Source organism: Cyprinus carpio, chromosome B18 (assembly GCF_018340385.1).
Source record: "Cyprinus carpio isolate SPL01 chromosome B18, ASM1834038v1, whole genome shotgun sequence".
Taxonomy (NCBI): domain Eukaryota; kingdom Metazoa; phylum Chordata; class Actinopteri; order Cypriniformes; family Cyprinidae; genus Cyprinus; species Cyprinus carpio.
This window is the reverse complement of record NC_056614.1, coordinates 22,563,006-22,851,363: the sequence shown is the minus strand read 5'-3', so window position 1 is coordinate 22,851,363 and position 288,358 is coordinate 22,563,006. Positions and strand designations below refer to the sequence as shown.

General features: G+C 35.9%; 8 protein-coding genes and 1 long non-coding RNA gene across 25 annotated transcripts; 4 read left to right on the top strand and 5 right to left on the bottom strand.

Annotated features, from left to right (window-relative positions):
* Nucleotides 1-46,022: 46,022 nt before the first annotated feature.
* On the bottom strand, nt 46,023-48,587 carry LOC109046535. The gene is made up of 3 exons (XR_002010561.2): nt 47,882-48,587; nt 47,105-47,249; nt 46,023-46,128 (listed from the first exon to the last, which is right to left on the bottom strand). It is a non-coding gene; the product is annotated as an uncharacterized LOC109046535 (long non-coding RNA).
* Nucleotides 48,588-58,645: 10,058 nt separating this feature from the next.
* Nucleotides 58,646-65,073, top strand: LOC109046537 (arylsulfatase A-like). The gene is made up of 8 exons (XM_042744417.1): nt 58,646-59,057; nt 59,860-60,100; nt 60,233-60,451; nt 61,441-61,610; nt 61,687-61,811; nt 61,904-62,031; nt 64,091-64,193; nt 64,285-65,073. The coding sequence occupies exons 1-8, from the start codon at nt 58,834-58,836 to the stop codon at nt 64,578-64,580; spliced, it is 1,506 nt and encodes a 501-aa protein (XP_042600351.1). The 5' UTR covers nt 58,646-58,833; the 3' UTR covers nt 64,581-65,073.
* Nucleotides 65,074-66,891: 1,818 nt separating this feature from the next.
* Nucleotides 66,892-97,446, bottom strand: LOC109047070 (C-Jun-amino-terminal kinase-interacting protein 2-like). 2 transcript variants are annotated; one of them, XM_042744416.1, is made up of 14 exons: nt 97,327-97,446; nt 97,007-97,238; nt 87,967-88,072; nt 77,792-78,016; nt 77,629-77,707; nt 76,875-77,069; nt 74,364-76,697; nt 73,456-73,531; nt 73,088-73,260; nt 72,775-72,884; nt 72,529-72,651; nt 71,745-71,815; nt 71,512-71,610; nt 66,892-70,200 (listed from the first exon to the last, which is right to left on the bottom strand). In XM_042744416.1, the coding sequence occupies exons 2-14, from the start codon at nt 97,069-97,071 to the stop codon at nt 70,128-70,130; spliced, it is 3,729 nt and encodes a 1,242-aa protein (XP_042600350.1). In that variant the 5' UTR covers nt 97,072-97,238; nt 97,327-97,446; the 3' UTR covers nt 66,892-70,127. The 2 variants fall into 2 exon arrangements, with proteins under 2 accessions (XP_042600350.1, XP_042600349.1); XM_042744415.1 differs by having other exon boundaries at nt 97,007-97,429.
* A 2,711-nt stretch (nt 97,447-100,157) lies between these two features.
* LOC109108903 (choline/ethanolamine kinase-like) lies at nt 100,158-108,174 on the top strand. The gene is made up of 11 exons (XM_042744414.1): nt 100,158-100,829; nt 102,495-102,603; nt 102,784-102,897; nt 103,090-103,223; nt 103,624-103,728; nt 104,610-104,668; nt 104,824-104,908; nt 105,010-105,118; nt 105,838-105,932; nt 106,072-106,153; nt 106,552-108,174. Exons 1-11 carry the CDS (start codon nt 100,423-100,425, stop codon nt 106,606-106,608), a joined length of 1,356 nt encoding a protein of 451 aa, XP_042600348.1. The 5' UTR covers nt 100,158-100,422; the 3' UTR covers nt 106,609-108,174.
* Nucleotides 108,175-111,367: 3,193 nt separating this feature from the next.
* On the top strand, nt 111,368-120,668 carry cpt1b (carnitine palmitoyltransferase 1B (muscle)). Its single transcript, XM_042744408.1, has 19 exons — nt 111,368-111,696; nt 112,939-113,100; nt 113,207-113,346; nt 113,551-113,722; nt 113,804-113,905; nt 114,136-114,273; nt 114,382-114,459; nt 115,305-115,412; nt 115,523-115,607; nt 115,718-115,913; nt 116,224-116,409; nt 116,841-116,946; nt 117,031-117,147; nt 117,308-117,472; nt 117,567-117,701; nt 118,740-118,892; nt 118,978-119,091; nt 119,199-119,291; nt 120,241-120,668. Exons 2-19 carry the CDS (start codon nt 112,960-112,962, stop codon nt 120,322-120,324), a joined length of 2,313 nt encoding a protein of 770 aa, XP_042600342.1. The 5' UTR covers nt 111,368-111,696; nt 112,939-112,959; the 3' UTR covers nt 120,325-120,668.
* Nucleotides 120,669-121,356: 688 nt separating this feature from the next.
* On the bottom strand, nt 121,357-126,497 carry LOC109109206 (selenide, water dikinase 1). Of its 4 annotated transcripts, none has more exons than XM_042744411.1 (9): nt 126,237-126,497; nt 124,786-125,044; nt 124,606-124,709; nt 124,402-124,509; nt 123,402-123,556; nt 123,221-123,311; nt 123,042-123,141; nt 122,747-122,959; nt 121,357-121,751 (listed from the first exon to the last, which is right to left on the bottom strand). In XM_042744411.1, exons 2-9 carry the CDS (start codon nt 124,976-124,978, stop codon nt 121,537-121,539), a joined length of 1,179 nt encoding a protein of 392 aa, XP_042600345.1. In that variant the 5' UTR covers nt 124,979-125,044; nt 126,237-126,497; the 3' UTR covers nt 121,357-121,536. The 4 variants fall into 4 exon arrangements, with proteins under 4 accessions (XP_042600345.1, XP_042600343.1, XP_042600346.1 ...); XM_042744409.1 differs by having other exon boundaries at nt 126,310-126,496; XM_042744412.1 differs by having other exon boundaries at nt 126,183-126,315.
* Nucleotides 126,498-127,370: 873 nt separating this feature from the next.
* LOC109065669 (BEN domain-containing protein 7-like) lies at nt 127,371-136,275 on the bottom strand. 2 transcript variants are annotated; one of them, XM_042744404.1, is made up of 10 exons: nt 136,231-136,275; nt 133,480-133,554; nt 133,138-133,410; nt 131,678-131,809; nt 131,312-131,598; nt 130,334-130,559; nt 129,038-129,151; nt 128,779-128,820; nt 128,573-128,620; nt 127,371-128,493 (listed from the first exon to the last, which is right to left on the bottom strand). In XM_042744404.1, exons 2-10 carry the CDS (start codon nt 133,538-133,540, stop codon nt 128,444-128,446), a joined length of 1,233 nt encoding a protein of 410 aa, XP_042600338.1. In that variant the 5' UTR covers nt 133,541-133,554; nt 136,231-136,275; the 3' UTR covers nt 127,371-128,443. The 2 variants fall into 2 exon arrangements, with proteins under 2 accessions (XP_042600338.1, XP_042600337.1); XM_042744403.1 differs by lacking the exon at nt 136,231-136,275 and adding an exon at nt 134,473-134,770.
* LOC109067722 (pre-mRNA-splicing factor 18) lies at nt 135,572-140,428 on the top strand. Of its 3 annotated transcripts, XM_042744405.1 has the most exons (11): nt 135,572-135,772; nt 135,890-135,967; nt 137,164-137,190; nt 137,789-137,893; nt 137,964-138,077; nt 138,209-138,355; nt 139,171-139,239; nt 139,561-139,701; nt 139,770-139,841; nt 139,932-140,087; nt 140,171-140,428. In XM_042744405.1, exons 1-11 carry the CDS (start codon nt 135,707-135,709, stop codon nt 140,249-140,251), a joined length of 1,056 nt encoding a protein of 351 aa, XP_042600339.1. In that variant the 5' UTR covers nt 135,572-135,706; the 3' UTR covers nt 140,252-140,428. The 3 variants fall into 3 exon arrangements, with proteins under 3 accessions (XP_042600339.1, XP_042600340.1, XP_042600341.1); XM_042744406.1 differs by lacking the exon at nt 137,164-137,190 and having other exon boundaries at nt 135,573-135,772; XM_042744407.1 differs by lacking the exons at nt 135,572-135,772; nt 135,890-135,967; nt 137,164-137,190 and adding an exon at nt 136,949-137,032.
* A 5,067-nt stretch (nt 140,429-145,495) lies between these two features.
* Nucleotides 145,496-286,656, bottom strand: LOC109108893 (FERM domain-containing protein 4A). 10 transcript variants are annotated; one of them, XM_042744395.1, is made up of 24 exons: nt 286,520-286,656; nt 282,943-282,992; nt 185,756-185,821; nt 179,011-179,105; nt 177,784-177,876; nt 175,808-175,892; nt 174,575-174,631; nt 174,095-174,117; nt 173,077-173,160; nt 172,606-172,671; nt 171,953-172,010; nt 171,630-171,716; nt 164,276-164,352; nt 162,192-162,333; nt 161,731-161,872; nt 158,208-158,341; nt 157,164-157,286; nt 156,381-156,612; nt 156,049-156,105; nt 152,756-152,993; nt 152,517-152,672; nt 151,160-151,992; nt 150,464-150,560; nt 145,496-148,071 (listed from the first exon to the last, which is right to left on the bottom strand). In XM_042744395.1, the coding sequence occupies exons 1-24, from the start codon at nt 286,584-286,586 to the stop codon at nt 147,966-147,968; spliced, it is 3,168 nt and encodes a 1,055-aa protein (XP_042600329.1). In that variant the 5' UTR covers nt 286,587-286,656; the 3' UTR covers nt 145,496-147,965. The 10 variants fall into 10 exon arrangements, with proteins under 10 accessions (XP_042600329.1, XP_042600332.1, XP_042600331.1 ...); XM_042744398.1 differs by lacking the exons at nt 282,943-282,992; nt 286,520-286,656 and adding exons at nt 149,460-149,527; nt 209,367-210,252 and having other exon boundaries at nt 162,192-162,330; XM_042744397.1 differs by lacking the exons at nt 282,943-282,992; nt 286,520-286,656 and adding exons at nt 149,460-149,527; nt 209,367-210,249.
* Between the last annotated feature and the right edge of the window lie 1,702 nt (nt 286,657-288,358).

The window sequence follows — 288,358 nt, the reverse complement described above, 5'->3', positions numbered from 1 at the left end:
AAAAAAACAAAAAACAACGGTATTCATGAAACAGTAGACAAAATGAACACAGATGAGCTACAACTGCAGGATTTGTGACGCAAATGACACTGTAAGTCACATGACAATGTAAATATGATGAATATAGCATGTCCGACTAAACACATTTATACTATATACAGAACATACATGATTGTGTAAAAGTCAAAAAGTGCTTATTTATTCAAAAGTAGTACCTCCTCAGACAGGGTGCAATTTTGGACAAAGACAAACACTGATTCCATATGAATTAATTGGGATCAATCTGTTAATAAATATTCAGTGTTTTAATAGTAGCCACAAGACATAAATGTATTATATGCATATTATTTTAAATGTGAAAAAAAAATGCTTAATAAACTTTTCTGTTTGAGGGTCAATTTTACAACACACTTGCCATGGCAATAGAATGCCATAAACATTAAACCACTAAAACAATTGTAAAAGTGATTTCAGCAGCTTTACAGCCCAAATAACATCACAGTTCTAAAAGAGGAGTTAAATATGTGGTTTCATAAAGTTTTAAGCTTCACATTTAAGCTTTCAAATCTGCCAAAATTTGCCCTCATTCACTTCCACTGTAACCTTGATTTTAGCTTAAAAAAGGATTCAAAATTATTCCATAAATGCTGTCAATTGAGCTTAACTAAACCTACAATATTTCTTTAAGAGCACAAATGCCACCGCAGAAGTTAAATAGCAGAAGAAACGTGTCTGTCACATACATTATGTCTAGCAGGGATGAAATTGATTAATGATGATTACCTGGATTACTGACAGAATGACAGACAATCTGACTGTGTTACTGAAAGACTGACTGATTGTTTAACCAACCAACTTAGAGAGAAGGTCAAGTGGGTTCTTAGGACCTAAGAAAGCTATTGCTCAAGCTTTATATATAAATCACCTCCTCGCTTTGGATTGCCTCAACAAATACTATCTACATGCCCTACTCATCACCTCCTGCTAGATGTAATTTGGAAAGTACAATGCATATAAATGACACACAATATAATTAGGGCAAAATATCAAGGAGTATCACACTAATGAAATAAAGGAATTAGAATTGTTATGCTCATGAATACACTCTGCATGAGGCTGATTGAAAGCACTTCATTATCCATTTCCATTAGCGGCCTGATTGTGTTTCCATGCATCAATCTGATTGTCGCAGTAAGACTAAGGCCAGTCTGTAGGTGTGTGTGTTTGTCTTGGAAGTCAGTTATGAGCTGATTACTGGGAAAGCTTCAGTTCATTTGCTGTGAAGTGTCAGTCTGACCTGTAAAGTCCAGGTTTAAAGTCTGCATGAAATCAAAATTGACTTTATTTACTTTATTAGCGCACATTGCTAGTCTTGATGTAAACAATTAATCAAGTTAATGCAAGTTAATCCGCTGAAAAAAATTGTCTTGGTAATCTTTAATCAAAATCTGAACATTTACTTTCGTTCTGGAATGGCATTCCTTTTCTGATGATGTCAGTTTCACGGCTTGGGCAGAATATCCTTAAACACACCCCTCCAACCGTTAGGTTGCTATGAGTGAGAGATGAGAGGAGGAGCGCAAAAATAAAACCACACCCTCTACTCAATATTCAGTTTCAGCTGGAAATATGTCACTTCACTGAAATAAAGTCGGCAGCAACTTCCGGTTCACGCGGACTTTAATCTTACTTACAACAAACACAGCCAAAGAAAAAGAGAGATTCGCTCAAAACATAAAAGGTAACTCCCTATGTAGACATCAATGCAGCATCAGAACCCTAATGTGACTGACTTAGAACACTCTTCATAGGCAGCTACAACTTACAAGACGTGCACTGGAGAGTGGACCAAACAAATAAGGACTTGTTTGATAGTTGATTTTGTTTAAAAATCTGACTTCAGAAGTGGACATTTGACCGAGACTGCCTTGCTCTCAGTTGTTGAAGCCCTAAGACTGGCAAGAGCAGCTTCCAAATCTTTTATACTTATCTTGCTGGATCTATCCGATGCTTTTGATACGGTGAACCACCAGATTTTCCTGTCAACCCTACTGGAAAATGGCATCTCAGGAACCGCACACCAGTGGTTTGAGTCCTACCTCTCAGACAGGTCCTTCAAGGTATCTTGGAGAGGTGAGGTTTCCAAGTCACAACAACTAGCTACTGGGGTGCCTCAGTGCTCAGTTCTTGAACCACTTCTCTTCTCTGTCTAAATGGCATCATTAGGTTCTGTCATTCAGAAACATGGCTTTTCATACCAATAATATGCTGATGACACTCAAGTCTATCTCTCATTCCATCCTGATGATCCGACGATAGCTGCTCGCATCTCAGCATGTCTAACAGACATTTCTTATTGGATGACGGACCATCACCTTCAACTCAACCTGGCTAAGACAGAACTGCTTTTGGTTTCAACAAATCCAACACTTTATCAAAATTTCACCATCCAGTTAGGCTCATCAACCATAACTCCTTCAAAAATGGCTAGAAACCTTGGAGTTGTGATTGATGATAAGCTGAATATCTCAAACCACATTCCTAAAACTGCCCAGTCCTGCAGATTTGCTTTATACAACATTAGGAAGATCAGGCCCTTTCTTTTGAACATGCAACACAACTCCTTGTTCAAGCTGTTCTGCAAGTGAACGTCGCTTGATTGTGCCATCTCAAAGAGGCACAAAATCACTTTCACAGACTTTTTCATTAACTGTTCCCTCCTGGTGGAATGACCTGCCCAACTCAATCTGAGCAGCTGAGACCTTAGCCATCTTCAAGAAATGACGAACATCTGTTCCATCTTTATTTGACCCTTATTTTAATTCTGCTTTATCTTCTTTTTTATTAAAAAAAAATACTAACATTAGCTTTCTATTTATATATATATATATATATTTATATATATATATATATATATATATATATATATATATATATATATATATATATATATATATTATATATATATATAAAATATATATACACACACACCCACACACACACACAGATAAGGATAACGGATCATTTCATTGCAGAAAATTACTACCTTTTACTACAGTGCATTTCACATGCACATGAAACTGGAATAATTCATTAATTAAACAAACCTAAGCTGTTTTTTTTTTTCAATGAGCACATCACAATGCATTCTAGGATTGCAATGCTGTCTAGATATGCAGCTCAGTAAGTTTTGGTACTTGCAGACCAAAGAGTTACAGAGTTAGAGAGAGAGTGAGAAAGAAAACGGACATAACAAAAACAATTAAACTGAACAAAAATTCTGAGTAATTCAAGCGTACAACCGCACTGGAGACATCAAAGTGATGCATCGCAGAACTGATACAATATGGATGATAAAAAAGTACAAAGACTTGTTTTACTTTAAGCATTAAGGAGAAATAGGGCAGTTTCATGTGCTACTCACCAGTACAAAACCCAAGCAAACAGCAGACAGGCCTGCTGCTCTCGTCACCATAGAGATCCAAGTGTATGTGTAAGAGTAGAGAGAGAGAGCTTAGCCATAAAAGAGCCCTTAAACTCCACTCACCTTTAAGACTACTTGCTCTCTCTCCAACCCTTTATCTCTGACCTACAACCAAATCGGGAGGGGGACTGGGTTGGGTGGAGACAGGAGGTTCCTATAGTTTGATATGTTACCATGGAAACAGAGGAAGAACCAAACACAGAGTAACGAGAAGAGAAAAAAGGAATAAAAAGAAAAAAAATCTCAGATCTCTAAGGGGGAGATTGTCAGACTGTGCACAGACTCTACACACACCAACATGTAAGGATTGCATGCTCAGATTCACAGGAATACATATGGTCATTCTGAGTTAATGAATAACGGATGCTTTTCCCTGGTGTAGTCTGGGTTGAGATGAGTAAAAGGCAGGCATTTAACAACATTTCATTGCAACAGTCTAGAACTTAGCATTGTACTTGTCATTATACTTTGCTTCTTGTTTGATACAAAACTAAGCATTTCAGCCACGCCAAGATGGATGGATAGATAGACTGATTGATTGATTGATTGATTGAAAGAATGACAGAACAACTCAAAGAAAGATGAATGAATGGATAGAACAACAGAACAACACATGGATGGATAGAAGACAGGTGGATGGATAGACAGACCAATACATGGATAAATGGATGGACGGACGGAACTTTACATAGAAAGATGAATGGATGGATGGAACAACAGAACAACACATGGATGGATAGAAGACAGGTGAATGGATAGACAGACCAATACATGGATAAATGGATGGATGGATGGATGGATGGATGGATGGATGGACGGAACTTTACATAGAAAGATGAATGGATGGATGGATGGATGGATGGATAGAAAAATACACAAAAAGTTGGATGATGGATGGACAGAAGAATACACAGAATGATCAATGATGGACAGAACAACACATAGAAAGATGGATGGATGGACAGACAAACCAATATATAGAAAGATGATGGATGGATGGATGGATGGATGGATGGATGGATGGACGGACAGACAAACCAATACATAGAAAGGGGGGTGGATGGATGGATGGATGGATGGATGGATGGACAGAACAATAATAGAAAGATGGATGGATGGATGGATGGACGGACAGAACAATACATAGAAAGATGGATGGATGGATGGATGGATGGACAGAACTATACATAGAAAGATGAGTGGATCGACAGATAGATGGACAGAAATATACAAAAAGATGGATGATGGATGGACAGAAGAATACACAGAAGGATCAATGATGGACAGAATAACATAGAAAGATGGATGATGGATGGATGGATGGATGGATAGACAGACAAACCAATACATAGAAAGGTGGGTGATGGATGGATGGATGATGGATGGACAGAACAATACATAGAAAGATGGATGGATGGATGGATAGAACAATACACAGAAAGATGGATGGATGGATGGACAGAACAATACACAGAAAGATGATGGATGGATCGATGGACAGAACAATACATAGAAAGATGGATGGATGGATGGACAGAACTATACATAGAAAGATGGATGATGGATGGACAGAAGAATACATAGAATGATGGATGGATGGATGGATGGATGGATGGATGGATGGATAGACAGACAAACCAATACATAGAAAGGTGGGTGGATGGATGGATGGACAGAACAATACATAGATGGATGGATGGATGGAAAGAACAATACACAGAAAGATGGATGGATGGATGGGTGGAAAGAACAATACACAGAAAGATGGGTGATGGATGGGTGGAAAGAACAATATACAGAAAGATGGGTGGATGGAAAGAACAATACACAGAAAAATGGGTGGATGGATGGATGTAAGGATTCCTCGATTGCTTTTAGAAACTTTTCTAAAGACAGTTTCCTATTATGCATTCATGCAAATAATTAAATCATACATTCTTTCATACACATATGCATTCTTTCCCTCAGCACTCTGCCTTCAGTCATGTTTTCACACAAAACGAAAATACTCTGCATGTTGCATCTGCGTGAGACTCTTATAATAATAACTTTGATTAAATCTGAGCAGTATTTACTGTGAGTTTTTCAAATCGTGATAATCAAATACGGGTTTAATGTTAATTAAAATATGAATCAGGATAATTGAAATAACCTCACGGCCGATATGTTAAGTATGTTTTGGTGAGCTACCTCCAATCAGGCCACGAGCTACTGGTAGTTCGCGAGTGACATGTTGGAGAACCCTGCTCTAAATATTGAGGCAGTCATTGCGGATCCTGCATGAGCTGCTCAGACATGCATGAAAGAGTGTTTAAACAAGAGAATGACAAACCGCACTCACAAGGTGCTCTTGATTGCTTGCTGCATATTTGGTGAGAATACTTTAAGCCTAAAATCATGCATAAATTTGTAAGTTTTTACGCTTGATGAACATAATGCATACGAGATTAGATCTCAGAGCAATGTTAATGCGGTATTTGTGTAAAAATGCTAACTATCTTAATGTACTGTTTTCAGCACACCCCACTTATTTCAATAAGAATAAAGAACAGTTCAAGGTTGCAAAGTTACAGATAAAAAAGAAACAGCACATTTACTTCATTACAGGATTTCGCAAGACATTAACTATTTAAAAGGATGTTTTTCCCACTGTTTCTCATACTGGATAAAAACATATGATAAATGCCTTAGTTAAAATGGTTTAACGTGGTTTTATTTACTATCTCAATACACAATTCCTGGTGTTATTGTAGATGATTCAGTGGTGCATGTTATTCCAACCAAAACATCTCTTTGTAATGTAAATAATCAAAGTTTTGCTGCTGAAACAACTTTCCTTTTTTTACTGAGGGTATTTAGACTATACATACTATGTTAAGTGATAGATAAAAAACTGTTTAAAGGTGCAGTATGTAATATTGACAGCTTAGGGGTGAAATGGATACTGCAGTCCAAATTAAAGAGTTGTTTCTCACTCTCTCCTTCTCAGACTTAACGCTCATTCGGGTTGCCAGATTGAAGACACACAACAGGAACAAGCACAATCGACGATGGAAGGTGACGAGCCTTACAGATGATGAGTTGATTTCTATGCATTTTTATAAGCCTCTGATCATTGAGCTTTTTAGATGGATGCAGAGACTTTTCAGATTGGACAGAATTTGTGATCTCTGACCCAGTTTGTTTACTGGCTTTCACAGCTGCTATATGCTCTGTTTTCCATTAACTGGCAACCTGAATTCAAAGACTGAAAGTCAAAATTCTGAAGTCAAAATTCTATTGGGTAAACTGGCAGTGGGCAGAGTCACACAGACCAAAACAGAAAAATACATTCCAACACAGAATAAAGATTTCAAAAGTAAAATAGCTGTCTCCAGCGTTGTTTTTTTAGAGAAACAAGTATGTGAACTTAGCATGTTTCATAAAGATCTGCAAACACGTTTGCAACACTGCACCTTAAGCAAAATCACACTGAGTCTGGTATATTATATTTTGGTCTGTAAGAACCATTTTTCATAATCCAATCAAATCCATATGGTTAAAATCAAGTCTTACCCTAATTTTTTTTTTTTTTTTGTTACATGTATACACATGCACACACACATACATATAAATATACATACATGTAAGACGGACAGATAGATTTAATAAGGAATTTAATAACGAAGGAGACCAGAAGAGATGAAAACAAGTTGCCAGGCAGGAAAATGGTCTCTAAAAGATTTCTCTAATTTCAATAATTTTTTTAATTTCTGACAGTGTTTCATCAGAGCAGTCCGGAGAGCCCAGAGCCTTATATTAGAGAATGAAACTCTTGTCTTACATTTTAACGGCAAAACGTTGCACACGCAAGGAAAATTACTTCTCAATTATGAAAAAAAGTACAGTTCATTGACTATTAAGATGTGAAAAGATAAAAAAAAAAGTGGCAATGTGCAGTGTTTCCCTTATTAAATTATTACTGTTTTAGCATAATTACATGTTAACATAAAATGCACAGATGTTTTGACTTAACTCATCACCGCACGCTTGCGGTATTGCCATTACCGTTAATAAACGACTATTTCAATGTGTTAGCAGGTTGCCATGGAAACCTCATATCAAGTATTTCCCAGATGCTGCCAAGAGCTTCCTTTCTTTTTTGTGTCTTGTCTTTTATGTTTGCCACGAGAGCCGAAGCACTATCCTCTCATTACTATGACACTTTGCTTTCAGCTACATCCAAAACAGGTCATTCTCCTTATCAGCAAAGAGACAAATCGTTTCCTGCCGTCAGGTAAAAGCAAACGATCTGAGGGAGCCCTGAGCGTGGCGGGAGCGAAGGCGAAAACGAGAGTGTATACAGCCGAGTCTGAGCGGTCATTAAGAATTTAGGTGGCGTTGAGCAGGCTTGTGGAGGTCTATAAAAGATGCAAAGAGGAGAAGCAGCAGCTCGGAGCTCATTACTCCAGCTGATCAGATTTCCTGTTCTGGTTTGTTCACGACGCCACCAGGCTCACAGCAGGATGGCCCAACAAGATTTAGATAAGATGAAACCTGGGCTTGCATTCACCAATGGATCACTCACATTCTGTTCTTCATTTTATTTGGACGTTTTTTGCACTGGTTGGATCCTTCTGGATTTGGAATAAACTAAATGTTCTCCTCATCTGAACTGGGACAGGACTGTGTATTGAATCTTTAGATCATCTGACCTCTCATGAGTAAACAAGTAAACAAAGAGTAATATCAAACAAAATCAAAAATCATTTTATTAATCTGTATTTTTCTTGTTTTCCAGTCAAAATATCTAAACATCCTTAAGACAAGGTTTTATATCTCAAAAAACAAATATTTTTGTACAAAAGAGACATTTTTTGTTGTTGTTTTTAAGAGCAAATCATATATTATTAATAAAATGCTACAGATAGAATGATCAATAGAAAAATGGAAAAATCTATGGAACAAAATAGCGAATAAACAATAGATAAGACACAACGAACGACAGACACAACGAAGGAAAGATGGAATGATAGACAGAATGTACAAAAGAAAAAAGGAATGACAGAATGATAGAACAAAAGTTATATAGCAAATGACAGATAGAAGGAAAGAATAATAGATAGAATGATAGAACGAACAATGGAACAGATGGACGGATGGTTAAATGTCATATATAACCAAGTTTGTTAAGGTATAACAACTGTAACATGCTTAACTAGTACACACTATGCACTTTCTTGGAAAAAGAAAAAAAAAAACTTATACAGGCTACCTAAAGTAGTTACTGTAAGCTGGTCCCCATTAACATGGAAAAAATTCTCAAACTAGGTTAAGCCCCATATGCTAAACCACTTAAATGAGCTTGTACCAGCTTGGTGCTACAATCAGTCACTAGTTTGGCTTAATTGTACATGAGTGACAAAGCCTGAAAGCATATAAAATGATGCGACAACACATCAAAGTTACTGCAATATAGAAAGCCCTATTAGGTTTTCATAATTTCTACTAGATTATCCTACAAAACTGTTTATTTAGCTTTAGAAAAGTGTGATGAGGGACAAGTAGTTTCAGTGAGATGGGAAATAGCTTGCCTGCTAATAGGCGCTATCACATTGAAACTCATCGGCATTAGCTTAATGAAAGTACACAGTGGTGCAGGGTAGTCCGTACCCATCTGAGAAACACATTCGGCGGCTACTCGCTTTTAATCTGTGTCACTGATCCCCTACAATCCATCCTATCCCTCTGGACATGCCAGAGCGTGACTAGCCTATCAAATTAATTAGCTAGCCATACACACTGCATTAGCTAGCCGTGCACCCAAGCACCCTCTTATTAAGCTGAACAGAACTGCAGCTCTGACAAAGTAGCACTGAAGGGTACGCTAGCTCTGGCTGGTGCTCACGAGGGTGAAGTTTATTTAACAACAACATAGTAGGGCGAGGACAAAGTTAGCACCGTGTAAACAACAGTTAGCGCTCATTTAGCCACTGTTTGTTCACGAGAGATAAAAAGATGGGATTGGGCTGGGCTGATGAACGCAGCTTGATCATGATTCGTTTCAGACATAAGCTAGGTTATTGCCCTCTCACGACTTTGAAAGCGAAAAAAGACCAGCCAAAAGAAAGATTGAATGAACAGCCTCAGCTAAAGCTTCTGGAAGCTTTCATTGGAATAGGCTGGAAAGTGACATGCTAAGTAAAGAGCTGGATGGTGTGAATAAATGAGCCAAGTATAAAGAGAGAGGAAAGCTAATGGGAAGCAGAGGATGAGTTCTAGTTTGAATGAACATTAACCAGGTGAGATGACGAGCCTCTCCGGTTTCAATTACCTGCCCTAATATGGGAGATGAAGAGGTTTGTTTTGGGGTATAGAGAGGAAGATGAGAGACGTCGGAGAAAACTCAGGAGAAAACCCTCTGAATGACATCGTCCTTTACAGCTTGTTTACCACAAAACAAAAACTTGCTTCTTATGCTTGCATTATGCACAGAGTTCAATTATTTGCAATTTGCAATGTATCTGTGTATATTCTTAACAATATTAGGGTTATTTAACTGCTCTTGGATTAATGTTTCTTTTCTTGCCATTAATTGTAATAATTTGGTGTTATTTTTGTTTGTTCATTGAGTTTTTTGTTTGCCAGTGCTCCACACAGAGGTCTGATCTCACCATCATCCAGTCTGTCTGGAATGACATGAAGAAACAGAACAAACTGAGACAGACTAATTTCAGAAAACTGTGGCGACGTCTCCAAAATGCTTCAAGAGACCTGCTATATACTGCTTGATGACATGTACCATTTCTTTAAGCAATCTAAAAGATCTAAAAGGTGAATAAAATGTGAATTAAAAAATTAAAAGGGAATAAAAACAAGGTAAAAAAAGTATATATATATATATATATATACTATATATATATATAATATATATATATATATATAATATACACACACATATATACACACACATCTATATAAAATATAAACAACTAAAATAAATAAAATTAACAAATATGCACTTACACAAATAAATAATCAATTAAGCAATCATACAAACTGCATTTGCATATCAAGTGACCAAAATATCACTGATATTTTTTATATCGGCTCTTTTAAGCAGCAGCCTCACAACTACCCAGAACACCCTAGCAGCTAATAACACACTAAAAGCCACTAAGTAAAAAAAAAAAAAAATGTAGTGGTGGAAAGAGGAGAAGAGAATAATATAATCTTATTATTTTTAGATATTTTTTTTTGCATATATTTTTTTGGACAGTCTCAAAGTGCAATGAAGCTGTTAGAGGTTTATTGGTATCTAGGTTTAGTGGAGCACACTGTTGGTGGCTGGTGTTTAGTGACTGGGGGCCTCATTAACAGTTGCAATGCATTGTGGGGCCATGCTTCTGATAATTGATGTTGCTGGATAAGACTTTAAACTCTGACTCTGGTCTTGCTCGCTTCAGCAAGCTCTTCAGATACACCACACTGCACATGCAGGCCCTGTGCAACATGCTCTATCCATAACTCTATAGAAGCAGAGTTATTATATTTAACTAAAACCAAAGCCACCATCACAGCATCATCACAAGATGCTCTTAATTTAACTATCATTCATCAATTCAGAAATATATATGTTTAAAAAAAACATTTTTCTTTGGTGGAAATGCATATCACACTGGGTCCAGCACTAGCTCTATCGGTGTAAAACTGGTAAAAGAGAGATTTGGCATCTACTGATCTCACATCTTGAAATTGAGCTAGCCAAATGAAAAGGCATTAAGTGTTCCCTCCATTTCTTCCTCAGCACATGCCATGTGGCGAATGTTTGGGATCTACCCAGCCAAACAGACAGAAGTCTCATCTCCAAACACAAGCAGCAGCAGGACAGAGTTTGGCCTTCTCCGTCTCTCACTCTGCCCTGCAGGCTACAACACAGACACATGGGGCAAGAATGAGGACAGAGAGAGAGAGAAATCTACCAGACAAACAGAGTGAAATGAGATTTTAATGGAGGTGCATAATGTCTACAGAAACAGAAAGACAGACAGATGAAGGAAAGAGAGGACAACCAATCAATGAGAAAGTGGTAAAGTTTTTTTTTTTTCCTGCAAAGAGAGACTGGTATGAGATATGGTAAGAAAGAAACTGAGAGTGAAAGACCAAGGCCATGTTTACACCACAAAGATGCGATATCTGAGTCTGTTAAATGGCATTATATATATACAGTACAGGTCAAAAGTTTGGAAACATTACTATTTTTAATGTTTTTGAAAGAAGCCTCTTCTGCTCATCAAGCCTGCATTTATTTGATCAAAAATACAGAAAAAAACAGTAATATTGTGAAATATTATTACAACTTAAAATAATAGTTTTCTATGTGAATATACTTTAAAAAAAAAAAATTTATTCCTGTGATGCAAAGCTGAATTTTCAGCATCATTACTCCAGCCTTCAGTGTCACATGTAACATCCAGTCTATCACATGATCATTTAGAAATCATTCTAATATTCTGATTTATTATGAGTGTGGATACAGTTCTGCTGTCGAATATATTTGATGAATAAAAGGTTAAAAAGAACTGCATTTATAAAAAAAAAAAAAAATAATTCTAATAATATATTTCTTTTACTATCACTTTTTATCAATTTAACACATCCTTGCTGAATAAAGGATTGATTTTATTTAAAAAAAAGAAAGAAAAAAATTACTGACCCCAAATTACTGACCAGTAGTGTCATATTGTTATTACAAAATATTTATATTTTAAAAAAACATAGCTTCTTTTCTTTTTTTTTTTCTTTTTATTCATCAAAGTATCCTAAAAAAGAGTATCACATGTTCTGAAAAAATATTAAGCAGCAGAACTGTTTCCAACTTTGATAATGAATCATCATATTAGAATGATTTCTAAAGGATCATGTAATAATGATCCTAAAAATTCAGCTTTGCATCACAGAAATAAATGATAATTTAAAGTATAATAAATTTACATTTCAATTATTTTAAATTGTAATAATATATCACAATATAATAATATTATTCTGTATTTTTGATCAAATAAATGCAGGCTTGATGAACAGAAGAAACTTCTTCCAAAAACATTAAAAATAGTAATGTTTCCAAACTTTTGACCTGTACTGTATATATATAATAATATATATATATATATATATATACTATATATATATATATATATATATATATATACACACACACACATATATTTTTAATAAATTATGTACAATTAAATAAATATTATTATTAAAGCAAATAATTACATAAATTTAATAAAATAAATAATAAATATTTTTTCTGAAGTATTTTTGCCCAGAAAAGTCATTATGTACCACACATATTTTGAATAATAATAATAATAATAATAATAATAATAATAATTATTATTATTATTATTATTATTATTATTATTATTATTATTATTGCTGTAAAGTTAAAAACATTAATGTAAGATAATAACAATAACAATTATTAATAGAAATAACAATAGTTGATATTATTAATAATATATGATACAACAAAGCAATAATAATAATAATAACTATTATTTTTATTACAATTATTATTGTTTTTTACATCATTTTGAATTTTGCAATTACTATTATTACTTCTATTATTATTAAATAAAATAATAATACAATAAAAACTGTATAATACAACAACTATTATTATTATTATACAAATTGTATTATTATTATAAATTACAAAAAATCTAATGTTAAATTAATTATCAATATTCCCCTAAAATAGTTTCTTGAAATGCTGTACTACCTTTTAGCCTTTTATGTAAACATATTCTTGAGCCACAATGGGTTTTCGTAAGGGTGATATATAGATATATATATATATATATATACCCGATATATATAGATACTATATATTATAAGATATATATAATATATATATATATACATATATATATATATATATATACGTATATATATATATATATATATATATATATATGAATATATATACATGTGTAATATATCATATATATATACATAGTGTATATTATCTATATATATATGATATATATTTTTTTATATATATAGTATATATATCTATATAGTATATATATATTATATATATATATATATGTATATATATTATATATGATAGATTACTAATATAATATATATATATATAGATATATACCTTACATATGCCTAGTATATATATAGATATATATATATATATCGTATATATATACATGTATATATGACCATGATATATATATTATATATTATATATATTATTTATAGACCTATATATATCTATATATATATCATAGATACATATATATTTCGGGCTGTCAAATGATTAAATCACGATTAATCACATCCAAATAAAAGTTTTGTTTACATAATATATGTGTGTGTAACTGTGTATATTTATTATGTATATATAAATACCACACACATGCATGTATAACGATTTAAGAAAGAATATGTTATGTTTATATATTAAATATATTTATATATAAATTACAAATATAAGAATATAAATATATAAATGTATATACATGTAAAATATTTTCTAAATATATAATTTATGTGTGTGTATTTATATATAACATAATAAATATACCCTGTACACCATACATATATTATGTAAACAAAACTTTTATTTTGGATGTGATTAATCGTGATTAATCATTTGACAGCCCTAATATATATATATATACTATATATATATATATACATATATATATAATATATATATATATATATATAATATATATATATATAGATATATATATATATATATATATATATATATATATACACTATATAGATATATATATATATATATAATACATATATATACATATATATATATATATATATACATATATGTTAATTATATATATATATATATATATATCTATATATATATATATACACACACATACATACATACATACATACATACATACATACATACATACATACATACATACATACATACATAAATACATACATACATACGGTACATACATATATATATATATATATATATATATATAGCTATATATATATATATATATGTGTGTGTGACCCTGAAGCACAAAACCAGTCTTAAGTCGCTGTGGTACATTTGTAGTAATAGCCAAAAAAAACATTGTATGGGTCAAAATTATTGATTTTTCTTTTGTGCCAAAAATCATTAGGATATTAAGTAAAGATCATGTTCCATGAAGATATTTTGTAAATTTCATACCATAAATATATCTAACCTTAATTTTTGTTTATTAATATGCATTGCTAAGAACTTCATTTGGACAACTTTAAAGGGGATTTTCCAGTATTTAGATTTTTTTGCACCATCAGATTCCAGATTTTCAAACAGTTGCATCTCGGACAAATATTGTCCTATCCTAACAAACCATTCATCAATGGAAAGCTTATTTATTCATCTTTCAGATTATGTATAAATCTCAATTTCGAAAAATTGACACTTAAGACTGTGGTCCAGGGTCACATATAAATATACACACACACACAACAAAATCTTTTTCCTCTCATCTCTCTATCTCCATTACTGCTACCTCTGTTCCCAAACCTGCTCAGGGTAATCAAGTGAGAGAGATGTTACACAGAGCACTCAGCAGTTGTATCGATTCCGGCCTGATCTTTTTAGGTTATACATGTTCTGTGTGTTGCCTCATTATTTAACCAAAGCAGACCGGAGGCCAGCGATGATTTCAGCAGCAGTGCCCGGAGCAGCCTCATTTTCATCCATTCATACGACACACTCATAACAGCACTGGGAGAGCAGGCCTGCTGGAAATGCCTGCTGAATGGAGGACTCTGAGATCAATAAACAATGCTAGAGATGCTCTATGGCTTTATCTGCTGAATCTTAGAAAAAAAAGAGAGATCTGAAGATGAAGAGACCTATGCTCAATGCACTTGAAAAAATAACAACCAAGTGAACTGATTTGTTGGAAAGAGTTTTTTCACTCGTATAGCACTTCACATATAAGGACTGTGGATGTGCTATAAATCCAAGGATTTGCCTCACATGGACTTTTTCACAATGTGTTGTGTTAAAGCCTGGAATTAAAATCCTTTTCATTTTCAAAAAAAAATGTTCGACTTCAGTGAACATTCTTAAAGGGATAGTTTACAAGATACACATAATGAACATTTATTTTTTAGAGTGTATATGAAATGTATAAAATATCATAACAAAATATTATTATTGCATACATATTTTGCACATCCAGTTTAAAAAGAGAGAGTGAAATTCAAGTTATTGTAATTCCAGGATGCAATATTATACAATCTAGAAAAGGGAGAATCTGCTGACATCAGGAAGCAAAAGACATCAAAATCTGAGAAATACTTTTTTTGGTATGAGATATTACTTACTAAACCTTATATATCTCACCGTTAGCTGCGAGGCAAAAAAGAAAGTTCTTAATACGTACAAACCCAGCAACAAAGAATTTGTCCATTAGCAGCTAAAAGTTCTCACAGACAGGCTGACAATATAAAGTCACCCTAACCTGATCAAAGGTCTCTGCCTCTATTTAGTATTCTCACATACACTAAAGTGACATTTCCAGCAGGTTTCAATCTCAGGCCAATAAGATAGTCACGAATGAACCCATATTAACTCCTGTAATGAAGCAAATCTCACACTCTCATTCAAATGTAATTTATTTTGTCCTATTTTCCCAGTAAAAAGACACCTGGATAATGGGAAGGGCCACTAACATGTTGCACTTAAAGGTTTACATATTAATTTTGCATAAACATTGTTCAGGAAACAGAAAACAAATATTCTCTTTTAAGCAGGGCCCAGGGGTGTCAAAGTAATTCATGTTAGATAACACAGAACAAAAAACAAAAAAGTACCCCTCATTTTAATTACAGGCCTTCTCGGTCAATCTGCTTTAAAGGATCTCATTATTTATTTTTAAATGTTCTCTCATAAAAACAACAACAAAAAGTGTTACATTAGTAAAGGCGGTTAAACAATGAAATGACCATATGTATCAATTAAAGGTTAAGTTACATGGCTCATAAAGTCTACAAGACTAATTAACCTCACAAAAATGTAATGGCTTAATTGCAGACAGTGGAGGGTCACAGAGAAACACTCCATTACACAAGGATATTAGAGCTTCCTGTGCCTGAACCGACAGGAGAGGAAGTCAAGTAACTGCTGGACGGTTGTAGCTGCATTCAAATAATGCATCTCATAATCTTGTACTGCAGTTATATCTGATCAAATGCGCATTATTATTCTTTAGTTTGGGTTAAACAAATTAATTTTACTTGGTTTTGAACAGCAGCTACGCTTATTATGTCTCTATTTGTTTCTCTGTTTCCACCATGGGATTGACATCCTGTGGCAACTAGGATTTACACAAGCTTCAGTCTGGATCCAGAACACCTGAGAAGAGATGATGCCAACCCGTCAGAGGACCTCAGATGATGCCAACCCTGAAACAACATACAGAACTACCAAATTTTGCTATAAGTTTGATTGCATCATATAATAATTTCTGTTATAAGTGTTCATCGTCTGTTTGATTGCGTCTTTAATTGATTTTCTGAACATTTCTGCCATATGTACATAAACTGACAGTCACCACTGATAAGCTACTACTAAATATTGTAGAAACTTAATTTAAAGTTACTTAACTGTTCTTTTTAAAACTTAACTTGAATTGAATTGTAGCTGTAAGCTATACTGACTGACAATGAATGATATATTTGTCCAAGAGCTCACAAAGCAGCATGTTTGTGTGAAAAGTAATCCTTTGTGGATTATGATTACACATCATAACACCATGTTTGATGTGTGATCTGACCATTTTCTTTACCAGTACACACAGACAATAACCTATCGATAGCAACACCCTATCAACACTCCAGCAACATCCCGTCAACATCCCAGCAACACCCCATCAACATCCCGGCAATAACCCATCAGCTCCCCAGCAACATCCCAGCTACGCTCCAGCAACACCCCAGAAACATCCCAGTTACGCTCCAGCAACACCCCATCAACTCCCCAGCTACATCCCAGCTACACTTCAGCAACATCCCATCAACACCCCAGAAACATCCCAGGTACACTCCTGCAACATCCCAGCAACTTCCCAGCTACACTCCAGCTACATCCCAGCTACACTTCAGCAACATCCCATCAACACCCCAGAAACATCCCTGCAACATCCCAGCTACACTCCAGCAAAATCCCAGTTACACTCTTGCAACATCCCAGCAACTTCCCAGCTATACTTCAGCAACATCCCAGTAACACCCCATCAACTCCACAGCAACATCCCAGCTACACTCCAGCAAAATCCCAGTTACACTCTTGCAACATCCCAGCAACTTCCCAGCTATACTTCAGCAACATCCCAGCTACACCTCATCAACACCCCAGCAACATCCCAGCTACACTCCAGCAACACCCAGTCAACACCACAGCAACATCCCAGTTACACTCCAGCAACATCCCATCAACATCCAGACAACACCCCAGCAACATCACAGCCACACCTCAACAACTCCCCAGCAACATCCAAGCTACACCTCATCAACTCCACAGCAACATCCCAGCTACACTCCAGCAAACATCCCATCAACATCCAGACAACACCCCAGCAACATCCCAGCCACACCTCATCAACACCCCAGCAACATCCCAGTTACACTCCAGCAACATCCCATCAACATCCAGACAACACCCCAGCAACATCACAGCCACACCTCATCAACACACCCAGCAACATCCCAGCTACACTCCAGCAACATCCATCAACATCCAGACAACACCCCAGCAACATCCCAGCCACACCTCATCAAACACCCCAGCAACATCCCAGCTACACTCCAGCAACATCCCATCAACATCCAGACAACACCCCAGCAACATCCCAGCCACACCTCATCAACATCCCCAGCAACATCCCAGCTACACTCCAGCAACATCCAGACAACACCCCAGCAACATCACAGCCACACCTCAACAACTCCCCAGCAACATCCAAGCTACACTCCAACAACTCCCCAGCAAGACCCCAGCAACATCCCACATACACCCAGGTAACATCCCAGCAACACCCCATCAACTCCACAGCGATATCAACGATACACTGATGCAATACAGCAGCATCACAGAATCAAATCATCAGCTACACTGAGATATACTAGATAAACATCCCGGAAACACCCCATCAACTCTCCATAAAAATCCCAGCTACACTCCAGCAACATCCCGGAAACACTCCATTAACACCTAGCACCATCCCACAAACCCACTGCAACACCCCATCAACACACCAACAACACCACATCATCACCCCAGCAACACCCTAGTATTACAGCAACCAACAAGCACCACTCTCAATTACTTCAGGAAAAATTTAAAAATCTAGTTTTACCGGCCTCTGACAAAAATCTAACAAACTTGACCCAGTTATCAATTCACATAGTGGATTAAAATTTCCATTGACTGAATCCAAAGATATTATTTCAAAAGACAAATGGCAGCTGCAGACATATTTGGGCAGTTAGCTCTGACATTATTGTTCGCTTTCCCAAGTCAGGTCACTAGAGTAGTGGCCACATTTTTCACAATCTCAGTATGGACATTTATTCATGCAATACTGCTTTGCCTGATCACACACTTTCTGAGGAGTCTCATCTGCTCCACTCATTCAACATGGCACTCCAATCAGATGCAGTCAAATGAGAACATCACAAAAGGAAGCTTCTGGTAAATCTGGCCTCATAGTGAGACTGCAGTGGCCACCGGGAAGCAATTAAAATACTGTTTAAGGTCCAAGCAGCACTGAGACTGAGAAAACTTCCCTATCAGTGCATACAGCGCTGTCTTCACAATCAACATTTAACTGAACGTTTTTAGTGTGTGCGAATATGTGTAAGTGTGTGTGAGAGAGAGATTGCTCACCACAGGCTTCAACAGCAGGTGATATATGCAAGTCCACTCGCACAGCTATCAAGCATCGAATTCCACGATGGAAGTGACGGATCAAACACACACACACACACCTGCGGTGAGAGGTAAAAGACAGCTTGATTGCATCTGAAAGATATAATATGAACTCCTCCGGCAGCACCGTCAAGCCCATGACATTATAAGCAATTATCCCTGTGTGGCATCCTTTAACCACAAAACATCCAATCACATATCCTGGCAGGAAGTTACACTGACCTGTGAGATTCAAGTCATTACTAAAAACAGGAAAGGAACATGAGAATTTTTCGGAAACAAAAAAGACCCACAAGGTGGAATTCTCCATCCATAATATAAAAACACAATCACACGCATGATCATACAAATCATGTTTGCTCCTGATTAAAGGGCCACAGGAAGCTATAGAAAATAATGATGGACTAACGATGAAGAATTTCCAGTTAACGTTCTTAAATTTAGCTAACTGAGTAAATTGTGTTTGGATCAGTGTTGGGTAACCAATGGCAACAAAGCTACTTTTTGAGTGTCCAAGGCCACGTACACACTGCAAATATGGTCTGTTCTTATGTAAGCGCTTAATCTCATTCTGTAGACACACAGTCATTGACAAATGCTTACGACTGACAACAGGTGCAATTCTCGTGGTATTTGTGAAAAAAATGAAAAAAACTGTAACCATACAGTCTTTAAGATCATAACAGCAGAAGGTTCAATCACAATGTCCACAACACCACCGAATGGAGCCAGTCACCCTTATTGTTTAGTGCTCCAACACAGGACTGAATTTGGTACAGAAATTCAGAAACTAGCTTAGTTCATTCACAAATTCTAATACAAGTCTGTCCCCACCACATCTGCAGTCTGAGGATAAGAAAAGTAGAGCACACTGTTTAATGCAGCAGTTTAAGGATTTAAATAAATTACACTGCAACTGTTTACATTTATAGTATACAGTACATACATACATACATATACATATATAGTTTTGGATTTTTGCTGTCCAAAACTATCTGGCCCTACGTGAAAAATGTATTGCCCCCTCCTGTTAAATCATCAAAGAACTGTGATTAACCACATTATTTTAGAAAGTTAAATTTCACTAGCCACACCATGGCCTGATTACTGCCAGACCTGTTGAATCAAGAAATCACTTAAATAGAACCTCATCATGCTGCGATCTAAAGAAATTCAAGAACAGATGAGAAACAAAATAGTTGACATGAATCAGTCTGGAAAGGGTTATAAAGCCATTTCTAAGGCTTTGGGACTCCAGCCAACACTGGTCAGAGCCATTATCCACAAATAGAGAAAACTTGGAACAGTGGTGAACCTTCCCAGGAATGGCTGGCCTACCAAAATTACTCCAAGAGTGCAATGACGACTCATCCAGGAGGTCATTAAAGAACACAGAATACAATCTAAAGAACTGCAGGCCTCACTTGCCTCGGTTAAGGTCAGTGTTCATGATTCAACAATAAGAAAGGGACAAAAAACAGCATCCGTGGGAGAGTTCCAAGGCAAAAGCCACTGCTGACCGAAAAGAACACAAAGGCTCGTCTCACATTTGCCAAAAAAAATCTTGATTATTCTCAAGACTTCTGGGCAAATATTCTGTTGACTGATGCGACAAAAGTTTAACTTTTTGAAAGGTGTGTGTCCCATTACATCTGGTACAAAACCAACACAGCATTTCATAAAAAGAACATCATACCAACAGTCACACATGATGGTGGTAGTGTGATGTTCTGGGGCTGCTTTGCAGCTTCAGGACCCGGACGACTTGCCATAATTGATGGAACCATGAATTCTGCACTCTATCAGAAATCCTGAAGGAGAATGTCTGGCTGTCAGTTTGTGACCTCAAGCTCAAGCGCACTTGGGTTCTGCAGCAGGACAATGATCCCAAACACAACAGCAAGTCCACCTCTGAATGGCTGAAGAAAAACAAAATGAAGGTTTTGGAGTGGCCAAGTTAATGTCTGGACTTAAATCTGATTGAGATGCTGTGGCATGACCTTAAACAGTCGATTCATGCTCGAAACCCCTCCAATGTGGCTGAATTAAAACAATGCTGCAAAGAAGAGTAGGCTAAAATTCCTTCACAGTGATGTGAAAGACTCATTGCCAGTTATCGCAAACGATTGATTGCATTTGTTGTTGCAAAGGGTGCCACAACCAGTTATTAGACTTAGGGGGCAATTACTTTTTCACATAGTGCCAGGCAGGTTTGGACAGTTTTTTTTCCTTAATAAATGAAAAACTGCATTTTGTATTTACTTGCATTATCTTTGTGTAATATTAAAATTTGATCTGAATCTTTTAAGATTAACATCAATTAATATGCAAAAAATAAAAATAAAAAAACTGGAAGGGGGCAAAAACCTGTTCACGGCACATATGTATATATAGAGAGACAGAGAGACAGTAAAAAAGTGGGGAAATGCAGTTATATTAGCCATATTACACATTAGTTCTTGAGTTTTTGGTTGCCGTAGATATGTAAATAAAATATGATTTTTGTTTTTTACAGTGAATTGTCTGGTAAGCAAATATATATTAATAAATAAAGAGATTTTAATAATTCATCTTACCGTGTAAATTCAAAAGAGACACATATACAGTATACACACTCACACATTTCCACACAATTCTACAAGCATTGGTGTTTCTCATACATCATCATATAACATTTCAGTGTTTGTGAATCTACATGTGCCTTGCAGCAGTAAACAGACTCGTACCACAAACGTAATTGACTTGAATGGCCCACGGTTTGTTAGATAAGATCCTCCTGGCACCTTGCATATTTTTGTCAGGTATAAGAGAATAAATGATGTACTTTCTAAGTTATACAGATATTCACATCTTCAGTCTAGCTATACAATAACTCAATAACATTACCCACGGGCATTTCTCTTCTCAGCTGCAAAAAGCATATAGATCCAAATCCACACTTCACAATACAGTACATGCATTTTTTGAAATCCTAAAGATCAAATTAAATTTCCCAGAGGGTTTTCTTTCTGAAATTTTAAACAGGTACTGAAATATTTTTTTTTAAAAATGACAGATCCAAATAACAACGCTAAATAATTATAGTGTGTACACAAACTCCATCATTAAAACTTTAAAGGTGAAGATAATTTATTATTTAATGGATTTAATTACTTTTATAGACTACTTAAAATGATAGTAAAACATTCTTGTGTAAAAAAAAAAAAAAAAAAAAAGAAGAAAAAATTAAATTTGGTAAAAGGTTATATATATAAATGTGGACAGTCATGTTAATATATTCATCTATCTGATGTTAGAAATGGCTTATGTTCGATTTGGGGGGTGGGGGGGGGGGTTCTGAGTTTTGATAGTTAAATCTAAGTTTTATTATTTCAAAAGTACAAGGGAAATTTAATGTCTATGATGTATTACCCCTTAAAGGATTGGATATTTAACACACAGCATGCACTACACAACACTAAGAAACACACCAAAACTGCTGTAGCTTCAGAAATAAACCTAATTTTCAAAAGTCACCAAATGATCTTAAGGGGAGCTTAATGCAATCCTTATTCAAATCTCTGACTGGGAGTTCAACCCACATTTAAACTCCCTAGAGAACAGGTTCTTGCATTAACAATTAACATTCGTTTTGTGCTGTAAAGTATAATGTGGTTTTGCATGAAGAGCAAGCAAGATTGGAAAGAGACAAAAGGCACGTATTCATATATGATCCTCTACAGAAATCATCATGAAATCAGAAATAAGGATTGACTGTGTGATGTAGCCTATTAGAATGCAGTAACATGCGCATACATTTAAGATATGAGAGCAAAAATGTCCCTCTGTGGGTTTTAGTATTTCATATGATATAATTTAGCAATATCACAAAGGCAAGAGTGCTGTTTTTTCTACGAATATCTGCATTATTGCAAATGTGGTATTTTTTTTATGCAACAGGTTAAATAAACCAGAAGTTTGTGTTAAAATATACACTCAATATTGCCATTGCCATTAATATGAATTTAACAGCATTATTTATGCAATGTTGAATCAAGATACTTCTAAAACTTCTTTTTGCAATGTCTATTCAATTGTTTTCTCATCTTACACAATAATGACTTTAAAAGATTGATTAATTAATCAGCAAATAATGTCAGTAATTATACAATTATGACATTATATGCTGATTGATTAAATTAATTGCTTATTTAATTTTAACATTTAATTTTTAAATGTTAAATTGTTATATCAATCTAAAATTATATAGATATATAGATATATAGATAAATATATATATATATATATATAGATATAGATATTATAGATATATATATAGATATAGATATATAGATATATAGATAAATATATAACATTTTAGATTGATTTAACAATTTAACATTAAAACAATTAAGATATTTTATTTTTTTTACAACTTAGAATTGAAAATTAAAAATGTCATTATAAAATTAAATATATTTAATTACAAAATTTACATATTTTATATAAAAATCATACTTTGCAAACTGTGACTTGTATAAACACTGCATCCTGCTGAAGTATTATTATTAGTGTGATAGTATGCAATTCTGAACACTCCATAAAAATGCTTCCACAACAGAAATAGGTCTATTAACTGTTTACCCAAAACTGTATTAATAGTCAGCCAAGAAGTTGACCATATAAAGCCAGAGAAGAGCAGAAGCAGGAGACTAAGTAATTAAGATAAAAATGAGCAGAGCTTATTGAATAATCTTGGTTGCACATGTTTCAATGTTTATAGCCTATATGCATGTGAGCCTGTGAGTATACTGTATCCACCACACTATCCAGCCCCTGCAGCTCTCATCTGCTCTAAAAGTTAAACACACTCATTAAAAGCATGTTTGTGTTGACGTCAATGTGCAACATAATTACAGCTGAGAGACTAACATCAAGCACAGAGTAATATCCCTGCCCATCATCCACGTGTTGTTATAAGTGCGCTGAAATTTCCAAGAGGAGTTTTGCCAATAATATCAGTGCACCGATCTACAACCATCATCACAGTAAACATCAGTCCTGACACATTCACCAATTGTTTTTCCAGCTGCATATACACATACCTCCCACAGCGGAGAGAGCGTTAAGCATGAAATAGCTTTCTAACCAACAGAATGCAGATGGGTTTTGGTGTTGTGGTAGTTCTTCACGGTTCACAGTGTTGGAGCTAAACAGTGGTAGAGCTGTGACCTGTAGATGAAAAGAGCCTTTGCTCCATACAAACACATTAACATGTACAAGGACAACAGGTGACCGTCCTGGATTCACACCATTACGCATTAATTTCCATCAGAATCAACAACAAATGAGACTGGAAAAGGGTGATTTTTCTCTTTTTTTGTAACTGATTTATGTTGTATTTTATGAGATTACTTTGAGAGATATATATATATATATATATATATATATATATATATATATATATATATATATATATCTCAAAGTAATCTCAGCTCCAGCTTGCAAATTTGAAAGCAATGTGAATAAAGCCTTTTAAATTTGTTCACACTACTTGAGTGCCTTGGATTTATGAGTATTTTACTGGAAAAAGGTTGTTTAAAACCAATTATCATTCCATTTAGCTCTTGACACCTTGTAGAAAATATACTATGCTTATGTTATTTCAGCATTTAAAAATAATTTATAATTGGAGACCTTCCTTCAGTGCATGCTTTGGGATATTTCTCCCCAATTTAAGGTCTGCCAGGTTTAAAAATTAAATAAAAATAAAAACAATAAATCTGATTGCTTAGAAAACTAAGAGTACACTTGCCCAACAATCTACAACCTCAATTAGTTCCAAAACAAAACAGAGAACAAATTGTATAGGATCCTACATGACCTTACTGTTATATGTACATATATTCTACAGATATATAATTTTATGAATATAGGATATTTATCATTTTATGCATGCAGACATTTTACTGTGTGAGATGATAGAGTGAAAAAGAAAAAGTTGTTAACTTAGCTTTTATACTGTTACTTTACTGAAGCCGAAGTATTTAAATGTTATCTGGAAAATATTTACTTTGTATTAAGTTGACAGTATCTGTATTAATGTTAGATGAATAAATCCCGAGGTAAATTTTTCAATTCAATTATTTGAATGACATTTCAATAAAGTTCTAGTACTGTCAAACGATTAATTGCATCCAAAATAAAAGTTTTTGTTTACATAATATATGTGTGTGTACTGTACATAACATTTATTATGTATATATAAATACACACTCATACAGTATATATTTTGGAAATATTTACATGTATATATTTACATTTATATAATAGATATTATATATAAATATATTTAATATACAAATATAACATTCTTCTTAAATATATACGTGCTTGTGAGTGTGTTTATATATACATAATAAATATAGACAGTACACAGTACATAAACATATATTTTGTAAACAAAAACTTTTATTTTGGATGCGATTAATCATTTGACAGCACTATAATAAACATAAAAGCTGATTGATGTAACACTTGTTTTCTCAGCAAAACTATATTCAGATTTGTTTTTACTGTTAAAAAAGTTAATACAATAAAATATTTTTTCTAACCAGTCTTTAGAAATGAGAATGAAAAAAAACAACAACGTTACATCACTAAATACTATAAATATTTGAAAAATCATTATTTGACAAATATTAAATTGATATTAAATTGGAAGGAAACAGGTTAACTTAGACATACCTAAAAAAGTATATATGTATATATATACATATATATATATATATATACATATAATTTTTTTTTTTTTTTTTTTTTTTTTTTTTTTAATATTCTACAGACCGCTTCAAATCAATGATAAAACTGTAGCATCCCATTTACCTTTGTATTGTCTTGATTTGGGCTCCTGGCCAACTGTGTTGAGATTCCCAGCGCACATGAGGAACTAAAAGACAGAAAGGGGCTGATGGGAAAGATAGCCAAAGTTCTTCCCACATTCCTTTGCCCAAAGCAAAGCTTAAATTTCACCCCAAACCCTCAGACAAGGCAAACAATGAACTATTTAGTCCTAGACTCACTTTCGACTATTTAGCATGTTCGGTACTGAACACATATCACAGCAAAACCAACATTACATAAGAGAAGATGACAAATAAACAACTGTCCTGCTGTCGGCCTGACTTGACTCGCAGATCTTTAGCATGAGAAATGCGTTTAGCCCCAACCTCTAATTATGAAAGCAAATAAACATCTGGTTGTTCCGGACACGTTTATAGGAAACGGTAGCGTTTACGGGCGAGATGATTGCCGAAGCCACATTAACCCTCCTTCTGACAGATGTTTCGTAAGTGTTTGGAAATGGCTATGATTGCCGTCAAAAGCAGCAAAATGCAATTAGCCTGCTAATCAAGGAGCCAAAACTGTGGCGGAAGTCATCTACAGCAAACGCGCTGTGTCCAATTATTTACCTCTCCTACATTAACACTGACGGATAGTACTAATGAAGCCAGCACCACAGGCTGTGAGAGAGAGAGTGTGTGTGTGTGTGTGTGTGTGTGTGTGTGTGTGTGTGTGACGGAAACGGAGAAAGTGAGAGAGGTAATAAGCCTTAAATACGATTAGTGGGACATGTCTCATAAAGATGACCCATGGCTGCAGAGACTACTGCAAATAAAAGCAAACCTGAGGCAGACGCCGAAAAGACTGACATTATGACACCATGATAAACACTAAAATAATTAGCGCTGCATTCTTAGTCATTAGCATTGATGATAATACCTCATTATTATTATATTGCTCATACTGAGTGTTAGGGGTTTGAACAAACCCCTAATCCTAAGTATTAAACTTCATAACTCATCCCACATTGTTCATTGTTTCAATAATTATGTAGGTTATGGGAGTTCGAATCCAGCTTGCAACTTTTTCCAATTCAGTTTCTCCTTTTACTCTCTCCTGATCATTTTCTTTCCTCAATACGCTAAAACAGACAAATGCCAATGCAAAAGATCAGTAAATGCAATGTCAATATAAAAGACAATGTTGATGGAAAAGCATAATTTTTAGCTTAAAACACACAAGGTTTATGTTTAGTTTTCCCTCTCGCCTTATTTCCCTCCTCAATTTGCTAAAATAGAACAATGCAAAACATTAATAACAGCAATATATAAAATAAAATAGTAAAATAAAATAATTGCAATATAAATTTAAAAATTTCACATGTACAATAATGATGGAAAAGCATAATTTGAGGTTTAGGTTTTAGGGTAGTTTCTTGTCTCTTCTGATCATTTCCTCTCCTCAGTCTGCTAAAACAGAATAATAGTGATGCAACAAAAACTCAGATGCAAAAGACAAAAACAAAAAAAAATTAAGTTAAAATTCTAAATAAAATAAAATAAAATAAAAATAATAAAATAAAGCCAAAAGAAATATAAATAACAGAAATGTCAATAAAAGAATGTAACATATATAATGAAAAAGCAGTGTTAGTATGGAGAGTAATGCACATGCAACATGTGTACATACATGTTTGACATTGAAGATGAAAGCATGTATCTAATGTGTGTGCGTGCATGAGACAAAGACAGAAAGAATGCAAACGGCATGCATTTCCATGGGAAACTTTCTACCCTGTGTGCACTCGTCATTTACTTATTAACACACGGCAAACAGTCCTTGAGTTTACTCTGCCAGTGAGTGACAAGAACAGTTTGAGTCAACAACAGAATGTAGGACAGAAAAAGAATAGATCTAGATCAACCAGACCCTCATAAGTCTCCAGAAAACTCCATGAATAAAAGCCAGACACTTGAGCGCTCCGACAAAAATAAAGCATTAAGCATTTATTTTGGATTAATCTGTTCAACATGTTCAGAGGTCTGCATGCAGCCACCTGCTGCTTCTGTTTTCTCGTGAAATGTGTATTTTCCCTTGTTTGTCAATTAATGTGCCAACAATATCAGAAAAAATATATATATATATATTTTGCTTTTTAAGGGAAATGTTCTAAAATTCTCATTGCTCTAGAAATTACATCATAGTTCATAGTTCTGATTAAATAAAAAGATGAATAAATAAATAAACTCTGTGATTATAACAGGAGAAATATAATAAGACCTTCAGAATGAAGGGTGACTTCAATATTACTTGATATAAAAAATAATAAATCTAATGTTATTGACAAAAATTAAAGAGGCAACTTTGAAAAATTAAAAACAGCGTATTTTATCATTTTTATCACCTTCTGTCAGAACATGGTAGTATTTTTTTTTGTATATTAAACTTAATATTTAGTACCATAAATAAAATTTCTAATAAATATAATATTGATGTACATTCAAGCAATAAGGTCTCATCAGCTAACATTAGTTCAAGAATTAGGTGAACCAATCATAACATGAACCAATCAATATATTTTTACAGCATTTAACAGATTTGTTGATGTAAATGAATAAAGAAAAACTGAGGGTCTTGCTTACTTACACACTCCACGTGTGACATGATTGCAACTAACCAAAATTCTTCCAAGAGTAAAAACTTGGTGTTCCATATCCAAAAAATAAATAAAGTCTGTATTATTTGTTGTTATTTCATATGTTAGTTAACGAATGTTAATGACTGAAACCTTATCACAAAGTGTTAACAAACTGAAATGGTGCTTCTTGTGATCATCTCTGATTAATATCAAAGTGGAATAGTTGCCATTTAAAAAATGAACAGCAGGTATAACTTTGTTTGGTCTCATTTCTCAAGAATCGGTGCAATGCTTCATCTTCTCAATCCATTTATCGAGGAGCTTTTTAGGAGTGTGTGCTCCATTGTGCTCAGATCTTGTGTGCAGTGGTGTTATTTGTGGGCAGGGTGAGAGCTCTCTCACTGTGACATTTAAACCCGGCAGTGCAGTGAGTCCTGCACTCACTTTAATTGAAACAGATGGAGAATCTGAGGCACAGCCGCAGGGCACGAGCTCGGAGTCTGCACACACACACACCGCTAAACATTTACTGCATTTATCTGCTAAGACTACCATCACAATTACTATTGCTCATACTTGATCCCTAACATCAAGTATTAAACTCTGGCACACAACTTGTCTCCTGCGATGTTTGTGCTTAGGATATGAACAATATATCAAATCGCGCAGCTTGTTGTACCATTACTTTTCTAAACAATATAATTCATGATATAAGCCTAGTGGACATTAAAAATGAGGGAAATAATCCAATATACTGACACTGAAGGAGTGAACTGAGCCATATATAAAGACCAGAATATATTAGATACTTGGAGCAGTCAGCAACCACATAGCAACACAAGAGGCTAAAAACACTACTTTAGTGCTCACAAAGCAATAGCCCAACAATGTGACCGTACCTCTGCATGGAAAAAGAATACTTCAAATTTTCTAAAATAAATAATATAAATAAAATTAAATTAAATTAAATTAAATTAAATAATAAAAGCCTTATGAATTTAAAAATAAGAAAAAAAGTTTTGACTATGCAACCACCTATACACAACACAATTCCCCCTCAGAAGTACAGAGCAAATGGTCTAGCATGCTTGTAAGCAGCTCTTTTCTGGCATACTAAATTGCTACTAGGATTGAAAAAAAAATCTAAACTTGGAAGAGGAAAGGAATTTAAATAATTAATAAATTAATTCAATATTTAATTTGTTTTCCTTTTAACAGAACTATCTCATATGTTGTCTTCCTATATTATAAGCACTATAAAACAGCATATCACGGTCTTTTCTAAAATTGTAGCACTTCATTGTCCAGACAAAGTCAGAAATCATACACAACAATCACCACCACTTTTGATCTTAATTGGAAAACAGATCCAAACTGGATGCTCCAAAAAGAACAAAATCAAATTATAACAACAAATGCCAATAATGCAATAAAAACATCATCATCTTGAATGAAACAACATCTCATGCTACATCACACTTTACCTTGAATACGAGCAGAGTTTAATCAGAATAATCCAGAACGTTAGTCTTTGCTGTTTCAAAAGGACGTAGCCCAGGAGCACGAAGTTCAGGAACAACTTAACTCCATCCGCTAACTGACTCCAGTGACCATCCAAGAGAGGAAGAGAAAAGGAGGGAGGGAGGAGGTGGAGGAGGAGGTGAGCTATTCACCTGTGGAGCAGCGATCAGACGCCGATCAGCCGCAGCATGAGACCCATTGACAAAGAGTGGTGAAGCTGGTCCCAGGTCAGTGAGCAGGCCGCTGTGAGATCACATTGCTCTCCTGTATGCAGCTGATAGCAGGCAGGGTAAGAGGATCCGTACTTAGTCACGGATGAAAACAATACCTGCTCGCTCAGGCTACACCGTTCAGTGGGGGTGGTTTATAGATGGCGGCAGTGTTTTTCTTTGATGGCAGGGCAGTCAGTGAAATAGACCTGTCAACACATTGCTGTTATGTGAAGATAGGCTTCCTTTTTGACCATCCTGAGCACAAACACACACACACATAAGCAGAGAACAGTAACTATATTCCGTCTTTGCTGAATTGCTGCAGTAGCTGCCAAAATCCAGGTTTTCAGTCGAGTCACATATGGGTTAATATATCTACTGTACACCGTTCATGCTGACAAATGCGTGCAATTGTTGAATGAGAACACTGTGTCTTAAATTTGAATTCTCAGAAAGAACGGTAACATACACCTTCATTCATTATACATTTTACTTCCAGACGCTCATTGTATCCGTGTCTCTATTTGGGAGTGTTCGGAGTTACATACTACTTCTACTACTACTACTATACAATTGCTGCAGTATGCATTATGTATACTACAGTATGCACACTATGAACATGTTCAGTATGTATGGAATGCCCAGATGACCTGCTACTATAATTTGCTGAAATGCAACCGGAGCACAAGAAGTGCTGTATGCCACAATGCCATGAGCTCCACTTGATTTTCCAGTGTTTAATTAGAAGCAAAAATCAATAGAACGCTTTAGTGTCTCTTTCTGGACTTTCAAACTGAAATATATTTAGACAAAATGGGTAAATAACCCTTTCTCGTGTTATGTTTATTTTTAAAAGCATGTTTCTAATAAGTAACTTGATAAGATAGTTTGGGATGTCAGTGTGTGCTGTTATGTTGTACAACAAAACGTCCAGTATCATCAAATTATGTTTACCACAGTATTTATTTATTACAAATTAAAAAAAATAATAATAATTATAAAACCCCATAGGAAAATCTCGAAGGAATTAGCTGCTAATCAATGACCATGTGTCTGCTGGACAGTAATTTTACAGCATGCAGAACTTTATGGACTGTCATAACTCTGAAATGAGACGCATAAAACTTTAAGAGGAGGTGATACTATTCCCTAGACGCATGTTAGGTCACAATGACAACAGAGGAGAAGCAAGGTCTTTGCGGTATAAATATTGCCACTTAAATCCGTTTAATATTATAATATAAACAAGCACAAACTGTTTTGTCCACCCACACACACACACACACACACACACATAAAAGTTTCCAATAAATATGCAATAATCTTGTATTTTACCACCTTTGAGGAATAAAGTTAATATCTATACAGAGGCACATTTATCAAACCTATTTACACTGATGCTAAAACATGAAGAAACATAAAATGCATTGCTATCATTTCACATTAGCATTATATATTATATGTGTGCGTGTGAATGGTTTCAGGCAGAATTTTGCAGGTATGGTGTCAAAGCTTACTGCTGTCTGACACATTTGACTTCAAACAGAGCAGAAAAAAGATGGAATAAAATATGCATGATGGGATGGAGAGTGAGTGAGAAAGAGAGAGAGCGTCCTTTGAGATGCCTCTCCTGAGTCCTGAGATGTCATGAACTCAGGAACAGCGGTTCAGTGACTTAAGACTCTGTCTAACCTTTGACCCACAGCTCAAAGACCCCTGAGAGAGCAATTCAAACCGATGCAACCTTAATGTTAACCTACCGTGACCCAGTTAATATACATTCAGACCCCTGACCATTACCATGGGGATATAAAGTCATTAATGAAATGGAATGTAAATGATAATGCTACAGTAGCTAGTCAATCTGTCTTTACGCACAGTAATTTACTACAGTCTAAGTTTAATAAGTGATCCAGATTATGAAAATAAGCACTAAATAAAAAATAATAAAATAAAATAAAAATAATGCACCATAAAGGTATAATGTAGGCCTAAATTAATATTAAAAAAACTATGTAAAACAGTAAAAAAAAAATAATAATAATAAATAAATAAATAAATAAATAAATATATATATATATATATATATATATATATATATTTATATATATATATGAAATATAAAAAAATATGATATATTATAAAACAATGTAATATAATTGTATAATTTTAAGACCTAAATCAAATATACTTACTATTATATTATATAAACATAATTTGTGTTATAACTTGAATAAATTGCTTTGCTTAGGCAGTTAGCAGGAAGGAAACCAGACATCCATGAGCAACTGTACACATGTTTGTTTGCCAATTTATGTCAGTGAAACTGTCAATACTTATTATTACTTATTATTACTTACAATACTTATAATTTGAACGAGCGCGCAGTCGACATCTGCCACTCATTTCTTTGGTGTTTTCTGTACAAGCTTAAACAAACACACTTGTCTGTAAGCATCATCGATTTCAGATTTACCCACTATAAACATGAAGTAAACAGGCACTTCCTGTGTAAGCAGGCAGTTCATGATCATAGTAAATAACAGATCTGGCCCACATTAGCTGCAAGTCATCTTGGGAGATTTGTATGTTTAAAGTTTGAAAATCAATGAAGCAACTGTGGTCAGAATAAATTAAATCTAACAAGTTCTCAGAATAAAATGGGACAAAAATTCATATTTCTTGTTTCATTTCCTGGCAAAGACAGGAATACCTGTAACACTAAATGAGCAGGAAAAGAAGCACACTGATCAATTTTATCATTACTGAGCTGCCAAAGTGAATGATGGGAAATGCAGTTAAGACAGGTCAATTTACAACTATTCTTCATTAATTATTAATAACTTTTTAAAGTCAAAATGCGCAATTATTGTAAATATTAACATTTATTATGATAAATACAATCAATTAGCATATTTTTCGAAGAAAGTCACTGGTAATTATGATATTTTTGTGCTGTTTATGTGTGATTATCTCACAGCATGTGTGGAACAGAGTTTTTGGTGAAGAAATGGCTTTAAAATACCTGCTGAAGACCTCCTGTGGTTTGCTCAGACGTCTCAGACTGATATTTCTCCCTAAGGACAGAATGTTTGTCTACTTCTGAAACATGCTGTGAGTGTGAATGAAGTACCACGGAGAGGGAGATAAACACGTAATAAACACCATTAACTGTATAGAGAATTTCACACACACTCACATTTCATGATCCCTGTGGGCACACATATACACCACAGTGTGTGCAACAACATGTAATGCCCACTCAATGAAGCATTTCAAACAAACCCCTTCATACAGTATACTGTGCAAAAAAAGATGAATGATTACCACATTCATTTACCATGGAATTACACAATATGCCAAGCTACTTAAAAATACCATTTCAATAAATCTACAGATCTCAGTGCTTATAATCACACAGTATTACTAGTAGTTGAATTTAAAATGGCATTAACATACAGAAACACCATATTAGGCCAAAAATACCTAGTATAGATATATATATATATATATATATATATATATATAAAATACTTATACTGTATATAATGTTTCAGATGTGAATTGTTATTAAAAGATTGCAATTAAATGAATTATGTGTTTAAAATTATATAAAACGCACTTAGCTTTATGGACCCACATAGGTACATGTAATGTAACAAAATAATTTATGGTAATTTATTTTAAATATATACTTTTAAGATTTGATGTACACTACAAGTGCACATTCAATACAGTTAAGCTCACTTTTTTCCAGAAGGAACCATGATATTTACAGTCAGAAAACTATGATAAACCCATGTTTTGAACACAAGCATAATATTTCGATAGCATTTCTGGAAAAAAAACACGGTACCAGTAATAAGAGAATCATGGTATAAAGTACCATGGTACTACTGTTTAACACCATCCCAGAGACAAGGTACTGTCTTTGTAGTTCTTTTGTAAGGTTAGACACAAACGCACACTGATCATCTGTTGTTAAGATACTTTGTAAGGTGGTTTTTTAGTAGTAGAGGGGAAAAGTTTTGATGTGTTTTTTTTTATTTTTTGTGTGTGAGTCTGTGTGAGTGGGAGTATGGCTAGTAAACATTGGAGAAATTTTCACACTCTTATAATCACAAACACAATCCAATCATTTCTTGTCAAGGTGTTTGTTTTCCCCTTCAGAGATCCCTAGAGAAGCACATTTATATTCCTCTGTTCACCAATCCACCAGCATTAGAGAAGACACATTTCCCTCACATCCCACCGTGTGTGTGTGTGTGTGTATATGTGTTTTGTTTTACTATTCAACAGCACGCTAACCTGCAGAACTGAAAACTGACAGTGCTATGCTAACAATCCCAGTTGTTACAATGGCAATGCCACTTGCCGCTATGCTAATGTTTACAGAAATGCTTCAACCTTTCATACTGACACCTGAAGATGGAGTGAATGAGAAATTGGGTGAAAAGGGTGAAATGTTGAACAGCGAGGAGAATGGGGCAAGGGGAACAAGGGGACGATTGCTGTTATCGAGTTGGACAGGTAGAAATTGAATCAGCATCGCTAGCAGTGGAAGGGTAATTGATTCTCAGATGAGGCCGCTTTAGGATACAGTGAGAAAGAGAAGGCAAGAGAAAATGAAAGCTGGGAATACTTGAATAAGACCGACTGATAGAGGAACAGAAGATACTGCAATCAGTTGCAGATACTTACACAGCAATAAATAGCAGATCTTCTTAATTAAAGGGATACTCCATCCCAAAAGGAAAATTTTGTCATTAATCACTTACCCCCATGTCGTTCCAAACCCGTAAAAGCTCAGTTCATCTTCGGAACACAATTTAAGATATTTTGGATGAAAACCAGGAGGCTTGAGACTGTCCCATAAACTGCCAAATAAAAAACAGTGTCAAGGTCCAGGAAAGTATGAAAACATCGTCAGAATACTCCATCTGCCATCAGTGATTCAACCGTAACATTAAGAAGCGACAAAAACAAAAAATAATGACTTTATTCAACAATTCCTCTCCTCTGTGTCTCTCCAAATCAGGGTACCACCATTTTGGCAATTCTGTACAAAAAGTATTCACGTCGCTTCATAACATTACGGTTGAATCACTGATTCTTTTACGGGTTTAAGTGATTAATGACAAAATTTTCATTTTGGGGTGGAGTAACCCTTTAATGTTTTCAAATACAGGTAAGATGCAAGTAGATAATAAATGTAAGTGGAACTTATATCACGAATTTGAGGTTTTCACGAAAATGAGTTCATTAAGCCCTCGTCTAGCGATCCCAATGCTCCAAATAGTAATTAAACATCTAAAATTAACACTTTATTTGTATGTTCTACAAAGACGCATCTCTAAGACAGCACATAATGCTGATATACAGGTCAGAGTATTTCAAAATATCTTTCTTGGTGAGTATTCACACAAACACTATCTGTCATGTCTTAAGCGAACGTTTGGTTAACTTTTGGAGGAAAACATCTGATGTGTAACATTATATTAGACCCGTGCAGTACAGTAGGTCTTAATATATAGGCCGCCTGTCTCAATGTTAATCTAACAATAAAAGAAACAAGGGAAAAGACACTGCTCTTAACTGAACGGCTTTTGTAGTTTTAATAATCTGTTTATTAGTAATGGATACACTAAAGTGATTTTTACACTTGATTAGCCTATTTGTTTTTCATACTTGAATGTTTCTGTTTATATGTAAGATGAAAAAGTAATGCACTATTTAATTTGTTTCTCTCCTATATTTGTTTTAGTGTTTATTTGCATCTTTGTTCTAATAGTAAAAAAGAAAAAAAAAATTAAAAAAAAGATAAAAAGCTCAAAGAATATTAATATGCTGTAGGCCTGGTAATTATCATTAAGAAAAGATGTGGAGGAAAAGATGCAACATTAGGTGATTTTGCTTTGGAACCTTTAGAAAAATTCCCAAAATTGACTTTGCTGACTCTATCAACTTCAAATGGGTGTAGCTCAGCAATTTTTTTATTCCAACAAATCATTCATCATTTTTGAAAGATTTATTAATGGAGATTGTGAAATGTAAAAAAAAAAAAATTGCTCAATACAACTCATTTTGCTAGTACAGGTCAAACACACACACACATATATATAATTTTTTGTGTGTATGTGTGTGTATATATATATATATATATATATTATGCCTATGAAAAGTCCTCATAATGATAGATGCACCTGTGTGTGTGTGTGTGTGTGTGTGTGTTTACTGCTTCAGCCGTCTCTCTGGACTGTAGAGGAAGAGCAGAGACATATCCCAGTGTTCTGCTCTGCTGCTCTTAATGAGCTTAGTCCTTGAGTTGCTGAAATCTCTCTCTCTCTCCATTTCTCCTCTTTCACAAACACATACACACAGGATGAGAGTCAGACAGAAATTAGCAATAGGAAGAGAGCAGCATATGTTCATTAAAAGGATTAAATAACAAGCCACATCTATTTGTCTCTATAACTTCCTGGCTCCGGTTTCAGCTTCCATTCACAGCGAGGAGACTGGAACACCGTCATCCTCCATGGTCTGTGTCTTTCCTTTACTATAGTATCGCAGTCCAGTGGTTGTAAAATAGACTTCAGAATAAGACTGGACATTTTTAGATACTAGATTTTATAAAACAGTTTCTACATAACCACAAACAACATAAACAACCTGTCTGCCCACAACAAAACAGAAAACCCTGTCTGACCTAACAAAAAGATCATACTAATATGATATTTGATGCATTTAACAGTAAACTAGAGCATTTATATGTATGTGCATATATTATATATGTATACATATATATGTATACATACATAAAAATGTTTTTTGAAAGACTACAGAAGTTTGTTTTACAAGAAAACATGGTAACGCTTTACAATAAGATCTCATTTGTTAACATTAGTTAATGCATTAACAATTAACAATATATTTTTACAGCATTAATTAGCCTTTGTCAACTTTAGTTAATCAAAATATTCATGTTCATAATACAGTAATTCACAGTGCATTAACTGAAGTTAACAGAAGCAACTTTTTGATCTTAAAAATGTATTAATAATTAAAGAGATTAACCTTAACTAAAATGATTAAAAGCTGTAGAAGTATTGCTCAAAGTTAGTATATGTTAATGTGGTAATGATTTTACAAATAAAAGTTTATTGTAAAGTGTTACGGAAAATACTATTTCAGTCTTTCTACTTAAAAATTGCATGTATAATTCGGTGTTACTTCTTGTTTCTTTTGTAATTATTTATCAAATTTACTAGCAATTTCTGAGTCAAAATTGTTTCAAAGCCATTTTTTCAGTGATAAACATTTCTTGTGTCTTGCACTCAGTTCCAGGTTTCTACACTTCTGGTCTACGTTTGGTAAAATGCAATGCACTGCTTCAAAAATCATTGGCTCTCTAAAATAAATGCCTTCTGCATGTATTTCCCCGATTAGTAAGCTGCTCTGGATGAATAAAGGTTAATACAAAAGCTACATATGGTTAATTCAAAATAGAAACTTTTAAATGCATGTTTTAGTTCAAACTAAAATTATACATCCGCATCCCTCAGACACAGTCAATTAACCAATCAAGCACACATCTCACAGCCAATTAGATTCTTATCTGAGAAGAGAAAGAAAAGCTAAGTATTGAATAATAATCTGTCTGGTTTTACAATTCTGTACAGTCGCTTGGAGAATAGGAGTGAAGGCCAATGTGACATCACATCCGTAATTCAACAAATCTGATGTTTCAGCTCAAGGAGGGTGAAGATCAAGATATGCTCTCTATCACACACACACACAGGTAAAAGCACTATGAATAATGAAGGGAGACATGTGGAGAGAAAACAGTTCCTTGAAAGAGTAAAGATCTGCTCTCCTCCTCCTCCTCCGTCCTGCCAGTGTCATACTAATGAGACTATGGTCATAAAAAGATGAGTAGACAGATAAAAAAATAACAATAATAAATAAATAAAAAAAAATCAAAGGAAAGAAAACAGGGAGAGGGCAAAGGTGAAAATCACAAGCTACACTATGACACCTCTGATTACAAGTGCAGCTTTGCCACAGGATGATAAAGCACCGGTTAGACAATACTTGTTTCCATTAATATGGAAATGGAAGAAAGCGATGGTTTTCTGAGATCAGACGAGCAGAATGACAAACAGTTCAAGATAATAGATGCTGGCGTTCAAGATATTAGATGCTGGCAGAGTTATTTACAGGAAGGGTGACTGAGTTGTTAATAATATTCAACTCCAGCGGACCTGTTGACCTCAAGTTGTCCATCCGCTGGCATAGCGTCTGTGTGAGTATGTGTGGTGTTGTTTTGGTCTCGTTCTTACAAAAATTAGAGTCATGTTAACTTCACAATCTTTCATGGTAATGTGATGCACGTAATGAAGATTTTAATGTTTTTAATTAAAATCCATTATCTGGGATCTAGCTAGAATACCGCCGTGTTCCTGAAGTAATGGTACATCAGTATGTAAATTTAGTGTGTTGACATTTTTCCACTTAAAAATTAATTTGTTTGAAAATATACACCCAAATCAGATGAAAACAAGCGACCATAATTAGTGGCCTACAAAAAGTGAGAAAGGTCCAAATCTCATGGTGGCCACTTGTTGAAATATCATTACATAAATATTATATTATATATATATATATATATAGGTATATATATATATATATATATATATTATATATATATATATATATATATATATACAAATCTCATGGTGGCCACTTGTTGAAATATCATTACATAAATATTATATTATATATATATATATATATAATTATTTTAACCTGTGTCCCATGGTATGCTAAACTATAAAAATAAAAAATTAACAGTTTTAAAAATAAAATAAAATAAACTGTTTAAAAATATACAGTTTTAAAAAATAAACAAATGAAAATTATTAGAGGGTGAAAATGCAGATAAAAGGGATATTTATTTTAATTTGTGTGTCACACGGTGTGCTACAACATACAAACAAATAGTATATAAAATGTGAAAGGGTAAAATGCAGTTAATATTTAATTACATATATTATAAACAATTTTAAATTCTCTCTCATTGTGTGCTAAAATAGAAAATAAATGAATTATAATAAAATGTATAATATAGAATATAAAAAATGAAATTTGAAAAATGCATCAATACTTATATTTAAAGTTTAATTGTCTACTAAAGTTATAATATGTAGTAATTTTTTTAACCTAAATCAAAATACCACCACTGGATTGCCACTGGTGGCTGTTTAAAACTAGGTGCATGACATGGATGTGTCTGTGTCTCATAATGCTTTAAACTAAGTGGTATTTGAAGAATCACAGGGGCAAGAAAGTCACAAAAGGATGACAGTCATTGCTCATATCAACTAAGAACACACACTAGTTAAATTCCAGTAAAGTATCTACTTTATGTTATAAATAACTTGTGAAAATAAAAATGTCATGTTTCATCATTATTCAGCGTTACAGATATATTTATGTAAAAATGAAACATCATTTTTCTTACCTGTACTTATTAAAATATATAAAAGAATAATGATCATACTAAATTTAAATTTTATTATATGTTAAATGATTAAATGCTTTTTGCTAACAAATAGTGGTTTGAAAGTTATTAGCAAAGATTGGTTAATAATTAAAATTACAATTAATTAGTTATTGAGCACAGCACTGTAATCCTTAAATAGTCTTTTAGTGTAATTAGAGTATTTTAATGTCATCTAATGATTCTTGTATGTTTTGGTATACAAACTCTTGTTATATAAGCTTTTCTTTCATATTTATGAAATATATTTACATTTGATAATATATATTATATATATATATATATATATATATATATATATATAATATTATATATTAATATATATACCCCTATATATATTATATATATAATATATTATATATATATATATATATGACAATGATTTTTTAAAGGACAATAACAAGGGAAACCCTTCCAGCACAAGCAGTAAGACGTCATGCTGACGCAGCTCAGGAAAGTCGTGGATTACCTTCCAAAACTCCCCAAGAGTGTGTAAGAGTGAATGTGGCTTACGGCTTAAAAGATTTAGTGAAAAAGTAGAGCGTTTGCTGTGGGATACAGCTAATGCCATTTCATACTTCTTTATGCGGTTTGCTAATAGCCTCTCTGTGGGTCTGTCAGGCTTTGAGGGGGGAACCGAGCTCATCTCTCCCGTTCACTCATCCCTACCTGAACTACAACAGCAAAAGCATTACATTTTGAAAGGGTGTTGCTGTCATTGCTGGGGGGTGATTGTTCCTGTGGCTCAGTGGTAGAGCATTGCGTTATCAGTGCAAAAGGTTGTGGGTTCGATTCCCAGGGAACACATGTTAGGTAAAAAATGTTAGCCTGAATGCACTGGAAGTCGCTTTGGATAAAAGCGTCTGCTAAATGCATAAATGAATGAAATGAAATGATTGCTCACTAGCAGAAGAGCTCACTTAAAGTCTCAATGTCTTTCCTTTAATGTAGGTCTATTGGATTTATAGTACAACATGAACAGTAGATCACTCCTTAACAAGACAAACAAGGTATGCATTCACCTCAGTAGCACAAACTGGACAAGCTAAACAGTCTGTTTGTAATACTTTGTTCAAAGCACTAACATTCAATATGAACAATAGTAAAATTACTGTCTTGCTTGTTAGCAAACACCACAAAAAAAAGTTGCCTTTACTGAAATAAATAAATAAGAATAATTTTGTTTGTTTTATGGTTAGTTTAGCAGCACAAAATTAGGGCTAAATAAATCGAAATCAATTTAAATAATATACACTTAACTGAAATTTATGTAGGGCTTTTATTGTATATTGATGTACACCAAAAGCACTTTACGATCATATAGTCTTTCGGATGAGACTTTAAACCGAGTTCCTGACTCTCTGTGGTCATTTAAAATCCCATGGCACTTCTTGTAAAGAGTAGGGGTGTAAGCCCAGTGTCCAGGCTAAATTCCCTCCATGGGCCCTGGTCAAACATGGCCTCCTAATAATCCCCAACCAATGAAATAAAAAATAAAAACTACAACACACACAGAAAAACAACAAAATCACTTTCTGTATGGCAGATTATGGCAGTTGCCATACCCTAGCCCAGTCAGGTGTGCCGTGAAAAATTATCCAAACTTCATATCTCTATTACAGAGCTGGAGTGGGACTCATTTTCAGCCCTGGAGTTTCATTCCTTAGACCAGCCCTTTAAAACTTTATATTTTTTCTATAGACCTTTTTATCTATTATTTTTTGCTCGGATATCTCCAACAGCTAATGCTTTGTTTTGTATTGTTTTTTTTGTTTTTTTTGTTCAAGGTGCTGCTTTCAGGGGAGTCAAAAGATAATTACATCATCATTAGGGTTGCCAATTAACTTCAGAAATGGAAAACAAGGGACATTTGTGATTCTTTATCTTTTTTTCCTTGAAGAAAATAGTGTTTATTCTTGTATTCTTGTAGAAAATAAGTGTTTATTCTTAAAAAAAAATAAGGGAGAGAGGGGACGCTCCAAATATTTGTACTGTACCATGATGTAGGCTATGCCTGCAGTTAAAAAGTTCTCAGAAATATTGCTTAACCTATTTATGTACAATTATTCTAAAAAGAATTTTAATGTCATACAAAAAATATCATCGTCCTGAGTAAATTGTAATAAGGTGATGGTGATGGCAAGAAGGCTCAAGTCACTCGCGAATCTCACAAAATCCTGGTTCCTCCAAGCCTCAGCTGCAAATCTCGCAGCTAGCTCCATAAGAATAAAAACAAAAAGAAAACGTGGGGGTACTTATCACTTTTGGATCCGGTCTTCTGTCACACTACAGTGAAATGAAACGCACAAAGAAGATGAAGATGAATGCAAATAGTCTTCACAATAGCACAAGGCTGCTATGTAATCAAAGTACAAAGATTGCACAACCATCTGATGCAATCACTGTCCTACAGAACCGCTGGTACAGTTTAAGAGAAAAGTGCCAGGAAAGCTTGTGGTGATTGATAGTGTTGGTGGTCTGAGGGCAGATTACTCTCTGTTTATCATGTGCTTGTAGCACTTCTCACTATGGCCAGCTGATTTCCGAGAAAATTTTCCTCTTAATACTAGTCAGCAGTCATGCACGATACCCCCCGCATGAATCCAGTGACTTCTAACTGTTCTCTGACTCTGAATGTTCAATAAACATGATAGCAGTGGCAGACGCCCGGCAGAGAAAACGGACGATGGGAACTGAATCCCATCCAGGAAGCTAATGAAGCTGTCTGTACAGGCAGATGGTGCGTTTAATTTGGGTGATAGCTGATGTTGGACATGAGGTAACTTCTGTAGGCGTGTCATGGTTTGGACTTTGTAGTCTTTCCAATTTGCCCCCCAGGTAGGAGCTGAGGGGGTCAAAGGAGTCAGACTGCCCAACGTTCAGAGACAGCCTGTCCGTTTGCTTCAGACAGAGTGAAGAGGGTCAGGAAACAATCTATTTTAACATACAAGAGAATTCAAATACGGCACAGAGGTCACCGGCTCTACTCGAAAGGGGGAGTTTGGTCTGCAAGATCATTTTATAATGACCCACGAAAAGTGTTCATAGTACTTAAATTGGCCATGAAATCAAAATTCACTTTTTTTTATTTGATTTTGACGTTGTGATGCATGATTCTGAGACAAAAATGGTGTTATATCACTAGGATTTTAGTAGAATAAACATTCAGGTTTTAGCTTTTCAAAGAAAGTATTTACTTGTATCATTTCTCATGTACGTTTAGATAACTGGTATCAGTCTCAGGAAGGTTTGTTAATTATTTTGCCAGGTGATCTTAGTTAAAGGGAAACTTATAACAAAAATAACTAACAATTATTTAAAAAATATATAAAATTAAATATAAACTTATTTAAAATTATTACTATTGTTTTAATAATTTTGTATTATTATGTTCATAATTAGAAATATTAACATGTAATATTTTATTGTATAATGAAAAAGAATATTTAAGAAAATAACAATAATACTACACTTCAAAATAAAAAATACTATTTTTAAAATAATATTTAAATGTATAATACAAAATTGAGCAGAAGAAGAAAAATCATTTTACATTACTGAACTATTTTACAGGGCTGTAAAATTGCAATACTAATATTTATGGCTGTCTTAAATTCTTCTTTTCCAAAGGTTGAACTATCAAATTATATAAAAATAATAAAAAAATATTATGATTGTTGTAATTTGTTCAAAATAGAAATATTGCCATTTTAAAATTTCATTGACTAACAAAAAAACATTTATTTATTTTTATTTTTTTTACTTTAATCTATCAAGCATTTGTTTTCGATGAAAAACCACAGGGGAGACCTTAAAGCTTTTTTTTTGTTTGGAAAGTTTATGAAGATTTTTGACGCATGTTGCGTTAAGCGACCGAAACTCACAGCAGACGCAGAGGTGAGATTGTGTGGAGCCTCATTTACTGTAAACCAATCCACAAAAAACACCATCATGAGCTGCTCATGTGTAAATGATACACACTAAGCATTTATTTATTTAATTAAATCACAGTCTTTGAGATTTGACAATCGCAGTAAGCAATACTGCCATTTCAGTTTTATTTTAATTAATCACGCAGCCCTTTGGCTTTGCAATCACTGTAATTATATTTATTTGGTAGCAAAGAGAAGTACGCTAAATTAGCACACTTGATCCTGAGTGATTCCAGTAACTCGAGTCTAATCACACACACACACACCTGCAAGTAAAGATGGCCTCTCTCTCATACACACACACACGTGCGTACATATTAATCCCAGCACCACTGCACACCAGAATCAGATCCAGAAAATGATCCAAGCTAAGCAGCAACTGAAGTTAGATGAAATTGCTCTTGCTACCCAAATGACTCTTTAAACATTAACAAGAGTGTGCTGTTGGGCTTTGTTGCATAACCTCGCTCTGAGTGCCAGAACCAGCCAATTACAGCCAGAGATTAGACTAATGGATCTACGCCACAATATGAGGAAGTGTAGTGCTCACAGCACTGTGGGGAAAATCACGTCACTCTCCCAAAACAAATAATATCAGAAAGAGCCTGAAGTGTAGCTGCATGGAATCATAGAACAACAGAATTCAGAAACACAGAATTTCAGGTACAAGTAAATTCATGAAATACCATATGACTCTATTAAATATGTTTCACTCTGGTTATAAAAATCTTGATCCCCCAAGATGCACTGCTTAATTAGTTTGGTTTCAGAGACTTAAGCAATTATTCTAACAATCAACAAAAACAATCATGCAGTCCAGGCAGGTTTCTGCTGTTATACTGATGATTTTATGCCATCAAGAGGCCTGCCGACAGATCGTCAAGAGCTACAGACTGTGACTGAGAACTCGTGCTATTTTTGATCATGTAATTTCATCGAACCCATTGGTTACAACTAGATCTGATGAAGTGGCTCCATCTAGTGATCCAAAATCAAGATGGAGTTACTGTAGTTAAAGTTATAGTGATTCCCAAAATTAAAATTTTGTCATTAATTACTTAATTGACCCCCATGTCATTCCAAACCCGTAAAAGGTCTGTTTTTCCTCGGAACAGAATTTAAGATATTTTGGATGAAAACCTGGAGGCTTGAAACTGTCCCATAGACTGCCAAGTAAATAACAGTGTCAAGGTCCAAAAAAAGGTATGAAAGTCATCGTCAGAATACTGCATCTGCCATCAGACGTGCAATTTGGGTTATATGAAGCGATGGGAACACTTTTTTGTAAGCAAAGAAAACAAAAATAATGACTTTATTCAATAACTCCTTTGTCAACAGTCTCCTCTGTGTCTCTCCATATCACTGTATGCTGAGTATGCTCTTCTTTGTCATCTGCGCCACAAGGATGCGCTGTTTTATTTTAAATCAAAGCTAAATACACAAATAAACAGCGCATCCTTGTGGGGCAGATCTTACAGAAGAGCATACACAGCATATGGTGATAATGAGAGACAGAGGAGACCGTTGACAAAGGTATTATTGAATAAAGTCATTATTTTTGTTTTCTTCGCTTACAAAAAGTGTTTCCGTCGCTTCATATAACCCAGATTGCCCGTCTGATGGCAGATGGAGTATTCTGACGACGACTTTCATACCTTTTTTGGACCTTGACACTGTTATTTACTTGGCAGTCTATGGGACAGTTTAAATATCTTAAATTGTGTTCCGAAGACGAACAAAGCTTTTACGGGTTTGGAATGACATGGGGGTAAGTGATTAATTTTCATTTTGGGATGGAGTATCCCTTTAACACAATTATAAAGTGAAAAGCATGTTCCTACAAATGACTAGATTCAGCTAATGATTATTTGAATGACCATTTTTAATGCTGGTTACCATTATTCCTGAGTCATGATTTGGGCATGTGCATGCTGGTTTTGGTTGATCAACTAGTATTGCCCCACAAGTCAAGCTGCTCTACCTGCAATCATAAACAGCTTAAATCAATAAACCAACATCAAGTCATAATTTCCAAAGAAAAAACATAACTACTTGTCAAATGTAGAATTTAAGTCACTGTGGTTAAAATAGTCTGCCAAATTAATAAGGTGTGAGTACACCATAATTCAAAAGTTAACATTTTTAATCAATTATAAAAATAAAAAAAATCATTTTTGTTCTTTTGAAATAACTATTGATCTCAGAATCCTGAAAAAAAAGTGTTGCAGTTGTGCTGCTTCATATTTTTATGGGGTCAGCATGTTATTATTGTAGTACTTTAACGGGTAACCCCCAAGGCTCTGTACTTGGGCCAGTTCTATTAAGTGCTTTGTGCTTTTGCTAATAAAACTTTTTTTTCATTAGCATATTAGAATAATTTCTGAAGGATCATGTGACACTGAAGACTGGAGTAATGACTGCTGAAAATTCAGCTTTTTTATTGTAAAAACATTTCACACTAATTCTGTTTTTGATCAAAAACATCCATGGCATAAGAGACTTCTTTCAAAAACGTAAAAAAAAAAAAAATCTCACAGACTCAAACATTTGAACGATGTGTAAATGCGACCAGATTTTACCGTCATTGCCAATTTAAAATCAATTAAAACCATCTTGGAATTTAATCTGGTCCAAACTGCAGGGTCTTTTTCAGCAGTAAGGAATCTAAAGTGGTTTTTGTGAGGCTTTTTAAATGTTTAGCAACAAATTACTCCAAAAATAACAGATTGATGCATAATAAATAAACAAAATAACTATCTGTCGGTGGCCGCTCAAAATGAGTGTTTTATGCTTGTGCCTTAAGCCTAATATACTCAAGACTAAAGAAAGCACATTCACTTGGGTCATAAATATTTGTTCAGCATCATAAACGTCGATAGTATCCAGTCATGTGGCATCACTTCATGGTTTGGTTTTCATCTCAGTGCTGCTGAAAAGACCAGTGTGGTAACACTTACCAGAGTCTCTGAGGACATCAGCCACACAAAGCCATCGATCTCTCCAGAAGTCATGGATTCTCACACATCTGGGCTCAGCAGCATCAGGATCACGATTGTTAGATTCCAGTAAGGTCCCCTCGCTTCTGATGATCACATGTTTGACCTGTTAATTACAAAACCCAAACATTCTCAACACTCATTTATAGATACTCAACCCCGCGTAATTTCAGAGTACCATAATTATCCATTCTTCTTTACTGTTATCCAGCTAATTTATTACTTAAATTACTTCTAATTACTTCCATTTATCTGCATTTAGATTAGACACTAATTTTTACTTCATGTTTTACACATACCACAATAAGTTGTGTATTAAATTTACATTTCTTTTGTGTGCAATGGACTATTCCATCAATTGCATGCTCCAATTGCAAATTATGCAAATAGAATGCAGTTGTACAGTGCAATTATACCTGAATATACTACCATTCAAACAATTGGGGTCAGTACTATTTTTAATGCTTCTGAAAGACATCTCTTATGCTCACTAATGCTGCATTTATTTTGATCGAAAATACAGTTTTTCTTTTTAAATTTTTTGGTAGCAGAGTAGTTTTTTTATAGTATTATTTATTAATTTTTTGATTTTTTTTCTGATTATTTAATTTACTTAATTCAATTATTCTTTTTTGTAATATGCTGTTTTTTTTATTTTTTTATTTATCATCATCCAGTCAATACAGATTTCCTACTGAATTCTGATTATGAACCATAAACCTTGTACAGTGAACTCACCAATGCTCGATGATCGAGGCTGGATGCCTTTCCTCAGTCTCCCTTCTCTATTTTTAATCTGTTGGTGATAAAGTCTGTCCCTTCTATTCCTCAGAAGCAGTAAGTGTCAGAGAGCGAGAGACAGAGAGTGTGTTTAGGGCTTATCACACTTTTCCTTCAAAAAAAAAAGCTCGTTCTCTGATGTTGTGTTGGAGAGAAGCATTTCCTGATGTTCTCAGAGAGTGAGATTGGGTTTGGTGATGTAAACCCATCCGTTACGATGCCATGCGGGGATTGCAGACAGGAAGTTGATTTTTCTACAGATCACCACACCCTCTCGTGTTAGTGAAGCAGGGAGTGACGGGAAAAATGTGTGTATGTGTGAGCCTCAAAGGACAGATCTAGACATATTGGTCTTTTCCCTTGGACACACACCCCCAACTGAGAAACATGAGTCAAGCTAAACTAAACTGTGATAACAACATAGAAAACAGCTCAATGTCATAGACACACACCCAAGCATCCCCCAGTGTAGCATAATTAACACTGCAATGCACATACATGAATAGGTTTGGAAATTCTCTGGAGAAAACACAAGTGGTGCCATGCAAAACTCGCTGTCATTCTGATAAGGTGTTGTAAACTGCACAGCTGGAAAGGTATTCTGGGTTGTTTCTCGGTGGTTGCTTACTGGCCCAAGTCAAAAGAGTCAACAGCCAAGTCTATATGGCTTTGTTTTCATTTTTAGGCATGATTGGAAATTTTTTTTTTTTTTTTTGGTTGTGTTTTTATTTTTGAGATCGCTTTTGCTTTTGTTTGTGTGTTTGATGTGGTTGTAATAGTGCTAATTATAATTAGCAAAGATTAATCATGCATGACTTTTTTCATATTTATTTTTGTGCGTTCAACTTTTTATCCCATTTAAATGTAGTAGTAACTTACAATACATGCATATTTATGCATATAATACAAAAACAATTAGCACAAATTGTCAAAGTCATTCATACAGTATGTGCACCAAGTCAAGTCTATCCCAAGCCTATATAATCATTCTACGTTTTTGATCATTATATTTGATTTTATATAGTTATATTCATATATAGTTATAAGCAAAAATAATAACTTCAAATAAAAAAAAATCATACACAAATTTAAATAATATTAAAAATTATTATATTGTTGTTGTTGTTGTTCAAGGTATATATTTTAAAATAATCGTATTTGTTTGTCTGCCTCAATTATTAACATCATTTGGAGGTCATACAATTTAAAATATTCTTAATTTAACCGATTCATTAAAAAAAAAAAAAGATCAACATCTTGTAAAGACTTCTGACATAACCCATTTGACAAGAAATGGAAAATAACCAAAAAAACAGTACAATTCTGATGATTTTGAATCATGCTTGTGAAAATCGGATTTCATGTGTTTTTTTTCCCCCTATTAAGAGTACAAAAAAGTATGTCTATAAGGTATTTTAATAATCTAGTTTCTACGGCTCAGGTCTCTCCCTCATTACGTCTGTGGGAGTTTTCACCTGTTTTATTGTAAAAATTTAAATCTGATTGTTTGGTAAAGTAATAGCACACTTCTTAACTAGCAAAGTGATCCAAGCAAACATCCCTAAAAATACTATAAATAGCCGTGCCCCCAGACAAGGACACAAACTAAAATGTTCTGTCAAAGTGCAGACCTACTGCTCAGCACAAAGCACTTAATAGAACTGGCCCAAGTACAGAGCCTTGGGGGTTACCCGTTAAAGTACTACAATAATAACACGCTGACCTTGAAGTCTGTCTGCTTTTTTAATAATCAGTTATGACTTTATTTCCAATGTCTGCAGCACTCACATGTACCCACCCGAACCACAATATCAAACAAAGCCCAAGTGTAATTGAAACTAACTAATTGCTAATATTTAAAGACATTTATTTAAATAAGTTCCCCATCGGAGTGATAGGTATTCCCTGCGTTAGTATGTTCAGTGCTGCTTCCTGTCAAACTCTTCATATCAACATGTTTAAAAGGTCAGAGTTGTCGTTTTTGTCACATGGCCCTGAAGAATACCGCCTCGAATATTCTTCACCCCTATCATACCTGCTGCAGACCCTGTCCAGAGATTTTACTCTCTCTCGCTCTCGTCTCAGAGCGGGTCTGACATTTTATCACTACTGTGTCAATGTGCCACTTCATGTCTTGCTCATAGCTTTTCTTTTTTTCCATCCAAAAATCGCATAGTGACATTTCGTCATTTCTGGGTCACCCCAAGCGTCACTCCGATATCAAAGCGAGCACTGTTTGCTTGTTCACGTAACGGAGTAACAGGCTCAAAAGGTGTCCAACAATAAAACCACCCCAATCATGTGTCAGTCTGACGGTGGCGAGAGAATTAGCATGTGTTTTATATGCAGCCATGTTGCTGCCGGCCAGCTTGTCACTCCAGGTGTTTAATGTGCACCTTTCAGAAGGTGTCTCCCCTGTCAGCTTTAAATATCATGTGTTTGATGTGTCATTGGACACTACAAGACTCATTTCAAGCCGTCCTGTGCGGTTAAAATTAATATTGACTAGCACAAAATGAGTGACTATAATGGCACTTCTATCAAATGAATCGCCAAATGAAATTAGACATATTGCTGTATAAACTGTGGACATTTCCAGTAAGATGACATTTCCAGGTTATTCCACCAAGATTTAGTTATTGCACCTTCATTTTCTCGTCTTCTCCACCTGTCGCCACCCCAGATACTGCAGTGGTTGATTAAGAGGAGAGGCGTGGTTACAGAGAACTACTAGAGTGTGATGAGGTGCACCTGAAGTTAATAGTACTTTGTCAACGCTGCTATAAAAGGGGGTACTTAGACTTGCTAATGTCATTTTTACTGATCATGAAAAGGCCAAGTCCCCAAGATGCATTTCGGACAGATAGCAATCGGACCATTTAAACCACCATCAGCATCATCATAGAAGTGGACTATGTTTGCACTGGATTAATGGATCAGAATTTATTTCGGTTTTACAGACATATAGAAAGTCCTCGGCACTGGAGTCACATTTAATTTTTCCATTATTGAAAATGAGGCTGTGGGACAGACATACAGTTTGTTCAATGGATTGTAATGGTTTTTTTTTGTTGTTGTTGTTGTTTGTTTGTTTTTTGCTTTTGATTTTTGAGCTAATGCAATATTGAACACACATCTTTACAAAACAATTTGTTGTTGTTGTTGTTGTTTGTTTGTTTTTTGCTTTTGGTAAGACTTGACCAATTAAACAGACTGTGGTGATCTCTATTACAGCCTTCTGTTTATTCACAAAAAAAAATAATAATAATAAAAAAATTCAAATATGGCTTATATAATACATAGAAGGTATTTAAACAAATAAAATAATAACTACAATGTAAATACAATACATTAAATTAAAATACATTTAATACAATAAATACAAATGCTATCGTTTTTTGTTTGTTTGTTTCTGAAACAAGTCTCTTATGCATACCAAGCCTCTATTTATGTGATCAAAAATAGAGTTAAAACAGTAATATTGTAAAATACTATTACAAATTAAAACAGCTGTTTTCTATTTTAATATATTGTGAAATGTAATTTATTCTTGCGATGGCAAAACTGAATTTTCAGCATCATTGCCCCAGTCTTCAGTGTCACATGATCCTTCAGAAATCATTCTGAAATGCAGATTTTCTGCTCAAAAACATTTCTTATTATCAGTGTAGAAAACAGTTGTGCTGCTCAATATTTTTGTGGAAATCGAGATACTTCTCTTTTTTTATTTAAATAAATAAAAAGTTTAAAGGAGCAACATTTATTTAAAATGGGAATCAGCATGATGACTGTCTTAACTGTCACTTTTGATCAATTTAATGCATTCTTGCTGGAAAAAAATTTATTCTTTTCCTTAAAAAAAGAAAATCTTACTGATCCCAAATCAAAAATTAGCCATCCTTTGCCTAATACATTAATGTAAATCCATTACATTTTTGCTATTGTGTGCATACTGTATGTAGACCACATTGCAAACTGGATTTATTACAAACTATTATCTAAAGCAGCTTGTTTGAAACCCTTTTGCTTTCTAATTTTGATTGTACATATGTTCAAAGACTCTCTGAGACATCAACAACCACCCCTCACAACCTGACAAATCTCTCTGATACAGCACATCAATTTATTTTCACCCTCTAACCATCTCGTTTACTCCTCGTTTTGAACATTTAGGTCACATTTTCCCCTGTAAAACAATACACTTATAATATTACAGCAGGATTGTATCTCTCTCTCTCTCCATAGTGCCTTTCACGCTCTCAAGCACTTGTTCTCTCCGCATGCCTCAGCCATTCCAAAGAGCAGCTAACAGCCAGACACAGCCGAAAGGAGGCACTCAATACACCCTGAATTATTCAACAGCTTTATCTGCTGTCCCACAACTGACAGAGAGAGAGAGAGAGAGAGGTTAAGATAAAGATCCTTCCTCCCTCTCTCTCTCTCTCCCTCGTCATATTTCTGTCTCCCTCACGTCGTTGTTCAATTATTCATTAATAGTTATTTGAGCAGAATGCAAGTCTTTTGATAAATGGCGACTGGTGATCAATAGATTTCTATGTCACAACATATACACACTGTATATTTGTTTGTTGTATACTGCTTTCCAGTTTGGCCATTTTTCAATGCATTGGCAATGTCGATTGACTGAGAGTGATAAAGGTGGACCAGACTCTTCAGGACTCCACTCAGTGTGACTGAAACCCTGCAGATATTCACCTGTCTCTCTGGACCCCGTTTCTCTCTCTCTCTCTGTAAGACTCTGCCACACACATCCTGAATATAAAGTTCTTATTTAAAGGCAAACTCAGGCCCTTCACATACTTCAGTGTACACTGCATACAGATAAGGTGTATGAGTGTATCTTCATCTATTGGTCTCATTAAATACAGACTTCATTAGTCCTTAAATGCTGGTAAGATCTATACAACAAAAGTCATTTAATCTATTGCCTGTTTCACTTCCAATACACGCTACATCTAGGAAGATTACTGGAATGCAATTTAAAGAGACAGCACCCAAAAAATGAAAATTCTGTTATTACGCACTGGCCCTTATGTCATTCTAACCTGCTTTTTCTTCAGTGCAACACAAAAGGAGAATTATTAAGGAAGAAAGCTTAAACTGTTTTTTTTTTCACATATAATGACCTAAGTTAATTAAAAATTAGTAAAAAGCCACCAAAAAGTAGACCCTACTACTAATGCATTATATTAAAACCTTCTGAAAGTATACAGTGCGATGAACAGACAAAATGAAATTAATAATTCAGTGACCCTTCATTAGGATTATGTAATCCTAAAGATGTTTTGCCGATTTTATCATTCACCAGGCAGAAGCTTGAAGTCCGATCACTTTGAGAAGTAATAGTTTATATTATAACAAATGCTTAACTTGAAGTATGCAATAACAATAAGCAATAAAAGTGATAGCAAACATTACATAATAGACTACATCTGTTATAATCATCTTTTTCTCTCCTTTGGCTGATCTGAAAAAATAAAAAATAATAATAAAATACAATTTTACTTTATCAGATATAAAAATAAAAATATGATTATTTTTATATATTATTATAAATGCAATAAGTTTAATCATCATTCTTCAAGCTCATTGAAGCATGACTATAAAATGGGAATGAGTGTGTCCAGAGAAATTATTTGATGCTAGAGTTGCATTTTTCTCGAAATGGGCTCCCGCTTCCAACATCATAAAGACTGTAATTTGTGCATAATAAACATATATCACTGTCTTAGTTTAGGTTACACAACAGATTTGTTTCAGGATTTACATCTTTGAGTGCTTCTGCTTTAGCTCCACTAATAGACATACAATTACTGAATATGCATCTATAACTGCGCTCAGCTCTGAGAGAATAAAAAACATATCTAAGACAGACACAGAACTAGAAGAAAAATGAAGCTCAGAGAACTGAAACAAAGCATTAAAACTCAAGTAGAGATCCCTTAAGCCGCTAATGAGCATCCAGAGTCAGTCTCAGACAGCACAGCTCGCCCCCAGACCGTCTAATGCACGGTACACACAATAATGCTGAGGGGGATTTAAAACTGAGAGCTTTATGCTGATTAGCTGGGTCTGAATACTACTTATTTTCTAGAAGGTGGTTGCCTGAGTGACTAGTCAAAATCAGTTAGAATCCCAGTACAATTTTAGGCTGGTTTCTGGTTCATCTATCTCTGATTTGATGAGTTTAACAAAGGGCACGTTCAGAAGCAGCTAAATGGAGCACAAAAAAAGGAACAGGGGTCTTGACAAACATTTTTAAGAACTATTTTAAACATGTCTAGCTTTTAAAATACATTTTAATGCAGCTTTTACACATATTTTTAAATGATATTGAAATGCATTTTAAAAGCTAAGAATGTACAGTTATAAATAGAGAAGAGAGAGAGACAGACAGACAGATCAAAAATCGCCTTTAAAGTTGTCCGAATGAAATCATTAGGATTGCATATTACTAATCAAAATTCAGTTTTGATATATGTACAGTAGGAAATTTACAAAATATCTCCATGGAACATGATCTTTACTTAATATCCCAATGAGTTTCGGCATAAAGGAAAAATTGATAATTTTGACCCATACAATGTATTGTTGGCTATTGCTACAAATATACCCATGCTACTTATGACTATAATTTATAATTTTTTTCCAGATTTCTTTTTCATAATTTTCCTTTTTTTTTCTTTGACAATAAGAACTTGTTCAAGTGACTTGGCTGATTAAATATAAAAATAAATAAATAAATAAAATTTTGTCCATAAAGTAACTTGCAGTAACTACCATGCGTTTTATGTACTGGATGCATAACGGTCTATTATTGTGGTATCATCACTTCAAGTTCACCTGCTCCTAAGTGTCATATTAAAAATGAATAAATGAAACCAAACTGTGGTAGGTCGTTTTACATGCAAGTCAGATTCTTAAGTGGGCACTTCTTGGCCACACTGAAGCGGCAAAGTGCACCAGACGTTATGCTGATAGTCAAAGCTTGGCTCTGCGAGACTAATGAGCATCTGTCTGCAGGATACTCTCAAAAGCATGTTTAAATCGTGCACATTCAATGCAAATGGCTGCTGAAGTGCCAGACACGGACTCATTACAGAAAATTACCATCAGCTGATCTTTGATCTTTACAAAATCTTCACTTTCTGCATTGGTGAAATGTGAAGATTTTCTTTGCAGTGGTGTATTTTACTACTTAAAGCAAATCTAAAAGGTCAGGTTTGCTCTACTCACAATTACTTAACGAACTCGTTAACACGGAATCCGAGATCAAATGACGACCTGGAAGGAAAGAAGTCAAGTGGCCAAAGTTTGGCTAAGTGAGATGAGATAGCATCCTTTCCCTCAGGTGTCCAAGCTGACTCTACACCGCGGCCAGGATTTAACGCCCCAAGGATCAATGTGGCATGCCAAATGTATCGGTGGCGATGCGGGCGTGATGTAAGGGCCTGCTCTTACTCCGCCTCCACAAGCAGGAACGCAGCCAGACTCAGTTAAAGTCATCTAACACGGCCGCCGGTCACTGGGGCAAAGATAATTGTCTTTTCGAGACATGATAAATAAACAACAAACCAAAAAACAGCCTGGGATGGAAGCAAAAGGCGTGCAAAGGAGAAAGAGAGAGAATATTTCAACAAAGGGCAAAAGGGAGACATTTTAGAGCATCTCACGGTTTCTCATTTGCCATCTCATTCTCTCTCCACCTGCCTCTCATTACTCTGATACCACACACACTTGTGCCAAACTGAATGTAGGTCATCTCTGGATGGGCATGTGAAAGTGAATGGTAAATCAAAACAATTTATCAATGTGCAGATCCCTGTGCGCTACAACAGAAAAGAGCCTGTGTAGAGGGTCATAGCACACCCCTCACATTTAATGCATAAACACAAATCACACCATACACACAAGCATATAGAAGTACATTTCTATATTTACCGAAAATGTGGTAAGCGCTTGTCTGTGCACAACTCAGTTTTATTCTTTTATTTATTTCTCTTTATTCTTTTACTTATTTCAGATAAATGATGTTCTTAGCATTCTATTGATTAAAGAATGAGACTGTGATAAGTAATGTTTCTGGAGCAACACATCAGCATAGAATGATTTCTGAAGGATCATGTGACACTCAAGACTGGAGTAATGATGCTGAAAATTCACAGGCATCACAGGAATAAATTACATTTTAAAATATATTTAAATAGAAAACAGCTATTTTAAATTGTAATAATACTTCATTTTTCACAGCTTTAACTTTAACAGTGCTGCTTTGCGTACAGCCGTTAACGTGGGGTAACAGCTATTTTAACCTTTTCAAAAGCGGCACCTAGTGGCAAACAATGAACTTGCATTTTCATCAAAAATGAATTTATACTGACTAACGCAAAAAGACCAACAAGTGGGCAGCAATATGCTAATGTTTCATACTGACGTCAACATGAAACGGCTTGAGATTCTTTTTCAAAACGACTCGTTTTAATAATTCAGAGTCGACTCTTTCTTTTGAGAGACAATAACTTTACACACAGTGCACTTTCAGGTTTAAAACTTCGCAGGATGTTTTCATTCACTTGGAGCTGTGTTACACACTGCATGAAAGGTAATTTTCAAAAATACATAATAGGGGCACTTTAAGAGAAATAAGAAAGATCTTATGTAAAGTTTTTTTATTATTATTATTCAATTTATATATCAATACTAATTTATTAATTTTAATACTTCTAAATCATCCTGCAGCCCCCTTGGGAATTTGCTGAGGAGGACCCTAGTGGGCCACGAACCCATGGATCAGAACCATTGATCTAGAGTTCTGAAAAGAGTGAGGGTTCATGCATAATAAATCTTACTCTGCATGAAATGCTTTGAACAGAGGCCATTATGTTAATTAATTCTACAAGTCTGCATATTTTTGGCATTTCCTAATTCAAGGGTATTGATTTTGTAATATTTCTTACTCCTGCACTTAAATCTTCTTCAGGTAAGGGCGTCTAACCACCCATCTCTTCTGTGCGTGTGAACTGTGAAGGCATGCAATTCAAATGCAGAGCGTGTTAGATTTCCCTTTCTCCCTGAAAATCGGCACTGACGTTCACCTCCTCCAGCTAGTGGAGCAATCTATTTTATCCCCCATTCATTTAATTGACTGATTGTCACGTTGTATCACAAGCAAAGCAAGCACAGGGTGATGTAAAGGACAGCGGCTGGACACTGCTCCCCTGCTCTCACTGCCTCTAATGAGGTATTAATGATCGAAGCCATCAATCGCTGCAGCTCCAGTGTGCTTTGAGAATACAGTGAGCCCCAGAGCTTATGAAACAGGGACCCACAGTGGTAGAGGACAGAACTGCAAACAGATTGTCCTTTCAAGTGAGACTGGACTTTTGCAGAGCAGTCCAAATATAGTTTTACGAGTCCTGTGTGCATCTACACAGCAAGAGCTGCGCTTACTGGCAATGAAATGCTTTATAAACATCCACAGAAGACTGCAGTTAGCCTAACACCACGTTGAAGGTGAAGTTTATGATTATGACAGATTAAATGACCTGCCATTGGTTGGTCAATAACATTTAATTTAATAAATTTAACCATAATTATTTAATATAAATAATTAAAGCCAAAACAATCCCTGCTAAAAAAATAAATAAATAAATAAAAATAGCAACCATCACAGAAATTTCCACTACAGTACAAATACCACTACAAATATTACAAACAATCAATCATCATTAAATCATCATCATCCTGTAGTGTGTTTAGAACATATTCCATTAGGATGTACTGGTTTTAACAAGCCACTAATAAAAGGTGACACATTTCCAGTAGAGATCCACAGGGAACATTACAGTTTCCATTAAAACCAATACAATTCCCATTATAACAAGTAAAACCATTACAAATTCTGATGTTTGGTTTTTTTGGGGGGGTTTTTTCTCAGCAGGCTGAGACCAAAATAGGACTTAAATACATTCATGAAATTGATATTGTCAACTCCATGTTCTTGGAAACATTCTCAAATAATAATGCCATTATTACTATGTAATTTTGAGTCCTGCTTTCATTAAAGCAAAAAGGTGGCCTACCACACAGCTAATAAGAAAATCTGAAATCATTATTAAAAAAATAATTTAATTGTTCACTAAAATTGTTGATATGATATTGATAATATAATCATAATGACAAAATCTGTAGCATAGTAAAGAACGCAAATGCATTTTACTTTTGGGTTTGAAACTTTTGGACCCCAATGCAATTTCTTAGTGAAATAATAGACACAAACACACCATTTTAAATCATTCCCCTTGATAAACGCTTGACATTTTAATGGTAAGATTTATATTTGCATGAAAATTGCGCAATTTTATTTGCGATTATTAGTTTTTGTTACTGTTTTTAATGAGAATGCTTATATCCTAATTAAACACATTAAATCGAGTCACAGCCCACACAAATATGGAAATAGTCTAATATTAATATTTACTCACCATCATGTTGCTGCAGACGTCGTTCTTTTTCAATGGAAAACACGTTGAGACGTTTTGAAGAATGTTGTCGATGTTGTTGCTTACAAACAACAAATTTCGAAAACACATATACACATCATAACCCGTGCAAAACATTTATTCAAAGCTAACTTCATGATGCACTTGCACGCCGTTTCTGAATAATAAACCACATATCCCATCAGCCCCCTGACCACGTGTCAGTGATCACATGATCAACACGGGACAAACATCAAAGCAAGATGGAAATGACAGAAATAAAGCTGCGAGGAAAGGAATGAACTTGACGCTCAGAACAAAGCGTTTATTCATAACAAACAGAACAGGAGCTGTCATGCTACTTGGATAACGTTTTTTATAAGTTGTAAAGATTTTGTAAGCTGCGTAATGGCTTTAATGCGCGTAATGGCGTTGTTTGCACTGATCACAGCTCAGTGTGCTCGCGCGTCGCCGCCAAACTTCGTGCTGTTGTTCGCCGATGATTTGGGTTACGGTGATCTGGGCTGTTTTGGACACCCGAGCTCTCTCACCCCGAATCTAGACAGACTAGCAGCGCACGGGCTCCGGTTTACCGACTTCTACGTCACGAGCCCCGTGTGCAGCCCTTCCAGGTAAAACCAAATGCATCATTTACCAAATCCACTTGTTATCCAGCCTATTATTTCATTTTTGCTCATTTGTACACTTCTTTTGAGAATCTTTAAATCACCTTCCAGCCTCCATGTTTTTGATGTAATGAAATGAGAAATTGCAAATATTATTCATAAATCATTATTATTGCTATTTTATATAGTTTATATGTAGTCATTTTAGGCTGGTCTGAAGTTTTTTTTGAAGTTATTAGATTTCTAGATGGTTTATATATATAATAAACTGTGCAACTAGTAGGTCTACTATTTCTGCAGTAATTATACAATTATTTTTATTATTATTTTAAAAACATTACTAGCATGCTTATTATTTATGTTATTATTATTAATAATAATTTTATTTTAGTTTTTATTTGGCGATCATAAAAACGCTGTCTCTTTAATTAATTGTGAAACTGATTAGAAATCTTATATTGTCACCGACACAATACATATCTGATAATATAGTGTCTGGCACAGAAGATGGCGCCAGAATGCAAGGTAATATTCACCGACTTTGGTTCGATAATATCATAAACATACTACTAATAGGCCTTCTATTTCTGCATCATTTAAAATGTATACTATGCACAGTATTTGTATTTTCTGTATGCAAAGCAGAACATTTCTGTATAAAATTGTACATACACTGCAGACTGCATGATAAATGCAATGTGCTCAAGGTAACCTTCCATTTATCTTACTATCAATTAACCAATATCATAATCGGCCTGGTTAGAATTCACCCTCTGATAATGATTTATTGTGCTGTTTTTTGGTCCAGGGCAGCCTTGCTGACGGGCCGCTATCAGACTCGTTCCGGCATCTATCCGGGTGTGCTGTATCCGGCCTCAAAAGGGGGTCTCCCGCTCAACGAGACCACTATCGCAGAGGTGCTGAAGTCTGAGGGTTACACTACAGCCATAGTGGGCAAGTGGCACCTGGGCGTCGGGCTGAATGGCACTTACCTGCCCACCCGACAGGGCTTTGACAATTATCTCGGTATCCCATATTCACACGACCAGGTCATTATGTTTTCTTGAATTATATCTGGAAAGCACCAAGGAATATATAAATATATATATTTAATGCAGGCGTGTCATCTGATTTCTGAATGTTAGAGTCTTTCATCATTGCAAAATTTCTCTCTATCAAAGGGTCCCTGTCAGAATCTGACGTGTTTCCCTCCGGATGTGAAGTGCTATGGCTTCTGTGATCAGGGTGTTGTAACTGTACCTCTCATTCTTAATGAGAACATCAAGCAGCAGCCTGTAGACTTCCTGCAGCTCGAGAAGGCCTACAGCGAATTCGCCTCTCAGTTCATCAGTGATGCTGTCCGAAATAACCGCCCGTTCTTCCTGTACTATCCTTCACACGTGAGTCAAAACAACAGTCTTAATCAAATAAACGAACCAAGACTTCTCACAGCACTTAGATATTTTTGATTGCTTCTATCGTCCGCTCTGGATAAAAGCATCTGATAAATGACTAAATGAAAATGTAAATCATTTTTGTAATGTTTTATGCAATTGCTCGCATATGTTTAAAAGAGTTTAAAAAGGAGTACTATTTCTACAGTATAATGTTTCTTATAATGCTTGTTATTGAGAAAATAATTATGTAAAGTATTTATAATAAATGTAATTCTAACTTTGGATAAAAATGCTTTAAATAATGAGTTGAGAGTGTCAGAAAAAGGTGCTATGAAATTAAATGGTCGTTTTTAAATTATTTTATGAAGGCAGTCAAGGCATCCCATAAAGCATTGCGGATATTGCAATTTAAAAAAAAATATAGATAGGTAGATGGATAGATAGAATTTGTATTTATTTTTTTGTGCAAAATATTAAAATATACAAAAATATAAGTTGTTTGGGAGTTTAGGGAGGATTACTTGATTATGTCATTTGCAATGCTTCATAGGAGTCTTTTGGCACAATTCCAATTTCCTTGGCAACAGTGACTTTTTTTTTTTTTGATTGGACGAGCCAAAGAGGATTGTGGGCAGTGTAGGTCTTCACTGAGAATAAACATGACTTGAACAAAATTAAATAATTATAAATGAACTAAACAATTAAGATTAATAGATAATTAAGTTAAATCGTAAAGATTTTTTTTTTGGGGTGATTTTTTTTTTTTTTTTTTAAATTGAAATAAATTAAAATGAGAAGTGATAATCGCTATAGGTTTCTATAGGGTTCAGCATCATTTAACCATCTCAAAGCTCATAGTAGGTCTTTCTTGAAAGATTTACACAATATATTCCAAATAAGTGGGATTTTTGGTTTCAGAATATGTAATGATCTTTTAGAAACACACTCAAAGTATGTATTTGATGACTTTCTGCCTGATCTCGTCTCTCCAGCACACACACTACCCTCAGTATGCAGGCGCAGACTATGCAGGGAAGTCTCCGCGAGGGCCGTTTGGTGACGCTTTGATGGAGTTTGATGGCACTGTGGGGAAGATTCTGCAAACTCTGGAGGAGACGGGGGTGATCAACAACACTCTCGTCTTCTTTACTGGTGACAACGGGTAGGTGTTTCTCCTTAGTCCATGCTTTGTGCATTTCTGTTTCTCTCTTAACATCTATATATGTGTGCGTTCGCAGGCCAGAGCTTATGCGGAAGTCTCGTGGGGGAAACGCAGGTCTGATGAAATGTGGCAAAGGCACAACTTATGAAGGAGGAATGAGAGAGCCGGCCATCGCTTATTGGCCTGGATCCATCCAACCAGGTAAACAGCCCGGTGTCTGAATCCAGCTATAAGAAATATACAATGTTTTTGTAGAATTTAAGACATTTACTTTGTATTCCCATCATTCAAAGGTGTGACCCGTGCTCTGGCCAGCTCTTTGGACATTCTGCCCACCTTTGCCAAACTGGCTGGAGCTGCGTTACCTGACGTTCAACTGGACGGGGTCGACATGACAAACATCCTGTTGAATCACGGAGCGGTAAGAGACAAAATGATCAAAAGTGAAATATATTTACATGCATGCATATATACATACATTAGTGTTTGGGCTTGGTAAGATTTGTAAAACATGTTTCATACATTAGTGTTTGGGCTTGGTAATGTTTGTAAGAAATTTTTTCATGATATTTTTTTTTTATATTTTTCATCATTACTACAGTCTTGAGAGTCACATTATTCTTCAGAAATCATTCTAATATGCTCAAGAAGTATTTCTTTTTGTGCTACTTCTACATCTTTGTGGAAGCAGAGACATGTTTTTTCAGGATTATTTGATGAATAAAAAGTTTAGATTGTTTTTAAAATAAAAATTGTTAACATTGTAGAAACCTTTAGTGTCTCTTTCGATCATTTTAACGCATCATTGCACAATAGAAGTACACATTTCTTAAAAAAAAAAAAAATCATATTGACCTCAAACCTTTGAAGAGTAGTGTGTATTAGGGGTGTCGCGATATACCGGTATTGACGATAACCGTGATATTCAAAGCAACAGTTATCAATTTCATGTCAATTTAGTGTGTGACGATATATCAGAACTAGCGATAACCGCAATATTTTAAGTTTTTTGTAGATAACCGTGATATTCAAAGCGTAAGTTATCCAGCGCCAGTACCTGGTTGAGTGCCCAGGTGGCAGTATTGTGCCTTAACGCTGACACCTGTCACACAAGAAGACACAGCGCTCAGCTACTCCGAGGAGAGCCGTGTTCATCAGAGTAAGTTGCCATTTTTTTTACTAGTCATAGAATGGGAAATGTTATATTAATCTGTTAACAGCGGTTTTCTGTGTTCATATATTTAAGTAAAGGGTGATTATTTTAATAAGTACCGCGTTTTCTTTATTCGTCTTATATTTGTATTTGCAATAAATATGGCCTGTGCTTAGTCACACTGTATTTCTTTGTTCAAATCTATTATCAGTTACACGATTAAAACTGATCTTGAAAAACTGAGCGACCACATTGCTACATTAAACTCTGTAAAATGTTAAGTTGGTCGCAGTTCCATGCACTTAATGCCTCATCTACGGTCATTCTTCAATAAGATTCATTAGCTAACATTAGTTAATTACATTAGTTAGCATATATAAATAATAATGAACAATATTTCCACAGCATTTATTTATCGTAGTTCATGTTAATTTCAACATTTACTTATGCATTATTAAAATCACAAGTTGTGTTTGTAAACATTAATGCACTGAACTACAATGAATGACTCGATTTTTATTAACAAAGATTAATAAATTGTGTAATAAATGTATTGTTCATTGTTCATTCATGTTAGTTAATACATAAATTTTAATAAATGACATCTTATTGTAAAGTGTTACCATTAATATTTATTCATCATACTGTTGAACTTGACTATATTTTCTCTCTTGTTATTTCATAGGAGCTTCAAAGAAGACGGAGAAAGCCAGATTCTTGTGCTCTGCGTTTATCAGTATCCTTATTTTTGTTGGGTGAAAAAGAAAAACTCAATAAAAAAGTAAAAAATAATTTGACTGATATCTTTTTCCTCCCAAGGTTTCTATAGATATCACGATATATCGATATTGTGAATTCTTACGACCACAATAATCGTGATATGAAAAATCTAATATCGTGATTGAGGAAACACCCACATACCGTCACACCACCCAGCCCTAGTGTGTGTGTGTGTGTGTGTGTGTGTGTGTGTGTGTGTGTGTGTGTGTGTGTGTGTGTGTAATTATTATTATTATTATTATTATTATTATTTATTTATTTTTTCTATGCATCTTGCATTCAGTCTGCTTTATTTTTGAATAGGTAACCTACATATACATCCATTAGACATACATCTTTAAGCACAGCACCACAGAACCTTAGTATTTTTTTACAGTGTATTTTGCTAGATTTTCGAGACACTATGTATAACTATTTAAAATGGTTAAATGAATAGTTAACCAAATATCTCTGTCATTATTTATTTTACTTCATTATTTACTATTTTACCCTGAACAAGCTCTGCCAATGAGCCTGTGCTTTAAAAACCTTGTTATTGATGTTTCAGAGTGAAAGACAGACCATCTTTTACTACCCGATTGTTCCAACTGAGAAGTATAGCGTGTTTGCAGTGAGATGGAAAAATTTCAAAGCACATTACCATACACAGGGTAAGTTCACCATTGCTTAGACTCTATAATCCTCACCTTCCTACCTCACCTTCCTGTTTATTTCTGTTATGTCTTTTTCCCCATAACTCAGGTGCAATTCACAGTCAGAGCACACCAGACAGCAACTGCTCGTCACTGTTGCTCAAGCACCATGATCCTCCTTTACTATATAACTTAGAGGCAGACCCATCAGAAAACTATAACCTTAACAGTACCGAATGGGACTCTGTGCTCAAGCAGATCCAGGCCGTCAAGGAGCAGTTTGAGGCTTCTATGGTGTTTGGCGAGAGTGAGATTGCCAAAGGGAGAGACTCTGCACTCGAGCCCTGCTGCATTCCTAATTGCACCCCTAAACCCACATGCTGCCGCTGCACTTCTGCACTTTAATGGAAGCAGCGGCCGGCCGGCACACTGCCAGATCATGAAATTACAATTCACAAGACCGCCGAAAGACTGATTGTGTTTGCAATCTTCCATTGATTTTCTTCTCAAAGCAAATTGCAATGAAAAAGCATAACTTTTCTGGAATCTTGTTTAGGTTCTTTGCTGAAGGAAAACAACTGAAATGATTTTATAAAAAATGAAGTTGATCCTGTTGCTTTTCTTGTCCACAAATACTCCAGTTAATGCATAGCATAATAGTATGAATGCTAAAAGCGGTGTTATTGATTTTCTCACTTATCTCTCAGTTTGCAGACCATAATGTGGCTCTGACTAGTTCACTGATATAATAATAGGCTGTTAACTGTGACTGGCTGCAAAGGGAATAGAGGAGCTATACTGTGAAGTATGGCTGCACAATTAATCAAATTTCTAATTGCGATTACAATTATGGATGCCACAATTACGCAGTCGTTCTCTTATGTTATTCTGCTTAAAATATGTTTGTTTGTTTTTTCTTTTTACGTTATCTTAAGGGTTTTTCCATTGTTTTAGTTTTAGTACAGCATTATAATACCATTCATATTTTTACTTTTTTTTTATAGAAACCAATCTGATGTATATTTGACATTTGAGGCTTAATACTATAGAAAAGCACTAAAGATTTTTCAGTTATTGTGTTTTCAGCTTGTTTATTTTCATATAAAAACACGTCTTGCAGTTGCATCAAACAATGGTATAAACATCATTCAATGTAAACTGTGATAATCGTAATTAATAATCGCAATTGCAATTTTAAGGGAATAATCGACAATTATGATTTTTGTCATAATCGTGCAGCCCTGCTATGAAGTATTACAATTATGAACGATGTGTATTTTTAAGTACAAATGTATGAATGTTTATGTGGTACTTTTTTGAGTTTCATTCACTATCAGCCTGCTTTTAACACTGAATCGTAATTATAGAGTGATTTTTAAAAATAAAAGAAAGTTAAAGAGCACAGGTCTTAAGATATTTTATTCCTCCTCGTCATACGTGTACAAGGCTGAACTTGCTGAATGGCAACCCATTTACTAGGGAATATGGAAAAATGCTTATATTAATATAGTAATTAAATGTATATTACCACATTATATGTGACCCTGTAGCACAAAACCAGTGTTAAGTCGCTGGGGTTTATTTTTAGCAATAGCCAAAAAAAAAAAAAAACATTGTACGGGTCAAAATTATTGATTTTTATTTTATGCCAAAAATCATTAGCATATTAAGTAACGATCGTGTTCCATGAAGATATTTTGTAAATTTCCTACCGGAAATATATCAAAACGTTGTTTTTGTTCCATAAATATATAAAAACTTTTGTTTTTAAAGACAACTTTAAAGGAGATTTTCTCAGTATTTAGATTTTTTGCACCCCTCAGATTCTAAATATTCAAATAGTTGTATCTTGGCCAGATATTGTCCTATCCTAATAAAACGTACATCAAAGGAAAGCTTATTTATTCAGCTTTCAGACGGTGTATAAATCTCAATTTATTTGCATTAGGGTACTCTCATTAATGTGCATCAAAGATTGACACTGAAGAGAAGAAATTGTTGAATAAAGTTATTTTTGTTTTTTTGCATACAAAAAGTACTCTCGTAGCTTAATAAAATTACAGTTGAACCACTGATGTCACATGGACTATTTTAACAATGTCTTTACTACCTTTCTGGGCCTTGAACGTGGTAGTTGTGTTGTTGTCTATGCAGGGTCAGAAAACTCTCGGATTTCATCAAAAATAAATTAATTTGTGTTCCAAAAATGAACAAAGGTCTTACAGGTTTGGAACAACATGAGAGTGAGTAATAAATGACAGAAATTTTCATTTGCGGGTGAACTATCCCTTTAAAGGCAGCCTAACATGTAGATGACAAACATGACAGAGAGAACTTACAGAGCTGCTGTCCACCAGCATCAGTCCCACAAGCGGCGAAGTCTCACCTTTGCCAAATAAACTCAGAAACACAGTTATTATAGTTAACTGAAAATAAAATTTAAACCATTAAAAAAAAATGTAGCTTGAAATAAAATGAAAGTTAAAACTTATTTTATTTAAGATATGTTTTCAGAACATGTCTCGTGTACCAAAATAAACTAAATTGCAATAAAAAAATAATGAAACTATATAGATAATTTTTTTTAAATAAATTATAAAAATGATTAAAACAACTCAAATGAAATTCAAATGAAAACAGAAAATATAAAAATAAAATTGAATTTAAAAATAATAAAAACTATAATAGATTCTAAAATAACACTTCTCAGAAACACTTTGGAGACATCAAGCATATATTATTTTATTCAGAAGACCAAATCCATGACAAGGCAGTGAGATTTTTTTTGTTTTGTTTTTTCTTTACAAGTTGTCATTTTTAAACATACAAGATACATAGTTTTGTCATACTGAAGCGGTTTCTGTTATACAGTGAAGGACTGAATTATGTATGTTAAGCCCAGAACTTTGTATTTCAGCTACCCAAGCTTAAGTGATCAAGAAGTATTAGATGCTCTGCCTGAAAGTGTTAGGGGTTTCACAGCCAATTTGTCACTACAAATTGCTAAATTGATGGCTTAAATATTCAAGATATTCATTTACCTTATGAACACAGAAAAAATGTCATGTAACAGTCATAACTAAGGATTTAGAGGTCTGATTGATATAAATGATTGCTGATTGACGAGTGAGTTTTTGGGCTTTCGATGTGTGTCTGTTTGTGAATGAAGGTCTGATAGTTAGAATGTCCGCACATGGTGACTGACCACACATCCAACAGCAGATGTATACCAATGATAAGCAGATAAAGGAAAGATACAAATACTAATTCAAAGCTATTTATATATTTTCACCCCATCACAGTTGGCTTTTGGTTGTGAGATTGTTATCATCAACATTATTATTTCTTTTAAATGTACATATTTATCTCAATAACATACTCGACAGAAAGGACACAGCATGGCGATCCTGACTCTAGAATATTTACAGCAATCTAACTGAAAACAAGACACATTTAAAACATAAAATTCCTTCCGTGAGAGTGTCACCATCATAAATGAACGGGTAACCATGGAAACAGATTGCAGGCTGCTGGAGGATAAAGTCACGTGTGCAGGGAACACTGGGCTGCGTTCAAAATAGCATTATTACCATACTATGCATACTAGTATACCGCAGTGCAGTGGGCACAAAAAAGTCAGATGTTTTGCCAAAATGTGCAATATAAGAGCACAAATTTAAATATGCCATCTCTTCATAAATCTGACCTATCCATGTCCACATCTTAGCCAGTTTTAAATAAAACTACACGCATTTTCCTGTTATATTACCTGAATGCCTTTGCATCATGATCGTGGATCATGGACTCCATTCATCAGACTGAATGAGGTAAATATTATTGTACGTGATGATTATTGTGTGAAGCCAGCAGAGGAATCTGCTCTGTTCAGTCTCAGCAGTGCCGGTCAAGGTCAGGACAATCGGCATCTGTGACTGACTCAGAGAGACAAAACGATGTCCTGAGCTTATTATATAATCACATGGTACCTACATACATCTGCTTCACAGGACAGAATTGGGGAATTTTATTCTTTATCGGTGTAATACAAAGCAATATTTGTCCTGCAGATTACTGGATTAAATTATCCAGTCCAATCGGAAAAACATTCCTGCATTCAGTGTGTTTCCCAGCGAACGGGGACTTTCATTTTACTGGCTCTCTATAAGCATCATATCTCTCTGAAGTTTCTACCTGCAAACGTTCAAAGCATGAGAGGTGAGCTACTGTATATCAGGCTTTAAAGCTAAAAGCATCAGTCCAACCTGACAATCATACAAGGTTTGAGAGCTGGAGAAATATTATTTGACTGAATGCCCAAAGGACTGAGGTATACCATAGCCAACCAGATGAATCCTACAAAGTCGATATCTCAGTAATATTTTACCCCAAAATTAAAAAAAAAAAAAAAAAAAATGTGCATGAAGAAAATAAATCCTATATTATGATTGTTTCATGACAAGTAAGCACATTCCCTCACCTCACCCTTTGTTACTGTAATGCTAAAAAATAAATAAATAAATACTAACAACAACAATATGACTATTATTATTATTAATAATTATATTAATAAATATTGAGATTAATTAATGACATAATCACTGTAAATTATGACACTTAAGCACATTTCATCACCTCATCCTCCAATAATGTAAAGCTAAATAAATAAATAAAAATAATTTTGTATTATTATTTTTTAAATTAAAAACAACTATAATAAAAATATCATTATTATTATATTAATAATATTGGTATTAATTAATGATATACCCATTGTAAATTATTTATATTTAATGGTAATATTTGTAGCAAAGCCTTAATTGCATGCTGATTTAAAATAAAAATATTGAGAGGAATATTTTTATTTCTGTATAAGAATCATTAATTCTGAGAACTGAGAATCAATAATGAAAATCAACTAACACTATACATAAACCCAAAACTAAAACTTCTGGATGCATTACTGTAATTGTGGGTGTTTAACTGTGATGGTAATGTCACAATGGCATTGCAAATAATTAATAATTATTAATTATTGAAATATCTGGATGCATTACAGTAACTGTGGATGTTAAAAATTTAGATGAAAATAATGTAACAGTTGCAAAAAGTCATCATCTTTGCACAACATCTTTGTGATTTTGGGGCCAAATATTTTCCAGATATGACTTGATGAGATTCACCAAACCATCTTTAGATTCATCTACTGTACACCCAGCCTGCCGACCTGCAATCCGTCCCACTTTCTCATTCTCAGACAGATGGCGCAGGATACTTGCATACCATGATGTAATGAAGCATCTGTTTTCACCTACAGTCATCCCTATTTGTACAGTATTTACATCACGGTAAAATCAGAAACCTTCTACTACATCGGAACAGACAATCTGTAGACCTATCAACGACTCCAGGTCACGTCCTACTGCCTTGGCCTTTTAAGTACAAACCCAGTACAGCAATGTATCAGAATCAGACAAATACATATTTACAAACAATCCTGGTCTTCAGATTCAAACCACCTTTCGCTTTTAGACATTGTGTGTGTGTATGTGTGTGTTTGTGAGCATAACCCTCAAAGCCATGCAATCAAACATGTGAAGTCATATTTTGCCTTTTCTACACCAGGACTATATTAAAAAAAAGGAATCGAAGTGATGTATCCACCCCAAAACCATGTCCTTAATTATATAGTAGAAAAGTTAAACAAGCAATCCATCTCAATGAAGAGAATAAATGAACTGATGAACACTGAAATAAACAGACAGACCACTAAGAGCCTATGTAGAGTATTCAGCTCAGTTCATGTCGAGAGAACAAGAGAAACTGAGGAAGAGAATAAAGAGATGAGGCCTATGTTACATTTGAGAAGGCTGCCAGGCGCCCCGTAGTGGCCAAGCCCAGGAACAGACATCTGTCGTGAGGGACAGCAGTTACCATGGTTACCCTTTTCCTCTTTTACTCAAGGTAGATATCTTCGGTAGGACAGGCGTATTCTAAGTGCTCTTGGTAGTACTCCTGGAACGCCCGTCTGAAACAAGCACACAGAGACATACGAGATCAGAACTTACACTCGTGTGTTGCGCTTTGTGAACAGCGTTTTGTTTTGCTTGTGTATTGTATTGGTCATGTATTGCTAAAAATGGTAGGGTTTCACATTTAGCTGAGACAACTATACATATATATTTGATCAAACCAATGTGATCATATTTAGGGATTAAATAATACATTAAATAAGTTCAATTTTGATGTCAAATGGACTAACAAATAACTAAAATGTATTTATTCACATTTAGCTGTAATAACTATAATATAACTATAACTACTAAAACTATCATTACCTTTCATATATATTTATAGTTATGAGGGTTATTATAGTTTTAGTATATTCATCATATTTAGGAATTAAATAATAAATTAAATTTTGATGTCATATTTTGCTTTTTGTTTTTTTGTTTTTTCAGACAAATTCCGAACCAGTTTGTTCACAATAAACCAGGATTTAAATAAACTAAATAAGGTCAATTTTGATGTCAAATTGACTAATTAACTATAATAATTGTATTTATCTGTTATTTATATTTTATTTGTAAATTATGTTTTTCTTATTTATTATTAAAATAAATTTATATATTTATAAATATATTTTTATATATATTTATTAAAAAATACTTATTTATTTTGTTTGTCTGGGTTTTTTTTTTTTTTTTTTTCAGGCAAATTCTGAACAATTTGGTCACAATCAACCAGGATTTAGATAATTATTTCAATAATACTTCTTTAAATAATATTAAAATTATTATTTAAATTATAATATTAAAAAGATCCATTTAAGTCTATTTAAGCCCAGCACACACTATAACACAGAAGCTAGTCACACCAGCTAACTACATCGCATAAAGTGTGCAATAATTATAATAATGAATAATTTCAACAACTCTATAGAAAACTAAAGCTGTGCGTCTGTACAAGTGTGCAGGTTGATGAGCTTCTGTCTTGTTATTAATGATGAAAACAAAGTATTGTCATAAAAACATCTTTTGTATCCGTTCTTTAACTTTCTTTCCTTCATTTCTGTGCTAAATGATAAGGCTGAATAATGTATATGTTCATAAGGTCATATTATGTTATGCGGCAGAGATAGCTGCCTCCTGCAGGGGCCCATGACTCCAAAAGAGAGAAGCTTTAATAATTCACACAGCAGACTGGCCTGTGCTCTGATACTGAAGCAGAGACCGATCACTCTCATTAACTTCTCTTCTCTGCTCTTCTTTTCTCGCTATTCTCAGTGTCACAAGTTTCTTGTAAATGTTATTGTGATGTTTAAGGGCATTACACTCACCCCACACACTCAGCTACATGTCTCATGGAGTCCTGAGAGACGAAGACGTGACATGCAAACCTGTTCAGCATCGGGTGCTTGGTGATGAAACCAAAATAACTACAGAAAGACACACAGAGTCTTATTTTGACCTGCAAAATCTTCCAAAATTGATCAAATGCATTAAGACTTGAAGACTTGTTTTGGGGTTTACTAAAAAAATTGAAAGTGGGAATGTATGTGTGTGTATTTACCAGTTGTTTTTAGGATGACATCCACAAAAGGAGATGTTTTTCATTTGGAAGAAGTGACTACATCTGTCAAACTATAAAAAGAAATGAGAAGAGGAATTATAATAAATATCAAAATCCAGGCAAAATGCTGAAATTTAGATAGTCTCACAATGTATGCTCAGGATGTGTGTTTTTGTGTGTGTGTGTGTGTGTGTGTGTGTGTGTGTGTGTGTGTGTGTATGCATGCGTGCGTGCGTGCGTGTGTGTTCACTTGGATGGGTGAAATGCAAAGCACAAATTCCGAGTATGGGACGCCACACTTGGCCACATGTCATGTCACTGTATATTGTGTTAATTATGTGTTTTTATAATTAAAAGTCATGCACATATAGAAATTAATAGTACTATTTTATTTTTTCTAAATATATATATATATATATATATATATATATATATATATATATATATATATATATATATATATATATATATATATATATATATATATATATATATATATAATTTTTTGTTTTGTTTTTTTGTTTTTTTTTTACACAGGAGATGAAGACTCAGTAGCCAAATAATAAATTAAAAAATAATGATAATAAATATTAAAAAGTCTATGAGAGGACCAGATTAATACTTCTAGCTTTTTAACTCCATTTATCATATATTTTGTTTGCAGAATAAATTAATCATTGCTGACTGCTGATTGGGTAAACAAGACAACTCGTCATTTCCAGCAGAGCAAAATAAAAAAAAAAGTTTTACCTTTACATTTTTTCTCTTTTTCTCTCTCTCTTACCTCCCCTGAAAAGTCATATTCATCATCCAAACTCATGACTAGTTTCACACCCTGCAGGCTTATTTCCAGCTCACAAATAGATGGGGGATGAAGATGCACCGTCCTCTTCCTTGCCATAGCGATCTGAAAGACAAACAAACAAACACATTAGCTCCTGTTTGCATCATATGATGTAACATTGTGCATTCATTGAGTACCATCTCACACAAGTAAAGCACAATATGATACATTTCCTGTTTGCGGTACCTTCTGCATGGCAGCACACAGGATGCCATTGCCTTGGTGATAAGGAACTTCCACCGAACCCAGGAACTGCACTCGGAAGCTTTCCATCCAAGCAGGGTTCCTCTTCATTGCTATGGAAACACAGGTATACAGACAATGCTGACTCACCAAGTGCTTTAACAAAGAGACCAGATGTGAAGGCCAAAGAAAAAGAAACCAGTCCCAAATTCCTTACCAGAAGGACTCTTTTACAGAAGTATATACATATTTTCCCCCCAAAACAGTAATCCCAAAAATGTATATTTTGAAAACACTGTATTTTCAAAATTCTTACCCATCAGATCTTTTGTTTGGCCAACAACCTCGTGGGCGTAGTATGCTGGGAAAATCCCTCTGGCCCCTGTGCGCATGTTATACCCACGGTACCAGTAATCATCCTCCTCTTCCTCAATGAATAATGGATCATCAACGTCTAACTCCAGCTCATCTGCATGTCTTGGGATGAACCTGCAGCGTGGGCATTAAAACTTGCATTTGCATTGCATGCAATAGATATTATGAGCAGTCAATTTACTGTTTTAACAGATACTGAAAAAGAAGAGTTCCTTGAGGGTTTGTGATTGGACTTTAAACCAGACTGGAGCTTTTTGATTAGAGCTACTGTAGGTGTATTTAGGTTATAGTGTGGGTAGTATTGCTCACCTGAAGACCGCTCTGTGAGTCTGATCTCTTTCTTCTCCATTTATAGTGCATGAGAAAAGCCCAAAGGATTCTGTGCCTGAAACACACATAATGCAGATGCATTATGTCACTGTATACTGAGATATAAGCCCCAAGGTAGTGTGTGTGTGTGTGTGTGTGTGTGTGTGTGTGTGTGTGTGTGTGTGTGTGTGTGTGTGTGTGTGTGTGTGTGTGTGTGTCACAGAGGACTGCAAAACTCATTTAGAAGCAGGTCACACAAAATCCTTCATCTTCTGATGTCATCTCATTAGGATTATTAAATATCCTTTCTGTTCAGCGAGACAGGCTCCTAAAATATGCAAAATGATCATCTAAATCTCTTAAACTGTACTAAAAGGACTCAGAATGGCTCTGTGAATGGGAATGAATTTAATTTGGTAATTTATTTCAGTAATACAACAATTTCTTTTGCGTTTCCTCCTTGAGCAGATTTGTATATTAAACTTTTACAGTAGCTTCAAAAATGTTGCTGTGTTAGTCATGTTAGTTTAATCCAGCAAGAGAGCAAACAATAACAATGGATGGATTTTTGGCACTAAGAAATCGTTCAAAGAAACCAAAATGAAAGGATCATTCGCAAAAACAAATATTCTGTCATCATATTTACTCATTTTCATGGCATTCCAAACCTGTTTAACATTCTCTCTTCTGTTTTTGTCCATGCTGTGAATGTTAATGGGGTCCAAAACAATACTGGACCACATTTAATTTCTTTGTATGGACAAAAATGATTGAACACATTTTTCAAAACATTTCATTTTGTGTACAGGTTTGGAATTAAATGAAGGTGAGTAAATGATAACAGAATTGTAATTTTTTGAGTGAACTATCCCTTAAATCTTTTGTGCATGGTGTTAAATTTCACTTACTGGAGGACCGTGACGCGCTGTTGACAAACACATTGAGGAACTTCTTTGAGAAAGGTAAATCCGCCTCGGGGGAGGAGTCTTCTTCAGAGGAGCTTAATAGCAAATCAGGTCTCATGCCACTTTCCGTCTGGCCCTGGCCGTAAATATCTTCATCTTCATCGACAACTTCCTCATCACAAATAGTAGAGAGTCCATCACTGTCCTCGCTAAGAACAGAGGTACAGCGCTTCAGGCTCACCAGCTCAAGCGTTGTGTTTTCATCCACCACTAGGGTGTACTTCATTGAATCGTATGCCAAGGAGTCATCGATGGGCCGGTTGGAGGTTGAGTTCCTCAACTCTCGCACACTTTCGTCAATAGGTGGGGAGCTGTCCAGGTAAGTCTCGTTTCCGTAGGGTGAAGGTACCTTGTGAAGATCCTCCAGGAAAGGGGAGGTATCTTGCTCATCTTCATCGTTATCTGTTGAGTACGTAAGACTGAAACAGTGATTGGTCTGTGCTGTTGGGAGGTCCAGCGTAAGGCTGTTTTTGACTTCTGTGATTCGCTGCAAACTGATCTGATCGACCCGTGTCTCCCGTCCCTCGTCTTTGTCGCTGATTATGCTCTCGCTCAAGCTGGGAGATTCCAGCTCCTTCATTCTCTCCATCACCAAGTCATTATTTGGCTCCTCCTCTTCTTCTTTCTGCTTGTTTTTTAATGAGTTCTGGGATGAGAAGTCCTCCGTTTCATAATCCTTTGTCCTCGTATCAAATCTCTCTGTAAAGACCGGTGTAGCATTGGCATATGTGGGGTTGCTCATGTACAGACAAGTGTCCGTTCTCTTGCTTTCCTTCTGTCCCTCGTCAGATACATAGCTAGCTTCTCTTTCCTTCTCTTCAACCAATCTCTTCTCTGACTTTTCAGAAGTCACCTCCTGTGACTTTTCTTCCGATTTCTGCTTTTGTGAATTGCAGCCATCCATCTCAGTGAAAGTATCTGTTTCCAGGTCCGATGAGGGTGAGATGGTGTCAGAGATGGAGGCTGAGCGTTTGAGGCACTCTTCTGGGCAGCTGATTGGGTAGGAGCCTTCTGAGATCATCCTGTTGACCAGGTTGCTGAGAAGCCAAGGAGAATCAGAGTTTTCACTGAGCTCGTCCTCGGACTCTGACTCAGACTCTCCCTCACTGTTACCATCATAGTCGTCCACAGAGGGCATGAGTTTGGGGCTAACCGGCAAATAGAAGGAGCGTTTAAAGCTCTCAAGACTGTGGTCAGGCTCAATCTTCAACAACAGCTGCTGAGAGCCGCTATCCTCACAGGGGATGGCAGGGGGAAGAGTCTCATCTGGATCGGCCTGGTGCTCATAATCCTGTTCGTCATCTACATTCTGCAGGCCCATCAGAGCTTGGCCATCATCTAGTTGTAACATGTCTGGGCTGGGGTCTAGACCTGGTGAAGGTTCTTGTTTAACTGGCTCAGATTGGCCCAGAAGAAGAGAAGCTTTTAGACCTACAACACTGCTGTCCTGTTCAGGGTCCAGCTCTTGGTCCAGTTCTTGGTCTGAGGTTGGGGAGCTAGCTTCTTCAATGGAATTGGTGAGGTGCGAAGAGCGCCCGCTGCTGGATTCACTGGTAAGGTCCAGCTCTGTCTCTGAGATGGAAGAAATCATGTTATTAGCAAGTGGACCACATGCAAATGCAGCCTCAAGTTCCCCTTCAATATCAGAGTCTGATCCAGGAGAGCTAAGGTCATCGCTGTGGCGGTCTGACTCTGCATAACGTTTGGCATTCATATCGGCGATACCAGGATCAGATGAAGGAGAAGTTGTGTCATTTGCAGCAGGTTGACCCTGACGCATGCTTCGAGGTTCGTCCATAGCGTCAAGGACGTCTGATCGACTGGACGACACGTAGCTGGAGACAGAAATGGACTCAGCTGGTTCAATGCAGGGGAACTCAATGTAAGAAGACGCCTCATCTTCCTTGCAGGTTTGATCATAGGTATCCTTACTTATGAAGTCAATGTCAAACTCTTTGTCCAGCTCCTCATCTGAAAGCGGAGTCTCAGCATCGTTACCAAGAGGTGCGGTTGAGGACAGACACCTACTGGTGCCATCGTTTTCCAGCTCTGGGTCATCAGCAGTCTCCGTAGTCACGGTATAAGTGTCATTGGGTCGAGAGTGGCAAGGTCGACGTTTGGTATGACCATTCAGGTCGTGGTCGACCTCGGTATCGGAGCACTGAGAAGTGCAGTCATCCACTGAGGGAACAAGCTCACTTAGAGTGGATTCCTCAACATCAGGTTTCACCTCAGTTGCCTCAGACCCGCTTGACGAGTTATGTTGACCAAAGGAGCCTGGTTTGGAAGACAAGAAAGATTTAGAAAGAAAAAGAGATGGAGGGGAACTGAGATAAGTTGACAAGGATAAGGACAAAATGAGAAATGTCACCAATGTCACCAATATCACCATGATAATGGATATACTGTAGCCTATATTAATTTTGATTAGCCGTTAGCAATATGACTTCTTACCATATTCAGGTCGTTCTCTTCTGTTGCCCTCAAAGTCGTACAGCAGAGGCCTTCCAGGTGACTGATGAAGTCCACAATGTCCTGGTTGGTTTGAGGGTGTACCATTGCCAGAGCCGGTGGTGTCTGGAGCCCCTGGGCATGTGGTAGTTACATGGGAACCATCCTCAAGGCAAGAGTGGTTTGGAGACAAGCAACCTAAAATGGTGAGTAAAACAGTGGGCTACATTTATAGCTACAGAAATATCCAAAATAGATATTAATCAAAAGAATATGATCAGTGACGTTCTGATGCAATATTTGTATGAATAGTTAGAGTTTGTATAGAGTGTTTTTTTGGAATCTGTTCATATGTTTTGGAATCTTGGAATCAGTTTTGAAATTCTGTTTTAGAAATATATGTGACCCTGGACCACAAAACCAGTCTTAAGTGCCAGTTTTTCGAAATTGAGATTTATACATCATCTGAAAGCTTAATAAATAAGCCTTCCATTGATGTATGGTTTGTTAGGATCAAACAATATTTGGCCGAGATACAACTATTTGAATATCTGGAATCTGAGGATGCAAAAAAATCTTAATACTGAGAAAATCGCCTTTGAAGTTGTCCAAATGAATTCTTAGCCATGCATATTACTAATCAAAAATTAAGTTTTGATATATTTACAGTAGAAAATTAGCTATTGCTAAAAATATACCCTAGCGACTTAAGACCGGTTTTGTGCTCCAGGGTCACATATATATAAACAACAATTACCCTGTGAAGTCGGGTTTCGAAGAGAATCCTGCCAGCTTGACTTTCGTGGTGACACATTGCTGTTGTTGTTCAGGGAGTCCTGAGATTAGGACCAAAAGAAGAGTTTAAATACTGACAACATATGTTTATTGATACTCTGATTTCAGGTGTGTATAAGAGGTACCTGGGAAACTGGTGCAGTCAGGTTCAGAGTGGTTGGGCGGCTCTTCAGGGTGCCCAGAGTAGGGGAGGGGGGAGGAGATGCTGATGGTGAGGGAGGGGCATCAGGATCTGCATCCTCTTCTTCTTCCTCATCATCTTCATCATCGATCATCTCAAACTCTTGGAAGTCATCTTGGAATGAGCACACTGGGTGGTGGAAATCATTCTTTTCTAGAATTAAGCAGTCCTTTACAAAAAAGAAGAAAAGAAATGAAGGATTTTAAATATTTTACCTGAAAATAATTTTAAAATATCTGGTGTAGCACTGTAAAACATTACCACAAACCAATAATGTAGCCTGAAACAGGGGTGACTGAATGAACTAGTGACACAAAAATTCGATATCCACAAATATCATTCGGCATGAAAAAGAGCCAATGCTTCTCATGTCTATCATGCATGATTCAACATGACCTTTTTCTCTACTGTTAATGTTGTGTTCCATCCATTAGTTGGGCCATATGTTCACCCTGGACTGGATGAAGACTTGACTGCTAGCCAGGCCATAATTTCTGAAACATATGTTACTATATATATAGATCAGTGGTTGCAGGAAAAACAAACCCTATCTTGCAGATATGTTTAATAAAAAATACAGCATATATTTACGACTGTAATACTGAAACTAACAATGAGTTTAAAGGATTAAAATTTAAAGCATGTTTTAAAGCATCTATAATTATTCCTTTGCTAAAAAAGCCGCATATTAGCTGATTAGACGATTACAGACCAGTGGCCCTAACATCGGTCGTACTGAAAATCTTTGAGAGATTGGTACTGAAGAATATAATTCTGTCTGGATTCTTACCAATTCGCTTATAATACTAATAGGTCAGTCGATGGATGCTGTTGCTCTTTGTCTTCACAATAGAGCACAGGTATTCAAAATTAACAACAGGATTTCGAGCCATAGAACAATAAGTGCTGGAGTTCCACAAGGTTCCGTATTGTCACCAGTGTTACAGTATATTCCATGTACACTGATGGTTGTGTTTCACACAGTGAATCAGTTAAAAAAAATTAAGTTTACAGATGATACAATAATTGGTTTGATAACAGAAAATTATGAAAATGATGATTATAGAAAGATGGTATCTACAATGATTGAATGAAGTTGTCCCACAATTTGAAATTGAATGTCTTTAAGACAAAGGAAATTGTGTTTGACTTTCGAAGGGGTTAAAAGGCTGTTATGCCATTAACTATTTAATGGCAAGGTCATTGAAAATGTGGAGGGTTTTAATTTTCTTAGAACCACAATACCTGCATCGTTTAAGTGGCAGGATAACTTAAAAGGCATTAATAAGAAATCTAATCAAAGACTGTATTTCTTAAGACAGCTCAAAAAATGTATGTATGTATGTATGTATGTATGTATGAATACATAATTTATGTATGTATGTATGTATGAATGTGTTTGTGTTTGTGCTCACCAAGAATTTCCAGACAATTGTGTTGTTTGGAAATAAATATATAAATAAGTAAAAATGAAGGAATATTTTAGATAAAAAAAAAAAACAAAAAAAACTAATTGAGGTTGTTATAACAGGAAATAATTTAAACATCCTTCAGTTAGTAAAAATACAATAATTTATTTACAGTAATGCGCTCACAATTGAAGTCTATGGGACAATTATACAAGAGAATTACAGAAATGTGAGACTCATATTTTTGATAAAATACTTAAAGGAACACTCCGACTTTTTGGGACTTTAGCTTATTCACAGTATCCCCCAGAGTTAGATAAGTCCATACATACCTTTTTCATTTCTGTGCGTTCTGTAAGTGTTATTTGACGCACCCACCGCTAGCCTAGCTTAGCACAAAGACTGGATGTGAATGGATAATGCTAGCATAGTAATCCCAATAAGTGACAAAATAATGCAAACATTTTCCTATTTACATGTTGTGATCTGTATAGTCACAGCGTGTACAAATAACAAGGCTATATTAGGCAGAGACCATTTTTAATCTTATAAATACTGGGAACTATATTCTCACTAGGCGTAGGAGCACAGCTTATGTTACTTGGGCGGAGTGGCTACTTGGGCGGAGTGATTAGCGCAGCACCCGAGACGCGCCGTGGTGAGGAGCAGAGAGTTCGCTCAGAGTTGGAGTAATAGAGTCCAAACACAGTTCCAAACACACCTGTAAACACCATCACGAAGTATTTCGTTTGCTCTGAACATTTTACTGTAGACGACTATTTTGAAAAAAAAATGCAAGTTGCCACACAGACCATGAAACGTGTGCTAAAGGATACAGCCATCCCATCGATAATAAAGACAGGACAAATTGGATCACCTGTTGCTGCGGTAAGTGTTCCGTTATATTTTGAGATGACTAACATTAGCCATACTGTAACAGTGCCATGCTAATGTAATATAATCTTAGTAGTGACACTATTACGTTAATAGGGGCTCCGTGTATCCCCTTTATTGTTATTATTGTGTTGTTGTGAACACACTGTATCGCTCAATAACAAATGAGTGGCGCTAAATGTAACTCTCAGGACTAATACATTCAACTTGCTAATGAATTGGAGGGGGATGGGCAGTTTTCTTTTTTGAGAAAATGTTTGTGAAATAGTAGGCTAACGTTACTGTCTGTGGGTTTGATTGTGCAAAAACTATTTGCCTTTTGCTATTACTTTCCCCATATTCTTGGCTATTGTAATGCAATTATCTAACATTACTGTATTATATGCTGTTGAATATATTTGGTCAGCTGTAATAAATTGCATTTCAAATATATCAATTCCTGTAATAATTCTTTATACATTTTCTGTGATAATTATTAATCAGGATGAGATGAGTGTTCTACAGCACTTTGTAACTCCTTGTCTGTGTATGCTGGCTCAAAACTATATGGTTCTGGATCTTGGTTTGATACACAGTAAAATTCCTCTGAGTCTGACAATTCCTCAAAGTCAGCCATGATCACGAGTCACGTCTAGCTAGTTAGTCACGTTTGTTTTGTTTACGGAACCATCAACAGCGCATCTCGTGTGCTGCGCTAATCACTCCGCCCAAGTAGCCACTCCGCCCAAGTAACGCTGTGCTCCTACGCCTAATGAGAATATAGTTCCCAGTATTTATACGATTAAAAATGGTCTCTGTCTCATATAGCCTTGTTATTTGTACACGCTGTGACTATACAGATCACAACATGTAAATAGGAAAATGTTTGCATTATTTTGTCACTTATTGGGATTACTATGCTAGCATTATCCATTCACATCCAGTCTTTGTGCTAAGCTAGGCTAGCGGTGGGTGCGTCAAATAACACTTACAGAACGCACAGAAATGAAAAAGGTATGTATGGACTTATCTAACTCTGGGGGATACTGTGAATAAGCTAAAGTCCCAAAAAGTCGGAGTGTTCCTTTAAAATTCTTTATTTTATTAAAAAAATACTAATAATTGCAAGTGCATTACTAGAAGCTTGTTTTCATATTTACCCTGGAATAAATGTAGGGTGTAACTAAATTTTATCGATCAGTAATTAATTGGTTTGTGTAAAGTGAGCGTTACACCAAAACAGAGTAAGAGCCTGAATCATATAATTCACAATTTTCTTATTTCAGAAAGTAAATAAGATGAATTTCATCAAGAATTCATTTTGTCTTGAAAAGGGAAAGTGGATGGACTGAACAAAGCTGAGAGGATTGTGTTTACGATTGGGAAGGGCAGATGGTGATCGATGCTAAAGCTCCTCAGGTTACTGCGCACGTCCAGAAAAACAAGTCAATGCACTTACATAAGCCTAACGTCTGATATTCACCTCAATTAAGAACGCACTCACTAGAGTTAAAATTCTGTTTGTTGCTTGGCACATAGGGTGATGTCATTAAAAGTCTCACACTGCATTACATTCACAACCAGCTGGCACTGCAGGGACCTGAATCTATACGCCATCTCTAACTAAATCAGTACCAGCAGCAGTCAAACACACCATGACCGATAACCACACTTAGGAGAGAGATGTATATGTTGTAATGCTGTATTGACATAGTTCTACCTGTATTGCATGAGTTAGTTTATAAATGCTCTGTTGAAACTCTATCGCTGTGCTATTTCCAAGGACGAGGCCTCACCCCTGACCAGCACTGATTTTACATCCCCTCTCAGAAACGGAGTCAGCATTACACCAGCAAAAAGTGTTCTGCTGAGCTAGCTGAACTCACACAGAAGTCATGAATGGATGCAGTGCTCTCGATGCTGACCGCATAGGCATATTAAGGGAGAGATGAGGAGGAAAAAATAAAATATGCAATGTTAGAAGGAGAAGGAAACACCAAAATATTGTAAATAGAGAGAAGCTTAAAGAGCACACATACACACACACACAAATACACTACAGTACACACACACAGATCACCTGTACACTGCAGTAGAAGCAGGAAGGAGGCGGGGCAGTGATATTCACTGATGTCTAAGACAAGTATCTATACTAATGCAGAGACAATAACTACAGCACTGTACTGCATAATTGAGGGCTGTTGAATAATTCATTAGACAACCTATTCATCAGTTCTGAATGAGTCAGTCAGTGTTGCCTGATTTATTATAGTTACAAAAAAAGGTCAATTTTTCCAGGTAATCATATCTCGTGTACTTTAAATAAGCTGTAAATCAAATTATATATTATAGTATATTATTAAGAATCATTATAGGAAGAACAAGGGGTAGTTTTTACACTTATTTTACTTTTTTTTTTTACCCCAATAAATATTTCTGAAGGTAAGTTTATAAGTTTATGTTTATTTTTTATTTATTTATTTGTAAAACTCCTGTACCTTAAAGTGCTAAAATAAATAGTTAAATAAAGTGATAAAATAAATAGTTAAATAAAGTGATAAATCTTATATAAAATAAAATAAAATAAAATAAAATAAAATAAAATAAAATAAAATAAATAAAATAAAATAAAATAAATAAAATAAAATAAAATAAAATAAAATAAAATAAAATAAAATAATGAACATTCTTACTGTCATTGCCTGATGGGAAAAAAATAGTAAGGAAGAAAATAACAGTCAATTTGTCCAGGTAATCATATTTTGTTTAGTTCAAATAAGGTGTAAAACATCTTATTTGAAGTATAGTATATTATTAAGAATCTTTAGGGAAGACCAGGGGTTGTTTTTACACTTATTTTACTTTCTTTTTTTTTTACCCCAATAAATATTTATGAAGGTAAGTTTATGTTTATAAGTTTGGTTAAGTTTTTTTATTATTATTATTAATTAAAGTCCTACTTAATGTCTTGGAAATAAAATAAAATAAAACAAAATAAAATAAAAAAATCATGAACATTATTATTGTCATTGCCTAGGGGAAAAATATAGTTCACTGAACATACGTTGACCTTTTATTTCTATTGAAAATCTACCATTTAATAATTTAATAAAAAATTATTGTTATTAATTGTAAAAAAAAAATAAAATAATGTGTTACATTTTAAAACATGAAATGTTGAGTAAAAATCTACCTTGATTATACAGTTAATTATACAAATTGTTGTCTGAATGTATGTCAGTTTTTACTCAAAATCTGATATATAGATCTTGAGGCAACTACCCCATGTGACTATCTGTCAACCCTATATAAAATTATATATTGGATATAAACCTAAACTATTCTAAAAAAAAAAAATGTAAAAAATAAATCCAATTAAAAAAACACAAAGGTCCAGTAATAAAATACTGTGGAAGCAGAAATAAAGGTCAATACAGTGTAAGCAGGAATCACCCACCAGCACATAGCAGTGTTTTCTGCTCCACCCTCTGAGCTGATGACATCAATACCCCTCTGGGGTTCTGAGCCACAGCATACCACTCAGTTTAGCAGATCGCAATGTGATGAAATGTTACCAGCTAAATATGTCCTCTGTATACATGAACTAGAAAGCAAATGTGTAAGAAATGCACAAACAAATGTACATAGTATAACACACACATACTGAGTATTCACAAACACACACACACACACACACACACACTCACACACACACACTGCTCCAGAAGAAAAACATCTCACCCTCTTGTCTTTGATCTCTCATTATGAGCAGTTTGGACAGACACTAAGATGGCACATCCCATGCTGCTTAGCTAATCCCTCACACACACGTCCACACACACACAGTCATCAAACACTATAACTGCAGATTTAACCCTTAAACATGCACTTTAGCTCTACATAATGGGTGGGCCTAAAAGACAGTAAGAAATAATATATTTATATATTTCAGCTTCATCTTAATGAAGGGTGCACAGCTCGGGAACAAATAATGAACAATAACATTTTTTTATAATAAAAATTATTAACAAATTCATGAAGATCCTAATCACATTCAGAATGTGCTCTTTTAATAACCAGTATCTTGCACTTTTTTCATAATAAAATGAATTGCTTTCATCAAAACATTCTTCCTACTTAAATTCCTTTTCTTTTCTTTTCTTTTCTTTTTCTGCTGATGTAGTTAAGGCTGCAAATGTTCCCACATGATTTTAAGCCACATATTCTGTTTCATTAAGAAATGTCATATTACGCAAGTTAAATATGTTGTGAATGCCGTTTCATGTTGTTTTTCCAATACTGCATGCTACTCTACTCAGTTAACGTTCATCAACAGCATACTGTAATTTGCAAAACCCCAGAAACCCAAATCTGTTAATTGTACTCTGAGAGCCGGAGCTCTGTGTGACAGAAAGAATAATCCATGAAGAAAGCGAGAGAGAGGGTGAGAAAGCTGGAGAGAGAGAGAGCGAGAGAGCGTTTGGAAGGATGGAATTGTTGGCTGGAAATTATCTGTACAAGAATCATTCTAGAAACGTCAATGTCAAAATGTCACAATCATTACTGACTGGCGCAGTAAGCACAGCCACAAATAGCTAAAATGTATTTATCTATATTTCACAGCATGTGTAGGTGTGTTTTGTCATGAGATGTGTGATATGGAATGTCAAAAACTGATTCAAGCTGCAAGAGAAAAATTACACATTTATAAAACCTACTACTGTACCAAATTGTGTGCTTTTTGAAAGCTCTAACAGAAATCATATAAATAAAAATAATGCTTTCACATAAGGTATAAAATGAAAAATGGATAAAACCAAAATTGGAGAAACTGATTTTTAAAGGGGTCATATGATGTTGCTAAAAAGAACATTATTTTGTGTGTTTGGTGTAATGAAGTGTGTTTATGGGGTTTAAGGTTAAAAAAAACACATTATTTTCCACATACTGTACATTATTAAGGCTCATCTCTCTGAAAAGCGAGGTGTGCTGTGATTGGCCAGCTATCCAGCGCGTTGTGATTGGCTGAATGCCTCAAGCGTGAGAAGGAAATGTTATGCCTCCTAACATATTGTGATGGCGTTTCCAGCTCGAGCGACGAGACAAAAACATAAAACCCATTATAAACGTGATATAAACATGATTTTTCTAGTCGTGTCTTCTTTTGGAAGGCAAAAACAAAGTAGTTTCGCTTTTTCAACGTAACAGCGTCACACACCGCAGCCTTGAGTGAGCAGTGTCTGGAGGCCTAGAGTGAGCCATGGTCTAGAGTGAGCCACGGCCGGCTTGAGTGAGCAGAGGCTTGAGAACTTGAGCAGGCGGATTCTATGAAGGAGCGTACCTTGGGCTTGCAGCAACCACATGTGATGGGCTGGACACCGGACGGATCAGCTCCAGGCATGACGAAGCGGATATCGTCCTCTTTTGGAAGGCCAAACAAAGTAGTTTCGCTACTTTTATAAAGAATATCTCTTTGGGTTTGAGACTTTAGTCTTTGCAACGTCACAAATCTTCTTTATTCACCAAGAGCTTGTAACCCTCCAAAGAGAAAGGAAAATTTGAAATCGCATCATATGACCCCTTTAAGAGATGAGCAGATGAGTGGTCTTCACTGGAGAAGTGAGTCAGATATATAGTATCTCTCCCAGACTATAATCTGTTATCAGAGAGGTAGAAGAACACCATATTTTTAGATTTTACAAAGATTTTTTTCTTTCTGAAAAGAGCTGTTATGCAGCTGGTGAAAGCTTAGTGAGCTAAATGGGAATTTATCATTGTAGCATTAGTTTCATTACAACATTTAGCAATCAAATGTGGTTGTGACGGGATAAATAAACTTACTATAAACATTAAATTACTGTTTGGAGAAAATTATGAAGTTTCCGTTCAAAAATATTTATAACCCTGAGAAGAAAAGTCTTAACTATGAGATATAAACTTACAATTGTATGAAAATAGTTTTTATTATTATAATTTTTTTTTATTCCATGCTGGAAATAATAATTATGTGATATACACTCATATTTATAAAATGTAAACTCAGAATTGCAAACAAAAAATAAAAATAAAAAAGTCAGGAAAAAAATCTGAATGTCACAATTTTTTTTTTCTCAGAATTGCCCATTTATATCTCGCAATTCTAAGTTTATTTCTCATAATTCTGACTTCATATCTTGCAATTCTGAGAAAAAAAAGGAAATTTTTGTGGGACAAAAAGTAAATTACCTTTATATTCTTTTTATCCTTTGGCAGAAACGGGCTTCCATAATAAACCGGTTTTCAATGTAAAATAGTATAAATGTCAACATCACAGCCCCATGGTAGTAAATGGCCATTACAATCAGTCCACAAATATACGCTGATAAGCTCCTCCTCCTTGGTTATTGTTGCTAAACTGTCAAACATTCCTAGCAACTGCATACGGTCACCAAAAAAGGCTACAGTATATCTACCTTCTTGACCTGTTCAAATGAAAAACAAAATCAGAAATGCATTTTTTTTTTCACGGGAATATATAAATCACCTTCACACAAAAACGTTTATCATTAATCATAACACCTCAAATACTAATATGAAGTAAATACGACACCGAAAATATATTTCCAAACCAATAGTTATTGTTTGTATAAACCTTGAAGGTTTCTTATGTAATTGCTCTTAGTGGCACATTGGAGGCACAGAGGATGTCTTCTGTGATTTTGTAGACTCTAGTTGCACAGACAAGGGACAGGCCCTTCAAACACGATGCAGTGCTGCTTCCACGTGACTTAATCCTGTGGGACAGGCATTTGTGTGTGTACGTGTGTGCTGAATTAGAGCCGCTAACTGTGGCAAAAAAAGAAAAACTGTAGCCTGACACACTGCATGGACTCTGTCGCCCACTTTGAGATCAACCAACCAATCAATAAATGACCAGCCTATGGACCGTCCAATCACCATCCAGAACCAACTAATCAATCTGCCTACATACTGAACAATGTGAGGTCACTGCATGCTATGATGCCCACAGACTGTGATTGTGTGGACCGAATCACTGCATTTAAATCAATTTGACACACCAAAGGCATGTGAGGCGTTATAATCGAAGCGATACATGCATATTTCAACATTTTGCAGAGAACACAGGCAGAAAAAATTAGGAGCAGGGTGAGGAAGAGGAAGTGGTTTTGTTGTAATAAAACTGGGCTGCAGAAAGCTGAGAAGAGAGGTCTGCATAGCAGCAAACTTCACTGGGTCACCAGCCCTTCTACTGCAGCCGTGGCACACCGCCACCGCAATAAAACATTTACAAACCCTCAGTGCAGCCAGCACACACATCAAATACAAATATTTCCACAATCACATCGATATTAACACAGTACAAAGGGAAAATACTTCTACATTTGGATGTTTTACAATAGTTCAATAGAAATTCATGTTTTCATTCCATTTAATGTTAACATTCAGAATTCAACTGAGAATGTTTTTTTTAATGGTAAATCCTGAATTTGAGTTTGAATTTTAATTGACATAGCAAACAGGATGCAGAATTGCATCAAAAGAAAGTTAGACAGATAGAATTTATGCTTTCAAACCTACAGCCTTTTAAAATGCAAATGAGCTCTTTGACATGCATGACTGCCAAGTGAAGTGATGACACTATTTCCAAAGGTGCGATAAGCCACATATTCATCCATATGTAAATATGTGTATATTAGCTGCTCTTCCTGAGTACATAAACAACCTGCTGAGCGTGGTTGAGCTTACAGTTTCCTGGAAGTACCACACTAGACTGTAGTACACTAGACTCAATTAAAATAAAATAAAATAAAATAAATGCTTTGTGATTGGTTCATACCTTTTCGTAAGGGTCAGAGTCGTAGTTGAGGCCTATGCCACAATCATCTGTGATTTCAGACAAATCTTCATCATCAAACTCCTCCAGACTGATGTCATGAGCCGGCCTGCAAACAGATAAACAAATAATGAATACAAAAGTTCTCCCATTATTTGCAATACTCATAAAACAAATCATGATTTTCTTTAAATGTACTGAAATCAGCAGGGTTGTGTGAGGGTTAGAAAATATCATCAACTGTATAAAAACCATAGCATCCATGAGATGTGCTGAATAATATATGTGTGTGTGTGTGTGTGTGTGTGTGTGTGTGTGTGTGTGTGTGTGTGTGTGTCCCTGTGGAAGTCTGACCTGAAATATGAGCTGCTAATACATAGCAGTTGATTTCACACACACAGGTCACTAGCCTAAGAAATCCACAAGGTCAGTCAGATTAGCAAGCTTTTCATATGCACATACACACACACACAGAAGCACAGCACCAGCTAAGACATGGCCACCACACCTTTAAACAACATCATTTCTCTCCTCCACCATCCCCATTCATTATTGATAAGTGGGTTAGCATGCTGCTAAATAAGGCCAGCCTATGTTTTGCCTTATTTGGCTCTACTTTGGCTCAGCGGAATGCATTAACCCGGATTCTGGTGTATGCTAGCCGCTAACGCAGGGACGGTTTCATCTCAGCTGAGCTCCACTCGGCTGACAGCAGTGCTGCAATGCAGCTTTTCACAGTCAGAGCGCCACAATCACACAGATCTGTAATGTATGGAGGATCCACGACAGAACAAGAGAAAGAGGGAGGAGGAGAGAGACTTGTTTACTGGGTACGCTTGTCTGAAAATATTGATATTTTTAATTTAGATCTGGATTCAGAATTTTACCATAATAAGTCGTACAGTTATTAATCTACTAATATTGCTAGATAGGATGAAACACGCAGGTTAATATCGGCACTAAAATCCGAATGGTTAAGCACTTTAAAAGTTGTTGCAATATATCTCTGACCGCACGTCAGTTAAATTCTATAAATTATGTAGGATGCTGAAGTTGAGAAATTGTTGTCAGCCCATCCATGAACCTGAAAGCAAAAATAAATAAATAAATAATATTTTAATAAGTAAATGATAATAATAAATATAAATAAAATAATAAAAAAAATTACAAAAATAGTCCCAAGCCATGTGATTTTCAGTGACAAACATGGTTAGAAACAATAATTTAATACTTGAATAATTAAATGCATGTATTTATATAATTTGTGAAGAAATAGAACATTTAAATAGAATAATATAATAAAAGCAAAGTAAAATGGACTAAACTTTGTCATTTAAAAGAGAAGCAGTTCCCTCCAGATTTTTTATTTTGTGGTTTCTGATCCCCTGTGTATACGCCTGTTTGTAAACCAATATCATCTACGCACATCATAAAAACAGCTTCATGTGGGCAAACATGATTTATACTGTGATGAACTCATTACATTTACTCATTTGTGTTGTTTTGGTCTTTTAATGTGATCATTTCTCTGCTGGCACTCATATCCTTTGTACTCACAAGGCGCGTTTAAGTGAATCACGTTCATCAATAATGACTCACTGTGTTCTATGATCGTTCAAGCTATTCCTGGTTTTTGTGTCACAGGTCAAAACTGCTGAACTCATGACTAACTATGCTGACAAAAATGCTACCAGTCGTCATCTAAAAACCACAAATCATTTCATCAGTAAAGTATACCTCCAAAACAAATGCTAAACCATGAATTGGTCTGCATTTAAAATATGAAGCTTTGCAAGCTCCATAAGCTTTTTGTAATGCCTCCATTTCAGAAGTCCTACTAATGACGTCAGTAATGGCATTCCCTCAGCCCTCTTTTGAAAAAATCTCCCTCCTCATTTTCCCCCAACAATAAATGGCAACCCTGACTCTACTGGAGCACAACAGAACCAGACTGGAAAGGTCAGCTACTACTATTTCTCACCTCTATGCAAGAGATGGGTAGATTTTTTTCATGCTTCTAATAAGCTGTGTTTGCTTTTCGGTGACTTGATAAAGCAAAATTATTGATGGTTTTCGTTTACTCAGATGCTCCAAAAAGCTTTCTGTAGAGGGAAAAAAAATAAATAAATAAATAAATATATATATATATATATATGTTAAATGGATAGTTTTTCAAAAATAAAATAAAAATAAATCTACCACCATTTGCTCATACTTAAGTTATTCCAAACCAATATGAGTATATTTCTTCTGACGAACACAAAATAACATATTTTAGAATTTGAAGAATTTTTGTAACCAGACAGTTGCTGTTAATCACTGACTTCCATGACTTGGAAAAAATACTATGGAAGTCAATGGCCAACAACATTTATATCTTCTTCTTTTGTCCAAAAGAAAAAAAAATGGTAACACTTTAGTATAGGGACCAATTCTCACTATTAACTAGTTCTTTATTAGCATAGCTATTATTAACATATTAACTGTTTATTACTTATAAAGCACAAATTCTGCATGACCATATTCTACATTCCTAACCCTACCCAATACTTTAAACTTAACGACTACCTTATTAATTATTAATAAGCAGCAAATTAGAGGAGTTTACTGAGGCAAATGTCATAGTTAATGGTTTGTTAATAGCGAGAATTGGACCTTAAAATAAAGTGTGACCCAATAAAAAAATCATACAGGTTTGCAACAACATTAGGGTCAGTAAATGATGACAAAATTTGGATTTTTGGGTGTACAATCCCTTTAATTCACCATACTGTCTTTTTTTCCTTCTACAGAATGCATAAAACATGTAAAAAAAAAAAAAAAGATATATATATAAATATATTGTCTGTCTTCGATAGAAGAACAGAATTTTTTGAATTTTCCTTTTTGGGTGAACTAAGTAGTATGTTACAGCATAAAAAAACAAACAAATAAATATCAATGTGATTCAGAGTGGATCCACATACAGCAACTGTTATGGTTCAGTTTAACAATCTCGGAGTTTAGAAAGTCTCCAAGAAAAAGCTAATATTTCTCTAACCTCTGTCAACCTGCCATCCTGATCAGAGCACCGTTTACAGGGATTTCAGTGCTGAACATAGTTCTGCATGAGCCTCTAATGACCCTCCCATGAGATGAAACTCGGGAGTGTGGAAATAATCCCACATACATAAGAGAAACGCAGACAGTGGATTGTGTGCTTTGAAGATGTGTTTTAATGAGCTTCTGTTTAATCACTGAAATATCAGAGGATTTACTGTAGAAGAACGTTGTTGTTCCACTGAGCAAGTCAACCCCAGTGTGTGTGTGTGTGTGTGTGTGTGTGTGTGTTTATGTTATAATGTCACTTCTAAGACTAGCTAAACCAAATCATGCCTCACACAAAAAAAAGTCAAAAAAAAAAGTCAAAAAAAAAAAAAAAATTAACCAGATCAACAGCAGATCTCTGTCTCCATTCACAGTCCATGCTCAGATCTAAACTGTGGCTTGACAGCAGACGGTACAGGAGCTCCTGGGAGAAGATGTGCTCTAGACTCTGAACCACTCTGTGATATTAGTTACAGACTTACAGTGATTCATAAATTATGAATGAGTTCACAAATACCTGATCTAGCAGCAGTGCTAATGACGGGATGCATCTACAAACACATTTAGCTTTGCATATTAACCTACAGTAAGTGGCGAGGTATTTAAAGTCAGTTTTACCTCATTAAAAGTGTTTTACACACACACACACACACACACACACACACACACAAAACATAAAATAATGTGTTAGTATTCTATATTCTAAAATAAATGTGAAAAATCCCATAAACTCACTGCATAGTAACGTCTTGGCGGCATTTCAGCATTGTAGTGACAGGTTTTGCACATGCAAACACATGTGTTCTGTGATGATAAGGAATGGTTATTTATTGTTAAATCATTTAAAATGGTGTGAGGGAATAGGCGAAATCATTAACTGTAAGTCACAGCAACCAAAAGATTTAGTATGTCCCATCTCCAGATGTAATTCACATAATTAATCAAGGATAAAACACCTGTTTTCTCAAAGAACTTCTAACCTCTCCATAAACAGCCTTATCAATCTTGTACATGAAGAGATTATTTATTAGGATTCCTTACTGATGACCATCTCGATAGCTCCTAATGTTTGATTGTTTCACAAAAAGACCCAATTTTACTCTCCAGTCTTCCCAGCAAGCATCAGTTGGCCACTCCATACCCATTAATCCTAATTACAAAAAGGTGGGGCATATTTCAGGCCCTGGGGGACGCACTTACACTGCCAATCATTGGCTGTTGCCATAGTAGCTGCGCTGTGCAAGGGGTGATGTCACACCATTACCAGACACCACTGAGACACACGGCAGGTTAAGTAGGGTGAGGTCACCTCTGCAGCTGTCACCATGACAACCACATCCCACCAGAGATGGGCTTAATGTGCTGAATCATGCATCTATTCACCGAGCTGGTTTGTTTTCAAACAGTGGTGACTTCTGGACTGTTGCATGCCCTGATACTTCAATACATTCCAATTGCAATAAAGTGTCATGGATAAATAAATAGGATACTAATCGCGCTCATATGCTGATATTCGTGAAAACGCATATTATTTAACTATATCATATATTGTATATTTTAAAAACAAAACAAAAAAAAAACATACAGGGTTATTTTTTGCTTTCATGAATTGAATTATATGGTCATTCTAACCGCATTCTAGCTTAATCATGCAGTGAATGCTTTAGAACTCTCAAGAAGGGATTTTATTTTTTTGTGTGTGTGTGACATATTGTCAGCTCGCATATCATTAAAACAACAATTATGATATTATCATAGATGGTAAATTTCTTACTTATATCTAGTTCTACATCTAAACAACAAAGAGAATGATCTGAGAATTAAGGGACACTAATGAAGCAGAACCCCAGGAAACCCAGCATCGACTTATACACAGTACTTGACTGTAAGTGTCTGCATTAATTATGAGGAAAGGAGTAGAAAAGGAAATGACAGAACAGTAAATGAGGAGAGAGAGGGAGAGAGAAATGTGCAAGACATAAAGGTTAGACGAGTCATGAGAGATTTTGCAAAAGAACAAAGGATAAAGAAGCTGATATGTGGTTGGATGAATATTTATATTTCGAACACTGATCTCTAGAATACTTGATTCTGATTAGTCAATTGCCGCATTTTGTTATCAAATATTGTAATATAATTACATTGTGCCAATCAAGTATGAATTCAATTTGTTTACCTTACGTCAATTTAAATCAAAGTTATACCAGTCCATTCAAAGATATGTTATATAACAGTTCATGCTTCAAAAACCATTTCTAAGGGCATGTGTGACAACAGACCAGAAATCCTTCCCAATACACTTCTCATTCTATAATGAAATAACGTCTCTTGACGTTTTGAATTTAGTTAAGGTGAATCTTTACCACAATCATAACATATTAATTAGACACACTTATTAGATCACAGGTAGGTCACCAAACATTCTCATATTCTATGTTAATGTCATGTGACCATACTGCACTGTTACCATACTGTATAAAAGAATCCTGAAAATAATTCATCATAGTTTCCTCAAAAATATTTAGCAGCACAACTGTTTCAACTTTGATCAGAAGCAATAAGATTTTTGCAACCAAGCAGATGTTTACTGCCAAACATAAAACATTCATTTTCAGATGTCGCTCCAACATGCACACACACAAACATTTTCTCAATATTTCTGTATTCCAAAGGGAGCAGCTGTAGACTTACATAAACAGCTTAGGGAGAGGTTGCTTTCATGGGTGTATTCTACACTGCATTAGTATGTTTGTGTGTTATGCTCGTCTCTTTGCAGTGTCTATTTGAGAAAACTTTAGGTTCTGTGAACATCAGCCCTAAGACCACAGTACATTACCTAAGAGTACTGCTGAGCCATGCGTATCACACACACACACACACACACACACACACACACACACACACACACACACACACACACACACACACACACACACACTATGCTCCCTGGTCAGTGAAAATCCATGCCATAATTCAACCCACACACAGTATGAGAAATGGGAAAATCCCCTTTGTGTACTAATGCTTCAAATTTTTCTTATTTTTTCAAAAATATATATTTCAAAATATATAAGCTTCATGTGGAAACATGAGATTTATTATTGTTTTTTTATTATTAGATTAAGCAAAAATAGATCAAAAACAGTACAGATATCTACTTTCTATGGAACATTTTAAGCCATTTAAACACATCTTGCACTTTTTGCATGCATCTACACTTCAAATGCTTTGGCTGTACACTGTAAGAATTTTTTTTGTTTATTTATTTTTTGAAGTTGCAATTAAAATAAAGACTATTAGATTAAATTTTTAAAAGAAAATATTATTTCCATCTTAGTAGTTAAACATTTCACATTTAATTCAGTGTTACTTGCCACTTTCTAAAAAACTTGTACAACAATTTCTAAGTGGAAAATTTTTTCAGACCAATTTTTTTTCAGAGTACAAAGTATTTGCGATGTGAATCATGCACATAAACAGAGAGCCAGAGGGTATGCCATCTACAAATGTGTACAATGTACAAAGCCTTTTTATCATGCCAGTAACGCTACTTCAGTCTGAATAGAGAGAGCCTGAGATTTTCTCTTCATTAAGACATCATCCTGAGGCATTAGAGAATGCAGAGTGCGGCCCATTATTTCTACTCTGAGAGATGACAGGTTTATGGGAGGACAAGGAGAGCATACGATCCCACAATTCCACTGTAAAGTAAACAATGAGAGAAAAAGGATTACAAAAAGAGAGAGAGAGCAGATTAAGACAAAAACAGCTGGAAAGAAAAGCAAGAGAGGTGCATCATTTGAGCTGAAAACAAACATCACATTGTTGTTTTTTAAGCTGTTTTTTAAGACCTGTTTGAAATCACCTGCCCTGTTCCAGCACAGGGCTTTAGGTCGACGCTTGACCTGAGATCGTCAGACTGTCAGACACCTGCCAGACTCTTTTGATTCATTCTGCTGGAAGCTTAGGATGTTCTGATTGTTTTACCTCCGCTCACAAGTACTGAGGGAAATGTAGTTTTAGTATAAAGGTGGAAGGATCACTTTGTCTCTCTGTCTGTCTGTGTAAGTGTGTTTGCCAAGACTGAATGTACCTTGTGACTAAACATCACCTTCATTTCAGGAATAAAATGGGATACAACACACACGTTTGCATTAATGGACTAGATGAAAGAGCGGCAGGAAGACTATAGCATGCTATGGAGAAATTGAACTGTCACTCATAGGACGGTTATAGCCAACAATTTCCCTTCAAAACTGGTTAAATCTAAACTGTACTTCATTTCCTGTCACCGCACTTTAATATTTACTTACACTGAGCAATTTAATCAAAAGAGGATCAGATATTTTGCTTTAAAAAAGCTAACAACCCAACTGAAGTAAATTCAAATTATTTTAATAATTTAATAAGGAATAGTTCACCCCAAAAATAAAAATTTGCTGAAAAATTTTCCTCTCAGGTTATCCAAGAACAACACTTCCTGCAAGTCCATCCACTGTTATCTTCTCACATTAAAATCCATATTTGACATACAACACGTTTCTTTAAAACTGCTTTGGACTGTTTTCACTTGTGCTTTATCTGTGCACATTTGTCTTGTGATTTAGATGAGACAGCTAGAGAAAACAGTATTACGGCTAGAGGTCCCATATTTAGCCAGAGGCAAGAGTTTGATATGAAAAACATATTAATGATGGATTTGTTTCAACACACAGCTTTTAACTTCACAACACTTAACTGATAGACTGGAGTCACGTTGATTACTTGTGGATTTTTGTGATGTTTTTATCAGCTGTTTGGACTCTCATTCTGATGGCACCCATTCACTGCAGAGGAATCTTGGTGAGCAAGTGATTTAATGCTAAATTTCTCCAAATCGGTTTTAATGAACAAACAAACTCATCTACATCTTGTAGCACATAACATGCGAAAAATGACACACCAGTAGCTGAATGCACTGTGCTAATCTACACTATAAAACTGTTTTGTCAAATAACCTAAAACTGAACTTTATGCAGTAACATGCTTATATTCAATTCAAATATATGATTTAATATATCTCGACCTGACTATTGTGTTACACCAAAGAAAGTCATTTTAAGGGTTGGATCAGGTGGAAATAGATCCTTACAGTAGCAACTGTAAAACAGAACTGAGAATATACTGTTTTCAGAAAGTGACATGACTCTATTCATCCATTTAAATGACTAATACTGTACCTAGTACAACCAATAGTTGTACTAGCTACATTCACATGGCAGGAATCTACTAGCATCAAAACTCGATTTTAACATTTAAAAAGAAAAACATTACATTTTTTGCTAATTGTAGGACTTAAATGATGGTACTAAATGATAAAAGAATAAGGTAACTACTTACATTCAGTACCCATATTAGATGTTACTGTAATACCAATAATAATGTGCAATTACAAGCAGCTCCGCAAACACAATTAAATAGGCCTACTGTTCATTAGTATTACACAGCACTATATAATTACACAATTATGGGATCACGGTAATGTGTGATCAAAATTTAAAATGCAGTTATGAGCATCACAACAGGGCGTGGGCCTTTCCAGTACATGCCAACTATCTCAGAGAGGATGCGTCAGGCAATGACATACCAGGAAAACAAGAAAAGAAAAAAATCAGTCGTCTGACCTTCACTCAATTTCATGTAGACAAGTGCATTGTTTTACATACAAATTAAATCAGTGCCAGAAAAAAGAAACAATAACAAGGGCGTTATTATTGATCCACATCAACAGCACAAGGATGCTGAGCATCACTGCTTGCGGATGCTGATGATGCTGATGCTGATCTCTGGATGTGTTTGAGGACATTACAGATACATAAACAGCGCAGATGGTCACATATAACCAGCTTATATGAATAAAAATGCCAGAAGGAAAGGAAACCCCGCGCATGCTCTAGAGAAATACTGCGTGTCTTACCTGCATCCCGGAGGAGAGAGGGAGTGGAAGGTGGAGAGAGAAAACATCTCAGCCCTGTCCGCCATCTTCTTAGTGACTCAAAAACAGAGACTGCAGATGCAGATGTCCGCAGCCCATCCACAGACGCTGGAGAAGCGGATATTAAATATGATCTCGCTTTATTCTCTCTCGTTTTCGGCTACACTGACTGCTGACGCCCGCTGGGAATCAAACCATTAAAACGGTCCAGTCGCTGATCCAAAGAAATGAGAGTCAGATATAAAGAACGCACATAGGTGGCGATGTACTGTTATCGATTATCTTGTGTTTCAGTCACACACCTGCTGATGAACCAGTGCGCTGTTTGGAGAGATCTGCGCGCATCTGATGATGCTGATGCTGATGAGGGAGGGGGACAGAGGCGCGTGCACGGATCTCATGAAAACAGAACGAGCGGGTAGAATGCCAATAAACGTTAAACTGTTCCTATAAGTGGGTGTGGCTTGGAGGTCCAGAGGCTGTCTCTGATTGGTCAGGTTGATGGGTTAATTCGAATTTAATTCATTTTTTTTTTTAATTTCTCTCTCTTCACTATTTATTGAATTAAATGTCGATTTAAAGTTTTTCACTGTCATTATTCGGGTATAAATTAGGGCATTATTCCACAAAATTAGTGTCTGTTTAAGAAAAGTCAATTTAAAGAATTTAAATCCTTTTAACAGACAATTATGACACAGTTTGTTTTCTTAATAGATTGTACTCATAATTCTAACAACCTGGGAATAAATAGCAAATGTTTTATGTGTTATTTAATTTAAAACAATTAATAAAAGCAGGTGTGTTTTTATACATTTTTCCATAGGCTACATTAATACATTCTTATACTTTTTTTTTTTTTTTTAAAAGGCATTTATGAAGATAAAAATAATAAACAAAGAGAATTACAATACATGAGATTCTGAAAATATACGCCATAACACAAGCATTTGAATTTCGAGTTTTTAATCCACTCATACTGTATAATAAATATTTAAATATAACATTTCTTCGAAAATGTAAATTTATGAATGTATATTGTTGCAAGGAATAGTGATTAGATAATTAACTTAATGCGAGTCACAGAAAATCACAAATATTGGCTAATAGGCCTACAGAAGTTTGGGGGGAAATCCTTTCTGCAAAATTATAAGACTCAGTTCAAAACACTTCCATAATAATTAGCCTAGATAATTGTTTCTTCAAATTGATCACAAAAGGAGCAAATCGGTGAAAAAACGAAGGTTTAGGCTTTGTGACAAAAAGCCCATATTTTGTGGAATAAACCTGATATTAAGTGGTATCAGTCAGGCTAATAAATTAATAATAAAGTTTGCTGCGGATGCATCTGTATGTCAGAAACTAAACTTTTTTTAATTTTTTTATTTATCTCCAAAAACGTTTGAGATTTAAATGCATCTTAGTGGAGGATTTGTTTTTTGAGCCGCCAAGCGCCATCTAGAGGATAAACGTTTTGTGTCTCTTTTAAAACAGTTAGGAGCTAGTTAACTGCTCAATAATCGGCCTCTGCATCCCGTTCAAGAGCTAAGATTTTGCAGCACGATGTTTCGTGTGGGCAGAACACAGACTGCAGTTCAATATCAATAAGAAATCAGTGCCCTCTGGAGAAACATGACAGTTCAGTCAATACAGTCACACACAATATCAAATCACATGCTTTCAGTTCTCTAAAACCATAACACGCCAGTTCTTAACAGACAAATTATAAGCTTAAGCACAAAATGATATTAATTCTCCTTTTTCTGAAATAACCACTAGAAAGTATTATGGTGCTCCTATATTTTTTGGATGTTTAGGGTAGCTTGAAAATGTCATGATTTCATGGGCATGAATATTAGTAAAAAAAAAAAAAAAAGTATGCACAGAATGTTCATATAAAGATTGTGCAATGTCAGACCTATCTACGGAAAAACTTAGGCAGATTAATTATCAAGCACAGCATGTTTGCTCATATCAATAAACAGGTGTCTATGTAACAATCATAAAGCATAGATCATCCAGTTGGATAATTAACCCTCATTCTGCCACAGAGGAGCTGTTCAGTAATCAGTGCTGAAAGCCTTACTGGATAACCACAGTGGTGGAAGTGAGTAATGCAGGGAACATGGTGTGCTGCAGTTCAAATATGAAGGTCGTTTTAGGACGCGGGGTTTCCTGTATAGACAGAAAATGTGCAGACAATGTGATTATTAGGTTAGCGTTAATCTGTGTTTGTGTGAGAAATGAGAAAGACAGAGGGAGCTTGAGAGACTCAATGCTGTACTCCTCACAGAACTTAAATTTCATCTGTAAATGCTGTAAGATCTGATCCCAAAACACTATGGAATTTAATCTTTACACTGATATCTCTCAGATGTGCAGGTTATCTCAGAGTATTAGCCAGGCTGGTTTTAAGAAACACCCACACTTTAAACATTTTTACTTTTGTTTTTCATTTGACTTTTTCTCCAATTCCTGATTTATTTTTGCCCCAATTAGCTTCTGAACCCTGCTATCTATCTATCTATCTATCTATCTATCTATCTATCTATCTATCTATCTATCTATCTATCTATCTATCTATCTATCTATCTATCTATCTATCTATCTATCTATCTATCTATCTATCTATCTATCTATCTATCTATCAACAATAACAGAGCATTACCAACACAAAAGCTATCACACTAATACACATTACACTAAAATATTTCTATAAACATTACTAAACAGTACACAATATAAGACTCCACTGTAATAAATAATTAAAAATAAATACTTTTAAAACAAAACGTTTCAACAATAAGGTTAATCATATTTTTATTCTTCATCTAAAAAACATTTTAATATTTATTATAGTTAAAGTGAAATTATATATTCTATATTATAAATGTAATTTTACCGTCAAGTTTCTTCATTTTACTATTTAATAGATTTTACTGTAACGTTTTACTTTTCAGCGTTAACCTAACTACACTTCCCAATATTCATTGTAGTCGTAATGGAACTGACCAATCAGCGCTCTGACTTTAAGGGGCGGTACTAGAAATGTGTTGCGTGCATTGACTGTATGCCGCGCTATCCAAATCTGATTGGTTAAAATAAACGTCAATCTTCTTAAGCCAATCTCCAGTGACACCGCTAGCGGTTATTTCACAAGGAAGCAGTGAAAGTTGAAGTGGGAAGATGTTTAATTAACAGCTTTTACAGTTTGTTAATACGTCTGCGTATTTAATGTAACAGTTAAGCAAAGGTCGAGTTGAAAGAATAGCTAGTAATTTTTTTAATTCAACTCCAAGTCTTTTCTCTCGCCGTAAACGCTGTTCTGTTATCGCGAGCGATTAGACGTTTTATTGTGCGCTCGTGATAGTGGTGCATGTGCGTTTATTCACGTTCAATTAATGCTGCTGCTGGGGCGGATAGGTGTCATTACTTATAGCGGTTCGGTTCTTTCACTCTCTTTAAGGAGCATTGGGTTTCTAGCGCGTAAGATCATGAATTCCAGCCCGAGAGCGAAGTGCATGAGTGATGGAGCTGGAAGTGTAGGCAGATGCGTCGAGGACGACGCGGTTTCAGACAGACCTGCTGGAGGAGACTCACTGATGGCGGCCGAGGAGAGACATCCAAGATCTGCCAGTCCCCGCGGTGTGAACGGAGAAGATGATTCTGAAGCGGAGTCCCATCAGGACGGCCGTAACGTGGATGTGGACCCGGAGACCAGGAGGAGGGCGTTCAGCTGGTGCCGTGACTTTCTGTCCGGATCATGGAAGGCTATATCAGAGCACGACTTTCAGATCAGTATAGTCAGGTGAGCAAACCATTTATAAAAGAACTTTAGGTCTCAAAATGATTTAATTTAACTTTTCATATAACGTTACACTAGTCAACACTTGAAGTGTACCTTTTATCAAAAGTTGTCCTAAAACCAAAATGCACTCTTGTCTTAGGACAACTTTAATTAACTTTTTTTTGATCAACTTTAAATGTTGACTACTGTATTTATAATAATAAAAACAATATTTAAGGTGAATTTTTCTATATTATGTTTTACACACACACACACACACACACACACACACACACACACATTGCAGTTCAAAAGTTTGGGATCAGTAAGATTTTTAATGTTTTTTTTTTTTTTTTTTTTAAAGTTTCTTATGCTCATCAAGGCTGTATCTATTTAAAAAAGACAAAAACAAAAACAAACGAATTTTGTAAAATATTATTGCAATTTAAAATAACTTTTCTATTTTTAATATACTTTAAAATGTAATTTATTCCTGTGATGCAAAGCTGAATTTTTAGCATCATTACTCCAGTCTTCAGTGTCACATGATCCTTCAGAAATCATTCTAATATGCTGATTTGTAATCAATGTTGGAAACAAATAAAAAGTTGAAAAGAACAGTGTTTATTCAAAATTTGTGTTACAATATACACTAAAATATTAAAAGGTTTGCTGTCAGTTTTATTCAGCAAAGATGTGCTAAATTGATAAAAAAAAAGTGATAGTAAAAGACTTGTATTGTTAGAAAAGATTTTGACGATGCTGTTCTTTTTAACGTTTTATTCATCAAAGAATTAAAAAAAAAAGTATCACAGGTTCCAAATATCTATATATATATATATATATATAGTATATCTCTCTCTCTCTCTCTCTCTCTCTCTCTCTCTCTCTATATATGTATATATATATATATATTTTTTTATATATATATTAGGGCTGTCAAATGATTAATCACGATTAATCACATCCAAAATAAAAGTTTTGTTTACATAATATATGTGTGTATACTGTGTATATTTATTATGTATATATAAATACACACACATGCATGTATATATTTAAGAAGAATATGTTATGTTTATATATTAAATATATTTATATATAATATAAAATATAAGAATATAAATATATAAATGTATATACATGTAAATATTTTCTAAGTATATAATTTATGTGTGTGTATTTATATATACATAATAAATATACCCTGTACACATACATATATTATGTAAACAAAACTTTTATTTTGGATGTGATTAATCGTGATTAATCATTTGACAGCCCTAATATATATATATTAAGCAGCACAACAGTTTCAACACTGATAATAAATCAGCATATTAGAATGATTTCTGAAGGATCATGTGACACTGAAGACTGGCATAATGGCTGATGAAAATTCAGCGGTGCGTTGCAGAAATAAATTCTATTTTAAAGTATATTAAAATAGAAAATCAATATTAGAAATTGCAATAATATTTCACAACATTCCTGTTTTTTTTCTGTATATTTGATCAAATAAATACAGCCTTTATAAGCATTAAAGACTCCATTAAAAACATTACTGATCCCAAACTTTTCAACGGCATTATATATGTATGTGTGTGTATATATTACTAAACACACACACACATTACATATGCATATATAGAAATAAAGAACAATACTGCTTTTTTGTTCCCGCAGTGGAGGACTCAGTAATCTGCTGTACATGTGCAGTTTACCTGACGATGTTCAGCCCACCGGGGTCGAACCCCGACGAGTTCTGCTCCGGATCTACGGGGCCATTCTACAGGTGTGCCACCCTGACCATATTATATGTTAAGTCGACCAAATATGCTGTTGCAAAAGCTGATAAGAGTCTATATCTTGGGCAAGATGTTTATTGCCCAGTGATTCCCTGATGTCATATAACTATGTAATCGTGCTATGCATGTTTGCTCATATACATCTGTCTCTCCGTGTTCACACACAGGGAGTGGATTCTCTTGTTTTGGAAAGTGTTATGTTTGCCATTTTAGCAGAGAGAGAGCTGGGCCCACATCTCTATGGCATTTTCCCAGAAGGTCGTCTGGAGCAGTACTTGCCTGTGAGTCTTAAACCAAAATCCCAGATTCTATATGCATGTTTTAAAAATAAACCTTTAAACACAGCTATACTGTGCAGTCAAGCTTCACAGTGATTAGAATGCCATTAACGTAGATAAAATATTTATCATTCCACATATTTCTTTATGCATAATCTAGGAGTGATAATCAGATCTTTTTTTTTTCTTCCACAGAGTAATCGCTTGTGTACGGAGCAGTTGGGGTTCCCAGAGATCTCAGCTGAAATAGCCAGTAAAATGGCACGATTCCATAGGATGGAGATGCCATTCAACAAGGAACCCAAATGGCTGTTTGCAACCATTGACCGGTAAAAGTTTCACACTATCTTCTGACTGCATTTCAACGGTTATAGAAATAGTAAAAATAGTAATATTTTTTTAAATACATGATTCTATTACAGAATATGCAGATCACTTTTCAAACCTGAAAACTGTGTAACTGTCAAAACATTTGCTTATATTTCAAGCAACACTGGCTGAACCAATGAGTTTGGCTGTTTGGGAAAAGCTGTTTTAAACAGACATACTGTATTTTGTTCACAAATCACAAGCTTTAATGACTCTGTTTACCTCAAAAAAACAGAATGTGCCTCAGATAATGGAATTGAGCTAGTGTTTGACATGGACCTTAATATGTTAATATCATGAGTGCTGTGCAATATTTCTATTGGCATAAGTGTTAAAATGACTGTTTATTCTTCTGAACAGGTATATGGAACAAGTTAAAACAATCAAATTTGTGCGTGAAGCTCACATCAAGAAATTTACCAAGCTAAAGAAGTATGATCTTCCTGCAGAACTGGAGAATCTGAGGTGAGAAAGATGACATGTAAATTACAATAGCTGAAAGGATGAATGGATAGCGTGTTGTCATACTTGGACTTCCAGATAACAGCAAGTGGCCAAGGTATGAGTGTATGTACACACTACTGTTCCAAAGTTTGGGGTTGATAAGATTATTTTTTTTCTTCTTATGTTAAGCAAGGCTACATGTATTTGATCAAAATACAGTAAAACAGTAATATTCTGAAAATACAATTTAAAATTACTGTTTTCTATTTGAATGTATTGTAAAAATTTTGAATTGAATTTTCAGCGGACATTATCTAGTCTTTAGTGTCACATGATCCTTTGTCATCTTAACATTCTAATATGCTGATTTGGTGCTCAAGTAACATTTATTGTTATCAATGCTAATACTGGTTGTCTTGATTAATATTTTTCAGGATTCTTTGATGAATAGAAAGTTCAAAAGATTAGCGTTACTTCTGTAACATTATAAATGTCTTTACTGTAACTTTTGATCAATTTAATGCATTTTTGCTAAATACAAGTATTAGGCTACTTAAATCATTCTAATTTTTATTGAGTATTAATTTTTTGAAAGGTAAGTGTTTTTGTTTGCTATAAAACTTAGGTAGTTTATGTGCATCACTGATTACGCACATTTACGGGAAGCTGCATTCTGTGCATACTCAGCTTGCTTGGTCAATCACACACACACACACACACACGTGACTGTGTAACATTTCTCTAAATTAAATGCTTGTCTAATGCTCTGTGTGTACTTCTGCCTTTTTCTGCACTTTTTGTTCAATAGGCTTTTAAATAATAAAACTAATTATTTTAAAAGCCGGTTTATAAGAGCAATATAATAAAGTAGCACTTAATCATGTGCCGTCTCTGTTTGTCAGATCACTGCTGGCAGCTACCCTCTCTCCAGTTGTGTTCTGCCATAATGACGTACAGGAAGGTAAGAGATATCACATTCACATTCGTACACGCATACCAGAGTCCTGCCAGCTGCCTAATCTGGTGATCTGATACGGGTCTGTCAGTCACCGTTGTGTTGTACCATTATGTAACTTATCAGCCCTTTCACCTATAAAATCATACTTTGTTCTTCAGGCAATATCCTCATGTTAGATGGCCGAGAGAATTCATCTGACAAATTAATGCTTATTGATTTTGAATACAGCAGCTATAACTACAGGTAAACCTACCCTATATAACATACTGCATGATCTTGTCATTGTATAGTTTATAATAAATGCAGCTCTGAAGAACTATTCTTCTGGTCTTCTCTGAGTGCAGAGGCTTTGATTTTGGGAATCATTTCTGTGAATGGATATATGATTACACATATAATCAGTGGCCCTTCTACAAGGCAAAGGTGGAGAATTACCCCAACAGACAACAGCAGGTGAGTCACAACATGCCCTCCCACACACTACAGCCTATCATTAATGCTCTTAATATTACACAAGTTTAGACAAGATAAAAAAAAGGGTCAATTTATAAATGGTCAACTGAAAAATAACATTTCAGTTTATTTGGATATTGTGCTGTAGAAATCCAAATAAGCTTTACAAATAAAATATCACAGGACAGAAAGTTCACTAAATCCATCTTTAAAATTTGAGTTTAATGTTATGCAATATATATTAAGGAATAAACCTGCTACCTTAGAATCATTATACTATGCCAGATTAATAGTATTATTATTATTTTTCAAATGCTATTTTTTCTTATGTAAATACAATACAGCATCATCATAAATTATATTTGGCATTAATTTGTGCTTGGTTTTTCTCTTACAAATTGATGACAAATGATTTGTCAGTTGAAAGATCATTTGTGTTGGACATAATGTACATGTAGTTTGGTGAGGCTGTCATCTAGTGGAAAGTTTTGGAACTGACGTGACATAAAAAGCGTGTCAAAGGTTGACACTATAACTTATAGAGGTCAGCACGGCAGCATACAATCTTAATATTTAATAGCATTAGAAATGACAAATTATTAAAAATTTGTAAAATTCTGTCTATGAGCAGGGGAAAATATCAGTCCCTTTTAAATATCAAAACAAAATGGTTATTCTTATAGATATTATTTTGAGCCTGTTTGCGGTTTGTTTTTCAGTTACATTTTATCAGACACTATCTGTCTGAAAAGGGGGGCATTGCACCTGCTGACCAAGCCAGGATAGAAGAGGACATGATCATTGAGGCAAACCGGTATGAATTGTATTTTCTATCCGACTTTTATTGACATAACATTGGAAAAGCATCACTGTGTACCATTTGATGTATTTTCACCTTGACCTCTAGTAACCCTGTTATCTGTTTGTCTCAAAAATCACATGCACACAAACAGGTTTGCCCTTGCGTCTCATTTCCTCTGGGGTTTGTGGTCCATTATTCAAGCCAAGATCTCCAAAATCGAGTTTGGATATATGGTAAACAAAATTTTTTTTTAAAAAGTATCAATACACACAAACAAATTATAACCCTTGCAAACATTTTTATAATCCTTCTATGATGATTTTTTAGTACTGTCATTGTATTAAAATTGTTACTTAATAATTACTTTATAATTAACTGTTGAGTAACTGCATGTCAGTGGTGGCCAATACAGCACCTAAAATATAAATATTCATTTATACATTCATATAAAGTTTGTATTACATGTACATGTTATTTGAGAATTATCCATAAACGAAAGAGTAATACTCGATTCTGAGAGCTCAATCAGCATCATAGTCATGTGTACAGTAAACATAAGTATGTAAACAGAACAACCCTGATCTGAAGACATGTGAAACAGAAAAGCTCTCTCTCTTTTGTTTTCCCCCAGGACTATGCACAGCACAGGTTTGACACGTACTTCAAACAGAAGAAGCTCTTTTCCTAAATTGTGACTTGAGCATATGCTTCAGGATATCATTTTGCATCACCTATTGTTTAGGTATTGATTTAAAAAAAAAAAAAAAAAAGAAAGAAAGAAAGGGCACAGTACGAAACAATTAAGACTGCTAAAGAACGGTTCATCCTGGGGAACATTAGTTTTAAATAATAAAAAGTCCAAAGATAACCTGCCTTAAAGTCACATTTTGTAGGGCTTTATCATAGTTGTTCTTGTTCCTACCAAAAAATTAGAAGGTAAAAAGTTACAAATTATCTGCAATTGGGAGGGATAGAATTTTGTGACTGAAACCTAGATACAATTCACGTACTGTTCGTACCTCTTCATTGTACATGGCGAACTGTAACATTCATTTTGTCATTTCTAATAATGTAACTGCATTTTTGAATATTTAATGTGTTTACATTTTATCTAACTTGCGTGTGATTTTATCAAGAATCAATCTGTCCATCATAATTACTGTGTAAACCACAGGGTCCAGTGATATCTCTTCATTTTTGTATCCTAGTCTCAACAAAAGCAGCGTCGTAGCTTATTTAATTTTCCTCCCCAGTGTTTTAAAACATTGCAAAATTATTGCATCCTTCCTATATTTACATACTGTGAAATACATTGCACATCTTTTTTAAACTCAGGAGTCAATTTATTAGTTTCAGAATGGCACATAAACTACTCTTTCTTTCTGATTTTGATGCCATTTAACTTTCAATTGAAAAAAAAAATTAATAGGAATTAATGTGCTTTTCTGTGTTTTACTTTGGATTTGACCAGTCTTTGCTCTGCCATATTGATATGTAGCAATAACTATTGTCTACGGCCATCCTGTATACATTTGTATATAGGTTTAAATATAGTCTGAACTGCACATAAAGGAAATACCACCTCAAGAACAGAAGTTTAATTACTAAACTGACAAATGCGTTTGTCCCCTTTCTAAACACCAAGTTCTTTTATGTAACTGCTGATGTGGTTTTCTGTTTTAATTGTTTTATGGTAATTTATATTTTTGTACTTGTCCAAAGCAAGTATACTGTGTTTTGTTCAACCAAATGGTAAAAGCTTCTCTGAATCATTCTTCAATTGAAAAGTGGCAGAAGAAGAACAATACAAATGAAGGATAGAAGCATTACAGTGAATTAGTGGGATCATCATCTTAAGAATCGTGGTACATTGTTGGAATCATATTGGGAGAATTTGAATGGTTAAATTGATGCTCTTGTTTTTGTCCCTGTCTATAAACAAATGTATCTGTATCATTTTCACAATGCTTTCTTTCCTGTATGTTGTAGCACGTTCAGGGACAAAATAAATATTGAGGGACCATATACATTTTAAGCTAGGCTATTTAACATGCTCCCAATATCATTGTTGATATTGAATCTGTGATTCGTAATATTGAGTTGAGAAGCAATTGCACTGTTAAAACCAATGTTAATGTCTTTAATTGTTTTGGCTAATTCAAGTTATACTGTAGACTTGTCTCTGGTATGTTTCCTTTTGTTCCTTCGCTGTGCAGGTATCCATTAATGCTGCTCATTAAAAAAATCATACTGACGTTGGTGTGAATGTTGTATTTGAATTTTTATGAGTAACTTAAAGGTTAAAGATCTGAGTTGGTAGCATAAGGGTTTCGATTTCCATTCCAAGCAATGGTGATCTACAGAGATGTAAACATTGTTTTGAGTTTGATCATTTCTGTCATGTCATATGTTAACAATATATTTCGTGTAAGATAATGCACTATTCAAAACACTACTACTGTACCAGTTCAAAAATAGAATGTTTAAATCACATAGATCTATATAAAGTATATTAATCGAGCATCATCAGTTCCCAACATGGTTCAAGTGTTGTGTAATTCGATAGACTGAACAGAAGGGCCCACCATATTTTGTGTCCTGCTCCAGCGATTCCCTAAAATAGCTCTACTGTGATTGTTCTGGCACACAGGCACCATATTGAGCCTTGAAAACAACCATGCATGATCTACCAAAAAAAAAAAAAAAACAGGCTGGATTTATCCTCCATCCACCATGGAATGGCATGGCCTTGGCTGGGATTGTGAGTCAGGCTTTTTTTTTTTTTTTTTTAGAGTGACAGTCTAGAAAAGATCCAAATGCAGAATTTTAACTGCATTCAAATTGCAGCAGAAGAGGCATACAAAACCTTTAAGTCGTACAAGTATTAAGAGTATTCTACCTAAATGGGAACATGGCTATTTAATGGCAGGTAATAGCTGTTGCATTAATGTACTTATGCACAAGGCTGAAAAGAAGTTTAGATCAGATACAGAGATGTTTGAGCTTCAAAAGTAGTTTAAACTGGATTCAGTTCAGAAAGGCAGATTCCGATGCTGTACAAGAGGAGTCTGATAACCTACAGTCAGACATCTGGAGAACAAATCAAGAGTACAGGACCTATCGACACCAGAGCAATGGACCGATGGTGCAAACCAGCACACATACTTTCCATGTGAGTATCACATACTCATACACATAAACTGCAGAACCTTGACCCACAAACAGGTGATGTCATGCCTATTGGCACTTGGATCTGGAGAAGCTTGCAGACTGCAGCGAGTATTTCCAGGCTCTTTTCCACTCCTGAATGAGAGAGACATCTGAACAGTTGATGCACCTTGAACATGTTGCCTCTCCAGTCTTTCACAGCCTTCTACAATTCTGCTTCCTACATCATTTCTGTTTTCCTGAAGACCTCCTTGTGAAACACCTACGGGTGAGCACCTGGTACGGAAGTTGCAAGTTGCTTCCGTACCAATAACAAAACAGTTCTTCATGTTCCAACCTGAAGACCTATAATAGTATAACCTGGAAAATATAGTCCTTTAAAGGGGTGGTTCACCCAAAAATTAAAATTCTGTCATTAATTACTTAGCCTCATGTCGTTCCAAAACCCATAAGACCTTCGTTCATCTTCAGAACACAAATTAAGATATTTTTGATGAATTCCAAGAGCTCTCTGACCCTCCCATAGACAGCAAGGATCCTAACACAATCAAGGTCCAGAGACATAGTAAGGACATTGTTAAAATAATCCATGTGACAAAAATAATGACTTTATTCAACAATTTGTGTCCTCTGCGTCACCCTGGTGCCATTTCGGAGAGTATCACATACGCAAACAACACATCTACGCAGATATGTTAGACAAATTGTTGAATAAATTCGTTATCTTTGTGGAGAAAAACTATTCTTGTAGCTTTGTAAATCTACAGTTCAACCACTGATGCCACGTGAATTATTTTAACGATGTCCTTACTACGTTGCTGGACCTTGATTGTGTTAGGATCCTTGCTGTCTATGGGGGGGTCAGAGAGCTTTTGGAATTTCATTAAAAATATCTCAATTTGTGTTCCAAAGATGAACGTAGGTCTTACGTGTTTGGAACGAGGGTGAGTAATTAATGTCTGAATTTACATTTTTGGATGAACTATCCACTAAGGTCTCATTCCCAAAACCCACATTTGCCAACTGATAGGTATCAGATATGCAAGAATGAAGTCAAAGTTCAAATGTGATTGTCCATGATCCCTCTCAGCACAGGCGTCACTTCAGTGCAGCTGTGTGTGAAGGGAGAATCTTTGCTGTGGGTGGCTGGTATCTGGATTCCCTTGTGACTCCTGACTCCAGTACAGGCGTCTACACCGCTGTAGAGAGGTACGATCCATGGAAGGACACCTGGGAATTTGTTTCCTCTCTCCCTCTGACAGACTTCCAGTTCAGCTTGTCCCTTTCCTACGATTCCCCACTCACAACCATCCTGGGACACCTCCTCTATGTACTGGGGAACGTCCAGAGAACTGGAGAGAAACTGGTGCTGCATTACGATAGTAGACAAAGTGCAATTTGGTGTGATGTAGCCTAGTGATTAAAGATCTGAGGTGGTAACCAAAAGTATGTAGGTTCAGACAACATTCAGGGTTGATCCATGAGCTGTTGCCCTGGAGTTCCTTGCTCAAGATATAAGGTTGCTCAAGGTTGACTGTTAGCCTCTGGCTTTGAAGTATGAACTAACAGTCTTGTGACATACATTCAAGTGAAATTTCCAGCAGATGTCTCCAGAGAGAAGTCATATGCATCAGAGGCCGGATCAGAGAAATAGAGAAGACCTCTTTAATTGGCCAGGGCACTGTTCTGCATAATGAGGTCTACATGTCAGGGATGAAGGACAATACTGTGGTTAAACTGAACTTGCATTCATTGTCCCTCTGTCCTCTTCCTTCACTTCCTGCTATAAGAGCCCTTTCCACCTCTACTTCTGACCTTCTTTTTCTTCTTGTTTAATTGCAACAAAATGTAACAAAATATTTCTTATAAATAAATGTATATATAACTTAAAAAGTAAACCATTTTGTGAAAACCTGTTATTGTGGCATAATCTTTATTTGGCATAATTAAAGTTTAGACAGTACACTTTAATTGTACACAATTAGTGGTGCTTGCTAAGATGCAACCATTGACTTTGTACATACTATGAGTTTAAGTTTTTCAGAAATTTTTATAATGGCTGACCTATTACATAAAACACTCACAAGCCTTATTTCAAAGTTGTTTCACAAAGACACATCCCTACATGTACATAAAGTCTCTCCGTCTCATACAACAATCATCAGAATGCTCTGGCATGCAGCCTTGGGATATTGCCAGCTGCACTGTTAAGATTTGGGCCTGTGTTTGATCATACAGTGTGTTCTGACTGTACAGCCACCAGTTTAACTCTGCCCTGAAAGTATCCAGTTACACATACACAGAACGAGAGCGAGCATTTATGAGGGCCACTATGTAACAGGTAGTTTAGAGCGTACAAGAAGAAAGCAAACACTCAGAAAACAGGCAACTCGCAAAAAAAAAAAAAAGGACAACAGAGAGGGAGGGAGAGGAAAAGGTTTGAGTAGAAGAGGAGATAACTAGTCACTGTGCTACAGAGTATATGAGGAGTCGAGTGAAGGGCAGAAGAGTGAAGAACAGTCTGCTTCCATAAAGGACATTCCAGCCCTACTGAAAGAAAATTGTATCTTATTATCCATTGAGTTTCATCTGACTTGGAGTGTTGCAGGTAATTTAAATTCATTATATTTCTTATTAAAATCCTTTTGAGGCACTTTGAATTTTTCTGTTTGATAATCTTTCGTGATTAAGCTAAATTGAGTTCTGTGTAGTTGCATCAGAGTCTGTCTTGTCTATTTTGTCTCTCTAAAATTGTACAGCTTACATTTTTCATCAAAGTACTTCCAAGTATCAATTATTATTTTGGTGATCACAAATATTTTCTTCATAGTAAATATTTAAGTACTGTTAAAGTTTTACTAAAGTACAATTTTTAAATATGCTTTTCAATGTCATTTTTTGTATTGCACCACATACTGGTGTTTGAAATTGACATTGTTTATATTTATACTTTTATACAGTATGATCCACAAAATTTACCACATAGCAATATCTGTGTCCAATTTAATATAAAAGGTGTATTTTTAGCAACTTGCATATTCTATTTTAAAAAATCTCCTCATCTACGCAGTCATGCGTCAGATGTCACGTGTGTTTTGGCCAGTGTTACTAACTTCATCACATAAGTGCCCAGTCCTCTCAAATGTCCTACTACGTTATTTCTGACTGTTCAACTTTGCCCCACTTCTTCTGGCTGCAGTCATATGACATGGAAAAAGAAACATAAGCTTGACAGTGTCATAGCATAACTGAACTCTGTGACTTTAGAGGAATACATGTCCTATATCGGTCCCTATATATTTTCTAATAAATGCATTTTTGTCATTTATCAGAATCTTATAACCTAGAAGAGACTTACTAGAATCTTGTTAAAGCATATTCTCTTTGGAGCAATTTGAGGTGAAATGGCACAGTGGTGATTGATCTTAATAATTCTCCAATACATAAATTTCATGGGATATTTCCAGCTGCAGATCTGTATTTGATCATACAGTGTGTATATTTCACCTGTCAGGTTTCAACCTCAAGCCTTCCATAAGGACATACATTCTCTTATTATAATTTAAGCAGTTTAATACATTCATTTATTTACTTATTAGTTTAGCTGACGCTTGTGTCTACATTGACTTGTACATTGACAATACTCCGATCACAGGAACTTTCAGGTTAAGTAATACAAATAGCACAATGGTGATTATCCATCACGTAACATAACCTTTCACTTACTAGCCCTTATCTTTCCACCAGACTACACAAACCAAGCTGAAAATGGCATGTAAACACAGCATAAACTGAGAGTTAGCTAAAGATACTCTATTATGACCTCATTTATTGTGATCACAATCCTCAGGCGGTGCTTTAAGCCTGTATAATGGCCGAGGCTCATCAGGCAGTGGCATTTCAGTTCACCGTCACACCTGATGGCATTGACCTACAGTTGAGCCGCGAGGTTCTCAAACACATCTACCTATCTGGAGTGACATCATGGAAGAAACGTGCCATACGCTTCAAGGTGAATCTTCAATCAATCAATCAATCAATCTATCTATCTATCTATCTATCTATCTATCTATCTATCTATCTATCTATCTAATGAAAATAATATTTATTTTGAACAGAATGGTGTTCTCACGGGTGTGTACCCCGCCAGTCCCTCCAGCTGGTTAATTGTAGTTATTGCAATAATGAGCACCATGTATGCCAGGATCGACCCCTCTATGGGCATGATTGACAGGATCAAGACATCTCTACCTGTGAGGTAACTTATGAACGCATACATGGAAACTTTATGTGTGGCCATGATGGTTACATATAAACAAAGATACATAAATCTAAGCCAGTGTCATGCATGATTAAAGCAGCTTTGAAACAAATAGTCCTAAAGAACAACTTGTGTAGATGGCATTGTGTAGAATCTATTTTTGTAATAATTTGTATTTTTATTTTTTTTCTCTCCATGTAGTGAGTTTATGACCGTTCAGACTCAGACGGTGTTGAGTGCCATCCTGTTTGCCACAGGCCTGTGGTTATCATTCATCTTTCTGCTGCGGTACATCCTGAAAGCTCTTCTGTCCTATCACGGTTGGATCTTTGAGTCACACGGCAAAATGAGCTTCTCTACTAAAGTCTGGCTGGTGCGTCTCCCATGAAATAAAACATATGTATAGTGCAGTTTAAAAAGTGGCTAGTTTTATGATTTGTTCTGTCTGTTTTAGAGTCTTGTAAAGCTGTTGTCCGGTCGGCGACCGTTGCTTTACAGCTTCCAGGCATCTCTGCCCCATCTGCCAGTACCGAGCATTGATGACACAATCAACAGGGTAAAATATCATCAGCTGTCATGAATATAGAATGCTATCAACAGTGCTGGTTACATTATACCCATTAATCTAAAGATAAAAATGTATGTTAATTTTATTATTTATTTATACTGCATTGTGGGATTAAAAGCACTAGAAATTAAAAGCAATCACCAATAATTTTTATTTTGGGAGTATTACACTGCACTCTATCAGCTGTTTTCCTTTATATTATATTTATTATGTTTTAGTATCTTGAATCAGTTCGACCTCTTCTGGATGATGAACAATATAAACAGATGGAAAGTGTTGCTAATGACTTCAAAAAGGATCCTGCACCCAAACTCCAAAAACACCTCAAACTCAAATCCTGGTGGGCCACAAATTATGTAAGTAAACAAAGCCAGAGATCTTCTACATGAGTGGACTACAAACCCTTGGAAACCCTTTTCTAATTGCTGGCAAACTACCAGGCATGTCTTTGTGTGTGTTAACAGGTGAGTGATTGGTGGGAGGAGTACATCTACCTGAGAGGACGGGACCCCATCATGGTCAACAGCAACTTCTACACAATGGTGAGCAGACATCTTCATGTAGCATATCTCTAAGAGTGTAACAATAAGTCTGTTAGGCAATTAGTCTTTAACCTATCAGCCCTTGATATGACCATGAAATTAATGCAGTTTTTGTTCCTGTTTGATATACTTCCTATTGAAACAGGAAGTTGGGGAGGAAATATCAAAAAATCTTTTTACTTTTTTAAATAGTCAATAATGTATTATTTAAATCAAGGCCATGAAGCACAGACACAGGTGGTTTAAAAAAAGTGAAAGTGACATGACATACAGCCAAGTAAGGTGACCCATACTCAGAATTCATGCTCTGCATTTAACCCATCCAAAGTGCACACAGACAGCAGTGAACACACACCTGGAGCAGTGGGCAGCCATTTATGCTGCGGCGCCCGGGGAGCAGTTGGGGGTTCGGTGCCTTGCTCAAGGCGTGGTATTGCCGGCCCGAGACTTACGGTTAAGAATCAAACTCTCTAACCACTAGGCCACGACTTCCCCCTTTTAGGGTTAGATTGACATTTATGGATTAAAATTTGTATTATTTTGGTTTGTTTTTTTTAGGTGGTGAAAAAAATGTGTATTTTTTGTTTTTTTATATATTTTTTTAGTTTTTTTTTTGTATTTTTTGTGATTCTAACAGGTACTTAAACTTAAATTTCAAGTATATAAATAATCAATTAACTCTAAACTTAAAACAGGTCCAATGACGCCGCCAGCTGACTAACTTTAGAAAAAGTAGTTGACCCTCATACACATTTAAGATTTCTTTCTTTTTTAAAAGCTATTGTTTTTTAATATCCTTATTTATTAAAAATGTCTGTATCCATTTCTCTTTTTCCATCTGCCAGGATTTGCTCTATGTGATCCCTACACACAGACAGGCTTCACGAGCAGCAAACGTAGTCCATGCCATGTTGCAGTATCGGCGTAAGCTGGAGCGAGGAGAACTTACCCCGGTACTGACACAGAAACACAAAAGCGTTTTTCCATCCACAACACTGAATTACCATGAAAAATATAAATATAGAAAAATTTCCTATCATGCCCCCTGTTCTCTCTTTGTCAGCTGAGAGCTCTTGGGATTGTCCCCATGTGCTCTTTTCAGTATGAGAGGATGTTCAACACCACCCGTATTCCTGGCATTGAGACTGGTAATGACATTTTTCCTATATTTTCAGCTTTATATACTACTTACAGTTTCATGGTTTTTTATTTCAAACCATGACTTGATGGTTTCTCACACTGATTTGTTCATGCTCAGATTTCGTGCAGCATCTGAAGGACAGGAAGCACTTGGTTGTGTACCACCGAGGCCGTTTCTTTAAGGTGTGGCTGTACTATGGTGGTCGCCACCTTTTGCCCTCAGAGCTTGAGTTGCAGTTTCAACGTATCCTGGATGACAAGTCTGAACCTCAACCTGGAGAGATCAAGCTGCCTTCACTGACTGCCGGGAACAGGTGAAGATGAGCTCACAACAGTCCTGCAACTGTGTACTAGAATGGGGTCCAAAATGGGGTCCAGGAGGCTTCAAGAGGGTGTTCAAACTGTTTGAATGTGGAACCCATAAAAATATATTTTGAAGAATGTTGGAAACCAAACCATTTTAGTTGCCATTGACTTCTAATATATGGGCTTAAAAAAAACAATGGAAGTCAATGGAAAATTCTTCAAAATCTTGCTTCGTGTTCCACAAAATAAATGCATGTTTGGAACAAAATGAGTGTGAATAAATGCTGAATGAAATCTTCGCCTGTAAAACACATCCAGGGTTCCCTGGGCCAGGGCCCGTTTGAAGTACTTCAACGAGGGGGTCAACCGGGCGTCTCTGGAGGCCATTGAAACGGCTGCATTTTTTCTGACTCTGGATGATGAAACACATGGATACGATCCAGAGAACATACGGTCCCTAGACCTCTACGCCAAATCTCTTCTACATGGAAAGTGTTATGACAGGTAAGAACCAGTGGTACTTCAGTATTATTTATATATATGATTTCTTTTTTATATTTTAGAGTCTAATTGAATTTACTTATACTGTATTTTTGTTTTCATTTTTAATTTTAATGGCCTAGTAATTATGTCCTTTTGTTATTTGTATAAGTTTTTTTTATTTAGTATATATTTAGTATTTATGTTTAGTTTATTTTCCCTTTGAGGTTTAGTAATTTTAGCTCTTTAGGTATTGGTGTTTCATCTAATATTTATATTTTATTTTATTTCAGCTTTATTTTAATTAATGAAAATCTTTATTAACTGTTTTGGTCCCAGTTAATGAGAACAATGCTGCAAGTAGCACTTTTAAGTCTCATTAACAGATGATTATTTTTGTTGACCATGACCAGTTGCACATCTACACACTGAAACACAATACTCTCGCCTGTCAGGTGGTTTGATAAATCCTTCACTTTGATTGTCTACAAGAATGGTAAAATTGGCGTCAACACTGAGCATTCATGGGCTGACTCCCCTATCATAGGACATATGTGGGAGGTAAACAATGAATAATAATAACTGTAAATATGTGTAATGTAATTAATACTGTAAGAATTAACAAACATTTTAACTTTCTGTTAATATGTTTTAGCCACAGACTGTTTCCACCTTGGATATACGGCGGAGGGACATTGCAAAGGAGATATCAACAAAAGCCTGGCACCCCCTACCAGACTACAGTGGGACATCCCAAAAGCAGTATGAATTAACCCTTACATCTTAGTGTTTGTCATGGGTTTACATTAAAAAAAAAAAAAAAAAAATAGAACTAATTCTAATTGGGTGTTTTATGTACATTCTGACAACTGCAAGATCATTTCTGCATTGATAACTGATTAATTTTCCTTATGTTTCTCAGTGCCAGGTGATTATTGAAGGTTCTTACATGATTGCAAAGGGAATTGCTGATGATGTGGATTTCCACGGCTGCTTGTTTAACGAGTTTGGGAAGAGCCTGATAAAGAAATGCAGAACAAGTCCTGATGCTTTTATCCAGCTGGCACTGCAACTAGCTCATTACAGGGTACAAGCCAAATATATTTACATATAATTCCTCTGCAAAAATGTGTCTGTATATTGTGAACAAACCGTTTAATGAAGGATGTTTGTTGGAGCAGGACAAGGGTGAATTCTGTCTGACTTACGAATCATCCATGACGCGCATGTTCCGCGAGGGCCGGACGGAAACCGTGCGCTCATGCACCTGTGAGTCCACAGCTTTTGTAAAAGCAATGGAGGATGAAAGAACCACGGTGAGAGCAATATATACACACCCAACCCAGGAGTCATAGCACTATTTTAACCCCTTTTTGTTATATGTCTTTGTCCATAGTTTCACTTAATACTAGGGGTTAAGAGAAATTGTTAAAAGGATATATTTTTTTTTTTTTATTATAATAGAATTATATATCATTTGAAAGCTTAGAAGCCCAAGATTCATCCTGTGAAAACCATTTTGAAATCAGATATTGCGTTACCATGGAAATGGTACCTTAAAATCTTATGGCGGTCTCCTCCCCCTTAGTAGGCAGTGTCAAGTGTCATATTACAAAATTCATCACAGTCTTTTAGAATCAAAACTTTTTATAATCTTGGCAACAAACATATCATTGGAAAGGTCTGAGTCTCAGGATTCCATATTTGGTGGTTATTTTGAGAACTGAAGTAAAATTGACATAGAAATCTAGAGAAAAATTCATTAAACAAAATTCAAAGGAGTTGTGATTGCTCCCAGTGGCTGTTTGTGGTATGACGCCCTAAATAAAGTCTCACAGGAACCTCAATTTTTTCATATCAACTTCAAATTTGGAACATAACTTATTTAGACACAAGGCTTTAATTTTATATCCTAATTTTAGAGTAAAACCTGTTATGTAAAATATTTATAATAAATAAAATAAAATTAAATTAATATAGCGCATTTTATTTACAGTACATTTAAACCTCTATAACTTTTTGATACTTGAATTTTTTTTTTTTTTTTTAAATCAACTTTTGCCAAAATCTGCTAATTTCCTTCCTACAACAATTTAAGTTTGGATTGCATTTTAATGCCTATTTTAAAAAATGGGGGGTGACAGTTAAAGGGTTAAAAGTTGGTAACTCAAAACCTTTGTTTTTGCAATTAGCATAATGCTGCATCGACAAAAAAAAAAAAAAAATTCAAGATCACTGTTTGAATATCAAGTGGAACATCAGCACTTAAGCTTTGAAAATTTGAATTTGTAATCATTTTAACCTTTTTTTTTTTTAAATGATATTGAGTTGTCTGACTTTTGCTTGTTTACCAGAATGAGCAAAGGTTAGCGCTCTTCAAGAAAGCTGCAGATAAACATCAGAACATGTACCGCCTGGCCATGACTGGAGCTGGGATCGACCGCCATCTCTTCTGTCTCTACATTGTGTCCAAAGTAATGGACATCGACTCGCCCTTCCTCAAACAGGTGTGTACAAGTCTGTTTCTGGAGTATAAAACGTGACATACCTGTTTAATTTTACTTAAGTCTCAAAGACACCTTGTTTTGATAGGTTTTGTCAGAGCCCTGGCGCCTCTCCACCAGTCAGACCCCTCAACAGCAGCTCAATCTCATCGACATTCAGAAGTTTCCCAAATATGTGGGAGCAGGAGGCGGCTTTGGGCCCGTGAGTCTCTCACTCCCCCTACAGTACACAACGTGCCATTGCAACAAGTTTAGTAAATAATAAACCTGATATTTGATCATTTTTGATTCAAAACTCTTTATAAACAGGTTGCTGATGACGGTTATGGTGTTTCTTACATCATTGTCGGCGAGGATCTCATTACATTCCACATTTCCAGCAAGTTCTCCAGCCCTGAAACGGTAGGGCAATTTCAAACATTTTTCTTTGAAAACATAATCCTGACAACTAAAATTAAGGCTATACATTATCCAGATATAGACCCTCGTTATTTTAACACAACGAACAATAACTATTTTAGCGTCCACACCTGTTTTTATACAGTCTATGGTCCACACCAACGAATGAAACATTCCTGTTTATGTAAGCAGCGCGCGCTTGATTTACCTTCTGTGAACCTAGCAGCACGCGCTTTAAAATAGTAAGATTTTAATTGGCTGTCCATGTTTTTATCGTACATCAAATGTTTAAAAATCGCTCTAAAAAGCTATTTCAACGACATCGTTCCACTCTGTCGTTTGTGGTGTGGTCTGTTGAGCGTTTTAAAACTTTATTGCTGAACACCGTTCTTTATCGCTCGGTTTGATAATTTTATCACTTGAGATTTTTTTATTTATTATTTTTTATTTATTGGGTGTGTTATTGGAAGCGAAATATCAAACATACAATCATTATTTAAGCTGAATTGTTTGGTCATTTAAGGATTTAGATTTTATGAAAAAAACTTTAATAATTCTTAATTAATTAATATACTGTATGGTAATAACCATAGGCTGTATAATAAGCGAACATTCAGGCGTTGACCAAACTGGGGAAAAATAACAATCGAGTTTATGCAAACGTTAATACTAAAAAAAAAAAAAAAAAACTTTCAAAAATCATGACTTCTGTAAAAAAAATTTTTTAAATAACTATATATATATATATATATATATATATATATATATATATATATATATATATATATATATATATACATATATATATATACATATATATAAGGAATTGTTAAAGAAAATTCTGAATTTAAATGTTAATCCTTTAAAACCATCATTATTAATGATGATTTAGTATATTACACTTCTGAATCTGTTCCTTATCTTAGAGTGTCTTTTTCCTTTCTGTCCTCAGGACTCATTCCGTTTTGGGCAGAACATCAGACAGGCCATGCTGGACATAAGAGCTCTATTCAACCCAAAAGAGAAGAAGATGTGACTCCTAAAAACAGGAAGCTGACCCAAACTGAAAGCACCAGTTTAAAGATAATAAACTGAACAAACACCACAAATAGAAACCACTAGGTTATGTTAGTATTAAATAAACTTGTAAATATATTGTAGTTATTTATAGCAGAAAATGCTTATGAATCTGTGCACTAGATATTTTAAAGCCAAAGAGGAAAACAAACTGTAAAAAAAAATAATACTGTATTTAATTGTAAATATATTAGCATGTAGTCTTTGGCAAATGACTGTAAATATTCCATTTGTGCATATTTACTTCTAAACTGTTGAATTTACTGTGCACTTGATTAAACTAAAAAACTGTACACAAAAAAATCTGGATCTTAACATCCATCACGCACAATCATATACACATTTTTTCAAGAATTAAAAAAAAAAAGAACAGATTTATTGGAGGGGTTTCAAGGCATATGTATAATGATTAGCAAATATGAGAGCATGAGAAAGTATGACCTTTGTACAGAATATAAAAACAGCTCTACCACAGAACAGAACTAACGATGTTCATGTGAATATCATACAATATAAACTGCATCTCCAATGTTTAGCACATTCTTTGAGAAACAGCAGCACTGCCACTAAAGGCAGAAGTGCATTTCCCAAAATACAGGACTTGATTTCTTAGAGAGGTATTACCTTGGATTCCTTCAGTCCTCCGTTTCCACCGAACAGTGATGGAGGGTTATTTTATCCGACATATGAGGGATAATACAAAAGTAAAAAAGCAATCCTTTACGGACTCTTCCTCATCACTGCAGCTTCATTAACTATTGTTTCGAGGCAAAGATTACGATGTGAACTACCACACGGGCTGTGCATACTAAGAGGAAAGGCTAAAACACTCCATGGCTAAGTATGAAACCACAGGTGAGGTGCGAGCAGAAGAAATCTGGAAGTAATCAACAGTATCAGAGAAGAATTATACTATTAATTATTCGTTCTACTTGGAAGCTGCCTCACAATCAGGCGCATGTTCAGTTAATGTAACAGAAAACTATAGACATAAAAAGGCAATCAAATTTTATTTGTTAAATGTTCTTCTGCTTTATAACCGTGTCCATGTAGAGGAATCTGCCCGTAGGCCAAGGTGGGCAGACGTTTTATATATCATTATGCTGATATATTTCAGGTGAGGCTAGAGTGCGCGAGCCGTTCGGGCCACTCAGGGGTCACGGGGTCAGGTTTAAGACGTGGCTCCCGGGGTGGTGTTGACATTCTGTGTGGCCACTTGCGGTGCGACTTCGATGATGCGGGGTTTGTCGATGATGCGTGCCGTACGGTTGCCTTTCTCTACGATGCCGATGATCCACGCCTGGTGACCCTCGCCGTACTTGGGAGATTTGATCTCGGCGCAAAAACGGGCCGCTTGCTCACGTGGAAGACAGATCAGCAAACCCCCTACAGAAGATTACAAGAGAAAAGAGCAAAAGAAACATGTTTTTAAGATTCAGACTGCTGTTTTCTGCAAAGATAAAATGAATGTGTAATAACAGCTTATTAAAAAGACCTTAACACAGGGATAAAATGCATGTACAGTGGAATCCAAATGTTTTGAGAACACATTGAAAACATTCTTCCCTATTTTAACTTAAACATAATTGAAATGGAAGTAGTTCAAAGAAAAGCCATAACATGAATAAAAAAAAGTTTCCACATTATGATAACAAGAAATGTTTCTTCAGCAAATCAGTATATTAGAAAGCCATAGCATGAAGAAAAAAAACAATCCTAAAAGTTTGCGTATTATGATAACTATTGACCAGGACACGCTGATCGGATAACATTCTGATCAGAAGTGCGTTTACACTTGTCTTTTCAGTGTGTATGTGGACAACATCCGGATACAGGTCGCATGTTAATGCCAAGTGTAAACGCAGCCTTTTGTGCTGTTTTGAATGTTGATGTTACGATGAAGAATGGTTTATTGATGATTGTATTTCAGATTTATTTCTGAGGGATAAATTACATTTTAAAATATATTCAAATAGAAAATTATTTTAAATCGCAATAATATTAAAGTTTTACTGTATTTTTGATCAAATAAATGCAGCATTTTGAAGCATAAAAATCTTACTGACACCAAACTTTCGAGTGATACTATATATATATATATATATATATTAGTTTATTATTCATGTATTATTTCCTTCTACAGTTTTTATCACATATAAAATGTAAAATCCATTTAAAAGAAATAGAACATTTTCCTTTTCCTACATTGTTTTATTAATTGCTTATTTTTGTTTGTAATATATAAAATGCATAAGATTTGTATTAAACTAGAATTCCATTTTTTATTATTATTTCATTATTCAGTTTTCATCATGGTGTATAAAATTCATTACATAAATAAATAGCAATTTTAAAGGAGCGACACAGATCGGATCTTATACCTGAGGTCTCTGGGCAGGTGCCGTGCATGAGGCCAAACATGTTCCCGCAAGCTTTGCTGACGGCTGCCATCTTGGCGAGAACCGGCAAGTTGTGAATAACGAAGGACACCTCTGTACGCTGCTGCCGGGCCAGATTCTGAGCGTGACCCAGGATCCCAAACCCTGTGATGTCAGTTGCTGCGTGTGCATTGAAGGTGTGCATCAGCCCGGCCGCTGGACAGAGAGACAGATAAAGGTCAAACGTCTGCTGGAGCCTGTTATTTATGAGCCGCACACACGTGGATCACATACTGACCTGTTCTGTTGAGTCGAGCCATGTTCAGCATGGCCTCCTGATAAGCCAGTTCAACATCCTCCTGAGTGACGACCAACTTTATCTTATTCCATTTCTCTGGCTGAGACCGAAAAAAAGACGGCAAGACTTAAACACAGTCCAAACTTGAATATGAAACTACAAATGTCTAAAACACTCACGATGTCCAGCCACTGGTGCACTGCGACCGCCACTTGTGTTCCTAGAGGTTTGGTAAGAACCAGCACGTCCCCTGGTACTGCATTATCTGGCCTATAAACACACGCACAAAGTTAGAGGAATGGACAGACATACTGGTTTATTATGAGGAAACAACTGACCAGAGTACATAAAATGACTTACATAATGAACTCATTAGGTTGGCACACTGTTGTGGCCACGCCTCCCAGGACTATCCAAGGATTGATAACAGTCTGGCCTCCTGTAACAGAGGTTCCCGCCTCCTCAGATGCATCCTTAAACCCCTGGATGACCAGAGGCATGACCTTATCACGCTCCTATAAAACACACACAATGTGATTTCTGTTTTGGATGTCTGTCATTCTAAAAAAACATTTTTAACCCTGTAAAGCCTGACAGTTTTTTTTTTTTTTTTTTTTAAATGGAACAGCTTACTGAACTTCAGAGAATATGCAAACTAATGTTTTGTTGTTGTATTGTTTTTAAAGTATCATATTTTATATATCAGGCTTTATGGCTCATACAGTATCATATAGTTAGAATATGGAGATCTTGCTTGAGGAAAAAAACACATGCAATTAGGTGCAGTTGCTAATAGTTTATATGGCCTAAAAGTAAAGCTTGTAATGGAAATCAATAACAGTAGTACAGACTACTTACAAAAAATATATTTAAACGCCAGGTGCAGTTCTAGATTATATTTAAGTGATTAGTTTTATAATCAAAGCTCTTTAGTTTTTATTGTGAGCAGGACAAACATCTGGTATCCTGCAGTGCAATACAATGATGATTGAGAGATGAAAAAAATAAAAAAAAACATTCCTCAAAAGCCTGAAGAATAATATTTGATACCCCCATTTTAACATGATTTTTCTCAAAAATTCATTTTCACAGCAAACTGACATTTGAACCACAACCTGAAGGTGGATGTTTCACAATTATGCTAAAAAGTAAGTTTTGATCATGTTGGTAATTTAGAGGTCTTAGAAATGGGCTTTAAATATTGTATGCATTTAAAAGGTTAAAGGGCTATTTCACCAAAAACTCTCATTTACTCACAGGAGAAATGACGACAGCTTGTATTTTAAGGTGAACTTTGCTTGTTAATTTTATTTTCGAGTTTCGTTTGTAATTAGGGCATTTTGCTTTTCCTCTGTCTCACCTTCTCTGTGAGTTTGTTGCTGACGCCAAGAAGCATCAGCATGTTATCGCACTCTGTTACTCCCATGGCATACAGATCACTCAGCACATTGGCACACGCAATTCTCCCCTAGAAACCAAGAGAATTCATAGAAAAAAAAAACATTAGATTGTGACAGTTTATGGTGCATTTAATCTATTATGGCATTCTAAAGTGAGTGTTTACCATCATATATGGGTCGTCCACTATGGGGTAGATATAGTCTGTGGTCTGCACAAGTGACAAGCCTCCGTGTCTCAACGGAATCACACAGGTGTCCATACCAATGCCTGTTTTAAATAAACATAGTTTTGCCTTTAAAAATCTTAAAAACGTTAATTTCCAGCTGTGTGTATAGTTATGTACCTAGTCTGGGCATTACAGCCCCGAGGAATTGCTCATCTTCCTGATAATGGTTTTCCTGCAGGGATTCTAGAAGTTTCTGGAGCACATCTTGAGGGACTTTGCAGCCCATTCCCTTGAGCTCTGTGAAGCGTGTTAGTCTGAAGTTCTTGTCGAGTTCATAACTCTCCGGGTTAAAAGATTCCCGCACCGACATGTTTAAAAAGTGTCACTGACACACGTAACGGCCAACACACCTCCTTCACACTATGGTAATGACAATCTGAAGAAGAAATCAACAAAAATTAAAGTGTAGAAAGTGATACAAATGAGGACAATTCAGTGTGACCGACCGTGCAAACAGCACGAAACAAGTCATTATATTAAATATAGCATAAATACTCTATTGTTTCACCCCAAACTTGAATCAAAACAATGCACATTTTGTACAAATGTCTTTGCACTGATGCTCAGAGGTCTTGCTGAGCTGAATTCACTCTCCAGCCTGCTTTGTTTACATGGCCACATGTTTCTGTTTAACTGTCCTGCTCAACACCCAAACATACGTATATAACGCATTCTGCTCTTTATTTAGACTTGATTTCCTGGGATAATTAATGTGTTGTTTAAAAAAATAGATTATGTAATTAATTTCCATGAGCAAATAAGTGGGTTTTGGGTTCTTGGAATTCTTTAGTTCGAACTACACTGATGTGGCGCGCGCTCTCTGTTCAAGAAAGATTCTTCTTAGTGACTCGGTTCATTTGAGTTCTCTTAAGTGAACCGGTTGAAAAACGATTTAACGACTCGTTTTTAGCAATTACCCAAAAGTTCCCAATACTCTCCGCGCAAATGTTTTGATTGATCACAACAAATATATTACATGTATAACGGCGATTCAGAAAATAGCTAATACAGTAAAGAGAGCAAAAATACCTATAGTGCATTTTTTGTTACGCTGGATTACCAATGTATTGTTTTAAGCGACAAATAAGGGCGTGTCTTTATAGAGTTGCATTTATGAATGCAAAGATTTAAAAAAAAAAATCAACAATATCACTTACAGCTGAATCAAATACAATCGCTTGCAAGGAGGTTTGAACGAGTCATTAAAAAGAATCATGTCAAATGAACGATTCCGTCGAGAATCTCCAAAAAGCGCTGCACGCGCCGATCCAACGCAACGCCTCCCGTCGCTCGATTCCATTTCATCGCATCGAATACACAATATAACTTATGCATGTTCAGAAGAAAACGTTTATAGAGTAAAATGAATCAAATGAATATGAGAAGCAAGCCGGCCGAAGTGTTTATAAAAATGTCGGCGGTGGAAAAAATTAACCCTTAAAGCGCCCGCGCCATGATTGCAGTGTGCACAACAGAGTAACAATATAAAATTAAAATTATTTGGTGCACTTTACACAAATTCCGCTGATTATGTCTTCTACTGGAATAATTAAGATAGCTCTCCTTACAAGTAATGCATTGTGGCACAGTTATATTCGTGTCCCATTTCCCCTTTAATTGTGCTGTTCAGTTTGCGCTTACCGGTTTCGCTCGATACAAGAGACGCGACGCTCCCGCAATGCACCGCGCGCAGAAAGGGCGCCTGGAAAATGTGCCTGAATAGACTGACACTGAATAACAATACCCTTTTTCTTGACGAACAGCACGATATGCGTGATGCGTACGAGATTGTATTAACAGCTCAGGCGATGATGTGTCCCTTCCGAACAACAATGCGAGCTCATAAGTGTTCTGATTAGATATTTTAATTAAAAAGTCGAAATTCTAGTGGGGTCCTTCTTTCCCGCGTGACGTCATCACCTCCCCTTTAAAGTGTGGCAACAAAAAATGTCCACATAGTTTGTACCTTTAAACTTCCTGTGGTCTTGCCAGTTTCATAAGGATTTACGTTCTTTTATCTTTGCTTTGTTAGCATATTATTATTAGTTACTATAAATGATCTTTTTAGTGAAGTTTAGTGATGATAAATGTTTTATTGTACATTTAATTGTGTTTATTTGTAAATTCATCATGCAAATATACAAATATGAAGCCCCTTGACACAGTTATGAAAGAAATTAAACAATATTGTCAACAAAGAAGCAGTCAAAATCTGACAAATGTGTTACCCCTTTCTTTTTTTGAAGTATTTTGTTTCTTCTAAGTGTAAGTTTATTTTTTGTTTGTGTTTCTATATTAGTGGTGAGGTTAAAAAGCAGAAAACTTCATTTTTATTTTTTTTTTATTTTTGAATATGGATACTTTGTAAGTGTAAAATATGTTAGTTAATGCAAAAAAAAAAAACAACAACAAAAAAAAAAGTATAGTTTTAATGTAGAAACTTGTGGAACTTTATTCCCTGAGAGCTTTAATCTTAAAAACGCTCATTTAAAAGTAGTTGTACATGTAATAAAATGTTGTTGTAATGGTTCTGTTTACCTACTAATTTTATGGCAAATTGAATGATTACAAATAGTCTAATTCAGCATTTAAAAACTATAATGAATAATGAAGTATAACACAATAGATAAACAAAAGCATAGACAAGTTTAAAGATAACTTTGAAGCCCACCAAATAAATTAATAAAAATGAGGCATTTGAATCAAGTTTAGGTCAACCATGTAAGACACAGCCATATTTATTATTTGACGTCTCGGACCAAACAACTTTCCACTAATAAACATAAAGTTAATCTTTTTTTTTTTTTTTAAACAGGAATATTAAAAAGGAGGCACAGACACAACATCTGTTCTCTTAAAGGAATAGTTCCATTAAAGCTCTATCAACAGCATCAGTGGCATTCGCTTTGATTCATATCTCAGTTCATCAAAGCAAACATCAGTTTGAGTGGACAGTTATGCACTTACAGTGGAAGTCTATGGGCCAGGTGTACAATGTAAGTGCATTTCCGTACGTGCGGTTTTAGGATTGCTTTTACAACCTGAGACATGAATCGAGCCCCAGATGCTGCCCAAACAGCTTAACTTTTATTCAACCCGGATATTAACATGAATAGTTATTCAAGCATTTGACAGTGAGGTAAAAACCCTTGTTACACAGACGCAGGACAATGTTCATATTCACTCATTTGTACACATTCAATAGACACTAAATCCTCTTACACAGGAAGTCAAACAGTTACAGGTCTACATCACCAGTCTGCCAGATTATATAACCAACAACACATTAGTAAGACTATGTGCAGCGAATATGACATTAAGTACTATTAATATAGAAAATGCCACTGTCAATAAACAGCACAATTGTGAGATGACATCAGTTTGTTGCTTGGCATGGCAGAGTGAATTAAAGGCACAGTCATGTTTTCTCAGCAGTCCTGCTGATATTTGTTGGTGAAGCATTTGGATGACGCTGAAAAACTTCAAACACTTCCTAGAAGACAACTAGTGACATCTGGGACAGACCACCCACTTTAAAATGATCAAATGAGAGTACTTGTGTTATAAAAGTGTGTTCATAGCAGTCTGGAACACTAACTGATCAGCAAAACGTTGCTGTTTCTTTCCAAACAAACTTTCTGTCTGTTGCACAGCTGACCGTGAGAATTTCAAAGCCTCGTCTCTCCGTACGTGCTACAGTCTAGACGGACAAAACAATTAAAAATGACTCCTTTGCGGGGGTCGGAGGTTGCATTTTTTTGAAAACAATCTCTTCTCAGGCAGTGTCCATAGCAACTAGACATTCTGTTCTCTCATAAGCAGCACCTGCGGTATTGAAGAAAGGGTTACTTTAGAACAATGGCACTTTTTGAGTGTGAAATATAAGGGATGTGCATTGCAGTACCATTTTGTGTCACAGTTTCCACTTTATCAACAGTTTGCTGACATTTCTCTGAAAAACAGCACACAGGAATTATAGTGGGAATGTGTCCTATGAAGTTATTTAGCATATTATATTATGTATCATTCTAAGAAAGAATGCTGGGATATCATGAGGTGAAGGACACTCATTCATGCTGTGTGTGGGTTTGGGTCAGTGTGTCTGAGTACCTGTTTTGTGCTGAATATCACTACTGTCTGAGGCTGTCTCTGCTGCAAATAATTCAAAATAAATTATGAGACTGAAGCATTTGTTAAATTAACATTTAAATGATCAATTAATTGTTTTAATAGCACTCATCTAGCAAACCATCAATCATGAAGCAACAGCTTTGTTGCAACTTTTAATCCTTGGTTATGTATGACACCACTACCTCTCTTGTTTTTTTAACTTGCTCTGCATGTATTTCTCTTTGTGTCATGTTCTCACCTCTTTTTAAGCGTCGACGTGCGAGTTTAATCTGGTCTTGCAGAATCTGGACCCAGTCTCTGGGGCCAGGAAGCTTCTCAATTCCATTGGCTGTGCAATACTTTTCTGTGAACACTAGATTCATACACATACATGTAAAAAAATGACAGATTTAAAAGTTTATATAAACCTAAAAAAAAATTAAAATTAAAATTTTCACATTACACTAATTACAAAGAAATGCAAGTAACACAAATAATAATAAATATTTTCTATAATAAAAATAATACATAATATATACCAAACATACAAAAGCAAATTTCAAGCCCCTTTTCACAGTTTTATGAAAGACTTTAAACTATGTATATACAAAATGAAAATCTGTCAACGAAGAAGAAATCAAAGCCTTAAAAATGTGTTATCCTTTTCCTGTTTTTTAAGTATTTTGGTCTTTTAAGTGTGTATTAAGTGTTGACTTGTAATAATAATACTTTATAATAATAAATAATACATTTCACTATAATAATAAATTTCACAATTAATTACAAAGAAATGCAAGTACACAAATAATAAATATGTATTTATATATTTCATATATTCATTGTTATATCAAATCAAATGCTACGTGATTTTTACTCAAAACTAACATCACTTTTTTTAACATTTATGTTTGAGTTTTATCTCTTAAAACTTAACAACCATCTTCCTGTGAAATGTTTTGAACGAAAAATAAAATATTTTAAATAAACATCATGGTCTGATTATTTATTATCTATTGCAATGCCACTTTCAAGTGTGTCATTTTTAAGTGTCCAAATACTTTTTTAGGACCACGATATGTGAACCATTCTAATATGTGACTCTGGATCACAAAACCAGTCTTAAGTTGCTGTATATTTGTAGCAATAGCCAATTAAATTATCGATTTTTCTTTTTTTGCCAAAAATCATTAAGATATTAAGTAAAGATCATGTTCCATGAAGATATGTTGTAAATTTCCCTACCATAAATATATCAAAACTTAATTTTTGATTAGTAATATGTATTGCTCAGAATTCGTTTGGACAAATTTAAAGGCGATTTTCTCATTATATTGATTTTTTTGCACCCTCAGATTCCAGATTTTCAAATAGTTGTATCTCGGCCAAATATTGTCTGATCCTAATAACACCAATGGAAAGCTTATTTATTCAGCTTTCAGATTATGTATAAATCTTAATTGCGAAAAAATTGATATTTAAGACTGGTTTTGTGGTCCAGGGTCACGTATGTATGATGTTGTGTAAGTTCTGGTCTGGTTTAGTTACATTCACAAACCTTTAATGGCTCCGACTATGTTTTGATCGAGTCCTTTCCTGGTGTCGTTCAGACCTCTCTTCCTCTTGCCGTTGGGCAGTGAGTTTGCCAGTGTGGTATCATCAAAGAATGCACACACCAGTTTCCTGAAGAGCAGGCTGCCAGAGCGAGTGTAGTTCAGTAAGATAGAGTCCAACTGTGCTTTAGGAATAAATACGTCATAATCCTCAGCCAACTGCACCTCCGGCTGGGAGACAGACGGGCGGGATATTAATAAAAGGAATTAATACACACTCATGCACTTAGGAATTAACTCATACAATAACACACAAACTGTAATAATCCAAAATTTCACTTTTAGTCAGGTGAGACTAAAGTAGATCATATTAATAATATTTTTGGAGACATATGCTCATACATACACACTCTTGTCAGAATAAACAAATAACCTAGACAATTGTGTAACCATATTTATGTACTCAACCCCTTCTGTTGTTTCTAACCTTCACTCATTCTGCTGAGAGAGAAACATGGCCAGCTATCAGTCAAACATGGTCCAAAATCAGAACTTGCCAAGCGTGAAAATGTGCTTTTTGGCAAGTAAATAAAACAAAGTTATTGGCTAGCTCACTGAATGTTTATTTTTAAAGAATTTAATCATGTAAGCTTTTAAATCACAGTCTGACAAAGAGAATATTAAATTTTTAAAGATTGGTGCTTGCTGCCGAGATTTTTTATATATGTGTGTGCTATATATATATATATATATATATATATATATATATATATATATATATATATATATATATATATATTAGTTGAGTTAATTAAAACTACCCAGAATGCTAGGTTAAACATTTAACCCAAACACAGGGGGTTTACATTTAACATTTAACATCAAAACAACCCAATTTCTGGGTTTGTCCATAATTCATCCAGCACTGAGTTGTTTTCTTCATTTACCATACCAAATCTATTCACACATGTACGCTGGTGTACCTCTGTGGTGCTTTGGCCTCTGGTGACGCTGTAGTGAGAGGGAGAAATCTTGGCACTGGGAATGGGATCTGGGATAAATGATGTCACTGTTGGGGGCGTGTCCACTCTTGACTGATTACACTCATTAACAGCATCGGTCTCAGCGGGTGGTGACGGAGGTGTGGTTCTTTTAATGGGCGTGGTCAGAACTGTAACTCTGTGACCCGGCCTCCTCTTTCGGCTCCTCCTCCTGGAGATGGAGGTTCGGGACGAGAGCGAGACCTGGGAGCCCCGTTTGTCCTGGGATCCTGCGAGTGCAGCGGAACACAAGTCAATCCAGCTGTAATTGTGTTCAGAGGAATTCGAGGGTAGTTCTGTTTGATTTACCTCTCTGAGTTTGGATTAGTTTCCTCATGGTACGTAACTCCAGCAAAATGGCCTGCAGGGTGCTCTTGCAGTTGCACATACAGCAGCTGGGCTCAGTTGCCATGGCAGCAGGCGCAGGGGGCAAGGCCATGTCTGAATCAAAACACACATGCATCGTCAACACAACGGCCATCAACGATGATGTCTAACACCAAGAGGTTCCAAGCACCCAGCACAAAAGCCGCCTGACTTGCTGACTCCAGTGTATGTGTGTGTGTGTGTGTGTTTGTGTCAGAGTGACAGTGAGGGACTTATTGTGTCTTTCTGTGTGTATACAGAAGGAAGACGTTACGTGTTTGCTGTGTTATCCAGAGCTGTCTAGACACTTGCTGCTGCAGCGCCAGACAGCAAATCTTTCTGTAGCCCACAGTCACATAATACAACTTCTCCTGGAAAGAATCCCAAAGGGGTTCAAGTAATATCTTTCGATGCTTCTATCTGAAGTCACTTTAAGCAGAAGCATGGCTTTGCTGAGTTTAATACCAGAAAAAAAAGAACAAAAGAAAAAAAAGCAGTGCCACTAAAGGCATCCAACCTCATGATAAACTGCAGTAAATAGAGGTGAAGAGATAAAAATAAAAGAAAATGTAAATGCACTAAAATAAACTAAAATTAAATAAAAATCCTAAACTAAGTGATTAGAAAAATAAATAAATGTACTAAAATGATTAAATAAAATAAATGCACTAAAATAATTGTAAAAAAATGCTAAAATAGGTGACAAAAATAAAATAAAATAAAATAAAGTGAACAACTAGAAAAATATAGTGGTCCAAATTTGTCATACCTACAATGTTTCAATTTCACTGCATTAGATTTGGAAATTGTCCAACCAAGTGACATCTGCAACCAAACAATGCTATGATAAAATAATGAAACACGTGAATTGAGTAAATGTGTAAATTGTGCTGGCCATAAATATTTGTTACTGAACATAAAACTGTATTTTGCATAAATAAATAAATAAAAGAGCATTTCTGTAGCTCAAACAGTAATGCACAACCCATAGCAATGCCAAGGTCATGGATTCAATTTCCAGGAAGTGAATGAACTTTTTTAACTTGAATGCAATGGAAGTTACTTTGGATGAAAGGGTCTACATAATATCATCATTTAAAACCTAACAAACTTTGTTTCAGAAATGTTTGCTTGAAAAGTGTGCGAGTACTATATTTCTATAAAATAAATGCCACTTATTTTAACAATTTGTCATCTAATGGAATGCATTTTTGTTTATTTGAAATTCATACAGTTTTTAGCATGACTTCAATGTCAGAATATGCTTTGGGGCCACTGCATATAAATAAAGCCTAATCACAGTGTGAGGAACACAGCTAAACGTGCTTTGTTTTGTTAAATGTTTGTTTTGTTTAACAAACCTTCTGAAGGTAATAAAATTGCTTCATTGTTTAGAGACTCACCATTAGCTTTCGAGTGGTTGAGCATCCTCTGGGTTTTGGAGCGGGTGCCGTACTTCCCGTGAGTCATCAGGACTGAGCTCCAGCCGTACTGGAGATGTTCAGGGGCTGGGCTCTGAGCCACAGGCAGGCTGAGAGCCTCCTCCTGAGGCTCCTGTTTGAGGGTCTCACCCTCTCGTCCAACCCGCTGGTACACTCGTCCTGTCTTGTCACTCAGCAAGCGCATCATGCCTGTTATCTGCTTCTTTATCTCCATCCCTTCATCACCTAACCAGACTGAGAGACATAGTTAACACACAGAGCCTGCACACAGTCATGAAGTGTGTTATGATGAACGACAGCTACCTTCAGTCTCAGAAGCATCCAGGACATCCCCGTCAGTGCCATTCTGGTCTACATCATCCATTTCATGGCTAAAATCTAAACGAATCACAGCAGAGTTTTTACACCATTATGAGTGTCTTTCTGTCTGTCTATCTATCTATCTATCTATCTATCATCTAGATCATGTCTAGGTCATGTCAGTTTCTCTTATTATTATTACTGTGTTGTGTTTGTTTGTATGATTTATTTCTCCCATACAGATATATACAGCGCTGAGAATAAAGATCACCCAAGACAAAATAAATTATACACCATACTGTTTTATATCAGTTAAGACAATAATTTTTGCTATATTATATACATTATATTATTATAACTTGTATGACTGTGTACATTGCAATATACTAGAATTGACATCAGTCAGATTTCTCACAGTGCATGTTAACATTTGTTAACAAAATAAATAAATAAATAAATAAAGGAAAATAAAAATCATCGAATTGTCTAGAACATAAAACAGTAAAATATCAACAGTACATGAAGAGTATTTTTAACAGCCCTATTCATTTTAAAAGCACAAATATATCATATACTAGCCTCTCAATAGGGATGAGCTGTTAAAATAGTTATAGATGAAGTGACATGTCGTGCTGTCACTCATAACTGCAGATGTGATGAAGTGATGCTGCAGGACCACCTGTAGACTGCGTGACTGTGTGAAGAGCTTCATCACGTTCACGCAGCACACAGACCTGTACTGTATTCCATCACACTTGAAGAAGTGCACAGGGACAGACTTAACGCTTCAGAAGATGACATTGTTTTACTACGAACGCCGCTGACAAACATGTGATTAAACACAACGAACGATCCGAACGATTCGAACAGAACGAAGCGTCCGACATTGTGACGAGGCGAGCAGAACGATACATTGTATCACAGGTGCATTCCAGAGTGCTGACGTAACGCCTCCGATGCGCTCTATTGTCTGCTGTCATCTGTCTGTCTGCTTACCTGCATCATTCACCAGCTTAAAGCTCTGCGATTTCCTGCTCCGCTTCCTCTCCACAAACTCCATTTTAAGGGCAGAGCGGTGAAGAGGCAGAATCCAGCCCAGTTCATCAGCAGCACACAGGCTCTTTAATCACTGACAAACTCATTAATTCCAGCTGATGATGAGTGACGCGAACCTGAGCTTTAATCATAAGCGCGGGTCTCTCTGGACTGATGATGAAGATGATGGTGAGGAGGAGGAGGAGGAGGACGGACAGGACGCGTTTACATTCTCCTGCGGGGCTGCTCGTTTATGATGTAAATAAATAAACCTCTTAATTCTTTCAGAATTCGTCACGTCTATTCCTTTGCGCCACCTGATGGTCGCTAGTATTTGTGGGGCGCAAATACGAGGGTCCAGATTTACATTGGACAGACTGGAGGAAAATGACTCAATAATGGCTTTCTGTTGTCAGCAGGAGAAGAAACTTTCCTGTCAGTTTTGGCAGTAGGTGACTACTTTCACAAAGCAGTAATAGCCTACGTTGAAAGTGTATATATATATATATATATATATATATATATATATATATATATATATATATATATATATATATATATATATATAATCATAAATGTTTAGACTATCTGTGTTTTAATAACGGAGAGCGCGAAGTAAAAGCAGAAAAAAAAATAACATAAAAATTATAATATATATAGACTAAATAAATGAAATAAAATGTATAAATTTAAAATAAATCTGAAATATCATAAAAAGATAAAAAAGGAAAAGTACTGAATGACCGCTGTTCAGTTAACAAGCATTATGGACCAAATAAATAAAAAATAAACACAAAATATTACCTAAAATAAATTAATCAATTAATTTAAATAATATTTCAATGCAACTGATATTCGTACAGTAAAAATAAAACATATGTTTAATATACGAGATGAAGAAGTTTCTTTAAATAGATACAAATACAAACTATATTATTTCTCTTTTTATTTTCTCTTAATTTATATTCCAAATAATACAGAGATTAATTCTGCGATTCCGTGCATTTATCAAACTTTTCCCGGCGGCAGTCTCACGTGTGTCCACTAGATGGCAGTCATGAGTCAGACTGCTCTCAGCAGCCAGACAACTAGAACGAGAAACGGTGAACGAAGGCGTCGGAACTGTTTGATGTTTATGTAATAAAAAACAGGCGCATTTTCTGATAAATAGTTTTTGTTATTTTTTAATTTTGTTATGGACATCCTCAAAGCAGAGATCGCGAGGAAAAGAAAACTCATTGAGGAGAAAGAGCTCATAGATGTGAGCAGCGACTGTTCTAGAATAGCCAACAGGCTAACGTTACTGTTTACACTTTACATCGATGTGTTTCTTACAGCTGTTTTTATGCTTATGCTCTTACTCTTGTTGTTTCTCCAGGACTCAAAGAAGTACTTCAAACGGGCTGATCTCGCGCGTAAGGAAGAGGAGGATTATTACAGGAGATGTGGGTACAAGGTATAAACATTACATCGTGATACACACATGTACTCCCTTAAACACATTCAGCTACCTTCTTACGAGGTTGAACACAGCTGCTCGAAAACAATTGTAATGCGTCTAATAAATGTGTAGACCAGGTGTTATCAATCTTTTAGCTGTAACGGAGCCCCAGTTTCAGATGACACACAGGGACCATCGGCTTGTCTGTCCGTCATCTACTGTGGCTTTAAAAGAAATTAACTGTCCCATTAAAACAGTGTCTTCTGTCCCATACTCACACACTCCTGTCCAAGCTGTAGATGAGTTTGTTTCTTCATCAGAACAGATTTGGAGAAATGTAGCATCACATCACTTGCTCACCAATGGATCATTGGAGTCTGCAGTGAATGGGTGCCGTCAGAAGAGCTGATAGAAACATCACAATCCACACGACTTGAGTGCATTAATTAATGTCCTGTGAAGTGAAAAGCTGTGTCAAGACATTTTTTAACTTCAGACCATTGCTTCTAACTGAAATATGAGTCATCTATATTTTAGACAATACATTTTCATATTTTGTTAAAAATACGAGCTACTTCTGGCCAAAATATTAGTCCATAATCCCAGTTCTTCCAGTGTCCATCCACTGTTGTCCTTTTACTGCAAAATCCAGTGACATGTTTGTTTAGAACTGTTTTAACTTCAAAACAATTCTAAACAAACTTCAACCTTTAAACCGTGCATATTTCTCTCATATTTGACTTTTTCACTGCAGAAAAGCAATATTATGGATTATGGACTCTTATTTTAGCCAGAAGTGACTGTTTAAAGTTAAAACACTTTAATGGAGGATTTGTTTCTTACAAAACGCGCAGCTTTCCACAAGACACTAATCGAATGGACTGGAGTGGTGTGGATTATTGTGATGTTTTTATCAGCTGTTTGGACTCTCATTCTGACGGCACCCATTCACTGCAGAGGATCCACTGGTGAGCAAGTGATGCAATGATAAATTTCTCCAAATCTGTTCTGATGAAGAAACAAACTCCTCTACATCTTGGATGGCCTGAGGGTAAATCTGCAGCATATTTTCAGTTCTGGGTAAACTATTCCTTTCAGAAAGCTCTTTCTCTCTAGTTCTCCTCTCATCCTGGAGTGGTGTCTTCTGTCAGCTGTGAATCTCTTCTCATATTCTCTTTCCTGCTGTCTGTGTGTGTGTTCTGTGAGTGTAGGTTTCTAATGAGCGGCCTGTGAGACAGGTAGGGCTCAGGCAGACAGAATGCATGCTGCCAGACAGATGTTTGACCGGGTTTCAGCATGACAAAGAACATTTGCCTTTGCTCCCAGTGCTGCACAAAGCTGGAGGCAGCACTATCTGAATTTTCAGCCCAGCCGCATAATGATCACAGTAAAATCAGTGCCCTTATGTGACAGAGATGCCCACCCAGGAGCAAAGCACAAGTCGTTTGAATTCTAGATGCCTTGCCTGCCCTCTCATTTGTGCAGTTCTCTTTTGTTGTTTAAGCTTCCTTATTTGGTTTTGATATCGCATGCACTGTATGTTAAATTAAAACCGGTGTCAAGATACAGCATGGCCAGTCAAATGATATATGCAGTTCTTTGCTGTTCACCCATTGCATCTTGGGAGAATTATGTGCGCTCATATTTATATAAGATTAGATGAGAATTTAATCACATTTTAAAAATGCATAGCTGCATGAGTATATAGAGAACTATTTGCTTATTATTTTGCAAGCAGCCCTTCTTAATCCTACAATTATATGCTTTGCAGTGGTATCAGAATAATTTAAGTCATTAAAATATGACTATTTTTTTTTTTTGTGTGTTTTGTCCAAGCTGGACAAGACCGAGGAGGAGGCGCCTTCATCTACATCATCCAATCCTGTGTTAGAACTGGAGCTCACGGAGGAGAAGCTGCCAATGACGCTCTCTCGGCAGGAGGTGGGTCAGCCAATCAGAGCTCACCTGATGAGGTTGCTGAATGAATAATAAATCTTGTGGCTGTGTGCAGGTGATCAGACGTCTGAGGGAACGTGGCGAGCCCATCCGTCTGTTTGGCGAATCCGATTATGATGCTTTCCAGAGACTCCGTAAGATTGAAATTCTAGCACCAGAAGTAAACAAGGTGAGACCACATCTCCTCTCGCCATCTTCACACTCTTGTCATATAGTGTATGTTTACTTACCGGGGGAAAAAAAATAAAAAATTTCCCTGTCAAGATGGACTCATGCTGAATTTGACACAATTGTGTGTAGGGATTGAGGAATGATCTGAAGGCTGCCATGGATAAGATCGATCAGCAGTATCTGAATGAGATTGTCGGTGGAGCAGAGGGCACTGAACTGGACACACAACACGATCTCAAAGTGCATGAAGAAAATACCACCATCGAGGAGCTGGAGGTAAACCCACACACACAGAACCCATAACATTAACTTAAACTACTTAATATCCTCATTTTGAATGTAAGAGCATGTGCAGCCATTTGTAAATGTGCAAGACGTCCAGTTATTTTAGCTGTACCAAACCAGTCTTTTATGCTGCTTGACATTGCAAGCAGATATTTGTTATCATTCTTTTCATTTATTGTAATTAGAGAAACTGAACTAGTTTTACCATTTACTGCATTTTTTCCTTTAGCAGCTAATAAATAATAACTATTGCACATTCACAGAAAACAGATTACTTCCGCATAGCAAAATAATTACAGCACATCAACTCCAGAATCTGTAATGTGCCTGATGAGAAGTACTTCTATCATGGTCCCACTGGATGGCACTGTAGTCTTACATTTAAACCTAATGTTCTTCATAACTGAAAGAACTAGACCAGGGTTTCCAAACTGGGCTTTGTGTTGATGAAATGCTAATAATGAATCGAATCCTAAAAATGTACAAATAAATCATTTTAAAATAAACCACTTAATAAAAGAAATATTTTGTTTACCTGGCGGTATATAATATGACCATTAAGAGAACATTAGAGAACAGTGGATATGAACAATTGCTAAATTATTAAAAGGGGGTCCTTACAAGTAAATCTTTTAGGTTAAAGGGGTTCAGCAGACAAAAACGTTTGGCAAACCCTGAGTTAGACTATCAACAACAGTAACTGCCTGGATGCTAAAGCTCCTATGGCTTAAAATAAATTGTATAATATAACATAAAGATATGTGATGCTCTATAAACATTCATGTTTAATAACCTGTATTAAACAGGCTTTGGGAGCGTCTCTTGGCACTGGTGATGATGTTAGAGACATGGACATCATAAATAAAGTTTTAAGGGTATGTTTTTTTTTTTTTAAGCTGTGATTTAAAAAAATTAAATCCCTTTTGGAGTGTTTAAATCTTGTACTGATTTTATAGTAATGCATTTAGATGATATTCTAATTATTTAAATATTTTAAAATATTAATTAATGATTTAATTAGAATCTGATGCACAATTTAAAGTATAATCATTTTATTTTGTCTGCTTGTATATGTATTTTTAAAGTTAATTATCGAATTAAATTTTTTTTTGTATGCTTGTATTTTTTTACGCATTGTGTTTCAACTTGTATGTAAAGAGAGGTCTTATTTTTAAAGTTTATTTTTATTATTCTAGTTTTTGCTTGGCGTGTGGGCTAAAGATCTAAACAGCCGAGAGGACCATGTGAAGCGTAGTGTCCAGGGCAAACTCGCCAGTGCCACCCAAAAACAGACTGAATCTTATTTGGAGCCTCTGTTCAGAAAACTACGTAAGAAGGTATGCTGTTCTACAGGCTTTTTATACAGTATTATGACTCACAGGCTCACTGTGTCTTCTATATGTAGAACTTGCCAGCAGATATTAAAGAGTCCATCACAGACATCATAAAGTTCATGCTGGAGAGGGAATATGTTAAGGTATGTGGTGTCAAAGTATTAGTGCAATACTTTGACAGTTTGTAATTTGTATATTTGTGAGGAAACCCAACTAACACTCTGTACATACAGGCAAACGATGCTTATCTGCAGATGGCTATAGGAAACGCTCCGTGGCCCATCGGTGTGACCATGGTGGGTATCCACGCTCGTACTGGACGTGAGAAGATCTTCTCCAAACACGTTGCCCATGTGCTCAACGATGAGACCCAGAGGAAATACATTCAGGTCTGAAATGATATTATGAATAGAAGATTGTTATATTACATATATATAGCAGATCAGTGATTGTCTTTTTCGTATTTTCATAGGGGCTGAAAAGATTAATGACAATCTGTCAGAAACATTTCCCGACAGATCCCTCAAAGTGTGTGGAGTATAACGCTCTGTGACGTACAAATCACAGCATTCAAAGTCATGTCATACCGTCATACAATGTACGGCTGTCTCTCATTCTCTTATGTTGTAAATAACTTACTGACTAAATATACACCAATCTTGTGAACATACATGTGGATCTCTACAGTGTTTTTTTTTTTTTTTTAATAAATGTTGATGTTACTGTGGGATACAGGAGTGATCTTTCCATTACATGCACTAATGCTTGATGCACTTGGAGTTTAACATGTCTTTGTTACTGAGCTGAACACTACAGAACGTGTAAATTCATGAACAAGAGATGTAGGCCTGTACCTTTACAGACAGGAAATATTCCTTTTAAGGATGAATGTCATGAAGACTTGCAATTTGAGTCACTATCAAAACAAGTCCAAAAATGCTAAAATCACATCTCATGACTTTATCTGCCCTCCTGAGATGAGTTAAAGGAAGACCTGAGTCACAGGAAGAGTGGCTGACTTCCTCACGCTATGACCAATTCAGATTTAAAAGACAAACAAGCCAACTTTTGATAACTTTGGCCCTTGCATTTATGCTTATTTCAGATCTGGGAAATCAGATTCATTTTAGTGATTCACTTTTCATTGATTGATTCACTTTTGAAGGGTCAGTCTATTTTTTTCTTAAAAATGACAGAACTACAAGGGCATTGATGAAAAGCTAATAATTAAATCATACTGTAAAAATGGAAATTCTGTTTTACAAAAATCAAAATAAAAAACAGGGTAATGGCATATAACTCGCATCTCTCTTAACTAGTCTCTAGAGAAATCATTTAAGATTGTTCACTGGATTTATCCTCTAAATTTATTTTGGTAGGATTTAGCATTTGTTTTTTGGTTAAAAGAACACATGTTGTAATGCTACAAAGAAAAAGTCATATTTTATAATGTTTATTTTAAATTATGGTATATTACAAATGTTATGGTTACACTATTTTAAGGTGTCCTTGTTACAGAGTAATTATATATTTTGAGTACTGAGTAATATTAACTACATGTACTTACTATGTGGTTAGGGGTAGGGTTTTGCTTAGGGTTACTGGCATGTAATTATGCTGTTATTATAATAATAAGTACATGTAAGTAACGTGTAACAATTAGGGACACCTTAAAATAAAGTGTCACCAAAATCATTTATCCACAATTGTAAATGCGCATCACAAAACTTACTTTTACTCATTAAAAATAATAATAATAATTATATATATGGGTCACTACTAACACTAGGATACAACAGAGCAAAAATTACAAAATTACTGCAAAGCCTTAAATCTATTCTTTGATTACGGTGTCATCTGCTAATCAACATACATGATTTCTAAGTAATATTCTTATGTTTATCTCATTCTGTTATCATAATTACCTCTATAAGTTCATTATTTAAAATGTTGCAATATATATTCATAACCTCAGGCTTCATGACCCTAATATTGTCAGAGCTAGAGCAGATCTCTCAGGACTGTGGAGAAACCCCAGACTCCAGCTCCCATCACCCCTTGCTGCAGTTTCCACGGTGATGAAAGAGTTGCGTTCATAAACACACCAATCCCAAACTCCCAGGACACACACGATATACGTCCCTTCCTTCACACAGCATTCCAACACGCGCCCTGTTCTCACGGCTCGTGGGACACACACACATACACACACACACACACACACACACACACACACACACACACACACACACACACACACACACACTTTCACCACATGAGAGAATAACGGCTTCCAGCTGCTGTGGAAAGCTGTAACAGAATAGCTGCTCTGCTCCAGGCCCTGCAGGGTTCATACAGAAACATTATTCTGGAAGAATGGACTTAGCATGCGAGTGTGTGGATATTTATGCATCACATGAATTATTAGCCAGTAACCTATGCTGGAAATTAAAGGCACAATATGTAAGATTTTTTTCAATTAAAATATCCCAAAACCACTAGAACAGTGTTATATATTTTGCTGACATGTGTACTTACATGTTTCGAAGAATGTTAAATCCAGAGAAATAGGACCGTGTCCATATAGTGTCATTGTGTCGCCTCCCAATGGCGTCATACACCTTCGATTTCCGGTTTTGTTTTGTAGAAAACATGGAAACACCAAAGACGCTTTAATATATTGTGCGTTTTAATAGACCAATGACGACCGCACAGAGGTGCAATATTGCAGAACTTTCAAATGTATCTTGTATGATAAAACAGCGCTGCTTCCCCATCTGTTGGGTGGAAGATTCAATTGTTTTGCCCTTAAAATTTCCTGAAAGAATCTGTGTTTCCGATTAATTGTAGGATTCAATTGGTTCAAAATAATTAAAGGTACTGTTGAAGTACATTCGGATGCTGCCAGTGTTTTTGAATGAATCGGTATCGGACTCAATCATAAAAGCAGTTACCACTGATCTATAAAACAATAGAGTACAATACGGTATAGTATACTGTAATAAAGTCACTGATAGATCGTTGGTAGTTACTTGTTTCATTTCTGAACGAATCCATGTTTAGATTTGAATGGATGATTCACTGAATCAGCCAGACAGTCGCCACCTACCGGCGTAATGATGCTACTTGCAGAAAGAATCACTGAAAAACCCTAGTATTTTATTCATTTAAATCTGATTTAAATCAAAGATACATCGTTTTACCATGTTGTGCTGGTTTGGAAAAGGCTTGGTTTCCCTGGACTCGAGTAACAGGTTCAAGTGTCTTACTCAAGGGCACAGTGTTAATGGTTCATGAATCATTTCTTGTGGAGAATGAACCTACCTTCTGGTTTCAAGCCCAGATCTTTCAATACTGCATCCCACCACTCCTTAAACTGATAGCTGTGGTGCTTTCTACAACATCCCCCAGTGTTTATTTTGGCCTACAGTCAGTTGTGAGCCTGCCAAATATGAACAATTCTCCAAAATAACTCCAAATGCCTTGACCCTCCATACTAAGGGTCAGGCTGGTGCCCTATGAAGTCAAGCTTTCATGTTCACTGAACACAACATTCCTCAGGGTTCCTCAAGCCCTTCACACACAGCAGGGGAATGCCATGGATTCAGTGTCCAAAATATTTCATTCAACAAAGCGTCCTCTGAGCTTCAGAGGAAATGGAAGATTTCTATAAACACAGCGTCTCTTGTTGTTCACATTCCAGCTGCAGTAGGTACAATAGACTCAGCTGCTCCAAAACACATATCTCCAGCATCACACTGGCTTGACCGCCAGCACAATAACAGCGGCCACATCTCCAATGTTTGGTTTTCCAGTGTTGTGTTCCTGTTGCAGGGGGAGACCCCAAGCCATTGTCCAAGGCATAAACATCCTCTCACACTTCCTGTGGGGCGATAGCACATTAGTCATATTAGCACAGTATCAAGAAGACTGGAGGGAGTTGATCAGAACCTAAGCAGGCATTGCATAACATATAGAGTCCTGTCTGTTACAGGAAGCAGTCACAGGGACTTACGGGAATTACTTACTGTCTGCAATCAGAGCTAAAAGTAATAGTTCTGTCATCATTTACTCACCCTCATAACATTCCAAACATGATTCTTTTTCTTCCGTGGAACAAAAATGGAAAAATATATTTGGATAATGGAACAATGGAAGCTTAGAAGCACCAAAAAAGGGCAAAATAGCACCACAAGAACAGTCCATACCATTATTATTGTTAACGAAATAAACTTGTCACTCGTGTGCTTTATGTAAAGGTATTCTACAATTTTTGTGTGGAGAACAGATGAAAATTAAATTGGTTGTTTGAGACCCAGTGTTATATGTCACCGACCTCAAACCTGGAGTAACACCTGACAAAATATTTGAGCGTTTGTGAAGGGAACATGATTTATTTATGCTTGTGAAAGGGTTTCTCTGTTTCCATGAGCATCCACACAAGATTCTGACAGTAGGTGTGGAACGAATGAGTAAATGTTCAACAGCTGCAGGAGACTCACACATAAACAAACAGAAATGCATACACGTCCACTGGGAAATTACAGGGTAAAATGCTTTGAGATTAAGTCATCAGCAGGTGTTATTAGAGCTGGAGTGATGGATGAATCATTACTTAATGCCAATGTGATTCTTAAATCCTTTAAATGTTGAACTGTGTGGTGGGTGCTAATGTTTTCATGTCAACATCAAACATTTGTTCTAAAAAATTACAAATTGCCTTCACTGATCAACCATTACTTATTTATCTCTGAATGTAATATTAAAATAAATCAAATCAAATCAAATAAACTATTTTATTAATTACATTATAGAATTATTTTATTCTTTCAATCGTTAGTTGTTGTAAATATGCATGTATATGTAAATGTGGTCAGACAAAAAATAAATAAAAATAAATCAAAATAAAAGTGAATAAAAATTTTTTTTAGGTTATTTTTAAATTTAGGTCCAAAACAGGACATCCAATTTAAGTGACCTTGAATGCAGGATCAAAGCAAATCAATGTTCTTTCTCTTTTCCCCTATTAAAATGATTCATGTTTTCTGTGACACAACATTGACATATATTTGCATATTTCTACAAAGCATTCTGATTTGGCAAATCAAATTTCAGTTTCATGTAATTGGTATTTCAATCAGCGGGTGTGATTGTCAGCTTGACCTGCGGCTGATCTCATTACACATGCGGGGACATAATCCACCAAGGTGACATGCAGAAGAATTTCAATTACATCCGGAGGAAGCAGATCACCTTCATCCACCTGGAGGGGCATGCTGCATTATGAATAATGATAAACATACATTAAAGGTGCTGTATGTAGGATTGACAACGAGTGGTTGAAATAGGTATTGCAGTCCAAATTCAAAATATTGGAGAGAGTTATTTTCACCTGGCCCCTCCTCCTCAGGTTGCCAGATTGACGACGCAAACTGGAACAAGTGCACTTGACAATGAATGAAATGAAATATGCTGTGTTTTCCAACAACTGGCAACCTGGGATGCCAAAATACAATTGGGTAAATTGCCACTGGGCGGGTTTCACAAACCAAAACAACTATAGACATTCTGGGCCGGAACGCACATTTTCAAAGGAGAATAACTGACCGTAGCATTGTTTTTCAGATAAACAAGTATGTTAACTTAGCATGTTTCTTAAATATCTGCAAACATATTATGGTATTTTTATGCTTTAGCAGAGTCAAAATCTTACATACAGCACCTTTAACAATGCATATTCACTCACATGGGAAACAAGAGATCTGAATAATAGCAATAAAGTGATTTCACGCTTCGGTTTAGAGAACATTCAGCAATAATTTATTTCAGAATCTCAAGGACCACCACATTTCTCATCTGGAAAATTCAGTATCAGTTGCCAACAACACAGTTTTTGAAAAATGTTACTATACAAATTCTTAATAGAAAAAAGAATAAATTAACTGTGGAATTTGGTTATATTTAACCCGCCAAACAATTCCACTTAATTTTTTCTACAACACCATTTTATTGTGTCCGGTTATGTCTGGAAATGAACTCATGAAACATGCTCTTTTGTCAAGATGAAGTGTGAAGACAGTTTAGTAACTAACGTCCTTCATTTTGCACGACTGGTATTAAAACTATTGACAACAGTTAGGAAAAGTCTACAGCTAGTAACTGGTCTTCCTGTAGCACCTGAACGTGTTGTTGCTATTTCCCAGCTTAAAGACCCGAAAATAAAACCAATACTGATTTATAAAAATCATTAAACGAATGCTTTTATGATTTCTTTTAAAAGAACCCAATTTCCACAGTCCTGTCTATAAATGTTGATAAATGTGTTAGTTGTTTTTTTTTTAATATAAAAAATTATATTTTTGTTATAGAGTACAGGTAGACGAGAGGAGTGAGCTCACATTGGCCTAAAAGGGTACGAGGTGTGAATGACCTCTAAATGAAGGGCTGTTTTTACACCGGGTTTTAGTTTTAACATCAAGATGCATAACACAGTGTGCTGAGCATGCACAAAAATAATCAACAATCAATTTCAGGGCAGATAAAAACTTCTAGTTTACTTATAGGCCCTTCGTGGAACATGAATCAGATGACTTTAGATTTAATGTCTGGTGATTTGGACCCTTTCGAATACACATTTGTAATGACTGCTTATCTTAACACACAAACTGTTGACTTTTTTGAAGATCTGTCGAATTGTAACGGCAAAGGGTGTGCTTACAGCTACCTGTTTCACGTACAATGTTTCGTATCTCGCAGTGTATAACAAATGTGGTCTTAAGCGTTATGGCTTGATGTTTCCTCGGTCAGACGATCGAGGCGAGGGGCACACGTGGTTTTGGATCTTGTTGTTTGCATGATAAAAGCATGAAACACCCTGTATAATCTGAGCTTGTAGTTTCTTACCAGCTGCTTTTAAAATGAAGCACCTGCTTTAATTGCGTCACATTCTGGAATGCTGTTCTCCTGAATCTTTTAACAGCTCAGGGAAGAGGTAACGTTATTGTCATTGAAATATTGTGTCGGTGTGCCACGTTGTGTTGTGCTCATCTGACTTTTGATGGTTTTATAAATACGAACGTAATGTCATAGTGGTGTTACAGTTAAGTAAAATCCTGGACATTAAAAACAGATAGGTAAAAACAGGAAACCCATAAGGCCAGGAGTGTTTGGAGAAGGTCGATCGTGTGTCTCGTTACTTCACTGATGTCACAACACTATACGTGGGGGTTTGTGACTGTTCATGCAGTGTGGGCATACAGCAGGGCATTGTGGGATGTGCAGTTCAGGCTTAGAGCACCATGGTGGCGAGTTGCCGGTAGCAGCCTGAGTAGCAGTACTTCACAGATCGGTCATTCAAAGCCGAGGGTCATGCTAAAGCCTCTTAGCTAAACGTTTTCAGATTTGTTGTACAGCTATGGCTTCTAAGTTAGCTAATGTTCTGCAAAAATGGACTAGAATCGATGAACTGAGAATGACAAATCAACATTACGCACAAAGACCACAATGTTTTGAATTTCCTCGGAATGACATGTAATCTTGAGTGATATGATATCAGGGCTCATCTTTCAATCCAGAATGACCGAAGAAAGGCTTTTGCCTTTTTTAAATGCTCTATTGTTATTCACAAAGTATCAAAGTTCACACAGTGGGAGGGGCGTATGATGCACTCCGGTCCAATGAGAAGTGGCGTTGTAGGATGAAGGAGGGGCTTGTGGTCAGATACTGTTTTTTTTTTTTTTAACAGAACTGAGAACATAAAGATCTACAAAGATGGTTGATGCCAAAGCAATCCATCGGAATGTTTTTTTGTGCATGAGAGAGAACGACGCCAGCTCTCTGACATCAGTGCAGAGGGACACACACAACAGCAGGGGATGAATGTCTATTTTAGCATGTGTGTGTGCATGAGTGGGGTTCACTTATAGTACAACGCGCAAAAGACATCTCTCTTATGCACACTGATCCAGCGATGGATTAAACACAGAGGGTTTGTGCATACGGAGGAACTGGCTGCCAGCTGACTGGGTCAAAGTTCAAAAGTCAGAGTGGGAGGGTCAGACAAGGTCAAGTTTATTTCATTTAGACTCTTGTATTCCCATAGTTCATAAGAACTGTACCGCCGGATATACAGAGAGACAGAGAGGAAGGAGAGGTCAAGGTGGTACTGGCTCCAGCCATAGGTGTTTTTGGATGAGTTGAGGTCCAGACTGTGGTCAGACCTGCCTTCTGAACACTCTTTTAAAGAGAGAGGGATGAGGGATGACGGTTTAGACGAGCGTTCCCGGCTTTGCCTTCTCGTGCCCGTACCACTGTACATCCACTATCTCAGAGCACAGGGGACTGCTCAGGAAACAACTATCGGAGAATGGCGATCTGCAGATGAGAAGTAGAGGAAAGTGTCAGACACTTTGACATTATAGGTATACTGAACAGGCTGTAACATTTGTGACCTGGACCACAAAACCAGTCATAAGGGTCAATTTTTAGAAATTGAGATTTATACAATAAATAAGCTTTCCGTTGATGTATGATTTGTTTGGTTAGGAAAATATTTGGCCGAGATACAAATATTTGAAAATCTGGAATCTGGGGGTGCAAAAAAAAAATCTAAATATTGAGAATATGATCTTTAAATTTGTCCAAATTAAGTTCTTAGCAATGCATATTACTAATCAAAAATTAAATTTTGATATATTTACGGTAGGAAATTTACAAAATATCTTCATGGAACATGATCTTTACTTAAAAATTTTTGGCATAAAAGAAGCAGTCACAGTGACTTGAGACTGGTTTTGTGGTCCACGGTCACATTTATACTGCGGTTGCTTTATTTATATTTGTGCAGCTATCAGAAGGCCCTTACGGTTAATTTGAACATGCTTTAAGCTATCCTAATACATTTTTACCATGTTTAAATATATTTTGAGGAATTCCACAAATTTCCCCCCAAAATAAGCATAAAAAGTGCAAAAACTTTGTCTGGACCTGGCCAACAGTGGGAACACTGCTTTATATTTCTTGCACATGGAACCAAAGAAACATGGAAATCCCAAACAAGAGGAAAATATTTAATATAAGCAAAATAAATAAATAAATAAATAAATTCAGATTAATAACTTTTGATGTGTAAAACATTAAATTAACTGTATTAAACTGATCATAAAATATTACATTTCATATTTTACATTTACTTTTAATCATTTAATAGATTCATTAAAAAATTATATACACTAGTCAACAATTGAAGTGGATCAAAACCTTTCATCAAAGTTGTCCTAAAACCAAAACGTGTTCTTTTCTTAGGACAACTTTGATGAACTTTTTTGATTCACTTCAAATGTTGACTATTCTCTCTCTCTATATATAAATATCTATGTGTGTGTGTGTGTGTGTGACCTCAGCATTCTGGCCAAATCTGCCCATTAGCCTCTGACCATCATGGCCTCCTAACCATCCCCATATCTGCTGATTGGCTTCATCAATCTGTCTCCTCTCCACCAATAAAGCTGGTGTGTGGTGCGCGTTCTGGCGCACTATGGGTGCCATCACATCATCTACACACTGGTGGTGTATGAGATTTCCCCTCACAATGTAAAGCACTTTTAGTGCTTTATATTGTATATAAAGAAAAATATTGCTTTACTTATATATATAAGTGCTTTACTTACAAGTTAAATTCCAACACAAGAAAATGACAGTCAGAGAGGTGAAGTAGTGAGATACAGAACATGCAGAGAGATAGAGATTGAGAGAGAGTGTACCTCTCTACTGGTCAGTGCTTTGGTGAGAGGGAGAACGGTCTTCAGTAGGAGAACTTTCAGTCGTATCACTGTCCCGAGAAAACACACATACACATTCAGGCAGAGGTGGGTTAGTGAGACACACACAGAGAGAGAGAGAGAGAGAGAGAGAGAGAGAGAGAGAGAGAGAGAGAGAGAGAGAGAGAGAGAGAGAGAGAGGTTAGCGTTTGTGGGTAGCCGTGATCAGTTAATGTAGAGTGAGTTGTGTAATTTTGACACTGGGATAGTTCTGTTACATAGTATTAAAGTGAACAACACAGACAAAGCATTGGTACAGTTAGGTGGACGTTTAAACCAAGAGAATGTGCTCCAAGTCCCAAACTTTGACCAACATCCTCAAATATGTCTGTTCTTTGAAGAAAATACCCACTCACAAACAAAGCTGTGCAATCTACAGGAAAACCAAGTCAATTGTGCAATTTTGGAATAAACCAAGACCAGCACAATGAAACTATGTAGTATATATAAACATTCATGGTCAAAGTTTAGTGCAAGGAAAACCATATCAGCCCAGCCTAAAAAGCATACTCACATCTAGAGTGATGCAAATCACTGACAAATATTGCAAGTGATTTTTTTTTCACACAAATCTATTCACTTTGACTACAAAGCAAACTTAATTATGAGAGAAAAAAAAAAATCTAACATCTAATTTAAAAGGATTTGTCCTTCGGATTAGGCTGAAAAAATTGTCACTCATTTTTTTTTAGAATTATTACATGATTCTGATTGGTAAGTCCATCTAAGAAACTACAGAGATGCAGTACTTTATCTAACAAGCCACTGGAATTCTAGATACTATGTTGTGCTACTGTGAACTAACTACTGATAAGACATAACTAGTTCCTTCTAGACCATCTACATTTCAAGAAAATAATATTGGACTATATATATATATATATATATATATATATATATATATATATAAAGAAATTAGTAAAGTTCTAACTGATTTAGTATCTTACCCGCTCTTCCAGTTGAGTATGTGTTGTGGGCTGCAGGGGGGTGTAGCTGCAGGGTCACTGCAGGGAGTTCCACTCCTCTGACTGTGTGGAGATGCAGCTGAAACACACACAGACTCCACTGTAAGACACTAATGCACACATCTGAACTACAGTCACATATGCTTATACACGTGGTGAACGTGTCGGAGATAAAGCTGACTGCTTACTGCCAACACCCTCTTGAGCTTCTGGAAAAGGTTTGGAGTGATTCTGCCACCCAGTGAGAGGTGATAATCCCCACGATACACACCCACACACTGACCAGACCACCCTGACAGCCTCATATACACACACACACCTCACAGCAATGTACTTAAGTTGACACATAAAATAAGTCTCATTCCACCACTCTTTCTCTCTCTGTCATACACACTAAATCACTGCAGTAGAAAGAATTTATACACAGTAAAGAGAAATGTACAGGCCTTACCTAAAGCACACAGCATATGTGAATGAAATGTGAATGTGAAAATTGGGTTGTGAGGGTTAGAAACACAGTTTGCACTATATGTTATCTATCCACCCATCCATCCATCCATGCAACAAGAAAATTAGCCACAATCAGGAACCATGTTTGCATCTAATTATGATTTTACTCTGACCAAAGTCTTGCAGGTATCCATATCTTTTTGCATCATTTATATTTGATCTATTCACCTGGTGACCCCTTCACTAGTGTCCCTATTCGTCCTCCACGGCCATCTGAAGCATTGGAGCTGGTGTGAGTGACGCGGCTGTGCTCCTTTATCGATCCAGATGAGCGCTGGTACCAGCACCGCAGCTCCTCTGACACTGCTACCCGCCCCCCTCCTCCTCCTCCTTCCCTGCCCAGAGATGGAGTCCTCACAATCTGTGAGCGGGAGGGCGTCAACCTCCCACTGCCACCACCCGCTTCCCCATCCTCCCCAGAGGCCCACCCCTCCTTATAAAGCCCCCCGGCTGTGTATGAGTTGGAGGTCTTGAACTGCGCCTTGACACTGTAATGCCCCTCCTGGTCGTTCTCCAGGCTGCGGACAACCACGGCGCTGGGGCTGCTGCCCTCCGTGTATAGCGGGTACTCTTTGATGCGATACTGCGAGGAGGGTTGGCTCTGGCTGTGGAGGTACACACCCTGGTGGCTACCGCACACCCCTCCGTGGGTGCTCCCATTGCGGGCCGCCAGGTTGGGCATGCTGCCAGAACTGGACGTGCCCAGGTGTCCGGCAGACTTGTGACGTTGTCGCTGCCGCTGTCGGGCTTTGGAGGGCGAGTCCTCAGCCAGTGTACAGTAGTTAGGGTTGGAGGTGGATGAGGGGTAGTAATGTTCTGAACTGGAGTGGCTGGTGCAAGATGAGCAGTCATCGGGGACAACAGAGCCATTGCTTCCTGTCCTCTGTGGTCCTGACAGAAACAGGTCAGAGCTAAGTCCCGCCTCTGTGTCCACTTCCAAGGATAGCAGCTTCCCCTGAGACTCCAAACTGGAACTCCGGCCACGGAATGGCTGAGTTAAACTGAGAAAGAATTGAAAACTTGCCATCACAGGAATAAATCACATTTTAAAATATAAAAAACAGATAACAATATTTCACATATTACTGTTTTTACTAAATTTTTGTTTAAATAAATTAAGCATTGGTGAGCATAAGTGATTTCTTTCAAAAATATTTAAAAATCTTCAAAAAAAAAAAGTATGACTTGTAGTGTATTTTGAAGAAAGATTACAAACACAAATATTTTTCTTTGGAATGAATTAGTTTTTTGATAATAAATAGGGGTAGATTTTGAATTTATGTTGATTTTATGTTTGGTTTTCATTATTATTTTAAATGTATGTAGTTGTAAACAAAAATAAATAAAACATATTATATACATATTAATTATATTATTACATAAAATATGAATGAGTTGAAATATAAATCATTCATATAAAAAAAGAATGAATTCATTTAGCCCTTACAATACAATTTTGTAAATAGTATAAAACTACAGGTGATGTCGACAGCAGAGGACATTTAAGTGTGTGTGTGTTCAGCACCTGGCCGAGTGCACATAGCTCCGTGTTCTCAGGTCAGGGGTGGAGGGCATGCTGGACTGGCTGTTCCAGTGAGGGAGGGAGCGCACAGGGCTGTTCTGGAGAGAGTTGCTACCTCCCGCCTCACAGCTGCCTGTGCTTGGGAACCGCCTGTGACTACTACAGAAAAGAATAAACATAATTCATTTATTTACATGTGCACCACAGTACTCACACCAACATTTTTTTAGACAGGTCTGTACCTGGAGTGTGAGGAGCGTTTCTTCACCCGTTCGTAGGGTTCGTCTAATGAGCTTTCGCTCCACATGCGCGGTTTGATCGGGGACTTGTCATAGTCACTGCGCTGGTAATGCAGGTGTCTCAGTCCATCCAGGGACTGTGGGGGAGGCGGTCGGCTGTGGGACGGGGGTCGGGGAGGGAGACCTTTGTGTGGGGAGGCAGCCGGAGAGAACGTAGGGGTTCCTGTCATCTGGGGGTCATCTGGAGAACAGAGTGGGAGGATATGAGATTAATATATCATTTAATGTTAAGGTCCCCATGAAATCAAAATTCAAGTTTTTTGGGTGTTAGTATCAAACCCGTAAAAGCTTTGTTCGTCTTTTGAACACATTTTAAGATATTTTGGATGAACACAGGGAGGCTTGAGACTGTCCCATAGACTGCCAAATAAAAAACAGTGTCAAGGTTATGAGGCAGTGAGAATACTTTTTGTACACAAAGAAAACAAAAATAACAACTTTATTCAACAATTCCTCTCCTCTGTCTCTCCAAATCAGCATAGCGCCATTTTGGCAATTCTGAGCAGTACACAGGCGGCTTACGATCTTCTGTGTCAGCTGCAGGATATGTTTTTTTTACATGTATTTACACTTTGGTTTGAAAGCAAACAGCACATCGGCGCCGCACGGCTGACACAGAAGAGCGTACGCCGCCTGCGTACTGCTCAGAATTACCAAAATGGAGCTACGCTGATTTGAAGAGACACGGAGGAGAGGAACTGTTGAATAAAGTCTTTAATTTTGTTTTATTCATGTACAAAACGTATTCTCGTTGCTTCATAATGTTATGGTTGAATCACTGATGGCAGATGAACTATTCTGATGATGCTTTTCATACTTTCCTGGACCTTGACACTGTTATTTATTTGGCAGTTTATGGGACAGTCTCAAGCCTCCCGGTTTTCATCCAAAATATCTTACATTGTGTTCTGAAGATGAACGAAGCTTTTACGGGTTTGGAACGACATGGGGGTAAGTGCTTAATGACAAAATTTTCATTTTGGGATGAACCCTTTAAGGTTATCTATAAGGCAGTGTGCTCCAAAACAGTGACAAAATTTGCATTCAGAAGATATAAGCTTGCAGTTCGTCACTTCCTCCAAAACGGTTCAATGATTTTTTTGACGTCACATCGTACTTCCTCTTCTCATCAAATCTTCTGAGCAATCAAATGCTCTCTAGAATCCGAAGCACTTGCCTCCTGCACTATGAATAGACGCTGAAGCCGGCATAAATCAGTCACTTGTTCACAGTGTAGTATTTCCTGTACAGTGAATGGCTCGTAGTGCACAGTGTAGGTGATAGGGAATGATTCAGACAGTGTAAATATGCTTTCAATTGGTGCAAATGAGGTCTGGTGTCACGTTGTTTCACGCGAACTGCAGCAGTGCACACAGTCTGATCCGGACTTTGGCTCCGGTCCAGAGACGCAATCACACGGAGTGGATCATATGTGGCAGTCGGCATATATTAAAAACTTTTACAACTACACAGCATGATTATGACCACTATTTTGTTTTACTAAGAGTTTCATATTGAATCTAGGGTGTAATCAATTAGACTGTGGCTGTTAAATGCAGCTCTAAAAAACTCAAAGGCTCTGGCACGAGCAGATTTAAACAAAACGCTATTGGCTATTTTAAAAAGGGTGCGGGGCTGCTCGATATGTCCCGCCATCTCTTCCTGTTTCAGTTGAAATTACATCACCATATAGGATGCTGCGTGTTTCAAGGCACTTCAGGGGACCCAGGGTTTCCCATACATTGATTTATTTGTGGTAGCCCACCACAATATCCATGTTAACCGCCACAAATAACCACCGCCCCCTGCCATCAGTTCCCGTGTTACACACACGAGCGCGACTTTAGCACTATATTTTGCAACTTTCAGACCCTTTTAGCAACTTTTTTCCATAAAAGGTACATACTGACAAACCTAGCGACTTTTTTGGATAAACATTAGCTATGGTTTTGTTCAGTTGGAAGATTTCACCATTGCTGCCCCACGAGCGCGTGGTCTGACTTCCCCAGCGCAGTGTCGTCTCTCTCTGTGTCTGTTCTGTGCAGTGAGCGGCAGAGAAGCAGCGCATTCAGCTGGCCGTACTGCAGCAGACTCGTCAGTAAATGAGTATAAAACGGCGTTTCCAAGCACCTGTCGCTTACTGACTGTCTGGGCTTATAAACATGAACATAGTTCGTCTGTTAATGTGCAGTTTATTCAGATGCAGGCAGTGCGCTGCATGAGGCAAAAAAAAAGTAATGTAGCCAAACCTACTGCATATAGTCACTATTTAGTGTAACAGTTAGAGGTATGTGGATTTTATCAGACGATGTCGCTCTTATAAATCAGGATTTAAGGAGTAAAGTGAGAGTGACTCCTGGATATTAATAAAATTAAAATGTATTTATATTTGTTTTTATGTATGAAAACAGAAAAAATGTGAACGTCTTTTTTGGGCATTCAGTTGTATACAGTATGTGAAAGTTCAGAGAGTATAACAGATCCGAGGTGCTGAACGCAAACCCGACGTCATGACGTCATAAATATGCTAATTAATGTGACGTCCTCTGCTGCCACAAGTCTCACAAAATTCTGTGGGAAACACTGGGACCTTTAAGATGGTGCATGCATACATGTTTCTTTTACTTTGGGGGACAAAATTGCTGAAAGAAATGATAGAAATTAAGAAAATGAAATTAATGGAAATTAAATAAGAGTCTTGATGTGTATTATCTGACTGGATGAGCCACATTCAACGTTTTTGTAAGAAATATCAATCAGTAAATTAAACATTAATCAGCAAAATGAATGATTAATGAGGCAAATGGCTGTTTTGTATATGTAAACTATATTAATTGCAAAATAATTGTTTATTGCATCTTGATGATATCCAAACACACATTATACCTCACATTTTAAATAGTTCATGAAACATCTTGAGTATTATTTGATTAGATAATTAAAGTTTAAAGTAATTGTAAAAAGTATCAAATTCTATACTAAATATTAATGGGCTAGATGAATGAATATTAATGAGACCAATTTCTGTTTTTTATCTGTAAACTACATTATTTGGCAAAACAATTGTTTAAGCTGGCTTCATTCTTGTTTGCGACAACCACTTTTCACAATCCAATTAATAACATATGGATATAATCAAACCCTGACCAATTTGTTTGTTAATTATTCTGCTTCAGTTTGAAACCAGAATACAGATGTAAAATGGTATTTATGTATAAAAATGGTACAAAACTTACCATCATCCAGCACCAGGGCGTCAGACAGTGAGCTGTCCTCTGAGCCGATATTCGCTTCTGCCGAAGAAAGACAAAGACACTTAAAAGCTAAAACTCACATACAACAACATGTCAAACAAATCTTTGCAACCTGAGCGTGAACACGAGTGCGTTAAATGAATTTTCGCAGCAGAGGTCACACACAGACACATATGTTCACACAGTTTTATAGGTCTATGGGGAGGTGTGATTACTCTTGCTCTCAGCATGAAAGACTTTATAGAGGAAATGCTTAATGAACTCACAGGAGCACTGCAAAAACATCTACAAATACAACGAACAGAATTCCTCACCCTCTATGATTAAAGAGGCACGCTGTGTGGGTTTCTTCCCAGAGCGAACACGGTACTCGTTGATGCCGTTCTCGATGTCTTGCAGCTTCTTCAGAGCATTCAGATATGACGTCTTCCTCTGTTTCTTCAGCTTTTTGCTGCTGATGTGAGGATCGGATGCTAACCGTCGCGCTGCCTCCGTTATCTGGGACTGGATGGCAAATTCCCTTTCCAAACGCTCCAACTCCTCTTCCTAAAAAAACACACAGATGTAAACATACAAAAAATTAGTAAACTGAGCCAAAACAAGAAAAACACACAATCCTTCCCCTCATCATTTGTGAAATTACCAACACACACTGTCAGAATAACAAGACAACTATGGGCGCCAAGTTGTCTAGTTCTTACACACATTGAGATATTGTGAGATATTGTGTCCTCTTATCAATGCATTCGATAAATCACCCAAAATCGACAATCGTCAGTCATGTAAAAACACACATACAAAGATGACATTATGACCTCTTGCATAAATCGACTTTCTTCATTCACACAGCTAAGCTAGTTTTTTGGGTTTTGTAATCCAGCTCCTTTGGCTGACACAACGCATACACTGCACTATCGCCACTTCCTCTGATCCTGCCAGACTGGAGCTATTTATAGACCCCTGCACACATACATGGATATCTAACTGTGGCTTAAAGGGCAATGTATGATGAAACAATTGTGCAGCGTTCGCTGTGGCCAGGGGTTCAGAAGTTTGTACAGTACCAACTATAAATCACACTATAAACAATCACTGACCTCTCCTTTGGGCAGAATCTTCTGCTCGTCCAGTTTGAAGGCGGTGCCGATTTTGCGTCTGACGGTGGGCGGCTCCTCCCCGGGGTCCAGAGGGTACTCTTTTGGAAGTTTTCCTGTCAGCTCCTGAAACACAACACACTATGTTACACTCTTAATCCATCTTTTTGTGTGTGTGTGAATGTGTGAGATTAAGATTCTAGTCCTGATCAACACCTTTGAGAGCAGCAAATCGAGGCTTGACTGTTTGCAACATGATCTTTAGGCATCCTAAGGCATTATTCTGAACAAAAGTGTGCTGCTTTAAATCATAAGTCATGTATCATAGATTTTTTCACTAAATTAAACAGGCTGGGCACATATTTAACAGTAAAACAGGCCAAATGCAAGTTTAAGATACTCATGAACAGATACTGTTTTATTCAAAATACACATCTGTAATGAAATTGGTTTATGTACAAATATATATAAAGGCAATAAAAAGACTATTGTGCCAATGCTAGTAAGATCTATATATTGAATGACAGAAGCTACAAAAGTTTACATTGAATTAAATGCCCATAACAGTTTACTATGTTACCAAAATACCAATAATATCCAGAAAATTTAAATGAATTACCAGCTTGTGAACTGCTTTGAAACAGTAATTGTGTAGAGCACACAACAGCGCAGTGTTTTACTTTGATTGTGCAGTGATCAGTCTTTTGAAGTTTAACAATGACATCAGGGTGTAATGTGATCCCTGTTTTTTCATCAAGAAATTTAAGTCTTCTTAAGTGATATTTCTTTAAGAGATTTTGTTATACCATTAAAGATATTTACATTTAAGACAGACTTTGTACGACCTTATATTTGATCAAATTAAATGTAATTCTTTTTAAAGACACGCGCGAACCATGTATGTTTTAAAACATTCTCTACGCACAAAAAAATTTAATATTCCTTTTTCTGGCAAAACAGCTTCCTATGCAGACTGCAGACAGTAAATAAGCTCAGGTTTTCCAACAAAGCCATAATGCTGAAGTGAGAAGTTGTTTCGATCCTTACCGCTTCTCTGATGCAAATGCTCTTGAGTTCCTCTATTCTCTGTCTCAGAGTCTCCTCCAGAGCTTCCTGTCTGGCCCTCAGAGCCGCCAACATGTCCTTCTTAGCGGTCTGGGAGCTGTCTGACTCTTGAGAGCCTACAAACACACACACACATTCATACAAAAGGTAAGATCAAATCTAGGGTTGACATATGCCACATTTTACCAAATATGTATGTGTGCGTATGACCTAAAGGTCAAAGATCAGAAATGTTTAAAGGTCAAATCAGCACAAGCAGCTCCAGACTTCAGCTTAAACAATCAGACTGACCTTCTCGCTTAGTAAGAGGGTGTGTACTTCATCTCTTTCAATGCTATGAAAGGGGCAAAGTGTGTGTGTGTTTCCGGACAAAATTGAACAAAGGGCCCCAATGGGGCAACATTGTTTAGCAGATACTCCATGTGTATCAGAGCATAAGGCAAAGTTGTGTGTCTGAGATGTTTACGAGGAAGTGAGCTAAATTTTTTGGCAAGATTTGGAAGGATTTCATAACAAGAGAGATACCTTAATATCACTACACAATGCTAAAGACATTAAACCAGTATTTGTTTTCCTGTGTTTAAAATTTTCGAGGCTATGAATGTGTGTTTTCTCACACTGAAACTATGTAGTATCATGAAAGCTTCCTGCATCTCTGGTGCGTTTGGAAGGGGATAATGAGTGTGTGTGGGCAGGCAGCTGTCTGGGAATCAGTGAAGGGGCAACAGTAATAGAGAGAGAATATGACCGGGGTCACTAGCTGTGTCGCTAGTGTCCAGTCAAGCTTTCTATGTGTGTGTGTGTCTTTGGTCTACGGCTGCAGAAAAAGCAATGAAACCTTAAATTTGTCCTGTCACTGTAAATCAATATGGCATGGCATTTGGCCATCTTCTATATTATGACATACACTACCGTTCAAAAGTTTGGGATAAGTAATGCATACATACATTTTTAAAGAAATGAATACTGATATTCAGCAAGGATGCATTACATTGGTCTAAAATGACAGTAAAGACATTTATAACGTTACAAAATAAATGTTGCTCTTTTAAACATTACGACTGTTTTCAAGACAGATGATAAGAAGAAATGTTTCTTGAGCACCGATTCCGCATCTTATAAGGATTTCTGAAGGATCACGTCACACTGTGAGTAATGATGCTGAAAATTCAGCTTTGCCATCACAGGAATAAATTACATTTTAAAATTGAAAAGTTATTTTAAATTGTAATAATATTTCACAGTATTACGGTTTTTACTAAATAAATGCAGCCTTAGTAAAACTTCTTTCAAAAATATAAAAATCTTTGGGACTCCAAACTTTGAATGGTAGTGTATTTTGGACTAAAAAATATTTAGTGGTATTTTAAATATTTTTTCTTGGACACACTAAGACCAAAAGTAAATATTCCAGAAACACTCTGAACATACGAGTGAACCAGAGTGGGAATTCTTGTCTCCCAGTTCCTGTGAGTATGCGTGACAGGAGAATTTAGCTGCAAAGAGCTTTTCCACTTTGCCAAGTTTGGATTTGCTGAGTTGCCAAATAAATCCATCATTTTTGCTTCCCAGTGGAAAGCATTCTGCACGGGGATGTGAAGTGAAAGACGTTAAGAGAAAATTAGTAATGGAGACATACACTTGGGCTGGGTGGGGTTCATGGGAACTCCAGAGGGGCAGAACTGTCCTGTTGTGAACCTATGAAGCAAATCTACTGCAAAGAAAGGTATCACACTACACAACACACAAAAACAGAATAATTCTGCCATTGGAACAGAGCAACATTGTTCTGGAGAACGTCTCTGTGAAAACTCTCTATCCTTTCAGACAATACATATAAAGAGACAGGAGATTAAAATGAGCAAAATGTAATATTGTATTCTACCTTTTTGTTTTCTGCTTACATAACCCAAACTTCATGAGCAGGGAAAAATAATATAAACCAAAAATATTATAGCCTAACATTTACCATACCACCAGTATTACACCAGTATACCACCGGTGGATGAAATTAAGGTCTTACATTATCTCGGTGGGGGGGGGGGGGCTTTTTTAATTAGATAGGACAGTTGAGAGTAGACAGGAAAGTATTGGGTGGAGACAGGGGGGCAGGATCGGCAAAGGACCTAGAAACGAGAATCGATCTCGGGTCGCCGTGAGCACAGTTGTGGTATATGTCGGCGCACTTACCACTAGACAAGACTAAAAAAAGGGAGTTTAATGTCGATGTAAAAGCAAAATTGATTTTGTTTGTTTACTTATAATGCCTTGCCTGGGCTTATTGTGCACAATTCATGCATGCTTTTCAAAAAAAGAAGAAAAAAACCCAACTTCGAAATTACTTCCTTGCTTTGCTTCGGAAGCAACATTCCTTGTCAGATGACATAACTGAGCCTCAACTCTACAGTCCTACTCTACAATTTCTCTCTATGAATAACCAAATTCATTCGGAAATGCTTCAGATCACAGAAGTAAAATGGTTTGCAAATGTGGGTTCCTTTTCATGCTGTGTAACCAATGCAAACAATTCCAAAATGTAGTGTCTGTCCAAGCCTCCACTATGATCTAATCTCTCTTGTGTGGTCAGTGATTAAGAGGCTGAAGACACATGGCTCAGATGAAAAGGAGATCATATGACTGACACCAGAGGAGTCCTGCTACGATGACATACGATGAGACCACGGCAGGAGTCCAAAACCAGCATCAAGACAAGCTACTCTCACTCTCACCTCGTAGAAAATTTACACACATGCCCACACCCCAAAACTCTCAGTGTATGACATCATCATCACCATGAGATCACAAACACTGGATTCACACATATAACAGGACAGAGTGTTTGAAGCCAAGTGCACACTACAAGACCAAAGTGTGTCGGCCTTGTTTTAAGTTCCTTTACAACCGGCCCCACATCATTGCCGACTCACCATTAACACTCTAGTTGCAGATGCAATGGTAAATTTCTACAGAGCCGTAAAGGGACAAGGGAGGAAAAAATATATTTCATTGTTTTTACATCCATGTCACAAAAGTTCTGTGAGCAAAAACAAAGTTTGCTAGGGAAACACAACAGCTTTGCCAAAAAAAAAAAAAAACATGTTAGAAAACATTTGCAAGGGAATAAAAAGTTTCTCTGGGGAACAATTGTTTTGTGAGAGAACACTAAGTTTTTCTCGGGGAATACAAGACTGTTGCAAGAGAATGCAAATGTTTTGCACAAAATCTCTTGGGGGACTGTGAGTGAATGCAAAGTTTCTCGGGGCAACACAATATTGTTGCCCAGTGAACACAAATGTTTGAGCGTAAATGCAAAGTTGGTCAGGGAACAAAAAGCAACTTTTTTAGCAACTTTTTCCCTCATGTCCCCTAAGTAGCTCCAAAAATTTCAAACTATGAACACTTTATATTCGTGTCAGGACGTAATTTCTGAATGATATCTGTAAACAGGAAGAAAGTGATCTTGTACTCACACCTGTTTTGTGTGTTTTTGTGTGCGTGTTCTGACCTGAGGAAAGCAGGCTTCCGCTGCTGCCGCTGATGATTTTGCCTTTGCTGCCCATGTTGGCCAGTTTGGAGGTCTTGAGGGTTCCTGTTTCTGTCAGGTCTATGGCTATCTCATTCAGACTGCGTGCTGCATGGATCTTACTCTGAGAGACAGAGACAGAGAGAGTGAATGTGCTTGCCAGTTGTGTCTTGTGTGTCAGAATTTTCCAAGAGACAAACAAGTGTAACAGAATCCTTGAGCAAAATCAGAGACAGATAGTTATGTGTGTGTGTAAGTGTATGTGGCCGAGAGGATTACAGAGAGATTGTTGTCTAGACGGTGAGACAGTTAGAGGTAGACCACAGAAACACAGAGGAAAGTTGATGTAGTAAGAGTGAGGTTATCAACCAAACACACACACACACACACATTGATACAAGAAACACATTTGAATACGGATCCGAAAACAAAAACACACTTACCTTGCTCTGTTTGCGGTCCAGGTAGAACTGGTGTTGGCTGATGGCCATGGCCCAGATGGATTTGATGAGGGTGGGACAGGCGTACCAGGTGTGCACGGCGATGCCACTGTGACCAAACGTCCTCCGCGTTACCGATGCCCTACAGTTGGAGCAAACACAAACCGACTTTATATTCACTGAATTTTATGACATTGTCAGTGTAGAAACAGATGTCAAAATGTTTATTACTTATATTTTAACAGATGCACACCATCTTTGTGTATTGTCATTTCAATGAATACACAGTCAAAAATGTTACCTCCTCTACACTGGAGGAACCACATCCAAAGACACATAAACAGACATGTGAGCATGTTATGTTGCTTGGCTAGTTAAGCTAATTCTAAGGTAAAGCTTACTGATGCTTTTAAGATTTTAACAGATTTTTTTTGCAAGTTCAACAACATTTCATCTACTTAAATATGAAATATCTTCCAATCACTACCATCCAAAAGTTTGGGATCAGTAAGGTTTTTAATATTTTTGAAAGAAGTCTCTTATGCTCACCTAGGCTGCATTTATACGACAGAAAATACAGTAAAAACAGTAATATTGTGGAATATTGTTATTATAATATAAAGTGACTGTTTTCTTTTTTAATATATTTTAAAATGTAATTTATTCCTTTGATGACAAAGCTGAATTTTCAGCATCATTACTCTCTGTCTTTATTCAAATTTTTGAACAGTTGTATATACTTAGATACTACTTAGAAAAATTCACACACACAAAAAAATACTAAAATGCATGTAAATTCTATTATCTTATATTTTATTAGCCACCAGTATGATATATATTTATGTGGGAGAAATGAAATGTGAACTGGTGTTAGCACATAATACTCCCGACAGCTCTGCAATGTATCGGCTTAACATACCACACACAGCGCAGCCCACAAACACACACACACATCATTACACTGTGGTCAAACCCAGCGCACGTGTGTGTCCTGTGATGGGCTTTATAAAATCCTCCAGGCCTCTCCACTAGAACAAAGATAAACAGCAGACCCTCGTGTTCTGACTCTTATCAAAACTATATTAGCGTATGTGCGTGTGTTGCACTGACTTTAACTGAACGACAGTGAACTTAACAAGAAGGAAAATACATCATAGTCCCTCATGCTGCAAAATAAACAGATTGTTTCATCTTCCTAAACTGTTTTGCTCTCTTTCATGTCTTATTTCCCCAGCCTCCAGCACTTCTGTGAACTCCCTCCGTGTTCTCCTCGTTTCTGGGCTGTCGTGGTGGTTGTTTGAACAGCGTGAATGAGGCGGTTTATCTGTCAGCATCTTAAGGCAGCGTGTGCTGCTGCTTTTGGCAGAGTCTGCTCTTCTAAAGAGACTAACCAGCCCTCGGCACGTACTGATGATGTCATGAGGGCCTGAATAACCCTAAACACATCCTAATACTGACAGAGAGAACATTAGAACAAACTGAAGATCCGAAAAAATATAAGTTTTGACAGAACGAAAGAGAGAACTGAGATCAAACTCAAACAACATCTCAATCTCTACAAATAGACAGACAAAACCAGCAGGCTATGTTTTTGTTCATTTGTAACATCTGTACTTCTGCCCTCTGCTCCACAGGAAGTCAGAGATTTCAATCCAATAACAGATAGCTTAGCTTGTGGACGGAAACCAACCAGATGTAACTAAGAACATTTACCAGTTAAAATGAACAATTTTTCTCTTCAGGAACAGGAGGACACTAAAATGGGTTTTCCTGTCAAAGCCTGATATATTTTCAAGATTAAACAAAACTAAGCTTGTATAACTGATGTGTAGATCTAGATTCCTTCTAAGTAGTTCAAATTATTTCCACACTTTAATCCAAAAAAAATCAAAGGAAAAAAACATACACAGCTGATATCTTTCAAATGTTTCATGAGATCCAAACAAACGTGTCTTTCAAAATGCTGCTGAGATGTTGTGAAAGTGGCGCCCACAACATGTCCTGTTAGTGTATTTGACAAATTGTTTGTAAGCTTATACAGTTCATGACCTGTGAGTGAACATGTGTAGGCTGTAATATAGATTTACCTTCTCGGATCATGGACTTCCACTGAGAACTTCTTCTCCCTGAAGTACAGATTCTCCAACTGTCTCCATTGGAACACCTGTAGAGATGAGAGAACGTTTTTACAACATTCCCAAAACCTCAATCAAACATTCCACGGATGGTGTTCCAACAACTGTAAACTCCTTCCAGATCAAAAAACTTCAGGAAAAAGCTCTAAAAGAAAATCCAGAAGTCAAGTCCAAGCCAAGGTATTTTACTTTTCTGTGCACTTTTGTGCTTATGGTGAGTGTGAGAGAGTAAAATCCTCCTTAAGCACAGGGGAACAATGAGTCCTCCTCTGTATATGCGTAGAAAGAGAGAGACTGTTTGGATCAAGAGCGATGGAGAGAGAGAGAGAGCAAGCAAGAGTAGGAGGAGTCAGCCCCCTTCCAAACCTCTCCTCCCTCTGGGACACACACACTTCCTGTGTGGGCGGGGTTTATGGAGAGTTTAGAGTGATGTGTTTGTGTGTGTGTGTGCTGTAGTAACCTCTCAAAACGCAGTGTTTTGTTAAACTATTTTCTTTTGTTAACATTTTTTCCCTCATTCACTCAAGAAACCTGGTTCTGGTTCTCATTACACACAATCACGCAACGCACACACACACACACACACACACACACACACACACACACGGCTGTCTGCGGTACACACATTGGACTCCTGGAGCCATCAGCTGCACAGACACAAAGAAAACAAAATAAAAATCAAGACTAGCGGAGAAAGTGGTATGAATATATGAAAAATTTGAGTTCCCGCCAAAATCAGTATTGTATCTGTTCGGTATTGAAAATTTTATTTTTATGCAAAATGCGATATCCGCCGTATTATTCTGTCATGTTTTCTCCCTATCTTTCCAAACCATGACAAACTCCAGTCTCTCTTCTCTGTAGAATTCAATACATCCACTCAACCAATCACAGCGTACCTTTCCGTGCACTGAATACAGTAACTGACAAGCTATGCAATATCGCCTTCATAATCACAGATGAATCGCCTTCGATTATGAACTCGATATTGTGTTGCTTGTCAGTGATCTACGGATCTGTGTATTAAATGCCGCTTCATCTGAAAGCACGTGATAGAGATTTACAACTTATCACAGAACCGGCTTTACTGATGAGATGGAATTAATAATTTTGACGGCATTGATGAACCTGTGGTGGTTTCTGCGGCGGGGAAATGTAAGCTATTAATAAGATTAGTATTGACCAAGTTCAGAGGCTTTGTTGTGTATTTTCAACTTTTATATTGATTCAATGGATTTATTGCATTTTGGGGAAAAAATAATCAGTTTTTATAATAAATCTGGATTAGAATTTTTAATGTTACTATAACCTAAAGATGCTATGTGGAAGTTTGAAACAGAAAAAAGTGGTTTTCATTTTGCCACATCAAAACATTTTTACTCAAATTAATCAAAATGGAACCAAACTGTTCATATACCGTACATTTGCTGAAACTGTTGGTTTACTTTAATAATAAAAAAGAGCCTATACACTCTTTCCAAGATATATAAGAGGTATATACAATCTAAACTATCAGTTACATCCATAATTGTTAACAGTCATTAAATGTACTTTGTATATAAGCATTCCTTAGCAAAGACCTTGATGTAAGAAAAAAAGAAGAAAATAATGGAAAAGAGAAATGAAAAAATGATGGAAGAGAGTGGAAAGAGAAGGGGAGGGGGCTGGCTTGAATAGCTTAAGAATTTTAAGAGCCTGGGAAAACAATGGACATATGAAGGAAGAGGGAGGAAAGGAACATAGTTACACACACACACACAAAACTACAGTATTTCCACATACCACTAGGATTGGGAATTAAGAACCGTTTCTTATTCAGAACTGGTTCCATTTTTAAAAATATACTGGTATCAAATGACTTTCACAGCATTCGTTTCCGGTAACGGTCCTTTAACATCTGCAACATTCCACTGATGCAGATAACATATTGCATTAAAATAGTCTTTCTTCATGTCTACTAAATCTACAATTTTAGATAAGATGAGATTGAATCGATGAATTGCAATATAAATCAATGAAATAAGAGAGAAAGACAATTTGATACACAATAATACATAAAGAATCACAAGAAAACGGATTTGACAATTACAATGTGTAAACAAATGGTCTAATGATACATATAACTAAAATAACACATACACATAGTAATAAAAGTAGTAGAAATAAAATTAATAAACAACATTAAAATCTTACTAAAGTTAGTATCGTTTTGTTTTAGGGGTGCACGATAAATATTGGCCGACAATTAATGCGCATCTTGTCAGTAATGCCGGTTCTCTAATCAGTGGTAAATTCCATCACTTGTGTGATTTCACATAGAGCAGCGGTTACTACACAGAGCTGTTGTTAACTGACAAGCTGTGCAAATCCACGCTGATAATGAACATATTGGCCGATATTTATCATGCACCCCTATTTTGTTTAGTATATTGTTCCTTTGAAGTACTGAATGAATCATTAATTCAATTCAAATTTATTAATTAATATAAAACAGAGGGACATTAAATCATTTAGTGGAAATGGAAGCAGAATAGTTAAATTCCTTGTGTTTTCCGTCCCAAGATATCATAGACACAGTGCCACTGAACAGCACAGAGATTTTAATGGTGTGAATGTTTCTTGGTGTTTATGAGAGGCTTTGATGGTCTCATGGGACCAAGAACAAACTTGACCCTTAACACTTTCAAAACAACTTTCATTATGGAGATACAAATCTCTCTCTCCTTAAGAGAGAGGGAGGGAGAGGAAAAAGAAAGTGAGGGAGGCTACAATGTTCCATGACATCTAAACACTCTGTAGCATGGTGCAGTTATAAGAGCCAATGAGGCATGGAGCATTAACCACACCAGAGTATTTTGGGCACAGTGAGGTGGAACTGGGGACTTCAGTTATTGTTCTGAATTGAGACAATCTCAGCTAAAAGTGTGTGTGATTTTGGGGCGTGCAGTCACGAGAGGTTGTAAGAGAGAAAAGGCATTTCAAAGGGGGCCCATGTGCCCAGTGATGTGCTGAATCCTGGTTAGTTCCAGCACATATTTCATTGACAGCTGAACCATGTTCTAGTCCTCATGTTGTTTGGTTATTTAGATCTGTGGAAACAGGGTTAAATCTTGTTCTGGACTTCAAAGGATTTTAATGAAGGCTCACAGCCATGGTGATGGGGTCCAGAGATTGGCTATGCCTGTGTCTGAAAACCACACCTCTGTTCTTATGCAGTTGATTCCAGTAAAGTTTAGCATGTAGTTCAACTAAAAACTCAGCAACAAAAGCATGCAAGCACAACACATACACAAATGTTGAGTGTATAGTCTATTTTTATTTAGATGGTCCCTTTTTCCTTTTTTTTTATTTTTGATTTGCACTACCATTTTTTTTTTTTTTTTTTTTTTTTTTAAAGGGGTCCTATTATGCTTTTTCAGTTTTTGAACTTTAGTCAGTGTGTATGTTTGGGCATAAAAAAGATCTACGAAGTTACAAATCTGAAAGTCCACTCCAAAGGGTGATATTTAGTTTTTAAAAAATCCCTTTTCAACAACTACAACGAATGGCTCGTTTGGACTACAGCATTGTTTTTGTGATGTCACAAAGCGTCCCATTAGAATATCATTGAAATAAATCCTGCCTATGGAAATTTGAATGGTTGGGGGGTGAGGAGGGGCGAGGTTGTGGTTAGAACGCTTGATTGAGTGCATCAGACAAGACGATGATGAAGAAGTGCTGCTTTAGCGTCAAGTTTTCGCAAGTTATTACACATGCACCTGAATAATTATGTATGTAAATATGCATGTTACAATTATAATTTTTATATATTATACAATTATAGTTTTTATAAATTGGTGACAGTACAATACTGGACAATGATTTAATCTGCAGAATTTACACTTCAATTATGAGACTATAGTGTTTCTCATATATTAATTTATTTGTGGCACCCGCCACAAATAGATTTTCCAAAAGGCTTTGCCTTTGTTGAATAAACACTAAACACACAATTAACACTGATTATGATGGGTTCTATTGTATTTCTGCTCATGTCCAGTGTAGACACCCAGTTAGGCAATATGATGTGACCGATGGGATAAGCATGAGTTCTGGGCTGCAGCGTGGCCGGTATAAACACAAGCACTGACTGAGTGGCTGTGATCAGCTCCAGTGGCTGTGGAGCCATATGCGCCGCAGACGCATGCAGATATGCACAGATTAGCTCTAACGTCACTGAATCTGCCTTTAAAAATTAACCATCCATTCATCAAATCATCATGCAAAACTAAGAATTAGAATCATTGTAATGTGATGATCAAATATAGGTGTGATAGGTGGCGGGCGGATAATTTATTTGAAGTAACGGACTCGGGTGAAGTTTGAGCCAATCCGCGCATCTCCACACTGACCTGAGTCGCCAGTAGCAAACAATGGAGCGCACTCTGCTGGACAAACTAAGTAATTACACAGTTTAGAAGCATTTCATCTGCGTTATACGTTCTATAAAATTTCATATCGGTGGCATATTCGCCAATACCGATATAACAGCGACAGTCTCATATCACCCGATAATATTGGCAAAACAATGTATTGGTCGGGCTCTAAAATAAATAAATAAAATCTTTCAGTGCATTATGGGATTGCCTAATCTGCCAACAATACATGAAATGCTGCATTTGCTTTAGACTGAAATTAGCATAATTTTGTTTTCTGCTATTAGAAACTTTTTTTAATTTACTTTTAATTTGAGACCATGATGCCTTATAATCTTGCCTTTACAGACAGTTAATCAGGTTTTAGAAGAGCTAACCACTTATTAAAACAAATTCCTATCTAGAGTTCAAGCACAAAGCTAAAGAACACTAAAGACCAAAACCTGCTTATTTAGAAAATTTCTACATAAGGGAGTTTAGATTTTAAGGAGTCTCAGAATAAATGTCATTTCGTCACTATGACTATTCACTGCAGTTGCTTTTATTATAACGCACAACGCCCACACTGCAAGTCTGTCTGTACATAGAATAATACAACAACCCCCCACCCCTTTCTCTCACAAAAACACGTACAGGAAGACTATGAGTGTGGCATGGTATTTACTTAGCCGGAGCTATAGCTTGGCTTATGAGAAAAGACAGGGCATTGGAAAGGTCAAAGGTCACAAGCAGCAGACAGGAGGAAAACAATCACCGGTGACTCAAAGGGCTGCAATCCCATGATTCATAGCTATAATGTCACATCTGGCTAGAAGGTCAGCTATACATTTTTTTTTTAGATTGGCTATGCTGTTTGTATGTTTTACAAGGCAAGAATTTTACAGTTAGTAGAGCTAATGAGTTGATCCAAACCAATCAGAAACAGCCGCAAACATGCCAGTTTTTGGGGAGTGGTCCCGCATTCGTCAGACGCACTAATGTTTCCAGTATGTTTTGTGTTGTCAGGGCGACAGTAATCCTGCGGGTGTCTGCTGCTGGGTTTCCTGTTGTGGGTTTTGGAGTCAGCGAGGCTGCGGAGGGAGTTTAGGTAGAGGACAATAGCTCTTGAGAAACACATGCACCCCAATTCATGATGAAACCACAAATGTACTCGTCACACCTCTGTGAAACTTTACACACACACTTGGGCACAAATGCTCTGTGGTTTCTCATTAGGAGAGGGTTTAAATTAGTTTGAAACTCATTAAACAAACCCAACCACTAACTCACCGAGTCTGCAACTTTTAGTGTGTGGCATATTTAACAGTATATCCCACAGTCTCTCACACACACTGCCTACAGATGGAGAACAGCCACAAACCATTAGTGCATGTGAGCTTATCATCAAAACATTAAACGTGCATATGTGATGAAGGCAAACTGTGTAATGAGAACATTAGTGGCAATGGCCCATCTGAAATGCAGATCAGTGGAAAGTTGCAGCCTGGCATTTGAACGCAGGGCTAGATGTCTGATTGTTCTTTGTGATTAAAATAATAGTTCACACAAGACTGTACATATTATCATCATTTACTCACTCCTATGCCATTTCTTATTACCATTAAAAAATGTTTCCCTCTATACAATGAAAGTCAGTGGGGTCCAATGTTGTTGCACTGTATCATCAAAAATAGTTTAAACATTCTTTAAACGACATTATTTTGCATTCTGCAGTAGAAAAAGAAGTATTACAGGTTTGGATCATCAGGGTGAGAAAATGATGTTCATTTTTGGTTGAACTATCCCTTTAAATTGTCATCTAGGTTTAGGTGGATTTGTAAGTAGAGCTATAATTTTGTTTAGTTTGCATCTGTGGCGTATTTGCAGACGCATCTGTTCTTCTCGCTGGTTTCTCTTCCCTCCATTCTGAGCTGCTCTTTGCTGCGTCGTTTCATTTCAACTCTCGTTTTCTGTAACAGATCCTTCTCTGTAAATAGGCCTGAGTTTGGCTTTTCGCTTGGCTGGATGTTCTCCTTTGAACACTATTTTTAGCTTGCGGTTTTGGGAAAGGTTTTTCTGTTCCTCACCACAGCCTGAGGTTTTTGCCTGTCCTTTGGAGAGAACTTAAACACGGGTATGCGCTGTGAGAATGGAAAACCAAAGCCAGCAGGACACACACCTGAAGTAAAGTCATTCCGACAGCAAGTATTTTTTCTGACTGAGACAGATTTGTAGCATTTCAGTTACCTGGTGTCACTGATCATCTGTCTGGAAGTTTGAGAGTCTCTGTCTAAAGTTACAAAAAAGGGCTATGGGGTCAGACCGCCAGAGGTCATGACCTATCTGAGGTCACCACACCCAAGTGTCAGACGGTCAGACTTCTCTTGGCTGACGTCATGAGGTTAAGCAAAGGTGACCAGGTGATGAACACATATTCATACATATGCACAAACACAGCTCAAGCTAAGTTTCAAAATACAGCATAAGGAAACTGCTTACATCCACTGGATTTTCTGCAAAGCAGAAAGTTTTAAAGGAGAAGTGGGATTTGTTTCCCTCCCTCATTAAGAAACAAAGAGCTTTTCTTGAAAAGCACTGTCATAAACTACATTTTAAGAAGTGACTGGTTCTGGGTGGTTGCCTAAGTCAAAAAAAAGTCTAATTTGTCCATTTTAACACCTGACAAGTAAGTCTGACCACTCAGAAAAGTAATGGCACACCTCTTCTCAACAAGTGGAATGATTTAAGGTCTCGTTTCACTTGTTCCACTTGTGAGGGATGAATTTTGCCAAGCACTACTAATTACCATCAGGGAGGTAAAACTATTATGGGATGACCAAGATGAAGAGATGTGAAGGGAGGACAAAAAGAAGTCAAACTGTAGTAAGTCCACAGAGGAAAGACAGTCTTACCTTTCTTGGTTTGACTTTGTCCTGGTAGTCATATTGAAAAATGCCTTTATAACTCAAACCCAGCCACCACGGGATACCCTGCTTATCCTGAGAGAGAGTAAGAGTGAGAAAAAAAATAAGAGCGTTAATGTGCACACAGACACATGCCGATAAACAGAGAAGTGTCAGCTCATGGTTGATGAGAGCACGATTATATTAAATACACTGAGTCTTAAGCATCCTTTGACGCTTAAGTCAAGCGCTGATACTATAGGTCGTGAGAATGTGTGTGTGTGGACTGACGGCTGTGATTATAAATTTTCCCTGCGAGCACACTGACCCACCTTAACAGCATAATAATGCACTCCATATGTGGGTAACGACTCCACTATACTCATATAGCTGTGAGAGAGAAGAAAGAAGAAATCATTGACAGTATGTTATGGATGTTACATATGCAGACAATTTACAATAGCAGTGAACACATGGGAGTGGATCTCGGAAGTAGGATGCATGCAAAGGATTTGGATACTTTAGGCACACTTAGAATTTTACACTTTTCAAGCAAAATGTTTCCCTAAAAGACGTTTTAATATAATACAAGCATAAAAGAACACATATTGTGTTCAAAATTAAAAGTATAGTTCACTCAAAACTAAAAAAATTGCTTTCTTCTGTGGAACACAAAAAATAACACTAATAAAAGTCAATGGAGCCAAAAGCTTAAAATCTCATTGGTTCTTGCACGGCATGTGACCATATGTGATGTTGTTTAAGGTTTGTGTTGCGATTGACTCCACCAATTCATAATATGGACAAAAAACAGCTAAAATAACTCATATTTTCCTTTTCGTTCTGCAGATGTTGTTTTTGGAATGATGTGAGGTTGACAAAATTATGACAAGTTTCATTTTTGGGTGAAGATAAAATGCATATGGACACTTTTTGTTCATCAAATTTAAAGGAACATTTTGGTCAAGACAATATTCTTTCTTACTTGACGATAGCCTGGCCTCTCGACTGTCCACTTAGCTTCTTATAGTGCTCAATGACCCGGTCCTCACTGCAACACAACACACACAGATTAGCGGGGACAGATGACAATGTTCATGAGAACGTGGCTGTCAGCCTATTTCAATTCCGCAGGAACACGAAACAGACAAGAGTGAAAGCTTACAGATGTACAGAGACGCAGCCAATGAAATACAACACCATGAAGGAGATAAGTTCATACTTAGAACAGGAAGTACACCGGCCTGCTCAATATGAGTGTGTGAGTGAGAGTGTCTTAGAACGGCAGCATCTGTGAAACACTTCATTCGCATCAAATAGAATTCGGGGAAAATTAGGTTAGAGAATTATTCTGGGGAATCCTTTCCCATGGTGCTCAGAGAACACAGAGCAGATACATCTCGTTAATACCTCTATTATCAGCTGACAGCTGTGTGTGAAAGTGTGTGTGTCTCACCAGTATGCGAGTGAAGGGTGTTCCTTCAGTGCTTGTGTAGGCAGTGCTGGCAGTTTCTTCAGATCAGCCCTAGTAGCATCATTACTGTAAAAATAACACAAAACACTCAGTAATAGAAGCACCTAACAGAGCGAAAAAATAAATCAGTCGACACAGAAAGGAAAATTAATTAAAATAAAATATTTTAATTATTATTATTGTAATAATTGCAATTGTAATAATATTTGTGCAAATTATAATAATTTTCACATTCTTAAACATAAAAATGATTTTGCATTTGCAACCAGTTTATGTAAAGATGGCAATTTGACTTATGACAATCAGATCAGCTAATAAATCAAGATGGAAATGTTAAAATCACAACTGATGTTGCTTCCAGTTCATTCCTGAAATGAATGAACAGTAGATTGCATTGTGGGATATATTATCCTTCACAATTTGCTCAGGTTGTATAATGCACATTTTAGCAAACTCTGTGACTATCAGGGCATTCCACATTCCACAATTTTCACACTACATATAAAACACATACTGCAAAAATTAGGGCAGTATGGTAGTGTGTCATTCCAAACACAAAGCCATGGAGAGGTTAATAGGAAGTGTAAGAGGTAGAGGAAATTGAGTCGAAGAAAACAGAGTGACAGAATAAAGCTGGAAGGATGCACATGTGACAGATTTGTAGCTGAGATACTGTGTGTAGAACGTGTTTGTGTAAGTGTGTGTGAGATGGAGAGAGCCAGGGGTTAGTGTGTGTAATTTAACACTGTTTATCCTCTGCATTCCATTTCCTCCCCTCTGTCTCCGTTCCCAGGGTTCACACCCCCATATCTCTCTCTTTCTCTCTCTCTCCATCTCTCTTGAATCGTGTGCATGTGCTTATGTGGGAAGCAGAGTTTGATATACAACACAAATTGGATCTGCTTTCACTCTGCAGTGACACACTGATAGAGACTTTGATAGTGTGTGAGTGTAAAAGAGGTCACTGGAAGGTGATTCGTTCATTCAAACAGCCTCTTACCTCGTGAAGTCTCCTTTAGCTTCCTGTGGGAGAAAAAAAAGACATATTTTAGTAACAATAATGAGTGTTTGATGGTAGACCAGAACGCTTGGAAAGATCATATCCTCTGATACACAGAACGGTGCATGTGTGTCTCAGCAGGGGATGTAGATGCAGCCATCTGGACTGAATCCTCCAAAAGGTCAATCACACAAAACATACCTGATACTACACCTAGATCACACATACACAGAGTCATAAAGAAAACCCATATTTCTCCAAACTATTTCCTTCATAAGGATAACTTATCAGTACAAAGGAAACATCCTGTTTTAGATTTAAAATAAAGCACCGTGTCAGGCTGAAATACTGTAGTGACCTGAATATGACTCTAAAACGCTTACACAAGTGTATTTGAGATTTTTTTTGACAACTTTATGAAAGTTCATAGCACGGTTTATGAAGGTCCACAAAATGATAAACAGCCCGACGTGAACTTACCTGTAAGATATAAGAGGCCAGTTCAAACACCACCTCGCTGTCCACCTCTATGAGCTCCTGAAGACAGACAGAGAGAAAGAGACCCTTAAGTTCAGGATCACAGCAGACAGGACATCTTCATCAATCTGTCTCTTATCTTATCTCTCTCTTTTTTAATGACCTGATCTGCTGACTTATCACTGAAGGGTCTATCTAAATCACTTCAGCTATTTCCTGTGTAATCAATAGCAGGACAAAGCCACATACACACACATGGGTTTTATGTGATTGGGTTTTTAAAGTGTAGGGGGTCTTAATTACTTCAATGACCAAGTCAAACAGAGTGATTCATTACCTTTGCTGAACACAAGAATTTCAGGAATGTCACACATAAGAGTATTGGCAAGTTTTAGAAAGCTGACTCTAGAGTAAAGTGTGAGCAATGAGATCATGGTGGGAATCCTTGGTATGTGATCAGTGACACACACATTCACAAATACAGAATGTTTATGGAAGTATTAAGCACTTAAAAAAAAAAAAAAAACAGCTATTGCAAATATTTAATTATATTTTTATTATATTTATTATATATAAATGCTACCATTCAACAGTTTTTGGTTCAAAAGACTGCATTTATTTAATAAAAAATACAATGATACTGTAAAGTGTTATTTTAATTTAAAATAAAAGGTTTCTTTTTAAATATTTTTTAAATGCAATTTATTCCTGTGACGCAAAGCTGAATTTTTAGCAGCCATTACTCCAGTTCTTTAGAAATCATACTAATAAGTTGCTGCTCAAGAAACATTTCTTATTACTATCAATATTGAAAACTGTTGTGCTGCTTATATTTTTGTGGAAACCATTTTTTTAAAGAAGCATTTATTTGAAATTGAAATCTTTTGTAACAATGTTTAAGTCTTTATGGTTTACTTCTGATCGGTTCAAGCCATTATTGGTGAATAAAATAAAAAAAAGATTTTTTAATACCTTAATGATCCCAGACTTTTGAATTACAGTGTATATATGTATAATAAACATAATACATGTTAATATATGTGCTAGTAAAGAGCTTGGTACTTCTTACAGTACCATACGTCAATCAGCGTTGCCATGATGTCATTTTCCAGAGAAATCTGTAACGTGGCATTAATGGCTAAGGTGCTCCAAGGACATAGATGGAATTAACAAATGGATGTAAAGGGGCATTAGTTAATACTGCCCTCTAGTGATAGAACAGTGACAACACTTTACCTTATAGATGCAGGACTTTGCATTGAGGAAGAACAGCTCTATTGTTGCATTGTCCTTAAGGTAAGAGATACTTTCTATGTAGAACCTGTAAAAGAGAAAATAATATGCAAATAAGAATATGGCTAAGTTTTAAAACATTACAGTTACTTTAGGGGTGTGCGATATGGCTGTACTGCTCAGACAACTTGCAAAATAGTAAAACCAACATGACAAAGAATCATGATAAAATCAAGAAATAAAATCGAAAAAATCGTTTCCTGAAAAAAAAAAAAAATTGTTCAGTGTGAGCAACCAATTCTGATTCCTTCTTAGAAGTTTCATTCAGACTGTTTGAATGAACTCACTGAAAGAAACAAATGTATTATATACACAGACCTAAAGACCAATCACTAGAGGGCATCATAAACACTGCTATATCCTCTTGCTGTCTCCATCCCTCTCAAAACCCACAAAAAGAAAACAATTTCCACTGTGAAAGCTTCATTTAGCAGTCAGATTAGAGTTAGCGGGAACTACAACAACAAACAAACACATAAATAAGTAACTGTCTCAAAATCAGCATAAATAAATAAGCGCTCTCAGCATGACATCTTTCATTTGAGCTGAAGCTGTGACATTCACACATGGACAGTTACACAGACATACACATGCATAGATATATACGTAGAGATGCAAACTGATAATATGACCTTGAACATACACAGAAATTAAAACGAACCGAACCCTATGACACATGATATATGAAGACACATGCTTTGAATCCATGGCTGACTGTTTAAAGGAGCGAGAGGAATGAGAGAGACAGAAAACGAGTGAAAGTGAGAGAGATTAAAGTGATTAAAACTGTATTGACAGCTGGTTTAATTTGAGATGTGAGTGAGACAGTCTTACATCAAAGACTTTAGCTCACTCCAATCAATAGCCCAATCACGAGCAGAAAGGACAACACACACACACACTGATGCACACAGGACATCATGCATGCATTAAAACTGGGCCTCTGCTCCAATTTAAACTGCACTGACATGCAATAGCTCAAGCAAAAGACATGCAACTCCGCACGCAGCTATCAGAGCAAAATGCACACTTAAATGTGTCTGTGCGTGACCCTGAAAAGTTATGCAAGAGGAATAGACTGAAGGAAAGAAAAGTAATTCATGTGTGTCCCAACAAATGGGTGAAATGCTGGGCTATTTTAACACTGAGCTTGACAGCAATAAACCAGCATCCACCCACAGCGAGCGTGGTGATGTACGACTGTGTGCTGATTGTGACTTGTGCAGTAAAATACTGCGAGGAAGCACACAAATGTGCCTGCTTTAACTCTCTCGCACACATAGACACATACAAACACACAAGAGCAATAAATATACTGGCTGCTCTTTGTATTGGTTATATTTCGAAGCAGATGCAATTAAAAAAATCTAAACGAATCAACCCGCCCAGCAGATATGTGCTCATGCTCTGAAATTCCAACAGTCTGATTAACACTCTGCTGTTGCCATGGTGCTCAAATTGCTGGGGATGTTAATGACAGGAATGGTGGATTCTGATTGGATGTGTTTCTGGTAACTGCCAGTAAACTGGGGTTTACTGACCCTGCTAATTTGAAACAATAAACAAACACGTACACAAATCCCCCAACACAAAAACACTCTGATCGAAGTGTTGATGCTAATTCATTCTGGAGGTGTTAAGTGTTTTCTTTTTTAATATTCAGCTGGGATTTCTTAATGTAATATGGACGTTTCTCTTTTATTCTCTCTGTAGATAAACATATTATAATTTTTTTTATATTATATATTATTTGTATTAGTAATAAATAAAATAATAATAATAAAATTTATGTAATATGTTTTATATGTGTAGTTTATTATATATTTCTATTATTCATGTTATTAATAATAAGTCAAATAATAGATATGTATGTGTATACATATAAACGTTTATTGTGGTTTTGTTGCAGCTGTACTTACCTAACGCAGAAGTAAAGCACAATGGGTCCAGATTTCTTAGGAAACTCATGTTCCAGAACACGACGATCTAACTGCAACCAGCTGAAATGACCCCTGAAACACAGCCCAAGAGAAATGACTGATAGCATCTGTAACAGCAACCGGAAATGTCTTGCAACATCTTACAATGTCTCATTCATAGTGCCACATAACGTCATAAAACATCATGCGAAAAAAATGAGCCCCAAGCGGGCTGTTTTATGTTCAAGATGTCATCGCATGTGCATTTTTATGCATAATTTAGCCAGTGATGACAAAAGACACTCAAAAGCACTCAGGAAACTATTGTATTGGTATTATATATATATTGGTATATTGATATATAAATTTTAACAGGTAATAAATTATAAACAGGTAATTATAATTATAAATCCAAAAGTAGATTCTACTCAGTACACTACAGTATATTATCTACTTATGTATATTTTATAAAATAATAAAAAAAGATCCAATAATATATTAATAAATTATATAAATATTTAAATATACACACAGATATAAGTATTTAATGAATTACGTAAATATTTATACAATTTATTTACATATTATTTAGATTTTTTAAAGAACATGAGTAAAATTATAGTGCTCTGGGTGGAACCATATTAATACAGATGGCTGTAACACTGACAAGCAACAACCCAATGTGTTTTAAATTGTGTTTGTATAGGGAAATGATTGTGCCTCTGTAACTAACACTGTGTGCATGTTTCTGACAGAAATGCATTTGTCCATTTGCATGTTGTCCTTGGCGAATGCAAACTGTCAACCCCTTGTTGGGAAGGATGTACAGTGGGGCGGATCAAAGGTCACCAGACAACATTTCAAAATCTTTGGGAACTACAAATAACACATTCCCCCAAGCACACCAGCAGTGAGAACAGACGGAATGCTTCTCTTGAGTGAGTGTGAGGGAGTGTGTGCGTGCCTTAAAGAAATCATGCGAAGATACAACTAACAAATGTCACACAGCGGTAGGTCACACTGTGTAGGATGAATGGAAGAGCTGGTTGTCACAGAAAGTGAAGAGAGGAGAAACAGTGAAACCAATCATTTCCTTGTGGAATTATCACAGCATTTTCACTCATCCAGTCCTGGCACAGTCAGAGAGCTGAACTGTTCATGATTACACCTTTTCTCATAGGTTAGAGGCAGATGTAATATCTAATAGGATGTCTTGGGTATACGTACGTCTCATCTACATAAGAGATTCCAAAATATTCCTTCTCCTTCAGGTTGAAATGGGATGCCACCAGGTCTAGAAGATCCTTCGCCATTAACTTGGGCTGAGAGAGACAGAAAAAAAAACAGGTTTCATCACAAAATAGATCTTTAGGTTTAGAATGTACACACTACACACACAGACAAATACACCCAGATACACACACACACACAAGGTCAGCGAGTTGGTAGGCTGTGAGCGTTGTGTTCTGATGAGTATTGATGCACTGCAGTGACTCTGCAATTTCATGCCGACTCTGTCTGTCTGCAGTCTGTGTGTGCTGCATCTCGAACAGAGCTTGATATGCTGCACAAACTATATCTGAAATATGCTCATAAAACTGAAATATTTCCTTTTAAGAAGGATCAGTCATTATTTTTAATAATACAAAGACATACAGAGTTTTTGACCAAACAGCACTGACACACACCCAGAACAATCTGCACAACTGAGAGACACACACCAGTTGTCACACTGTCTCTGCTTCTGCAAGCTCGGGGCTTTCCCTGTGTGTGTGAGTGTAAAGTGTATTAGAGCCAGTGTGTGGTAAACCATGGGTGTGTCACTGGCTTTGAGCATATAGACTGAAATCACTGGTGTCCTGGGACATCTGTGTACAGCTTACCAACCTACCAATATATCCACACACAACCATTAATGAGTAGAAAACATTTAACTTCCCTTGACTCCTTGACATCTATGTCATATTCACAAAATATTACTGTTAATGTTTTTGAAAGAAGATTCTTATGCTCACCAAGGCTACAGTATATTTGAAAATGTATTTTATTCCTCTGATGCCAAAGCTAAGTTTTCAACAGTCATTACTCAAGTGTTCAGTGTCACATGATCCTTCAGAAATCATTCTAATAATAATAAGAAACAGATCTAAACTTGGACAGTAGTGTATGTTGGGGTGTGTATGCATGAATATGTTTTTTATAATGCTCTGGCAGTTTTTGTATAGTTTTTCATAAGGTTTATCTGTATTTATGTGTGGACACTTATTATTTACAAAATTATATGATAATGAAGTACTGAACGAAAGCACTGAAAAGATCAAAATAGTTAAATCAATTTAAACAAGATGTGAACTCGATATACACATGCAATTAAAACACTTTAATTACTGTTTCGGTTTCAACACAGACCATTTTGAATTAAGAACACACATAAATACAGACACACACCCACATACAGCAACAGCACTCTTTATAAGAGAGCCAACCCACCCACACACCCTAAAAATAGCACAGCAAAACCTGGAGCAAAAGTACAATCACTGCCACAACCTCCGCTTATGAAAGGAAAGGAGGAGAGAAAGCAAAGAAGAAAATAACAAGGGGTAGATTACAGTCAGCAGAATTATAAAAATCATTATTATTTATGCTGTTTATTATCAAATTTTTAATTATAATGTACATATTCTAGATAAAGCTTTGACTAAGGTAGTTCTAAATAGCTCCAAAACCTAGCGAGATACCAGCCTAGATAGCACTTCACCTAGAGTTACTGTAGCATAAGAGCACAGCAATAAGCACAACATTGTGCTGCCTAAAAAAATAACTTATTCAAATGCAGAAATATCAACAAAATAGTTCAATGTAAGTAACAGAGGACTATTTTCACCAATATTAATGTGTGGCATGTATATTTATTGATCATTAGTGCAGCAATTCCCAAACTTTTTTGACAGCTGAGCCCCATTTCATTTTAATTTTAATTATTTAACAACACATTTGCATTTTCAATGTTCTCTGATGCTGGTAAATAATCACGTCATACAGGTAAACAAACAAAATGTAAAAAATGTTTCATTTTAACTATTTTTTTTTATTTTTATTTCAATTTATTAATTTTAATTGCACATTTCTTTTGATTATTTAGCTAATTATTAGCTTTTCATGTTTGATTTTCCCAAGGGTTCATGAACCCCAGTTTGGAAAAACCTGCATTAGAGTTCATGGCTAAATAACATTTGTTAAGGCTAAACTATTGGAATCTGCATTCTCCCATCTTGACCATCTCAAATAATCTATTGCAGTGAGGATGTCGCCTTAGACGGTAGTTGCCTATATAGAGAGCAGAAAATAACAACCAACTAGGTTTTGGAACAGAGCTGTTGTGTCAGAAGCAAAGCATCCTCATACAGCTTTAAAAAACCTCAATGACCACTGAGCCTCTCTAATTCACCACCCTCCATTCAGGTCTGATCTCAAAACCAAGCTTTCAGCAAGACACCTTGTTTTAGATATTCTTTTATTTTTTATGGCACTACCATTGTGGTTAATCACAAAAGAAACAGTCAGTATTTTGTGAGATTGTTCAACTCTTACTTCAGGTGAGATCTGCAACTCTGTACCACATCAATCAATTGGCACATTTAATCCCATCATTCCAAGCAATGCGGTGTGAAACAGCTTGCTTCCTCAATTAGGAAGCAAGTGTGTGTAAGTGTGTGTGTCTGCGGTAAGAAGAGGAAGCAGGTTTAATATGACCGCAATCTTCAATCTGGACCCATTTGTGGTTGGTGTATGTGTGTGTTTGTGCAGTTGAGAGAATGAAGTGGGCTAAAACTAAAACCTTGTTCATTTTCTTTAAGAATGGCATTATATTTTATCTCTTTCAGCCTCATTCTCTCTGTTTAGCCTCCAGACTTGATTATGAGTTACTGATATAATAATAATGTGTTAAGAGTCTCTGAAATGCATAGATAAGAAAGATCAAGCATTATTAATATCCTGTTAGTGTGCATTGATGGCCATCAATATGAGCGTATATAGGGTTTTAAGAGATTTAATGTGGGATGGCTATCATCTCTCTGCCATTACACTTATACTTACACTCTCTGCCACTTATACTTACATTTCCACATGGAATAGCATGTGATAGCACGTGTGGCCATGAGGAAGAATATCCGGACTGTTGTGATTTAATATCATTAAACAGTGGGTGTCTGATCAGGACGGAAGAGCGATGACAAGAACACACGCCGTCAGGTCACATCAGGTCTAGATCACAAGAGATGAGAGATGCGAGTCGGCTTTCATCACACGGCAACGCTAGGGTTTTTGTTCAGGATTTATGCTGCTAAAACACATGTTGATCTGATCATGACTGCAGACTAGATAGTGTCTTTCTCTAAAGCTGCCTGTACACTAAAATAACAGAATTCAAATTTGAAGATGTATATACACAGACGTTTTTTATGTTTACATTTTTAATCCGACACCGAGCCAGGGTAAATAAATTTATGAAGGAAGTGCAATCGTGGGAAACAAAGGGTCTATTCCAAAACAAAGTGAGCTGCCTTGTTGCCTGCTGTCTACACAGCCAGTTACCTTCAGATATGGAACTTTACAAGCGGCTGATTTGAAATGCCCTACATATGCAGCACATAAAATACAATACACAGCACACACAAATAGTGCGTAAAATAGTAAATTTTCAAACAGCCTGAACAATTTTCCTCGATTTTTTTGGTGTTATATAATTCTCAAATTTTAGCTTACATTTCTTTCATTTCGTCTGCCATCGTGGATTTCCTTTTTCACTATGCTTGTCGCAATACATTCTGTAATTGCTTCGATGGAAATTTGGCCAAAAAAGGCATCTAAGAGATATCTAGTGAGTGTCTCAGACTTTATAGTAGTTTAAGTGTATCATCTAGCACCTCAAACTCAAAGGTCTGTCTTCTTCAAGAGAGACCAAATATGCTCTTGTCAAACTCGTGACAGACAATGTAAATTATAGCTGAAAGGAAGAACCGAGCTAGGACACGAGAGAACCACCAACTAACAGCACCTGCTTTGACTCACCATGGAAAATGACGAAAACACGCTAAACGCACATCACTCACAAAATTACAGCCTGCTGCGGAGAGACAGGTGGGAGATGCTAACAAGTAGTTAGACAGCTGAAAAACAGAGCAAAATTATACAACTTGGGAAAAAGTCTGAACAAGACTGTTGACAGCTCTTGTATTGTAAGACTGTCTATCTTATTATAAACCAAAGTCATGTCAAAAATGCCGGCAGAAAATAAAAAATGCCAACACAAACTAGATGTTTTCTACTGCAGTGTATGCAAATAAGCCCACAAATGATGAGATGGCAACAATGTTCAGTCTCTAATGGGACTATAAATTCATTCACAAAGATACTGTCAGTAGCACAGTGTAAGATCATCCATGATAACCTTCAAAATGGTACACTGCCTCTAATGAGGCATGAAAGAAGTGAGGAGGAACGGGAAGCAGATAAAATAGAGGCTACAGAAAGATCCAACAGAGATGTTGGTTAATTTATGATTGGTTTGCATATGGTAATGAGGCATGTGTTCACAATGGAATTGAAGGTTGTAGTAAATGACTTATTTATTTATTAGTAACTTTAAATTGTAAAATACTATCTACTCCAGTTTCACCAAAACATCTAATCTTAAATTTTGTATTTAGGTTTCCTAAAAAAGAAATTAAGGCTATTCAAAACTGCCACTATAAGAGTTTCCTCCATTTAAATTTTAATCAAGAAGTTAGTTATCCCCTTTGGTCTAATGTTTTTTGCCAACCAAATTATGCATGTCTCCAAATGTAATATTCCACACATAAGTTTGCGTATATGATCTTTCACATGCACATGAATGGAAGTGAGTAGAACATAAAATCTAGTGTAACAGTTACTTTTAACGCACAGAAGATCCTGTAGCATTGCCCTGTAAGGTACATCAACACAATTGCTCTTAGTGCTGTTCCTCAAGCAACATGCAGAAAAAAACTAACTTGGAATTACAGCAGAACTCTCAATGGCACGATTAACCTACACAACCTTCTCCAGAAAATCCACCCACATGGAGGAAGAGAAAGAGGAGGAAAAAGAAAAGTCAGAAAGCAGAAAGAACAAGCTCAATCTTTTAGCCAATGCTAAAAGAACATATATCTAAGCACTCATGACTAAAGTAGGACAAATGTGTAAAGATTATGGAAGAAGCGTTTCTGCAACAGCTCAATAAATCATAAACTGTAGAGAGAGTGAGGAAACACATTGACTACCCCTCTGCCTTATCCTTTCTTTTTTCTATCTCTTCCTGGAAATCCCTTCTTTTCCTCTCTCTCATCCTCTTACCTGATTGTTAAGGACTCTCTCACCTCCTCTCCTTTCTAGATTTCTGTTTATCAGATCTAAACTGCAACCACAATCAACTTAGCCAGCATTTTAGAGTAGAGAAAGAGAGTGTGGAAAATGAGAGATGGAGGAGGCTGAGAAATTACATTTCTCCAACTATGATGGAGTTTAAACTGGATTGGAGTCTAGAGGAATCAGGTCACCTAACCACACCTGACAGGCATGAGAGCGCATGAAAGTAGACAAATAGAACTTAACTGAGCAGGACAGAATAAAATAATAAACAATAATAAAGAAAAAGAAAGATAGCAATAAAACAGAATAGAAAATATAATGGAAAGTAATCAGAAGAAAACAAATACATAAAAGAACAAAATCAGTGTTATACATTTTTTTAAGAAAGGAAATAAGCTGAAATAAAATATAAACATTAGATTAAAAACTTAAAATGTAAAAAACTTAAAGATTAGATATACTGTCTAGGCAAAAATAAGTTGAAATACTAAAGTTACTAAAACTAAAACAAACAAAAATAAATTCAAGTTATATAGAAATACATATATTTTTTAAATGACAAGCAGATAACAAAATTACTACAAATTAAATTAAAATGAAAATACAACTATAAACACGAATTCAAGATATGAATAAATACTATAATAGTAATTAAATAATAAAACAACAGAACAGGGAAATTAAGAAATGGAAAAATAGAATAGAATAGAATAAATGAGAAAAAAACAATAGAACAATAGAACAAAACAGAAGAGAATAGAACAGTATTAAAAAACTTTATTCTTCATGTCTTCAGTAACTGAGATGCCACAGGCAGCGTTTACCTCATGATTAGAGATTTCCTGAGAAAATTCATATGAGTGTGAGTGTTGAGGAAACAAAGCTGTGCTGAGGAGACATTTCTGTTTATATTGAGGTCTGAGGGATGATTGGGCATGGGAGACAGACAGTGTTGTTATGGAAACTGAACTCATCCTGAGAGAAGATGTTTGTGTTCTGATAGGAGGATTTATGGAGTGTTTTGAGCAAGAGGGGGCCGCTCTATGTGTGATTGGGTGGGTGACTTGAGAGGCTGCTGGTTTGGGTAGTTATGGGAACCTAAACCCTAAACCTGCCAGATTGACTATTTGTGGTACTGATGTTTAAAAGACACTTGAGAGACAGACATATGCACAAACATATGATAGAGTTCAGGTCAGGCCGAACTAAAGAAAGGCATAAAGGAGTCATATTACATTTGCACACACAGAGCAAACATTCAAACTCATACATGCACGCACACCGATACAGAGCCCCTATTTCCACAAGACATTAATTAAGTCTCAGAGGAACAATGAGGATTTCCTTTCCCAGACAAACAAGAGGAAATCTGAGGCCTTTATCACAAAAACATGCACCAAAACTTCACACCTATGTATTTTAATAGTCATACAACTTTAATATTTCTACACTAATACTGGACATTGTGCTGGTAAATTGAGTTAAACAGAATCAATTATCTATCAAAAACCTACAATATCATATTTGGGCCTTATTTACCAATATTTTGATTGTTATAAAAAGTAGATTGTCTTACCTGTACCAGGAGCTCCAATTTCCTGTCATCCAGGAGATGGACCTGACATCTCCGCCCTTCCGTCATCTGTTGTGGTGGGAGAGAGAGAGAAAGAGATTAGTGAAAGCATTCACAGCAGGGTGAAATCAACTGTAAATACTAGGTCATGGTGACATGACAAAAATAGAAACTCTTCTTACACACATGCAGCGCGATTCCCAGTCAAGCAGCAGAATTCAATCTCATTCACTCCCACACATACACACTTTTAAACTGAATTATCTCACACAGTGCTGATGCTGAGTAGCATTTTTTTTGGGGGGGGGATGTTTTAAGTGTATTTTGATTTAACTCATGGTTAAAATATATAACTGCAGACACACTTAACATGTAAATTCTTACTAAATTTAGAAATCAAATATTAGGCTATACAACAAATAATAAACAAGTGAAAAGCATGTTGTTTCACTTACAGAGTTCTTGCAGACTTTTATGGTCAGAGGTCAGAAATGAGATGAGATAATGGCTACTAATTTTCATCTAAACAAAATTATGCCATTTATATAAAAGCAACCAACCAGTTTATTTTGCTTTTACTTGTCGTTTAGGGTCAGGTTCATCTGAAACTGCTTATACCACAAGTGCTATAAAACGTTCTTTTTTTTTTTTAAAGTGGCTTTTACATAAAAAGACCAATTTTGTAATCAACATTCTGTTCTAGAGCCCAATGACTTTCATTTTATGTACAAAAAAAGTCAACATATTCAAAATATATTTGTGTGTGTGTGTGTGTGTATACTGCAGAAGAAAGTCATATAGATTTGGAATAACACTGACTGCACAATGACAATATATTCACTCAAAATTGCATTTAACTACATAAATCACTTTGTATCGTATATATGTCATAAGCTTCTATTTGAAATTTATCCCCGCCTAGTGATCACGGCTTACAGCTGCTGTTAATAACCGTGTTAATATAAAACTCTTCTCAACCATCACTAATTGATGCAAGAGGGATCGTGTCATGTCAGTCCGTATAGATACCTGCACCAGCGCACAATCTGATTAGTGCTTTGATTGCCATCTGCCATGGTAAAGAATATCTCTTTTTATCAAAGCCAGAGAGGACTGCTCATAATTAATATTAACTTGAGTCTGCAAGAAAAACAAACACACTAACAACACACTTTCCTCCAGGCTAAAATGAGTATGTGCATTCAGAACTCCCCCCGCAGGGCGCAGCTGGACATTCCACCTATGAAATATGTCTGGAGTTACTATCGTCTGCACGCTCCTTTCGTTTGATCTCAAATCACTGCTCACTCCCACTTGCTTTTCATTCTCTCACACACACTTTTTGTGAGTATTTACTTAAGATCCCTGCTTCTGTGCCAAGTCGTATAGTAAACATCCCATTACAAGCAGGTGGACGGACACATCTGTGAAGAACAGAGTCTGACTAACAGCCATGTCATCACATGAGTTATACTGCCTTTAGGACTGAGCTGGTTTGACAACTTGAGTACAAAGAACCAAAGTGTAACCTGATACTTCCATTGTTCTTTTCCCTTAAAGAGAGCTTTTCATTTTTTTGTTTATTTTCTCTTAAAGGAAAAAATGTTTAGAGGGATTTTGAGTCTGTGAATGTGATACTAACAGTGGCGGTAGTTCACATCCATCAGTGGACTTTCCATCCGGTTCCTGTTTATACATCCTGCACAAGTCAGAATGCAGTAGTGCACTGACTCACTCTCTCTAGTGTACTAGCCTATATCGCGCTCTTATTCTATCCCTCCATGCTTTCAAACTCTCATCCACCCCCTCTAACTCTATATGTAGGCCAAGTTAAAAGAAAAATGGAAAAAATGAAAAATACAAGATATTTCTTAAGCTTTTCAGTGTGATGGTGTATGTAAGGACATCAGAATGGGAACATGTGGAGCTTCTGGCTGCCATCAGGAAGCGCCGTCCCTGAGGAACACAAACAATGAGGCTGATAAAAGCAGCATGGCTCACATTTCCTCCACGCACACGTGGGGGGAAAGACTGGAGGAGGGGAGTCACAGGACTAGAAACACATCCTTTCTTCCCCTTCTCCTCTGCCTTGTTCCTCAGTAGAGCTACACAACCTCAAATGCACAGGCATGTGACAGACCACATGATTAATGAGTGTGTGTCCGAACAAACTGGTGTGAGTTTGTTATTGACCTGTGAAGATGTTTTTACAGCGGGGCTTGGTGAATTTCTCTTGGTCTTGCTAACACTGAATCTAACTCCAACTCTATCTCCTAAAAGTTGATATCCTGTCTTCAGAATAACATGCCCTCAGGCAACATCTGTATTCTTATACCTCAACCACTGAGTGAGATCACATTTCCATATAATAAAGACAAAACTAAATCAATATGAACTGGCTCACCTGAATATAGTCCAGACTTTAATTATGATTTTTTTTAAATGTCTAATTTCTTCCCTGGAGCTGCACATGACCCAATTAGGTCAGCTCAGCTAACTTTCATGATATTCATTTATGAGAATAAAAATGGTAGCATAATTGATCCAAACCACTGCACCATTACAACCATATATAGTATATATTTCAGTTTGGGGATGGATAATGACAGCTCACTGATCTGCAAGTTGTCCAAAAATCAAATTGCTTCTCTTTAAAGCATCTTTATGTAAACATCTGTCACCCCCTAAGAAACAGAAACCAGCCTAGTAATACAGGACTTTCTTAAAAAATAAATTAGCTGATCAGGCAATTAGGCAAACTAATAAATCAAACTGGAAAATATGTAGTTTTGTACATTCATGCTAGAGTTTAAGTTTAGGATTTCCTTTAGACTAAAAGACTAAAAAAAATGTAAATTTCCCAGCCAACACCCACTCAAAATGTAACTTATCAAAAATAATAAAATAAATTAATAAACTCTTATTTAAACAATCCTCATAGTTCAGTATCCTTGTGGTTACACGTATCATAATTAAACACAAAAAACTAAAATAAAATAAATAATACTCAATCCTTCCCCAAAGTACAATATCCTTGTAGACATACCTGTACTATCCTAATTAAACCCTTTTTTTTTATCTGCAGAATCCTATGGAATTGATTTAAACAAAGTAAAACAGAGCATAACCCACTTTTTGGCAGCTGAAAGCATATTCAAATCAGCCAAAACATTTCATAAACAAACAGTGTGGTGGGAAGTGCAGAACTGTGAATGATGGTTGTTCCAATTCTGTGGAGATCTGTGAAGCTTTTTGAGGGCACAGATTCCATGTGGGCCTGCTCATAACAAGCAAAAGATGCAGAACCCAGAAGCCAAAGATTGTGGTGGCTGATATTGGGCTGACTTTCCAATCTTAAAGGTTAAACTTTATTATCGACCTTGCGGTAGCCCAAAAGCAATGCAGTTTGGTTACATCACCATATTAAACCTCTTAAGGTCTGAGTCAGGCTTGACAGGAACACTTCCCACCACACAATAGGAGATTAAACCTGAGGCATTGAATGAAGCAAACAGCATGCTGGTGATGGGAGCACATCCTTATAGCCTGAAGCTCAAGATGCCACACCTCCGCTCCACTGAATGAGAACACTCCTCACTAGGGTGTATCTGGAAGGGGAGGTGAACAGCTCTCAACCACAATCCCAGAATCTAACAATCAGGTGCTGGGAATGGTGTGTTAGCAGAAGTGTGTTTGTATGCTGCGTCTGGTCTGGGGTTACAAAATGCCTTGCCTGTAATCACTGAATGGTGAGTCACTTCTTCCTCAGCTGAACTCAAGTGTGCCACACTACACTCACAATGCCCTACAAACCTGTGATGTCATTAAAAATCACATAACACACACATTTCAGTCAGTGTAATCTTTGTAAATCATTGCCATTGTTTTATAGACAAAATAGAAGGCCTGCACAATTATATGGCATAGTGTGATTTAATTAAATTATATACACTGGAAGTTTCTGAGGGAAGCGTGGCACTTTGTTCTTTTACACGTGAGCAACCCATGAGCCATCATTCTCGGTTCAAAGTAAATGCTGCCACACAAGCTCATATCTGCATCTTCTCTGAGTTTGGGTCACATATGAGAACATAATCCTCCCAACATCTTCCCAAACTTGTAATGACAACAAATTTGTCCACAAAATAGAAACTTTAAGGGCTCCCTGCAGTTTTCTGTCGAAATAAAAGCTTGATGGTTTAACGTTTGAAATTAAGAAAGGCATAAATATTAGTAATGCAATTTTACAGTTGCACTGTAAACTATTATTATTGTTAATCATTATTATTAATGTTCTAATATTTTTCTTAAATACTTGATTTTTTATTTTGCAGTGAAGCATTATTTTATTGTCACATTGTGCAGCCCTAAAGTCAAGCACAGCAAACTTGGAGCTTTCAAAATAATTGCAAAATTGCAATTAGATTCCCCCAAAATCATGCAGCCCTAATAATAAGGTGCAGCTACTCTGATGCACATTGCAGAAGAGACGATTACAGCGTAACATAATCTGATCTGATTATAAACCCACTCTCTAGTGCAGATTTAAGGTTGACCCTGATGCACTGTTTAGGGTTTCATTGCGGTTTATCCGTACTAAATCCTAAGCTACATGTTAGCTTCACATACACTGTCAAGGAGCAGTAAGACGTGTAGAAGATAGAGATATAAGAGCATTTGAATTAGTGAACATCCAATTCAGATCATATCAGACACAGATATTAAACATGGTTGGAGGTGGCTGATGTCCTTGTGATGATTTAGACTGCCAGACACAACCCCATACACACAGCAATGGAGCATTTTAACCATTACTTCCCCTTAATGCACAATGACAACAAAATGACAGTGCACCACACAGACCACACATGCACATGGACACCACAAAGCCAGAAAAATCAATGTTCATCCCAAATTCAAGCATGAAATAAGTTTCATAGTGCAGACTGACAAAATGATAAAAGTCTAGGCGACTACAGGTCTGGTTTTAATGCCTGACCATGTGTGCTAGAGTACATCAGCCTTCTGAGACTGCTGCCCTGCAGTGCAGACATCACAGGCTGAGCAGCACATAAAAAAAAAAAACATCCGTCACCCTGAAACAGCAGGACCACAGCTGCCTAGATAGACACAGCCTAGTCTGCTTTGTTTACTGTCTGTAGGCAGACCCCAATTCCAGGCTGTGCCTCAAAACCTACACAGACAGCCTTTTCAGGCCATTTATGATGCCAAAAATGTTGTCTAGGTTGTAAGCTCACATCTCTGTAGGCTTTTGCATCCTATGAGGATGTCATAGAACACTGCTACTACATCAAATAAAGCTGAATGCATCTTTGAAGCCCAAAAATTTTCTCATTAGGTTTTGAGACAGTCCTTTCTATGAGCATATCATAGGAAACTGCAACCAAATTTATTAGTGGAATGTATCTATGAAGTCAAAAATGCTCTACTGAGCTTATCTACACAGCATTTTTGGATCAATGCAGCTATGATGCTGTCTAGGTAGGCAAATCAAATCTTTTTGGACATTGCATCAAAATTTACTAAAGTAAAACGCATCTATGTGGAGGTGAGAAGTTTTTGAGACAGCCCAATTCAATATATATTTCCGTGAGAAGCATTACTATCAAATTTAATAAACCAAAGACATAAACAAATGTTGTTTAGGTAGGCATCCAGTTAAGACACAGACACTACAGATAGACAGACAGACAGATAGACAGACAGATAGATAGATAGCCCACAAAGGCAGGTTTCGAGACAAAAACAAACCCTTTCTATGAGACTGTCATAGGACATTTCCAGTAAATCAAATGAGGCAAGACCTAACACAACTGCATTGTTCAAGGATTTTAAGGATATGACCGTGATTGTCACATGTATGCAATCCTCTTAAGTTTCTGTCACCATCCACAGCAGATCTGATCATATTCAGCTGTCAGCACAGGTTAACAGCCTTGGAAAAATGGATGAATGAGTCTAAATGGGCAGTAATTGTGACCAAGCAAAGCAAATGAGCTAGCAAGTTCAGTATGCAAACTCCTTTAAAAGCAACATTAATAGTTTCTAAAAATCACCTTAAGGACTATGTTCGTCAAAACAGACCAACATCATGAGAAAACGACGCAGAGTATTTCTCACATAACATGCCTCGGTGTTTCTGAGGTAACGTTAAGTGGCTAGCAGGCTAGCTGCAGAACAGTTTACACTCTGAGGACCTTTTTCACCTCCTAAAATCGGATTTTAACGATGATATCCTCCGTATATTGTCACAAATCAGTGCGCTATCTCGAGTTGACAGTAAAATGTGTGTAAAACTGTTCAGCTAAGTAAAAAAACAGAACGAAACCGCGGATTTGATGTCGCATCCATCAATCCACCGTCCCTTACTAACGTTAACTGACTGAAGCGGGAAGCGCGAGACGTGCGCGCGATTTACCTTGTTAAAAATCCCTTACGCTCCCGCGTACGTGAATTCCTCGCCGAGATGATAAATAAATGGTCTCTAACAACAACAGTAATCCAAATGGGTTAAATCCGAAGAGAAAACGTTCACAAGCCGGCCTAAGTCATCCTCGCAGTCAGCCTCATCCATGTCGTTGTTGTGATCCCCGGTAAAGCTGCACAGGCGGAGCAGAGCGGACTGACAGCGGCAGTGCCAGCACATCCCATCCCATCCCTCTCCGCTCTCAACGCGCTGTTTCACAGGGACCGCTGGCCTGCGTCCAGCAAGCAACTCCGCACAACACTATTCACACACACACACACACTAGCAGCCCCTCCACAGCAAACCCCAACCCCTCCTCCTCCTCCTCCTGCTGCTGCTGCTCCTCTTCCTCCACCTTTCCCCCCGTGACACCGGCGAGGCTGTGAACGCGACGCACACACACTCAGTCTATCCTGACATCATCATCAAAATAAAATGTCAGTATTAGAGGAAAAACTTTAACTTTGCAATTGGCAACTGATTAATTTACCAAAATTACAACAACCGAAAAATAAATAAAACCTAAACATAAATATAAAAAATAAATGAAATAATATAATGATGAAAATCACATAAGAAACTAAATCTTTACTTAAAATTTGAAGTGAAGATATAAAATAAAAGCTAGGCCCTAATTAAAATATTAAAAAATATTAATAGTACATAATAAGAAAATGTCACTGGATTACACCAGGAATATTGTATCTGTCCAAAACTTATCACAACACTACTAAAGGTAGCTATAAAAAGCACATAACAAACTAAAGCTTTACTTAAAATTTGAAGTGAAAAATATAAAAATAAAAGCAAATTAAAAATATTAATCAATACTAATAGTACATACAAATAAAATGTCACTGGATTACACCAGGAATATTGCATCTGTCCAAAACTTACCACTACACTACTAAAAGTACTAGTACTAGGGCCTACCATTTATTTAGACATGTATGGGAATTCCTTGAAATACTATTTAAATATCAGATGGAGATACATGTCCAAAAACTGCATCATGTCTAAAAAGCATCATACTTTTTGGAATGATATCAGCACAATATTACCTGACCTGATAACTTTTTTCAAAAAAAAAGTTGGAATGATAACTTTCTTTTTTTTTTTTTTTTTGTATGGTATGGATATGGTAACTATTTAGTATGGTGTATATATCAAAGTACTGCAGTATTACCATCTGACACTACGACTGTAAGGGATTTTCTGCACTGTGGAAAAACATTTAAACATTTAAAAGAGTGCACAAGAAGGTGGATGGGATGTAAATTGTGAGCTCCTAGGTCTTGTGAAACTGACCTGACCTGAAGCTGACCAATGACTAACAGATCCACATCTGGATTTGCAGTAGAAACGCAGCAGAAACTTGGTTGCACTCTTTCTCTCCCTCTGCCTGACTTCTTTCACCCCTCCGTTTCTAATTCAGATTTCCCTTCCCGTTTGGTTTGGCCAGGGTGAACGAAAGAAAGGAAAAAGGAGAGAGAAACGTTTGAAAGATGCTTTCAAACTGAACCCGACTGTTAGAGGGAGTTGATTTGTGTGAACTCCTTCACACAGACGTCTAACGGTCGTTTCACCGCAAAGTCAACATTGCAGAGGGTTCAACGAAAACTTTTACAAAATCTGGAAGGTGTTTTCCTTTAAAGGGTCATAGCCTGTGTGCATAAATTCTGCATAGCAATTCACAAGAGCTATTTCTATAATTCTCAGGCCATGACAAAGAATTAAACAAAGAATTTTTTAATAAAAAAACAGCTTGTCCATCTGTAACACAAAGACAAAATAATAGAAGGCAACATTTTCTCTCATCATTTAGATGACATTTTCTATGTAGAAGTTTACATGTAAACCTATGCAACTGCATTGATAATACAGTTTTGTAAATGCATTATGCAAACCAATAATTGAGGTAAGCATTGTTTCATTTATAATAGGTTATCTGTGATTCTGTTTAACCAAGGATTAAAATTGGCCTTAACCTGGGGTTTAAAAAGAACCCAAGTTTAAGCATATAGTGTGAAAAGCCTTTAGGTTTTTGTCTTACAATGATACAGCACAGAATCATTCCACAGCTGTTGGTTTAACGATTTTTTAGCCTTGCTTTAAATGCACTTGAACGATGGAGAAAAAGACTGCACTGAGGGTCAGGATTTTCCATCTCTCTTCATCACTCTCTCACGCATACTCATGGGAAGGCCTTTGAAAACTAATTGAAAAACACTCCAAACATAATGCAATAAGACTGCAGGCTTACATTTCATTATCATTCAACTGCTGGTGATAACACCATCAATAAACAAACACAAGCGTCTGAGGTCAGACGAATCTCAGTGTATTTGTTGGATCTGATGACAGTCTGATCCATCATCTCTAAATTTGAATCATTATGCACTCTTAAAAATAAAGGCTCTTTATTGGCACTGATCTTTCCAAGAACGTTTAACACCCATGGAACCTTTCCACAGCACAAAAGTTTTTTTATAGTCAAAATTGTTCATTAGATTATTAAAATGTTCTTTACACTAACAAGTTATGGTTCTTAGGAAATGTTAACTGAAAGCTCTTTTGGGAACCAATGTGCTATTGAATGCAATGGCATCTATGGGTCCATGAAGAACCTTTGACATTCATGGAACCTTCTTGGCTCTTTAGAATATTAAAATGAATATCAAAACAATGGTTCTTTGAAGAACTGTTCACTGAAAGGTTCTTTGAGAAACATAATGGGGGGAGCGCAAGGTGAATGAGAACCACAACATCCTGGCTGTTCGTATCGCTGCTGATTTTGGACACTCAGCCACAGCGGAAACACCACTGTCCAACTTAAACAGTCACTCATGATCTTATACATATTTTAACTTCATTTATTGGCTGCTTCCTCTGGGCACACGTCCGAACAGTGTTACAAGAGTCCCTTGTTTAAAACAGGGAGAGTATGTGTGTATTTCTGTGTGGATGGAGGGGAACATTCGTACAAAAGGAAACCCTTGATACTGTGGGGGCGTTTTAGAATAAATGAGACTGTCCAGGCTCACACGACTGTGATTGGGGAGAGAGAAGTTCTAAAATAAACTTCTGAAAGACCAATCCCGCCCATGTCTGCCAGACCAAAGCCTCAATTTGTTTAATACGTACTGTCTTTTGTGTCTAAAACAGCCAGAAGAGTACAAGAAGAAGAGATTGCAATGTTCCCTGAGAAAATGAAAGGCTGAAATTTCCTTAAAATGCAAAAAAAAAAAAAAAATATATATATATATATATATATATATATATATATATATACGGGAAACCGACTTCTCTTGCCTTCTCTGGCTTCCTCAATAAAGAAAATGTGGTTCTGGTTAGGAATCTCTGCGTTTGGTTATTTCTGTCTCACTGCCTCAGGCTCGGAGACAAAGCAGGGTGTATGTGTGTGTATATTTCGAGGGGTTTGTTATTTTTCGGAAGACGATCACATGGGTTACATTTCTTCATTTGCATACATAAGGACAGGTTCTATGGCTGACGTAAACCGTAAAATTGGATAGAGGAAGGATTGAATGCTATTTGTGTGCGTGTGTGCGTGTATACACACGTATACATGTGAGGTTGTGGCTGTATGTGGCTAATAATGTTGGAACTAGATGTAAACAGAGCTGACCTATAATTGAATCAAGATGGAGTTCATCCCTTAACCTTGCTGCTCACATGCACACACAGACGTTCATTTTCATTTTCATCTAGGGAAAAGCCACATATACAATACCTTTTAAAAATGTGGGGTACTTTTATCCAGCAAAAAGATTGAAGATTTTTTAAACTGTAAAAATAATAAGAAATCTTTCTTGAGCAGCATCAGAATGATTTCTGAAGGATCATGTGACACTGAAGACTGGAGGAATGATGATGAAAATTCAGCTTTGCATCACAGAAATAAATTGCATTTTAAAATATATTCAAATAGAAAACAGTTATTTTAAATTCTAATAATATTTCACAATATTACTGTTTTTTTCTGCATTCTTGATCAAATAAATACAGTACTGGTGAGCATTTTACAGATTCTGAACTTTTGACTGGTAGTGTTTATAGGATTATAGGACATTACAAGAGTCAGTCAAACTTCTGAGACTTTATTAAAATAATTATTATAGGGACAATTTATCCATAAATGAACACTTGCTCACCATTTTTCAATTTTTGATTGCTCTAATCATAAATGGGTTACTTTCTTCCATGGAACTCATAAAGATAAATTTTGTTGAGAGTTTAAACTGCAGTTTCATATTCAAAAAATGCTATTTATTAAGTCTATATTCTTTCAAATGAACCATGAATCTCTTTCTGCTATCTGTTTCTTGCAGCAGTCATAAAATCTGCCGGGATGATAAACACAAAAACCATCTACACCCAACCACACCGTAGGCCCTTTCATGTGCCATGTTCTCATCATCTCCAGCTCAGGGACTGGGGGTGGACGAGCCAGGGGGCTTTGGTGGGGTTCAGTTTTTAGGGTGTAGGATGTTGGTGGTGGGTAGAGGTTTTTTTTATGAATAATCTTAGCGGTTGCAAACCTCCTTTAAATCACATCAAAGATCCCCCACAGTCTCTGCAGTGAGCATGGGTGAGTGTGTGCTCATGTTGATACTGAATTTGTGTAATTCTATATGCAGAGTCTACACAGATCCAGGTGTGAGTGAGGTTATGGTATTTTCCTTATGGGAAAGCCATGGATGTATTAGCCGTGGGTTATAAGAGTTTTAGATCTTTAAAGGGATTAAAGGAGTAATTGTGCACCGTAAAAAAGTTATCCAACAACGTTTTTGGGATGGACACCAAATCACCTGTGTCTGTACAGGTGTGTTTGCTATTGGACTACTGAGGATCATAATTGTGCTCAGATGTATGTGAGAATGTTACTGAATGGTCTAAAGAGACCTGTAACTTATAGAAGCCAGTTCAGAATAGGGGGCCATATGCACAAAGAGACTGGGAATGACTCTTTTTGTCCTTCATGTCAGTGCATGTGTGTGTTATAAGAGAAGAAAATGTGTTTCCAGTTAAATCTGTGGAAAAAAAAGCAACACACACCCACATGCGAGCACTTCAAACGTGTGTGAGATCTCTCCTGCTGTAATTTCACTGCATAGCTTTACTCCCATCTGGCCTGTATACTACACACACACACACACACAGACACAACCTAAACATCTTAAGCTTTATAGCATACTAATACATCCACACACACAAATATATCCCACTGTATACATTGGAAACACATGGGACAAATAAATAAGATAAACAAGACCAGATAAACAGCGATTGAGTCGATAGTGTTTACTTGAACTTACTAGAACATATTCGTCTACAGTTTTATTTGAAGTTTTCCATGGTTTCTATGTGATTGTAAAGGTTTCTCTGTTAAAAGCTGAGTCATTCTGTTCTCACGCCTTTTTGAATATTTATTGAGGGTAGAACTACTGAATGCAAATCCATCTCTGGCAAACCGAAACTGACCCTGCTGTGAATGTGTATGATATCTAGACAAATATGTAGGCTACTTGGCAAGTAAAATCCAATAAAAAAACATTACAGTATTTAATGTTATACATATGTATATGTGTGACATGCATTTTAGGATACTAGTTAGTTCATTTTGTGGATTTTTAAGTGACTCTTTCTCTGAAACACTAAATCAATCAATTAATAAAAAAAAATTAAAAAATAAAACAGATTAATTCAGACATGAATCAAGGGGCTTATGTTTAGTGATTCAACAAGTCACTGACTCAACTGATTTGTTCAAAACATTGTTTTATTCAGGAACGAATTAAGTTAATTTTTCTGAGTGATTGAAAAAAATCATTCAAACCTTGTCAACAAAATTCAGAATCATTCGGGAACAGATTAAGTGACTTTCTTTAAGTGATTCAATGACTCATTTGCTCAGTTGATTTATTAAAAATGTTCATTCAAGATTGCTTGAAATCAACATCTATAAACATTGCCTTTTTAAATCTTATATATATGGTCTAATATTATTTGTTAAGTTTCTTGGAATACTTTTAATATGACATTTTCAGACTGCAGGACTATTTAAATGAACTGAAAAAAAAGCTAAAATGAGAAAAAATTTTGGAAAAAGAAACAACATATAGGCTAGAGTTAGGATTTATCATGCAGAACTTTGCTAAGCCAAAACCAAAAAACTCTGTTATGCCCAGTGAAACAAAAGCTTTTAGAAAAGTGTGCTATAATTGTCACCAGTCATAAAGGACAGAAAAAAGTCTGTGTGTATCACGAACAGATTGCTGACTCGGGAACTGTGTGAATCAATAAATGAGATCTCCTCTCCTCTCATATGACTATGTGTGTCTTTCATTGTGCGCATGTCAGCAGAATCCTATGATCTCTGAGATTGTGAAAGTGTGTGTGTGTGTGTGTGTGTGTGAACCAGGACATAAACCTCAGTGAGTATATGAGTCAGTGGAGTAGAAGAAACGATCTCTCACAGACACACATCACAAGACAGAGAGAGCTTACAGCATCACTTACAGAAATGGAGTCTGTGCCTCCTCCAGCCTCTTACACACTCTGACCACAGACCACATCACTGCTCTCACCATATACGGCCACTCTGTACTTCACAGCTTGTGTATGTTTGTGTATGTCTAATAAAGGGCTCTCCTGGGAATGATGATCCATTGAAGAGGAAGCCTTATCTAGCAAATGTCGTGTATCATTTCAGCATCATGTTGTTCAAAAGCAGACAAAAAGATCTTTTACAGTGACAGATGACCAAAAACATTATATGAAGCACAGCGGGAGTGGGAGATTTTTGGTAAATAAACTGTGAATTTAGTGAGTTGCTCATATAATTCGACTTTATGTGAAGTGGAGACTAGTTTTAGGGTACTTTCATAGTGCTTTTTATTTGTTTTTGAAGCCTGATTGAAATGAAAGTTACAAACAACTACATAATTTAACATTTTGGACTATTCCTTTAAATGTAATTGAAAAACACTTTCTCTTTTCCCATCACTCTCAGAGTTTTTGAGCTGTTTTCTCATGCTGTGTTTCAGAGGAATGCTTTCATGCAGCACCACTGGCTATTTCTGTATGAGAAGACATCTTTAGTCAGGCAAGCATTCTTGGGATTCTGGAGAAACTAGAGCAATTTGGAGTTTGTTGATAAAAGAGCGAGTGAAGGAGCATTCTGGGCCACACACACATCTGCAGTTTATTAAACTGAAATAGATATGTGTATGGACTTCAGGTGTTCCTGGATATAATGGACCCCCCAAGATAAACACACACGATACGCTCTGAATTGACAAATGTTTTTATTCCACCCAAGAACTGCTCCTTTCCAACACCTGAGCTGCCTGTATAGACAGTCCATTTCAAAAATAGAAACATTATGTTACCTTATACCTCAGTTTGAAAATGTTCCTGGTAGCAATGACAATTATGAATGCTTTTATTACTGCAAAGAAAAGATTTTTAAACAATGTAATCTTGTGATGCACTAGAATTAAAAGTTTGAACAATATGATCATTATTTTCATGTTATAGCCAATAAATGATAAACGGCCAGTGTGTGTGTGTATATAAACACTATTTTGTCTAAATAAATAACATAAATCACAAACAAATGTGTTCTTCTGGCATTCCAAATAAACTAACAAGTGTGGAAAAAATCCTTTCCCTTCTACCACACGCTCTCTATTCTCTGTGGTACCTCCTCCTAGCAACAATAGTTTAAGATATGCTTTTTGGGGCATTAAATAATGGGGCAAATACCAGTAATTTGACGAGCGCAAACGCTACACTCATTTTAATACTCACTTAAAGGGGTCATATGATGCTGCTAAAAATAACATTATTTTGTGTATTTGGTGTAATGAAATGTGTTTTTGTGCGGTTTAAGGTTAAAAAAAAATAAAAATTATCGATTTTTACAAGGCTCATCGCTCTGAAAAGCGAGGTGTGCTGTGATTGGCCAGCTATCTAGTGCATTGTGATTGGCCGAATGCCTCAAGCGTGTGACGGAAATGTTACGCCTCTTAACATATTGTGATTGATGCCTTGTCCGGCTGGAGCGACTGGACAAAAACATAAAACTCATTATACACGTGATATAAACATGATTTAAACTTGTTTTTTATTTTGTTTTGTTTTGAAAAGGTAGTTTAGATTTGTTTAGATTTCTAAATAGAACACCGCGGCCTTGAAGTGAGCAGAGAACGGCTTGTAAAAGTAAAAATGAAAGCTAATTTCAAATATTAATATTATTCAAAATATTAAATGATAATAGCATATAAACAACTAAATTAACTCTATATTAATTTTAAGATTTGTTAAAGATCACATTTACCATTTGTTAAATTATTTTAGATGACAGCAAATATGGTCTAAATGTAAAAATAGGGTAAAAGAACATACATATCCTATGCCAGCCAATATTTAAATCTGAAAAAAAAAAAACTCTTACAGTATATCTTCCATTAACTGATATGCTACAAATATGATTTGTACAAAAAAAAATTTTCTATTTTTATGCTTATATGCTTTCATTTCGGTTAGGGCAGACACTAGTTTTTCAATAATATGTGACACACACAAAAAATAGTTTAATAGTGAATTTCTCTCACACACAGTCACAAGTACATCATCGTGTGTCACTGTCATAGTAGACTAAGTGGGCAGTTTCCATATATCTGTTTCTCTCCTACTGTCCCTCACTCATTTATAATTAAACAAGTGTAAATCAATCACTTTGACCGGGCTGCTGCATAAATGCCCATCTCTACGGTTTCTCACTGAAGCTGTGATTGGTATGTTCAGGTCAGGTGTGAGAACTGAGCCCTGACTGGCTGATTCTCTAATTGGCTGTGTTGTGCAGGCACTGCAGACACGATGAACTTCATGACCCATCACACAGTCTAACCAATACACAGACAGAATATCAAACAGAAAGAGAGGAAATGAGTGGGACAGCTGGCCTTGACTACCCTTCATATCACTTTCTCAAACAGGAAGAACCAACACTCTCTCTCAGACATAATTATAGTAAATGTGAACTGCTGTTTACAGCCCATTTTTTAATCTGTGAGAAATTAACTGGATAAATAAAAACCGTAGCAGAATGGAACCAGACCTGAGTGAAAAGTTGGCTAAAACACTACCTAAATTCTCACTACTTAAATCTACATTATCATATATATATATTTTTTTTTTAAATAAATGAATACAGAAAGAAAGAAAAGAAACCATGAGATTTAGACTGTGTATCTTATCAAGACTAGAAATGCAAATTAGCCTTGGGTATCCAGCCAAAATATCTGGTTGTTTAAACACACACACACCCTCTCTTTAATCCTTGTTTACAATTCAAATTCTAATATATCAGCATTTCAGCCTCCTCTTGACACACTGATGTCACTATTAGTCACATGTATCACCATAGTAACAGAATGGGGCTCCAGGTGCATTTATCTCTCAATACCTGACTGGCACAAAATCAAATCTCATCTCAGCACACCTGTCATGTCTGGAGAGCTTTCCTGGAAGCTGCGTAAGTCAGATCTGGAATTCCTCAGAGCCAAGAGATCCTGCTTTAGACTACATATATAATAGATTACTTGTTCTCTCTATGCATTAAAAATATACTACTGTTTCAAACCAATGTTAACCATTGCCAAACATAACCACACTGCAGTGTACAGTATGTATATTGTGCACAGTATGCAAGTTTTCTGTCTTACAGTGCATTCTGGCTAACATTTTTTACCAAACATGTGTTCCCTGGGAATCGAACCCACAACCTTTTGTGATGCTCTACCACTGAGCCACAGGAACGCATGTGTGGTTTTTTAACCACACAACACATACTGATGTCATTCACCTGTAACTTCATTACTGATTTATTTATTATGTTAGTGATGTGAATTATTGACACACAGATTAAGTGTCTTCAGTTTAGGCTTGAGCAGGTGAGAGTATGTTTGCATGAAATATTAATACAGCCTAATGATGTGCTGAATCAGGTCATAGGTCACAGAGGATGATGTGGGAGATTCTGACTGTAATTAGGGCAATTTTCTGGAATATGCCGGTTTTCAACCGGTTTTTGTGACAGTTCGCCAAGGCTCATGGCAGAGGTCAGCCAAAGTCTGTTCATTAAGAATCTCTTCCCCTCTTGCTCACCAACAAAACGGGACTATTCTAGGGGTCAGCTGTGTGATCTAATATCTCTCTTTTTTATAAAATGATTGTTTTTGTACAGCTAGGACACATTAAACTGATTTTAAAAATGCTGGTCATATTAGAATGATTTCTGAAGGATCATGTGACACTGAAGACTTGAGTAATGATGCTGAAAATTCAGCTTTGACATAACAAAAATAAATCATTTTAAATATATTACAATAGAAAACAGTTAAATTGCAACAATATTTCACAATATTACTGGTTTCACTGTATTTCTGAACAAATAAATGCAGCCTTGGTGAGCATGAGAGACTTCTTTTAATATATATCTATATACCTATATCTATTTATGTGTGTATACACTTTTATTTTCTTATACATTTCACTTTTTAAATTAGAATCCACATTCTTTATGATTAAGCTGTGTATTCATGAAACAAAAACAAACAAACAAACTCATAAATTATGATGCCATTTAGAGGTATTCATAGAGCTATATTTGTGAAAGCCATTAGCGATAATGAAATGCATAGCAGGCAATTTAAAATGCAACTTAATTAATGTGAAATTAATATGCAATTTAATTAATGTGAAAATAAAATCTCATTTCATGCATATTATCAACTGCTGTTAAATGGCATATAGACTTTTATTCTGTTCACATATTATTAATTGCAATGAGATTACATAGATATTTTTTTTGCATATTATAAAATGCATCAAGGATTCCCTCATCTCAGTATGTGTGTGACCCGGCCTTATGGGTAATACACACTAATCACATGCATTTGACTGTAATCCCGTTAGATTACACACACACACACACACACACAGAAATCCCACGATTAGAGAATTGCTGGATTGAGCCCAAAGTAATCTGTCAGTAAGGCATGATTAAATTACAGTGAGAGAGAAAAGGCTATTTCTATTAATCAATATTTATGCTATACCACTATTATATGACTCAAAAAATCTGAATATTCATGGAAAAATCACATGCTTGGATAAAACTCCATCTCAGTGTCAACTACATCTGATTGTTTATATTTCAGTATGCCTGACAGCAAAGAATATTCACACGTGGCATCTAATACACTTTTCTTACCCACATAAAAGAAAAAGCTTTCCATTCAAAACACTTTAGCAGCTGCATAGCAACACCCTGGAAACCAACCAAAACATCTTAAAGTGCCCCTATTATGGATTTTTAAAAATTACCTTTCATGCAGTGTGGAACACAGCTCCAAGTGAATGAAAACATCCTGTAAAGTTTTAAATCTGAAAATGCACCATGTATAAAGTTATTGTATCTCAAAAGAAAGAGCTGAGTCTGAATCATTGAAACAAGTCATTTTTAAAACGAATCCCAAGCCGCTTCATGTTGACGTCAACATGAAACATTAGCATATTGCCCGCCCACTTGTTTGTCTTTTCGCGTTGGTCTGAATGAAAATGCAAATTCATTCTTTGCCACTAGGTTCTGCATTTGGAGTGTGGTTTCCCCGGTAACGCTGTACACAAAGCAGCACTGTGCTCACAAACGCTGCTTTTTCAGGCATTACAGGCAAGATGAAATGGAAATGAAATCGACCAATCACCGCAGATTAATGTCATGCAAAGAAAGGGTTTGGAAAAATTAATCGTTGAGCGAATTTGTTTGGGAGTCGCTGAGCAAGTAAGGTAAAAATAAATGCATTTTATAAGACAATGAAAGTGTTTTTTGACCTTGCATGCATGTAAACCTGTTCTTAAAACCAAAATATGAACATTTCATTACCCATAATAGGAGCACTTTAAAGAAGTTCTAAACGTAGGTTCAGGAAGAGCCTAATCATTCAGTCCAACCAATCAAAACACCAGCAACCAATCAAAACACTCTCTCAACTGCATAGCAACTCACTGGCAACCAATCAGCACCCTGGCCACTACCTACTGCATTCGAGATCCAGCAACCAAATTCAAAGATCTCAAAATAAATTCCTATGCATTTCTTACACATTCGTTCAAGACCAATGCTAACCAAATTAATTTATAATTCCATATTGTATGTCAACAACTGAGTACTTTTTTATTTCTCCTAAGGATTTATAGAGATTTTAAGCTGATACTTTAAATGAATGCATAATTAAGAGCTCCTGAAAATCTCCTGCGGCATGAAAGAGCAATAAACTTCCCCCCTGGGAAACCTGTTCGACTTGCATATTCATTTCATCACCTTCTTTCGGTTGGATCCATTTTCAGCATCTGCTTTACCTATTTGCATTTTTGAATCATAACAAACAGTTAAATGTTTTTTGCAGTTGCACACTCCCACACAGCATCTGCAGCCAAAACGTCTGAAATGATAAGGCACTCAATCACACAATCACCCCGTCAGCAGCTCCGACACACACATAAACACACTCTGATCAGCATGATAACACCACTTCCAAACAAAGCCCTGATATCACCAGCGAAGAATGTGCAAAGAGATTTACACACATTATGTTCTGGGAAAATACCATTGTGAATAAATACAGCTGTGGCGTATCAGCGTGTGTGTTTGGTTGAGTCTGATGTGATGTTTAGAGCATTCCAGTTTGGAGTGAGACAAGGTCGAACAGCTCCAGAAGGCTCGTAAATTTTCCCTCTCTGATATCACAGTGAGACAGGAAGGATTCCAGAGAAGCATGGCCCATTTACCTGCTCTGCAGCTGGGAAACAAACTGACGGATTGTGGGCCGAAGGGAGAAACCAATTCAGAAGAATAGATGTGTGTCCTGCTCCAGACCTGAGCTCTCTACAGAGTTTGAAGTGGAAGAGTCCATTCATCAGCAGCTGCAGGGGTGGCACTTTGCCATCAAACTAGAGAAAATGGTATTTCCCTCAAATTTAGGCCAGGTCGGTTAAAAAGAGGGAGGAAAACACTGCAGGAAAGACTGCTGAACACGGTTACATTGAAACACACACACACACACACACACACACACACACACACACACACACACAATGAGACTCGATTTAAGAAAAAGGAAATTCCTTCATGGACCCTTTCTCATGATTCTCAGCACAACATGCCTTACAAAGTAACATGCTGTGGCTCCAATCAGTGCTGTTATTGTTAACTGAAATAAAAATGAAATTAAATAAAATATTAATATTAGAGAAAAACAACTTAGATGAAAAAAAAAACTAAATTAGAAATGTTGCTTTGACATCTTTCTGAAATAATTTTAAGTACTAAAACTTACAAAAAAAAGACTAAAACGGAAATAAAAATAAATTAGAGCTGAATAGAAATATACAAAACTACTAAAAAGACAAAAGCACATAAAATTAAAATTAAAATGAAAACTGAAAATTAAAAAAAAAAAAAATATATCATTTTCCCACAGTACCATGCATAAATTACTAAAATGAAAATAAAATAAAATTTAAGCTAAACAGAAATATTAAATCAACTAATTTAGATAAAAAAGTTCTGAAAATCTAAAAATAAACAAAAATTAAAAATATTAATAACTCCTATAATATATATATATATATATAATCCTATAATATATATAATATATATAAACAACACGAAAATAACATTGGTTCCCGCAGTACCATGCATACACTGTTTACCATAGTACTGAATGATTACCACAATCCTGTACAATGCAATTTATGTGATACTTTAAATACCATGCTAAAGTAATGGTATGAGATGGTAATACTATAGTACTTTTTACCATGGTAATGAAAATCATGTACAATTTTATAAATATAAATACTTCGAAAACACAACTAACTGTACATGACCAAAATATCCTTTTTTTTTTTTTTAACAAGTGTTACATTTACAAAAGAGTATATAAAAAAAATACCATGACAATACCATGTTTTTTATATATATGTACCACGGTAGTACCACACTATTTTAAATGTATCTGATAATTGTAAGTTTTTTAATATCAGTGCTAGAGTAAATACCATGGTAACACCACAGTATTTTTTGTAAGCATAAGTAACCACACAGAAAACTCTAGTAATGTGCTAACAAGTCAAAACACCTTAACAACGGCATAACAATGGGCTGCTAACTACTGTACCTACAACAGCCTAACATCTTGTCAGCTAGTTTGCAACACATTGTATTCAGAAATTGCAAACAACTAGTTTGTTAGTGAAGTTTTGTTAGTAAAATGACATTAACCTGTTCCTTTCACCGTGTACTATAAATCAGAATTTGCTTGGCAGAAAAAGTGAGGATATTCAGTCAGTTAGTTGTATATTTCAGAGCAAAATGTAAAAACCCAACTATATGCTGAACCCTAAACTAACCTCGGGAGTCTTCGCTCTCACACACCATCCGAGAGACACACAATTAACAGCTTAAATGGAACAAAAGCAGCTCTATGTCTGTGTATTAAGATGCAAGGATAATGCCTTCACTGAGGCTGATGGACTGTGCTGGGCTTTAAAAAGAAAGACGGAGAGACTTGTTTTTCTGGTAAGTAGAATGAAAGGAAAAGGGGAGGGGGGGTGAAGGGTCTCCCAAGGAAATACCTGCTGGATCAAACACTGCTGCCTGTAAGGAAAGTATATGTGTGTGTGTATAGATGTGGAAAGAATGCGTTAGGAAGCCCCTCCTCATCTCCTGAATGTGCCACAATGTGTGTTCATCATATTTACTAGCCATGCTAAAGCCATTACCATCACATTGTACGTGTGTACAGTATGTGGCTTTATAGACAATAACAGCATGAATTACACTGCAGACACTGACCTCTGGTCAAATTCATTTTGAATGGTCATTTTGGGTGGTCTCTGTGCTCATAGGTTATACAGGTTTGTTGTTTCTTTTTGTAATCTTGAGATTCAAGTGGTAATTTCTATGGTCAAGCTTAACATGAAGAGAGTTAAAAGTCACTTGGCTCTTCATCTGTCTGTTGATTTCATCTGCACAGAGAAAACTACAGACTTTTGAAGTCCATTTAATCTAAATATGACATTTAAAATAAAAAATATATATCATTATATATCATAAATCATTAGTGGGCAAAATATTCCTTTAAATTACACAAATGTCACAAAAATAAAAAATAATTTACAAATTTATGAATATATTTTCATATTGTTTGGAACATTCTTAATGCTTTAAATTGCAATGGTTTAAATAAAAAAAAAATAAAAAAAAAATTTAAACCCTGGCAATTTAAAGCATTAAGAATGTTCCTAAATAAAATTCAAATATATTTATAAATACATATACATATATATATATATATATGAAGAGTTCATTTGCAAAAACAGATAACTCAGTTTTTAACAATTTTCAAAAATCATGTTTTTTCATTGTGCATTCCAGTTAATCTCAATTAAACTGCATTTGGGTTATTTTGATTAAGTAAAAATAACTTAAAAATACAGCTAACTAACACAATGAAACACATTAAAAACATGATAACATAAAAAAACAGGCTTTTTGAAAATGTAAAAAAAAAAATTAGTTATCTGTTTTTGCAAATAAACTCTTCAAATATATGTACAGTTTTGGATGTAATATATTCAATATTCATATATAATGACATTTACATTGTACTCCAAAATACTTGTAAGAACACCGTGTGTATGAAATAACATGATAATACCATGGTTATGCAGAGCACCCTGTGAGAAATGTCTGTAGCTTTATTCATTTCTGTTGGCTCTGTTTCTATAGCAGCAGCCTGTTATACGTCAGCCTTGGAACAGATAAAAACTTTGCTGTCATTTCTTCATGTATGTCACAGCGAGATGGAAACTCTGAGATTCGCTCTGCTGTGTTCTGTTCACACAGTAGGAAGGTAGGAGACACAACCTGAATACTGATCTCTCTCTCTCACACACACATATAGATAGATGGGAGTTTAGACTCCTGTGGAGAGCTGTTTTCATGACCGTGAGACAGTGTGTGACTCAAGCCCTTAGAAACCACCATAGCAACACTAATACGCTTTACAGCTCACAACACAACCTGATTATGGCATGAATTCAAAAAGGACGACAAAACAACCGCTAGAGTTTAAAATTTTTTGGGTGAAATGTGAGTGGCACCTGTCCATGCAAAATTCACTGCAGTAATGATAAGGTGTTGTGGATGGTTCCTAGGGTGTTGCTATGCGGTTCTGACTCAGATTTAAGGTATTATTCATGTTTGTACAAACAACCAGTATAAGACGAAATACTGTACATGTTAAAGTACTTGGGATTATGAGTTTATTGAAATCACTAACCTTAAGCTATAGTTTTAAGCAACAAAATATGTTTATGTAAAAATATAAATAATACATTGAATTAAAAATTATATTTTATTTAGAAAGTAAATGATTTATTTTATATTTCACAGATCAAACACAAAATTAATTCAAACAATATATATTAATATGCATACTATATAAAATATATAATATTCAATATATTCAATATTAAAAAACATAGTTACTAAATATGAATTTATTTTAAAAATATTATTAGTCAGATTTAAGGTATCATTCATGTCTGTAGAAACAGTCAATGTGAGGCAACATGTAAAAGTATTCAAGTATGAGCAAAAATACCGTAATAGTGATATTGCATATAATATGTTTTATATAAAAAAATAGATTATATTTAGATTGATAAATCAATATTTATTGTTTATATTTTAAAAAATACAAAACATTTATTCTTATTTATTTTAATACAATATTTTATATCTCATTATATTATGTTATATATTGTTTCTATCTTTTATATTTGTATTTTAATACAAATATTAAAAATAAGTAAATTATGATAGATAGATAGATAGATAGATAGATAGATAGATAGATAGATAGATAGATAGATAGATAGATAGATAGAGATTTTTTGATAATTTTTGAGGAGGTGGTCATCTATGGATTGTTGAAAATTACTCAAAGTGACCAATCCTGTTCATACCTGGTAGACGGCTCGGACCAGGATGTCAGGAGCTCTGATCTGTGTATGCCTCAATCTTCTGAGGGCTGCCGAGGTCACATCCCACAATGCACTGTGCCTCACACACATACTCTCTCCCAGACTCAGAAGCATCGCCTCCATGACTGACAAGCACACAGGTACGCAGGTGTGTGTTCCAGTAATCCCCTCTTCAGCACAGGTGTGTGTGGGAGAAAACGTCCCCAGGTAATGCTGCTCTCCTTTCTGCGTACTCCTCTTTCATTTTCTCATCTCTTCTTCCTTTAATCCTCAGAAATGGGAGACTGAGACTGTGACTTCTGTGTGACTCAGATCTCGTCTTCCAAATGAATTCGGTCTCACTGGTCTCTCTCCCTCCACTGTAGGACAAATTCCCAGAATAACAGCCCAACACAAACATTCCCACAAATAGAGGACTATTGGTCCCTCTTTGTCGTTCTCTCCCTCCTTCTCTCACCCTCTTGTTTGTTTTAAAGCAACAGTCCCAAAGCAGGGCATTGAGGGGTTTTAAGCTTGCATGATGCTCTGAGACGCCCATCTAGGGCAGAGTGAAGGACAGTTATCCCTCCCCACAGGACGGATCCTGCTCGAGTTCATCGGCCCCGGACGACTGAAGAGATACTCGATATGTGTGTCTCAGCTTTCCCAGTGTGGCAGAGCAGCAGACAGCGCTTACTCATGGGAGTTCAAAACTAATTTTTCCATAAAACAGTTTGGAATGACGTCCAGATTCCAGAGTTTTGGAGTGGGACATGCCATTTGTGTCAGCGTTCTCAGGGCACCAAGCACCCAATCCAGATCCAGCCCCTAAACTACAGACTACCTGAAAAAACATTTACCTACAAAAGCCCTCCAACATTCCCCAAAAAAGTACTCTTTAGGGCTTTGTTCAAATTACTAACCCTTAAAAGTAATAATGATATAAATAATAAAATTAATTAACATTTTATTTAAAAAAAAAAAAACAAACAGTAATACTATAGTGATAAATGAATTAATTATGATTTTTTTTTAAATACATAAATGTTATTTTATATTAAATCAGTTTGAAAGTACTAGTCAGGAGTTTCTTCAAATCACTAACTCTATATGAGCAATAGTAATAGTGATAAATAAATACACATTTTAATTTTTTTAGGTTAATGAATTAATATTTATTTCTATTTTTAAATACATATGTTAATTAAATTAAATCAATTAATTAATTAACACTTCATGCACTGCTTGAAATATTTCAGATCACTAGCCTTAAGTATGAGCAACAGTATTAGTGAAATAAATTAATAAATACATAAGATTTACATAGGCTATATAATAAAGGATTTTTTCAACTGGAAATTCAGCTAGAATAACCGGTGGCTAATCTTATGTGGTTTGTAGCTGCTTGAAGCTTGTTATTTATAGACCATTTGCTGGTCTAAGCTAGTTTGGTAGTGGATAAACTGGACTTTAAGGTTATGGGGTCAGGATTAAGCTGGTTAGTGTTGGTTAGCCTGTCGGTGGGGACTTGGCTGACCAACTTCACCGTCTTGGGCTTTTATGAGCTATTTTTTTACTAGTAAGGATTTTAAACGTACATATTTTAATTGCTGTATTTATGGTAATATAACATACAAACTGTGTACTATTTAAGTATTTTGTTTAAATGCCTTATTAGATATGCAATCCTGTAAATACATTTTAAAAAATCCTTCTTTTACTTTATACTAATGGGTAACTCATGCACTCAGCCTAAACACCAGATACTGTGATTTACATTGCTTCTTATTTGAACACAGCACATTTTTCATTCTGCAATTCAACAGAAAGCCTTGGTCAATAGTAAGCAAGTTGAACAGCATCTGATCTTGATTAAAAATGCTTCCTGTCTTAGGAGAGATTTATATGATTTTCATATTGATGCTGGCATAGCATATGATCAAACTTGCACACATCAATATTGGATTTACCATGATTGATAAAAGATTTATCATGTTAGCCATAGGTTCAGCTAAAATGCCATGCAGGTATTTAAAAAATGAATGTAGTGAACAAAAAAAAAAAAAAAAAAAAAACTTGACTTGGTATTAGCCACCAATGTAATTTATTGATTTTACATGATTAACAATACATCTGTGGGATTTTGAAGGAAATTATAGTTACCATGGTGATACTCTAAGAATTTTTTTGTGAACCACAAAGGCTACACATAAAGATTAAGTAACACATTTCTATAGTGCAGGCAGAGAAACATTGTTGGCTTTAACAATAGTCAAATTATATGATTACAGAGAGTGTAATGACACTGTGTGACACCAAACCTCATTCAGTCACAGTCAGAGACAGCTGGAGTCTAATGAATGAGCACCGAAGCACATGCGTTTCTATTTGTGTTCATGCTTCTGTGGTACTGGAGGCTAAATACAGGGCTATGGAACGAGGACAACTACAATAACTCATTCATGTTACTGTCCTGCATTCTGTGGCTCAATGCATATTGATTTGTGCACAATAAATCAGATGTGGAGTGTGATAGTACTACTGTAAAGCATAAATGTGAAAGTATTCATGGAGGTGCATGCGGGAGAGAGAGAAACAGATTTCCTAAGAACTGTCTCAATAGCTTCAACTGAATGTTTAATGATCTGTTACAAAATGCAGATGTTTTTCCTTGAATTCTGTTCAATGTGAAAAACAGAAACTTTGAAAAATACATGAATTTCACATTAAGATGTATTTAATTTATGGGGTTTTGTTTAATGGAAATGATTGCATTTGAGGTCTGAAATTATCTCATGTGAAACTTTGAGAGCACATGTGAACTACAAAAATCATGGTTTTGTCTAAAATGATGTCAAATCCGTGTGGGTTTTCTGGGAAATGTTGCACAAAAAAGGCTTTCAAAAAAGATTTTTGAAAATGAGAAAAACAAGTAGAGTTTGCACAAACAAAAGTTGCACGTTGCTATGTTCCCCACATAAAATAAAATAAAATAAAATAAAATGATTGAAGTGATATTGTAATAGTTGTGCATGGAATTCCTGTGTTTTTTCTCTGAAGGAAATGAAGACACAAAAACAGAAAACAAGTTGTCCAACAATAAAGCAGCATGATGTCTTAAATTGTGAAATATGTAGCGTCCTGTTTCTCCTGCTGTGTTCTATTGGAATGTTCAGAATTTGCGTTCCCTGATTCTTTTGAATTCATGAGTCAACGGCTGCTGCTTCCTGAGGGGTGAGAATGTCATCTGCTGTCATTTAAACGTGTGAATGTGTGTGAGCAGCTATTGTGTGCTGGAACAGGATCAAATATTTAGAAATGGAGGTAGTTCTCAAACTTGTGTGTGTAAGCGGTCTATTTTGTGGAACCCTGGGAAATGCTGTGGTATTCAGTGATTTTACACACACTTAAGCCTTGTGCACACCAGGACAATTATAGCGCACACTTATCGCCAGCGTTTTTCGAGACATTTTTTGACATGTCTTGTGTGTTCATACCCAAGTGATTTTCGCTGGCGATGAGCCGAGTGAACGTCCACTCTCTGACATTAGATGGCGCTTAATAAAAAACAGAAATACCCAGGTACACATTGAATCCTATTTGATCTGCAATTCCTCTCCATAACATCATTGGGTATCAATGTGTGCTCGGCAAGACCATTTTGTGCTTGAGTGCCACCAAGGTGTGTTTTCCTGTAACTTCAGCAGCTCCGGGCACATGAACAAAAGCGTCAATCTCATTGGTCCGACAGTTTTTAACGCAGCGCATCATATCAAAAAAATGAGACTGAGGCTATATATATATATAAAAAAGACACTTTTAAGCCTGATGTTTTGCGCGTCAGTTTGCACACTCACATTGGTGTTAATGTAAATAATCACAAGGGATTAAACTTCGGCGATAATCGTCCCAGTGTGCACAAGCCTTTAAACACACAAAAAAACATATTAATCAGACAGATGTCGACCATGTACTTTTCACACAAATGCTATCTGTCTATTTAGATGTAAAAAAAAACACTTGGGAAATGTAGGTCACAATAAATGTGAAGGGAATCACGGTGATTCGGATACATAGACCTCTGAAATGAGTGTCAAATAATTTTATAGCATCACTGAAAACATTTTTTTTTTTCTCATGCGGCTTGTTTTCCAAACTGAGAGTTGAAATTTTTGTGCTAATCGAAAGCATGCAACAATGCATAGCTCTACATCATTCCAAAATTCTCCCTCTCCTGCACATTCTCACCCAAACACACAAAAGAACCTCTGGCATCTTCAGTACCATGTGACAGAAGCAAAAAAGAGAAATAGAGTTATGAAAGAGAGAGAGAGAGGGGGAGAGAGACTTGCTGTCCCAGTGCACCAGAGCTGTTTGAAGTTATGTTATGTATGTGAGAGCGTGACCTACTTCATTCTGCATATAGGCTAATAAGTGTTTGCTCCTGAATCTTTCTGTGAGCATAAATATTTATGAGGATTATACTATAATAGCGCAAACCCACAAGAACGCAGAGGAGGCAGCCGCACACACACATGCACACACACTGAGCCGGTGGAATTAAGCCTGGTGTAACTCCAATCCAAGGCCACCAGCAGAAAGCACATACATTTCCTCCCTAAACACCCAGGCGCACCATCACACACCCCCAGAATGGCATGAATAGACTATTGAGAGAGAAAGATGAGTCAAAATGTGTGTGTAATGCTCTATGACAGGCCTGTTCCAGTGCATGTGAAATGATCCATTCTCTACTCTTATTTTTAGCACAAAGCTCTGTACTTGTTCATGTCTAAGAGACATTCAGGACATTTTGGGGGGTGATGCATCCTGTTTTGGGGGATGAATGTGACCCGGGCTGACCCTGGGATCATGCACGGGTGTTTCTGGGAGCAGAACATGAGACTTAATTGAAACCAGTAGACGTCAAGTTCACGTAAAGGTTGGAGTCATTTAAAAAGCTTTATGTTCTCAGACATACATGAGATTGTGTGTGTGTGTGTGTGTGTGTGTGTGTGTGTGTGTGTGTGTGTGTTTATGACTAGACTGCATTCCAGTCTAATATTCAAAGTAGTCAGAACACACTTCATATCTTCCACTGATATGAGAAAATGTGTGTGTGTTTGTGTGTGAGGAGGAATTCAATTCTATTTCTCAGGCTCCTTCAGGGCAGCTGATATTGCAGCATTCACATGCTGAAGTTTCTGAGGGGTAAATGTGCTTGTGTGCATAAGTGTGTGTGTTATTGGATGGTTTTTCTTTCCAAAGATCAATTTGAGCTTGAGGGGATGTCTAAATGGAGAGGAAAACAATAAAAGTGATAGCGGCAGCTTGGTGTGTGCATGCCTGTGTTGAGATTTCTTGAGGGCCCATGTGGAGAAGCTAGTACACGATGATGTGACAAAGCTGTAAATGATCAATTTATCATCTAGATGTCATCAGTAAAAAAATATTTTGAGATTTACTTGGAAGGAATCATCAACTCTGCTATGTCTATAAGGCCACAAATGTACTCTATGCAAGTATGAGGATGCACTGTAGGCATACTGTACGTTCTTAAAATACATTCTTCCTTTATGTTGGTAATCCAAACCCCTTTCTCAGAATCGACTGTGAGGTCATATTTAGATCCACTTCCATCCAACTGATGGACTAAACCAAGTGCCCACCCTACAGGAAGTAAGATCTTTTGCTATTTCCATTGCATCATGACTTTAAAGGGAAAGTCCACCCAAAAATGAAAATTCTGTCATCATTTACTCCCCCTCATGTCATTTCAAACCCATGACTTACTTTAATATGTGGAACATAAAAGAAGCTATTTTGAAGAATGTTGGTATCCAAACCAAAAAAATATTATGGAAGTATATTATGGACCAGAAACTATTTGGTCACCAACATTCTTCAAAATATCTTTGTGTTGACAGAATTTTCATTCATGACCTCTTAGTCAATTGTAATAAATAGACAGGGTTTAATATGATTTATGATTTGAGAAGTCAGTCTTCACTGGAAGATCAAGTTATAACATTTTGATTAAAAGTCATGAGCACAAAGATTTAAGAAATAAAACAAGCATGGATGAATAATTCACCATAAGACCAATTAGGTGCATTTAAGACACAGATAGGTTGAATTACCACTTTACACTACCCTAAGATGTTGTGCTGTTTTTATCTGGTCTTAGCTGGTCTCCCAATCTGGCCAAGTTGGTCTTCAACTGAAAAGTGTCCAAAAACCCCCTAAAACCAGCTGATAGACCAGTTTGACAAGGCTGGGAGACCAGCTAAGACCAAGACCTAAGACTGGTTCAAGGTTGTATTTTTCCCAGCAGGGAACAAATCTCAGTACTCATAGAGTGATGTTCTCCTTTAAATGTGCCGTTAAATCAGATGGAAATGCTTGTCAAAGCCAGCAGCAAATGCATTCGAGTACATGCATAAAGTCTAGCCTTAATGAATAAAGATATATAAATTAGATAAACACAAACACGCACATATTTCTACACATTTTTGATTACATACATGGTACAATGCATTAGCAACTGTAAATGTGTTACTTTGGAGCATTTTAAAGGATGGCTGATGTTGCACAAGCTCAAGCACACACTTGCATATTAATCCACATTTTGTCTGCATCATGCCTGACCTGCTTCCTAATGGGAGGCAACAGAACGGTTAAATTTAACAAGCCTCAATTAGCACTCTGCTTTAGCCGAGAGTTAGCGAACTGCCCAGAGACAAACTCTATGGAGCACACAAAAAAGACCCAATTAAAGACACACACACACACACACACACACACAGCAGCGATTCCACCCATTGCAACAAAGCATCTCCAAGGAGAACCCCAGCGGCCCCCTAAACATCAAGGTAGAAAGAAACTGTTTTCCACAGACAAACTGCTACTGTTTTTTCGCTAAGAGCATTGGATTTAAAATCTGGCTTCGAAAACTCTGCAAGTGGTCACACCATATTACAGAAGAGGAACATGCTGAGATAAATTTGTAATTTAACCTCAAAAAGACTCAAAAAGAGGAAACAAGGAGGAGGAGGAGAAGGAAGTGGGAAGCTGAAAGGACAGGAAATAGAACAGAAGAGCATGAAATGGTAATGGAATGATAGAAATACGTGGGTAAGTAAAAGAGTAGGGCAGATGGAGGAGGAGTGAAGAAAAAAGGGAGGGCAAAAGAGACAAAAAGAACAGGGCTTCTTTCATTGTCTCGATCTAATGAAGCAGAACATATTTGTCTGTCACAAATGACCAACAAGTGTAAAGATTTTACTCTTATGGAAAGCCCTCCAGCTACATGATTACATTAACCTTCAGTGAAGAAACATCTCATACACAAACACACATACACTCAACTCAAGTTATGCACAAGTTATTAGGAGTCTAATCATAAAACACTGAGTTGCATAAGGGTGAAACCCATCAAGAACACTTCCATGTCATATTTCACCCTGAAACCAAAATAAAAGAAGGCCTGTTAATGGGCCATTAAGATTTTGCACAAAATAACATTATTTACGTGACAATAAAAAGCATTTCCTTCCATCAATTCTTATTAATATAATGCATAAAATACAGTAATTTTATAATTACTGCATTCAAGCATAATATTTTATAATTATATATCTATAAAAATATTTTATAGTATATATTTTAATATTTGTATTATTTATTTTTAATTTATTATTTTTCATAATTAATTCAAATTATATTTACTGTTCAAAATGTTTTTTGACAGAAATTATTATTTTTATTCAGGATGGATACATTTAATTTTTTTTAAAAAGTGACAGTAAATATATTGATAATTTTACAAAACATTTCTATCTCAAATAAATGCTCCTTTTGAACTTTTCATTCATCAAAAAACCCTGAAGAAATTAATCAAGGTTTCCACAAAAATATTAAGCAGTACAACTCTTTTCAACATGGATAATAATATGATATTGAATATAATAATTGATAATAATAATAATGTTTCTTAAGCACCAAATCAGCATATTAGAATGATTTCTGAAGGATCATGTGACGCTAAAGACTGGAGTAATGATGCTGGAAATTCAGCTTTGCATCACAGGAATAAATTATATGTTAAAATATTTCAAAGTACAAAAGAGTCGGTTATTTAAAATTGTATTAATATTTCACAATATTGTTTTTACTGTATTTTTGATTAAATAAATGCAACCTTGTTAAGCAAAAAAGTCTTCTTTCAAACACATATTTAAAAAAATCTTACCTGACCTAAACATTCTAACTTTTTTACAATGCAAATAGGCTTAATTTTCTTATTCAAAATATATTTTTTGCATGCTTAGACTGTAAAAATATGTCCTTATTGATTTAAATGTTTAAGTATGATCAACTTGGCTGTACAAGTCATTTCAACTTAAATTGCATATGTATATGCTTTCATGAGAGTCTCCCAAAACAACTTGTCCTCTCTGACAAAGCCTCTCTGGCTCTGTGATTATCCTGTGGTGTATGTCTGCTGTCTGTGGGAGCTGTGAGTCAAAATCACTCAAACAGATGAAAATGAGAGATGGCAGAGCACAAACACAAAAGACAAGGGGAAGGAAAAAACAATGAGGGGAAAGAGGGGGGTTTGAGAAGCCTAGTAATCAGAAGGAGAATGAAGCTCTTGTTCCTTTGATTAAATCACTTTGTCTGCTAATAGCAATGGTTATGCCTTATCAACCACTGCCGTCCCCCAAAACCTCATCTGCCATCCTCACAGGAAATCCCTAAATTACAACCGTGTTTCAAAAGAGCCAATCAACACAACCCAGTGAGACAGACACACACCACAGGCCTTTATTAAGACCAGCGCTGCCTCTTAAAGGCACATAACAGCCTAAAGACACGTTCTAATGAAAACACAAGGAGAAGTCAAGAAAATCAGAGTGAACTTCCATCATGTTTCATTAGTCTAAAAGTGACCAGTTTTTTTGGTGATTGGCATTGTCAACTCATCAGTCAGAGTGATTTTGGTTGAATGAACCATTACGCTGCCCCGTTTGAACTCTGACTGACAGCTCATTATTGATGGTTAAACAGGATGGTAGACATCTGATCCCTAGTTATGACCCATATGGATATATTATAGATTAAACATGCCTTCTTGCAGACAGACAGCTGGAGAAATGAAAGAGAAAGTGCGAGAGAAGGCAAGAAATTGTGAGATGACAGTTTATGAGAGTGGCAGACATTGCACACACACATACACACACACACACACACACACATATATATATATATATATATATATATATATATATATATATATATATATATATCGGGGGGTGCGTGTGTTTACATATACTGTAAATTATCTAAATATGTAAAATTATCAAAATTTTATACAATAAATGTATATAACAAATATTTTACAAATGTTTCATGTCATATTTTAAAGACAGATAAACAAATTAAACTAAATAAAGTATAAGACAGACTTTTTGGCCCACATATACAGTATCTGATATGTTTCTAGCAGCAGGACTTCAGATTAAGTTGCCAGTCTTTTTTAACATATCTCAGCAGGTACAGTAGTATCTCAGATGGTAGTATGTTCCTCTCCAACTGGTCTGGGCCAAAACTAAGAAGCTTAAGTCTCGACTGCCATATCCATTCTCTCCTGGCAAGTTCTTGCACATGCAGAGCAGCCTGGCTATCAAGAAAATCTCACATTAGTCACGGTAGAGTTTTGCGGCGTGTGCTAACGACATTCGTGTTAGATCAGTTAAGTGGATGGATTCTGCTGCCTGCCAGCTCAGCGTTGCTGACAGTGGATGGTATAGCGCTTTCTAAAGCTGCTTTCACGGTAATGAAGGACCACAGTGAATCTAAGTTAAATGCACAAACACATTCACATGCTCTCGCAGTGCTGGATACTGCAGGGACTGAGTATTTCGAGTCAGTTTTGCATGTCAGTCTGTTTAAGGCATGTAGGCATCAGGCCACAATGCCGTTAGAGCTAAGTGTCTATAATTTCTCAGCTAAAACTCCCGGCAGCTGAAGGGACAGCCTCAGGCCACAGAGAGAGAATGACAGCGAAGAGGAGGAGAGCTCTGCCGGGATGCAGTAAAGTAACGTGCGTGAGGAAATCCTCCAATCAATAATTCAAACTGCTATAATTACACACATCTGTCTCAGTGCTAAACGAGAGAGAAAGAGAGAGAGAGAGAGAGAGAGAGAGAGAGAGAGAGAGAGAGAGAGAGACTTAATGTGTACTACGGCATTGTGAAATATTAAACACTTCTTGTAATTTTAGTGCACAACGAGATTCAAATGAAACTGGCACACAGCAGCCATATGATATAAGCACGAATGTAGGCCATTTCAACATCATGCAAAAATATATACATTTTTAACTTTTCATGTTCTTTTTATAGAATTTGAAAATTTATATAAGTTTTATAGAAGTGGTTATTTTCTATGGCCAATGTTGATCTGATGTCAAGAAAGTAGGGTGGCCTATAAATATTACTGATGTTATTTTATGTTTTGCATAATTTATATAGTGATTTAAAATCACCACACACACACACACACACACACACACACACACACACACACACATATGTATATACCAATAGTTCTAAATATTATTTTTATATCCATCCATCCATCCATCCATCCAAATTATTTAAATTATTCATCATTAAAAGATAATTAAATATGAATAACTAATTATTACATCTATCTATCTATCTATCTATCTATCTATCTATCTATCTATCTATCTATCTATCTATCTATCTATCTATCTATCTATCTATCTATCTATCTATCTATCTACACATTTATAATTACATATAATATTTCAAAAATAAAATAAAATTAGATGCACAGACAGATGGATGGATAGAAAAAATAAATAAAAAAAGAATATGAATTTCTTATTAATTATAAAATGTAATATTTAAAATTAGACACATAAATATATGCATTATAAATTATCACAAAATAATAACAATAATATTTATAACTATGATTACTTCTTATATATAAATAATATATTTGATAAATATGATAAAAGCTGCCTATATGATGGCTATAATATCATCATATATGTTTATACATATTTATATACAAATTTTATTACACGTATTTATACAAATTTATATGATGAAATCACCAGGCTTGAAATCATCATGCTATTTTGCATTTGTGATTTTTAAGAACCTGAATCTCCATGATTATTAAATGATTACTTTGTGGGTGCACACACCCACAACCAGAACGAAAGCAAACACACACACACACACATCTGTATTGGCAGAACTTTTACCCTGTGGCAGTTCCAGTAAATGGAACAGTCAGTGCAGTGAGGTGAAGCTCAAAGTATTTTGTCTGCTAACGTGATTCACATAACTGGGCAGGTTGCTGCGTGTTTTGGGGTAATGTTTATCTGATACCAGTATCTTCAGTGAACGAACACTATTATGCAACACTGTCATTCGAACTGTCACAGACTTCAGAAAGCCATAATCGTGACAGTGACCCTCTTAAGAGCCATATGAGCATGAGAACAACACAATTCACTGAGATTCCCTGTAAAGCACTAACGCAGATGCACATCCATCATGCCAACACATAAACGGCTAATTATCTCCATTGCCTCCTCAGCTGCAGACAAACTAACACACAAGTGCCACCATTGACATCCCTTGATAACCTTGAGCCAGCATTCAAAAACACACAAGACTCACGGATCGTCTCACGTCTTACCCTCTCCTCACTATTTCGCCTCAGCGTCCCCACCGGCAGCTTGAGGAGAAGCCTGCGGGTCCTACTGGGCGTTACGGCCGCCTGGACCACCATGGTGTGAGTGTGAGCGTCTGGTCCACGAGCGTTCGGCGTCTGCTGTCCCGTCACAGACAGACGGGCTGTTCCTCTCTCTCGCTCCGTCTCCACGGCTCCCTCCCACCAATTTTCCAGCCTGTCTCTCCTTGTTCTGCTTTTGAATGTGTTCGCACCTTCTTTGTTGGTGTTTCTTGCACTCTTTCTGTCCGTTTCGCCTCTGTTCCTGTGTCTTTCAGTGGTGGGGGTCCTCACTGTGGTCTTCAGCCCATACTGTGTCGGCTTTCATACTGCTTCCTCAGGAGAAGCGTGTGTGAGTGAGAGAGCGAGCAGAAGGGAGGGAGGTTGTTGTCTCTCTCTCTCTCTCTCTCTCTCTCTCTCTCTCTGTCTCTTGAAGTAGCCGTGGAATGGCGTGTGCGCTCCAGATACATCAGCCTCGCTTCCTCCAGTCAAACTCAATTCAGGTCACTGGATTAATATGAGCATTATCACATACACACGTGAGTCACGTGATGCTGCACAAGAATGTATGCATGTGTTTAGAAAGCAAAGCTGTGTATATGTCAATGTTTATGATGAGGGATAAAGTGTGTGTGTGTGCTGTAAAATATCCATTCTCCTGCTCAAACAGAATATCTGATGTTTTGCCATCTGCTGTTCAGATTAGCTGTAAATCCCATGGCTGCTTTCACCAGACAGACTACACACACACACACAAAGGGAAAATACCCTCAAGCTGCCAACAAGATTACACACTAGGGATCGTTGCATGTGTGTGTAGGACATTATCGCCTAACAGGGACAACAGGGATGTCTTGTTAAAAACTGCACTAAATGCCTGTCCGTCCTTCTCTGCTCTTCAGAACTCAATGAAGCAAGCAGACGGCTACACTCTTAATAACTTTCCATTGCACTACAGGTTCTTTATAGTGGAAAAAGGTTCTTTAGAATTTTAAAATGTTTACACTAAGAAAATAAATGGTTCTGTTAAGAACTGTTCATTGAAAAGTTCATTGAATGGTTCTTCTATGGCATCACTGTGAAAACATCCTTTTGGAACCATTTTTGTGTGAGTGTAGTATTAAGTGAGTTTTATGGAGATTGTTTGTCTGGAAACTGCACTGGAATGAGGTGATGTACTGTTGTGTTTATGATAGAGCATATAATACAAAAACAATCCTGTAATGTTCGAAAAACCATCTGATTCAATCTTGGAAGACAAAACTCTAGTGAGTTGCATGATTCAACGGCATTTTAAAGAGATAATTCACCCCAAATTGTAAATTATGTCACCACATACTCATGTTGCTCCAAACCTGTATGATTTACTTGATTTAAAAAAGAAATAAAAAATTAAATGTAGTTTGAAGATTTTTTTTTTTTTAATAGAATGGAAGTCAGTGATGTCTAGAAGAAAGAAAGAAAGAAAGAAAGAAAGAAAGAAAGAAAGAAAGAAAAAATATTGTACCATCATGACAGTGAGTGAATGATGAGAGAATTTTTATTTTGGGGTGAAATATCCCTATAAGACATCATGGGTACACTCCACTCATAAACATTGTTCCAAAAGATAGATAGTAATGTTTTACTGCTTTAAAATACCTTTAAAATATTATATTATTAATAATAAAATATTATTGATATATTCAAATAATTTAACCAGTCAAAATAAAATGAAAACAAAGACAAGATTTCCCAAAACATTTTTCAATCTTTTCCATTTAATTTTTCATTGAACATAGTTCAATAGTTTAAATTTTAGAACATAGCTTTTTAGAACCAGCAACGTCTGCGTGAGTAAGCAACACTCACATGTAAGGTACTTCAGAAAATGTAAAAATCTAGTTTTAAACGTGTTGTCTCCCTGTCTAAAAATTACAACATTAAACACTGGAATCACTCTTCATATTCTTATTAGACATGCACTGAGAAGAATTCATAAAGCTTTTCATGGGAACATCTACAGTCTATATGTACAGTATGAATTATTTTATTACCTCCAAGAACATGAAAAGGTCAATACAAATGAATCTTTTTTTCAAATATATACAGAGAAAGAAAGAGAGAGAGAGAGAGTCAGAAGCTTTCCTTCTAATCCCTGCTCAGCATCATTCATTCAGTAGCTGCTCCAGATTAGGTATATTAAAAACTGTTTCTATTTTTACCATACTGCTGAGGGTTTATATGGCTCTTTGCCTCATATTGCTCATATACAGTCTGTTTTTTAATAGCTAAATTATGCCTGTGTGATAAACCAAGATAGGGAACAGGGGAACTGATAAATTTGTCACACCATGTGTGTTGGTTCCCTCCCCACTCACACACTAAACCAAGCTATTACTTCCTGTGTATCCGTGACATTCTTAATACAACCCGAGAGTGGATAAAACGCCCAAGGGTACGAGAACTAACTCACACATATACAATATATATACACTCATACACCTTCCAGAGCGTTTTCTCCAACACAGCAGGCCATTTTAGCAAATAGGTGAACAACATGTCACCATTTAAAACATGGTAAATGAATCTGTCACACGCTTACTGTTCGACTAAATGAATTAATCCAATATAATAACACAAACAAAATCTCTAAGCACCTTCAATGACACAAAAGAGAGGCGATGGGGGAGGCTGCTCGACTCTTGCTGAGATGTTTTAATGGAGTTCTGGAGCTCTGCCTCTGTTCTAGGGCTGCAGGGGCTCATCCAGAACCTGTTTACACTGCACCCTGTAATCTTAGCCCATGGCACTCTGAGTGTGTGTGTGTGTGTGTGTGTGTGTCTCAGATGCCATCCATTGCAGTTTGTGTGGCTGTTATCCAGACCGAGATTTCATAAATTACCATAATTACTGCAAAACCCCACACACAAAAAAACATCTATCCCCACCAACGCTCTTCTCAGAACCCGGTTTAACCCGGTGTAACTCCAACATTGGTACGAACGGAAGACAATTGGACGGAGAAGGAAAGGGTTTCATAATACATATCGTGGGAAAGGGTGAGGCTGAGAGCGCAGAGTGAAACAAGAAAGAGGGAAAACACAAGCGCTGACAGCAATGATTTGTTCGCCATGTTGGAATAATTCACTTCAGTGGAGCAAATTGATAACGCTTCTGGGGTTATTGAGTCTACAAATGATCAACAGCCACTTTAATTTTCCTCATTAAAATAAAGCACATATCTGTTATCAGGCACTGCAGATGGTTTTGGGAAATACTCATCCGTTTCAGAAGAGAATATTCAAAGGAGCCATATTCTAAGATTTCTAGCCATTTCTTTTTCCTAACTGAGAATCTTAGTTCTTAGTAAAAGGTATTCTGCTCTACATAAACACAATTTTAGCAACCAATGCTTTCATTTAGTTTCACATTATCATTTCACCTTATAGAAGCCAGTCTCTGCTTCAATTGTGATAAAGTTTACAATAAGGAAAATAGTCATATTGTGAGATATAAAGTTACAATTGTAAGATTTAAGGTAGTTATGAGGAAAAAAAACACACATTTGTTAGATATGAAGTCATAGTGTAAGATATAAAGTCACAATTGGGGAAATAAAGTTGCATTGACATCAATTTTATGAGATAATATTTATAGAAAATTTGTATTGTTCAAAGAAAATTCATGGTGTACAACACAAAGTTGAGATAAAATGTCTTGTAAGATATAAAGTCAAAATTGTAAGTTTGTAAAGCTGTAGTTACAAAAAAACTGATCATGAAAAAATGTCACAATTATGGGAAACAAAGTTGCATTTATGAGATATAAAAAGTTTCTGGTATCCGAAATAAGGTTGAAAGTATATAAAAAGTTACAATGTAAGATAACAATTCAAAATTGTAAGATTTAAGGTTGTAGCTACAAGAAATATAGTTATATATAAAATATATAATTTTGAGATATATATAATATATAATTTTGAAATATAATTTTGAGATATGATGAAGGCCTTTATAATAGCCAAAATGTCATTTTAACCAATAAAGTTTTGGTCTCTTCAAGAGTGAGTGCTGCACCTGACATGGCTTTTTGATTTTGTTTCATTGGTAGAGCACCTCTTTTCGGTAATCTTTGTATATAAAGTTATATCGCAAGATATAAAGACACAATGACAGTGGCATTTATGAGATACAGCATAATACGTTTCAATTATAGGAAATAAGTTTCCAATTGTGAGATAAAAACAAAACAATTATATTGTAAAATATAAATTCACCATTTCAATACATAAAGGTTTTGCAGCATGGAAAATCCTCTTTTTTTGTGATATGAATTCCTACATATCAAAGTGGCAAAAAATCTATGTGAGACAATACATCGCCCCCTTCACCGGTACACAAACTAAAAGACGTCTTACATAACACATGATGAAGGCACATAAAGATCTTCCAAAAACCTATTCTATAAAAGCCAAATAAACCACAACAGCGAGAGGGACTGAGTGTTTTGTCCTTGGTGCAACATTTGAATACTGGTTGTTGCTGCTTTGTGAGCTGGAAACATGAAGAAAGAACCTGCAGTTTCTTCAGGCTGAAACATTGGAACAATGCGTGTGTGTGAGGTGCATTTACAATAGAAATCACTGAATACAGCACTGCCAAACACACAAGCCAAAGCCAAACAAACACGCACAATGGAGTTTATCGCTCATTCTTTAGTGACTGGGTTCACCCTGTCCTCTAGTTGGCCGTTCTTACTCTTGGGAGACTCATATATACACTGTGCAAATGTGTGTGTGTGTGTGTGTGTGTATGTGTGATAGAGGGGCAATAAAATGGAGTCACGGCCAGCTTTGCCCTTTACACCACCCCACTGTTCCCATGGTGACCAGTAACAGACTACTGCCCATGCCCTCTGCCATCACAACTACTGAATCATCAACACACACACACACACACACACACACATGCAGTGCGATATTTAAATAATACATAATAAAAATTATAATTACATAGTAAGCCAGATTTTTTTATTTGGAAATAAATTAATACTTTTATTCAGCAAGGACTGATCAAATTGATCAAACATGATAGTTAAGATATTTATAATGTTTTATAATTTAGATTAATGTTGTTCTTTTGAACTTTCTGTTCATCAAAGGATCCTGAAAAAAAAATGTATGACCGTTTCTACAAAAATATTAAGCATCACAAAACTGCATAATGAAATATATTAAAATAGAAAACAAAAATTTTAAATAATTTGTAATATTATTTCACAATTTTGCTGTATTTTTGGTAAAAAAAAAAAAAAAAATGCAGCTTTGGTGAGGCATCTTAAAAATAAATTAATTAATTAAAAAAATAAAACAGTACAACCAAACCCCAAACTTTTAAACAGAGTGTATATCATAACATACAGATTCCAGAGCATCTACCTCAAATTCTTATTTACTTCAAAGTACAATTACATCACATCCTTATATCAAATGTTTTTGATTTGGGACAGCATACACCTCTGGGAAAATAACCTTAATTTTTTCTTCCTAAAAGATCTGACAATAGAACATTGCACATCACCAAAACCAGCACTTAAGCTGACAGACTGAAACTTTTTTGTGGAACTAAATTAATCTTTTCCAAAAATAACAACAGAGGCATTGTTGAAATATCTTACGTCCGGAGATTAAAATAAAGGGATTATGAACCGTTTGGGTAAAAATAATCAGAGCTTTGTTCTTAGATTTCCTGAAGGCACCGCAGGCTCTTGATGAGAGACAGCAGAAGCACATATGCTGTTAGGCTCTCAGCGACTACACAGTCCACACTTTGATTATTAAACAGTCATTAAACAGAAAGAAGGAAAGACATGCTGATTGTATGCAAATATGAGCTATCTCTCATTCACACACACAAACAACTAGTTTTTTTTTTAAAGACTGCAAAGTTCTGGGTGTTTACCAGGGTGTTTCTATGCAGTTGCTAACATGTTCTGTGCGTGTGTTTTTTTTTTTTGTTTTTTTTTTACTAGACTAAGAGTCAATCCTCAAGAATAAATACCTCCTTCAATGTAAGTCTTGTAAGATTTTTCCACTTGTTTTATCATTCACAAGTCTAAAAACTCTTTTAGAAAGGTAACAGCAACATTAAATTGAAGTAGATCCTAAATCCTTACCTAAAATTCAGGCCTTTGTGTTTCAGTGCAATCACAATCATGGAAATTATAGCAGTCTTTTTTTTAACTGGCACACATGCACAACTGAACACACACACAAACTACCAGACTGCACTGCAAAAGTCTCAAGCATCTGTCAGGTCTGAGGTGTGTCACTCAGTTGAGATGACTGAATTATTTACAGCAGTGAAACTTCAGCATAAACTTTTTCATCGGCATCATCATTTTCATCACCTTGCAGACACTGATGAAACACATGTTTGAGCACAAGCCAAGATCAGATAAAAACACCTCAAGCCCTAAAGAGATAATTCACCCAAAATGAAAATTCATCATTTATTCACCCATGTCATCCTAAACCTGTATTACTTAGTTTTTTCTGTGTAATGCAAAAGAAGATATTTTGAAGAAATGTTTTTGCCATATACTGAAAGTCAATGGGGTCCAAAACAACACTTTCAAATATGTCTCAAAATATCTTATTTTGGGTTACATACAGTAGAAGAAAGTAAGTCATACATCTTTAGAACGACATGGGTAAATGATAACATACACTTTATTTTTATTTTTTAGCTGAATATCTAAACTATAGGCCTACACTCTTATAATCTATTCAAAATAAGGTTTTCAAAATCAAAGAACAATTCTGGGCTCCCCAAAGAACCTTTGAAACCTCTTTCAGTACTTTTTAATAATCTAAATAATTTTTCTTTTCCACAATAAGAACCTATTGTGCAATGTTACATGGATTTTACAAATTCTGCATGGCACCCTTAGATGCCAATAAAGAATATTCATTTTTAAGAGTGTATTAAAAAATATGAATTAGACAGTGGTAATAACAAATGTTAATACTATGGTTCTTTGATATATATCATGATGATAAGTAGGTATTTAAATGGTATCCCAAGTTGCTTCAAAGAATATCATGGTATCACATGCAGAATGGTATCATGGTATTTTTGGCACAACATTAACACTCTTAAAAATAAAGGTTATTTATTGGCATCTGTGGTTCAATAAAGAAACTTTTAACATCTATGGAACCTTTGCAATGGACCTTTTAGTGGAAACAATTCTTCAGAATATTAAAATGTTCTTCACACTTAGAAAAAAAATGGTTCTTTGAGGAACCCAAGATGCTTCTTCAATGGCATTGCTGTGAAAACCCATGCTTGAAAGCCAAAAAGAGAAAAAGAATATAATTTGACTTACAAACACATCCATTAGCATGTGCTCCAGAGTTGTTTCCAAGTCATCAAGTCTTGCTGCCAGTGTCATGATGGCTTATGCAGTCAAACTCAACATAAACCAATGACAGCTTCAAATACGAGGAAAAAAAAGTTGTTTATATCAAATGTTTGCACACTAAATCCAAAGTGCACATCCACTTTGCAAAAATTGGAACATCCTTAACAGGAATGTCGACATTCTAGGATATACTCCCCAATATTTTTTTTAAATCAATTTTCTCAGTCAGAAGATATCTTGATCACTTTGCTTTGCTTCTCAGAGGTCTGTCCCAGTCCAGAGAATATTAGATTGAGCTCCACATCCCAGAAAAACCTCTAATTGCATATGCGTTTGCAGCCACGTGAAGACCTGGCTCAATTCTTGAAAGTCTGCACCATATGACAACCACATGACACGTCTAAGTCTCTCATACACTTCCTCCAGTCGTTCACACTCTTACACGCAGGACTGAGACAAGAACAGACTGTCCAGCTCACTTCACATGGGGACAAAACTTCATTACTGAGGATGACCAACCATCTATGTGTGTGTGGAACAGTGTGTCCGCCTCTTCCTGGGGGCAGTGGACCCACAGTAGACCCCATTGTGCACCGGGACCCAAGAGGATGAGGAGGACCCGTGAGGGTGTCTGTGTCTAATGCCCGTCTCATTCACACAGACCTTCTGATCAATGAGGCTTTGTGTTGCCCATTAACGAAGGGCCAAGAATGTCTCTGTGATGCCCCGGCCACAAAACAAGGCAGAGTCTGGAAACTTATGTAACTGATAAAGAGTTTACTGCTGTTTATGTCTCACGCAATGTGATCAGTGTTCTCAAAAGGGTGTGCCGTCCGAATGTGTTTGTAATAAACAAATCCACCATTATGATGTTTTTAACTTCAAACCATTGCTTCTGGCTAAAATAGGAAATGTTGCTTTCTCCAGTATAAAAAAAGTCATCTTGTCTGAATCAGGAGAGAAATATTCCCAGATCAAGCATTGTTTACTAGTAAAAACTGTAATTTTGATGTGAGAGGAGGACAACAAGGGATGGAAATTTTTTACTGGAGGCAGCGTTATATGGATTATGGATTTTGGCCGGAAGCGATGGTTTAAAGTTAACATTATGCATTTGTTTCTTATAAGCATTTAGCTTTTTACTTCACAAGATGTTAATTGATGGATTGGAGTGTGGATTACTTGTGGATTATTGTGACACTTTTATCAGCTGTTTGGACTCTCATTCTGACGGCACCCATTCACTGCAGGGGAGTGATATAATGCAAAATTTCTCCAAATCTGTTCTGATTAAGAAACAAACTTATCTACATCTTGGATGGCCTGAGGATTAGAAACTTTTCAGCAAATTTTCCTTGTGAACTATTCCTTTAATATGTGTGCAGCAAGCCAGGAAGATGAGAGAAAAACACACAGGGGTGTAATTATAAGTAGCAGGATGTGACTCCATTTGAGTCACAGTTTAAATTTCAGCCAGAGAACACACACACACACACTTACAGATGCTAACAGCTGTTGGCTAATCAAACAGGCCTAATCCTGTGAGCATTTGCACAAACGCCGAGTTATTCTAGCTCACCTTGTGCGAAGCTACAAAACATCCCAATGCAGAGGCAGCCATATGCTGAATCAATGATCAAACACGAAATATGCATTCATGCGTGCTTCACACTGTCAGAATTTAATTTAAACTATCTACTGCATAATGCACAATGATCAGAGGTCTTAGCATTTTTAAAGAGCTTCTTTTTATACAGCTGAACACCAAAGAAACACATTTTCTCACGTGTCTGAATACCATGGAAACTTATTCACTATGATTTTCAGTCTGATTTCACTTCTTAAAACAATAGTCACATGGTCAGATTCACATTTTGTAGCATTACAAATTGTGCTAGGAGATAAAACCTAATACAATATATTTTATTTTAAATAATTCTATATATATATATATATATATATATATATATATATATATATATATATATATCTATATATATATATATATATATATATATATATACGCAGCACAACACTAAATCAGCATTTTAGAATGGTTTCTGACAGATAATGTGACAGTGAAGACTAGAGTGTGCCATCTTTGAATAAATTACATTTTACAATATATTTAAATAGAACATTTTTATTTTAAATTTGAACAGTTTTACTTTTATTAGTGTATGCTTGATCAAATAAATGCAGCTTTAGTAAGCAGAAGAGACATTTAAAAAAAAAACAATAAACAGACTGACACCAAACTTTTGAATGATAGTGTACACTTACACCATCAACATCATTATAAATTCCAATTAACACCAACACAGTACAAACCCACACTGCACAAATGATCAGATAAGATGACACGACTGATATAAGCAAAACACTGATATGCAGAGTGCTGACCTACGGTTTGACCTCCATGAAGATGACAAATTCACAAACTCACACGCACCTTAATATGAAAACTCATGACATTAAAATCTTGTTGAACCCTTGAACCCAAATTCAGTGTAGATGATAATGACCTTTGTACCAGCTGAGGCACCTCATCTGCAGAGGTCAAAAGTGATTACATTCTAGTATATTTCTGCGCATTCAAAATGTAATGTACATACCATTACATAAATTTTTGTTCTAAACCACATATCAATGCAATTAAAACAACATACACACCTAAACTGCAGGGCAAAACCCACACAGTGGTGGGGAGTTTTGCATGGGCAAGCACTGGTTACATAAGATCACAATGCCGTTCATTAAAATTATCCTTTTTAATATATAAAGTATGTAAGATAATATATAATAATATAAACAAAACTATTATGTTCCGCTGGAAAATCGATCAAATGCAAAGTTTCTTGACAGAGGTGAATTTTGTGGGAGAATGTAAAAACATGGAAATATATATATTGCACTTGCCATAATTTTAGAGGCTACAATTAATTCTAAAATGCTTTCTTACCATAAATGGGAACATGGTGAACTTTAGTTTTTAGTCCAGGAAGACACTCCTCTTCACTGTCACATGAATTATTTTGTTCTGCACTGGGACTGACTCAAAGTTCCTGCTGTTCATGTTCAATGTCACAGCCAACGTCCTCAGCAGAGCACATTTTTTTATTAAGCACAGCCGTCTGTCAGATATCCAAAGCGCTCTGACCTTATTTTGACTCTCCACATCCATTCAGTAGCAAACCTGGTCACATTTATGGTTCAGAAACATGACCAGGAGCCACTCTCACATGCTCTTCTGGGCTTAACACACACACACATGAGAGGAGAAAGACTTAGGTGATCCATTTTAGTCCTGACCTAAAGCTTCTTTCCAGCTTTCCTTAATTGATAAACATCACTTCCTTAATCTACTATGGTACTGCTGTTTACAGATACAGATTTTTATTAAGCTTTGCCTCTGTATATAAGTCTAAGGGTCTTTATTATTCAAATCCATAACTCAAAGTATAATTAATAGTATAGCAATGCTTACCTTAGTATAAGCAATTGACCCTGGCAACTGCAATACTCACTAAGCCATGGCTCCAATTACCAGCCTGTGTGTTTGAAGCCGTTTCAAATCAGAAATCATTGTTCATCAAAGAAAGTTCATGGACACTATCAGCTTGACATTTACACACAACTACATGCTCATCTACTGACATCAGGAGTAAAAAGAGCCAAAACATGCTCTCACATCAGTTCTGTTTGATTACTTTTCTCCATCTGTTTAGTGTCTGTCCTGCACTGGGTTAGGTGGGGCATTATTTACACTGGCACATACACAGACAATTTAAACATTTTGCCAACAAAGTTCTCAGTGTTTGCACTGACATCAACTTCAACAAAGCAAAACGAACCCAGAAAGAAATTCTGTTTCTAATTTCTCTATTACTTCTGTCTCTGCCCTTTTTGATTTTGCATTTTTATTAAAAGGGATTCCTTTAACACTATTTATACTTAAAGTTTCATTTGAACTAATTTGAATTTCACATTTTGTTACTTTTTTGCCCATCCTTTATCCTTTCAATTCTCTTTTTTCAGTTATGTTTTATTTACTCAATACTATATATATATATATATATATATATATATATATATTTTTTTTTTTTTTTTTTTTCATGTATATGTATATATATATTTATTTCAGTAATTCAACTCAAATTGTGAAACTCGTGTATTAAATAGACCAAAAAAGTCTTCCCCATGATTGTGTAGCCTAGTGAACCAAACTGAGAGACCATTTTGAAGGCTCAGGAAACCTTTGCATGTTTTTTGAGTTGATTAGCTGATTGGCTTGTCACCATTTTCTAATTTGTTGAGATGTGAGCCAAAATCATCACAATTAAAAGAACCAAAGACTTAAACTACTTCAGTCTGTGTGCATTGAATTTATTTAAATTTTCACAATTTGTGTTGAATTACTGAAATAAATGAACTTTTCCACAACATTCTAATTTATTGAGATGCACCTGTATAACCTGATATATATATATATATATATATATATATATCACATTAGTGGTATTAGGGCAATAACAGGTAATAATAATATAATTAAAAGATTTTTTTTTCTTCTAATATTATGATATTATCAAACTATATTTCACCTTTTATTTGAAAAAATTCAATACATAATGGACAGTTTAATAAACATTGCTGTCTTTTATCATATTGCTTTTTCTGTCTTTTTATAAAAGCAACATGAGACCATGCATTACAGATCTTTTAGCTCCTTCTCTCTCACACTCCCCCCCGCTTGTCTTGTAAACAGGATTAAGCTCTATAGTGTGTGCACTTTAACCCCTTAAATAATCTTCAAGTCAAGAGTCTAAATCACAAGACCACAAAGTGGTTTTCTTCTCAGTGGTTCTTAACCTACCCATACACCAGACTACAATCCATTAAGGCATCACTACTGTTCATCCTGTAGTTATTGTCAGTTATATTGTTGCTAAACTAACATTATATACTTTTAAAGTTATCCAATGCACAAAAACATCACTGAAATTGAGCATTCTAGGTTATGCAATGCAGTTTTGGCACAATTAAATCTCACCTGTGATGTCAGTCAACAAACCACTGATTGTGAGTGTGATTTCTGCACTGTATGTGTGTGTTTATGTGTGTAATAAAGGGCTCTCTGTATTCTCTGTGTGTCTCTCTGTGTATCAAGGTGACCTTGACTGCAGCAGTGTGGCCTGATATCATTGCAAACTTTCAGTCTCAGTCTTCTATCTTTCTATAATTTGTTCCATCCATACTTTATTCTTACTGATTTTTTTCCTTTACTCTCTACCTTTATGTCATCACTGTGTCTACTACTCACAATGCCCTACTTTTCCACGTGAGTCAGCGTTGGCTCTCTGGCCTATATAGCTTTCTGCTTCTCTCTCTCAAACACACACAAACACACACACAGGCTCAAATGCCCACCCACCATCGATGGGAACCTGTGTTTGCGAATCTCTCTGATAAAGACGCAGTACGGTGAGTCACGAGTCAGCATTTTCTGCCCTACTAAATTCAGCTCAGTTTTATACTGAGAACAGCCATTATTCAGAGGGATTCAAGGACACACACATGCACACACACACACCATCTACTCCAGAATAGCACGTGGATCTCATATAAATTAAACATAACATGGGTTAAAGTTTCAAGAGGATGCTGGGTATTAAAGTCACAACAGGAGCATGTCAAGAGACTCCCAAAGAACATGGTAAAATACTTTAACATTACTGCACACACACACACACACACACACACACACACACACACACACAACATACTGCATAAGAATATGCTATTACAATTACAGCTACTGTACAAACACGTGTGGGTACATTCACCTCCCTACTGGGCTGCTTTTAAAAAAAAGTCAAATTCTAAGTAGAACATAAATACAAAATTAATTCATAATGGAATGAGAATCAAATGTGAGGAGTAAAATTTAAAGTATAATGCGAAACTAATGTAAAATCAAATGTAATGTGACAAATAAAATTTGAAGTAGAATGCACAGTCAAATGTGTAAATTTAAATGTAAATTAAAAATGCAAAAAGGAATGTAAACTAAAGTCAAATGTAAATTGTAATGTAAAAACAAATGCCAAATTTTAGGTGGAATTAAATTTAAAGTCAAAAGTGCAGTGCAATGTAAATTCTAAAATATGAAATAGAATGTAAAGTTAATTGTGGGGTTTAAAGTAAACTCAAAAATGATCAAATGAAAAATGGAATGTGTAAAGTAATGTAAATTAAAAAGTATGCAAATGAATTTCATCTTCTGATGATCATCATTTATGCTTCAGAGGTCACACACAATAGCAGGACACTCCCTTAAACTTATTAAAATATCTGAGTCAAATCAAATGTTAATTTTATAATTCAAGGGTTAAAAAGTAGTGCAATTTAAAATATATATATATATGCTTTTTTTCACATTTCACAGAAACACCACACTTGACTGCATGAATGTACATGTGGAATAGAGATGGAGTGTGTGTGTGTTCATCTGATCTTTAACTCTCTCGTCTAAGTGACATTCTGAATCACATAAACCAATTTCATGCATGAGGTGTACCAAAGATCCATGTTCATAATCACACAATTCATAAGTGTGTGAGTAAATTGTGCCTCCAGACATTCAGCCACTAAAAGGGATCCAAGCAAAACACTGACAATTAAATATTAAATCATGATCACCTAAAATCTCATTGAGTCACCAAGCAGAAACAAGTGTTCTGCATAATAACAATGACAATTATAATTCATGTACTCATAAACAATCAGTGAAGTATATAAGAAGTTTCTGAAAAAAATAGAGATAGATTGATATAAATGACAAATGATAGATAGATAAATAGATAGACAGACAGACAGACAGACAGACAGACAGACAGATAGATAGACAGACAGACAGATAGACAGATAGATAGATAGATAGATAGATAGATAGACAGAATACAGGAAAAGGTTTTTGGGATGTGGATACGTGCAAAAAAACATTATCAGATGCCAACACATTGACTTCAAAGGAAACATTTCTAAGTGTTCTTAATTATAGTTTTTATTCCTTTATCTTCTGTTGCTTTCTTATCAATACTTGTACATCTGGTTTAACTTCATTTAACTGCCAGTTCACCTGCTACTGCTCTTAACTGCTGAATGATAACACCCAGTAATTATAGATATGTCCTCAAACGCTTGTGTACAAATTCAGTGCCTTGGATTGTCTCCAACAGCTAAATGAAAAAAAACTGTTTTTGTGGTTTTCTTTACAGGAAAATTATTATACAGACTCTAAACTCCCACTTTAAATATTGTGACAATATATGGGCAATTTCCAGATCAGTGCCTTAAGAGTTTTGGCTGGTCTCTCTCTCTTCATGTTACAATTTGAATGGAATGAATGAGGAAAAAAAGCCATAATGCTATAAGATATACTGCATTCTGCTCCATGTGACAATACAGAAAGTTAAAGTAGTAAGCATTTTATCCAGCATTTTATATTTTCATGTTACTGTTTCCTTCATTACTTTTTCTGCTGATTCTACAGCACAACGAAATAAATCATATTTTACCTGAGCTGCAGACTGAATTTATTGTGATGAGATAAAAAGAGGTTGTATTTATTGTGTTTTGATCACGTGGACTGGGACATGTTCCGGGCAGCGTCTGATGACGACATAGAGGCGTACTCAGAAACTGTAACGTGTTTCATCAGGAAGTGTGTAGAAGATGTAGTGCCGACAAAAACAATCCACATCTACCCCAACCAAAAACCGTGGATTAATAGCGATGTTCGAGCAGCCTTGTCAGCGCGGACATCCGCTTTTAAATCTGGAAACGCTGATGATCGCAAACAAGCCAGTTACGATCTCAGGAAATCCATCAAAGCTGCAAAAAGACAATACAAAAACAAAGTTGAAGAACAATTCAACACCAGCGATGCAAGAGGCATGTGGCAGGGAATCAATAAAATCACAGACTTTAAAGGGAACAAACCAGCTACTGTGAACATTGCCGCCTCTCTACCGGACGAGCTGAATAACTTTTATGCTCGTTTCGAGGCTCACAACACCGCCCACACAGAGAGCGCTCCCGCAGCTGCTGCAGAAGAGGTGAGTGCACTCTCCGTCTCTGTCGCGGATGTAACCGATCCTTCCGACGGGTGAATATCCGCAAGGCAGCGGGTCCTGATGGCATCCCAGGCCGTGTGCTCCGAGCATGCGCATTCCAGCTAGCCGGTGTTTTTACAGACATTTTCAAACCCTCTCCCTCTCTCTCTCTGTGGTTCCCTCGTGCTTCAAAAAATCCACCATTGTGCCCATACCAAAGAAAAATAAAATCACATGCTTGAATGACTGGAGGCCTGTTGCTCTCACACCCATCTTCAGTAAGTGTTTTGAGAGACTCGTCAGAGACTACATCTGCTCTGTGCTGCCTGCCTCACTGGAGCCACTACAATTTGCATATCGTAGCAACACCGTTCTACAGAAGATGCTATTGCTTTCACTCTACACACTGCTCGCTCCCACCTGGAAAATAAGAACACCTATTTGAGAATGCTGTTTGTGGACTACAGCTCAGCATTTAACACCATAGTGCCTGCCACACTTGTTGCGAAGCTCCAGACTCTGGGGACTAAACAGATCTCTGTGCAGCTGGATCCTGGACTTCCTAACAGGCAGAAGCCAGGTGGTCAGAATGGGCAAAAACACTTCATCCCCGCTGACCCTCAACACTGGTGCTCCTCAGGGCTGTGTCCTCAGCCCGCTCCTGTACTCCCTGTACACATATGACTGTACAGCCACACACAGCTCCAACGTCATCATCAAATTCGCTGATGACACAACGGTGATAGGCCTGATCACCGACAACGATGAGACGGCCTACAGAGAGGAGGTGAGCACCCTGACTAAATGGTGTCAGGACAACCACCTCTCACTCAACATCGACAAGACCAAGGAGCTGGTGGTGGATTTCAGGAGACAGAGCAAGAGAACACACACCCATCACCATCGACAAGACACCTGTGGAGCGGGTAAGCAGCTTCAAGTTCCTCGGTGTTAACATCAGTGAGGATCTCACCTGGTCTACACACACTGATGCAGTGCTGAAGAAGGCACATCAACGCCTCTTCTTCCTGAGACGGCTGAGGAAGTTTGGAATGAGCCCCAGCATCCTCAGATCGTTCTACACCTGCACTATAGAGAGCATCCTGACGGGCTGCATCACTGCCTGGTTTGGAAAACAGCACCGCTGGCTACCGCAAAGCTCTAAAAAGGGTCGTGCGAACTGCCAGCCACATTGTTGGAGGTGAGCTTCCCTCCCTCCAGGACATCTACACTAGGCGGTGTATAGGGAAATCCCGGAGGATCATCAGTGACTCCAGCCATCCTTCCCACAGACTGCTCTCTCTGCTGCCCTCAGGAAGACGTCTCCGCAGCATCCGATCCCGCACTAGCCGACTGAGGGATAGCTTTTTCCCTCAGGCTATCCGACTTATGAACAGTCTGAACTAATACACCCTACAGCATACTCCACAATATGGTATGCCACACTCTGCACTTTAACTTTGACAGTTCAACACCGAACTATTTAACACAATAATCTACCTGCTACCACTGGATTCCATCCAATGCACATCCATAACATTTCTGTATCCAGCCCACGTACACTTAGCATATTTTCATGCGTATATATGTCTACATAATCTAGAATGTGTACATTCTGTGTATAGTGTATAATGTGTAGTGCTAACTGTATGTATGTACATATTGCGTAAAATGTGTAGTGCTAACTGTAAGTATGTCCAATAGTACACTGTGTGTACTGACTATATGTATGTGCATATTGCATAATTTTCACCTGTTGAAGTCTGTATGGTTATATGTTAACTGTTTCTGCAATTTCTGGTGCACGCTCCCAAGAATTTCACTCACCAAGGCACATGTGCTGTGGTGATGTGACAATAAAGTGACTTGACTTGACTTGTTTATTTTGATGTGTTATAAATTATGGTTGAGTATTGCTAAATTTTTTTTTAGTATGTTATCCTGACAACAGACACACACACACACACACACAAACACAGTGCACCGTGTGAGCAATGTGATTCTATTTACTGATTCAAAAATTCAGTGCAACCAGTGTAGTCTGATTTATGAAAAATATAAAAAATATATAAAAACACTTAAAATTACTCCAATGAATCCTTTACTGAATGAACTGGCTGATATAACATCTGAATCACCTAATAAACAGCAAATTATTAATACTTTCAATCTGTATCTAATCAAAACAAATCTGACGTCAGACTCAAAATGAATCACATATTTTGTACTTAAAATGTTTTAAATATATTAATGAATAACTGAAGTTTTTTTGTAATACATCACATGTATGATTCAAGAGTTTGTGGTCTGATTTTTTTGTTTTTGAAATAAGTCTTGTATGCTCACCAAGGCTGCATTTATTTGATGTAAAATATTATGTAGGCCTAATATTATTAGTAGTTCAAGTGACTTTTTTCTTATATTTTCAAATTTAGTCCATGCTCTGATGGAAAATCTGATTTTTTCTTATTATTATCAATGTTGAAAACAGTAGTGCTGCTTAATATTTTTGTGTAAACCATGACATATTTTCATGAATTTCTGATAAATATAAAAAGAACAGCATTTGATGAATAAAAGTATTTTAAAAACTCACTGACCCCAAACTACTGAAACAGAAAGCTATGACCTCATTCAAAAGCATCATCATAATCTTCGTTATAAACCCCAAACTCAAATCCAAACATGCTTGTCTCCTCCCACAACAGCTCATTATCATCTCTCAGCGCCCTTCTTTCTCCATCTGTCCTTCTCTCTGGTTTTTAATGAGGGGGTCCAGGTGTGTGTGTGCGTGTGTGTGTTCATTACTTCACTTCCTGTGTTGAGCTGTTCTAATGGGGGAGATGCTAACATTTTATGCCTCAAGCCTTGTGAATGCATGATGAATTCACTCTGGCGTTTCTGCAATGTCCTGCTGCAAAGTTGTTTTGCAAGCAAAATAAATATGTAAATTTCTGCTGAACTTTTGTCATTTTTCATGTCGGGATACCTGCCTGCGGTGCTGCAGCGTTTTTTATAATGTCTTGTACATCTATATTAATGTCAGAGACATCTGCGATTCTGTCTCTCTTTTGAGCCGGACAGTGAACTCATATAAAAGCCTTTTGGTGTCAGAGATTTAAAACCAGCCATGAAAATGTCAGCCAGCATCACACGGGCGGCATGGACTTGCTTTGCATTACCATATTTCAATTTCAATGACTCTCACTCTGTAGATCAGTGGGGTGTCCCATCTGAAAATGATACCTTCAGGGACCTGCCAATCAAATCACCAGGTGACCCGTATCAGGGTGACGCACACCCTTCCTGTAGGCGGACACACACATGCACATGTTAAAGAGTAATGAGCAATGAGCAAGACCCATGAATAAAACCAGAGATGTGCAAGTGATCTGGGGAAGGGGGAGTGTCTTATACACTCACCTCATCTCTAAATCACCTGTAAGAAAGCCTAACCCAAACCCTACAAAACACATACACACATTCTCCCAATTTGCCCTTCAGAGTGACAGGATTTTAACTGCACGAGTACAGTTCTTAAAATTCTTTGCGCCAGGGTAGTTCTCCCAAAAAAATCAATATTCTGTCATCATTTAATCACCCAAATGTTATCCCATACCTCTATGACTTTCATTGCATGGACAATATAATATAATTAATTTAATTGATTGGGGTTTGGAATAACATGCATAGATTATTTTTTATTTTTTTATGGGTGAACTGTTACTTTCAGAACATGATATTACATTTCAGTTTAATAAAATGTACCACATTCATGCTGAGGAAAAAGATCAATTGTTATAAATTGAGGTTGCACTCCCCTACTCAGGACTCAGGATCAATGAAACCCTGATTTAATTAACAAAATTACAACATCAATGGAACAAGATTATATCTTATATTAGGAGATCTGAAGAAAATTACCAAATAAAATGCAAAGTTTAGCCTTAATTAGGCTGCCTATCAATAATGACAGTTTTTAAAAACATGAGGGATCCACATGTGCAGTAAATACATTTTCATTTTATATATAATGTTTATTTGCCAAAGCAACATTTCTCATTTTAAATTCAGTTTAACTTCATGAACTAAAAATAAAAACTGAAATAAAAACTAATAGAAGCTAGACAGACATACACACAAAAACTACTAAAAATGAAAATAAAACAAAAAATATTTATTTTTATTTGCTCACTTTAATCAATAATCTGTAACAGTATAGGTTTTACTATTTTTTCAACATTAAAATAATACATTAAAACTATGTTAAATATTACTATTAAATGCTAATATTACATTTAAAAATAATAAAATGTCATTTATAATCCATGTTTTATATATTTTTGTTCATAAAAAAAATAATTTAACTATTTAATTTTAAAAAGCGTGTAAACATTTACATAAGAAATTTAACAATTTTATCAATTTGTTTTTATGCACTTCACTAAAGTATTCCAAAGTTCATAAAACAGCAATTTTTTTTGTATAAGAAATATAAAGCAACTTCATGAGTCAAATCACAGCTGTACTAATTGCAGGTGTGTGATATAGCTTTTTTTTACATCTCATTTGTGTTTTGTCTAGACAATGAAAGACAATGAACTAAATGTGTGTGAGCGAGAGGGGTTGTGGTAGCTGGATCAGTGCCTGTGTAATTATTAATCATGGTGCATCTCTCCAACACATGCTACACCCTGACAGATGCACCGGGACAGAGGGCATCAATTACACACACACACACACACACACACACACACACACACACACACACACACACACACACACACACACACACACACACACACACATCCTTTTAGCCTCTTTTTTAGTAGGTGTACCCCCACCTCCTGAACAGACACACACACACGACCAATGTGATTTATGAGAGTATGTCTGGACTGGACCTTGCATAATACTCATCTTTAACGGTTAATGAATAAAACAAAAGTCATTGTCAGAGAGACACGGCCCTAACCTCTCCTACTGCTCTGTGTGTGTGTGTGTGTGTGTGTGTATCTCTCTCTCTCACACACACACACACACACACACACTCCACACACACACGCTCAATGTCAGGCATTAAAAAGACGGATGAGCTATTAGTTGTGTGTGTGTGGATAGAGGTAACAGTCCAACGTTGGCCAATGAGTATTTTTCTTTTCTTTTTTTTTAACAATGTGTTAAATATGGCAAAAAAAAAAAACTGAAAATGTATGTACTGCTTTACAGTAAATCAATATTAACAGAAAACATTACCACCATTGCATCATCTTCATCTCTCCTCTCTGTGCATAAAGTAAAATTTCAGTAGAGCTAAACCTCAGGAGGGTCATCTGTCACCTGACCTCTGACCTTAACCTCCACCCTGACTCTGACCCCAGACCAGCAGACTGTGTCAGCAGTTTAAGCACAAGCTCATGAGATTGGATGGATGTGTGTATTTATACTGACAGTCTGCTGAATGCTTCAAGACCCTGCTTGGTGTTGATGTATTTCTGCTTGATAAGAAACTGCAGAGGTTTTCATTCATATAGCTTGAAATGGAAAGTCAAGTTTGAATGTATTTCATTATTTTATACAGTATTCTATGTAGTGAAATCTAGTTATCTAGCTATCATGCAGATCATTTGCATAATGTGCTATGCATTCTGCAAAAGTAGTTCCATTCCAAATATGAGAGCCCAAATCTGTCTGCATTCATCTCACAGCGCCCTCTCCTGGCCACTCATACAACCACACTGAATCTAGGTCATAATTACAGCTAGCACTCAGTAATAGTAACAGTTTCTAGAGCGAAAATCAGTCCCTACACCCTTCAGAGCTCATTCGTCTATTTATAACATGAGTTCTGCCTCTTCTGAGAAGATGCCGGGAGAAATCTGACATTGCGCCTGCAAACCGGAGTCATCCAGCTGTGCCCTGCAGCACGTGTGTGTGTGTGCGTAGACACTGACTCAGGGCAGTGACTGTGAACATGTTACAAGATTAGCATCCTCTCCCCCAGAAGTATGTAAATTTGGAGGAAGGAGACATAAAGGAGACACTTTTATTTTAGTTTCTTCCGTCCTCTCCTTAATCTATTAAAATAAATCAGTTTTTGGGTTCCTCCTGTCTCAGTGAACACACAGCAGACTTTGATCACACATGACAGAATGCACCTGTCCGGTTATGTCCCAGATCAAGAGCAGAGGATTATGGGATTAAAAGAGCTTTAAAGACAGGGGCTGTCTCCTAACACACTGATCTCGAACATGTCTGATGTCCAGGGCATCACAAACGAGAGCTCATCAACATCTCAACTGTTTCTTCAGGACAGAAATGAGATTAAATGGAAAGCAAATGTTGGCTCGAATCTGCTTCTCGGGTATTTCTGCTGTGAAAAAGCCCTAGGTAATTTCACACATTTCCTCTAGGGATCACAACAGTGTCTCAAACTCAGATCTGCCAAGATACCAGCCTGGAATCAAAAGTCAAAGATCTGAAGAACAAATTATCAGAAATGCTTTCCAAATTTTTTACATACACTACTATTCTAAATAAATAAATAAATAAACATGTGACTTGATAAAACATACAAGCCACCTTTATCCTTGATTAATTCTTTTCTGTATTCATTTTTATTTTATATTAATTTAAAATGTATTTATTTATACACTCATTCATTCATACATACATTCATTCACTTTTATATTTATTTATTTATATATTACTTTGGTCCTCCATACATATGATCTTTCAGAAATCATTCTAATGTGCTGATTCGGTGTTCAAGAAACATTTCTTATTATTATCAATGTTGCTGTTTAGTATTTTTGTGGAAACAATGATATAAATAATTTGAAACTTTGGGTTATAAAAAAGATGTGCATACATATATTCAGCAAGGATGCATAAAATAAATGATGTATACTATTACAAAATATTTATATTTCAAAACAATGCTATTTGTTCAAATTTTTTATTCATCAAAAGATTCTGGAAAAAATTTATTATGGTTTCCACAAAAATATTAAACAGCACAACAGTGTTCAACGTTGATAATAATCAGCAATGAGCATCAAATCAGCATATTAAAATGATTTGTGAAGGATCATGTGACCCTGAAGACTGAAGTAATGATTACATTTTTAAATTTATTAAAAAAGAAAAGTTACTTTCAATTGTAGTAATATTTTACAATACTACTGTTTTTACTGTATTTGTGATAGTTTACTGTATTTTTGCTCTCCAATGCTGCATTTATTTATTTTCAAAATGTTCTGATAAATAAAATTGTCAATTGAAATTGACATAAATGTCTTTAATGTATTTTGTTTTGCATCTGCCAGGCAATAATTGCACATCCATCCAATAAATAAATAAATAAATAAAATAAACACATCTCAATTTCCTCTGGGATGTTGTGCAGGGCCTACTGGGAAAACAACATTATCACAGCCTCAAGACATTCTGATTTTGATTTTGCAGGCTTTGATCTCATGTAATTAGATTTTCAAATATATTTCCAGCTATTCATAATGAAGTGGAAAAAGACTTGCTGAAATCTCTGCTTGTGCTTCTCCGGTGGATCTGATTATAAATGAAAGTCAAATATAAAACCTCTCTCTTTTATGAGAAATAGGTCAGTGCAGAAGATAAGTGGCCCTCACGGGGGCTTGATCTGGACTTCTGAAGTCCTGCTAAACAGAGCAAGGGAAACATCAGGAAATTGTGTGTGTGTGTGTGTGTGTATGTGTTTGTGTTGCACTGCTCTTCTTTTGGGCCTTAAAATAGTGGAAATGCTCAAAGGTAAACAGGGGCACACACACACACACACACACACACACACACACGGCAAACAACAAGAGATGCACTTGCTCATTAAGTCTAAAGCTTTTGGGAGGCATTCAGAGTGCCTAAATGTGGGTCAGTCTCATAAAACTGAATTACAGGAGTGTCTCTTTTGACTGTTGTGTTAATGCAGGAGGACAAAATCACAGATCCAGATGTGAAAACTACACTGGCCAGCCTGACCCAGTTCTGCAGGTTCTTCATGAACCACTGTGCTCTCCAGAAGATGCCTGGGGGACAGAAACAACATATCACATGCAGGACAGCAGCTGTTCTCAGTAGAGGATGTATAGAGATCATAATATCATAGACTAACTGGGACCAACAAACAGCCACGTAATGCCTTAGCAACCACTTAGAAAACCTTATTAACCACCTAACAGCCACCTAAAGGCATATACGCTATATACTGTATGTAACAAAAAAGGGTGAGAGACTTGACAAAGAGTGAGTGAGAGAGAGCATGAAACGTAGCATGCATATATGGGTCCTATTGGGTTTTGAATTGAAAATGGCAAGTATTCAGGAGTCAAGCTTCTTTTTTGAGTTACATTCTACATTCAATACATATTTCACATTGCACTGCTTCTGCTATGGACATCAATGATGCCTTGAATCGTGCATCTTGAAGCAAGGTGTGAAAATCTAGAGACCAGAATGTAGTTTTAGAGAGTGCTCTTTTGACAGTATGTAACCACTTAGGAACACTCAGAACACCTTAGCAACCAAATAACAACTACTTCGAAAATGTGGGATGCACTTACAATAAAATTCTAGCCAATACAGATGAGCTGATATTTATTTTCATGTCATGGCTATTAATAGATACATATAATTTGTGACTATTTTGTAAGTAAATGAAATAAAATACATGGGCAGATATAGATGAGCTGATAATTATTTACATAGTATAGCCAATAATAGGTAATTATATAAAATAAACTACCTGGAATGCACTGATAACAAAATTCTGAGAGATAAAGATGAGCTGATATTTATTTTTACATTACAGCCAATAAGAGATACATGTATATGGATTTTATTGTCAGTGTTTTCCAGCTAGTTTCTTGTATTTTATTTACTTTCAATATATATAAAGTAAATAAAATATAATAAACTAGCTGGAAAACACTGACAATAAAATTCTGGCCAAAAAAATTGCAGTAGCAAAATCAATAACTGATCTATTACTACTATATTGTGCATCCCTACTTAAACACACCTTTGCAACTCCAAAGCAAAGACCTGGCAACCACCAACAACATCCTAACATCATGGCAGCTTCCAATTCTAGAGAATACAAAACCTACAGTAGTTGATTGTGTTGCAAATGCCAAACAACACATGCAAACTCAGTGTGAGCTACACTCAGAGACCATCAGATATCAGAGGGATCGTGACATCATCAAACCACTGACTCGCGGCACTAACCTGTCCGTCCCTCACTGTAGACCCTTGGCCCTTCCATTCATGAATCAAAGCACTTCACACTAATCAGCAAGATGAAGACACACTGGAGTGCAGAGGTGTGTGAGTGTGAGAGGGAGACTTTCCTGATGATGAATGAGCTGTATTACAGAGGGCCTGACTCTGCCCCAATCCTGCAGCCCTAATCAAGGCACAGGGAAAACTATATTAAAATGAGGTGTGTGTGTGTGCGCTGATAAGCAGTCAGAATGATGAAATGGCTCCTGTAATGGACATCTCTCACTGTGATACATTCCCCGTGATGTTAAAATATCCACACATTAGAATATTCAACGAGGAACGTCATAAATTAAAACTTCAAGAGATGATGATGATGTCATGGAGATCACAAACAGCGTGTTGAATGTATGATTACATGAGTGGCATCCACCGCGACGGGGCCCTTAAATCATTACCCCGCTGTGTGAAACTGCAGATCAGATGATGTTGGCATCCCATCAGCCTGCCTGCTGTTTCTATGACAACTGCTGGAGTCGCAGGGCTACAGTGAGAGAGACTGGTAAAGTGCTGCAGGTCTGACTGATGCTGATGAGGAAGATCACAAGAGTCCTAATGGAACAGAGGAAAGAGCCACCGGCCAGCCTGTTACTGCACGCCCAGTTTCTGCTGTACAATCAAAACACACACACACACTGAACTCCCGCTGGCCCTCTCCTCTCTTGAGATTTGATAGGTACTATGGACATGTGGGGTAAATTGCTCTGATTCACACGCGTCAATAGGACCCCAGCCTGGCAGCCCCTGGGACTGTCTGAATCTGTGCCTGATCATTATTCTGAAGCTTCATGCAATAACCCTGCAGGAAGGAAGAAAGAGAGAGAGGGAAAAGGAAGAGGAAAGAGACACTGAAGCAAATGAAAATAAAAAAAGAAATAAAAAAACGAAGATGTATGAAGGAAATGGAAAAGGGAAGGGAAGGGAAGAAAGTGGAGATGTAAAAAGAAAGAGAAAAAGGAAATTGAAAAGGAAAGGAAAGGAAAGGAAAGGAAAGGAAAGTGGAGATGTTAAAATAAAGGGAAACAGGAAAATGAAAAGGAAAGAAAAAAAATTTAAAAAGGAAAGAAAGGAAAGGCAAGGGAATAAAAAGGAAGTGGACATGTAAAAGATAAGGAAATAGGCAAATGAAAATGAAAATGAAAAGGAAAAGGAAAGAAAGGAAAAGTATAGGAAAGGAAAGGAAAGGAAAAATTCAAGCAAATGGGAAAAAACAAAGGGAAACAGGGAACGGAGAAGAAAAAGAAGTGGGAATAAAAAAGGGAAAATGCAAGAAACGTAAAAACCCTGAAAAAGTATGAGAAAGGGAAAGAAAAAAAGGAAAAGTATAGTTTGATGATTTATGAATGTCCGTGAGACTCATTAGCATGAGGACAAAGGCTTTCTATAGGGAGGGTCTGACAGAGGGGTCACGGCCTCTGTGTGTCCCTCCTCTCCTCGTCCTCTGTCCAACACACACACACACACACACACACACAGCTACACTGTCTCACTGCCTACAGTCTGACCACTGACCCTGTTCTAAATAAGACAATATTCTACACACACAGCTACACTGTCTCACTGCCTACAGTCTGACCACTGGATATGTTATTTTTGTACAAACATGCTACTATACTGTTAACATTTTTATTTAAGTGTATAATGTTGCTAAGATAATATCACAACTGCAATAACGATAACTACAGTATGGTATTTTGGTAAAAAGTATGGTTATCACAGTAAATGTATAATAGATAACTCTATGCAATGAATTAGAATGTAAAGGGTGAAGTATTTCATTGCATTAGAAACCAAATATCAAACCAATGTATGGTTAGTGGGGCGGGGCTGAGAGCCGTGGGAACGGAGCGAGGCCGGTGGAGTGATTTGGAAATGAGCGACACCTGCTCCACTCACCGGGTCTCGAGTCCCACAGAGGAGATCGGGAGGATACAAAAGAGGAGCGATGACAGTGAAGGACGAGAGAGGACCAGGCCTGGGTTTTATTTTGTGTTTTGTTTTTTGTTTGTGCGCGGCAGTCGACCGTGAGGGGCTGTCGCGCTGTTTTGTGTTTATTTTTTTATTAAAGTTTTATTTGAATGTTCGCCGGTTCCCGCCTCTTTCTTCCCGTGATAATGGAGTTTTTATTATTATTACGTTTTATTTTATTTCATTGCATTAGAAACCAAATATCAAACCAAACAATTAAGCTAGAGCTTTTTTCCAAACTATCGTTTGCTCATTTGATTGAGCAAATTCAGAATCTTGTTGTAATGGAGCCAACACTGAGATCCTTGCAAGTCCATGTAAATGTTACCAACAAACCAAGTGATCAACACAACTGGCGCAGTTTCTCACAGCCCTTCACCCAGCCCTTCACCCAGATAATCACTTCCTCATGAACTGTCTGTAAACTAGCTGCTCCCTGACCTCCATCACTATGACCAGATCCCAGATACATTACTGCAGCAATGACAGCTGGGAGATGGAGTCGACAAACCTGCTTCCAACATGGACACCACCTGCCTGTTACGCTCCAGTAGATTGCTCTTTTACAGGAGAACCAATAGAGAGATGGAGCTTGTTTTTGTTATTTGGTTGAGTAATTCAATCAGCTGTTTCTTAACTTGTGTTTAGGTTTTGACCATTGCTCTCTTCTTTGACCTGGAATATCCTACCAGCTGTTTTCCTGTTAATTAACAGAGATGGGAAGGAAACGACGAGGGGATAGAGATGAAGAGAACTGCCAGTGGGGTAGATCGAGGTCTGGGCCAAAGAAACTCCAGTCTCTCTCTCTTTCTCTCTGGTTTTTGCTTTGGGGGTCTCTGTCTTAATTGGTCCATCTGTTAGTATTAGCATGGGCAGCTGTAATGCCACTTACCACAGAGACACACAAACACTAATGACACCACAAACACACACACACTAGATGTGTGCCGGACCAACAATCACTGACACGCACTCACAAAATATCAACTGTACTATTCTTTTGTAGTTGATGTAACGTGACATAATTCACTCACCCTCATGTTTATATCTTCACTGGAACACCAATGAGATGTTTGACAGAATTTCAGAGCTGCTCTATTCTACAATGAATGTTTGAGTCAAAAGCTTGATTGTTTAACAGTTGAAAGTAAATAAGTTAAGACAGCCATAAACATTAATATTATAAATTTATAGTTGTACTGTAAAATGAAATTAAATGTTATTATAATTATTCTGAAATACTAGATTTTTGCCATCTAATAGTGAAATATTACAATATTTTTATATTTCTTATTTTTATTTAGCAATAATAATCACTTTACCATTATTATTATTATTATTATTATAGTGATGTAGAATCTTTTTTTTGGTCAAATGTAAAAATGGCTGTGTTTTAGCCAAACAAAAGTAAAAAAACAAAATGCATTTAATATATGCATTTTAAATTGCAATTTCCATTTTCTTCTTCTAAATTTTACAGTCCAAAATAAAAAAAGAGGACAGCATCAAAAAAGTGTTCCATAGACATCTAAAATGGTATGAAACAAAAATGTAAGTCATTATTAAATCTTGATTAACAGAAGGTCACCACTCACTTTAATGGAAAAAGGGCTTCTGGGATGTTCTGCTAAAAATATAGTACTCAAAAGAAAGTAAGTCACACAGGTTACAGAGAATAAAAGATGACAGAATGAGCATTTTTGTGTGAACTATCCCTAACAGGTTGATTTTACAGTTTTTTAAATTATTCAACAAATTCAGCATTCTGTGCACATCTTTAGCACCCATTCCTCAATTAAAGCCTAACCTCATCTAAAGTGTAATTACACACACACGCACAAAATCTCTCTCACACACACACACACACACACACACACACACACACACACACACACACACACACACACACACACACACACACACATACACACACACACACACACACACACACTCCCTCGGCTCCCTTCAATAGCTTCTGACATGTAATCCAAGATAACATCTGCTCATTGATCTACTCTGAGTCTAATGGAACTGATAGAAATCACCTTGTCTATACTCCTACACACCACTTAGAGCTAAAGACATACCGTGTGTGTGTGTGTGTGTGTGTGTGTGTGTGTGTGTGTGTAGGTCAGCACATAGAATTTTTCTCGTGTTTGATCCACTGGCCTACATACATACATTAAGGAGCCAGACAAACCTAATCTCACGCACATGAACAACGAGAGCTGAGGAAAAGCAAGAAACTTTGTTCATGTTCGGAATCAAACATATTTAGCCTCATTTATTGGCATATTTTAAGTTGTAGACCAACATTTCACAAAACTGTCACAAAAATGTGAATCTTGTATGAATCTGCATTCACAACCTATTTTGCTTCCATTATTGCTCTAGCTGACTTCAGTTTTTGTCAGTTAGCACTTCCAGTTTCACTTCCAGATGTCAGAAGGTTTTTTTTTAATGGGCTTTTAGTTAAATTCAGGGAATAACATCTGTGGTTATTACAAGCTTAATATATTTTCACATTCTACAATTAAATACATCAGTAATATCCCACTTTATAATATAATTTCAAGCTTTTATGTGTCTTGAAAAAGGTAATTGATAACAAGCAGCTAAAGCGGACTACAGAGGCTGTCAGAAACATTAAATGTCATGACAAGCAAACAGAAAAACTCATCTACTCTCCAGTCTGCTTCCATAGCCTTGTTGTTTTAAGACTTGTGCTCTTGCAATCTAAATTGTACATTTTAAATAAAGACTGAAACAGTGGAAGCTTTGTGGTGGTCATGTGACTGGGGTGTAGTTTTTTACTTCTCGCTATTAAATTTGCTGGTCCCAGAGCTTATTTTCTGCAATAATCCAAAAAGCCAATGGAAAAATTGGCCTATTGGCTTTTCATCAAGGGAACCAGGGTAATGTTAACTTACAGGTTGGCCTACACAATTACGTCATTCCTGCAGCACTCTATTGCAGTACACTATAGAATTGTCTTCTCCACAAGGATACATGCAATGTCTTGGAATAAAACAAAAACGAGGTAACATAATGTGCTTCCTCCTACCTTTGGGAACAGCCTTCGTTTCAGGAGCGTCTATCATGCTTTATGAGGTGGGCAGCAGCTCACTAGGGTTTCATGTGCTGGCAAACACTGATGCTGATCTAAAACAATACACTTTCTTCTGAGTGTGTTTCTATAACTCTAAAGAGAGTTTCTAAAAACCCTGCGGAATAAGATTGAGGAATAATGTATTACATTTCTGCTGTTTGCTCATATCAGACAAGACTGCTGACATCTCTTTATCTCCCTTTCTCTCCATCTCTGTTTTTCATGCATGGCTAGACTTGACTCGTAGACAATTGCTGCCTTAGCACCACAATACAGTGGTGGATCTACACGCGCACACACACACACACACACACACACACACACACACACACACACACACACACACACACACACACACACACACACACACACACACAATGATGAAGACCAGTCAACAGTTTCATATGAAGCACTTTGTAAATGAATGTGTGTTAATTAAATTAAATGGAATTATCCTAAAGCCACACAGTTTGAAATGGTTTATATTAGAAAGTAGAACAAACATCCTGCTGTGCTAGTAATCTGTTGGCCTCATGTAAACACACACACACACACACACACACACACACACACACACACACACACACACAATGAGCTGATAGACTGATAGAGAAAAAAACAACAGTATCAGTATAGACCATAGACTGTATAAAAACGGTATAGACCAATCACAGCCCACTTGTGATGCATGACGATGTATCTATAGAAATATATATATATATATATATATATATATATATATATATATATATATATATATATACACATTATGCACTATTTCTGTCACAAATGTTATATTGACACATGAACACATGAACTTCACATTTTCTTTCTAACATCTGAATTCTATTCATATCATGCTGCTGTATTTAAAGCAAAAGCAGGACAAACCAAAAATAACAAATGGCATTCTGAAATGCATAATGATTTTAATTATTAAATTGAATTAAATTTAATTGAATTAGTTCTAAACTGAATATATACACTGCTGTTCAAAGTTTGGTGTAAGAATTTTTTTTTTAAACAAGTAATGTTTTAGTTTTTTTTTTCCTTTCCTTTTTTTTTTTTTTTTTTTTTTTGCATTTAACATTAAATTGCTTTATTTGAAAAATTCTAGTTCAAAAAAGTTATTTTAAACTTTACATTTATCAATGAATCCTGAAAAAAATCACCTTTTTCACCAAAACATGAAGGGGCACAACAGTTCTCAACTTTAATAATAAGACAAAATGTTTCTTGAGTAGTATTTCTGAAGGATCATGTGACTGGAATAGATTCAGCTTTGCTATTACAGGATTAAATTACATGTTTAAAGTTATTAAAGTAATTTTAAATAGTATTAATGTTTCAACAATACTACTGTTTTACTGCAGTTTTAATCAAATTCAGTCGTGATGAACATAAGAAACTTCATTCCTTTCAAAAACATTTAAAAAACTTACGACCCAAATGTTTAAACAGAAGTGTAATTTATAATAAAATAAGTCTCTCTCTTTCTCTTTCTCTCTCTCTCTCTCAAATGTTTAAACAGAAGTGATATATATATATATATATATATATATATATATATATATATCTATCTATACATATATAAACAAGCAAAATAGAAAAAGTTTTAGGCATCTTGGATCTGACGGTAAAAAAAGTAATATTTATACTAGTATTTGTAAGGCATGAAATGATTTCTCATAACCTTTTTCAAATCTCATCACGACCAATTCCCTTTCAAACACATACATATTTATTAAGGCATTCAAGTTTCAAGTTCCACACTGTTGCATCTAGAAGGCTTGTGTGGATGCATCACCTGTATGATTATGATTTCTACAAACTCACTCCCACACACACCACTACTGGATCCGCCTGCAGCACCAGTAAGTGCTCACACAATATTCTGAAAACCACACACATTTAGGGAGCCAGATGGAATACGCTTTAAAAAAAAGACAGCGAAAGATGAGATGAAATGTCACAGGTCGACTCTTTCTATAAACGCGGATCACTGGACTCAAATGAAAACCTTTATGAATTCAATATTACTGTTTAAACTCATGCATCTGCAGACGATGATCGAATGACATTGTGTTTCAACTCTATCTCTCTTTTCATCCTATCTCTGCATTTGCATTCAGCATCGAGCACACAAATGCGCACACACACATACACTAAAGTCTGTCCTAGACTTCACCTCAACTTGCTGTTCGTGAATTCTACCTCTAAATTTGGCATCCACCACCATACTAGCTCTCAATTAGATCAAAAATACTAGCATTAATACGAGAAGCCACCCCCACTTCCCAAAAAACAGCTAAACAAACCCTCCAAAATTCTAAAATAAAGCCACCACATCCTTTTAATCTGGTCATCTCATGCTTTCTGTCCTTATATGCTGTCTCCAGGCAGAATGGAACCCACGTTTTTACCGGCACTCTCTATCCCTTCTCTCATTCTATAGCATTTTTACCATATCCCCCGGCAACCAAAGCACTTACCCGTGTGCGCATGGGAGAAAGCAGCCCTTCCATGTCTTCTGCTCATTCCTCAGAATACCCACAATCCTTTTACTCAGCCATCATCGCTCCGGTAACGTATCCAAACTGGTCCACGCTCACCGAGCAATGAGCGCAGCTCTGGGCACACACCCGTGGACACTGTCTCTCTCACACACACATTCATCATCCCTCAGTGAACGCATCACCCCTGCAGGAAAGCCTCTGTGTGTGTTCATAAACCGTAGGAGTTTGTACTTGAGAAAAGGTTGCTGCATTGTGAGTGTGCATGATAAACAAACACTAGCATTATTAGCCTCTATGAAAAAAAATTTGTATTTTGGGTGTGGTTGATGAATTGTGAGTGTGATTGTTAAACAAAATTTATCAAAATTGTTTTTAAAGGTGTTTTTGAATGTGGTGTGAAATGAACATTTCTCCGTTCCAAAGACAAGTAATAAAATCTAATAATTAGAGATGAGATCACAGTTTCCAAAAAATATTAAGCAGAACAAAAGTTTCCAAAAACTGATAATAAATCATCATACAGTATTAAAATAATTTCAGAAGGAGCATGTGACACTAAAGACTGGATTATTGGCTAATGAAAATTCCACATTGCATCAAAGGAATGAATTATATTTTAAAGTATACTAATATAGAAAACAGTTATTTTAAATTGTAACAATATTTCACGATAGTACAGTTTTTACTTTTACATAAGGCGCTTATTTCATAAACTGAAAATCTTATTGAGCCCAAACTTTTTAAAGGCATATTATTCATGTAATACATTATACTGTATACTTACTGTACATAAAACTCATCACAAGCGTTCCCTGGGGCAATGGTTGTTCCAAAGAGTATACAGCATCATTATGCTATAATTTGGCCAAAATACATCACAAGGATATCCCAGAATTTACTAGCAACAGGCTCAAGGGCAAAAATAAATGCAAGATGATGAACAATATAAATATGTTGATTATAAATAAACCTGTATATCATTAAATACTGAAAAAGAGTTGTATTATATTAAAAATGCAGAACTGCATTAAATGAATTAAAACACCATGCTACGCATTAAATTAACTCAGAATCAATTATTTTCCATGACTTGTGGGTCTTGAGGCCTTCATACAGATAAACGAAGCATTATTTACTAAATCAGTGTCAAGATTCCATTCAGCTTAGTGTATGCTCACTATGTAGGGCAGTAAGTCAGCTCACTAGGTTTTAGCACAGAGCTCCTGTCTCTCATTAACGCAATGATTCTCACATCCTAACACACGCTCACTCAATTCCTCTCATCTTCTGTCCCTAGAGCCTCAGCCCTGATTCTCGGATCTGAGAGATTTCCTTGCTGTCACAAACCTGATCTTTCACAATCAATTAAAACATGAACAGAAATGTTTGTAGCTTTACTGACAGATACATCTCTCTCTGCTACACATTTGGGACTTTTAGTGTATCACTTCACTCCATTCAAAAGTCACAGACTTGTTAATGAGTTTCAGCAGCAGCTTCTTCATTCCTTTGCAGTTTTCTCTCATGCACACACATTCAACATTATCGTCTTTTAAGATTCATGCATCACGGTCACCACAGCAACTGTCTCCTCCTTGCATTTACACTTTCAAATTCCACTTCCTCTCTAGGTTTGCTAAAAAAGCTCACAACATGCAATGAATTCCACTCTACAAAGAAGCAACAAAAGCTACTTGTTTTCTGTCTGATGGTTCTGGAGCTGGAGTTTAATCTGTCCTGTGTCGTTTTCCTTCACTTTCTTTTTGTTTTTATCCTCAGTGGCTTTTCTAAAGCCTGTGTTGTTATAAATGAAATGTGGAGATATATGAAATTTATATCTGTTCTTCATCAGTCAAAGCACCTGTCATCACTCTGTTTACATGACATATGACCTGTTGTGCAGCGGTTATATATCTGTGACATTTACAGTTTATAAAGAAGTTAAAATGAGCATTATTGTTTAACATACTGTATACACATGCTAATAAAAGTCCAACGACACCTTTGTGGATTTCTCTTCTAAAGTTGAGTAGATGACATTTGTAATTCATGTGAGGTAGCAACACAAACACACACTCATTTTTTAAAGCAAGTGCACAAAATCAAAGGGATAGTTCACCCAACAATGAAAATTCTATCATTTTAAGTTGTTCCAAACTTCTTTATTCTGTTTAACACAAAAGAAGGTATTTTAAAGAATGTTGGTAACTAAACAGTTGACGGTAGCCATTGACTTCCATACTATAGAAGTCAATGGCTACCGTCAAGTGTTTGGTTTTTGGTTTTCTTCATTATTTCTAATTTTATTTTTTAAATTAGGAATAATTTTGTAGTTGTTTTGTTTTTTTTAATAAAGTAAATAAAACAAGCAGCAAAAATCCTTTTTTCAGTGTATCTAATGCAATATGCAAACTTATAAACAATTCATGCATCCTTCATACATTTTCTCACATGCTTTATGTACATAACAAAATACATTATTTATATATACATAATGTAAATAGGATAACATGAATTACTTAAGGTTTGCTGCCAGTTAAGGGTTCTTAAGCTATCAGTTCTTAAATCTACATACAGCACAGACAAATCATGAGTACAAAGTAAAGGCAAAACTGACTGAACCAGCCACTGGATATCTATAACAAACTCAATAAACAAAGGAAATCTGATTCCTATTTACTGAGCCAAATTATTTGAACATAAATTTACTACAGCAAATTCCATTTCAACCACCAAGGTTTTTTTGCAGTGTCAACATTGAACGGCAAACTCATCAATCCTTGTGCTGACAGGAAGTGTTAAACTGCTTAAGGAACATCCTACCACCACCAACACACACACACACACACACAGGCTCCACACATACTGTATATCAGGAGAAAATTTGAAAATTCTGACCATAAATATTTCTTAGCAGCCATATTTTTCTATTAAATAAATAAAATAAAATAAACAAAAATTAACTTGTTTTTCTATATAGATATATATATATATATATATATATATATATATATATTATATATATATATATATATATATATATATATTAAATCATTGCTCTTACTAAAAATGCTATATATATATTATATATATATATATATATATATATAGAAGAAATAGAAAAAAAAGTTAATTAGAAAAATGTTTAAAGACAAAAAAATATTAGAACATTAACAAAATATGTAAACATGAATGAGAAAAAAAATAGATGTTTATTAAAATTATATTTAAAAATAGTGACACCAGTAAATATTTTGAAACAAATATATTTCCATATTCTTGTATACTTATATTCTTTACTCAAATACAAATAAATGGCATATGTGTGTGTGCGCGTGTATGTGTGCATGTTCCAGTTACATGACCACTGTAAATAAATTTTATTCATTCGCAAAGCCAATTTTTCCTTGTGTTTGGGAAGTGTTCATTTGGGACCATGCATAGAGATGAAGCAGTTCATGCAGCCCCTCAGTGTTGTGATGGATGATATATGTTTGCTTAAAACACACAGAGCACCTTATGAAAGACACAAAAGATGAAGCATTACATCATCAGTGGTTGACATGGCAATGGAGGGTTGAACATTGTGTCTCTGGGTAAATATTGACTCTGATATCCAGACAGATCCAGGCTGGAGAACACAGAGGAGTATAATTTTCTCTAAGTATGTCTGCTGAAGGCTTTCATTAGGATCTATAGAGCATTGGGAATGTTTGTTGTGGGTTTTTTTTAGGTTGTATAACAACAGAGAAACAGGCTTCACAGTGGGACAGATCTGGACTAATGGCTCTAATCATCAATTAGTCGCCATTAACATAACAAGCTAAAATGAACCAATTAAGAATTCATCAGGCCAATCGGCTGAAGGTCTCGAAAGGAATTAGACTTCTTTATTAATTCATTGTGGATGCCAGTTTAGGTATGTTTGTAGGTTTGGTGAAAGCTTAATTAATTTGCTCCTGCTAAGACAGCAAATATATAACTCAGGAGGTTAGAACTGGCAATATACATTTTAAAAAGCAGAAAAAAAGATAAAAAATTATGTTAGTGGTAGTTTATTATTTATACCCTTGTAGTTGCAATATTTAGATTTAGATTTTATTTTTATATTTTAGTGAAATTTTTAGTTATTTCATAATGTGCTTTTATTTTAATGTTAAAAAGTTTGCTTTTATTTTTATATGTTCAGTTCAGTAGTTTTATTTTATTTTTTGTTTTAGTTTCATTTTAGTCATTTTGTTATGTGCTTTTGCCATTTTTAATTTTATTGTTTTATTAGTAATTAGATTTAAATGATTTTTATTTCAAGTTTTTGTTTTAGTGCTTCTCATTACATTGTTCAGAATTCAGAATCAGAATTAGCTTTATTCGCCAGGTGTGCGCAAACACACGAGGAAATATTTTTTTTTTTTTTTTTTTTTTTATTTTTTTTTTTTTTTTTAAGTTGATGCTTGTATACACATCTGACATGAGAAAAATAAATAAATAAATAAAATAAAATAATTATTTGCCATGGTACCATTCCAAAGTTTTCATCTAATATTTATATTCTGTTTTATTTCAGATTTATTTCAATTGACAATTATTATTATTTTTTTTAATTTATTTTTTTTAATAGTTTCAGTTAATTTTCTTGAAGTACCATGGTAATACTGTACTTTTGATTTTTGGACGACTCAATGCTAATACTGTTATTTTTTGTAAATGATACCTTTGAAAACCATATAAGTAACATGATATATAAAACGACAATCATTTACCATAGTATTACCATCTAGTACCATGGTGCTAACACAAGGACACACTTCCAGAGGCACAAGGAGCAGAACCTACATGAGCAGCTCAGTCATCATGGCAACCAGAGACAACAATGAGCAGTGGCAGAATAAATGTGTTAAAGTGATGATCAATGACGAGCACACATCCCCATGCAGCCAACAGCAGAGCTGTAATATTATCTGTCAGCAGTTACCCACCCTCAGGGCTGCGTGTGTGTGTGTGTTATTGATAACTGCACTGCTGGATTGATTGGATGCTGATGCTGATATTTGGGCTTCAGGCTTGTTTGAAGAGCATTAACATGTCTGCTCCTGTTTCTTCAAAAGTGTTGTTTGTTTTGTGGAGCACATGTGTGTGATATAGAATATATATGTGGTTTTTGTTGTGATATCTGTGCAAATTTTTTGTTTTACTTATATCATTTATGTGTTTGAGTAAATACACTATAGAGATGTGGTTTACCCTCTCTCTCTCTCTGATCATTTTAAATTTGAGCACAGGAGCGACTCTAGGATTTCAACATGAGGAGAGGTGAGTCTAGTGTGTGAATCATATGCTGATTTTCAGATGGATTGACTGTGGCTAATGCACCTATTTGACAGCAGGTGAAAAAATGCACTCTAAACATTTCTAAACATTTCTAATCAAAATGTTGTTATTACTGAAACATTTATTTTTCAACTATATGTAGTTTATATATGTAAAACTGACTAAAGCCAGGATGTAGCAATATAAAAATTCCGGTAAACTAAGGACCAATATTATTTTACTATTTTGTATATATAAATAAAAAACAACCAAACAAATAAATAAAATGAATAAATAAATAAGTTAAATTTAACAAAATATAACAAAATAAAATAAAAAATATATATAAATAAAATAAAATAAAAATAAATAAATTGTTTTAAATGCAAAATTAATTTTATGGTTAAAATATTATAATATACATCAAGAAAATAATTTTAAGATTTGCCAAAAAATAAAACATTCACCATTTTTTTTGTTTTGTTTTCTAATTTTAAGTGTTAGATGACTGCAAAGGTAAATCTAAATAAAATTTATATTTTAAATTATATTTTATTTAAATTTATAAATTAATATATTACATAATCTCTCTCTCTCTCTCTCTCTCTATATATATATAAAGTTAATAATAATAAAAACATTACAATAATTGATTATAATAGTACTAACAAAAAACTAATATCATTATTTTCTATATATATATATATATATATATTATTTTATAAAAATATTATTTTCTTTATATATATTCATCTAAAGCAGTTCAAGCATTTGTGGGGTCACTTTGGTTGAGCACTTTCCTAAATATGAACAGTTGTAGGAACAGGAATATTTCATATCTTAAGCCCCAGCAGCTGTTAATAAGCCAATTAAAATAGCATTCTTAATCAGCCATCAGAAATATCATATTTGATTGCCTTCAGTTTTGTATTTTCACTGAAATGGACGGAATTGAAATGTGAGATGGGAATGGAGCACATCTGAATGTGCAAAACACTACTACAGCTCTATTTCCGGGTCTGCCACCCACTATGTGCAAGAAAAATACTTAAAAGTTTTAACAACTACTAAGAGGAGGATTCACTGCACCGCTCTGAAGTGAGAACGCCATGTCGATAACAATCGTATATGTGTTTTTGTTGAATTTTTAGAAATTCATGCTTCTGCATTACCCACTCACGCAATATCACAGCGTGTTACTGCAGGCCATGCTTTCATATATCATTAAAGGTGACGAAAATACCCAGTAAAGCAGTTCCTGCATGCTGCGCTCTCTCTTTCTCTCCCAGTGTGTGCGGAGAACCTGCAAACACTGAAGTATGAAGTCATTCACTCTGCAGTCGCCTAGCAACTGTCGTCAGGGGCAACCCCTGGCTGGCTTTCCAGACGGCAAGCAGTGATGGCTGCATCTGCGTTTCTTCTTCGCTTCTCTCTCTGGTTTTTTGTGTTAGTGGGGGTGGGAGACAGCAGGAAACAAGCGGGAAACAGGACAGCGCGGTCTGTCCGTCATCTCTGATCTCCGTCTCTCTCCCGCCTCCAGTGCCAGGGCAAACACAAGCACACACACACACAAATACACACACGCACAAACAAAAGAAGGACAGCCAGTGTCTGCTCTGTGTGACGTCCATTCATTCGGCTAATGGCAAAACATTATTTTTCAGGCTGTTCTTCCCCTTTCAGAGGCTCGCAATCCATCTCTGCTCCATCCACAGTTAACGTCATCACTTAATTCACATCATTAGCAGATGCAGTCAGTTTTTACGCATATTGTACGCACAAGAAGTGGTTCTTAACTGGCGGGTTGCCATCCAAAAATAAGGAATTGGTGTGCCAAAAAAAGCTGAACGCAAATTAGAAAATTCAAGTATATAATTGTGCATAATTAGGATGGTCAAATTTTATCTTTGACTTTAAAGATAAGTCCATATTTTTGCACAAATTAATCTAGATGAATGTTTGATAGATTTTTATCAAATATTATTATTTATTTATTTATAAACAAAATGAATGAACATTATTATGAAAGAATTATTTTAAAAAATGTGACTTTTCCTGTTTTTGTCATGCCAGTAATGTAGCATATAATTTGGGATTTTTGCAATATACGATCATATTAATACTAATTAATGTTTCATTTTAAGTAGGTTTTTTTTAAAATTAAAAGGCTGCATCTCAATCAAACCTTTATATTTTGCACAGATTAATCTAGACGTATGTTTTATAGATTCATTAACAAAAGTGTCAATTTTCCTATTCACTCTTTTTGTCTTGTCAGTAATGTAGCATATCATTTGGGCTTTTTGCACCTTGTAATCATTTTAATACATTTTAATCTATAATTTTACGTTTTTTTTTTTTTTTTTAAACAAATAAAAGGCTTCATGTCCAAACAAACTCCATATTTTTGCCCAAATTTTTCAAGATGTGTGTTTGATAGATTATGCATTAACAAAGTGGTTAATTTTCCTGTCAAATGTCAATAATGAAGCATATAATTTTGCACTTTATGATCATATTAATACATTTTAACGTATAATTTTAAGGACACCTGCTTCAGTACTGTGTCCCATGTAAAATCTGGGTCCTGAAAAAAAACCACTGTGTTAAACCACCAGAACAAACCTCAAACCTCCAAGTGTGTGACTCATGGTGTGCAAGACACTGATTTCCATCCCCTGCAAGTACTGAAACACAGAGAGACTTTGCTTGAATGTACAAGTGAGAAGACAGAGCTTCCACATGTCATGTTGTGTCGTTGAGTACCAGAGGATTCAATTAATAGAAATCATTCCCTCCCATAACGGAGAGATTACTGTTATCCCCACAGAGTGAGTATTGCAATACATTTAAGGAGATAAAAGAGGGCATAATGAAATATCACTCCCCTGATAGTCTCGCATTACTTTCTATATTAGCAGAGGATTTTTATCCCTGGTCATCTACAGACTCAAAGTGCACTGCTATTTTAAGATTATGGTAATATTTAAAAAGCATGGCCTGGGTTCAGTACAAGTTAAGCTCTAAGCTAGAGATGCTGCTGATTAACACAGACAATGGTTTTACTTTAATTGAGGCAAGAAATAGAATGCAGAACTTGAATATAAAGACACAGAATTAAAATGAATTTGAAATTTAAAGTCGATAGATAGAATGATAGACACAACAACAGACAGAATGATGGAATGATGAAAAGACAGACAGATAGATGCAACAAATGACAGAATAAACAAACGAATGAATGGACGACAGATACAATGATAGATAGATAGATAGATAGAGAGATAGATAGATAGATAGATAGATAGATAGACAGACAGACAGATAGATAGATAGATATTTGTCCTATAGAACTGTGAGACAGTAAAGCAGTAGTAATTGGCCTGTGCTGCGAATGAAAAGTCACATACAAAATCCCTGCTATGAAATATGTTTCTGGGCCAGAGCTCAAAAGCCAGACCAAACTCATCATTTTTATGGAGCCATTTCTTGTCCTTTGGAAAAGAGATCTGTTGCCATAATCTGAAGCAGTAACACTTTCCTGCACATCTGCACTGCCACTGTAACTCAGTCCAGCATTACAATTTCATTTAGCACTCCACGGGCCCCACAAGTGTCTCAGGCCGGGAAATGGTGTTACACACGCACCTTACACATCACTGACATGTCATTTATACACACACAGGCTCTTAGACAACTCCCTAGAGACTGTACACGTGTGTGTGTGTGTGTGTGTAGGTATGCAGTGATGTATTGTTTCTGACAGAGGGGGATTTCTCTAGAGAAATGCAGCAGTCAGTGTCACACACACTAAATACTGAGAATAAGACAGCAGAATACAGATGTTGAATTCAGGTGTCTGTGAATAGATATAAATATTGTAAAAAAGTGAAAAAAGTCCCCATATTTTACAATATATATATGCAAATAAATTGAAAACTTGGCACACGTTAAGTATGTGAACTTCTTGGAACCACAGATAAAATATATTTCATATCTCAGTTGTTTCTAAAAGCAACAAAATTCAATAGACATCAAGTGAACACTTGTGCAAAGATTCCTGCTGCTCAGACTATTTCCCTAAAAAGAACTTTTTCTAACAATGTGTCTCAAATGAAATGTCACTGTTTCGAATGTCTCAAACTAGGTGCAGACTGGTCAAAATTTCATATCTCAATATGTCTTTATGACATTTCTCATTAAATCTGTTAGAGATTAAATATTTTTTTTAGCCAGAGTTGTTATTGTTAATTAAAACTAAAGCAATTAAAAATATTAATAAAGCTGAAATAAATAATTATATTAAATAAATAATTATAATAAATAAAACCATTAGATGAAATTTTTTTACTTATAAGTTGGTAGATTTAATAAGTTTTTATTGTTAATTAAGGTTAATTGTAAAATTATGAATTAAATAAAAATTGAATAAAATTTTAATTAAAATGAAAATTTAAATAATATAAATATATAATAAATATTATTAAATAATGCTAAAATAATACTGTTCAAAGTCATGTATTCTTACTCTGACTCATTTAAGTTCTGAGACAAAGTTGAAGCCTGAAAGAAACTCACCTGCAAGTGGCCTCATGAGAAACAACAAAAAAGCAACCTCTGAGCATTAAATATTCTTCTAAGCAGGTACTGTATGTAAATAGATTAGCAAATTAATTATTCATCAGTTCAGTACATCTTAAATTCATTATCCAGACCAGCTCTGTTTCATCTCACATTCAGAATAACACTACTTATAACCAAAATAATCATTTTTAGGGCTGTCTTAAGATTTAGGAATTTATTAAGTGTTTAATAAATAATGGGGTTTTGTTTATGTTTTTTTGTTTTTTTATGTTTTTTTGCATTTAGAGATGAAGTGACCTTAAAACAAAAGCAAAAAAACTATTCGTTTGGCCCTTTTGACCTTTCACCTTTGAGCTCGGGCAGAGGGATTTGAAATGATTTAAATCAAGCAGACAGATGGAAACACACTCCCACAACAAAACCACACACAAAGAGGAACTTGAACGGTTTAAGTGCTTTAGGTGCTGCTTGATGATGTTTGATGGTCTGTGTTTGTTAATTTTATTGTTTTTAGAGTGTGGAATGTTTAGAATGTTAACACTTACACGCTAAAGTCACGACATTGCAAGCATGCATCATTAAGGAAATCGAGAAAGGCATGAAGGCAGTTGTGACATGACACAAAAACAGATGTAATTAGCATCACTTCTCTGTTTATCAGAAGCATACAGTATCTCATCCAACACTCATATGTGCAGAGGTTTAAACACAAACTCCCACAGATAACCGACAATAAGTTGTCAAACAAGCATCTGGTCACACAATCGGTACAATCATCAAGGGACACACACACACGCCTCACACTCCTGAGGTCGATTTCTGATTTTAGCTGAGCAGGAAAAGACATGCTGCATGGAGGGAATGGAAGGCAACAGAGATGGTAACATCTGTCATGATTGGGGAGCCATCTAGTGGGACTTGGTTAATTAATTTGGCTCATTCCGAGGGTTTTTCTGGGCTTGGTTACTTTGCATTAGTAATTGGTTCTCTCTACAGTTTTCTCTAAATTATATTGTCCTGGTTCTGGATTGAAATTACTGGATTCATTCAGCTAATGACCACTAACCATATTCAGCTGCATCTCAATCTGCAAACATCTACTGCACAACAGAAGTGCTACAAGAAAAGCATGTAGGCACTTTTATCAGCAATGAGACTTACTGCATATTTAAACACACAATGTAAAATTATATTATATATAAATATATTAACTAATTATTGTATATTGAAATGATTAAATGAGAATATTTAATATATAGTTGTATATATAAAATTATATTATATATAGATATATTAACTAATTATTGTATATAAAAATATTATATATTAGTATATTAGATAGTATGTTAAATTAGTATATTAAATGTATATTAGTATATTCAATATAAAAAATTCAAAATGCAAAAAAGTGATTATTCATCAGTTTTCAAGTGTAAATGTTTAATCAAGATACATTTACTGTAGAAGCAAAATGACAAAAATAAAAAGTCTTGTTTTATAAAAAAAATGATCAAAATTACGAGTGTTTATGCTTAAAACAAGAATAAATATCTGCCAATGGAATCAGAAAAATCTACTTACTTCAATGGGCAAATCTGTTAAGCATAAACTCGTCTTAATTTAAGGATGTTTATATATTTAAATTGAAAAAAAAAAAAACCTCAGGAAGATATTCATTTTTAGCAGAGGATGCAACAATTAGCGCCACTATTTTATGAATTTAAGACTTTCTGGACTGATTTTAGACCTTGTTAAGGCCTTAATTTGTGAAAGGGTGAAATACGGTTTATCAAGACCTTTTTAAGACCTGCAGAAACCCTGGTAGCCTATATCAACAAAGCACCTTTTGCACACCATACTATGATTTTAGATGCATCCTAACAATCCATATACGTTCTTTTTATTCTATACCCAGGTATTATGGATAACATGGCAACATGAATGCAGCATCCCATCATCTTTCTCAAGCTCATAGGATGCATGTCTTATCCATTAGCTCCCTCTAGTGGAGAAATTCATCCCATCCTTGTAATGGTACTCTCATAAATTGATAGCTCAGTCTATAGACAATCTTGTTGAGCTTAAAGCCTACATCTAAGGACAGGATATTTTCACTGTTGAGGAGAATTATTTGCCATATTGTCTTGTATTTCTGATTCGATTACCGTTGAGATTATGGGACTACAACATGCCACATAAATCTGTGGAGACAAAGGTGAAGCCTTCTTGTCTTTTTTTACATGTTTACAGAAGAAAGAATGTTTGGAATAACATAAGGGGGAATAAACAATAGTTTTTTGGGGGGTAAACTATCACTTTAAAGCTCTCAAGTTGCTCTCTGGATCATTCTCAAATCATGCTGGATAATACTGATCAGGTTTTACACAAACTTGCAGAGTTTAGTTTTACGCCAGCTGTCATTTTCAAGCAAAAGGGGAGATACTAAATACTAACATTTTTAAAATGCATATTAATTTTTCAGATCACCAAATTGTTAACACAAGCCATCAGAACAACATCTGAAAACATGAGCCATGGTACTGCCATCACATTTTATATTCTGTACATTCTCTTCCATCTGTCAGAAAATCTGTATTCTTTCCAATGTTCTGACTGTCAGAATCAGGACTGTCAATCAGATTTTCAGTGTGAATCATATACAGGCCTGCTGTTGTAACGGAGTGTGTATATTTTGCATTCACTTCCAATGCTGCTTCATTAGGATGGTGTCAGATGCAGCTCATTTTGACTGACATAAAAAACCCCAATAATACATCTGCATCCCTAAATACCTCCCACTCCACGCAAACCCTCCAGAGTGACATGACAATTCATCCCACCCATATCCCGACATTTCAAATTCCATGAGGTTACACCAAACGCAATATTTACACACTAAGACTAAGTAGAAATGCATTGTGCGTAATGTATTCTTTGTAATAATCTCTTCTGCACTGTTATGCACAGATACACAAGAAATGCAGATAAGGAATGAAGCATCTAATCTGGAATATGACATGCAGTCTTTTTGAGTGTTGTGTTCTGTATTATCATTTGAGTTATTAGGATGTGTTCTCTGTATAGACACCCAATTTAAACGTAACATGATTTGGTCTGCTTTCCCTCGGTACCGCAGCGTGGGTTTCAGTCACTGACATCTGTTGAGGCAGATGGTTTCATGCACACACACAGAGGCATGGGATGCTCTCCACTAATGCAACTTCACTGCTGCTGGAGCAGAACTCACTGAAAGGCCCTCCACACCTGACAACAGCATAGCTATACCGTAAGAGTGCGTACTTCAACTAACTTTAACAAAACAAACTGCAAATTATTGCATTCAGACATAGTTTACCTGTCTATGTGGGTGGTTCTTGACCATAATAAGCTGCAATGTGACCGGATGTTTATAATAATAATAATAATAATTGATTTCTTTATTTATTAATTTTTTTTTTTTTTTTTTTATTTAGGAGTGTTGTGTTTTTACTGCTAAAATGTAACATCTTTTATATTTCATCTTTAGCAATCTGACAGTACCATTAATTTAATTTAGTAAATTAAATAATTTAAGCAAATGAATTTTCATAATTTATACATAATGAAAGATTAAAAAAATAAATAAATAAATAAACAAATAGGTCAAATAAAAGTGACTGAATTATAAGACATTTTTATGTTTATAAATATATATTTTTAAAGAATTCTCTTCTGCTCACTAAGCCTGCGTTTATTCGATCCAAAATACAGCAAAAGCAGTAATATTGTGAAATATTTTTAGTATTTAAAAAAACTGCTTTCTATTTGAATATATTTTAAATTGTAATTTATTCCTGTGATCAAAGCTGAATTTTCAGCATCACTACTCCAGTCTTCAGTTTCACATGATCCTTCAGAAATCATTCTAATATGCTGTTCAAGAAACATTTATTATTATTATTATTACTAATATTTAAAACAATTGAGTATTTTTTTTTTCAGGATTCTTTGATGAATAGAAAGATCCAAAGATCAGCATTTATCTGAAATAAAAAGCTTTTGTTACATTATACACTATACCATTCAAAAGCTTGGAGTCAGTTTTTTTTTTTTCTTTCTATAAATTATAGAAATTAATACTTGTATCTAGCAAGGATGCCTTAAATTGACCAAAAGCTATGATAAAGACATTTATAATGTTACAAAAGATTTCTATTTCAGATAAATGCTGTTCTTCTGAACTTTTTATTCATCAAAGAAACAGGATTATGTGACTGGAGTGATGATGCTAAAATTTCAGCTTCGAAATCACAGGAATAAATTAATTTTAAAATATATTTAAATAGAAAACAGTTATTTTAAATGGTAAAAATATTTCACAATTTTACTGATTTTGCTGTACTTTGGATCAAATAAATGCAGGTTTGGTGAGCCTGTGTTTTTAAAACATTAAAAATCTTACAATTTCAGCAACAGAATAAACTACACTTGCATACAATTAAAAAAAATCCTGTTGTGTATCGCATACATTGACATAGCAAATCAGATTCTTATTTTAATCATTTTAGACTGATCCTAATGGAGGGAGTTTCATGTCATTCTGAATTACATTGTTTTTTGTAGATTTTCCTGCTAAAGAAAACCAAGCAAATTATACGACTACATTTAACATGTTTGATCGTTATGTGGACGCTTGTGGTCCGAATCGATTACTCTTCATGTCAGATGGCTCAGGCAAAACATGTCAGATATATTTTACAGTGTGGGAGTTTCAAAAGTCTGTCTCTGAAAATATCCAACTCACTCGCCCACCTCGAATCCCCCTGGGTTTGTTTCTGTGTGTGTTTTCATGTGTAGGCAGCCTAGTGGGTGTCTGAAATAGATTGAGGCTGTTTACTGATTAAAATGAATTTTCCTTTCTGTTTCTTTCCTTTCACATTCACACCCTTGCTATTTCCATTTTACAGAGCCCACTTTACTATCACACACAGTCGCACACATACACTTTGCATTTTCGCTCCATTATCTGTGCATCTTTCTGTCAGGGTTGATTATGGGTTGTCCGTGCCTGAAAGGAGACCAGACGAACATAGAAAAAATCCCAAAAGACCTTCAGTGCCACATTGCATGTGTGTGTGTGAATATCGCATGTCTTTGTGAAGATCATATCTCATTATAAAGGTTTTAATTGGCCCCTCATGATCAGACCATCTCCGTGTGCAAGGCTAAAGTGATATCCTTGAGCCCCGCCATTAGTCAAGCATGAAACAGCCCACAAAGAAATGTCACACTCTTACAAACACACAACGAGACACAGAAATACTGTGACGATATTAATATGTATAGGATTAGCCATAGAAACACGCACACAAACACCAGAAGTACTCCATTAATTCATGAGGCTCGAGTCATTCAGTGTACGTCAAAAAACATCAAAGATACTCCCACGGGATTTAACTAACCGGCTACAGTCAGACTGTTTCCTTTCCACATGTCATCTATAGGGAGCCCTCACTGCAGACCTCTAACACTGGCAGAAACAGCCATTATTACTAATAACTAGTATCCTAATCACATCCTCTTTCTACTGACAGATCCTCTTAAAGGGATAGTTCACCCAAAAATGACAATTCTGTCACAATTTTTTCATCATGTCATTCAAAACCTGTATGTTTTATATATCTACGTTCAAATAGCCTACATATCAGTTTCATATCAAAAGTTTCAAATCTGAACTTAGATGGTAATAAAAAAAAGTTATATTATTGACTAATGATGAGTGTTTCTCATTATTTTCCTATTATAGATGTATGAATAATCGTCTAAATATAATTTAATAAGTGAAAACATTAAATAATTTATATGTGTACACACACACACACAGACACACACAGTGGGTAAAATAAGTATTGAACACATCACCATGACCCAGGGAAATTTATTTCTGTCAGGACCACTGTCGTCAAAATGATAGACACTTAGCATACAGTTTGGTTTGGCGGTATGGTTCTGTTCTGGACAAAAACTTCCTGCTCATTCATGCAGCCTGTCATGACTAAGCAGGGAGAGCAGCAATAATAACCCCCCTAGGGTAAACAGAACAGAACAAAGCAGATATCATTAATGTACTTAATGATATTTAAGTGTAACATTATTCGAGATAAAATGAGTCTGATTCAACAAGGAATATCAGAAAGCCAAGTCCTGACTGTGGCGAAAGGAGGAGTTGGGGATGGAGGAGGGTAGTTTGCTCCTGAGTAAGCGTAAAAGCTGCTGAATAATACTGAATAGAGCTTATATAGGAATGACGTTATATGTGTTGTATTCCTATAGGTAGATGTGATCAGCTGAGAGTCAGCTGATGCAAGCTTGACTCACGTGACCTGCCAGAACTAACGCTATATGCTTAATTTAATACTTCGTACAAAAGCCTTTGTTGGTAATGACAGCTTCAAGATGCCTCCTGCATGGAGAAACTAGTCGTATGCATTGTTCAGGGGTGATTTTGGCCCATTCTTCCACACAGTCTTCAAATCTTGAAGGTTCCATGGGCCTCTTCTATGTAATATATTACATATTTCATATATTAAACTACAATCACAATTGACACTTTTTCCATCAAGTAACATAGCTCTTTAGCCTAGATGACACTGTTGATTTATAGACTTAATACTTCAGTTGTGCAGTGTGTGTTTTTTTTTTTTTTTAATCTTTAAGTCAGGATGTAGAGTCAGAACCATCTATTCAATAAAATATGTTTGCTATTATTTCCTCCTGACTCTGCTGAAATTGTGACTCTATATACACAGGAAAAGTTCAAGGCTGTCTGATCAGAATGCATTATTCTACAACCACCTCCTCCATAATAATAAACCCTATAAATAAACTCCAGTTTTGTTCGGCTGATCTAGTCCAATCTTTCTCTAGGTCAGTGCTCTGAGACATGGACTTTAACCTTTCTCTTCATTTCTATCTCAGATGCATTTTTCCCCTCTCTTGCTCTTTGTTACACACCCTGTGACATTTTCTCAGCATAAGCAAAGGAGACAACAAAACAAATATTATAAATAAAATTCAAGATAAGACTGTTTTAGTTTTATTAAGTAATTAACATCACACCCACTTGGACATGACCACTTACAATTGCATTTGAATGAAAATTAACTTTTGAAACGTTTGATTAAAATGATAATATGACATTTTTTTTATTGTATTATTAGTTATATTTGAAGCCTTCTCATAAACTAAATGTTTAAAAATGTTTAAATCTGATGAACGTGGATTTTAGGTAATAGTATGATAATATAAACATAAAAATATATCATTGGTGGCTTGCTGATAGCGTAAATTAAATGGTGTTCCAAAAAATGGTGTAACATCAAATGGAACTGGAAAATAAATTTGCATTGGATGAAAATCCACAGAAGAGCCTTTGCTTCATTTCAGAAGCCCACCAAACACACACACACACACACATACACACTTCCATTGATGTTCTTTCTTCTGCTGCTTCTATTCAGAGCTGTTTGCTATTGAAAAGAGTCTGTCTGAATGCTCTACTAACCTGTGACCCTTTACAGCAAGCGCTCAGATTTTTCTGTATGTTTGTTTGCTTTCATAACTTAAAGAGTAAAGCCCCCAGAAACAGTCCAGAGGTCTTCCTGCAGAGCTCTGAACTTTAAATCTGAACTGCTTCTATGCTTAACCATGTGTTAAATACGCATCTGGTTTGAAAGACACACACAATCTGCTACACACAAATATGCATAAACACATACAGTCTGCTCCTGCACTTTTCCAGAATCAAAAGAAAAGCCCAGTTTGAGGCTCTGATCAGGGAAGATGAGGTGAGATGCATCCACATCGTAGGACAAAACAGTGTTGTGTTGTTGCTTTTTGCACAGTTGGTGTGAACGCTCAAAGAGCTCGCCGGCAGATGGGATTTATAATTATCTGAGGCGCTCAAACGTTCGGGGGTCCAGGATTTTTACAAACACTCATGGATGCAGATACACACTGGCACATGTGAATATACACACAACACACATGTAAAAAATAAAATGAATAAGGTGTGATGTGCTGAAACCAACTGGCAGTGGAATAGCATCTACACAACATAATCTACATTTGCAGCAACAGAATCATTCACACATTTAAAAAGCAGCTGAATGAAACATGAGGAGAGATGTTCTATTGCTTTTCTAAGCGACTGGATTTAGGATTTTTCACCTGGAGCACAAAAAAATAAATAAAATCCCAGAGATTTTCACTGAAGGAGGGAATTGAGCCATATCTAGAGACTATAACATTATATACTGGGTTTGCATCCAAATATTTTTCTGCGAACTGTGAATTTTTTTATTGGAAACTGCTTGATGTGTGCATTAAAGTTTATGCATTAGGCTGAGGTAAATTTTCTGGAGTAATGCAAGGAATAAAATTTTCCACATGTAAAAATATTTCACACTGAATTTTTCTGCATAAAAATGTCAAGGGTTAAACATTTGGGCACTGACAAGAAGTTGACAGCTTTTTTTTTATTAATCCAAGCAAAAAAAAAAAAAAAAAAAAAGCATTAGTGTTTAACCCACAGCTGCTTGCATTGTCACAATCTGCCAAAAATCAGTTTTGAGCACTGGCAATATCATTATGTGAGCTATTGCACTCATTCTGTGAATCTCCTGGCAGCATTTAATAATGCTATATATAAATGATTCAGTATGTCAAATTTAACTCTAAATGAAGGAGGTCATTCGGCTGCTCCAGTGACACAATACAGGTGAATTCCTTCAAAATAATGAGCATAAGAAAGCTGATGGAAATCTGCAATATTTACCATTGTCTTTAGTCAAATTTTCATAAATGTGCTAAAAAAAAATTTGGATGGAAATCCAACAATTGAGAATTCAAGCAGTGAGCAACCATCTAAAGGTGAGATGGTGCATATCTCTTGACAAGATTGACAGATCTCTATATTTAAGGAAACTAATTAACAAGAATAAAAAAATCAATACGAGAGAATAAAAATGTAAAATAAATACATAATTCTATTCTTTTAGAATAGTTTTCTATACTCATAATAATAATAATAATATATTGAAAATTAATTCTGTAAGTACAGATTTCTATAATCTGAATAAAATAATATTTTAACAAAATGAATATATAAATAAATAACAAATACAATGTTTTCTGTAAAGTCCTGAATGATTCTTATCGCTTTTTTTTTCAACATGTCAGGTGATTTTTCTCATAGATAAATTCATTCATTATTCTAATTAATAATTAATTTTATACATGTATATTTGTAACATTTTATATAATATACATATTTTATATATAATTTATATATATATACTAATATATAAATAACAATTATAAAATTGAATGAAACATTACAGAATTTATTTTAATCTATAGAATAATTTATCACCAAAAAAATCCCTATAGAATATGTTTGATTCCATTTGATTTCATTGTACATTTGACAAATAAACTAATGTTTCATATATTCCAAAACAGAACACATCGACCAATTCCAGCAACATACAGTACACACACTATACATACAGTACTCATTCCTCTTTCTTTCTTTGTCACATTAACTCACCATCTCCCCTCCTGCACACAAACACAGCAGGACAGGACAAAGCATTGCATGAGGTGAGAGGTTGAGCTCCGCGGTGCAGGGAGGAAATCTATAAGGTGTATAAATAGAGAGTCACAGGAAACAGTGCCCCATTGATCATCTCAATTACGGATAGTGTTATTTAATCCACAGTCTCTGCTTTCCACTTCATACACACAGATTAATATTGATCATTGCTCAGAGATCAACACACACCGGCAGCCACTAGTGATCCTGCTGCAATATCTTAACCTCTGTCTTATTGTTTAAGCTGCACATCCTGAATGAATTTGCTTGTGGGATATGAGCTGATGACCCAATAGTGAGAGTGCCAGTTTTATTACGGGACGAATTCATTAATTATATTCACACTTTATACATTTTAATAAGGAGGAAGTTTTATTTGGTTCACAGCAGCATGAGGTCTCGCCGCAGTCTTGTAGCTGTGTGTGTGTGTGTGTGTGTGTGTGAAGAAGGGGGGTATACTTCCCAATACTGGTATAAATCATCCCTTCTCTCTCTCTCTCTCTCTCTCTTTCCTTCCACTTAGACCTTCTACTACATGATGTCATTCTGCAGAATATCAAGTAATACACACACACACAGGACCAGGACTCTCAGACTACACTGTAAGCATGTGCAGTTGCTGGCTTAAGGATATATTTCCACTTGATCTGGACCTTAAAAATTGCTTTCATGTTTGTTTGTAAAATTCAAATTATTTAGAGCTGCAATCTTCTCTAAAAATCAGGTGTAATGTGTAATGATTCAGTCATGTAAGGGATAGTTCACCTAAAAATTTATAATGTGTAATTATTTATCCATGACTTATTCTGTTTTCCACAAGAAAAAACGTTATTTTGCAGAATTTCCTGGCTTTTTACCTTTATAATGAAAGTTAACAGCAACAGAAGGTCAATTTAACGTTTATTTTGATATTTTCAAGAAAAAACGTTATTTTGCAGAATCCATAAAAGGAAAAAAAGAAAGCACCACAAAAGTGGTCCATATGACTTGCAGAGTTGTTTTTAGTATCTATTATTGTATTTATTAATATTGTGAATTAGCTTTTATTTTTATATTTTCAGTTTTTTATTTTTTAAATAATTTAAATTGGAGTTTTCTTTTTAAAAAACGTTATTTTGCAGAATTTCCTGGCTTTTTACCTTTATAATGAAAGTTAACAGCAAGTGAGGTTAAATTTTTTTATTTCAGTTAGTTAGCAATTTAAAAAAAAAACTTTAGCCCTATATTTTTTTACAAGTTTACATTATTCATCTAATATTTATATTTCAGCATTTTTTATTAACTGGCGGCTGTTTTTACTTAACAATAACAACACTAACAAGTTATATTTCAGCATTTTTTATTAACTGGCGGCTGATAGCTTTGACCAATGAAAAGCTAATTAACATTTTTATTAGCTGAAAATGTACATACATTCGTGTTTATCAACATTTAACACCATCAACATCAAAACTGCGCGACAGGCAATTTTTCAATGTACACAAATGAGATTTGAGAGCAACAGCAATCCACTTGTTTGCATGACTATAGATTTGTGTGAATTATACATTTACATTATTTTAAATTATATTTAAGTTACATTTCATTAACTTGAATAACAACACTAACAAGTTACTTAGACATTAATTTTTTTTTAGGTTAACAGACAAAACATTTTATCATAACAGAGTAAACCTGCTGCCATCTGAGCAACAGGATTGTACATACTACACTCTCCCTCTCCTCTCTTGGTGAAGTACACAGTGATGGATGTCCTGTTGGAGAGGTGTTGTGCTCCACTGACCTCAATATTTCAGATATGTGTGAACACACACACATACACACACACACACACACACACACACACACACACACACACACACACACACACACACACACACACACATACACACAGGGCTGACATCATCGATAAAGCCAAACAACGGAAGACCAGCGCCATAATAAGCTCTAACATGATTAAAAGTGAATGTGGCAGAGACATCTGGTGTGTATGTGCGGCTCTGAACTCGCATGTGTGCATCTCAAACCTAATTTTTCCATTCATGCCCCGTATACAGACAGTTTAATGAGGTTCGTGCGGATTCAAGGGCTGTTTTGTAAGAGTGAGGAAGAGATGATCCATTCCTCTCCATTAGCTCAGTGTGTGAACAGACTGCCTACTGCTAAAATGAAGACGCAGCGCTCTGTGCTGCTTTAATCAAGGGCAGATTACATTTAATGTACTGTGTGTAATGTACAACTGACCTAAGGTACAGGTGACATCATCAGGCAGACAGTAAGTAAAAGCATTAATGTTAAAATGTTATGTATTATATTAAAGTCAACATTAAACACGTTTCACAACTCGGTTCCAAAATCATATGAATTTCTGAGTAAAACAGGATATTAAATGAGAAAAAAAAGCAGTCAGGGACTTGATTTAAACTAACAGCAATAGACTGGATTATGAAAAGTAGGCATTCCATTTCAAAAAGGGAGATGGATGGTTGGAAGGGAGAGGTTGTAAAATTAAGAGGGACTGATGACGTCAGTCAAAAAGCTAATTCATTTAAGGAAGAGGTTAAAAAACTTATTACATTCTGATAAAATATTTCAGTGACAAATATTTGTGTTTAGGTCATTTTAAGCAATGGTGATTTGTTCACAAGAATATGAGAATCACACATTAAAAATTAAAAAGTGTATTTTGATTAAGGCTCCACAATACCTGGCATTTTGTTTCTGCAACATGAAAAACACAGGAATTTTCAGCAGATGACTTGAATAGCTCTATTGGGAAAGAGTTCATATTTCCAGAATGATTGAGGTGATTATAAATGAAATAAATAAATAATACTTATTTTAAGAATAAATAATATTTTAGGAATGAATGGTTTTGGAAATTTGAAAAAATATGTCCACACTTGCAAGAGCCTCTTCTAATACGAATAAAGTATTTTCCTCTTGAGTTTTCATAGGCCACATTCCCACTGTTTTTGACCCATTTTAAATGACCATAAAATATTTTTACTGTGATTATTATTCAATAAAAACTTTCCTTTAATTAAATATTAATATTAAAAATATATATTTTATTAAAATATTCGTTTAAATAAAAATGTTAAAATATTATTTTATACAAAATATTTTATAGTTTTGTTACATTACAATACTAATATAAAAATATATATTTTATTAAAATATTCGTTTAAATAAAAATGTTAAAAATATATATTTAATATATAATATTTAATATATTATTTTATACAAAATATTTTATAGTTTTGTTATTTTACAATACAGTTTTTTTTTGGTATTTTTTTTTTTTAATATGTGCAGCCTGTTTCAGAGTGAAATGCGGCACTGTGTTCAGTTACACGTGTGCAGATCATGATATGGTGTTTTAGCGTCTCAGAGTGACTTTATTCACAGTTAATGAACCAAGTGACTCTGGGACACTGGAAGACTGTAGCCAGGTTTCCATCCAAGGATTTATTTGTGAAAAAATATTTAGCGCTTCAAAAATTTTACTGATGTAGCTAATGGAAATGCCTATTATCAGTAACATTTCCCATGTGTTGACACAATCTTTTTTTGTTTAACTTTACCGCATAAATTATATATCGATACTTCAAATGTTGCAAAAATTTGTTTGGAAACACTTTTTTTCAAGAAAAGGGGCTTTAACACAAATAAATGTGTTGTCACATGTCAGAATTATCCTATAGGCAGCGTCCGTGTTGCTCACGTTAAAGCACTGAAAAACACTGTAGTTCAAAAGCGCATTAAATCATATTCATATTATTAAATTAAACCTCTCAAACATACATATCTTAATTTGATGTTCTTTTAGTATGTTGCAAGTTAATATTTTTTCATTTTGTTCTGAAAATCTTGTTTTACGTGGATATTGGAACGATAACTACAACACTTTAAATTAGACCAAATTCGTTTTGGTTTGTTAGTAGCTTCTTATATTTTTATTCTTGTTTTGTTCTGATTTCTGTTCTACCGTTAAATTTAAAGGATTCGTTTAGAAATGAGGGGAAACAAAGTAGCATGTTTTCTTCAGTATGTTTGGCTGACTGTATTCTATTATGACAATGAACAGGCTGCGTTTTCGAGTTAATAATGCTTAACTGCCTGTTTTGTTTCCAGGTAGACAGAAACAAAACCTTTGGATAGTCAACCAGTCAGAATCAGAGCTGGTGAGTTCATCCAGCTCTGGGCATTGTTGTGTTCTGTGAACGGGCTGTAGGCGGACTGTGGGTGTGCTGTCTGAGACTAGCTTTACACCTTCTGAAAATTATAAAGTCAGAACGTCTCCAAAGCAAGGGCTTCCTTTACACTTACAGAGACTCTTTGAGGAAGTGCAATGTTATAGAGCAGCTGACACACTTTCCCCAGCATCTGTGGTTCTTTTATAAGTGAACCTCTTGTAGAAATGTTTCAGTGAATGATGGTGTCTCTCCGGTGCCGCATTAAAGCCGACAAGACAGAAAAGAGGTTATAAAATGATAAACACAGGAGATAAAAAATAAATGCTCACTCATCCTAACAGCTCCCCATGGACTATATAATTGCTTCTCTCAGAAGAGTCTCAACAGACAGCACTCAATGCCTCAGTGTCCAAACACCTGAGCAGGTAGAGCATCTGTGTTCACTGCTACCCCTTACAAAAATTTACTATGGACACTATAGTTTCTACCAAAACAATTACCACTATGATAGAAAAAGAATATTAATAACATGACATTATCATTTATAAAAATTATTTCTTTAAAATGTATATTTATTTCAGTATTTCACTAAATAACTGTAAAAAAAAAAAAAAAAAAGGCCATCATGGTTTTCAAGATATTATTGAGCAGGACAACCGTTGTCAACATTGACAATAATAAATGTTTATTAAGCAGCAAATCAGCATATTATAATGAATTCTGAAGGATCATGTCATACTTAACACTAGAGTAATGATGCTGAAATGTCAGCTTTGCATCACAGGAATACATTACATTTCAAAATATATAATAAAATTGTCAATATTACTTTTTTGTGCATGTTGTTAATCAAATAAATGCAGCCTAGTTGAGCATAAGAGACTTCTTTACCAAATAAATCATGCAAATTAAGACCATATTAAATTATTACAATTTCATTAAATATTTTAAATGTCTTAATTCATCGTGATGCTTGTTTAACACTGGTGTGTTTTTCACGATGCATACGAAATGTTTTCACTGGCAGAATTTGCTTATCTCATCACCTTTGCCACTGCACTTCTGGACCAAATATGCAAAATGCTACTCAGGGCCAAGAAACTGTCTAGTTTTGTGCTTTTGTGTAAAATAAATTAAGTATTTTAAGTGTTTTAAATGGGTGAGGATTTTTTTTGTTTTTTTTGTTGGGAATCTATTATGTATTTTTTGTTGTTTTTGATGTTTATGGTCTTTAGGGTAGAGAAAAGCTAGAGGAAACCAAAGAATGGGAATGGAAAAAAAAGAGATTTTTTATTCTGAGAGGTTCCCCACTACATTTGACTATAATCTTCTTAGCCTTTGTGTATTGTTCTGCAGCGACTGTCAGAGCCGATACGATAACCCAAATAGGCAATGGCGCTAAGAATTACCATGTTCACCATGAAACGTTTGCAACATTACTACTGTAATATGCAATATTCACTTTAAACTTTATAATAATTCATAAACAAAATAACAATAGCTAAAAGAAATTTTACCTAAGACATTTCATAGCTATAGACAATATTAAAGGAACAGTTCACTCAAAAATGAACATTTTCTGAAACTAACAATAAATAAAATCATCAAGGCGTTTTAACTTTAAACCATTACTTCTGGCCAAAATACAAGTCCATAATCCATAATAAAGCTTCTTCCAGTGAAAAAGTCCATACCATGTTGTCCCAAAATATTTCACACCAACATATTTGTTTAGGATTGATTTCACTTGTAAACTGTGTTTGATCTGTGTATATTACTCTTCTGATTTTCCACTGGAGAAAGCAATATTATATATTGAGTCGTCAGACTCATATTTTAACCAGATGCAACGTTTTTCAATTAAAACATTTTAACAATAGGTATTTTTAATACAAACTCACAGCTTTTCGCTTCACAAGACGCTAACTAATGGACTAGAATCGTGTGGAGTAATTGTGGGTTATTACAATGTTTTTATCAGCTGTTTGGACACTCATTCTGACGGCACCCATTCACTGCAGAGGATCCACTGGTGAGCAAGTGTTGTAATGCTAAATTTCTGTTCTGAGGAAGAAACAAGCTCATCTACAATTTGGATGTCATGAGGGTGAGTACATTTTCAGCAAATTTTCATTTTTGGGTGAACTTTACCTTTAAGTGTTTTGAGACATTCATATTTTAGCTATTTTACCAGCTCTCCATTTACCCAAAATGCCCCTTATCATTTATACCAATTTGCTACTATTTTTAACAATTCAATCATAATAACACTCTGCTATGCTTTTATCAAAAGTCACTCAAAGCACAAGCTACATATTTTATCGGTTCAACAATGCATCAGACTCAAACCCATGACCTTGGAGTTGCTGAAACCATGCACTACTGTTCAAGCTACAGGAGCGCTAGACAAACAACACAAGCAGAAATACCAGCCAATACCAGAATGCATTTAAAAGCCACTATCTGCAGCCGTAATGAGATTCTGATGGTCACACAGCTGTACTGCACATCCCAGAGGATCTCAAACAGATAAGGCTATTGATCTAGACGCAAATAGTACGGAGCAAGAGATACGGGTTGATGATGCACAGTGCACGCAGATGCCACTTGCAGTTCCCATAAGGACCAGAATTACCCAGAATGAAAGCTTGCATTGTTGAGCTAATACACTGCGCTGGAAATAATATATGACAGCAGGATACTGAAACTAATAAAGTATTCATCATAAAAAGAGATACGTATGATGAGTGATTGTCGCAGACACAATAAAAGTGTGTTGACAATAAATAAAATATTTTGACAAAGCAGAAGATGTGAGTCTGTTAAATGAACATCTTCAGTCACAGACAGTTTCTGTTAAATGATTTAGTTTGATGTTGGCAAGATGGCTAAGGAGGAGCTGATAGGTGGGGTTGTATACAATTATTGTAACCACGGCAGTTGAACAGATGGGTCTGGACAGGAACTGCATGCGGTGTGGGGCGGGAGGGCGTGTCACAGACTGGGAGTTATCAGACATGGTGTCATAAAGCAGAACAACTGATTTCCTGAAAATGCTAGTTCCCAAAAAACATCCCACAAAAAAAAAAAAAAAAAAAAAGAGATAATTTTTGTACTTTTTTGGGATTTTTTTGTGGAGTTACTAGTCAAAAAATGCCTACAAATATTATATAGTTTATAGTGCATCCCTGTTTTTGAGAAAAAAAATTATCCACAAAAATGCTTTTTCAAAAACTGAGGTGCGTAAGCTCAGATCAATTCCAAATAATTCCAAAAAAGTCATACAAAAACTGTACTAATTGAAAGAAAACATGACAACAAAAATATTAAATCCAAGATTTCAAGATAATGTAGCATAATGAGAGATTTACAAGCAATTTTTAAAAGGCTTATCATTTTTGACCAGGAATTAGATAAACAATTTTCAGCTCAGCACAGCACAAGGGATATTAAATCCCATGACGTATGCAAATTATAAATGACTAACAAAAAAATCCAGTTTACTCTGATCATGTGCAACGCCCCACCAGATCTACTGAGAAAAACAGCTAAAGATGTTCAGTTTTACTTTCTTTTTTATTTATGAATACTACAGTATGATTCTAGCCTCCTGATACATGCAAATCGTAAACAGCAAAAAATAAAGAGCCAGTTTTCTGCTCATACTGTGTGCATAATTTTCAGCATCCCCCCAGATCGACCGATAACTTTGATCATATTTTACCGTCTAGGTTTTTGTGCTTCAAAGGAAAATGCTGTGTGTTGTGATGTCACCGTGACATTGAACCATGTCTAAGCATCCCGGAGAAATACAGGAGATGAAAATATAAAGTGCTCGCTGCTTTTATTGGAAGACTAATGAGAGCGAGAGGAACGAGGGCCCTTCATCAGCCAGGCTGGCAGCCATTTACCCACAAATGTCTCCCTCAGAGAGTGAGAGAGAATGAGAATGACACAGCCACAGTGGTTCCCATGGATTCCTGCTTGTGTTTTATTGTGGTTTGTTGCTTCTTACAAATGTCAAGCGTCTTAATTAACATCCTGACTGAAATATTAATGCTCGCTGCAGATACATCATTAATATTCATCCAAAGGCAGCCCAAATTCATGTTAATATTTCTCGTGTTACCACAGATTTAACACGATAAAGTGTGTACTTGAGTGTGCACTCTGGCGTTATAAAAACATACAGCAGCTGAGGCTGTTTAATGAATACATTATACAAAGGAAATGCAATCATTTCTGCCTTAAAACAAGGGAAGATGAAGTGCACTTAGGAATACTCAACATGTTCAGCTGTCTGGGATTTATATGTGAACGCATGTGTGAATGTGCATGTGTGAATCTTTGACCGTCCCGGAAACAATTCTGAATTATAATAATCAGAGAGAAAGAGAACTTGACAAGCACAAGGAGAACTGAAGATATACATTTATACTGTTTATCTCTCTATAGAAAGATTGATCGAAAGAACGACAGACACACAGAATGATAAACAGAATGATAAAACAACAGATAGACAGAATAGATAGATAGAACAATAGATAGATAGATAAATATAATGTACAGTATGAAAGTGAATATTTATTGAGTTTATTGGATTATTTACTTTATTACCTGTGACTTATATGGTATGGATATATCACTGAATTTTTCCAACTGAAACTGAAAACTCTTTCTTACGCCAGCATAAAAAATAGCACACCTTTTTACTGTGCATTTTAAAAATAGTACAGATTTATGCTTCTCATATCAGTAACAGCCAAAATTCCTATACCACTGCATCCCCGGACAGATCTTCCAAAGCAATTGCAGATTTGGATTTGATTCCAAGGTATTCTGAACTCCAGTGTCAGAGATGGTAGAAGGGGATAAAAGAAAATGAGAAATAGAAGATGAAAGCTTATTTGTGAAGCACTTTGCTCTGTCTCTCTCTCTCTCCCTGTCTGTCTCACCGCCTTCCCCTCAGCATGTCAGAAAGAGCCGTGGCCTATCACCATGGAGACAGACAGTTGTTACAGGTAGGGCAGAGGGGTGGGGCAGTGACATGCTTTCTCCTTGTCTTTCCAGAGGTGATCTTACACCACACCGCCTCCCCTACACCTCTCAAAAGCACAATACACCAACTAAATCACACTGAAACAGGTGCACAAAATCAATGATCATCATCCACCTGATTTCACACAATTCACAGATTGAATCCCCCTTATTCAGCAAAACGGCATAAGTGCGCACGCATACAAAGTCAGTGAAACAAAAATCAGCACTATTAAAAAGAAGCCATCATGCAGTAATGAAACCCCAGTGTTCGAAAAGCACACTCTCTGCAAATGTTTGTCCGCCGAACTCTGGCTGTCTCTCAAAACTGAGGCAGTAGTACTAGAGATGACACACGGATGCTGATGTCAGGATACCTGTCAGGGGTTTTTCTCTGCAATGTAAGTGTGCTGTGCTGCAATTCGCTCAGCGTTTGGTGGCGGTGCTGCGGAGTGCATGTGCTTCAGCTTTTGTGTGTGTGTAAAGTAAAAAGAAAAATTGAGCTGCAGTCAAATGCATCAAGTCAGATGTGACAGATAGTTCATAACTCAATCCCGAGGGTGTTTTTAAGTGGGTGTGTGTACAGTGTGAGTTGGCTTTGTACTCACCATAAGCAGGCAGACGGCAGATTCTGGCATCAGTTGCACAGCCATGATGTCTTTACAACAAACAAATGTATAGATAACGCTCAATAGTGTGTTGAAACCTTAAAGGTAACCGTTGAGCTCTACAACACCTCCAAAATTGTCCAAGCAACGTTCAGTTAACGCTTAAGTAACGTATCATCTACTCTTTCACAGGACACTGTATGATAGTTTCCCGCTCCCGTACGCTCTCCCCTTCCGTTCAGAAATCCCAAAGCACTGTTCAAGCTCCGTCCTTGATCCAAATGAAATGTCTATTCTTTGATCTCCAACAGCCTGTTAGACTCCCTCCTCCCTGAGGACGGAGAGCTGGGACAGACACACACATGCACGCACTCGCACACACTTACGGTCCGAGAGGAGGCAGAGACTGCAGTTTCAAATGACCAAGCGGCACTGCAGACACACACACGCTCTCACGTTCACAAATCCAAATGATACAACCAAACACGATGCTAGGAGAGAGAGGGAGAGAGTGGGAGAGAGAGAGAGAGAGAGAGAGAGAGAGAGAGAGAGAATGCGTGCACACCCATCAGTGTATACAGAAATCATATCAAGTACCACGAGGCCACTTAGGATATGAGCAAACACACAGACACACACACACACAACTCTAAATTAATTGATTTGCATGTGCCAATAGACAGCTACTAGCATCACTTTGCCTAAATGAAAAGAGAAAATTAATAATCCAATATTGCAATTGTTCATAATTAATGTAAAAGATTTGAACAATCCTTAAACCATATATATTTTAAATCAGTGTGTAATCATATTATTTCTTCTTCAGACATTACCTCAAATTGTGGTGTAGTACTTTTCTAAGCAATCAGACTTGATTGGAAACTCATAAACTTTGCTGTCATCTGACCCTCAATATTTATAAACAATGATAATTTAATATAAAACAAATAAGCAAAATGTAAAATTGTAATAAACCAAAACTGTTGTGATGCCTTAATCCACTAATTTAAAATGAATATTTTTTTGTTTTTAGTGTTTTATATTTACTTTGAGGAAAAAGTATAGAATATATAAATAATTGTATTTTAGTGACATCTATGTTTGCAACCACCACTCACGTTCTCTTTAGATAAAGATCCAGTTCTAATCTGTGCTTTTGTTGTTGGTGCAAAGAATGAATGAATGTGTAAGGGATTAAAAAAGAAAAAAGAAAGAGAAAGCAATAGTGAAAAGAGCCTCAGGGGACCTAACATACTTTCCCCAAACATATGATTAGATACAGCGACTCTCCGTCTCTTTTTCTCACATACACACAATCCACAAGGTGAGAAGGCTGCAGTTTCCTTTTTTAGATTCTACTTCTCCTTACAAGATCTTGTCCCATGTGACACTACCCCAGTACATAAAAAAAGCACTATCCCTTTGAAAAGATTAGCTTTCTGTAGTTTTACTGAAGCTCACACACCTGGGTCTCTCTCCCTCTCTTTCTCTCTCTCTCCATGCACACACACACACACACAGTTTTTCCTTGGCTGGTTCTTCCAACCCACACAGGACTAATTAGCCCTCCAGAGCAGCAGTAGACTAACAAAGATAAATGAAGTCACACTCGCGGTCTGACTGACTTACTCGAGACAGTGGGGTGAGGGGTGTGGCAGAGGGTCTGCGTTGCCATGACAGAATCAAAACATTATTCCTTTTGCTTTAGCTCTGCCAATCAAAAACTGTCAGTCCAAACAATACATGCTGAGCTTTAATTCATGAATGTGGTCAAGACACGCTTTGATTTTTATCCGCTTCAGTTAATGGAACAGATTTTGAGGAATAAAATTTGCTTTGATCTTTTGAAATAAAACCACTCAATGCATAGCCTAGTACCAGTCTAGTCCAAAAACAAAATTTAAAGGGTTCATATGATGCTGCTAAAAAGAACTTTATTTTGTGTAATGAAATGTGTTTATGTGGTTTAAGGTAAAAAAAAAACACATTATTTTCCACATACTGTACATTATTGTTTCTCCTCTATGCCCCGCCTTCTGAAACGCGTTGATTTTTACAAGGCTCACCTCTCTAAAAAGCGAGGTGTGCTGTGATTGGCCAGCTATCCAGCACATTGTGATTGGCCGAATGCCTCAAGCGTGTGACGGAAATGTTACACCTCTTAACATATTGTGATGCCTTGTCCGGCCGGAGCGACGAGACATAAACATAAAACCCATTATAAATGTGATATAAACATGATTTCTAGTCGTGTTTTCTTTTGGAAGGCAAAAACAAAGTAGTTTCGTTTTCACACACCGCAGCCTTGAGTGAGCGGAGGCTGGAGGCCTAGAGTGAGCAGAGGTGGGCATCTTGAGGTGGATTCTACGAAGGAGTGTACCTTGTGCTTGCGGCAACCACATGTGACGACCCCGGGCTGAACTCCACTTCGTCTTCGGTGAAAGCCGATTTGGTGATCCACAGTGCAAAGTTGATGTATTTCCTCAGTGACCAGCACGGATCAGCTCCAGGCATGACGAAGCGGATATCGTCCTCTTTTAGAAGGCCAAACAAAGTAGTTTCTCTTTCACAGTGAAACACAGCATCCTATACGACATGGCAGCGGCGGCAACAACAATACTCAACAACACAACGAGAATATAAGGTACACCACCAACAACACAACGAGAATATAAGGTCAAATCTTTCCACATACTGACGTAGAGATGTGGGGGCGTGTTAGAACGAGCCATTTCAGGGGTCTTAACTTTTATAAAGAATATCTCTTTGGATTTGAGACTTTAGTCTTTGCAACTTTACAGATCTTCTTTATTCACCAAAAGCTTGTAACACTCCAAAGAGAAAGGAAAATTTGAAATCGCATCATATGACCCCTTTAAACTATATTCTAAGATATTTATGTCTCCCCACTTTTAGCTCATCCTTCTATTTTATGCAGTAAGCAATATATTATAAGACCTTTGTTTTGTGCAGTCCATGCTGTATTGTCTATATAAAATCATATTAAAAAAAGATTAATGTACACTACCATTGACGTTTGGAGTCAGTAAGATGTTTGAAAATGATTAAAAAGCTGCTTATGCTCACCAAGTCTGCATCTGATTACAAATACAGTAAAAGCAGTAATACTGTAAAATAATATCACAATTTAAAATAATTGTTTTCTATATAAATATATTTGAATATGTAATTTATTCCTGTGATAATAAAGCATCATTACTCTCGGTCTTCAGTGTCACATGATCCTTCAGAAATAATTCTTATATGCTGAATTGCTGCTCATATTATTATGAATGTTGAAAACAGTTGTGCTGTTTACTTTTTGTGGAAACCATGAAATAGTTTTGTCAAGATTCTGTGTTGAATAAAAAAATTCAAACTACAAATCTTTTTTATCATTATTAATGTCTTTATCGTCACTTTAGATCAATTTCATGCATCCTTGCCAAATAAAAGTATTCATTTCTTTAAAAAAGCTCTTACTGGCCCCAAAATTTTGAACTGTAGTGTACATTCATCTCCTTTTAAAAAAATATGCCATGTATAAAAATCATCATTAGCTAAACGGGCCACTTACTGGGGTAGTTCAGGCAAGAGCTATCTTGTTGAAGACCTCTGGGAATGTTCCGTCCTTTCACCTCCATCTCTCCTCTCAGTAGGGGTTTTAAATGTCAGAAGAAGAAAAGATCTGAAATCGCAAATGGAAGAGGGCAATGGCCAATCTTGATACGCTTGAAGTCAAATCCTGTTGCAGTTTTAAACTGTCTGGAAAATAAACAAGATGTGTCACATACATGACGAGTGGAAAAGGTCTCCTGTACATAAACGATAAATGAGTTTTGGCATCTGATATCACCGTTTAGACTATAGCTACAGTCACCAAAGACACCTCAGACTGTGCCATTACTTTTACAAATTATTTTAAGTGAATGAATAAATAATACAGAACAATGCACATCAGCTTTTGGTAAAATAATCTGCATATGTAAAACATTGTGACACATAGGACTTGCTCTGCAACAAATCTCACCACAAAGCCAGTAAATAACTTAAATTCAACTATATACTTAAATTAAATTAAATCAAGTGAAACCTGCTGAGAATATAAAATATCTCTTGGGATCTGTGCAGACTACAAGTGGGAGGAAAATCAATACTGTCTAGTACTGCAATAAGATTTTATCACGATACCGAATCAATACACAGACGCCAGGTATTGATTTTAATTATTATTTTTGTTTTGCAATTTATTTATTTATTTATTGTGTCATTAACATAATGCAAAGCAGTTAGATAATGCCAATTAGATAAGTGAACTGTCTCATACGTTGCCAAATGTGTCATACTCCAGTCAAAAATAAAAAGATTCATTATTGGAAATGCATTGCAATACATATAATGTACAGTACTGCAATAGAATACATTATATTCATCATAATGTTCTCACAAGCTATTGGGTGTCAGCTGTGAGAAAAGAGTATTTAGAGGTCTATCATGCAGCCATTTGTGGCCAGATCTGTATTGATCTTGTCATTGAACAAATAAATCATTCACACCTGGCCACATTACACCACAGGCTGATATAGGATTTGCATGCTTGAATTGTTATATATGTTACTTATTGAAGAATGCATAATAATTTGGAGACTCATCCATCATCAGCTGATTTACATTTATGCATTTAGCAGAAGCTTTTATCCAAAGCGACTTACAGTGCATTCAGGCTCCTAACGCAATGCTCTACCACTGAGCCACAGGAACACCAAATGATGAATGAATTATTAATGCGTCACCACCTAAGAAACAGCTCAATACTTATTTTTTCTGGTTTTCCAGACACAAACTGTGAGGAGGTTGGGCATGCTTATGTAAAATGTTTCATGCTTTTACATTCTCCGTGCCTTAAAAAAAATAAAAATAAAATACTGTAAAGTCCTGAAGTCACTTTTAACACAGTAGAGCGATAGAGGAGAGAAAGAACCCTGTGCTACAGTGAATTGCTTTCTGTGCCTTATTGATTTAATAAAGATTGCAGCGCTCAACAAAGAATTCAATAATATCACACAATAAAGTTGCATCTCAAAGTGCTTGTATTTTGAGTGGCTGCTGAAGTACATGCTTTTTTAAAACTCTATCTGTGCAAAGTGAAGTGCAGAATGTTCTTGCATTCAATAAAGCTCATCTTAAACAGCAAATACTGCATGAAAAAATATAAGATTTTTTATAATAATTAACTACAGTGTTTAATCTCAAATCAGACAGATTGCCTTTTAATACAATAATTTATAGTCTTTCAATACAGATAGGCAGAGTTCAGACACAAACCCACCAGGGAAAAACAAACAAAAACAAAACATGCTTTGAGAGTGCATATTTTTTTACAATTTTGTTACATTTTGCTAGCAAAACCTTTTGG

Coding starts and splice junctions, on each gene's coding strand:
- LOC109067722 (XM_042744405.1), top strand. CDS start 135,707: ATGGACATCCTCAAAGCAGAGATCGCGAGGAAAAGAAAACTCATTGAG. Junction 139,240..139,560: donor TCATAAATAAAGTTTTAAGG/GTATGTTTTTTT, acceptor TTATTATTCTAG/TTTTTGCTTGGCGTGTGGGC. Junction 139,702..139,769: donor TCAGAAAACTACGTAAGAAG/GTATGCTGTTCT, acceptor TTCTATATGTAG/AACTTGCCAGCAGATATTAA.
- LOC109046537 (XM_042744417.1), top strand. CDS start 58,834: ATGGCTTTAATGCGCGTAATGGCGTTGTTTGCACTGATCACAGCTCAG. Junction 60,101..60,232: donor TCCCATATTCACACGACCAG/GTCATTATGTTT, acceptor TCTCTATCAAAG/GGTCCCTGTCAGAATCTGAC. Junction 61,611..61,686: donor TTCTTTACTGGTGACAACGG/GTAGGTGTTTCT, acceptor GTGCGTTCGCAG/GCCAGAGCTTATGCGGAAGT.
- LOC109108903 (XM_042744414.1), top strand. CDS start 100,423: ATGCTGCTGCTGGGGCGGATAGGTGTCATTACTTATAGCGGTTCGGTT. Junction 102,898..103,089: donor GTCTGGAGCAGTACTTGCCT/GTGAGTCTTAAA, acceptor TTTCTTCCACAG/AGTAATCGCTTGTGTACGGA. Junction 104,909..105,009: donor TACAGCAGCTATAACTACAG/GTAAACCTACCC, acceptor CTCTGAGTGCAG/AGGCTTTGATTTTGGGAATC.
- cpt1b (XM_042744408.1), top strand. CDS start 112,960: ATGGCCGAGGCTCATCAGGCAGTGGCATTTCAGTTCACCGTCACACCT. Junction 113,101..113,206: donor AACGTGCCATACGCTTCAAG/GTGAATCTTCAA, acceptor TATTTTGAACAG/AATGGTGTTCTCACGGGTGT. Junction 116,410..116,840: donor CATGGAAAGTGTTATGACAG/GTAAGAACCAGT, acceptor CTCGCCTGTCAG/GTGGTTTGATAAATCCTTCA.
- LOC109108893 (XM_042744392.1), bottom strand. CDS start 209,507: ATGGAGGCGATGCTTCTGAGTCTGGGAGAGAGTATGTGTGTGAGGCAC. Junction 179,106..185,755: donor AATTGGAGCTCCTGGTACAG/GTAAGACAATCT, acceptor TGTCTCTCTCAG/CCCAAGTTAATGGCGAAGGA. Junction 161,873..162,191: donor TGGACCGCAAACAGAGCAAG/GTAAGTGTGTTT, acceptor TCTGTCTCTCAG/AGTAAGATCCATGCAGCACG.
- LOC109047070 (XM_042744416.1), bottom strand. CDS start 97,071: ATGGCGGACAGGGCTGAGATGTTTTCTCTCTCCACCTTCCACTCCCTC. Junction 78,017..87,966: donor ACTCTGACCCTTACGAAAAG/GTATGAACCAAT, acceptor TTTTTTGTAAAG/GACTGCTTAATTCTAGAAAA. Junction 73,261..73,455: donor ACTCACAGAGCGGTCTTCAG/GTGAGCAATACT, acceptor CCCACGCTGCAG/GTTCATCCCAAGACATGCAG.
- LOC109065669 (XM_042744403.1), bottom strand. CDS start 134,536: ATGGAGTTTGTGGAGAGGAAGCGGAGCAGGAAATCGCAGAGCTTTAAG. Junction 131,599..131,677: donor ACTAATCCAAACTCAGAGAG/GTAAATCAAACA, acceptor CTGCACTCGCAG/GATCCCAGGACAAACGGGGC. Junction 130,560..131,311: donor GAGGCCAAAGCACCACAGAG/GTACACCAGCGT, acceptor TCTGTCTCCCAG/CCGGAGGTGCAGTTGGCTGA.
- LOC109109206 (XM_042744411.1), bottom strand. CDS start 124,978: ATGTCGGTGCGGGAATCTTTTAACCCGGAGAGTTATGAACTCGACAAG. Junction 123,142..123,220: donor TGCACCAGTGGCTGGACATC/GTGAGTGTTTTA, acceptor TTTCGGTCTCAG/CCAGAGAAATGGAATAAGAT. Junction 122,960..123,041: donor GGCTCGACTCAACAGAACAG/GTCAGTATGTGA, acceptor CTCTCTGTCCAG/CGGCCGGGCTGATGCACACC.